This window comes from Ptiloglossa arizonensis, chromosome 5 (assembly GCF_051014685.1).
Source record: "Ptiloglossa arizonensis isolate GNS036 chromosome 5, iyPtiAriz1_principal, whole genome shotgun sequence".
NCBI classification, from domain to species: Eukaryota; Metazoa; Arthropoda; class Insecta; order Hymenoptera; family Colletidae; genus Ptiloglossa; species Ptiloglossa arizonensis.
Window position 1 is genome coordinate 14,878,825 of NC_135052.1, and position 288,358 is coordinate 15,167,182.

Sequence of the window (288,358 nt, forward strand, 5' to 3'; positions counted from 1 at the left end):
CCCACGAATACAATGCAACCCCTCTCGTTGTAAAGTTGTCTCTGAGGTCATTTGACAAATACCAGAGACAAATTTCTTTGTAATTTTAAGGTTGCCCTTCAAGATTCATCGATACATCCTTGTTACGATAGTACGAAAGTACGTAAGAAAAAGTTTCAAGACACGTGGTCTCTTGTTACGAGAAAGGCAGAAACTAAATAAACTATGGTCGTCGTAGTACCATCCAAGGACGATCGTTGTTCCGTTATTCAAACACGAAAGTTTCCACCTTCTTCGGCGCGGTATGCGAAAACATTAATGCGCGATGTATGTAACTGTTATTAAAAATTTTATTGCCTCAAACACCCGGTACTTTACAGTACATGTAGCCTATAAAAATAGTATAACGTTGATACACCCAGTACGTTCCAGTACGTAACGACTGCATCTTACGAACTAATTGCATTGTCAGAGATAGCATCAGTAAACATAAAAAATAACGTAACAAATAATATTCGAAAATATACCGTCGACTTCCAACCTGTCCGTAAACTTCGGATGTTGTCACTAGGGTGATCCTTGTTTTTCAACTTTCGATTTTTTCGTCCTATTCTCCTAAATTGTTACGCTAGGTGAGCAAATAATGTACGCAAAATTTTAAAGCAGCTAGAGTCCGTACCTTTTGCCGTGACATAACGTCAAAAAATATGGAACGATTGCAATGTGCCTGTATCATTTTAGAACAAATGCTCGAGCTTAATTGGTACACATTCCGCACGTGTAGAGATTAGTTTCAATCTTATTAAAAAATAATTATAGTAGCCTATTAATTCTAAGACTAAGAAAAAATGTACATAAAACAAATATATAATATTTGAATTTATAATAAGTTGCTTTTCCCTTAATTTTCTACACACCAAACAGTTAACTTTAAACGATATCGATAATCATAATTCCAATTATTGATTACTCGCATAATCGAAGAACTTTGTAGAAAAGAATGTAAGCGCCAAAATTGAAATCGTTACAATTTTGAAACTTTAACTCAAATGCGATCCGGATTCCTATCCGTGTGCGATCGTTTTAAAATTTTCCACGTATCGTTCTCTCGATTAGTGTAACAATTTCGGACGGTAGCGCGAAGAAAATTGAAAAAAAAATTCACTTCCATAATCAAGGACCACCCTAGCGACCAGACATGGTATATTTGTAAATAAATCTTGCGGATCGCATTTCTGTTCCCGTGCATCAGGTTCAAATGAGTTGCGAAAGTCTCCTTGAACGCGAACAATTTCCACAACAGACGATAACAACGAGAACAAACGTTCATAGAAATGCTCGCACGTCGGTCGTTTACCAATTAAACATTTAAGCGCTTCTTTTTCATCAGTATCTGGACTAACAGTCGCGCGGGTCTTATTACGCCGATCGATTATCAAACTATCGCACTTAATGGACATTCTCCATTGGATAGCCAATGCCCGTAACGGGCGAACTGTTAATCAAGATTCTCGCGTTAGATTCCCTATTCTGTGAACATCGACTGGACATTCACTATTTATAAGTGTTTTTCAACTGCAATCGTTGGATCTTCCCACTGGCGGTCTTCGGTATGTCATCCACGAATATAACACCACCTGGAATCATAAAATCGATCAATGACGAGTCTCTATCGAGATCGCGATTAATCTTCGAACGTTCTTCCATTCGGAAAAGTCTCTAGGACAAAAATGTTCGAACGTATGAAAGTCGGGTTTTTAACTCGATAACGCGACGAAACGACCAAGGAAATACTCGAGCAGTCGGTTCCGTCTATTTTAATAGCTTCAATTGTAAAAAATACGATTCGAGGACGCGATAAGTCGAGAAAAAAAAAGCACCACGTGTCTTTCGGTCAAGATCACGTTACGGAAAGACACACTAGGGTTTAAAGTCGAGCGTAATCGTTATTCGAACCTTGAAGCTCCTTGTAGTTCGACACTTTCCCTTTCACGAAATTCTTGACTTCCTCCGCGGTCAACTTCGAGCCTTTCTTCGGCAATATGAAAGCTTTCGGTACCTCGCCGCATCTCACGTCTGGAACACCAACCACGGCCGCTTCTTCCACGGCTGGGTGCATTCTCAAGAGCGCTTCCAACTCAGCTGGTGGTACCTGTTCGAATATTTCGTACCGCGTGTATTAAACATGGGTATGATAACGTTGGTCGGTGGATAACCGATGGAAAAGCACCTTCTACTGTGCTATCGCGTTATCGCGCAGATAATTACAACGACAAATAAATTACTTCCTTGTTCATTTTCCTTGAAGTTATTACCTACAGGAAAATGGCCTTCGATGTCTCTTTAAACACATAGAACGACGTGTTCGTGGATTTCGTAGAGATTTCTTTCGCGTTAACGATCGCTCGTAATTTTGGAATTTGTTCGACCGATTTCGTTAACGAACACGAAAACACCGATCGCGCATTCTCAATTTTACGACTTCGTGTCGCATAAACTAATAATAGCGTCGCAATAATGACAACGCATTTTACGAGCGTAAAAAACAAATTTCTTTATCGTACTCTAATCGCGTCGTGTAATGTTATCACGTATTAACTTTCACGTATAAATAATGCGATAATACTTCATTAACCCGGTCACGTCACCTTTCTTAGCATTTCTAACGAGAATATGTAAACAGCTTTTTACTCTAAACGGTTTTATCGTTATTAGAGCGGATCAATTATCATGCAATTGAAAAACAAAGTACAAAAAGCTACTTTATATAATCACTCGATAGTCTCATTTGTCGGAAACTCGTGAAACTGCACAATCGGTAGATTGTAAGTTGAAAATTCTCCGTGTATCATTTTCAACGATTCAATTTTTCAAATTTCGGATAAATGCCCACCGCGGACCGAAAATAGAGCGTACATGAGTAACCTTCCGGTTTGACCATCATTTATCAGACATTTGTCAAAAAATGTTTTTTTTTTTCGCAAAAATCAAGGTGTCTTTGACACCACCGCATAGTTTTGACTTCATAGGATTATAGCCAACGTCGAAACGAATTTTCGACAACGTCGACAATCGATCGAGGATCGACCCTTCACCCGTGATATATTCCAATGCATACGAAGGAACGAACTACGATATTTTCTATATCTTGGATAGTTCGCGACAATGGTATCGATAATAGTGTAACATTTACTCGCGGCCAAAGGAATTAAACGAACTCTAGATGAGAAAATCCGAATTCAACAGGTTCTGCAATTCAATCGAACGATGAAGCGACCAACGCATCGAATAACTCCGATACAGAGAATAGCTCACCTGGAATCCCTTCACTTTGATCAACTCTTTCAATCTGTCCGTGACGAAGAAATCGAATTCCTCGTCGTAATAAGCAATGTCCCCGGTTTTCAGCCAGCCACCCTCTACTATCACCTCCTTGGTGGCGCTCTCGTTGTTTAAGTACCCTTTCATCACGTGAGGCCCTCTGACCCAGATTTCGCCGGTCTGACCCGGTTTGGAAGCAATTTCGTTGGTAATCGGATCGACCAATCGTACGTCGCAACCGATCAAGTTCTTCCCGACGCTTCCTGGTTTTTTCCCGGTAAACTCCAGGCAATTGGCCGGCGAGGTCTCCGTCAATCCGTAACCTGTAAAGCCAACGTACGAAAATGACACTCTGGAACACGACACGAGGTACGCGAGTCCGTGAAAATCGCGAAACCTACGATCGAGCGAACAGATTAAAGTCTCTGCAGACTAATGCCTGAACAGACGCGCTGGAGTAATTTTACCGTTAAATATAATAATTGTCACCGATGTCGATTCGAAAACGCTCGATGTCGACACAATGAATCCGGTAAGAAGGTTGCTTCGTTAATTTCGTACAAACGTTGAGCAACGTGCTGTACTATACAACCACCACCATATCGAACGATGCTTGTTGCGGGGTAGTTCGTTACGGTCGGATGTACTATTAAAATCTGTTCTTCTTTACGTATCGAAAATAGACTCACTTATCGGGAGATCGATTATACAGAAGAATTTCCGTAGAAAACTAAACCAATCGTCTCAGCCCCTTCGCGTGGTTACCGTTTTCTTTACACGCGTCTTTGCAACTACTGCTCGCAAACGCTCTACTTTCGCACCGTATATTCTTGCAATCATTCGTTCCCTTTCGTTCTAATCCTGAACCTTTCTCACCACGTGCATCTAGTCACGTTCGCGCAAAGTCCCTCGGTCTGGCGCCGTCTCGATCGCTCGTCTTCCCAAACACTCTACATTTTCTCCGGATCACATTTCCTTTCTTTCTCGCGCATTATCGGTTCTGCAAAGCCCGCAAAGGGTTGTTCGTGGCCACGGAAAACCCAGCGACAGATCGAGCAAGGTCTGGGTGAGGTCTGGGTCAAATCGGGGCTAAAATGTTTATTCTAACGCAGGTCCGTTCTCAGGCAGGACAAAAGACGTCTTGTTCTAGCCTGATTTCCAAGCAGGCACGTGTGAGAACGGATCATTCCGATGCTACGTTATTTTATATGTTTCTATTCGCGAAAATGACAATCTCGTCGTAGGTACGAGCGAAAGAAAAGAAAATTTCCGTTTACCGTGACAGAATTTCAGCCGATCGTTGTCTATGTGGAACCTCTCGTAGAATCTCTCGGCATCCCCTCGCGCGAGCGGCGCCGCTCCGATGATGATGTGATGCATTTTATCGAAATACTTTTTCTTCACGTACGGTGAGCTGTTCAAGAACAAAATCAGCGGTGGTACGATGGACAAACTCGTCACCTGTGAACAACGTTACATATAACGTGTCTTCGATGGTTCACAATCGAACGATCGACGACTCCGGCCGGAACTTACGTCGTATTTTTCTAGGATACTGATGAATTGTTCCGGTACGAATTTCGGAATGGTGATCAATTTCGTTCCGGTGGCGAGACGCGGCAATGCCACGCAATTCATTCCGAAAATGTGGAAGAACGGTAAAATTAAAGGCACCACCTCCTGGAAATCATCTGCAAAGAGAATCGATGCAATAATCTCCTCCTACCGGACTCGATATCGAGGAAATTACGAACCGTGTTCAAAAGTGTCCTATTTTTTGATACTCGTTGAAAGTAAAAACAATACTGAAGTTCTTTCCACGAAGAAAACAAACAACGTTAATTGTCGCAATACCGTAACAATTTTCTGTTAGTAAACAACGACGGGATTACGTTCCTGTCGTATGTACAGAGGACGTAACGACTGGAGAAAATAACGCGAAAATAAACGGGAAATTTTCCAAGTTGGTGAATTATAATAATAATAATGATAATCGCTTCTTTTGGCTTTACCGAAGGAAAGTAACAAAGTTACTTAGCTAACGTTAGTTAGCTAATGTTTAGATACCGATATGCGTCTACGAGCACCAAGGATTCGGAAACATTAATTATTTAATAGACACGCGATGGAAAAGTTTCGATAAACGTTTGGAAAAGTTGGAACGAGTGAAACTCGTTCGATCGATGTGTCTCGCGGCTTCGTCTTCGTTGCTTGATGATCCGTTTCCGAAGTTTTCGCTCGGGAAATCATTGGGAAAGTCGGTGAACAGTTTGGAAAAATTAGTGGAATTAATGAAATCGTTTCCATAGTGGAACAGCAACAGGAATTACGTCTGGTAAGGACAGGTGAGCTTGCACCGGTGGAAAATGGCTGCTTTTAACAATTACGAAAAAGGATACCAGTTGTTGCAATCGCGTGGAAACGGTGTAACGATATTTCCGTTTCGTTGAACATTTCGCTTTTCTGTAATTGTTAATTCGGAAACGGACGAAGTTATTCGAGACAGACGATGATAAAATTAAGCGAACTGTACCCGATTGCGACATATCGGGGGTATTTGTTGCAATTTTTCTCGAGAAATGGAATGCACAGACGCGACGATTCTTATTGTCCAACGAATACCAAAAATGATTACTTTTGAACAGGTGCTGTCTTTTAATAGTAAGAGAAACGTTTTCTCACCTGACGGGTATTGGAACATTGAATTATTCGTAGTTGTTTGGTACATGTCTATGTTCGAGATTAAATTCGTATGGGACAACATGACACCCTTTGGTAAACCGGTCGTTCCGCTCGAATACGGCAGGACCGCTAAATCGTCGGTAGAGGTTTGAGTGTACTTTATCGGCGGTAACGTTTTGCCTCGGGTGATGAGATCCTGGAACGATTACAATGGTCTTAATCGCGCTTCGATCTTTTAGTTCGGAAACTCGAACCCGGGAGTCTCGTTTACTACACCCTTTAACTGCCGTTTAACCCTAGAAAGACTAAATGCCTGTTACTTTGTTCGTAACGGCTCATCCGGACTGGAACGCTGAACAATTAACAGGCAAAGGATCGTTTTACAAGAATCGTCCAACGAATTGGTTAAACACAGTGTAAACTATAAAAGAAATGTAAAAGGAGAGAAACTGGTGAAAGAAAGTAACGAGAAACAACGAAACTAATTGAGAAACAAAGGTGCTACGAACGTTGAACAGAATTTAATTCATATAAGTGCACGTTATCGTTAGATAAGCAAAGTGTACTAAAAATATCGGAATATTTATTTACGCTCGCATTATTTCTTTCCCAACGCACGGAATTATGATCGCTCGTAAATTATTTGTCTTTCGAGAGCATTTTTTTTTTTAGAGCCCTCCTCGACGTTTAACGATGACTCGATCGTTCCGAGGTAAATGTTCCAAATAACGATCGCTCGTGCTACGTGATCCTAAATTCGGTGTCTTGCCACTCGCGGGCGGATAATTGAAAAATCAAAGTGACGGTGAATCTGAGTGGTAATTTTTGAACGTAACGCGATACCTATGGGAAAATTTGTCAAAGAACCGGTGCACAATTTTGTACAGGGTTCGTGGAGCTCGTCGACGTACTGATCAATTTTAGTTCGCACCTTAAACGGCACGGTGCCCTCGGGAATTGGTCCCATACCATCCTCGATAACTATGACCGGTGCTCCGGGTGCGAGATTGCCTCTCGCAGCTTCGAGCGCGTTCCGCGCGATCTCTGTCACTGTAATAATCGCCTTTGCCCTGGAAGACTTCAGTTGCTTTCTGATTTCGTCTGTTAAAAACAGTCCGCACGGTCATTTCAAGCTGTTAGAATAATTATAAAGATTTCTAGCGAGCCGTAGACGCAATTGGACCGAACGTAGACCAGACACGCAAACGACACTGTGTTACACGAGTATATTTGTTCCGTCGGTACGAGTACGTACCGATAATTTATTACAGCTACCAGTGTCGTCGATAGTTTAACAACTCTTGGTTATTCGGTAGCAAAAGAAAAAAGAAAATAGCAATAAAGTAGGCTGTTTACGAATTAATTCGAACGCGTTGCAAGGTCAACTCACCGGGCGTGTAATACGGGTTGACAGTGGTAACGACCAGATCGGCCTCCAAGATGCCAAGAAAGGAGAGAATAGTTTCGGGATAATTTGGCGCGATCAGAGCCACCACGTCGCCCTTTCTCAGGCCCTTGTTCAGTAAACTTCTCGCGACATAATTAGCAGCGTCCCTCGCCTCGCTGAACGTGTACGTTCTTCCGGTCACCGAACATACCTGAAAATGCATCATCGATTGCATTAGAATAATAATACTCGCAACTCCTATCCGTGACGATTAAGAAGAACTTTAAGCGTTGTATAACACGCAATAATAGCTACTAACGATTCTAAATGTTTCGCGTCGCTAATGAACTCGTGACGATTAAAATAATTAGCGGTTGTCCAACGAAATAAACTCTTCGATGTATTCGTGCCGAGCAAGATGAACGGCTTTGTAAAAATTATACGGCATTAATTATACGGTGTTCTTTCCATTGAGAATTCATTCGTACACATTGAACAAATTAAACTTTCGGTAAAAATTCTATGATATTAATTACACCGCGTTTTCTTCACTGAGTGCACCACTCTTGGGGGTCACTCATCCCGCGCGAATTCATTTTTCAGTAAAAGTCTTATAGAGTTAAATAAACTGCAGTCCCTCCACGGTGAACCACACTCCAACGAGAGTGCTACCTACACCGTAGACCCACGAGAAGTTGCCCCTGTTTCTACAAGCTGAAATTACACAAGGGAAATGGAAATCGTTCACTCGCGAGGTGACAGATACATTGACACTATTGGCTAAATTTGGCAGACGTGGAAGTCCATCGCGTAACGAGGAACGCGAACGAAACAAAACGCGACACGAAGTGAGATGCAACGAGTTCGCGGAACGCATCACGGATGCATTTTGCATCTCGCTTTGTCGCGTTCGGTTTCGTTCGCGAAACTTCCATAGTCTTTGGTCGTTGTATCAGGACCACTACCGAATGTCGATGAACGGTCAAATTCAAAGTTCCATAACTTTGTTAATATTGATCGTTCGGTCCTGATGCGGTAGTTCTAATTCGATATCCAGGGACTGTTTAATTTAGCCAATAGTGATAATGTGTTTGAGTGGAGTGATACGAGTGGACGATTCCTGTACCGTTTCAACTTGTAGGAACAGTGCCAACTTCTCGTGCACCTACGATATATAGCTACGATATGTGCTACAGAGTGTTGAACAAAGATTGGACCAGATTTCAAACAGACGTAATATTCGTTAAAAGGAAGAAAAAGTAACAGCTTGAACGCATCGATTGCCAAGTTTACTTCGCGAAACTTTCCCTGAGCATCGATTCAGGTTTCGTTTCATAATTTATACCTTTAACCGGAATATCTTCATTTGGATCGATTCGATCGAACGATTCAATGGAAGGCTACTTTTCAAATTATTTAAAAGCGAAGTTGGAGATTTGGAGCGTTAACAGTTATTAAGTGTTAACTTTATATGGACGCTCGCTGTCTTCTTTTATTTATAAACTGACCCTCCTTATCCGGTGTCGGAGTCATTGACTATTTCTTTGATGGAAACCGCAACACAGATATGCATAAACACGGTGTACTCGATGCGATGGCAATTGTTATTGAATTTCTTGAACCGTTTAGTTTCTCGCGAGTTCTTGGCGAAGAAAAAAGTGTACGATGTATTTTGTGTAAAAGCCTATTTTTACTGTTTCTGTTATTTCACTGTTATTATTATCTTTGTTTATTTATTATTTGTATGTTTTTCTTTATTTGTACCATGTCAAGTAACGAATAATCTCTACAAACTCAGTTTGTCATTGGATAATGATATTGCATCCAAAAATGATGCTGAACCAAAGGTGAAAGATTTTGAAACCAAAATTGATATGCTAGAAAACACGAACAATACAGTTTCAGAACATGAAACTGTATCTGGACAAGATGATGTTACTTGTCAACGATTTTGTACCGCAACAATGTCGCACGATCGTTTTACCGATATATTGAAGTATACGAGATTCGATGATCCTGTTACACGCAAAGACGGAAAATCAAGTAACAAATTGACACCACTTGGAGATGTCACAAGCATATTTACAAAATATTGTCAAGAATCTTACGACGTATCGGACATTGGGTGTTTCAACGAACAGCTTATCACGTTTCGCGTGCCATTCATCCCTCAAAGTGCATACGGCTAATAAACCTGGTAAGTATGAAACCAAGATTTGGATATTTTGTGCTTCGAAGACGTACTATTACTGTAACACGGAGGTATATTTAGGAAAATGCAGCAACGCGCCAGAGAAGCAGCGAAATCAACGCGTCGCGAAAGAATTAGTACATTTTTCGAACGACCTGGAAAAATTCTAGTCGATGCGTAACGTCGTATCATTTGAACACGATATACGCTTCACGGTATTGGCAACCTACGAAATATCGCAGAATCCTTTGTTCCAAATGTATGGTCTAATACCCAGCTGTCGCAATTGAACAAATTTATAATGCAAACGAGAGTAGTTCCAACCTTGATGTACATTCTGGGCGATCATTACTGAAATAAAGAGCAAAAACGCTAGAAACGACTTCAACTAATGTACGTGCGTAGTTGATAGATATTGTGCTCCGCGTAATTAATTATATTTAACGCGTTTTACCTTGAACGTAACTGTACGTATCAATTTCGCGGAAATAATTGAAAGCTGTCTAGAATTTAATTAAACGATAATTTAAATATCTTTCTATGAATTCGTGTTACTAATTAAAGCAGCTAAAATGAATTTCAAAATTCGATAGTAAAAGTTTAATTTTATAAGAAAGAAAATATACGAAAAGAAATTACGAATAAGTACATTTTCAGAAATATACAAAGTACGAAAACTCGACCGGGAAGTGTTGTAACTCGAGAAACATGAATTTTTCGATAATTATTCGTACGCAATTTTGTAGATGTAAAGGATTGTAACTTTTGTTTAAATACTCTTTCGATGTTTCTCATCGTTCTCCCTTAAACCGTATTATGGATACGATGGAAAATGGTTTTACGTTACGAATCAACTACTTCGTCTATAATTTTCCGAGCTAACCGGTTCCCGATGTTTCTCCGTAACATCGTTAAACGTTAATAAACGTTTTCCTTCTACGACGTTCAACGTCTGATCGTCGCGTCGATCGAGTAACAATTATTGCGCAAGTGGAAATTTTTTGATACCGAAAACGTCAAATGCTACCGAACGTTTTATTTCCTCGACGTTTGATCCAACAACGATGATCATCTTCGGGATAAATACGTGCTAGCGTTACGTCATCGCCAAAGTGGAACGCTTCGATATACGATTAAGTTGCTGCACAAGATCTGTCTGTGAATTCCATGTCTACGCGAGATAAGGATTTGATTATTTTCAAGAAACTCGCAATACGTCTACAAAATACAATGGAGGGTAGAATGAAACTATGGTCGAAACGTATTTAACCGATCTTTCGAGGTCATCGCGAGATTACTCTCACCGCAACGTTCGACAACTCCCACCAACTCGATCTCTGACGTCTTCGCGCAAATCTGCGAGCACGCGCTATCCGTATCTTGAATGCAAAGGCTCGCAGCCGTAGCGTAAGAGCGAAGATAAATTCCGATATAAAGCTGGGGGAGTGACCTGAAACGACCATTCGCATTCGCGCTTACAAAATCTGAAACTAAATCCGTAACGAAGAAACAAATCCATAATGCGCGCGCGACCTTTTAGGTACGGAACTGCGCATTTGCTGATTGCTACGCGGAACACCCTGTACAGTTTCGTTCCAACCACTAGGTGTCTACGAAAAACGAATACTTTCTGAATACTCGCGGGCAAACTTTCATGGCAACGTTACACCGATACTAAAAGAAAAGGAACCGTAAAAAAATATTAAAAAAAAAAATGAAACGATAAAATAGTATTAATCGCAAACGTTTTATACAATACACTTTTAAGTCTTACGTAGCAATGTATCCGAATAAGGCAGTATTTTATTCCCAATTATTTTGGTCCAGATTAGGTCTGGGTTACTAATTGTAAAGACGTTACAGGTAACAGTGATTCTCAACGTCCACGGTAAAAATCATATATATAATCGATAACCTCTTCCTTGTTCTGTGCACAGAACAAACGAATGCGTAGAACATAGAACTAAGATCACTCGTACACAGTGAAATCCTACACAACTGCGAGCATCGCAACAAGCTGGATCGAAGTGTTGGGTGATCTTCAGTTTAGGGACATCGAAGACCTCTATTCGTATCTCTATTCTCGCTAGAGTGGTTAACGGCCCCTATTACCGACAGAGGGTTAAATACAATAATATTTGATCCCTGATTATTTCGGTCCGAGTTGAGTCCGAATCGTGTAATATGTATTAAATACGATAGCACATTATCCCCGATTACAATTGCTTGGGTTACGTCTGGGTTAGATAATACGTTTCGACACGATAGCATTTCGGACGGTGCATTACCCTCGCGGAGAACAGTGTTCGTGAAACAACGTGCGCTAAGCGTTGCAAAAAGAAGAAACTACTCTTATCGATACGTACCAGCGCCGGTCTGTTGCCATAGGATTTAACGTGTTGCCAGACGTAATCGTGAATGAACGTCCTCGAAGGCGTGAACTCGGACGGCGAAGGGAAAAATTTGTTTCCATTTTCGTCCTCGATGATCTTGTATTGGAGTTGACTGGACGTGAATCTCACGGACTGGTTGAAAACTTTAGCCCCGCACTCCGGGACCTGACCGAGCCTACGCGCGTAACGTAGGATCTGCCTAACGGTCGTCATTGTTCGATTTTACTTTACGACAATTACCCGCTGGAAAGAACAAGGCAAACCGTGGAATTAGCTCGCGCGAAAGTCACTTTCTAACGGGCAGACACGAGACGCGGGATACTCGATAAAATGTAAACCAGACAGTCGGCCAGCCAACCAGTTACAAGGGAAAGGGAAAAACGTTTTCCGATCACGGCACGTGTGTAAAATGAACAAATATACGCGCACCCGCGCACGTAGATACAAGGTGTCCCGTGTAATTAACCATCAACGCGACCATCTCCGTTTCTTTCGGTTGAATCCTTTTTTTCTCATTCTTTGCTGAACACGTGCTTATCGTTTCTTTTCTACCGGCACTACTCAATCACACGTGTGTTACGCGACCACGCTCTGCAACCACCCAACGTTGGCGATCCACCCGGCAAAAAAAAATCACACGCATCTCTACATTTTCCTAGACACGCGAAAATGTCCGAGGATGAAATAGTCTCGCTCTCAGGAAAAATGATGTTAACCTTTCGTTACCGAAAATCGATCCGTAGCAAAAGAATACATCGTGTACGTACCTCGCGTGTAATTCAACGTCAACTTTCTCGGAAACGTAGCCAGCTAGGTAAACAAGTTTGTAGCACTTGTGATTAAATACTTGCCGCGTTATAGTTATCGATAAGTTCTGCTCCGTAATAGTGAAAACGATTAGCGAGGAACGTTGCGAATAGAACAATTAATCGTGTCTGAATATCGTGTAAATTATTTTTCTATTCAAATTCAAACCCGCGAGACAATTTTTAACGCAAAACATTCTCACGAAAATTGTATACCACGCGATCCTCTAATTAGTTTTGCGTTGCAAATTCGTTGTTTTCGTCGTCAGACACCCTGTATACGCACCACGGTCCATAAGTCACGGGACACTTGCTCGTCCAGCTTTGAGAAATGCAAATCATAGATTTGGTTAACCGCAACGCTAAGAGAACCGAATCACCGCGGCACGCGGCACGATCTCGCATAATTCACGTAAGATGCACGCGCACGGCACGCGGTAGAGAAACGAATACAGAACGAGATGTTGCAACGCAGAGATACTCGATCCGATCAACGAACGAGGATTAACATAATTCGCGGGAAACACTCGCGTTGGGATAAATTTCTTTCTCGCGTAACGAAGAATTGCAAAAACCGAGTAAAAATTAAGAAACACGTTCGGAATAACAACGCGTCCGATCGATGACCGTGTCACCTTCGTAGAAAAAGATTGAACGTTCTGTCTGGAAAAAATTCTGGTAAAATGTGAATACCTAGTGAACATTATAATTATACTGAAATATTATTCGGTATGGAATCAACGAGCGGTATCTTTTTACATATTTCAACGTAAAGTGTGTATCGTTCACAATTGCAAATGTATATTTCACTTACGTTACGTTATCGGATAGAACATTTCTGCCTTTCTGCCCGAGAACGAACTACTTGCCGGTGATACGTGTTTGGAACGTGCTTGTCGAATTTTGCTCAAATCGCCAAGAAGATCGTTCTATTCTTATTGCACGCCAGTTCGTAATTTCGTAGTTAAAGTTATAACTTCCGTGCCAACAAACTCGTTGGAAAGTGTTTGAATACGTGCTCGTGTACGATCACGTTCGCTGTTTCTTACGGGATGACGAACGGTCGAAATTTTACGGTAACACCGACCGATTCTTATTTTGCATTTTCCAAGCGTTCGGTGATTTACGAACCGCGGTGTACGCGGAACCGCCGTGTCGTTCGTGTGAAATTTGAATGCGGACGACAAACGACGGAAATGTTCTTGCAATAATGCAATCGTTGTTGAACGCACTTCGCAGGTCTCTTTTGTGCGAACTTTAAATAGCTAGTCCCCACCGTGGCATCCGGTTCTTGACCCGGCACCCTCCCTTTGCGGCTCTCTCTCTCTCTCTCTCTCTCTCTCTCTCTCTCACAGACACACTCTTTCACTCTCTCTCTGTCTCTCTCTCTCTCTCCCCCGGCTTCAACGGAAAAAACAAATCGAATCGACCGACGTAGATCCAAACGCACGTAGATCGGACAGTCGATAGACAAACGGTTCAAAGTACGGCCGCGGTGCTCCGTTATCGACTTCGATGTACGTACCTCTCGCAATCGGTCGGAACGCTACGCGTCGAACGTAAACACACAACGATTCGCTGTTTGGACGAGGACAACGCAGATAAGAATTGAGGACGTTTTCCCGGTTCCGTCGACAACAACCGATACCGTGACACAGCATCTTCGAATATTAATGAACGAAGAAGGAAGGGGACAAAGATTACCGTCGCGACCACGCGAACCGGAAAATCTAACGCCAATCGATCTAACGACGATTCCACGTGAAAAACTCGCGACCACGACCGCGACATCTACCACGAGTCTAAACGGTGTCTCTTATCCGCGTTCGATGGTTACCGGGTTGAACGAACCGCGTGCTTAAATAACGTTCCGCGTTGATTCGCGTGCCTTCGAGTCGCAGTCACGACGATGCAACGCGAGCCGGATATGCGGAGGCCGCGATAGTAACACCGTGCGATACCCGTGACGTCCCTATCGCGGAGGAAAAAGGAGGATGGGCCTGGCTGCGCGCGTATTTCGCGCTCGTATTGAATCCGCGAGCCCCCTTTCGGTGAGAATCTGTTGCACTCCCGATCGCGGCTCGCGAGTCCCCGCGACGCTCACCGAACCCGCGCACAGCTTCGAAAGGGAAAGGTGAAAGTTTCGACTCCGTCCTCCCTACCCCACTGACCCATACGGGTCTCGTTTGCTCGTGAATTTCTCGATCGATCCGGGGGGCTTACCAACGGGTAACGCTCGTCACACCGGGGACCACGGGGTTCGTGAGCCACCGATAAACGTAACCGGCGCAAAACCTGATTCCCTCCGATCTCACTGCGAAGCTGCATAAGACGAGTCCCCGGACGGATGCGCTAAGTGGACTCGCTCGAAACTCGTCGTGCACTCTCCCGTAACGGCGATGCAACTAGGTACGTACGCGCGTGGCTCGCACGACTCTTTTCACTGACAGACTACGCGGATTCACTGGGAGAACGCTTAACTTCTACCCCCACCTCCTGGTCAACCAGCGCGCTTGTAAAAGAGGCGTGTACAAGGTTCTCGCGGAGAGAGGATTTTACATTCCCGAGGAGAGCTATTCGTGTACCCACCGTGCAAACCCCGCTAACAGGGTCCCCGTCGCGGATCGGGTCTTAGGAGACGATCAGTCCGCTCGCGACCCGACCGAGTAAACTCAACGTAGCGACCAAACGCTCGCGATCGGCCGACCGTATCGCTCCACCGAACCCACGAAAATATCGCGACCACGACTTTACGCGCGATTCACGCCAACAGCTGACCAACGTACGTGAATCGTTCCTACCTTACGGATCGCGAACGAGAGCTTTTTTTTTTATACCATTTTTCGTTTGTACTTGTCGGTGAAACATCTGGACGGATCGAACCTGTATTTTTTAAAAAATTCTTCGTTTTCAACGGTGCGATAGGGAAAAGCTTCACTTACGGAAACAGTCGACGATACGGGAACGAGTTTCGCGCGCCTCGAGATCGCGATGTTACCCGAATCGCGAATAATACTTTCTTTCCTCGTTATTTGTTTTTTTTTCCTTTTTGACGTTTGTTGGTAAAAATTTAATCACCGTGTCGATCGATTCGCACTAATTGCAAGACGAAACACCAGGAACGAAACGAAACTTCGATTAACGGTACGATAGAAAGAAGGAAGTCTCGTCTCTAGAAAAAAAAAAAAGGAACGTTCGGATGGAACTCTCTCTTACGCCTAATCGAAATTTAACCTTCTACCAACGATCACAAAGCCCAACGGTACCGACAGAGTGAACGATGAGTTGCAGAACAGCGGAGTGTGTACAATGTTTAAACGCTGGCTAATGGTAGTCGGACTTTCGATCGCCGTGGAGAATTATATTATTCTAAATGTTGAATCGAAAGGAAAGCATCGAGTACGCGAACTTTTTCACCCATTCTTGTCCATTTTTTAAAACGTGTTCCCTCGTTTGCGCAATTGTTACACATGTTTATAATTACGAACAAGTATTTCGGCCATGAAAAGGTCAATGGAAGCGGAACGTTAGCCTTCGACTCTCGTCGAGATAGGACCTGTTTGTGAGGCGTTCGTACAACGTGAATAAAAAAAACTTCTCCTCGGGCATCGTTTACCTTTTAAGAGTGTAACTTTTATACATATCTACTTATACATTTCGATGCGTAGGTACGGTTGAATGTTCGTTTCCAGAATCTAACGATACGCTACCCCGTTATTCACCAAACCCTCTTACGTTAGACGTATTGAACGAAACTAACGCATAATCCATTTGAGCTCGTCCGGTGTGCATCGATTGCAGTTTTACTTTGCTCGCTCGACCGAGTGATCCGATGGCATAGGAATGACTCTTCCGTGAAGAGAACGGTCGTCATCGCACAAACAACTGTGTCAAAACGTAACTTAACAATGAATACCGTTCGACCGATTACAAAATTGCAGATCGAAAGTATAAATCGAAAATTAAAAATGCAAATTGAAAGTGTTAGCAATAGCTGGTCCGAAAAATTAGAGAAAGAGAACGACGAACCGTCTGTCCGAAATTAATTATCTCTATTGAATAGAAATTAATATCGACAAAGGAGAATAATGAAAACTGACCAGACTGTAAATCGATTCGATCGAAATGACCAATATCCTACACTTTGGTATATTTTCGAAATGTTAAAGGTTCAAGGTTCAAATTATCTATTTTAGGATCATCCATTGCTTCTGTAGTTGAACGCTTTTCGATTATTGTTTCCACAGAAACATGGTTATGCGATGGTATTTTGAACTCTGAGATGAAATTAACCGATTACGGTATCTATAAATTCGATAGGAACAATACAAGTACTTTTGCGACGGATGGCGGTGTATTAGTGGCTATAGGTCATTCTTGAACCGTTGTCTTTCCATAACGGCCTTGTGTATTGAACTAGTTTTTGTGGAAGTACGCTGCAGTTTTAAAACTTTAATCGTCGGTATATTTATCTTCGGTAACTAACTCGAACCTATACACCGTGCACTGCAGAACCGTGGAAAAGATATTATTATCATTCTCACTTAACCCAGACCTTCTTTTAACCGGTATTTACAATTTTCCTAACGGTAATTATATTTTGTAACTTTACTCGCTCGACGAGAGAATCGAAGCAAGCTTTTCAACGATATATTTTTACTTAACAATGTTTATACTTGTAATAAATCTGCTCGGTTTTTCGAATCGATTTGTACAGAGGATGCAAACTGCTCTTATAATTTCAATAGAAATACTATTCAATGGAATTCGTAAGTAACAGAACGCAGAACCCGTAAAATGAGGTGTTACGATAAAAAAAGGGCACGAAGGACAATTTTCAATGCAAAAGAATATGCACGACTTAAAAAAATCATTTTATTAATACATCGATAATCGTCACTTGACCACTGCAAGAATGTATTCTTCTTGTACCGTTTTAAATATACCACACGTTTCGTTTAATATTTAAATGTCCCCGCTCCTAAATATTGGTCGATGAAAATTATATAAATATGTTATTTGGAATATATAGTATAGTAAATATTATTTATTTACTAGTGCGAGAGTTCGGCGAGTATTTATTCGGGCGATGAAAATCAATAAAAACAAATCAATCGCAAATAAATTGAAATGATTCATTTTTTAGGGAGACCCCAAAACACTTCCAAAATATTTGAAAAGCATTATTGCACGTTAGTTGTCAAAGTCCGCTTATTTCTATCGTTGAGAATAAAATGTCTGAATAACTATTGTATTTAACTTGGATTCTTCGTAGAAGAATTGATTATTATAGGATTGTATTAAAATTTATTTGAATATACAAGTGTGGAAAAATTGTTGGACCACGTCACAAATTGAAATTGTATACTTATAAGAATAAATCGCAACGCAAATATCGTTGCACGTGGGACAAAAATGAGACGTGTAAGATAAACGTTACGAAATTAAAAGACTGAAATACGTTTCGAAGAAAACAGTAATGCAGTTTGTGTATAACGTTACGATGTGTACGTAGACCGCCAGATATCTGTACACGATTGTTATATAAAATTATATATCTCGCGTGTCTGCTTTCGATGCACAACGAAATGTACAAAGTGTAATGGAAAGGCAACGATATGAAACATTTATCGATGTAATTCGACAGTTGCTAAAACAAGACGAAGAAACGATAGCGTACAATATACAAAATTTCTCTGATTTTGTTTCGATTCTGTTAATTGGTCTCGTCAATATAGCTATCTGCTCGAATTAACAATAATTTATTTCAAAGAACAACATTGAAAAAAATTGGGGCCAAACTTCAAGGCAATACGTCGAACGAAGACGAAACTTCTGATAGACGTGCATCTAAATAATAAACATTTCTGTTTATCTTTCGAGTTTAAAAAATTGAATAAAAGGATAGAACAAGATAGGCGGCGGAACACCATCAAAACAAACAGACGGGTAAAGTTTTTTCACGAGTCCATTTCATTAATAAAAGATGTGCAATTTTTTATTTTGCTATATTTCAATCTCTGTCAGTGAAGGATGCAAAAAGATTTACCGTCTGGATACACGTTATACTGTTGATACATAGATTGCATTTCAATTACCATTTTAAGACACGTAGTAACAAATTATGTTTTAAGTACGTACAAATAAATACGTAGGAAACAAAAAAGATCGATTTGCCGATAAACAGAATACATATATTTCCTTTAGAAAGAAACATCAATGACAATAAAACTTGGAAATGGAAATGACCTCAGAGACAATTTATCTCCATACCGATCACGTTCGCCTCTGCGAACAGTTTTTATCCTGAATAGTTTACTCGTGCAAAAATTCTGCATTCTTTGTAGCAATAGAACTTTTTTACACGCATATATAATACTTTTTTCTTTAAAAATGTTACTCTTATACTTAGTACTCGTTTTGAAGAGTAAGATAAAGAATATTCATTATGTATACGATTGATAATATGTCAATAAACGGAAAACCGATAATTTCAACAATAGCTGTGAATTTTATGTACAATTAGAAATAAAAGAAAATAAATACGTTGAAATTATTGTTTCGCTCTAAATGTGCTCGGTATTTTATTTTTGATAAAATCGACTAACAAAATGATATGTACCTGCAGTATATACGACATTTTCCGTCCAGAATGACTTGCCAAACACGTGAGCAAAGTTTATCTAAACAAATATATCTCAGGTGCGATATACGATAAAAATTGCATATCGTAAATTATCTTCAGAAAAACAAGATAAACTTATAGATTGTTTTCTTTTTTTTAAGAGGAAATACAATATATCGAGATTACTCATTTTGCCCGATCAATCTTGCGATAATCGAGTATCTCTAATTATTTTTACTTCAATACTGTTTTGTAAATAAGTGACATCAGCTTATCGTTATTAAGCAACAGTTTATATCGATTAAATTTTTCACTTCTTCGAGCAATTCACAGACGAAAATTGTTAAAAATTATAATTCTCGTCTCAGATTGGTACATAAGTAATATCCAATGAAAATCGAAAGATAAAATATTTGCACACGTACGAAAGAACTTCGAATATTTTATACCACGAAAAGTGCTCCAAACTTTAGAGCAACGATGCACCGAAGATAAACAAAATGTCAATTTGAATCAAACTTTCGAACAGCGAAAGAAACGTGTACAACTTTTTACTCGTTGAATAAAAAATTAGACTTTGAATCGCGGATTGAAACATTTCACAACGAACGAATTTCAATTCGAATAAATCGCGTTATCGATCGGTTTTTTTTTTATTCGAAAAATATTTCCCTCGTTCCCATAGTGCACACCGAAAAGCGACCAAAAGATTCGATCGTTCCCATTGCAACAGCCCACTCTGAACAATTCTGTGTCGAAGCGAGCGCAATGTCCCTCGTTCGTTGAACATTCTTTTTTTTTTTTTTTTTTCAAAAACAATAACACGAGTATTGGTCAATTTCTCGAGCAGTTTTTTCGTTTCTTTCACTCGGTAAACCTGACATCGCGGTTCGAAACAAGGTCGTATGAGTTACGTGTACGCTCGCGAGTGCAGGTTATGTAATTGAAGCGCGCAGTTAACGTTGCTCGGATTACATAATCGATTGTTTGCACGAACACGAGCGAAAAGCAGAAAACGTTTGCGAAAATTTCGTCGACGTTGACGAAGCAAAGATGGCCCGTTGCTCCCCACGATGATTTCGTCGTAGACGCGGTCACTCGACGAAATACCACCCCAATCGTGTCCTCTTACGTCGAAATTTCCATCGCGGGGGAAAACAGTCGCCGTTATCGCGCGTGAAAACGAAACCACCCGCATCCGTGGTGGTCGTTGATCGATCGTCGTCCATGTTAATTCGTTTTACGAGATTTCGCGAAAGTGGTGGTCGATTTCCACCGTGGTAACGCGAGTCGAGAAAAATCATGATTTTTTCGCGTCCCCGGAGCGCCGTACCGCATTTAACTCCGACGATTGCGCCCGGCACGTTGCCGAGGCGTCGATGCGTCGGCGCGCCGTCATCGACGCCGACTCCGACGTCCTCTGACGCGGCCAGGACCGTACGAATAAACGACGAACTAACGTTTAAACGCGTCCCACGAAACAATAATCGCGCTCCCTGCATCTTGATCAAACACGCTCGATCGTTCGTCAGAGATTAACGTTTCGATTCAAATTGAACAACGCTTTGAAAATGTAATTATTAGAACCTCGTACAGTCACGATCGATTTCTCTCTCGACCGTCGAGTGTCTATTAGAAATGTCTTTGATCATTTTTCTTGCGTTTGTCATCAGCGACGACGATCGTTAAAAATCAATTTGAATAGTTTGAAAACCAATTTTCGAGGATGACGGATATGATTGATGTTTCTTGAATTCAACACTCGTAATTTATGAATATTGAGAGCACGCGTTCGTAAATAAGAAATTGCGATACCGGAACGAAGTCGAACGAAATCGAGCGGTAAGGGAATTTTATATTATTTATCAATTTTATTTCTCGCATCTTTAATGTCGGCGTTGATATTACAACGTGTAGTCGTATTTTCTTAATATTCGTTGGCGAGATTGGATTGAAAAACTTCCAATTGATAAAATGTCGAGCTATAATATTTTAACAAATATTCAATATCGAAATGATTTCACAAATCGAGTGTCACGAATATCGAATAATATTTATTTACTTATTTATATCGATAATTAGAAAAAATTGTTATTACCCTCGAACGATTGCGCGAAATTGAAGAAAAAATTATTTTTATAATCATTACTAAAATAAACTGTACGATTAATCGAATCGTGTGACTCGTAATTAGCTTTGCGAGTTAGGCAAAGGAAGATGATAGCCACGTGAAAATTAACGAAGCTAGGATGAATATCCGTCGATGAATCATTTTACAAAGAAAGATTGAATCTATTCTATCGGAAAGAAAAATAATCGTGTCAATTATTCGTAACGTGTATCGCGTAAAAATTATTGCTCGATCGTTTCTTACACGTTCCTTATTCAATATCGGATTTTATTAGAAAGCTGTCGTCATAAATTTTGTAGCCTAATTGCCTATAAATTATTCCGAATCGTACATACGACGTAACGTAATTCCGATCTTATCTTTCATAGATTCGATACGCGAAAACTGGAAGCTCGTGAAAAGTTGATCGATGACATATTTTTTATAAACGACATTACGACGAAATAAATTCTTCTACTATCCTTGAGATAACGAAATGTAACCTTCTCTACTATCGAAATGTGTTCGATTTCTAACTTTGATTTTTCACGTTTTTTTCTGCTCTTTCTTAAAATCTCGATCCTCGCGCCCACTCGCAATTTACGAAAACAAAAATATACCTAGATTATTTCTTTAAACTATCAACTCTCGTCTTTGGATAGAAAAAAAAAAAACATTTTATATATTTTCAAAATTTTCTTTATTACTTCGATCTTTTGAGACTAAACTTTTTCAAATCTAGAGATCAATTATTACTCCAGAAGGGGGCACAAATTAAAACCCGGAACTTTTGCATCGTATAAATTATACTTTCGTAGACTGTATCAAGATACCATAATACAATTATATCATCGTGATCGATATTCCCGTGGATTTGACTGTACGATCAAATAAATTTCCAAATGGAAAGGAATATCGAAAGTTCTTACGATTGCGAATTGCAGAAGCGAGGTTCGTTCGTGAAATTTTTTCGTGGAAAAAAATTGGAAACGCGATCCGGCGCCCCGCGACGATTCATCCCTGCGCGTGAGGACTGACGGCGACGCCATGTCGACGTTCACCCCTATAGTTCGTCCACGCCGCAACCCCCGATACGTCCCCAGTTGACCGTGAATCGCGAGTGGCGGATTTCAGGGAAGAAACTCGGTAATTTTCAACCAGGATCGTTTTCGTCGCGGTTGGTCGCTCCTGCGAGGTGAATCTGGGCTATGAATGAAGACCCAACCCTTCCATTTCGAGGTAATTAAGGGGGAACGTTTAACCAACGGTCCGTATCGATGAACGAGAATGGTCATCCTTCGTCGCGTCAACGAGATTGCGTCATTACGAATCAATTTTTTCATCGGGAGGTCCAAGATACGTACGTACGGCGACCGATCGATTTATCAAGAAGCCCTACGTGACACCAGAGGGGAACGACGACTAAAATGATCAGAGTGCGTGAATTTACGTGGAAAGGTCTAAGCGCCACATTATTACGACGTTCGCGGCTCGTTGTTTCACGCGTTTCAGTGCCCACACGATTTAACGTAAACTTGGCATACGTAATTGCGTACAACGCCTAGATAATGAACCGTACATCGTTTCGACGATAACGATGTAACGAACGATATCAGTGAAAACATGTATTTTACGTTTCGCAGGTATTGATAGTGTTACTCTTGTCCGTGATCCCCTGGCCAGGACCGAGCGTGTTTAAAATATCATGCCCCCGCGATCGAGCGACCGTGGTGAGGAGGATCGTTCAGAAGGTAACGAACATATTATCCGTTCGGTACACAATCGCGTATGTACTTTTTTACTTGTTTCTCGAACGAACTAAGGGTGGTATCGCTCGTACGCGCCCAGACACGTATTACGGTCGTTTGGTATCCACAACGTCGCGAGCCACGAATTGATCCGCGAGAAGACCGGGTCACCCGGTAACGGATAGAACACGTTTTCCTGACCTGTCTCGAGATTTCAGAGATGGATGCCCATTCTGAAGAAGTATCAGGTGGAGCTGCCGTTGGAGTGCCCGTTCCACGAGAGCCGAGATATCTTTCGGCCTCAGCAAAAGGCGAAACATCAGCACAGACCCTCGCAATGGACCTGCGGCCTATGCGGCAAGTCATTCTACGCGGAGAAACACCTGGACGCCCACTTCGATAACAGACACAAGAGTAACGTCAACACGGTGAGAACCTCGATATACGCGCGACGAACACAAATGGGAACGCTGACTCATCAACGTGCACAGTTCCCAGGTTGCGAGACTGCAATTGTCACGGAACGCTCTCTAACGCTCGTCGCGCGTGAAATGTGTTTCTCCCTCGGATCCATATATTCTCTGCTTTCCAGATATTTTTCGTGACTTCCAAATACCTGCACTTCCGGCAACATTGCAATCGTATTCGACCGACGAACCAGACGACACATCGACGTTGATCGTTGTAGTTCTGGCCCATTCAAGGTACCGATGTGTTCGGCTCACGGATCGTTGATGAGCGTTTCGATCGATCGGCCGTACAATCAGAAGAGTGGAAACGTTGGGATTCTCTCCGCAGAGTCGTTTATCGACGTACGATAATTACTGACATATATTTTCTGCATTTTCGAACAAAAATTAATACGTAGTAATACCTAGTTCCGAACGTCGCTTGAACCCTGTCTTACGATACAGCTGATCGTACACAGACCTGTACAGTACCACCTGCCGTGATTCTCGAGTTGAACGCTACTCTCGGACCGTCTGACACACTTTTCTGCACGGACTACATCGGTAACAGAGCAAAGAATCATTTTCTAGAAAATACAGGGAACCGTTCGAATTTTTTCGTACACGAACAAAGTCGGTAGTGACATTGTACTCAAAGTTGCCGATTATTCGGTCGATCGATCGAAAGATTGGCGAACAACGATCCCTGACCCGAATAATGGCACCTTGGCCCTTAAATGCATAGTTTTTTTTTTCGAAAGTTGCAGATGAAATTGAAAATTAATCGATTATTCGGTACGATAAGTGGATACTGGCCGAGAGATCGATCAATGTCGCAGTTATGCAATTATATGCATTTAAGGAATTAGTAAAGTCCAAAAGATGGGGAGAACAACAATGTGTACAAAATATTGTGTTTACGAACGTTTCGATTTTTTATCTCGGATTCTCATTGAAAGAGGCCTTTTGGACTTCGACCGTCACGATGACTAAAGTTTTCTTATCACCTATTAGTATCAGTGTGTCATCTTGCGGAACGTCAGCAAGTCTTTCATAAAAAGTTAAAAGATCACGTTTCTTTCGATCGCAACAACTTTCCTAATTACAATGCACAATCATTCTACGCAAGATACTTTATCAACGCTCTCCACGCCACTTGTGTTCCTGAATTCGATAAACTCGAAAACAGTCCGTTCTACTATCTTTCCATTGGAAGTGTTTCGCAAATCCTATTCTCCACGTGACGGAAAATGTGATGATCGGTGAAAGGATAAATTTGACGATTACGAGACGGACGAATCAAAATTCGTGTTTCGATCGATTCGATTTCCTCGATGTTAGCTAGTCTCGATAAAATGTTCGCTCGAATGTATTTTAAAATGCATTTGTCCCAGCCTTGATCGCAACTTAATAGAAGAGACGTCCGGTTTCTGCGAAAATAGGTCTTTGTTGTCTCGCTATCGTATAACGTTATCGTATATCGCAAGTCATCGTGCAAAAGTTGAACTCTGCGTATGCAATGAAACGTGCTAACGCTATCTGTATGCACCCCCCTCTAAGCTGAAGCCTCAACAAAACGCAAATAACTTCGCTGTCTAATAACAAGTTGACTGCCGAGTTGATTTCGTAAATCTTTCCAAGGTTATCGCTTCGAGTCTGTTTCCTAATTTACACACTTAACGAGGTACCTTTATCTCGATCAATTTGAGTAGAAATTTCTCGGCAAGGTCGTACTTTCAAACGTTTATTCTTCTTTCGCATAACGTTGCACGTACCTTAACGACGCGTCTTTAATTAACACTGCATCGATATTTCGTATATTCATATTCGTGTACGATGCAATTAACGTGCGAAAAGACAGTTACAGCGACGAGTCGAAGAAGATTCGGGACATTTCTTTTTTGATCGGTTATGTTGTTTTATCAAACGTTTATCCATTACCTAAAAGTACGTGTATTAAACTACAAATTTATTATATATAGATACAAGTAGTGCACATTTAGGTCACAGATCGATGTTTGATAAAATGACATACCTACATTCGTCTTTCCCTCAAAACCGAATTCAATGTTTCAAATCCCTATAAGACTACTCCAACCGATTCATGGACTTGAAGTATAGGGACGGAACATAAGTGTAGTTTATAGGCGAGGGGAGTAAAGCCCAATTCAGATTTATTATTCTTGTCTCGATATGGACAATCTAGTCTTGTTTTTCCACAAAGTTACAAAAACACTGTGTCTTCGAATAAAATCATTAGAATGAAATGCTTTTAAAGCGATATTCAAATGAACGTATCGTAAATAGTTTTTCATTATCATATCGAGCTTACGGAAAAACTATTCTCCGTCAAAATTAGGAAAAAATTTGTCGAGAATCTACAGATAAGAATTATCCTAACATGTAGTGAAAATACGTCAGAATGGTTTCGATACACCGAGTATTTCCATATTGGTGATATAACTTAAAAAGGAATGAATTTTCATGAAAAAAGAAATCGAATACATAAAAACGAAATTTTTTCGTTTACCAACAGATACCATTGCAGTTTCTATATTGCTGTTTAAATTTATTAACAATTTCTTTACGTTAATCGGTAAAAGGTAAATAACAATGTAACAAATTTTTTTAACAAATTTTTTACGAAGAGTTTATTTCATTAAACAAATCCTGTTCTTCTGTCAATGTAATTGCACTCTTTGTATTGTATTTCTGAAAATGTTTTCCAAAGTGTATTTTCTGTTTAAATACCGAACGTAAGAATAATTTTCTCTTTCGGTTGACAAAGTCCGAGAGTTGGAATCGGAAACGATAACAAGCCACGACGTTGATCATATTTATAAATAAATACGAACGCAACGAAAGCTAATTTACGATATAATCGAACGCGTGCATTCCCGACGAATCTTAAACATAGAATTATTCGAAAATGAACGTCTGCGCGAAGAACTGTCGTTCTATAGTTTTTACTTATTTTTTCATTTATGTAAAATCGCTTCTTTTTTATTCGTACCGCAAATTCGAACTGTACCATCAAGCTTCTTAACTATAGATCAACAATTAGGGGTCCTTAGCCAGAGACGGTAAAAAATAAGATAATCCTAATATACAATGCATACATTTACATTCCAATTTTTTGCGTCTCGGGCTATAGATGGGTAAATATTTATCCAAATCGTAAAAAGATGCAGTGAATAAGAATCGGGCATAATTGATCACGGTACCAACCGTGACGTTACAGTCAACAATAAGATAGTCCTAACATACAATATATACATTTACATTCCAATTTTTTGCGTCTCGGGCTATAGATGGGTAAATATTTATCCAAATCGTAAAAAGATGCAGTGAATAAGAATCGGGCACAATTGATCACGGTACCAACCGTGACGTTACAGTCAACGATAAAATAGTCCTAATATACAATATATTTATTTACATTCCAATTTTTGGGGTCTCGGGCTATAGATGGGCAAATATTATTTTACAAACCGTAAAAGAACGCAGTGAATAAGAATCGGGCACAATTGATCACGGTACCAACCGTGACGTTACAGTCAACGATAAAATAGTCCTGATATACAATATATTCATTTACATTCCAATTTTTGGGGTCTCGGGCTATAGACGGGCAAATATTATTTTACGATAAGAATCGGGTATAATCGATCGCGGTACCAATCGTGAGGTTACAGTCAACGATAAAATAGTCCTGATATACAATATATTCATTTACATTCCAATTTTTGGGGTCTCGGGCTATAGACGGGCAAATATTATTTTACGATAAGAATCGGGTATAATCGATCGCGGTACCAATCGTGAAGTTACGGTCCGTCCCTGTATTCTCGAGTCCACTTCGTGTCGATACTAAACGAAATTATCCAACGAAACGAAAGGCGGAGGACGCGGTGTGCCTCGCGGACTACTGCGACATCATGCGGTGCGACGTGCTGGGTAACCGTGACTTCGAGAGTTCGTTGGTGGACGACGAAGCGGGCCATGACAGCACGGACATACAAGTGTGGAAGGAGAACACGGAGCAACGTTCTACCTCGGTGATGCCGTGTAATTCCCGGGGCCTCTCCAGGACGTACCCGGTGGAGAAGTCGTGCACAATACCCGGTGGCGGGGGTGCGATCACGAACGTCCAGCGTTACTGTCACCGCGAGGACAACGGAGCCCTCGAGAGTCATCGGTTACCCGGCACGGCGTACCACGTCGAGATCGCCGGACCGGACAACAAGAGTAACGCCTGCGAGAACGAGGAAGAGGAGGACGAGGACGAGGACGAAGAGGACGACGACGAGGAGAACCTCGTCGAGGCAGCCCTGCCCGCGGTGGACAAGAAGCAGAGACGCAAAGCGCTCCACCTAAGGAAGCTAAAGTCCAACTGCAAGCCGGAGGAGCTGCAGAAATTGAAGCTCCAATGCGAAGTTAGTTGAGAACGCGTGGAGAACTACCGGCTGGGATTGATCGTCGAATTTTTCTATCTAAAGGGTGTCCCGAGACTAACCTTCGAAACGATCCGAGTTGGATAAAAATGCCACGAGGCAAGAATCTGGTAGCGATTTTACACCTGGAAGATGCAATTGCACTTGCACTTCTTTAAGTAGAATAGTATTATAGAATCGATCGTTTTAGAATTTCTATGAAAATCTGCCGAGATACTCGCGCCTTGAACTCGGTACTTAAAAAGTTATTACGATTAGAGAAAGTTTGCTCGATTATTTCGGTGCATCCGCGGTATCGGTATCGCGTATTCGTCGTTTCGTTGAGTTTGTTTTGATACATCCTGTTTTGATTTTCGAAACGAGACGTATTCGAGACGATTCGATAAAGTTAATCTTGTATCAATTTATATTAGCAATGAACGATACTACACGAAAATATCTCAGCGAACGATACGCCCGATAAGGAGAAATGTAATTTGCAAACTTTGTATTGCAAATTTTTGTGGAATTGTGTTTTTCTAGAAATTGTAAAATTGCATCGACCGGGAAATCGAAGGATTTATTCAAGGAAAACGAGCAACTGCATTTTTCAACGCGTCGGTGCATAAAACATGTAGCAAACTATTTCCGTATTATGCATCCATCGATACCACTTACCTTTTCTCGACGTCATTTCTATCGATCTCTAATCGTTTCGAACGTACAGCTTGTTCCAGTTGCACCGGTCGTTTTGTACATTTGTGTACAATTCGAATAGTTTCTCGAATACACCGATCGAGTACGTGAATACTCAGTACGGTAAATCCTCGCTCGAAGATAGAATTTTATTAGTATGGAATTCGAAAAACCGAATCGTTCTCGCCCACTGTTTACGTTTCTTCTACTCGAGTCGATCAAAATTATTCTACGCAAAGATACAAAATGAAAAATATAAAAAAAGTTTAATTTGAATTCCCGTCGACACACCGATACGCGTTCGGTGTTTTTCGAGGAGTTTTTTTCTTTTTTTCGGAAAAAATTCTCCGCCGCCTTCGATAAAAAAAAAACTGACCGTCACAATTTTCGATTTTGAAACGAGGAATTACTGTATTTCAATATCACGAAACGGATTACAAATCAAGTTCTTTTATCGACTTTAATTACATACAATATTCGAGCACCCATTTGGATATTTTCATAATAATATACGAGAACCCACTTGAATATTCTCATAATAATATTCGAATAATCAAACATTCGAGCAATAAACGGCGAACAATTAAATTACTCGAACAGTCCCAGCCGTACTTCGAACCGTTTCTTTCTTCGCTATTATGCGAAGTCGCGCAACGAGTATCTTTGACCGAGCAAATTTCGCGAACTCGCGAACGTTCAAAGAATTTGAACACGATCAAATTCTACGCACAATTCAAAGAATCGAGACGCACGGTGTTACAAGCATGTTTATTGATTTCAATTGCTACTATGCAATACGTAGCAGCACGTCCGATATCAGGTCAACGAGAACAATAAATGTGTTGTACCGAGCAAAATTTATTCGTGCACGCAGGGTATACATTGTAACGATTCTCACGATTTTCGAATCACTCACGATAATCGAAATCTAACACGTAAATCTATAGATAACCGTAAATCTATTGCAACGATTCAAGTTTCTAGAAAAGAGTCGTTCCATTGAAAAACCAAGGTCACTTTCACGTTATCGTATCGTTTATTCTTTTTAACGTTTTACAGACATTGTACCGTTACGGTCGAATTAGGTGGTAACTCATCGAAGAGATTGTCGAACGTTTGAAAGACAAACACGAACGATATGCCGAGGACGATCGTGGACATTTGTCCGACACGACAATAGAACGACTGGAACGTATCGATTCAATCTCGATTTAGTGCGTTCAACATCAACTTGTAGACTTCCTATCGCGACGAAGGTTTTCCAATACGGAACAGGTAGACCCGTTATCGACGCTCGCGGAATGCAAAAGAAGTGCACGCGATGCGTCGAGCTTGTACCGGGAACGATATTGAAATGCAGTTCTTTCGGTAGAACTGTTTGCGCGTACACGATATAATCGCAGAGTGGAAAAACATCTCGTTCCGATCCTCTCGCGAATAAAGATAGCAATGTCAGCTCGATGCTGCTGATCCATGCGGCTTCGTTTGTGTCGTTGCTAACGAATGAAACGAAACGATTGAAAATTGAAACAAATGTACAAGAAGATACGCGAGCACCGTCCGTTAATGTTAACGAAGCAAGATTCAAATTAATTGTTGCCAATGAAATAAGACTTTGGAATTTTAAACAAAATTATGCGCATCGTGGCTCAAAGTTCACCGACAACTGTGTCGCGATGATCGACGACCAATATTTTCTGGACAATAAACAATTCGCGCTTAATCTGCGAAACGTAACGTTCAGATTAGAACGAATATCCGTGTTTGTGGGACAGGTTTGAATGATTATCCAATCTGTTGTTGCCTTTTTTTGAGTGTAAGCTTTTCGAACTTTGAAATGTCATCGATATCATCGGTATTTACGAGAAATACTCACAGAATTAATGAAAGATGTTTCGCGCGATGCACGACGAGAGATTTCTATCGAAATGAACGTACAGCGTGGAACGATCGCTTGGTGGTGGAAAATTGAAAATTATTGGAAAGGTGAGCAGAGGTGCTCACCTTCGCCGACAGTTCTACCTTCTACGAATTTTTTCTCATTAGGACAGTCCACCTGCGAGACGCTACTTAACGATGATTCACGCGCAAAAGTCCACTAGAGAAGACCTTGAGAAGAAAATGGATTTCGTTTGGAACGACTTTTGAACACCTGACGTTGTACGTTACGGCGCATTCCAAGTATCATATACCGTCTTATCTATATTACCGTAATCACCTATCTGTTTTATCTAACCGCTAGATCGCGTTACAACATCGTACATTGTACGTAACCGTTGCACTATGTTAATCCACTCTGCAACGTTAAAAATGACAAACGATACCGTAAAATGGGATCAACCTTGCCTTTAAAGAAGAAATGCTTCTAATCGTTGCGATCCGTCGATAGTCGAAGACGGATCGATTTTATAGATAACTGTTCATCGTGACGATCGTTACAACGAACACCCTACGTACGTGCAGACATACGTGTACGCTTTTCGCAGCGAATGGATCGAGAAGAGAAATACGTAGATACACCGTTTTAAGAATAAGTTTAGCTGCCGGACGAAGAACCGATCGAAGAACCTAACCGCGTGAGATTAAAGCACAGGTACCAGTCACTGTTCGCAGGATTCGATTCTCGTAATAACGCTTGGTACGTTGAGTGTTGTTCGAAGACTTCGAAAAAATAAGAGTACCATAACCACGGAGGATGTCGGCCAGTGTCTTACAAACGACACAGGTGGAAGGTGAATCGTTCACTCTGATCGCTCTACACGGACACGTTGTCACTGTTGGCTAAATGAGGCGAGCGTGCAAGAACGAAACACGACAAAGAGAGATGCAAAAGGTATCCGAGATGCGTTCGCGAAGTCTATCGTTGCAACTCGCTTCGTCGTGTCACGTTTCGTTCGCGTTCCTCGTCGATTTCCATACTCGGTGGACTTACAATTCTGCGCTCAGCTTGGTCAATAGTGACAACGTGTCCGCGTAGAAGGATTCGAATGGACGATTCTCCTTCCCCGTGTTTCGTTTCAACTCGCAGGACCCCGGTCGACTCCCTTATTTCTTTCGATATCCTGTTACCCGTATCGCCTGTAAACGGTGCAGCCTCTGATCGAACGGATACCGCAATTGCCGGTCCTTATCCAACAATTCGTATCGTGGCTTACACCAGATCGAAGAGCACAATGCTTGAAGTAGCTCGTATCGCAGCTTAGTTTAAAATCGCACACGCTTAGACGTAGATAACGCCGTTCGATCGTTGAAATAATTCCTTTGACACGATATCGTTGACAGATACTCGTTCGCGATTGCATCGCTGGACTCTTGACGAATCTCTCGATACGAGATTTCCAAGAAATCGAAGGTACGTGGTCACACGGTCATCCCCCTCACCAGCCGCGATACGCAATGTTTCTCACACGTTTGTAAAACTCTTGTCACGCTTAGGGGAGCTGAACCGCGCGATATGCTGGTACCTCAGCTGCGACAGATACTGGGAGGACACGAAGAGACAACAGAGGCACACACCTTGGTACCTGCTTACTATTTTTCTGGTCGCTCTGTCCTCGTCGGTTTATGCATGCTACTACGTCATCTGGATCCTGTTCAAGTACGTACGTCGAGCCACGTTACTTCAAATCGCTTGCGAGCAATGTTATCGTCCGCTCTATTTATTCGAACGCAGTGATAAATAGAGCAATGATAAGTTATCGCGACCAGCAATGCAATAGATGGACAATAACTCACGCGTTGCGCTTGAAATATTCGAAACGCTTCTGGCTGCATTCAGAGGATTTCTTTTTTAATTGTTTCTAGCTATTGGAAATTATTATAGAATTATTTTCAATCGATATTTTCCAAGTACCGACATTACGATATTTACGGAGTTTCGCTTTAATTGCTCCACGAAAATATTCTCGATGTTACTAATTGTAAGTATGGGGAAAAGTAGGTAATGTGGCAAAATTTTAAAGAAAAATTGAAAAATTTGTCAACATTTCTTTTCTTTTTTAGTGAAATTTTATTATTTCGCAAATATTCCTTCCTTGCGAGTAAAACAAAATAAAAGATAACAGAAAATAATAATAATTTTTAATCTTAGACGAGGCGTTATCGCAACGCAGTGTTTGTGTAAAACGTTTCTGCATGTCAGTCGTTACTTGACATTTTTTTCAACGAAATCGCGATGATCGCAAAGAGTATCTTGCACATTGTGCAGAACTTTTGAAATCGTACAAAGTACGATGTACGCTGCAACTATGCATTGTACAAACTTTTAATTCTTACGTATAAAATGTCCCGCCATAAATTTTAGCAACGTAACATCGGTCAAAGGTTTAGACAAAAACGACTTAAAGAGATTAGGTTTCGTACTTTCCAAACGTATGGATTAATTTATCGTGAAAAATAACGATTTCAAAAATTCAATTCAAATACATATTTCCTTACGAAACCTAATAATCGAAACCCAGGTTCATGCATCTTGTACATAATCGATGCATATTCGAACCTAACGTTCGCAGTGATGCATCGCTATCTATGCGACTAGAATAACAATGTGGCGTTTTATCACGGGGCGTATTGCTCAGTTTTCTCCTACGTAGAAAAAGAAATATTTCGATAAAATACAGTGGATGCGATTTGTGTTTACAAAACGGATGAACGATGTTAAAAATTTTGTATTTCCTTTTAAGCCACTCTAGCTTCGAGAAAGATAAAAACGTTGAGCCCTATTGCTCGAGGTCTGGTATATCGGTAACGCGTGTTACGAACATTATTATTTTGAATTTAATACAAAAATTACTAGGTTGGATATTCGTTTACAAATAATACACGATAAATTGATATCGAATCCCGATGTATTCGAAAAATCCTCGATACTTCCAAACGATACACTCGTGAATGTCGAAACAGTCGAAAATATTCAGAAATTTTCCGACCTTGTTTCGATCACGTTGACAACTTCGAGTAATTGTTTTTTTTTTCGAGTACTACTTTCCGAAACGGTTCGATCGCGATCAATGACGAAAAGAGATATCGAGGCTCTCGTTTCGACACAAGTCGCGTATTTATCGCGTGGAAAGATTTCACACCTCGCACTCGAACCGACTCTTTGATCCTGCTAATCGACCGAACGCATCGGGATCGATACCAAAGATTTCGTTCGTTGTTCGTCCGTCGATCGACGTATCGCGAACAAACGCTCTCTACTACCCAATCGAGGTGTTTGTTGTTTCAGTTCCGCGGACGAGGACAGACTGGACGGTACCGGAAGTATGGATTACAATCATGGAGAACTCACGGCTACGTCACCGTTACACGATCCGAATGGTCCTGGCGAGGGTAGATCCGGCGAGAGGAGGAAATGCGAACCGGGGGACGAGAATATGCCCGCCACCAACGAGGACATGCCCGATCACTACATTTACGTGGCCTATCCGCCCGAGCTAAAGCGGCGATTACTGGAGAGGTAAAACGGATACGCGACAAATAAACGAGCGAAACACGACGAGCGCTCGGCATCGAAATCGTACAGTGATGCTCCTGCTTACAGCTGCTACAACAGAACCACTCGGCTCTGAACAACTCGGGGGATGGGCGATGGTCGAGCATTTATACCACTCGGAGAAACGGCGACCAGATCCAACGATTCCACGTCGGGCCCCCGGCTGACACCTTTCTTAATTTTTCCTCCCCCCAGACCTTCGTGTTTTGTATACCAACTGTGGAAATAAACTGCAAGATGTACACGAAAGCACGCGCGTTCTTGCTTACGCTCGTAAAACGTATTAAACCCCTAGGAATCCGATCTCGCTGGTACTCGTCGGATATCCCGAGTCTCCATGGACCGTTCGAGACCTCGCGTGGTCCCCACCGTCGCGTAAAATTCTAAACCAGTCGTAATTCGAACGATTCTGGATAGAAAATAGACGTCGAACTCGGATTGTCGAGCATATCGAGTCGCTACAGAGGCAAAGTGTACACGAAAGATTTGACGTTTCGCTTCCGAGTGGAAACGTGTTCGATTAGTGGATTCTGATTTCTTTGGTATTCGTAAGTGGGATACACTACGTTTTCAAGACCCATACGAAGCTCCACACGTGATCTCGACCATCGCGCGATATTCTAAATAAATCATAGTTCCGACTAGCCTAGATGGAAAACAGGGGTATTCTCGATCCAGATCGTCGAGGAGGATTCCGTGTCCCTTTCGACCCCGAAACTCGCCAACGACCGTTTGCGGCTTCTGTCTCGTATGGCGAGTACGAGGGACGCATGGTCGCGGCGGCGTGTATTATACGTTTCGTTGTCTCGATTTTATTCGAACCACTAGCCTCGTTTCCAACGTCTAGAACCAGTAAGTCATCTTGATCGATCCATCGGAGTCTCGTTGCGTGTCCATCACGCTGGACTGACGTACCAACCGACGCACACTCGTCCCGGTTAGTCTCTGTTGTTCGTCCCCTATTCGTTGGGGAACGGCTATAGGTGGTTCGGGCACCTCGTGCATCTCCACCGTCTCTCTGACCGAGAGATCCTCGTAGGAAGCGGTGGTCGACGACGGCCTGAAACGAGAAATAAGTTCAGAAACCGGTAACGCTCGTCGAGGGTGAACGAACGACGATGTTTCGCGTGGTCGATGCTCGTACTTTATCGGAACGCAACGTATGCAATCGGCGCAGGTCCAATCCTTCCCGAACAACTCTCCCTCCTCCACGGTCTGCGGCAACCGATGATGAAGCGTCTCGGGCAGACGCAAACCGGAGAGGCCGCCGATCACCGACACCACGCCCAGTATCACCAAAGGCAGCACCAAGTTCTCCTTACCCTGAACGAGAGAATGACACAAATTACTCGAAGCAGACACCACGGTCGATAAATTTTATTTACGGTCGCTTACCAGATACGTAACAAAAGGAATAATGATAAGTCCGAGACCACTGATGTAAGCGGAGAAACCGATCGCTACGCCGCGCAATTGCGTCGGGTAAAGTTCACCGGCGAACGGATATATAATTAGAAAAGAGGCCGATATCGCGGATTTCGATAAAAGGAATAGAATCAACGTAGCCACCACAGCGTCTGAAAGAAAACACGATTAAGATGTCGCGACGAAAAATACGAGGGAGGAGGATCCATCCGTTCCCTGTCCGGATTACACTTCGAACTCGGCGATAGTCGCCACGAGCCGTGACGTTCCCTAGCGCCGATGATTTAGCTTCTTACGAACGACAGATAATCGGCGTCGTCTACTCGGAATTGGTACACGCGTACTGGTAATCGGTACGCGCGTAATTCTGTTTTCGAGCCCTCAACCGTCTCGGGAGTTTTCCGTTTTTCGTTCCATTACGGTATAGGCGTTATCGTAAATCGAATAAAAGTTATACTCGATGAAAGGTCATAGCTGGGTAGGTACTCTCGCGTGGTCTAAGAAACGATGCACTTGACCCTCTCGTTGCGAGCAACTAGCAAAACACACGTCTGCGCTCGAAATACCTCGCGTATTGAGCGTACACACACGCTGAGCGCTCCAAGGGGCTCGTAAGTGTCGCAATCGAAGAGTTACGGCTACCTCCGAACGCGTTTCTCGACAATCGAGACAAAATTGAGCACGGATTCTCAAGATGTCCTAAAAGTATATGGAATTGCTCTCCGTATGTTTATACAGCGTGCTAAAACTATACGGAATTGCGCTCCGGAGGACAATTTTTTTTACAACACACGTTACACCACTTCGGTCGGGTGTAAATGGCGCCGAGATCGAAGTGTAGACCAATCGGGTGAGTTCGAGTACCGGATGACAGGAGAACCGTAGCGATACAGGAGACCCCGGCCATAACCATGCACAGACAAAGGGGCCATCGACGACCCCATCGATCCATCACGACCCAGCAGGCCATGTAGCTAGGAATCTCCGCGAGCGACGAGAAGAAGAAGCTCAAATGTTCCTCGTTTCCCAGAGCCGGGCCGTAGTACGACAAACCGACGTACACCATGTTGTTGGCGAACCTGAAAATCACGGATACGGTCAGGAAGTGGCTTTCGTTCGTAATTCGCGAAAGTGGCCTAAACTAGAGGCTTTTGGAGAAAGTGTCTACTCAAAGCATCGCGGGCTCGATTTTAAATAAACGAACTTCGGTTCGTTCGTAGACTTACAGCATATTTGCCATCGAGTTGAATCGTATCGAACTTGCCAGACACGTAATAAAATATATCATCGGAACGGTCTACTTTGCGTCGATGGAGAAGGCGTTCGAACGAATATCAAGGGGAGCGAAATAAACAAGTGTGCGTTCAACTTATCCCGCTCGATAACTTTGTCTCGAGGCAATTTGTTTTGACGGAAGGTGTTCCATCGTACGTCATCGCGAGCACCGATTGAGCGGTTGCGAGGCAACGCGCAATAATGGGCGTGGATGCGTTTTATCGAATCGAAGAGTAGCGACGCATCGTTCGGTTGGACTTTGATTTACCAATTCAACGTGATCAGACACGTCTTCAGACGCATGTTCGGCGTCTTGAAGAGCGATAGAACACCGGGCCCGCTGCGCAGTCTCTCCTCCTCGCTCTTCGATCGTGACATCATCATCCGTTGTCGTAATTTCTGAGTGAAAGAGATCGGTAGCTGTTTCCCGTTGACTTTCGCCAGTCTCTCGAGGATGTCGTTCGCCTCCCCGAGGCGTCCTTTTGCCAGTAACCATCGCGGTGACTCCGGCAGGAACCTGCAACGATCTTGAACGTTTTAAAATTGGCGCTGCGTAAACGTCGTGGAAATAATTGACCGTGACTAAAAGAATACTACTCACCACCAGTACAAGAAGTACAAAAGAAAGGGTGCGCTCGTAGTTACGGCCAGCGTTCTCCAGTCTCTTATCAAGTAGGTCACGCCAGCCAGCATGCACAGACCCATCGTGTAAAAGCTGCACGTCATCACCGTCACGAACGACCGATAATTTGGTCCAACCAGTTCCAAAGCTGTTGGGGAGAATTAACGGAAAATAAGACAATGGTTTTTCTCTCTCTCTTTTTTCTTTTATTAGATATCGATATTCCTCGTACTTCCATATCGCTAGAGAGCCTTTTCAGTCGAGGGGCTCAGCTCGGAGAAATATTTGTGCAATTTATACAATACCGTTCACTTGTATTCGAATAAAATGCTCATTTCGTTGGATTAAAACAATCTCTGATGCGTGAAATTCTCATTTTTAAATTTACTGTACAAAGAGTGGGCCGAGGAGACGTTCAATCGCGTCCAGTACGCTAACTTTTATTATAAAAAAAAGTGACACATTGCGAGAGCGCGATGGGTCGAGAAACACCCGTGGAATCAAGGATCGAAATAGTTATTCAACGCATGAACCGTCACGTGTGCGTACGGCCGACAAAAATATATCGAACAATTCCTCGAGGCGTTCGATTATAAATTGAACAGGTGTTCGATAGCGCAATCCACGTGGAAAATTGACTCGGGTCGATGACAGAGAAGAGGTAGGTTTAAAAATATAAATTATGGAAGAACCTGGAGCGCGGTGGCCGAGGGAAGTTTTACGAGCTCTCGACGCGTTAAATTTACTCGATCGTCCGCCGTTTGAAACAGTTTCGTTCACAGTCGATCGAACACGTCGAAGAAACTCGTGCGTTTATTTGCTACCGCACGTAGCGATTATTTTCCACGGGGCTTGAAAATGTGCGAACGTGTTTTGGAAACCAGTCGCCGGCCGCTGAGCGTCGTCGTCTGAAAAAGGATCTATACTCGGTCCAACGAGACGAATTAATAAAGAATAACAAACAATCTTGTGGAATTCATGCGACAGAGAAGGGCAGATTCTGAGTTTGGTCTTGTCTATGCGTCGTACAGTGGAGAGTATTCGCTTTGGCTCTGGTCAAAGTGGAAAAAAGTAATTTTATAAAAATATTCCTACAATGAAACGTATCTTCGCACAGAAATCGATTGGATATATATGTCACGACTTATTTTTTGTACTATTTGTTAATTTCGACCACGACCATGAGCTTTTGAAATGGTCAATCTCAAAGTTGTTGAAAACTAGAATGATCGTTTACGATTAGGTGGTTTAGAACTGGCATTGCCTTGTTTTCGACTTTTTTCGGTGAACGATTTAATGGACGATAATGATACAATTATATTGTATCAGCGAGTAAGTTTACAATTATTTTATTTTCAGATATCACTTGTAATTGAACAATTTTAAAAGCTATGTCATTTCGATCATTTTGCGCTAACGAACATCCAAACATACGTATTGACCAGATACAAGGGCAAAATAAGAAATATCTATGCAATTTAGGTCGTTGTATATTTCTTTTTCATTTCTCGGGGCGCGAATACTCCACTGTGCCTCGATTACACGCATTTGTTTGCATTTGTCGTCTCGTTGGATCAAGTATAATTGATGTCGCGCGTCGAGCTCTTACATATGATGAAAGGTATCTGATAGATGGCCGGTATGGTCAAACCGACGACCATTCGCGTGGCGGCCCAGGTCCAAAAGCTGTTGGATATCGACGTTAGAAATCCTCCGGTGATCAGAGTCGCCAGACAAGTGAAGAAGGATAGCCTCCTGCCGATTCTAGAAAACAGAAAAAAAACGATTGGAATGATTCGTCCACATCGAGGAGAATTAAGGGGGGACACCACCCCGACGAGTCAAAAAAATCGAATTTTCTTTTTTCTTTCTTATTCTCTTAAAGTTTGAAGCGCGTAAATTCAAATATTTAGCGAAGTTGTTCGATGTTTTCTTCAAACTTCGAACGTTTCTATAATTATTAAATTTATCAAAAAATACTACGTTACATTTTTTTTAGATACCACTTTTCATTTTACGAATCGTCAACAATTTTATTTCAAACTTCTCGGTTCTTGTAAACCGTGACGGCCAGCAAACAATGTTTCACCAGAAGGGCGTTCCGGGAAATACCGAACAACTTCGCCATTTTGTACGATTTTTACTTTTGCAAAATTGTAAAACGAAGCTGAAGATTATATTAACGTTCTCCGAAAAAGATTACATTTTTCCTTTTGGTGACCACTTGGGGTAAAAAAATTCGCAAAATTTCCCCACTTTTTTGACGTCTCGGAGCTCTGTGTCCCCCTTAAACGAACGAGTTACCTGTCGTTCAGGGTTCCGAAGAGGTACACCCCTATGGGACCGCCGGTGTTCAGAGCGACCAAGCCGATCGTCGGGTAAATCGCATGGTCGCACACTAAATTGAACTGCAACGCGTCCAACGATTAGACATCAAGGGATCGTAGGTACGAACGACGTAGGAATTATCGGGTCGAATGTGAACGTACGTCGACAACGATGGAAGACGGGGTCTCCGAGGTCTCGTACTCCCAACCATGATCGCACGGGACAACGGGCCAAGATGCGTTCGGTATGGACGAGAGGGTCGTCACGACAGAAATATTCTCCGCCGTCCAATCGATATCGTATCGTGTGCATTGACTGTACGTGTCGTTGTCTTCCTAATTACGAAATTGATCGTTACAACGGGACAATGGAACGGGGTAGGTTTCTAGAACGAGCGTTGGACAATAATACACTACGAACACAATAGAGGGACGGAAATACGCAGGCACAAATGGGGATTCCTCGAATAGCAACTTGTCCCGATTCACCGAGGTACAACGTCTACCTAAGGATACTTGGAGGAACTTCGACACGCCGAACAGTATACGAAGAAGCACGGAGGAATCGATACGTAGGATAACTTAGCCACGAATCTTCATCCTCGATTACCTAACTTCGTCGAAATGTCTACTAACCGCTCGAAATTGAGCGTTCTCATTGGAAGAGCGAGCAAAATTGATCACTTCCTCTCGTATTTTCGCAAAGTTCGACAGTTTGGACCGTTGCGTCGAGATTTGACGAAACAGGGTGGTTCGAAGAGTAAGAGATCCGCGAGAAAAGTGACACGTTTGAAAAATGTTCTCACGTGTGACCGTTCTGTGGAAAAAGTGTCGCGAATATCGATGACAAATTCACGCGCGGTAGAAAAATATTTTTACTTCCATTGTACTTTTAATATATAAATTAACACGAGTCGGTGGAAAAATGAAATATGTAAGTATAATTGGATCGAGCGGTTAAAAGTACACGGAACGATCGCAATTTAGGAAAAGAATTTGGAGTTCCTCGATCTCGTGTCTCTTTTCTTTGAAATTTCGAATCGTCGAAAAGATTATCGCTCCCAATGAGAACGACCCTTCGAAAAGCAAAGGATCCTACAGTGTCGCGATCGATTCTTGCCACCGAAAGCCACTGTTGTACCTGACTGATCGGGATCGCGAGTTTCCTTCTACGCGATACGTCCAAGTTCTCCAATCCCGGGACTTTGCACCAGTGAGGCGGGGTGTCGGCCATGAACAGCTGATTGAAGGCGCAAAACCCGCACGGGAGGCACGCCGGAAGACACACGAGCCAGAGAAGCTGCTTCTGATAGCGACCGAACTCGCCGACGATCGGTAGAAGATCGTCGAGATCGAAACCGTCCTGCGATACGAAGATCTCGTCTCTTAATCGTGACGATCGACCTTTCGTACGGGAGTCGCTTGGAATTGTGTCGCTCGAACCGATCCAGATCGATCGTATCGAACAAAAACACGGAATCGCGAATCGTTGATCGATCGAGATTTCGGAAACGGTTCGATAAACGCGCGATTCGATTCGTACATCGAAAAATTACAAGACTCCGAAATAAAATTAGTAGAAGTTACGAGCTGTATTTCCAAAATAAACGGTCGAACTTTGGGAATACCTACGCATCGCAACGATAAGGTATTCTTCGTGTATTTTTCGATTGCACGAAAAAAGTATGTAAACACGGGTTCGCAAATGCTTCGTTTCCACTTGTGTATTACTCCAATTTGTGTATCGGTACGTCGATAAGTGTCGATCCCTTGTATCCGAGCCAACGATTTTACACGATTTCACGCGTGTTCGTACGATTTTAAAATTATGAGAGATATTGAGAAATGGTTCGAGCAAAGGCTGTAACGGAGACCGGTAAATCGGTAAGAAAAATTTTACACGATTTTACGCGTGTTCGTACGATTTTTAAATTATGGGAGATATTGAGAAATGGTTCGAGCAAAGGCTGTAACGGAGACCGGTAAATCGGTAAGAAAAATGTTTTAAACTGTTAAGGAGTTTTAAGAAACATCGACGCGGTCGAAAATCACCCGACTGAAATCTCCGCATTGGATCGAAAAATGTTTACACCATGAATGTATCGATGATTGTGCAATTAATAATAATTTCCGAATAAAACTTTCATACCGTTTTATTTGTATTTGTTTTTCATCTTTCTCTATTTACGTACGATTATTGGCGCACTAAGACGTTGAAACACACCCTGTCGTAATTGTACAGAATATTGTTACGAAATATAGCGTCGGTTTATTGCTCGAAGAGTTTATTACAAACGCGCGGCTTTAACCCTTTCACGGTTTATTTCGTCGGAGACACAGGAAAAACAATACGTTCCAATCGTTTGATTTACCATGGAGACTGGACGGATTACCTTTCGCGTAACGTTTTCTTTTTTCTTCGACTAAAACTTCAACGTCCAAAGTATATCGAATCGTTCGCGCAAGATTTTCACCGAAAGTGGACTCTAGAAACAATACTGACAAATCGGTAGATACGAAAAAAGGTAAAATTTCACCGAACGACTGAACCGATCTTTGCCTTATTATTTTCACACTTTATCTTTTAACAAAGTAAACACGTTCAAATAGCCGATGTTTTCTTCGATTCGAGCATCGATAATAATATTCTTACCTGCGTTGGAACGTTAGCGCGAAAAATGAGAAAAGGTGCTACAGGTATCTGGAAAAATTTCACTGGACAAGAATTGCAAATCGTACCGGGACGTTCCAGTCTCCGAATGTCTGCGAGTGAGAAAAAATTGCTCGATGTCCACATCCCCCTTAGATCCCACGATTCTACAATTCTCCGCTTTCTCCATTTCTTATCTCGTCTAGAAGCAATCTGGAGCATTGAAAAAGTACAAACTGAATCTCGTCGCCTTACTTCACCACGGAAGGGTTGAAACGTTGCAACTTGGGAAGCATTTACGAAGCCGTGTTTTCTCTATCGTTGCAATCGGAAGAACGTACGATCGACCCTGTCAAACGCGTTCCTTTCATTCGAATTAGCATTCGTTCGGCACGGTTTCGATACAACGGGATGCGAACCGTATCACAGGTGGGTCGAGTGTACTTTTAAATTTCGATCGTCGTACAAATACCCGATTGATCGGTCCGAGAGGTTCTCGTCTATCGAGGTCTAAGAGGTTACCACCGGAATAATTGAAAGGATCACCGTTGTCGACGAAACTCGAACGTTAATCCTAAAACCGGTCGACGCGTAATCGTGTGTTTCGATCGCGTTTGGAGAAACTTACTTCATCGTCGACGTTCCCGGTTCTCTTGGCGCTGGGTGCCTCGGTGGTCTGATAATCATCCGGGTGCTCCATTCTCGTGCACTTCGGCCACGTCCAGGCTACCGAAACCTCGCCGATACCTTAGAAAAGCGTTACGTGACGTGTATTAGCTCCCTTCCGCGGGCAGTTCGACCGACGTGTCATTCGTTCCATCCTGGCGTGTCCTCTTTCACCCTCGCGATCGTGGAACGAGGGTGTCCCACCGAGGAGCGGGTTCGAGGCGGTACGGGTACACTCGGGCAACGTACGCGCCAGCTTCTCGCGTTAGATTCGACAAGTTCGCACGGCGAGACGCGGCTCGCCGATTTCCTCGACGAATATAAAAACGAGACCGAGCACCGAGGATGACTCTTCGCGAGATACGAGGATCCACCGCCCCCGAAACCGCTCGACGTAGATCGCGCACAGTAACTTGCTGCCTTTCGAGCCCTTTGCCCCCCTTGTTAGAAGGACACTCGTCGCATCGTTGAAAAAATAATGGTGAACGACAAAAAAAAATAAATAATAATAACAACAATAATAACGAAGCAAGGGAAGTATTACGGAACGATGAAAGCAATGCGGATTAGATCTACAATCCGAACCAAGATGCGTGTTGTACCCGTGTCACCGTGTCACCGTATCGCGGTGGTACCTCAACTATACATTCTTACAACGAATTAATCGCAAACACCAGGCGTCAGGTGGGGCTGCTCCACGCACGGTCGAGTTACTCCGGAATTTTGATGGCGAAAACACCGATATTGTTCATCTCGCGGATATAGTACATCAATGCACGCGGGATTTCCGCTTCGATTCTCGGGAAGCGCACACTACTCGCGAAGCGCGTTTCACGCGCGTAAACGGAATCGGGGGAAATGCGGCGTATGCTACAGCTACGAGCGGTACGCGTGCCACGGGGGGTGTGCCCTTCTAATTCAATTGGGTTAAGGGTACTTAGAGGAGATTAGGAACACTGCTGACACACGCTGCGTGGCGGCCGCGATTCGCTCTTCGAAACGCGTCCGCGTGACTTTTTGCGTCACCGTCGATAACGATCGATCGTCTTTTTTAATATTTTTTTTCTTTTCTTTTCTTTTTTTTTTTTGTACCGAAATTGTACGAAATTCACGAGTTGCGAGACTCGGGTTATTCTGGTGTCTGCGAAGTTTTCGGTTGAATTATCGAAAGCAGGGACTTTCAAAGCTAGGGGTGTATAAATACTTTGGTATTGGTCGTTTTTTCGATTGCACTTGGAACGTTTGGAACATCGATATTGGAATTATTACCGATAGTTTCCCGATTCGCGTCGGTTCCAGGGGGATAACTGGAACACGTAGGAGGTTTGTTAAACTTATGGTACCCACGCACGGTCGTTGTTGCACGGTATCCAATACTGACGTTAATATTGACAGTTTAGGGACGATATCGCGGATCGATTCCATATATTGAAACCGTGTTAATATATTCGGAGGATTGTACGCATCGAGTACGGATATAGATACGTATAGCGTGGGAAGAAAAATTGGAAACGTTTCGAACGATATTTGACGAAAGGGTCGTGAAAAAATGAAACACGAGTGTGCGAATATAGTATCTACCGGTAATAATACCAAGAAATAGGGACAGTTCCGTTTTGAACGAAATTTGTTCAATCGTGGGCGAAAAATATTACGAAAATATATGGTACGTAGCGGTGTTTTACGTTTTCAAGTAAGTCCGTGATTGCAAGTAAGACAATTATAATACTTCTAGACGATAATTGTATTTTCGTACGATATTGAAGATCGCGAGACTCTCTCGGTACCAGGAGGTGTACGGCTTCGTCTTAATCCGAAACAATCTAATTAATGAGTTAAAAAAGACTGCGCGATACACGGGCAATTGTTAGTTCCCCGTCGACCGGGTGTTCGAAGTTAAAAATTCTCGATCGAGGGATCGTTATTTCCGTTGTTTTTTCCCACGATTGCGGAACGTCGAGGTGAACGGTTCTCAAAGGATGGAAAAATTAAAAAAAAAAAAAAAAAAAAAAAAAATTTAGGAGAGAGTAGACAATGGTCACGATGCAAGAGCGACGACTGGTAATAATGGCATCACTGCGTGTGTACAGATTCAAATTGAATTTATTCTTGGGCAATCTTGATTTCTCGGTTTTGTTTCGTTCTTTTTTTTTTTTTGTTTGTTGTTGTTTTCTTTGTTGACTGTCGAAAAACAAGAGAAAATGAAATTCGTGAAAACATTCATGAGGAAGCAATTCGCATTCCGGGTGATCGAATCTTGCCGGGCGAAACGATCTCGCACTCTTCTCGGTGTACAAGAGTTCGCAACGAGACCGTTGATTAAACGCATTCGTGTTGTTTTTTCGTTCTTTTCGAGTTGTTGTTTTCTTATAATTTTTTTGCTTTTCTTTCCTTTTCTTGTGTGTGTATGTGTATGTATGTATGTGTATGTGTATGTGTATGTATGTGTATGTGTCTGTGTCTGTGTGTGCGTGTACGTGTGTTTCCTTTTTTTATACTTTTTATATATTTTTTCTCTCTGTCAAGACGACGAATTGAAGTTGCGATGTAGCAAGTCGAAATGATTCGATTAATCGTATGGCACTGTCGCTTGGCGATTCGTATAATCGTTCCTTCTTGCACACACTGGCGTTACCAGTCGGCCACATTAATGTTTACGCGAGCCGATCGAGCGTTCGTAAACAGATTCGAGCGAATCTGGCAGGAACGATAAGCGCGACGAGATACGGAGATTAATCGAGGAAACAAACATGGAACGTGTTTTTCTAACCGATCCACCACCTCCTTCCACGCGACCTTTGATTTTTACAGCCGGATGCATTGTGCAAGATTTCGTCTTCGTTTGTTTCTTTCCCGTTTTCCTTCCACTATTATTCGTTTCGTTTTGTAATACGCGCGCGCGCGCGCGCGTGGGGACATTAATGTGACCGATCCATACGTTTTTGAAACACGCTTTCCACAGGAATCGTCATTCCCAGTCATTCCACGATCGCTCTGGCACTCGAATCAAGCGATGTAGCCGAAGTCACATAGTCGTTGTCATTTGTAAATCTTCGCAATGAACACAGGCTTCGCAGACCACACGACTCTGACACAAACCGAAAAGATACGGTAAACGGATAGGTAGACATCTCGCGCTGGCACGTGGCTATGCCGCACCCTCTCCTGCTCGTTCTGTAATAAATTTCGCGCGCGAAATCGAAATACTTCGGTGTGGGGCGGGGGATCGGGGTGGTCAGGAACGAAAAACAAACACCCCTCCTCCCTCGTGCCTGAACTCGCATCGTAGAAAACACGTTCGACGGCGAAACGAAGCTAGGCTTCTTCTCGCCGTTTCCCTCCGCGTCACATTTGAGCATCGTCTCGTTCGCACGATCGAACGTCGCGGATAGGAGATTTTTTACCACCGCGAAGAAATCTCGCGCCGACGAGAAAACGAGAGAAGAGACAAAAAAAAAAAAAATAGAAAGAAAAAAAAATAATGAAAATTACCCGTCGATCGCGTCTTCGTGGAATCGTCCCGGGCGATCGCGACGATTCGTTGAGTGCCACCCGTGAATTTTAGGATACGGGAGGGCGTCGAACGTTACGAGAAAAAATAGGCCTTGATTCCACGATTCGTCGATTTTTCGTTAAGATCCTGATCAGAAAACGGCCGGTCGATTCGAATCTCGAGGACCAAGGAAATGATTGGAGAGGGTGAGCAAATTACATGTTGCAGGCTAAAACGGAACAACCATCCAACACTCGTCGTTTATCATTCTCATTATTCATTATTATTATTATTATTATTATTAATATTATTATTATTTCTGTTCTTGCTGTGCTTCTTTTTTTTTTTTTTTTTTTTTGGCTTTTCTTCTTTTTTCGTTTCGTATTTTTCGTTCGTTTGTTTCAGCCCACGTTTATTCGTCCGAATTGTTTCACACGCGTAAATCATAATCGTTGGTCCGATCGTCGATCGGCAGCACTCGACAGCAGCATTCTCTCAGCATCGCCACAAAAAATTCAATCTTCTCACGCGCTCGTCTTGTTTTCTCTTCATCTTCTTAGCAACTCTCTCTGTTTTGTTTTGGTTTTTTTTTTGTATGTTTTTTTTTTGTTTTTTTTTTTACGATTTTCTCTTGCGTGTTTTTTTTTCTTTTTTTTTTTCCTTCGTTTTTTCTTTTTTTTATCTTCGTTTAGTCTTTTGCTTCGTTTAATTAGTTTAATTCGCGTCGGCGCGCACGGCGACGAGCGAGCGAGCGATCGAGGAAAGATCTCGATGCACGGGATTCGTCGTGAGCGCACGACCGTCGAAATCTTCCCCCTTCCGCTCGTTGTCGCCGTGCAATCGCCGACGCTTTTGGAACAACACAACAGCTCTACGCGTTGGCCTCGTGTTTCGCGACTCGATCGTTTAAAAAATATTATCGAAAATATTGTCTCGTACGTACAACGGTAACCGCGGTTCAAAATCTCGAAGAACGGAGAACGCCTGCACAATCCGGTAGTATCGCTGAAACCTCTCGAAAAATAATTCTTGCGTAGATCTGCGTGGACTCGTGATTCTATTTCAGCGGTTTTCGTTTATCCTCCCATTGGACGTTCGCTATTATCGTTATTCTTTTTCTTTCTCTCCTTTTTCTTTTCTTTTCTTTTTTCTTTAATTCTCATTGTCTAGGTTCGTTTGAAAAGATTTCAGTGACCAGCCACGACAGATTCCGATTCCCCGTGACGGAACGCGGTTCTCCGTACTTTATACCGCGTCACGATACAAAATTTATATAACTTTTTTTCCATCTTTTAATCCCCACCCCCCGTTCCCATTTTTTTTTTTCGCGTTTCTTCGTTTTTCCTTTGTTCACTTTTACGAAATCGCCGATTTCGTCCCATCTCGCGAACATTACGCCGCGATTCGCGACGAATCACGAGCCAACTTCCACTCTCTTCTTCTCGTCATCCCTCCGCCACATATCCTCTCTACCTATCACTCTATTATTATCTCTCTCGTTCTCTCTATCTTTCTCTCCCTCTCTCTCTCTCTCTCTCTTTCTTTCTCGCGCGCGCGCTCGCTCTCTCGTTTTCTCTCTCGCGCTCGTTTACGCTCTCTTCCACTTGCAAACCGACAGCACACACCATCAGTAAATTTGCGTTACACAGCGCACATCATCACTGATACAGCGTAATGCACACGCATTTCTTTCTTCTTCTTTTTTTCTTTTTTTTTTCAATATGCTTATATACCTAATACGCTCATCACGTACGTTCTCTATGAAGCATCGCACGCACTCTAGGAGTCTCGACGATGAAAAGGCTAACAACTAATAGTTCGATAAGATCTTATCGTGTATGAGTTTCTTCTTTCGAGGAGCGCGGCTCTGTTCGGTCCTGTTCTCTCTTTCTCGCGATATCTCCCCGTCTCGCGATCGTTAGGAGAGCCTCGAACGATCCCGAGCAACGAAGTACGATACGTGTGCGCGTTAGGCTTTAGCAGCGAGTGATTCGATCCGTTTCACCGGTGAACAGACAAAAATAATTACGTCGGACAATCGGGGGAGCGAAGTGATCGCTACCCGAGATCACGAGGACTTCGATGATCGAGAAGGGACGATAGAGAGAGAGAATTCTAATCGGTGGACAACGCCGAGAACCGCGCCCCCTTCAGGGTAGAACGTCGACCCCTCGCACACGAGAGTCTCTCCAAAAGATCACAGTCGCGTATATAATATAACTTCTTTTTTTTTTTGGTTTTTTTCTTTCTTTTTTTTTTCTCCGTTTTGTATTCCTCTCGTATCGCTTCGTTCACTCGTCTACTTCCCTCGCGGCACGGCCGCCGTTTCCTAGTCTCTTCTACTTTTCTCGGGGCCCACGGGCCCCTCTTCCACGACCGATCTCTACCTTCGCGCGTGTTTCACTCTGTTCTCTCTCACTCTCTTTCTTTCTCTCTTTCTCTCTCTCTCTCTCTCTCAGCTCTCGGCGGACCTGATAACGTGATTCGCAACATTTTCACGAGGTTAACGTCGCCTCGACGATCACGCGCGATAAACGCGATGAAAAATCCCACGACACGACGATTCACCCTTTCGTTGATCGAGCTCGGTTCTCCTACACGCGATACTCCAAGGAACAAAAAAGAAGGCCAGTTTCCGCGCAACGACAAGACAATCGAACGACTCGCGACGTGTTTCAGATCGCGGGGACGATACGTTCGACGATACGTGTCGAGATGTACTCCGTACACGTGGTGTACCGTAAGGGGGATACGAGAAATGCCCTAAACCCCCCTCCCTAACCCCTACCCCATCGCCCCTGAGTAATGTTCACGATGCAAGAGAAATTCGTCGTTCGAACCCATAAATTACGGTTTCGCGATTGAGAATGCTATCGGTCGTTAACAGACTGTGGGGATTTTATGCGTTTACGGGGAACGCGAATCTGAAAAAGGAACGTTAAACGTATACAAAATATGTGCACTCGTGTAAAATGAAATATTAATATTATTATAGTATTTTTACGAAATATATTCCGCGTACACCTTTAGCGCGCACGGTAAATGCATAAAATCGGTAACAGTCTGACCAGCGTGTGAAACGATCTTTCCCAAAAATTTCGTTTGCTGAATTTGAATTTCACCCGGGGGCGATCTCTTCGGCTTCCGGTACACGTTTTGGAGTTGAATCGAACACGATTGGCCGCTCAAAGCCACTACCCAGACCGTGATACCGCGACTCGTACTTTTACGACACGCCTCTCTGTTCGACGCGTCGACCACCGCGTCGTGCGCATACAATAACGTTTAAAAGTATTTCATCGGTACGTAGATTTAATAAAAGAGGAGGAGGAGTTTGATCGTTAGGTCCAAGTTGTCGATAATACTGTGGAGCTCGGTTACAACGAGCACGAAAACGACGAGATCGCGAAATCTTCGAAAGGAACATCGATGTTAATATTCGTCGATAAAAAGACCAATTGAAATCGTATTTACTATCTTTAATTACAAAGAGATAAATTCTGCTTTTTTTTTTATTACCAAGTATGGTTTTAATATTACGGGCAAATAAATTGCGTTCAATGGTAAGCGTACTGTAGTTTATGCGAACCTATCGATACAAGCAATACGTGGACACGTAATTGTATTTTACTTCTCTGTAATAATATTTCTTTCAAAGAAATTTCGAATCTATCTTTTCATCTAGTTATCGTTAATTTAAAAATATAAAAGGTAGATTTATTTATCGTTGTAATCAAGATCGGCTGTATACGGAACGTACATTCTCGAGAAAAGAAATTTTTGTTCCATTGGACACGTAACTGGGCAGATTTTCAAAGGTATTGCCATTAGAGTACGAATAACTTTACGGAGAAATGGAAAAGTATTTTTTTTTTTTTACGCGAATCAACCGAAATATAGTTAATCGAAAGAAGAAACGATAAAAATAGCGAACGAAACGTCCGAGAAAAGTTTGACAAAATCGAGCCGGTAGTCGACGCGTCGACGACGTCGGTCCACCGTATTTCTTGCAAAAAATATCATCGAGAAGGACGGTGGATCGTAAACGTCCTGTAAACAAATCTCCGATAAAGCATCGCGCGTACAGGACTACCTAGAAACGAATACGCCCGGAGGTTTGCAGAAAGGACAAGAGTCGTAGGAAGCGAGGAGAAAAGCGGTCGAACGATCACGGTGGGAGTAGGAGGGGGTGGCCCTCGGTGGCCTTGAGCGGCCAATTAATTTTGCACCTACACACCGCCGCGAGTCTGGCGCGCGTATCGGATACCATGCGTCTGTATTGTTCGCGGTGAAAGGGTTAATCGTACACGCGTTAATCGTGTTCGTTCGACGAGCCGATAAACTAGTCGTTCGAGGCGCGATCCTCGATCGATTTGCGAATCAGAAAGTACACAGGCGAGCGATCGAGTTCTTTTGCAGGACGCGGGAAGACGCGCACCGCTGTCCTCTCCGTCGTGGTTTCTCTCGCTTCTTTTTCTCACACGCACTTTCTTTCTTTCATATATCCTCTCCCGCTCTCCCTTTCTCTCTCTATATATATACTCTCTGCTACGTGGAATGTAAATGAAAAAGGATACTTTGCGCCTCGGCGTTTCTTCTCTCTCGCGTCACTTTTATATCTTTTTTGCTCTTTTTTTCATTTTTTCGTTTTGGATTTGGATTCAGACTGATTTTGGTAGACCAATAGGGTTCAGCGAGGACAGTGACAATGTCTAATCGCGGTACAAGACAAAGCTGTTTCGAGGAGGTATTGGTGAGTGGAAGACACCCGTTTCGACGGGTAGAATTTCGAAAGGATCCTCCGCACAAACGAACGACCGAAAAATAAAATAAAAAAAAAAAAAAAAAAAAAGTAGAGACGGTATAATACGGGGCAAATTCGTGCGAACGTCAAAGAGATCAAGGGTTTTTTAGGCTCCAGTCTACGTAACCAGCGGCTCACCGAAACGATTTCCCCTCCCCACCCCACCCACCCCTTTGTTGTTCGAACCTTTTAAAAACTAGATCGACTTTTTTTCCCTTACACGCTAAGTTTGGCAATATCGATCGCAACAGTAAAAAAATTATATATGTATATATATATTTATTTATACTCAGACGTGGAGCAGACACTTATTATTTCTTTTTCTTTTTTTTTCCTTTATTCTTCCTCGATATGTAAAATTGTAAAAAAGATAATTAATTTAATAAAAACTCTTTTCAGTTAGTCGTCTCTCATCAATTCCCTTGTTTTCTTTTTTTTTTTTTTTTAACTCTTTTTCCCCCTTTTTCTTTCGGTTGTCTCCGGTTGTTACGCCAATGATTACTCGTTTCCTTCCGTTTTCGGTTTTCGTCGAAACACGTTTTTTCTCTGCCCCGATTCGGACGGTTACCCTCGTGTGGAGTAACCGCCGACCATCGTGCGTTACATTCGAATCTCTCGCGGCGATTATCGATACGAATTTTCTCTCTATCGCGTCTGTACCTAAAGCATTTGCGTGAACGAGGGTCGTCCTCGAAAACGTAGTAGAACGAAACCGCTATAAAACAGTCGAAATCACGAAAGAACGGTCGCAGTGTGCTTCCGCTGGCAAAAGTATTTGGAATGCATGGCACTACCACAGCCACGTTTCAACCACGTGACGTAACATCGTATTATATGTATTATTAGAGCGACCGACCGTCCGCTCAATCTTTCGCGTAAAATTCTTGCTAAATATCGCGAGCCTCGAACGATGGGCCGCGCTAACGCCTAATCCGCGTGGTCGGAATATGCCCGAAGAGAAAAAAAATCGCGTTGTCGAGCGATCCCGAGACAATTGGCTCCTTGATTACCCAACGATCGTCCCGGGATCCGATAAAATTTCATGGTAACGGGATAATTATGTCCGTGTGAATGTATGTGAAAGCAAAAGTATCCTAAAAGCACTGTGACGCGTGACCCTCTTGGGACGAGGTATTCGAGATATCCCAGTATCAATGCCCAAGTCCAAGGACGGACAAATCGATCGGTGCGAATCGTTCGTTTGTTTGTTTCTTTTTTTTCTTTACCGTATTTTGGTCGTCGAGCTCGAAACCGTTCGCGAGTAGCGACGTTCCTCGACGCGCGACGCTGGGTTACGTCGATTACCTATCGCGTTCAACAGGGTCACACCCAGATTCACGCGATCGTCGTCCTCGTTTTTCACGATATCGGAATACCGGTGCGAACAAAGCGGGCAGAAAGATTTCTGAAAGAAATCGTGGAACCGATATCACCGACGTACGCTTCTCTCGTCCAGCACACCGACCGTGTGCCAGGAAGACGAACGTACCGATGATAATATTCGCGAGGGCGGCGTCGATGCACGAGCATCCTTGAGAGGACAGGAAGGAACGCGGCGAACGTGTTCGGAAATTGTCTGGTCGAGCCGGGCGCGCGACATCGTACGAACAATGGCAGTGCGAAGAACAGCTCCGATATTCCGTCGCGTCAACGACAACGTTATCGCGTAAAAATCCATCTACTCGCAGGACTATGTTCTACAGGGTCAAGGGGGGTGGGGAGAGTATACTCGGGTTGGGGGTTGGGGTCGAGGGTGGGGGGGGGGGGGGCTGGGCACTCGATCATTTTTGCATCACTTTTTTTCGGTTTTTCTTTTTTTTTTCCGTTTTCTTGTTCACGAACTTTCTCAGGCCGGACGAGGACTTCGGTACAACTCAATAACTTATGCCAGCAAAATATTAATTTTAATGAATCAACAGCAACGGACATTCACATACGGGAGGGGAAAAATTAACATACACGTCATCATACTACAACTGATCATTTAGATTCTCGCGCAGCACGATCGGACCAGGGGGTCATCAAGTTTCTTCGAATTTTCCCGACCATTTGCAATCACTCGACATCCCTAGCGCGCTCTCTCTTTCTCTCTCTCTCTCTCGCTCGCTCTTTCTTTCTCTCTCTCTCTCTGTCTCCCTTTTTCTCCCTCCTGTTCATCTCACTCGCACGTCACTCGGCTGCAACGGCATATACGACAACGAACATCAACAGCGTCCCGACAACCATTTGTTTCGTTCGTTTGATTGCGAATCACGTCAACAATCATTCGGCAATGACACACCTTCGATTTCTCCAACGAGCGATGCGATCGTTGCTTCGTTGACAAGGCTTTAGGAGAGCTAGAGCTTCGCAACGAATAAACATAATTGCTTTCTCACAGACTCAAACGTCCTTTCATAGTGACAACGATTTTATTTGTACCGCTCTATCATTCATTCTCGCTCTTTCTCTCGCCCTCGCTTTCTCTCTCTCTCTTTTTCACGCACGCATACATTAAAAAAAAGAAAACATTCTCCCGTTCAACTGATCCCACACTTTCAGCTCTGCAGTCTCTCGTGGTCTCCCTGTCGCATTCTGGTGCGTCTCATTCTCTCGTGTCCTCTTCCGCTCATTTCTTTCTCTCCCACTCTCTTTCTCACTGGCCACGATTCACCGTCCGTCGAAGTCGTCCTTTCCTCAGGTTCGACTTCTCAATCACGCGGGTAGAAGCCCCAGGCTCGTTATCAGGCATACTTGCATCACCGGAACATCTCGGCAGGCTTCTGGCCTTGGCTCATTCATCGGCAACATCCACTTGCACTCCTCATCATCCGTGGTATCGGCATCCGGCAGGCAGACAGGTATCTTTTTCTCGACCATGGGCTGCGCTCGGTGCCGGTACTCGAATACCGTCGCCAGACAGGGACACGTGCAGACTCATCACCCCATCATCGTCATCGCTTCGGAACGCTCACGCACATCCATCAACTCGCATCCGCACCATCCAATCTTGTTGTCTTTGTATTGTGTTTGATAGCTTTCTAGTCAAATCAAATTGCACGACAGTACAACCGTGGGGTGATCTGTAAACAACAAAAGCGAGCCAAATATCAATAACCGTCGCTCACCGATGGTGTATTATACTTTTATAGATAGGTTTTCTGTCGAGCGCGCGTGTGCCTACGCGTTAGCAGAAATGGACTAGAAAAGGGCGGATACAGGAACAACACACGTATTTTATTATGTTGATCCCGATTCCATCACCTCCCGTCCCTGTGTACCTTTCTTCGTCGGTACTTGACGTCTGTACGTCATCCTCATTCTTGCATCTTTGACCTAATGTACCATTCAAAATCACTTTTCGAATGGATTGACTCGATGCGTCGATTGCAAATACAAAAACAGCGAAAAGTACCATAAAGTGGAAAAGGGAATTAGCAGAGAATGGATGAATCGATACGAGTAAAAAATGGTTGAGTACATTCACCACACATCGTTCACACGAAAATGGTCTAAGGAGGGAGAGGGAGAAAAAAAAAAACACAAAGGAGGTAGCAAAACGATGGAAAAACAATACTCACCAACTGGACGTGGAGTTAGTAACAGTCTTGAGCTTTCGAATCTCTTTGGTTGCCCAAATTGCCAATGTCTTGGTCTTCTGGGTGTGCGATCGTTTGGCCTTGTTCAATAGCTCGGTGAGCGGTTCAGTCTCTACCATTGGCAACAGTTTTGCTCCGAAGACAGTGATTAAATCACCGAGCAAGCCCACCGAGGCCGATATGTTCCCTTCGGAGTGTTCACGATCCTGAGCTACAGTCGTGATAAACTGAATAATGAAGGGCACGTGTGGCTCGACGAGAGCAACCGCAGTATCTGGACAAGGATTCGATTCGTCACCGCGAAGACCTTGCACTATACCGGTGTAAGCTTCGAGAACACCCTCGCGGAGCTCGTTCAGGTAATCGATCATGTCGTAATCGTTCCTGTCGACGTTCGCTTGAGAAGCCTGTGCCAAGGTCTGCAACACCACGTCCAAATATTTTTTGAATTCGGGCCCGATGCTGAGAGCGATGTCACCAAAAACGGAGAAAATTTGGGGCTTCACGGAACGATGAACCGTGTTGTTTCCAAGGTTCTCGAGTAAGAGCATCATGATCTCGTCGCAGTACGGTAGCATTTTGCTCTTCAAAGCACGGCAAATGTCGCCGGTCAAACCCACGGTGGAGCAACAGACTTGATATTCGGCGTGATTCTTCAAACCGAGGCAGAGGTACGGTTTAAACGCGTCCATGTACTTGAGAAAACCTTCCCCTAACACCTCGACCAGTGTCGAAACGGCCAGAAGTGCATCCTCCTGTACACCCCCGGCTTTGCAAGAATTCGAGTTGAACATGGATAACAACGCCGTCATTATCACGTCCGATATTTGCGGAGCATCCTCCGGAGTAACTTTGCGCAATACAGATTGTAAAGTAGCACACAGCAACGACTGCAGATCGTTGTATTGAGCTCGATCGGAGTGAGTTTGGATATGTGTTTCCATTTGCAGTACCTGCTGCAACCTGTCCAAGATCACCATTGTCGTTTTCTGTACGGTTACGTAACAATCGCGCGGTGAGTTCTTGACCATTTCCATCAAAGCTTCGTAGGCGGCTGACCTTAAATTAGCCTGAGCGCCGTCTGGACGATCCGTTGTTTCCAACAATCTCTGAATGATGTAATCAAAATATTGAGACATACAATACGTCTCTGGCTGCTTTCCTGGTTCAGCAGCTTCCGCAGTTTCGTAGCTAGCTTCCGCAAGTACGGTAAACGCCCAACAAACATTCGCCGCGACGCGAGGCTCTGCCTTTAAACCGTTTATCAATGCTTCTAACAATGGTTTCAAATACATTTCGTTGATCGCTGCCCCTGGTATGATTTCACAAATTCGACCGAACGTCCATGCAGCTGTATCTCTGACGGCAACGCTACTGTCGTACATCAATTCGATGAGCGTTGGCATAGCTTGTTCCACCAACGGTTTCACGGTGCTAGGCTCCAAACCGTTAAGAATCGATCCAAAAGCCATTAAAGCAGCATCTCTGAACCTCCAGTCCGAACTCTTTATGTTGAACTTGACGAATGGAAGAACAAATGGAACAATGGCGTCCTCGCAGCAAGAGGACAGTAACATCAAACACACTCCGGCTGCTTTCGAAGGATTCCAATCATCTTCGTCATCGAATTCTTCTTGTTTAGTGAGTTTCTTCATCAGTACGGGCACCAGGAACTGCAAAGCCCCCTTCGCGTAATGCCTCGATACTTTTACCGGTGGTCCACTATCTAAAACGTCCACTTCCTCCAAGGTCAAATCTAGTTCTTCGTCCGATACGTTCGACCAGAACTCAATTCCTTGCAGTGCAACTTCATCGATATCCGATTTCATGGCTTCCAGGGTTATAGGAAAGAGCGCGGGAGCCATGTAGGGCTCCATGTATTGGTAGTACAAAGACATAATTTTTACAAGACACTGTAACGCAGCTACCTTAACTTGAGTGTTTAAAGACTGCGTGGCTTCGCAAACCACTTCCATGATGAAGTTTCTCTCCGACTGTACACACAGAGAATTAAATTTAGTAACTCTCGTTGAAAATACCTCACCTAAAAATCGCCAATAATATTCTAAATAATACTAACCTCTATCTCGAAATTTCCTTTGGTAAATTCTAACGAGTTGTAGAGCGCGCTCGTAGCTGCGAGGCGAACATGATTCGAAGTAATAGAAGTGTTCATGCCGTGAATAATTGCGGTGAGAATTCGATTAGATTGCGGTATTAAGATATCGCTCTCTATTTCTTGACAAATGTAACCGATGGTTTCTAGCGTCGCTTCTTGCATTATTTCCGTGTTGTTGGGATTCGCAACATTATTGACTAGTAGCTGAATAATATCGCTCCATTGACCAACGGGTAATTCAGCAACCGCAACGTACGCGACGCATTGCGCCGCGGAACTTGGCCTATTGATCTCTGTTCCTAGCGCGCCCAAAATCTATCGATAGAAAGTTACCCGTAATATTGGTCGCTTTAAATTCTAAACGCGTCTGTACGATAAATTTGCAATTCGTAGAACCGTTTTCTTACATTCTTCTTGATATATTCCCTAATTTCTGCAGGAATCGCGAGCCAGCGTTGCTGATATTGGTACTTCAGCTGAACGTTTTTGGACGTAAGTTGATTTTTAAATTGAAGACCCGCAGCCATGCGGGCAACTGAACTCGCAGCGGTAGTGCCCAGCACGCAGCTGAGGCGTTGCATGAATTCATGCTACGAAAACGTAAAATTCAAAATAATCTTCAAACACTATACTTCCAATCTAGAACCTTCCATCTACACGATTAGATAACTTACGAGATTAGTTTGTGCAGCTTGTTCCAAAAAATTTTGAGCCGCCTCCAGTTCATTTTTGTCTGAAATCGCATATCATGATAAATATAATTAACACGATCGATCTCCGAGCCGATCGGGTCGCGAATGTCACGCCGCTTAAATTCGTGGCGACCGTAGAGGTTAGAAAGACACGATGCATTCATACTCGCCGTGCTAACCGACAACGGGGACGGTGCAGTACGAGTAACCGTCACATAGGACAATTATTTTCCGGCCGCGAACAAAGCCCCTAGCAACAGCCAAGCGGAGCTCAATACGACATACTATCGTACAAACAAGATACCCCGATAAAATACTAACGCAACGATGCCAAGAAATTCCTAACGAGTCGACGAAAACGCGAACCAACAAAGATACCGAGCGCTGTACGAATACACCGGAAGAAACATAAAAGGGACGCGCACGCGGCGGGACTTTACTTTCGCAAGCAAGATCGTGAAAACGACGATTAACAACCGTCGACGACCGGTATTAATATTTTTCGCTAAGCAAAATCGAAAGCAAGGTCAAGGCGAACGAAGCGGCCGAGAAGAATTAGTCTCCATTCCATGATGTCGCCAACCTGAGTCGAATTAATCAAATGGCTCACCTGACGAGACGGTCTTCTCGAGGACTTGAATCAGTTGCACCGTCGTTGGATCCATTTGCATGATTTTGGTTATCGATTACCGTTGCGAAACGTATCTTCTATGCCCTGATAGGTAATGTCTCCTTGTCGCGATCGGCGGACAGCCACATGTAGCCACCACCGAATCAACTGGCTCGACGACGTACCCCCCTTCTACCCACTTCCTGCCCGTGCTCGGTTTCTGCTTCCTTCCACAACGTGCGGCGTAGTGATATCCGCGCCCTTTGATATTCTCGCGCCTACAACGTATGGACGGTCCCCTTAATCGTTGAAACGAAACGATAGTACACGAGCCGCACGTTACGCCACTGCTCGGCTAATACATTCGGACCTTCGGCGGTCGAACTGGATCACGTGAACGTAGCAATACCACTGTCACGAGTGTTACGTTTCCCGAAAGCGATCGTCGTGTCTCTTCGAGCGCGGACTATTTTCTCTGTGCGCCGTGCGATATTTGTTTCGCGCACGCGCACTCCTGTTCGCGAACGCCATCTGCGCCCGTTGCCAGCGCTCTCGCGTTTGCGCGTTACGGGAGACCGTTGTGCCAGCGAATTTCAAAACGATCCAACGTTTCGCAGCTGCACACCGTCAAGCGAATCGCACTCGCGCGCTCGCGTTCACACGCGACGAAGGCCAACTCGTCGTCCCGAAGCGTCTTGAAATCTATCTTTCGAAAAATTTCTTACTCGCCTCTGTTACGTCTTTTCCAATCGCGGGAGAAGAATCACCGTAACTTTCGGACCGAATACGAGAATACCGTGCCGCGTGGTATCGTACACCGAGGATAGAAAGGACTGGAAGTTTCTACCATAGTCCGCGTAGTTCTCGGAATCGTAACTCGTAGCGACTCAACGCAAAAAGGTCGCTCTACGGTATTCCGTGGTAGCTATCCGTGTACAGAGCTAGAGGAATTATAAATAAAATGTACAGTAGCGCAATATCGTTACACACGAAATGCGTAACGATATACGTTTCGCTACTCCTTTCAGACTTTTCACGGTCTCCCGTGTGGAATAAATATAAAAAGAAAATTCTCCATCGCGATATTGTACCCACCAAGGTCAGAATAGAAGAACTTGGGAGGCTTCGGGTTCCAGGACTGGTAATAAGTACCAGGTGCGCGTTATGTAAAGTCTCAGGGACCCTTGACAACCGTCGGATTCCCTCGGGTCTATTGACAAGCGTTCGAAATACCTGTTCCGTTCCATAGAAGCCACCGGATGGGTTACAATGTCGCGGGAACACGTCGGGTTACTGACACGAAATTGAAGAAGAGCGTCGGTTATTTTAATAGATTTAATGAAACGATATACAGAATACATTTGCTTTCGTAATGCATCGCAACGCATCGTCCGCGTGCCTTACCATCTATATCACATGTCAATTTTTTTTTTATTTATAAAATATAATGGTCATAATGTTTTCTCTCGCGTCATGCCTTTGAACTGCTTTCTTGTTCGCATATCGAAAGTATGTACATACATATGTACGCGCGCGTACATATATATACACATATATATTTCTTCATTTATTTATATTTATATTAAACGTTATATTTATATATTTATATATTTATATTTATATTTATATTTATATTTATATTTATATTTATATTTATATATATATATATATATATATTATATTTTATTATATTATATTATTCAAGCGAGAGGGAACTGTGTGTGGCTCGGCACAGAATTACAGCGAATCAGGCCGCGGAAAGAATGTTTCGTGAAATGTGCGCGTGTGTAAACAACTCGAGTAGAATATTTTACAATTATCGTGAAACGTGTAACGTTGCTGTATATCGACGGTCGTAGGGGTGAAAAGGCCGGTGATCGGGAAACTTCCCCCGCGGATTCATTTTTATTGTCGTCGCCGAATAAGATTGCAAAGTAGGATACCGATCCCGATGTAAGATCATCGACGAGCCAGCAGCTCGATCATCGATTACCACCACCTTTTCAATTGTACGGCCGTCAATACGTCGACAATCGATCGACATTATCCATCGGTTAATTTCATTTATCGGTTTCGTTCTTTCGCTTTCTCCCGTCGCGTTCCGGGTTCTCCTCCGCTCCTCTGACCCCCTCCTCCCCCTTCCCCTCCGCACACACACTTCGTGGAAATGCATGCTCGGATTATTGCATCGATCGATATATTTCGAAAGCGGTGTGGTTCGCGTGCGTTCGCTCTACGAATCCTTGCCGCGTGGTCGATGACCGTCGTGAGTTTTGCCAGCACGTCGCGCGGATATACTCGTCGTACATAAATTTGTAAATTTACTTTCGGTGCAACGTCTACCATTTCCGGTTCTATACGGTTGTGTGCCTGTAATCGTGCATTTTATTATTACGCTGTGCCCCCCGGTAATTCGTACGTCGAGGTACGGATCGATCGGTTGTAGAAATCTCCGTACGAGAAAACGAGAATCCGCCGCTCACGGAGTCGCTCTCTTTCGTTTATCGATATCTTGGACGACGTGTTTTTTTTTTCCTTTTTGTTCTTTTTTTTTTTATAAAATTCGATCGGGTGGGAGAAATCATTGGGTACGATACGAACGTGAAATCTCTGATGTATGTATATATATATATATATATATATGTATATATATTTTGCTCCAGATAAAACGACGAAAACGATCATCGAACGCGTTCGATAACGTTTCCCTTATCGGTGGACGGAAAGAGGGAACGAGCTCCGATCTCGAGCACGCTGCGAGACGACACGGAATCGCCACCGGTGTGTGTGTGTGTGTGTTGTGTGTAACGACGGTCGATCGAAGAAATCGTTTTCCTTTAACGGAAGAAAGAACGGAAGAGAAAAGAAAAGAAAAAAAAAAATCTTCGAAAAGAATGTATGAAATCATCCGTTGATTGAACATTTATTGTTACATCGAGGGAAGAGGATAGTACACCTAACGGAATTGGCCGTTCGTTCGTTACAGCGATGACAATTAAAATTGGTAACAACATCCGGACGATCTCGTTCTTCATCGTGATATTTCTACGGTTCGAACGATCCGAGAATTTCCTTTCTCTCTCTCTGTCCTGTGTCTCTTTCTCTCAACCCTTCCAGCCCTTTGTCTTTTTCCTTTTTCCTTTCCTTCTTGTCTATTTAATTCCCCTTCCGCGAACGGGAAGGTGCGCGCTCGCGCGAGTGCAAATTACACGTCGTGGCGTCGTAGAAAATAATACATCGCTAATTAGCGTCGGGTCCGGGAAAGATCCGGCGGAATTGAAACCGGAACGCGTCAATCACGAGTTAATTGTTTCCACTCCAATAGGGGATTAGAAACGATCGCGACACTTCCTTTAATTTCCTTAAGTAATAGGAACAAAAATACCCCTCCCCTTTGTTCGGCAACGAGATGCGAATCGACGAATTTCCCGAATTCGTTCGAGCGCTCGTTGATCGCAATTAGCCTAATAGCACCGTTATAAAACTTGACGAGTTCCCATTGACCCGCGAATCTCTTCCGAACTCGTGTCCGCTCTCCTGTGACGCGCGGTGGAAACGATCGATCGCGCGTTACACGTTTTTTCGAAACGCGCGCGGAAACCGATAACCGCCGATCGAATAATCGACGTCGTGGAACCGATCGTTCGAAGTATCGTCGGACCGTTCGCTCCCGCCGCGTCCCTTTAAAATTTCGATCGAAAAGGGAAACGAACCGTTCCGTTTGTTCTCGTAGCTTGGTTTCTTGCCGGGCGTTTTGTTCGTTTCATTTTCGTCGCGTAGCTGCGATCGTATCCATCCGCGAACGTTTCTCCACGGACGTTGGGGCCTTACCGGTGCAGCTCGTTCGCACGTGGAAAAGTTACCGACGTTTAAACTCGTTTGCAAGTTTTCGGTCGAAACGTAACCGTTCCCGTGCCGTAACATCGAACACTCCCTCGCGTCGTACGCCCGATAAACGAACCTCGACGCTGATCACCAGTTTTCTTCCGTGTACTCTTCCCTAACGGGAGAGATCGCGCGTGCAAACGAAGCCGATTGCGCGAAGGCTGGCGAAAAATTGTATCGTTCCCACAGCGAGAAACGGCACCGAACGGTGTCTACGATCGAAAGAAAAGATTCGAGAAAGAAAAAAAAAAAAAAATTGAGAAGAAAAAAAAACAGAAAGAAAATTGATCGATCTTCCGGAGTAACCATGTTCTTTTTTTCTGCGCAGAGATCGAGATGGAACGACCCCGGGCACGATCGCGAGCCAGGGGACGCTCACAGCGAAGCGTCGAACATTTTGCGGATATACACGGCATTAGAGTATAACGTATACACACGTAATTATTTTTATAGGTACCTATTGTGCACATACATGTATTTTAACGTGTTCTCTGTCTCCCCTTAAGATAACCACCGCGTAATCTCCGCGGAGCCTCTGTCCGATTAGGTGCACGCTAAGTAAAACGCTGTGATGCTTCCCGATTATCTCGTATAACGCTCGTATCGGTTGGATCGGTTCGCCGGGCTGTACTTTTACGAATCGACGAGTAACGTACACGCGAAAGAGGAAACTGCCATTCGTCGGAGGATCGGCCGTTCCGAAGTGCCCCGCGTCACGGAGATCGCGACGATTCAACGACGAGCGACAACCATCTTCTCCCCGTCCCCTCTATCCGAGGATGACGAACACGTTGCCCGGATATCCGTGGACCGTCCGTGTCTCCTCGGTTCGTGTCTTTCTTTTCCTTCGAGCCTCGATCGCTTCCTTCCTGTTCCTGTTCCTCGATCGTATAGTTCGGTGATATATACCGGAGAAACTGCAGCGGCGAAGAGTGCTTTAACGTCGACGGTGAATTCTTACGCGTTAGCGGGCGAATGGTAACACAAGGTTGGTGGTAAGAAGGTAGCGGATGGTAACAGTGGTAGTAGCGGCGTTAATCGCCGTAAGATCGTAATCGCCTAGCGGTAAGTAAGTGGTAAGTAATAGTAGTAGTAAGTAGTAAGTAATAGTATAAGTAGTAGTAGCGGCGCGGTATACGTATAAATAGGACTTTCTACGTTAGTTTGATTAAAAATAAATGTCATAACGTAATAGGTAACTTTATGCAGGGCCCTGCGCGGTCGCCCGCTGGCTACCGTCGACGACGATGATACACGCGTGCCCCCCCTAATTTCTTTTGCTTTTTCTCCCTCTCTCTTTCTTCTCTTTTCTTTTTTTTATACCTCCACCCTTCTTTCTTTCTCATCCCCCGATTTGTGCATCGTGCGTCGCGGTCTGCCAGCAGGTGGGCCGCGTCCGGGCCCCGTTTCAATCTTTCTTTCCCTTAGCTGTCTAAAATCACATTAACGCAAGAGTAGTGGTAATCGGCGAGGCCGGGGAATGAATCCCGACCTGCGTGACTCGGAGGACACTCGCGCGTTTACAACGATACCGAATCCCACGCGATCCACGCGGGACGAAACGGGGGATGGGAGGGGGACGGGGGGACACAGAGCACCGATTAGCCTCCAGAGCTTAAGGACACGCGTTTCGAACGAGTTACGGACACTTGAGGTGGATAAGCGGGATAAAGGAATGAAAAGGACTTCGACGGGGTTCTTTAGCATCGTCGCGACGCTCGAGTGCGATCGGAGTCACGTTCTACGTCTAAAACTGTCAACGAGGAAGAGCGCGACGTTTCCAAGGTGTGGGTAAGGGTTGAGGGAGGGAGGGAGTGATTATTTACTCGACGACGCGATCCAGTGTCCTACGTGTTGCTTTCGTCCACGCTCTTCCGTCGTTGCTCATGATATGTTGCGAATCGTCAATGCGTTTCTTCCACCTCGTCGACGGACAAGTACGATTAGTTTTTATTCGCCGTAGGACGAGATAGCGGCGTTCGTTTTCGCGATACGGATCATCGAGGTACGCGACCACGCCAGCGACGAAACAAACGTTTACCGGTGTTCGTTCGACGCGGCGACTTGTACAAAGTAGGTAGAAAAGTGATAAAAATTCGTGTATGCATCGTTACTTAATGTTTTTTTTTCGGTTTTCTTCTTTTTTGCTTCTTTTTTGTGCACGTTTGCGAGAAATATACGTATATATATATACATATATGTATATGTATGTATATGTATACTTATACAGCGTAGCCTTTAAGAATCGCCGACGGTTCGGGGAACACTCGATCGTATCCCGTGCCCTCTCGTTTCGCTACTCGCGTACTATCGTCTAGAACGACCTGGGGGGCGATTGTCTCTCTCTCTCTCTCTCTCTCTCTCTCTCTCTCTCTCTCTCTCTCTCTCTCTCTCTCTCTCACTCTCTCTCTCGCGCGAGCACGGTACCGACGTTTGTTCCGTCGCTGTTTCCCCGATCCCGTACTCCTCGATGATCCGTCGAGAATCCGGGACAACCTTCATTGCACGGGCGTCTGCGCTTTCGATAGCAAGAATAGTCGTTACATCGTACAGTGTTAAAGTAGTAATAGCGGTAATTGTAATAGTAACAATAGTAACAGTTGTCCTCCCCCCTCCCTCCCTCCCTCCCTCCCCTGATACATCGCGAAGTCTCACGCAAGAACATCCATTCGTTTCACGCTCACGGGGAATTTTGTTTCGAGTTTAACGTCGAAATCGTCGATCCGTTTCGACTCGTTCGCTCGCTCGTCCATCCGATCGCATACACACGCACACTCGTACACACATACGCGCGCAACTCACACCGAATCGTTCAAACGTCTCCCAACTCTTGGCGTGTCGAACTGTCGTCGAAGGTAACCGACCACGCTGGAACCGACGATTCGACACTCGTGAAAACCATGCGAGGAATACACGCAACGAAGATAGTAGAAACTACGTGTACGTTTAGAACTAAGGAAACTTAATCTTGTACGCAACCGCACGGATCTCGAAAGTGAATTGTTCTACGCGAAGACAGCCATTTTCGGGCCATGGCTCAGAGCGGCGATTTAAAACGGCAGACTACCGACGAACATCGTCTCGATCAACGGCGGCGCTGGTACCAGGTCCTCCAGTTTCAGGTAGAAGATACGCTGGAGACCCTGCACCGACAAACTCCTCAGTTCCGGTAGCTTGCCCAACAGCCGGGACAGATAGTGCGCTTTCCTCTGCGCCTCGGCGTTGTAGGTGACGTGATCGCGCAGAGAGGAGATGATCTTCATCTGCAGCTGCTCCATGCGATGAGGCTCCTTCAGGCCGTACCTTTCTGTAATTCCAAAGCAAACGTGGACGCGTGTCTTCTTAGTCCGCATTTCTATTTGGTATCGTTAACTGACTACACTGGACGCGAACCGATGCTCGGGTTCGCGATGGAGGTGAACGTTTTATTCGGAAACGAGGGAGCAAGGGCAAACGTTCGACTGAAGAGAAAAAAAAAGAAAAAATAACGAAGTAAAATGTAAGAAGAAAAATTCGTAACGCGGAACAAGGAAACGATCAATTTTCTACGGTCGTACGTGTGCAGCCAGAGTCGGAACGCTCAAAGTTAACGCTTTTCTTCGATAAGTAAAGAATTACGAAAATTATCCGAGAGAATACGATCAACTTCGAAGCGACGAATCCAAGTACGAAAGAGAACCTATCGAAGGGAACAGAGAGATCGGAATCGTTCTTAAATTTCTTCGCTTCCACGAACCGAACGTACTTTGCGTTTAGGGTTGGAAAGTGCGTCGCACGACCGAGGAGATTGGATTTTTTTGTACGTCCTTCGCGCTCGAGACGATTTCGGTTCTGTAAATCGTAGAAAGAAAGAGATCTCTCGTTCGATGTACCGATCTCGTGCCACTCGAGTCTCGCGACGAGCTATCCGTGGTTACTCCTCGGTTGTAACGAGTTCGTGACAGAAATTGTTTCCCGATTTGTTTCCTATCGAGACAGCGGATCGATGGTTGCGTGACGATCGAATTTCTGCGGCTGGACGTACGCCCGAAAAGGCTCACGCATACGAAACGCGGGCGCGGAAAATCACGGCAAGGTATCGCGTGCGAGCCACCGGCGATCGCGGTTTCTTTCGTCGTCGCATCAATAACTAACCGACCGACGTGTAAATAATTTATCCCGCAGACGGCCACGCGTAATGGGGAATCGTCGGACCGCGAAGACGAGCAACGAAAGCGAATCGAAACGGATGAAACTTTCGAGCTCGCGATTACGATTCGTACGTGAGAATAAAAACCGAACGATCCTTGTTCGACGATTGAACGTTCACGTTCGAAGATTTTCGGTAAACTTGGTAGCGTTCCGGTTAGATTTCACCTCGAAAACTTACCGGTAATGAGGGTCAGGGCGCAGAGACAAGCGAAAGCGCTGATGTCCACGTCGAGAACGTGCAGAGCTTTGCAGAACTCGAGGATACTGTGCAACCAATCGCCGAAGCTACGTTGACATTGCTCGAGCGCCAGGACCACACCGTTGCAGAACGTCAGTTTGGTGTCTTCCGGTTTTGTACGGTACGCCAACCGTAAAACGAAGAGTTCCAGGCTCGCCGATTGGAAAAGCAACTCCTACGATGAAACGTTCGACATTCGTTTGAGTAACGTTGCCCGAACGCGAACACACGCCGAATAAAATTCCGTTCTCGCGTTACAATTACGCTCGGGACGTTAACGTCTACCGGGAAAAATGTTATTCTTGCGAACAACTCGAGGTTACGACTAGACAACCGGCCAATCAGACCGTCGATTAAACGTGTCGTTGGCTCGTCAAGATTGACCTTTTATAAAATGTACAAGCTATCGATCTCTTTAACGAAAGCTTCTTCGCGTATATTGTCTGGCTGATCGATACGTAATAAACAATACAACGCGAGTCGTATTTACTTGCATAGCGACGCGCAATAGTTTCTCTTTCGCGTTCAACGAGAGAAAGAACCATCACACGAACCTGATCCTCCCGCAACAGATCCGTGAAACCGGGGATTTTGTCCGCGAAATTTCGTATCACGTCGATCGAGGTGGTGAGAAGATTGTAGAACTGTTGCGTTTTCTCCGCCTCGGTGATCGGTGGATCGCCCGGTCTCGGTTGCCGATACTGAGAGTAGTCTAAGCTCGCTTGATCGGGCGTGGTGTCCAAATGTGCGCGCACCAGAGCCGTGATGAGGGACACCGGTGGGCTCGGTGGTGACTCTTGCGGTGATTTTGGCTTCGATGGTAACCTACCGCGACGACCTTTCAACGAGTCGGTCCTGACCACCTGCGAAACGAACAGCCCTCTAATAGTTTTCGACACTCTCGTCGACCAGACGAAAGCGAACCCCACTCTCGGTGAACGAAGCGTACAACGAACTCTTCGAAGGCCCGCAACGCGGTAACGTCGAGAATTCAACAACAAGGCTCGAATTCTCTCCGCTATTCTCGACTCGAATAGAATTTACTCGCCCCTTGAGACCTCTTGCGCGACGAATCGCGCGTTCACCGATTTTACGCGAAGGGACGAAACGCGGAGTATCGAATCGGATGTATAGAATCGAGGCGCGTTCTCTTTTAAAAATGGATTGAAACAAATTGAAAAATAAGAGAGTTGTTTCTATTCTACTTCAAAGTGTATTTTCCCGTTGCCTCTGATACATACAGATACGATTGAAAAGGAACAGCAAAATGTGTTGTTTCAATATTTAGAAATTTTCAATATTTACAGCCATATACTTCTAAACGTATCTCTTTTTAACTTTCGTCCCTTAATTCGACACTCGAACAAAGAAACGAGAGTGGACTAGTATAGTTGTCCACTATTCTGTAACGAGTAACGAGCCACGCGTCGGATAACTCGCGCGTCAGAAGGGCATCTTTTCGCACACCGCGCTCGAACGCGTCGCAAAGAGTTCGTTACGTCTTCTTCACGGATAAATGCACTTTTATCGTGCATTATTTTTTTCTTCTCTTTTTTAATTTAACCTTTAAATGCTTCGTGACCTTTAAATACTTTGCTTTTTCGAAATTTGCAAGTAAGATAAAAAAAAGAGAAATTATTTTACTTCCGATGAGTGGATATTGGGAGACGAGTTAAAATTTACGGAAACACGGTAACACGATGAAAGCTGAGAAACGCGTCGCTGGTATTCGATAACGTCTATCTGTGTGTAAACGAAAAATGCAGCTCGGTTGTATGCGATTATGCGGTTAATGCGATCGTGTGCATCGAAAGATCGAATGGAACGTCGACGATTAAATTGTTACCCACCTCCTTCACCATGCCGACCATCAGGCACTTCTGGAAGCGACAAAATTGGCAACGATTCCGTCGGCGTTTGTCGACGGGGCAAGCCTTTTCGGCGAGGCACACGTACTTCGAGCCCTTCTGCACGGTCCTCTTGAAGAAGCCCTTGCACCCTTCGCAGGTACGCACCCCGTAGTGTTGACACGCCGCCGTGTCGCCGCAGACCGCGCAGAGCTGACTCGGGCTCGGTGGCGCTCGCTCGTTGCTCGTTCCGCTTCCGGGCGAGGGGGAGCTCACGGAACTTCCGGTACCGCCGCTACGTGCTTTCGGAGACTCTGTGCTGCTACTACTGTCGATTGGAAAAATACCATTCTTTGGAATCCCTGTTCCCGGAACGTTGCATCGAACGTAACGATGAACCGCCCCGAGGATCAAATTGTCTTCGAATGATAACTTTAATCGTCCAATAATTATCTTTCTTCTCGAAACCAAACGAAAATGCTCCGATGAAGGTTCGAAAAGGAAGAACGTTTGAGGTGGTTCATTGCCGATTTTAACGTAATGCGACAAAAATTAATTTCCGCTTTCTCTGTACGAAGGAAAGTTTCTGATCGATTCTTTGGACGACACTTCGCTGGATGGAAAATTAACGAGGCAGTTCAGTAATCGTTTCGAGTTCAGTAATGTTCGAAGGGGATGGTTAGGATTGCATATTTTACGTTCGTGCATCGATGATAACGCTACGTACGCCGATTGCGATTGAAAAGACAAATAGCTCTTCGCGAGAATGAAAAACGAGAGGAATAAGCGAGTATTCTACTTTGTCGTTAGTTTCCGCTTCTGTCGGAAATCGTGAAGAATTGATACGAAAAATTTCAAACGACAAACACGTAAAACTTTCGTTACCTTCGATATTCGAGTGATCGCCAGTTTTCGATAGGGTTCTTACACGAGAAACGTTCGAGAAAACGCTATGCACGCGAATTCTACTCCCGAGATCGTCGACGAAAGAACCAATCGACGATACGATAAAAAGAAATTATACAATTACTCGTATTCGACGGATAATTTATCGAGGATGGTAAACCGTTCGTAAGAAACGAGGGACGCGTGAAAAAAAAGAAAAAAAAAAAAACAGAAGAAAAGAAAAACGTTCCAAGGATCGCAGACAAGTGAGAAAACATCGTGGTATTTAATTGATTAAATTACTGAAACGAGGAAATAGAGATCGCGTTTGACGTAAGTGACGCGATTAACATACGACCCGATTAAACTCGGACGTCGTCACCGATCGAATTACGCGAACGACGATGTTAAAGATCACAATGGCGTAACGTACGGTGTTTCGTAATGGGAGGGAGAACTTTTTCGATGGAAGAACACGTTTCCCCTCTTACCTCGCGGATTCCGACCTCTGCGTGGGCAAAGACGCCCTCCGCGACCGAGAGGTCCCGACGACGACGTTGTCGACGTTCAGGCAGAGATCCGTGGGCGCTACCGGGGTTGCACCGCCGGTTATGGTGGGCGGTGGTCCGTACACCATGGGCACGCTGACCGTGGCACCGTACGGTGAATCCTGTCGATGATTCGAGGGTGACGGTACGGCGGTGGTCGGTGTTGGCGCCGTTTCCGTCGCGAAGTAACCCTGATGATGATGATGGTGTTGGGGCTGAGGAGGTGGCGGTTGCTGTTGCTGGTGAGGGTGATGGTGATGATGGTGGTGCGGCTGCTGCTGTTGCGGCTGTTGCTGGTGATCGTGGTAGGGCATCGTCGGCGAGAATTCGGTGGGATAGTGACCCGTGCCGCAGGGATACACCGGGTTGTCGTAACAGTCCTCGTCCATTTTGATCCCGAGGACCTGGAGCTCTTGTCTGGTGTACCGCGGTGCCGTGTAGGTCTCTTGGAAGCTCGGCAAGGGTGTTGAGCTGCGTCGAACCGATCGAGATTAAATGTCAATGGACCGTTAATAACCTCGAACGGCGAACGAAACGTCAGCCGTGATTTTTTTTTTTTCGGTATTAAAAATTCAAGAATAATTAAATTCAACGGATACCGCCGTGAATTTCGAATCTCTGACCCGGGAACAGTCCTCGTACGTCGCGCGAAAGACCAAGGGGGTGTTGGACCACGGAAAGCGTGGTAATTAATTTTGGAGAACGATCCGCTCCGAAAAGAGTTACTTTCGGAAAGAAACAATACGAAAGAATACATTCGCGTTAATATTCCTCGCTTTTTTTCCAGCGGCACTTTCACCGAATCGAAACCGATTTCTGGCCATCTATCTTAACGAGCGTAAATGTTTTGGACGTTTCACTTGGGAGACTTCCTCTAGATTCTTGTTTTCCCTCGGATGTAAAACTCCCCGTGTGTTCTACGCAGAGACGAGAGAACAGACCACGGTCTTCGACGATCGTTTATCGTTTTCACTTTGTCGAATCCTTGCGACTGTCCGATAAGTTGCACGGTTTCCAACGTAACCGTGGAATTCTAATTCTTCGAGAAACGTTCAGCGATATGTATCTTCCCGACACTGGAGTTTGCAATTTTCCGCAACTTTCGAGCCAGTTTTTTAGTTTCGCGTCATAGTGGAGGGAAATTCCGTTCGAAGCGTTTCGAAGCGAAGAAAAAATGACGATCGATGGATGCTGGAGAACCTCCCGTTCTCGAACGTACGCTTTTGTTGCGTTCACCGTGTGGTTTCGTGCGTGTTACCTCGCCGTAGAAGCACGATCTTATCGGACAATGTGTAAAGTTTAATAAACCGAACCGCACTCGCGAATGTTACTTTCTTTATTTTCTAAATTTTTCGAAATATCGTATTTCTAGGATTTTTCGATCGGTTCTTGGTCTTTCGGACGAACCGCACTCACGAATGCTACTTTCTTTAGTTTCTAAATTTTTCGAAATCTAGAAACGAAAAAATCTAGGATTTTTCGAACGGTACACGTTCTTGGTCTTTCGAAGGACGAGGCGAACGTAGCGAGATTCTATTCTCGATAAACGAAAAGAACGTTGAAAATGGACCAACCTAAGCGAATCCGCTTGTACGTCTTCGGGAAGAGGCGCTGCCGATGGAGGCGGCTGCGGTGGTTGTTGATGATGCACTGGTTGCTGAGGCTGTGCCGACTCGTCGGCGGTTGGCACACCTTGCGGATTGCCCAGTTGTAGTTCCGGAAACGGGTCCAGTTCCTCCGGCAGACTTCCCGCATCCGCAGGGTCCGTGTACGACGCGCTCAACAAATCCGCCAGAGTACTACATCCGAAGGGGCTCTGAAAACAGACGTTCACCACCGGTTGGACAACCTGGACGTTGGACAACGACTCGCCGATATCGTTAACGACCGCTCGCGCGATCGTCCGATTCGATGTTGGCGCGTATACTGGTTCAACGGATCACACGCTCGTTTGGGCTTGGATTTACGGGACTTCCGAATCGATCGTTTTCAAAATAATTTTCAACCGAGAATATCATCGAACGCGTAACGCGAATAACGATTCCACGACTGTTCCCCGTGTATCGAAGCTGTAGAGCTTGCACAGTTTCGTTTGCGCAACTCTGTTCGCATCAACGACGATCCTGCGATCGTTTTTCGTTGCTCGGTTCGTTACCGATTTCGAAATGACGAAAATGTCCGTGCTGCTCTCGCTCGATCATCGAAAACAAAGTTACACGATCGAGAGTATCGTACTAGTCGTGCAGACGCGTCGTTCGGTTCACCCGCGGCGTGGAACGTTGCACTTTTCGAACGCGAGGGGATTCGCAACCACGATGACGACATTAAACGCGGTGCATCCACGCGGCGACCACCGACGCGGTATCGCGTAGGAACGCGATCGTTCTTCGAAGGATCGTCGCACTCGAGATCCTATTCGATCGCGGTTCTCGTCACCGGGGGACCCGTTCGATGTTTCGATACGTCGCAACCCGACGATTTCGTAGGTCTCGGTGGGTTGTTCGTACGGTGGCGAGATACTTCACTTCGTGTACGCACGAGACACGCTCGAGAGTATTCGTACACCGGGATGAAACGTCGGTGATAAAACGATAAGGCAACGACTCGTTCACTTTTCGCGCGGTTCCGAGGAAGTCGAGCAGCCCCGGTCGAGCCGCGCGAGCGGCAAATCGAAGCACTCGACTGCAAGGCGGTAACATTGTTCGACCACAATTGCAGCCCGTGTCGGGACATCGATGTACAGTCGAGGTGCGCAGTGAGGACGTCGAGGAGGACTGGCGAAGCGAGGCCCGTATCGCGTGTTGTCTATAACTCAACGGTAGACAGGCCTCGCTTGAGATTTCTACGTCGAAGCGTCGAACGAAACCGCCGCTTCTCTCGAATCCCTTCTAACGCAACGTCGATACGCTCTCGCCGGTTGTCCCTGAACACAGTCGTCGTTCCACGCGATTCCATTATCCCGCGCGAACGCATCGTTGTCGAACAACGCCGACATCGATGTGTAAAACCCCCCTACCCGCGCGGACGGATCGCGACGCTTCGTCCCACGATGTATCGCCGCTCACGATTGTTATAAATAATACACGTCGGGCCGAACGCGTGCCACGAATATCCGACTGACATTTAGCGCGAATAGATTTCAGGCGAACGCGGCGAGAGAGATAACGGCGCGCGACATATACCGTATGAATACGGGAGCACGCCGGTACCGCAGGGAAAAATCGATGAGAAACGCTCGAATCTCGTCGGAATCGATCCCGTGGTGACCCGACGAAAAAAGAAACCGACGGTGGGAGAAGAGAAACGAAAAAAGAAAAGAAAAGAAAGGAAAGGAAAACGATGGAAGCCACGGAAAAGATACAGGGGGAAGGTGGAAGGGGTCGAAAGAGGGGGGTTGGATATTCAATTTGCCAGGTTGGTTCCGGCGTTGGGCTGACATTTCGTTCATCGCTCCCCCGAGAGAAGCCGACGATCGAAAGCTCAGCCTTCCGCGACCGCGGCGGCGGCGGCGGCGGCGGTGGTGGCGGCTATACGGCCTTCCAAATGGCCTCCTGAAAGCACCGCCGATCCCTGGCTCTCCTTCTCCCTTTTCCGTTGCCCTCTCTAGCCTCCCCCCAACGGTACACTTCCTCCGTGGAATTACGACACCGGTCGACGCGGTGGCGAGGCGCAACGCCGATTTCGCGGCACCGTGCCAACTACCGGGGGCCCCGGTTGTTTAATTACGCGCGACCGGGTACCTCGACGATTCGCGAGAAACCGAGACGGAAAATCGGGATGTCGAGGTAGGGATAGAAACAGGTAGGACGACACTCGAGATCCGGGTACGTGGGCAGGAATGCAGATGGTGCGCGATAAGCGAGCGCAGATGACGATCGAGAACCGCCGGAACGTAGGAGGGCAGATCTTGTTACAGGTCGGGCCTAGACTCGCGGGGTTCGAAGTGTACGGCGGATAAGATACTGAAATAGTGAAAGTCCCGCGCAGGCCTCTAACCAACGGGATAATTACCAGTTCGGCCGTTGCCAGACGGCATAAATTCCGCCGCGCTAACAAACGGACGTTTCGCCGGCCCTGGATAACGATCGATCGATCAGGGGGGAGGGTTATCGATCCTGGACGCGACGGGGGTGAAAAAAAATCCACACGGTAAGTTTCCGCGTAACGACGAGAGAGTGCGGCGAGATTACCATCGGCGAACTCACCTGTGTCTGTAGAAGAAGCATACTTGACGCTACCGTGAAGGCGGTGGTCGTCGTGGTCGTAGAAGAGTGATTCGTGCAAGAGAGAATCGGAACGGTGGCTGTCGCTGGCCGTTGCTGCCGTTGCCGGTGCGACTGCTGTTGCTGCTGTTCTACGTCGTTTCGTGTAACAGCCACCGCACGCTGGCTACCGTTGCTGTTATCGCTGTCGCCGTTCGGCGAGTGGAGTTGCCCTGCAACAGAAACATCCTCGATCGAGTACCTTCTTCGTCGTTTCAACGATCGGGGCGATGCTCGGTCCGACGAGCTTTCAAGTGCGCTACAGGGAGTTGGAAAGAGGTAGCATACGGGGAGATCGAGGAGAACGCGAACTCTTTACACGCGAGGTCGATCGAAATGTCCGAAATTCCCGATTTCTTCTCGAGATTTTGGAATAACGATTACCGTCGATACCGTGGTACCGCGCGGAAGCTTCGTACCGCATCGCGACTCTTTTCCACTTGATAACGCGAAAGAGGGGGTGAAAGAGTGATCGACCGGATCGCCGGACGATAAACTCTTTTCTCGCCGAGTCAATAATCGCAAGGGTTGCTACCCACAATAGAACCGATAAAAATAGCGGATGAATGGTGACGTTTGCGGGACGGTGTACCCATCGGGGACATCGTTCCAGATTGTTTGAAAAGCCGGCTAGAAAATGCAACGCGTTTATTGTTCGCGGTGACACGAAACGGGTCGCGGTCCCGTTCGGTGCGGAAACTTTGCGACGCGAGCCGCGTTGAATATATACGGACCACTTCCGGCGTTAAGATACACCCGGTAGGGTATCGTCGCTCCTTCGACGTCCGTTCTCGCGGAAGAGAAATTTTTCGCCAGTTGGGAAAGAGATACGCTGGTACGGCGGTCTACGTACAATATCTGCGATACTGAGAGTGACCGGCGTCCATGGTGATCATCTCTGCGAACCGACTGGACGCGTATTCGGTCAACGATGCCGCGATCGCGCGAGATCGTTACGTCGAGTCGCGTGACCCGCACCAATTCCAGCGAGTACGAGGAAATTTGGACCAACATCGGGCCGCCATCGGGCCGACGGCATTCCGATGAAATTCGGAAACCACTTTCACTGTCTCGAGAACCTCCTCTCCGCGATCGTCGTTGCTTTCCCCCGGCCACCCCCTCCCTCTCTCACTGTCCAGAAACCCGTAGTACTCGTCGTCGAATCCTCGTCGTCGACTGAGGTCCTCGACGTCGACGTTTCGTCCTATATAGGGTTCGCTCCGACACCCCGGGGAGACATGAAATCATTGGCATTTAAAATACTACCCAGCCCGTTCTATACGGCCAGCCACCATACCCCCTCGATTATTATTACGCGATATTATCCCCAACGCCCGAGGGATGACTAGCTTCCCGTCGACAAGGACGACGCTCGTCCCTCTCTAATTTTTTCTCTTACGTTCTGTTCGTCGAACGAACCTCGAAACGCGTTCGATTTTAATCGTTCCGAGTCGCACCTAGTCGCGTTCGTACTCTTCGCCACCCTTTCGCGGGGTTCCCGCCCGACGAGTATATCGTTCGATATCGATTCGCGCGTAAACATAAATCTCCTGGTCCCGTTATCGGGCATCTAGAACGTCGTTGTTTCGTACCGGGCCGAACTAGAACGAATAAACGAGGGTAACGCGATACATCGGTAAACAGATGCGTTCCTCTCTCGAGGGGTGTCTCGGTCACGGTCCTTCCGAGTCGCTCGTGATCCGAATCGGAGATAGTCACGGACACCTAGCTCGACGTTTCGATTTAATTTCGCGAAGACTGGGAACGCGAACGGACCACCCAGCGATTATCGGGTCGTAAAACGTGCGTCGTGCCGGCTGCTCGTAAACGATTCCGCACCGTGGACGAATCCGCGCGGAGGGTGTCGAGTGCGGGTCGCGATTGGACGCGAGCGGCGACGTCGTTACGGCGAATTAAAGGAGAGAAGAACGGGGTAGGGGGACCAGCAACGACGAGGGACGATCCGCGCAAATTTCGTTACCTTTTCGTAGCGAATTCGCGGCAAGGTTCGTCGTTACGTCGACGAACCACGGTTCGAAAACATCGCGAAGCGTATTTCACGAAAAAGTTTGAAACGCGAGATCGGGGGTCCCGCTCTCTCCCACCTTTAACCTTTTCTTTTTCCACGGCGGTAACCTGTCGGTCGCACCGGTAAGGTGGTCGCTGCCAATTAAGATACCTGGCTCCCAAACAATGAACCCTATCGGACAGCGGGGATCGGCGTCTCCGCGGAGGAGAGGCCGCGAGAGCGGCACCGATCCCACCTACGGTTGCGCATACTAGAGGAAAGAGAGCCTGCACCTGAGCCGCGTGCACGTGCACGGAAGGACTCGATTAACTCTACAACGTTAGCCGACAGCACCGTAGGCAGGGTAAAGGTAGAGGTAGCCAGGGTAGGGTAGCGAACGGACGAGAAAGAGTAGGGTTAGCCGAACAGCGTGTGCCAAGTGGATTACAGCGGTATACACGTCCCTCCCACGAACCACGCCTCTCCACGTGCCACCACGTGCGGCCACGCCGCACGCCGCACGCCGCACGCCGCACGCCGCACTCCGCCGCTTCCTCCGTTCCTCGTCGATTTGCTCTCGTGAATTAACCACTCTTTCCCTTCTCCCGTTCGTTCTTTTGCTTCCTCGTTTTGCCTCCGCGACCTCGCCAGTCGAGTCTCCCGAGGCGTACGAGGCTAATGGTCACCGCGGCGAAGGGTTCGGGTTAGCGATGGGATCGAGTCCATTTAGAGTACACCGAGTACGAGATCCGGTGCTCGGTCGTTGCACGATCGAACTCGATCCCGAGTTGCACGGTTCTATGGTACTTTGGCCCTACCCCCTCCTCTCCGTTCCTCTCGAATCCGGCCGAGTCGCTCGAGACTCGCGCGGTTAACGATCGTTCTGTACACGGTACGAGTTGGCCAACGGGACCGAGTGTATTCGGTGTAGCCGAAGTACCAGCTCGTACGCGTTCAGGTGCACCGTTGATCGCGAACCGAGCACTCCACCGCGCTCCTTTTCCTACAGAACCCAGCCGAGTTAACCGAGACGTACGAGGCTAACGATCGCTGTACAGAGATCTGGTTGGAAACGGGACTAAGTGTGTTTGGAATACCTAAACTGCTTCTTAGGTCTACCGTCGATTGCAAATACAGTAGAGATCGTTCCCTCCTAGGCCTGGGTAGCCCGGTCTCTCGGTCCATACCGGGCTAATGGTCACCGTGGCGAAGGATTTGGGTTAGCGATGGAATCGAGTCCGTTCAGAGTATCCGGAATACGAGGTTCGCGATCCGCCTCGATCCCGGTCGATCGTCGATCGAGCGCGCTCTTCGAATCCCCTTCTTTTCCTCCCGAACCTAACCGAGTCGTCGATAGACGCGCGACGCTAACGATCACCGTCTAGAGATCCGATTGGCCAATAGGACCGAGTGTACTCGAAACGTCTAAAGTGCTCGGATGCACCGTCGATTGGAAATAATACGGTACGACTATTTTTCTTTCGGGCAGCTCGCGGTCTCTCGAGCCGTACAAGGCTAATGGTCACCGTGGCGAAGGATTCGGGTTAGCGACGGGATCGAGTTCGTTCGGAGTATACGGAATGCGGGATTCGTCGGTGCACGATCGAGCTGGATCCCAAGTCGTTCGTAAATTCGGTACGGTCTTTGCCTCCTTCTCTCTTCCAACCCAGCCGAGTTACTCGAGACGTTCCAGGCTAACGATGCCAGTCCAGAGATCAATCGATGCGACCGAGCGTATTCGAAGTATCCAAAGTACAAGCTTCGGCGCTTAGGTGCACCGTTGATCGCGAGTACGAATCTTTTTCCTCGGGATCTATCGGATCGTTCGGAGAGTGGTTTCGTTTTCCAAAATGGAGAATGTACGGTTCGATGAAACGTTTATTATCTAACCGTGACACACGAGACCAATGCTCACCGTGGCGCGGGATTTGAATTCGCGATAGAATCGAGTACGTAGTTTACGAATTTAATATTCGAGAGTAGACGATCGAAGTCGATCCTGATCGCACCGTTCCTCGCGAACGGAACACGGGTCTGTCTTTTCATTCTTTTCATCCTCGATCCCGGTCAGCCCGGTTTCTCGTGGCGTACAGGGTCAACGGTCCCGATGACCAAAGTTTCGAATCGCCAATGGGACCCGATCTATTCGGAGTAGCCACGGAACGAGATATCGAGGAGTACACAAACGAACTCGATCCTAAACACGGCATCGGTTCCACGTACGATCGGACAACAACGACGAGAGTCCTGACGTAACTCCGCGACCTTGTCGATGGACTCACGATCGACACCTTGAGCCGATTATCGACTCGGACACCGGAACGACCTCTTCTACTGTTTCAATACGCCATGACAGCCAACGGTTCGACGACGGATGGAAAAAAGAAACGTAAACTAATGGAGAAATGATTACGGTGGTCCCAATCGATTAGAAATTACTCGCGATAATCTCGCGGCGATAATGAGATTTTGATGACAACCGACTCGGTGGTCTCGAGCGATCGTTCCATCCTACCGAGTCTATTCTCTTTGGTTACTTCCCGGTACCCCTCGACCGATCCCCGAAACGATCCCGTTCGCAACTATTCCGTCTCGGTCTCGCGTAGGTGAAGCCGGCTGAACTGGGTTCGCGATGAGCGTAGGATGCCTTTAACAGCTCATTGATACAAGATACGTCTTCGTGCGCGGCTGGAGGAGATGATTGCGTCTTCTGTTTGTGCATCGCTGCACGATACCGACGAGTTATTCGGTAACCGCGCCCAAGAAGCCGCGCACGTCCGCGTCCCTCGAGGAACGAGAAACGCGGCATTGTCGCGGTCTCTCGCGTAAACACGAGGATGAGCCCGATTGCGCCGAACGCAGGAATTCAGCGAATTCGAGGTGTGTTGCGCAAGAACCGCACGCACCGTCGTCGATACCGCGAGAAAGTAGTCGTCTCTGTTTCAGAGTTATTCACGATTCGTCACCGATCGAAAATGGATACCACGAGTATCCGCGCGTACCGTACCGAAGCTTCCTTTCGCTTGTAACCCCGGAAGATCGCGAACTACGGTGGTATCTACCCTCGTTTCTCGGTATTCGCCGCTACTGAACTCATGTGGCTCGTGATGACCAGTCCCGTGGTGAATTCTACGCTTCGTTCGTCGTTGTTCCGTCGCCAAAGTTCAACGATCCGATCCTAGATCGAAAATGATCGATACGCGTCGAGTTTCCTCTCGTGGCGTCTCACGAGTCGGAAGCTCTCGCGTATCACCCGACAAGAGACGAACAGAAATCGTCTACGTTTCTACAGTGGGTTTCATCATAGGTACTCGACTCGAACGATCGGACTTTTGGTCGAATTCGAATCACCGAGATCGCGTACCAAAGATTCTATGGTCTTCAACGATTCTCGTTGCTGGAGTTCAATATCGTTCTACCAGGTATAAAACATTGCGCGTCGAGTTGGTCCGGAATTGTTCTCCGTGTCCATCGTAGTTATCCCCTTTGTCGGTTGTTCCGTACACGAATCGTTCGTGGATCGTTCTAGTGTTGGTCCCATCGCGAGCGAGTTTGCTCGATCGTTTTTGCCGCTTTGACGCAATTCCGTCGTATACGAGATTTTGTTCGTAGATCGAGAACAGATGTCTACGCGGCGCGTTATCGCGGGATCGGTTGTCTACCAGAAGAAGCGGCAAGTTTCCAGCGAGTGGTCCCGCGAGGAATCGCCAAGAAGCGCGACGCTCTCGGCTCTCGGTCCGAGTCACTGAGCGCGAGACGAAACTTGGCGGGATTTTTAGCGGTCGTGGCGGCCTACTTAACCGTGCTTCTATTCGTTTCGCGAGCGTCGATGACGTCACTGGCTCGTCGGGTACCATCGAGCGCGGTACAGGCGGTTGGCCACAATTAGGCATGAAATTCCAATAAATTATCGGCTAATTGCAACGAGGGTCCCGCGCGGTTTTCTCCCGTTCACGGCGCGGAGCTTTTACACCGCGCCGCGATAATTGATATCCTTCATGAATAATTCATCGTATCGGCGAGTATGTATCTTTCTAGCGCGACGTTTCGCGGGAAAAATCGTGTACGCGGACGTTCCGGCTATTTATAGACGGAGTTTTGCTCATAGGTGTCGTCTTCGTTACCTTCGCGGCATCGAGCGATCGACGACGATCGACGATCGTCTACGTACGCGAGGCGCGGTTAACTGCGTTTCAAGCGCCGAACGAACGAGCACTCGCGCGAGCGCTCGCACGGGCGCGTGCGTGCGCGAGAGAAAGTAGGACCCGATCGTGTCTCGGAGTCATACGACACATAATCGCGGCACCGAGATATCTTCGATTCGAGCTCGCCTCGGTTGCGCCCACACGAGCCAGACGTCTCTCCGGCTCGGACGATCGTAATTAACCCTTTCACTGCTAACTAGCGACAGTCCCGCGCCGGATCGTCCTCGGCTTTCCGCTCGAATACCGTCTCGCGGAACGTTTTCGTCTCGCGGCGAACGTCCTTGTTGCGCTCGCGGGAGATCGATCGCGCGACGACAACGTCGGTGATCGAGGGCGCCGGATGTCGTGGACGATACAGAATCGGAAGTTTCGCAGCGTGGATCGCTCAAATCCCGCTTCTTCTACGAATCTTGAGAATCGAAGACACCTCGCCTAAACTTTAGACTCTTCCGATTTCGCGAGATAACAACGAGTGGCGTTGGTACGCGATATTCGAGAAGCTACCGCGAGAGAACAGTGCACATTCGACGATAGAATTCGTAATCGATTTCGAATTACTTCGATTTCGAAGGACTCGAAGCAGAGATAGTCGAGAGACCGAGTCTCGAACTTGGCGATCCAACTTGTGGACACTGGGTCACGAGATTCGCGTTAAGTTCGAGGTGTCTTCCGATTTCGAAGGATCGATCCTGGGTGGAGCTCGTCCGAGTCTTTTCGCGGAATTGGGAAATCGATTGCTCGGAGAATCGCACAAATTTAGCAATCTAGCCCGTAGCGAGTTCACACAGTGTCTTTCGATTTCGAAGGATTCGAAGTAGGTTACGGTTACTGTCTGGTTGTTGCGGGTGCTTGGACGAGTTGGCGAATTAGCGACGTAAAAGAAGCGCGAGACTTGAATTTGGTAATCCGGTGGATTACCGATCGACGAGTAACCTAGACCTAAGAGTTCGAGGAGTCCCGATTTCGAAGGATCGAAGTAAGTAGCGTCGGTCGATGCTTGGAAGATCCTTTTCGAAGGATCGAACGTGGCGAGAGCTCCGATTTCGAGGTATTGGAGCGTCGAGGATCTTCGAATCGGAGCAGCGACGATTTCTCGGGAATCCGTTCGCGGATCGGGGCGTTTCGACGATCGATAGACGACGACAAGTGGAACGTCTACGATACTTTTCTACGTTTCGTTTCGTCGATTACGCGAACACGGTTTATGTCGCGTGTTTTCCGGTACTCGTTGCGGCAGTGTCGAGTGAATCGCGGTCTCGACGTTCCCCGATTCCGTAGCGCGAGTTAATTTGAAAGTTTCCAGGTAGCGAGCAGTCTAAAACTGGTCCAGCGTGTGCAGCCCGGCGCAGCTTTCTCCCGAGCGTTGAATTTAGCGAGAGATTGATGACATCGTAATTAGGTGCGCTGGTACGAAAAGACGCGGGACTCCCGAGTCATCCTCGCGTCCCGGGATCACCGTGGATCCTTTTCACCCGATACGTTACTTATCCTCGGTTATCGTCCCGGTTCGACGACCGTCGAGTTATCGTCGGCACGGTAATTCGTCGCGGACAGGTGGACACCGGCGCCGACGAAAAACGGATCAAAGGAGTCGCGTCGCGTGTGTAGGATCAAGATGTACCGGCTGAATAAGCGAGACGCTAATCGTTTCGTTAAACACACGTATTCCCGTACAAATCGAGCATATAGAAAGTTACGTCGTTTCTTCTTCGAGAGACTTTGTCTCTCTCCTCTCGAAGGACACCGGTAAAACGATCCGCGCCGCGTCTCCGAAAGTCCAAACGAAGCTACCGATCGGTGGATCGTCTTCGCGCAACGTTCGACTCGAAATCGAAAAAGTCCGCTCGCGGATCGATCGAGATCTACCTACGCACGCGTCGAATCGTCGAGCGAACGGTCCGCGATCGAAAAACCCGCGAAACGAAGAAGAAGAAGAAGAAGAAGACGAAGACGAAGAAGAAGAAGAGGTCGAATCGAGGATTTGTGAAAGTGGCAACCGGGACCAGGAAACCCAGGCGAAACAAATTGTCCAGATACCCTGGAAAGATTAGATACGTTCCCGGTGGATTGACCTCTCTCGATAAAAGATTCCCCGCGCGGCAATAAGAATACAAAAGCCGTTTTAGCTCGCGAGCCGAGAGGCGGCTCGCAGTCCGGGTTAGAGTGCGGCTTACGGTGTCGAAGGAGGTGAAAGAAGAGGTTCGACGTCGGGGCGGCGAGGGAGGAGAGAGACACCGAGAGGGAGAGCGAGAAGGAGGATACGGAGAGCCGCTTGCGACACGCAGGCTCGAGCAGCCAGCCTGATAGGTAGGTAGGTAGGTAGGTATATCGCCCCCTGACCCCGAAGAACTACCGTGAGACCGGCTTAGCTCCGGCCGGAGCACTCTCCTTTGCTCTCTCGGCGTGCACCGCGTATGCACACGTAGGTACGTGTGTGCATCCAGGCGCCGTGGAATAAAGAAGTGGGAAGGGTACGCGGCGTGACACCACGACCAACGAGGAGAAAACGAGAGGAGAGAGAGAAGGGAACGACACGACGAAGGATGTTGTGACTCGTGGGTGCAGCTGCAATGCGGCCCCGCTGCATTCAGTGGCGCGCACAGGACGCTCCGAGGGCTTTTCGATGGCACGCCAGGATTATCCTGCCTCGCGAAGACACGCTGGAATGAATTTCGTAACCGGTGGAAGCATGACTTACGCTCACGGGGGATCGTTCTCGTGTGTCTGTCCCGAACGAGCACGCTCGTCGTGGTTCTCCTCCGCTCGGGAGATTCGCTTCTAGCTCTCCTCGCGGTTACCTTTGACCCCGGTGTTTCGCGCGGCGGAGCCACTCGACCCCGAACCGCGTCCCAACGACCCATCGTCGCGGACTGGCTCGTTCCCGCGACGTCTTCAAATTTTACGAGCCGCGGAACCGATCGTTCCGATCCACCGCGCGTGTACTTTCTCGCGTCTGGTTCGCGATTTTGCCGAGTTACGGTGACCCTTTCGAGACCGTGTCCGGATCGAACGGGCAACGGTACTCCTCCAGCCGAGAGCCCTAGCCGAATGCGCCTACCTTCGATTATTTCCGCGATCGTAACCACGTCCCAAGGACGTGGAATCCTCGATCGCGAGAACCCTCGATTCCGTTCCAACGAACCGAGTACAATCTCGGTACACCGACCGTTCCGTTATCCGAATACCTTGCAACTCTGTCGATTCGCCCACGGGAGGCTCTACCGTATCGTCCAACGGTCCGACGAATCCTTGAAACCGAGACTCGGGAAAATTCTATCTTTCGAAACGGATTCTTCGATTTTACCGCGCGTTCCAATTCGATCGAAAGTGTTCCGTACCGTAGAATCGCGTCGTATCGCACTTGTATTACTTCTTTTTGCGGGGGATAAACGCAACAACGATCCGTGTCTTTCTCCCCGTTGTTTCCTTTAGTTTCTTCGGGTCAGTCCCGAGTACAGTGTCGAGAAAAGCGCACGCGACACTTCTCGTGTCACTCGATACGCGAGATCCCTGTGTATCCCGATAAACCAGATATCCAGCAATCCGAACTCTTGGAACGCAATTTTCCTCGAGCGTGTTCCGTACGTTCGACGCGTCCGTATTCGCGGAACAAATTAACGTTACACGGGGTCAAGTGCGCTCGAACCCCGGGACAGAGACGTTAAAACCGACGAAGTCTGAATAATACAGGGTGATTTGCAACGTTTATCCCTGAAAGTATCGGTGTCGGTAAAAGTCAACCGAGCGAACGACGCCTGACAGTTTTTAAGAGAAAGTCGCGTCCTTCTGGCGGCTTTGATTGAAGGCTAATCGAAACTGCAAGCGATTCCTGCCGGATAGCACGCGGAGGAGATATAGATACACGTTCTCACGGAGTTTAATGACTTTTGGATATCCCGGATTGCTAATCGCCAGGATAGGAGAAAGTGTCTGCGATGTCGATACGAGGGAACGACGCGGTGGCGGCGGCGGCGGTGGCGGCGGCGGCGGCGGCGGTGGCTGCTGCGCGCAGTTAACCATGGTGGCAGATGTCTCGCAGCCGTGACGCAAAAATACCTCGGGGAAATTACACGAGACGCAATATGTATCGTCTATTCGTGAATTCGCAACGGTGATACCCGTTTAGAGGGACACCCCGTACATCGAGGCGAAAGTTGAGTCGCGAAGCTTCCGCGGAAGAATCCCGTTCCAGCGATACCACATCCTACGATGTTGGGTAGCGTACGATATTTGGACGGGTCTGGTAAATTAACGACGAACCGCGAACGAGCGAACAGTAACCGCGCATAAATCGACGGTTTGAAAAATACCGTAAACGTAATCGCGCGGGCGTGGAATTTTACGAGGAACCTCGTCGCGCGGGAAACCGCGCGGTGAAAAACGAACACCGAATAACGCAACGCAACGCGACGACGACGACGACAACGACGAAGCGTTTCCACGTAGCGTAATTCACGATCGTGCTAATCGAGAGGGGTTAATTCCTACGGTCGTTATCGTCCCGTTTCTTTTTCAATTTTTCTCGCTCGCGCGGTTACGCGCGGCACGACGGACGGAGAGGGAACGAGAAAAAAGAAACCGCGAGAGACACGAACGCGAACGCGAACACACGGACGTAGACAACTTTTTCTAGGCATCGCGCGTGCAAACATCCTGCACACTTCCAACGAAAGAATAAGCAAATAGAAAACCCGCCGAGCCGCTCGCTCGCTCGCTCGCTCGCTCAGCTTCTCCATCGTTGCAATTATATTTCCAGTGGCGCATCGCGCCGCTTGCGAAATTCGACGCAATTTCGCGCGCTAGAGCCCGCTGGGTGGGAGAAAAACGGACACCTGGTGGAAAAATTACAGGGAACGCGGCGGTACGCGGCTCGTCGACGACGCGTATCGTCGATCGCTTTCGAAACGAATCGCGGGTGACGTAAAATGGCCGTACGAAACGGCTCCACCCACATCTCCCGATCTTCGCATGCGTGTTCGCGAGCACCCCGTGGTATCGATCCTTCGGGGTTTCCTTCCGCGGAGGAGGAACGGAGAGAAACGACGCGACGGGGGATCCAACGGACCGCGTGTCTTCTCCAGCATCGAAATCACCGAGACCGGATCCGGGATTCGCCCCGATTTTTCATCGAGGAGATCCCCGTTAACGAAAATTCTCCTCGAGCGAATCATCGTCAACGCGATCGATCGCGCGCGATCCAAACACGCGTTCCACGCTGTCCGAAGAATCCTCCTCGCGTGCACGGATTCACCAGCGCCGACACTACGGGGCGCGACTCGATTATTTTCCATCGAATCGTTCTCCACGATGAAAAACGCAACGATGGAACACACTCGGACATTTTACTACCGCATTGGCGCAACGTCTCGCAACGACATTAATTGCGTATCGCAATCGTCGATAGATCGCGCTCGCAACGAACACGAACCGTGGAGAAACTATTTACGCCGAAATAATCGCTGCACGGAACGTACACCGGACCTTCCAGAATCGAACGTTGTCAATTTTTGATTACGAACGAGACGAAAAATTTTGAACGGTTTCCCAGTTTGGAAACGATTCATCGATACGCTGCGACGAGCGCGTTGAACGCGACGGAGAGTTCGTTGTTGTTCTTTCTAACTGTGTTTACTATTTGGAATCGTTGGGTGTGGTTCGACCGAGATCCTCGCTCTTTACAATAAATATTTGCCTCTTGGATACCGTGAAAGCGACAGTGCGTAAGAATTCGGTACGAGAATCGACCAAAGTGACGATCTATGCGCTCGAAGCGTATTATTCGATATTTGTGAACGAGGTACATCGAACTCGTTCCTATTGGTACGCGCGTAACGATGTCACGATGTTAAAATCGGCTCGTGAAAAAGAATCGTGCGAAATCGCGGGTATTTTACGAACTTTTCAAACGCCTCGAACGAAATGTCTCGAGGGCGGAGATGATTCGTGGATTCGAGAGCGTGGTTTCTTTTACGAGTGGAAATGTACGTTTTCCTTGCGTCGCGTTCGACGATCGTTGCTTTTCCCGGTCGGACGTCACTGTTTGTCTTCGAGAAGAACAAAAAAGGAAATGTCGCCTTCTGGGTATTACGGGAGCCGATTTACGCGTTCGGTCGCAATAATAGCGACTGAGGTGTTCCAATCGATAAACAAAAGAAAAACAGACGAACGTAAATAAAAGTGAACGACTGGATTCTGAACCACTGTTTTCCACCGAGGACATTCGACCCGATGACGTTTCTATTTGCGACGTCGTTTCGAGATTAAGTTTCGAAGCGGCGCTCTGTTCGCGCGCTTTATTTTCTTGCGTCTCGTCCCCCGACGGTAAACGAATATTTACTTTGCGCGCGGATAATGTCGTAAACTGCGCAATAAACATCTTCCTTTTCTTTTTCTTTTTTTTTTTGTATCGTTCAAGGATCATTTGCTTCGGATTCGTGAAACGTTCGCGTCGGGGAATCGTCGTAACGGAATTCGAAATACGACGATCGATAACGCACCGAAAACGTAATCGAGCATTTGAACGGGTTCACCGTTTCGAGCGTCTCTCGTCTTCGAGATAAATCGTTTTCACTCGTATCGAACGCTACGGGGACCGATTCGTGTCACTTCGAATAAATAAAAAATTCGCAACGGCACAGTTCCACGGTATGATTGGTCGCTGGAACGCGTCGGTGTCGCGTCCTTCGAAAAACTTCTCTCCGAGTGTTCACCCACGGTGCTGATGGTCGTCCTCGCGGTTACAATATTCGTAACGTCTTAAACGTTGAACCGGTTACCCCGAAAATATTTAGCCGTTTCTCCGGGCTACGAGCGTCTCCGTTTCGTTCGTTTCCAAAAGTTGAAGAATCGCTTAGAAATCGTTCCGTTCGCGATCTTCCACGAGATCAACTTTCGGTTCGACCTATTTCTTTCTCCCCTCGGCGCGACGCCGGATGGCGTAAATTTCGAGCATCTCGTCTCGCGTCGAAACCGCGTTTAATTAATCATATTCGTTCGAGGACGAAAACGCCACACGGGCAAAAGAAATCCAAACGAGAAGCGGTCGGATCACTTTCCGCTCGTGCGACGCCTCGCGCACCTAAGGAAGAAGAAGAAGAAGAAGAAGAAGAAGAAGAAGGAAAAGAAGAAAAATAAATAAAAAAGAAAGAAACGCGTAACGAGGAGCGAGAGGCGAGTGTGTTACGAGACGATCCGCGCGGAACGCGCGGCGATCGGCTCGAGACCGCGCGCGCATCCCGCGAAACCGTCCTGGTGGACAGTTATGCAAGAGGCCGCGTTTGGCGCGTCCGCTCGGGCAGGTTCGACCGGTCTTAATTGCAATCGAGCTGCCCGGGCAACTTCGCCTTCGGAACTAGTCGGTTTGGGCTAGAAACAGCAGCCGCGAGCGAACGAACGAGCGAGCGAGCGAGCGAACGAGCGCGCTCTCGATGGGGCACCGGCGAATATTAATAAATTATTTTCTAGCGGCACGTGTCGCGCTACCGCGTTTCGTTCCGCGAGTTACGCCGCGTCGACACCAGTCCTTTTTCTTTTTTTTCTTTCTTACCCCCCACCAACCATCTCGATGAAAAACTGGTCCATTTGCGTTCGTAAATGGGAGCTTTGCGAAGCCGGACGAAAGCGACCGGTGCAACGCGCGAATCGTGATTTCGAGCGTTTCTATGCCCGTGTTCCGCGCGGAACGCGAGCGTCTCGCGAGATGTCTCGGGGAGTGTACTCTTCGGCGATGAAAGTATCAATATTTCTCTCTTTTTTTTTCGATTTGTATGGAATTTCGTATTTGATAATTTTTTTGTAATTTTGGATTTCACAGTTCGAGACACAAAATTGCGAAGACGTTGGAAGTGAAAGAAACTTCCTACGAGTAAAAGAAAACTAATTTTTATTTCTTTATGCGCGAAAAGAAAACTGAGATGCGTTTTTTTCTCTGTACTCTCCGAAGGTTCGAAGTCTCGAGTGTCTTGCGATGAAATTCGGACGAATGAAAACCGACATCTGAAAGTTAAAGCTACTTTTCGCGGAACGATGTTTCTCGATATTATCCACGGACTAATGATTCGATCGACTTGAAATTTTGCAAATATTTGCGATGAAATGTTATTTGTCACTAGTGTCCGTATGAGAATCGACGCGATGTCCGTAAAAGTTTTAGAAATATTCGACGTATTTTCTGCAAAGTAATTTGTCGTTTGTTAGAACCTCAACGTTTCTTCGATTACTATTCCTCTTTTAATTACTCCGGTACGAACAGTAGACGCACTTTGTGATCTCTTTGACTCATTTCTCTATTCAGAGTCGAACTGGAAGTGTATTTGTCGGAATTTTTCGCGACTCGATCGATTATTAAAATTATTTCGTCGCAAACGTTCGAGGAATTGGCACAGTCGCAGCAAACTTGGACGGAGCATTGGGCAGCCCGCAACTACAAAATAATTCAAGTAGAAATTATCCAATAGCTTCGAGGCGTGCGTTAACCCTAGAGTGACTTTTGCCAAATTCGATAACTGCGATTGTTCGATCAGTCGCGGTTAAATTTTCGAATCGAACGAATCTGTAACACGTACGATATAAAAATGACACCAATTGTCAAGCTATCGGTACGCTTCCACTCGTGACGAATAAGAGCATAGAGAATGCACAAATTGCAACATCCATTATCGCGCAAGGAGAATGCAATGTTTATCCGAAAGACGCGCCAGGAATAAAAATAATTGGAAACGCGTTCTCACGTCGCGTCGTTTCGGAGCAGTGTTCACCGCGATACGTTATTATTGCCTGTAAATATTAATTCCTTATGCAATACACACAATAATATTTACATTTCTCGTTTATCTAATTTTAAACGTGACGCGACAGTTTACGGTCTAACAATCCGTGGCAGAGATAGTTACGATTGAATCGCGCTAAAGTTAAGTATCGAAGAAATTCGAACAACCTGTGAATAATCGAGCAATTGTCCAAGCCCTGGAAGCTTCTACGGTTAACCCTTTGTTTTCAAACCGTGCGGGTGAAAACGATGTACAGGGTGTTTCGATTACAGAAGGCCACCTAAGAATTTCCTCCGCGATAAAAAATAATAACGTTGGAAAGGTTCCGAGAGAAGAATTCAGCGGAAGAAAATTGATTTTCCGACGTGTTTCGAATATTCTCAAGGTCCTCGATACTTTTCACCGGAAACAACTTATACTATCCACACGGTCGACCTTTTTCCACACTTTACTTTCGGTATACTTTCGCAAAGTTTCGACTCGACTCTTCCGAAAGGGTAAATTGGAGCCTCTTCTCGACTTCGAATTCTCAGTTTCGTTCATAAATACAACTGAAAAGACACAAGGGATCTCAGTATCTAGCACCGATCCACGAATCGTTGAACGAGGCATCGTGTACGGGTAGATGGTTAAAATTGTTCGGTTACGATCGAGGATCGCGTCTCGAACCGGGACTCTCCACGAAACTAAAAATGTATCGTTGACAGAGGACGGATGTCGGACACCGTGAGGCGTCCTCGCTCGAAGCTCGTTCTCCGCTTGGTTTCGATTCAAGGACGACCACGGTTGGCCACGTTCGGCCGTACGAAATGCAATCGGTCCACGTGCGCGTATACCACTCGCGAATCGGTCCCTCGAAAGGAAAGCCATCGGTCGTTTCGCGCGATACGTTTCACGGTGATCTCCGCGTAAACTCGTCGCGCCGGAACGACGCGAATGTGTCCGCTCCGTTCCTACGAGGGTTTCGCGCGTGTATGGGACACCGGAACGTCTCCTTTCCCCGTCGCGTGGTACGGTACCGGTTGCTCGTCTCCTCTCGCTCTCGCGGAGATACCGATGATGTACGCACGAACACGCCGGTAGGGGTAAAGGGGACCAGGAACGAGCGTAGCGCACTTTCATCGAAATCGATGCAACAACGAATTCGCGATCGGTTCGACGGAGAGTACCAGCCGAGCCGAGAAAACGGAGAGCTCGTTCCGAGCGAGAGTGGGTTTTGCTATCGCCTCGGAGAAGTCTCTCGAGGGAAGCTCGTTTCAGTGCCAATTAATGTTTACCGCGCGATCGGCGAATTGACCCTTCAGCTTCGGGACGCGAGAAATATTTATGGAGTTCGGCCTCCGTCGAGGCTTTCGCGGCTGTCGTGACCGCCTGACGAGCGCCTCTGACGGCTCTTCCGCCTTCGAAACGATTTCGTCGGTGCCCCGTTACCGGATTGCCACATCGCCGACCGTTGAACGCGTTTACGTTTATTCCACGCGGTTTACGTAAACGTACGAGGTTACTCGTTTGGATATGGCCGTGACGATTTTCTTCGTTCCTCGCAACCGACTCTAAATTAAAATAATGCTCCGCGTCCAACGGAGTTATCCGTAACGGTACGGATGAGCGTGAAAACGTTTGGATTGAACGCTAATGTTATGTATCGTTACTTTGACGCGAGATCGAAAGATACTTTGAGAATCGTTCGATCGTACGTATCGGTGGTAACGAGCCGAAGGTTGGACAATGTTGAATTTTTGATCTTCTATTAAGTTATCTTCGAAAGTAGTATGTTTTTTTTTTTATTTTTTGGTCTTTGCGGAACAAGTCGATCGTTTTCGAAATTCGTAACGAGCGTGCACGAACGCGACGACGAAACGGTGAGGGAAACTTTTTCACGCAGCTCGTTAATACGAGGACTCGAACAGGGTCGATCGAATTTAAATAGAGTTTCCAACTAAATTCGTATACAACGTTCGTCTAAATTTACCGTATTATTCGTAAACGACTACGAGGAGAAAAATGCACGATACAGAAGAGAGATGCAAAACGCTCGGAAAAATTTACATACGCGCAGAGTACTTGTCACGGTAGTTGAACTTATTAAGTTAATCATACACTTCGAGGTGTAACGGCAAGGTTAGATTGGATACGAATTACGTTAACGATCGGGAAAAAAGTACGCATAATATTATCATACGAGCTCGCGAGATACGCGATTAATAGTACCGCGATGGCTACGATAAAACGACACAATACATCGATCTATGGTTTACGAAAGTACCCCGTGTACTACCATTTGGTTTCTTCGGATCGAAGAAGTGCGCAACGGTCGACAAGGTACAAGCTGTTCAACGTTTGGCTCCGATGAAGTTGTAGCCGGTTACGTAACGTTATTCGGATTTTAATCTTTCGATCGATTTCTGGGTCTGGTTCTGTTCGAGTCCATAATTAGACAACCTTGCTCGTAAATGGAAACGCTGTCGAATGTACTCGTACGAAATATTTCGGCAACAATTACGATTCGTATTTACGCGAAACGTTATCGCCTGATTCGGTTTACATCGCGAACCGTACGAATTTAATTACAATTGCAACGACAATCGTATCGTTCCTTCGTCGTGCAAATTTTCGATCGGTCGATTTTATTTCGCGGCTCGAACTTTCTATTTACATCCGTGGTCTCTTCTATTCTTCTCTCAACCGGTATCGACCGATATCGATCATTACCGGACTATTACGGTTTTCTTTTCACGCATTGTGGACGGGTCAGGTAAATTAACGTACAGTCGGTCGCGCAAGTCTACGCCGATCCAATACGGTACGAAAGACCGTAATAAACGAGTTTACTATACTGCTATTGGACGCTGTTTACGTTTCAATTTTTACACAACGCGAGAAACGACTTTTGTCTCTGTCGGTGTACGTGTCATTTCTACGCTCGAGACTTCGTTCGGGATCCGGTACGATAAAAATGTCCAATTACTATTATCGTTCGTGAAAATTGTTTCTCTGGACGGTGATTATTATTCGAAATTACCGAACGCGACCAGCTATCGGTACCGTAACTAAAGTACGAGTTATCGCCGAAGATAGCTTGAGTTTCGTACCGCTAGATTTCTGTCCGCGAAGAAATGTGAAAGTACCACACGGTGTGTCGAGTAATAATCAATAAGCAACAGGACTCGATAGAAAGGATCGATTTTGCACTTATCGAAACGAAACCTGTCGGTCGTGAGATTCGCAGAAATGCAAACTCGATCTTCGATCGCTGTCGAACTTGTGTAACCGACGTCGGTCCGCGTCTCGACTGGAAATTCTACGCGTTGAATTCACTCGTTGTTACGATTCATCGGTAAAGTAATCATTCTTTGCCGCGCGTTGTCTCGTAAACGGAGTAATATGACTGTTCGTTGTTTTCTCCTCGATTCAACCGGGAAACGAGTCAAACGCAGGTCCCGTTGCATCGAGACGCTGGTATTTTCTCTAATACGGCAAATTTATAGGGTGGATGTAGATTTTTGTCACCGACTGTAGGTTCGCGGAGAAACGTGGGTGACCGGTTACGTTAATTAACGTGTTCACCCACGCCACCCTTTATTTTCCAGCAGGGTGGATATAAGTGGTCGGTGACCACGAGGTATTTACTCGAACGCACCGCGATGCGTTGAGACGCGTCGAGACTCGAAATAAACGGAGGATCGCTGTAACCAAAATTTCCTTTAATCGTTCGCGAGGATCGCGCGAGGTTCACGATCGTATCATCCGAAAGGAATGGTGTTCTGCGTTCACTACGATCGAGATGGCATAATTCGCAATTGCTCCGCGTCTATTTACTCGTACAAAGGAAGCTTCGAATACAAAATAGCTCATTGAACGACTTAATATTCTATCCGATATTAGCGTGGATATTACCGTACTTCCTATTGACCTCGAGCCGCGCGAATCGTGTCGCGAAAAGGTTACTTTTCCGAACGATCCTCCCGGTGTACACCAGGTTGGACGCTTCTATAATAATTTCCCGTGTAAAAAATCACTTACCGCGGAAGATGAAACTCCAGATCCATTTTTAACCCGCGGATATCGTTTCCTTCCTATTCACCGCGACTCGCGTAACTCGTTTCCCGAACGGTCATTTTTCCAAACAATTCGAAACGCCAAATCGCTCCAATTAGACGCTCCCGAATAATCTCAAATGGAAAATTACCTGTCACGGAAGATGAAATTTTGCGTCTATTTGTATCGGATATTACCGTTTCCTGTTTCAATCTCGACCGGTGAAAATCGCGTCTCGAAAGGTCAATTTTCCGAACGATCCGCGTACGAGATACCTCGCTCGTGGACGCTTCTAATTTCCCCGCGATCGAATTACCAAGGGATGATACAATTTCGAATGCATTTTCGGTACACCGCTGGTAATCGTCGTAGCGAGTTCGGAGAATCGAGTGCTATAAGATCCGCGGCGATAATTTATGCAACGTTTCCGCGTAAACAATGCCGGAAAAACGCTCGGGTGTACGGAGAGCCGTAGACGGCACGCGCGAGACCATTTATCTCCGCGACGATCGACAAAAGTTCCGGGGCGCGAATCGCGCCATCAATTATGCGATCCTGTAGGTTCGCGTCGGTCGAAACGTTCGACGTGGATCGCTTTGATCGTTGGCAACCGGCATCGTCCAAGCTGGGGAACAAGACGGATCCGCGGGAGTCCCGGCTCGAGTCGACGAGCTTGAAAAACCACCGACGAGATCCTTATCGGTTCAATCAACGCCGCGAGAGCCTGTAATCGTGCTTCATCAACGCGCGTCTCATGGCGACCGTTCCCTCTAGGGGAAACCAGTGTTGCACTTTTTATTACCACCCGGTCGAGAACGGACCAGCCCCGTGTCGAGTAAGACGCGGAAATTTGTAATTAAATGAATTCGAGCCGCGACTTTCGGAGCGAACGATCTCGAGGCACGTCGTCCTCTCGTCGAACAAACGTCCATCACCGATTCCAGTGTATTCGTTTAGTAGTTCACGGGCGATAAATTCATCGATTCGAGAAGAGAAATATAGGTAACGAATTAAGGAAAAGAGATTGCACACGATTGGTCAACTCGACGACATTTTGGGGAAAAGTGGTTTTAGAAAATCGAGAGGTACGGAGTATTTATCGATGGATGTGCAAATAGGAGTAACAGGATCAGGATTGAGGGAACGAAGGTGAGAGCGAACCTGGAAGATTCTGAGGGAACATACGAATTTATACTAATTGAAAGCTGCTCACGGTCAATTCGATAATTTATAATTTCGAAGAAGAAGGATAAATCGGAGTGAATTCATAAATTTACACTTTTGGATGTTAATGTTCGTGCCATTTACGCGACACCGATGATCTATATTGTACAGATCGAGGTGCAGTTCGAAGCAAGTCGAGCGCGTTTGTTGTTTATTTAAAAATCTGAAAATCGTCGGCAAATTACAGAGAGCTACTGTAGTTAACTCTTAAACGCCTGTTTCGAACGAGTTTCTGATTCCTAATCTCTATCATTGAATCGACATCGGGATTCTTCGAATCCTCTTCTATAGGGTTTTCCAATAAGCGAGATCGAAATTCGAATGGTTACAATTACCCCGTTTCTTATCGAATCGTCAAAGTTGCGCGATATTTGTATTCCACGATGCTCCACGAATCATCGACGCGTCGGAACGATCGAATTTCATTATCGAAATTCTCGTTCAATTCGAACAACGTGATTCGTGCCACGTAACCGACCAACGAGATTCACGATTCGGTGGAAAAATTCGATGCCACCGGTTCGATCGTCGATCGACCGGTTCCAACGTGTCTCGACTAGGTCAACGTGGTGAAAAAAGCTGTAAAATATTTCGGCGGTAAGGGAAAGTCGAGAATTCAAATTTATCGATTTCCTCGGCGTTCTCGAGAACCGGACATTCCTCGGACATTTTTTTTACGTCGGATCCGCTCCACTAAATGCAATCGTGGTAGTCGTTTAAAGAATATCGCATTTCGCGTGTAACGTCCTCGAATGCACTTCGAAATAAACGAACGACCATCGGATTATCTTTTCATTTTATTTCGATTCGAAGTTTCGTCGCTTTCATTGGAAAATCCTTTATTTCTAACATACGAATTCTACCATTAATTCTCTGCACATTTCGTACACATTGTTGGTATACTTTTTATCGTACGTTACGTGTATATTTATGTACACCTTTGTTGCAGCTCTTTGCTCATCACTTTGCTCGTCTTTCCCGTATCTCGTTTCTCGCGGTAAATGAATGTTTACTCTGTGCGTACGTTGCCCGGGTTCGTGAAATGGAAACGTTAAATAAAATAAAATAAACGAATATTGCATCGAGTTATCGGACAACGCCAATGGTTAAACGTTCACCTACCGATTCGAGTCGCGATGCCCGACGAGCGATCGTCGAAACGATTTTCAGCAAAATCGACGACAGTTCTCCGCGATCTGCCTCTCGAATTCGATAAAGGAGAACTCGTTTCGCGGATTTACGGTAACGTTTGTCTCGAGACTCGGTCAACTATTTTCACTTGGACGATTCGAAGACGTCGAAACTGCCACCGATGGGGGGAAGTTCCTCGATACCGATAAATTGATCCAACGGTGGAGAAATATTCGTGGAAGTGGACGGCCACTTTGCGAATGATTAATATTTTTTTGCGCGGGTAGCCACGTTCCCTCGATAGAATTTATTTCGACAAAAAACGCAACTTCTTACGGAATGATTCAACGTTATCGTAAAGTGGCTCGAGAAGAGAATTTTAAATATCCGTGTCTTCTCGTAGAGATATCGCGTTATAGATACGTAGAGAAGAAACGTCGTTTTATCGCCGATCTCGAGAGCTTGTTTAAGAAAGAATTCGTACAACGGTAGTGGAACGAATGGAATGTTATTTCAACGGGAAGCATTTAAAATAGTTTCACCGTTTCAGGTTTAATATCGATCGAAGACCATCGGAATATTCGCGACGACTCTTCCTCGCGGGCTCGAAAAATCGATGAAAAAAAAATCCTCGTTTTCCACTCAACGAGAGACCGACAGTCGCGCCGCGGCCAACGACGAGTAATTTTTTTAAATACGCGAGCTAATTGCGCCAACATTTTATCGTAATTTGTCGAAACATCGACGAACACGCGGCAAAAGTTTCAAGTTCCTCCGTGTTGGAGTTTCTGCTATTTTAATTAGTATACTTAATTAGTTTGGAAAATAAGTCCCGCGCCGCGAGATTCGTTGCCAGTTCGATACGGTCGCGAAGCAGAAACGCGGAAAATTCAACGCGAAGCTACGAGAAGCATCGTTATCGGTGGTCCTAAATTTTATTTAAAAAAATTGCAACAAGGACGTGGAATTCGAGGAGATGTCATCGGTGGGTATTTTTTCGAAGACGGTACGACGACTGGTACAGTTATCGAGATACGTTGCAAAATTTTCGAATCGAGTCCGGTGCATAGTTGCGCTTTGCGATGCAATTTCTAAAAAATGCGCTTCCAAGTCGTTTCGCGTCCAAGAGCGGTGATTGGTCGTCGTAATCGATTTCTTTCTACGGGGTTTCTTAAACATCGAGGTCCAATAAACTCGAAACGCCCGAGCAATCGGAGAATCGAAATCGTACACCGGAAGATTGAAAACTTTCGAGTGTCGCGCGAAATGCGCTTCGAAGGGTTCGATTTCGACAATCGTTTCCCGCGTTCGAGTCCTCGTCTTCGATAAGTAATACGCGCGTAAAACGATCGGCAGTCTCGTTTCTTTTAGAAGCTATTTCATCGGAACGAATACTCGATACACGGTCGAACGTGGATAGCTATCGTTAATTTTAGAAACCTTGCCACAGCAGCGGAACATTGGTGATTTCCAAACCGAGAATTCTTGCACGTGACATTTTTTTACATTCGACCGTATACTCGAGATCCTCGTGCACGATAATACACGTTTATCTCTTCGCAATGAATTCGTCTTACGAATCGAATCCAAAACACGGAATTCATTTTCCAAACCCTTAGTACCCAGACACCTGTTCCTTCCGATATTATCTCGCGATAATACACGTGATAAATTCGTCATACGAATCGAACGAAAAACACCCACTTTTAAACAAACCGCGAAGCTCAATTTTCCAAACCCTTAGTACCCAGAAGACACCTGTTCCTCTCCGATATTACCTCGCAATAATACACGTAAATCTCTTCGTAACAAACTCGCCTCACGAATCGAACGAGAAAAACCCACTTTTAAAGAAACGGTGAAGATCAATTTTCCAAAGCCTCCGTAACCAGAAGACACCTTTCCCGTTCGATGTTCAGCGCGTGATTTCTAAATTTCACCGAAGATAAAAATCGATTCCCGCGCGGCAATCTCCGGGTACGTTTACGCGCGCGGTGACGGGGAGGGATTGGAAAAAAGTTGAACGTTAACAACCGATTGCGACGTCGTCGGTGTTGCTCCGTTACGGGAAAAAGCCGCGGCATTATCCTTTCTCTCTCTGTTGGTCCCTGCGAAGGAGAAGCGAGCCGGTAGAAAATGATCGTCGGTAAAAGCGGTCGTAAGGCGACGACTCGTCGCGCTGGGGTCGGAAGAAGGTGTAGGTCCCTTAACGAAGTGTCTGGTGGTCGGTGCATTGCGACCGAATGGGGGGATCCTCGATCCTGGTGCGTTCGTCGGGTTGTAAATCAGCGATCGTCGCGGGACGTCGACGCCGTTCGGGGCACGCGCTAGAGTACTCGCGCTAGCGGTCTCGCGCTAGCGCTCGCGTTCGCGTTCGCGCTCGCGCTCGGTCACAGAGGGACGTGCTTGGCACCTCGCGTAGAGAGTCAGCTGCGCGAGGAGGCTGCAACCGCTCGACACGTCGAAGAGAAAGGATTTACCGGGGTCACCGCGTCTACGCGGCCCGTCACGAGGAAGATAACCGCCGACTAATAGGGTCACTTAGGGTAAAGCGTGTGTGTTCAATCAAAAAGAAACTCTGTCGGACAGGTTTCTTCGCGGCGGTATATGCCTGGTGCAAGACACGGGGCCGCGCGGGGCCGTTTGCCGAAGAAACGCTCGTGGGAAACGTTCAGGCGGGTATCGCGAGCCGCGATCTTCGCGCAGCCGACGTCGTAAATCCACCAGCGAGCGAGCGAGCGAGCGACCGACCGATCGACCGACCGAGCGAACGAGCGAGCGAGCGAGCGAGCACCGAGTCGGCGAGCGGCGAGCGGCGTCGTCCGCCTGGTTCGCGTTCGCGTCTAATCCCGTGCGACCAGCGTCGATTAAAAATTCGCTGTCGCCCGATGGATCGACGCCGCGAGAGGATACCCGTGGCTCGTACGATTTGCCATTCACGGGCATCCCGACGCGCTGAAAAATAAACGATCGACTCCCCGAGTATGGCGATACGCTCGCGCGTACGAACGGGATGAGACGGATCGACGGGTCCGGCAAAAAGTCAGCCAGACCGTAGGAAGAAACCCGACCGTTGCCAGAGGGACGCGACGCGACGCGACGCGACGCCTTTCTCGTTTCGAGCCGATCCATCGGTCCGCGCGTGCACCGGAGCGTCCATCTGGTTCTACCTGTCACGATGTCGCAAGCCGGTAGCATCGGTTTGCTCGATTAAGCGATCAAAGATCGATTAAGCGATCCGGTTTTTCCGACGCTGTTTTCCAATGTTGCCCGCGAGCCACTCAGGAAACCGAGATACTCGACTCGAGTCGAGTCGAGTCGAGTCGAGTCGAATCCAGTCGAGTCGAATCGAGTCGTGTCGAGTCGAGTCGAGTCGTCCGACGCGAATCGGGGACCCCGCTCCGATACACTATACCGTAATTGAAATAGCTGACGCCTGTTTGCGCGGCCCGTGAGCGCGTAACGACAGCGTGTTCCCGGCCGGTTACATGCCGGTTTAAGGATAAATATGATAATGCCGCGGCTAGAAAGCTGACCGGACGCGGAATCGGCGAACGGCTACACGGATCGCGGTGGTCGATTTTTAACGTCACTGCGGAGGAGCGATCCGCCAAACGGAATTCGGGGAATTTTTCTTCGCCGCGTGTCTCGTGCGAGTTATTCGGGAGACGATATTCGCGAAACAACGACCAGGACGTCCGTTTCCGATTTTAATTCGATTTTACGGGACAATTGACGGCAACGTTGGAAACCAACGAACGTCGAATCGTGGATACGCGATAAATTTAGAGGTACGAGTAATCAAAGTTCGATACCTTGCGATCCGTATATTTGTCTAGTGTGTATTTTACGTAAACGGAAGATCGAGCGATCGTTCCGGTGAACGTTATCGCATCCGAGCGAAAGATCCACGGAGAGTCGGATTGGATGTAAAAATTGATACGTTCTTACGTAATATCGAATAACGGTATCTAGAAAGCTACGGTGGGTTTTTTTTTTTTTTTTTTTTGCCCGGGAGAACCTTTTATACCATTCGCGGTGTTCACGGTGTACGTGGAACGTTGGTTACATAGTGTATAACTTTTTTTCTCATTCGTATCGTTGCGATCGTCGAGTGTCCACTCCTAATGTTTTACATGTTGCGGCACGGACTTGTTTTTCATCGTCCCGCAAGAGCGCGTTAAAATCGGAGAGATACGGATCCCCCTGTCGAACCGAAAAATGTATTTTTTATTCCGGCCTTTCGTTTATTTTACCGTACGGCGTGGCGAACGAGACCGTCATTTACTTCTCCGATCTTTCGTCGTTGAACGTAACAACGTTCCGTCGAAATAAATAAACGTTTCTCGCGATAAAATCGACTTATCGTTCTTATCCGTAATTCGACGAGAAGAAGAGGAAATCCTGGCTTCGACGAAGAAGAGAGCGATTCGAATTTCAAGAGCAAAGGAGTTACTAATTTTTTCACAACGCGCCTCGATATTTTACATTTAGCGTCGATTTTAATCGTTGAAACGGAAAGGGAGTAAATTCCTCGGTTGCGAGAGCAACGAATTAAACGTTCGAACCGGTGAATCGATATTTATCGATAGAAATTAACGATACGAACCGAGATAAAAATTTGCATAATCGTTATTTCGTACCGATGCGAATCGATACGAATTCACAGCGTACGTATTGTAATTTGAGTCGTATCTGTGATCGAATTGAACCGTTTCCCAAATCGTCGGTGTCGTTGCGGCGCATATTGTTTGTTGTTCCACCGTGGGCGAAAATCACCTACATCGCGTTATTACGCAACCGTGATCAATCGTTCCCTACCACCCCGCGTTTTTTCATTCATCGTACGCGCGGTACCGAACGATTTATTCGAACAAACGCTTACGTCGCGGTATTTGAAATCGTTCGGCAGTCGTTGAATCGTTAAACGTACAGACGATGCAATAATAAACAGTCTCGGGGAATTTGATCAACTTTAAGAAAAATACGGATATTCGATAACGAGTACGAATCCGAACGACGAAATTGTTTTGCCCGAAACCGCGCGAGATAAACAAATAATACCCGAAACGCTCGCCGAATCTCCAAAGGACACGAATACCTTATCGATGCTCGACCGATCGTCGGTAAAAATAATAATCTCATCCATTAACCGTCCATTGATCACTTATCGGGTTATCGAAATAACCTTGCTCGTCACTGTGCTAAAAAACAAAGTCTGGGAATTAGAACGGGCCATTGTGCGCCGCGTAACGAGACGATTCGAAAAATTGGATCGAAAATATTTCACTTTATCGTTGATCGCTTTAAAGAGGTGTTATTCCGGGTGTCGTTGTCCGTTTTTCGCAACCTGTCGCAACGAAGAAACGAAACATCGACCAAATTGCTCGGTTACGACCCTACGAAGGAAATTTAAATCATCTCGAAAACGTCGTCGGCTTTGTAACGATCCGTACAGTAGAATGGGTTGTCACTGGTCGGACACTCGTCCCTAGGACTAGCGATGGAACCGAGACGCGTATCGACACCGTGGCATCGTCGATCTCCCATCGAACAATTCCGAGGAATGTTTTCGAAAGACTCGCGATTCCCCGAGACCGACCTCGTATCGATCCTCGACAAATGCGCAAAGTTCGATACCCGTGTAATTTCGCTCGAAACTCGTTGGAAACAATAACGAAGCACCGAGAACGCTCGACGAACGGTCTACGCGTCGAACGTAATTAGTAACTTTTGAGGTTAAAAGAGGCAGAAAGGAACGCAACGAATACAACATCAACGATAATAACTGCATCGAAATAACGATTTGTACACAAAAGTACGGGGTCGAACTCGATTATAACGAGCAACGGGAGACCGATAAAATTTCGACGTTACAATCGTTATCTATCGGTTCTATCGGCAACGAGTCGAATCTGCTCTCTATTTTTACCAATTTTCGATAACCCGATGAGAAAAAGTTGGGCGAAAAAACGGGTAGAAGAAATATTGGGATCGTTTCGTACGTAATTAACAGACGACGCTGATCACGAACGCGATTTCGATTAGTCGTTTCTCTTTGCTAATTTTAAAATCGACTTTCGTCTCGACGACGTCGTCTTCGTACGTTTTACCGTGAATCGTTCGAAACTTGGATTTCCATCGCTGTTCTCTCACTTTCGATTTTCCATCGACGATAGTGCCGCCGTGTTCGGGATCGAGAAATTCGCGCGACGGTTCTCCAAAAATTGAACGTCTCACCGCGCGAAAAATAATGGAAAAACGTTCCGTGGATCGTTCCGCGTAAATATTTACCCGACGAGTGCTCTCGCGATAAATCGAGCACACGGTGGTCGCGTCGATGTCTCGAGACGACGCTCGATGTTCGCATCGGTATCGAGACCGTTGGAGACGACGACAAGCGCGTCTTTCCGATACGAACGACGACTTATTGCAACACCTGTCTAATATCTCGCTACAAAGCCTGGGAATCGATGCGCGTCGATATTAACGAGCGTGTCATCGGTCCCGTCTCCGCGACCAGAACTCCGTTGCACCGCCGATGCAACGATGCAATTTCGCTCCCTCGAGTATCGTTACCCTCCTCCGGGACGATCTTCGAATTTTCAACTGTCGAAATGAACGCAACAACGATCTCAAGGATGCGAGATGTCGATGTCAGTTTGAAGGACTGTCTCCGTATTGACTGTCACCTTTTGGTTTTTCGTTCCGGTTCAGTTTCCAAGTCGAGAGTCACGAAGACCACGCGTCACTGTCGTCGTTAACATCAAGACGTATCACTGTGTACTTGTTTGTTCGGACTTTGCATCCTTACACGTAGAAAAACTGTACTACTGGATACGCGAGATCCCTGCGTATTACAATAAACTGGACAATCCGAACGTTACAACATCAACGAACCGTTTAGAAAAAGGAGAATACACGGAAACAAGAACTCCTCGGTGAAGGAACGCGAGGATCACCGATGATGTACCGCGAATACGGGAAACGCACGCGGCTACGAATAAAAGCCGAGAGAGGAAAAAAGTACCGCGATAATCGGTCCCGGAATCTTTTTCACGATGTCTACGGGCGAAACAGCTTTCACAAAACGTGAATTCGCAGCGTCGCGAGACGAGAGATCGGCTCCGTCGGTCGGGTCGGACGCGTCTTCTGCCGATCTGGGCGAATTCGAGTGCGGAAGTCGACGAGCAGGTAGACGTAATCCGACGAATATCGTAATAGGTACCCTAATCCCATCCAGCTTTCTACACCGCCCGCGGCGACCGATCGCTCGCTCGCTAGCTCGTTGGAGCGCGCGCGGAGAACGCTCGCACACGACGACGGAACACGCTTCAAGGGCCGAACATTTCCCATGGATTGTTTCTACTTTGTCCTCTCCCCCACCTGTCGGTCCTCCGGCTCCCCGATTCGCCGATTTGCATACGTATTCACCGGTTCCAGCGTGTAGACGCGCGAGCGACTCTGCGCGCGATTACGAGCGTATCGAGATGCGCCGATCGAAAGTACCGTTTCACACTTTCTTCCTCGTTGTTCTCGCGCGGCCGATTTTGTAATAGGAAATTTCCAAACTCTCCCGCGACCCGTGGTTCCACGGCGCGGACGACTTCGCGACAAAACGCGCCGCGCCGATTTTAGTCGAGCCGAGCCGAGCGGAGACGAGTCGTCGCGCGTCTTTTCTCACGCCTCAGCGACGTCCGGGAATAACGAATGATTTATTCGACGCGGAATAAATCGAATCGCGTCAAACGCTTAGACAGGGGGACTCGTCGCGGTCGTCAACGTTTCCATTTATAATTGTTAATGAATACGTTGCAAACTGCGGAATTATTCATCGATCTTCCCAGCCAGACACCTTTCCTTTCTCCGGGCGTCGATTATTCATCTCGCGCCGCTCGACCGAGAGCAACTCTATTTCTCGTAATCGCAATTCGGCTGACCGTTTCTCCGCCGATACTCTCGATCGTATACAGTGATTCGATGATCGATTTTCGGAAGCTTCGTGGACTCGAAAGAACGATTTCACCACGAACGTTACTCGCGAACGAAACGCGATCGAAGTTACGAAGTCGATCGAAGTTCCGAAGATTTCCGTAATCGAGAACGAACGAGACGTGGAAACGACACGAGAGGGCAGGGAAATCACGAAAGACGAATCGGAAATTTTCAATCGTACGTTTCCCGACGACCCTGATGATTATACACCGCGCGAGAAGTAATTTCTTCGCTACTTAAAAGAAGATTACCGCGTTCTCGTTCCGTTAACGGGCACCACGAAACGCGCGCGATCAATCTTACGAAACAGCTTCTTACGCGCGCGCGAATTCGCGTCGAATTCGCGAGGACATACGTCTTAATAGCGTAACCGAAGACGTTGCTCCCGAGTTGTACCGATCATCGGTACGTACTCGCGCGCAACGAATCGAAGCTACTCGTTTATCTTCGCTGGGAGCGTCGCGCGAGAAAATTGATCGGCCCTCGCGAACGGATCCCAACGATGTCCGTTGATTTTTAACGAGGATGGCGTTCTCCCCTTCCCCCGGCCGCGTTACTTCGCAACCGTCCGTGCACGGATAATTCGAAAAGCACGCCGGTACGATCGTGAAACAGGTTATGCTCGATGCTCACGGCGAGAAATTACCCTCGAATTTTCAAGGCGATAAAATTCGCCCACTTTCGTCGTACGGTATACGATCGGGAGAAATTCGACAAACTCGGGTCTCGCCCGATCGAAAGCGGTGTCGTAACTCTCCCGTACGGAGGAGAGATCTTCTAACACCGAGAGGAAACCGTCGTCGGAACAATGGCGCGACGTAGAAAGCCGTCTCGACGGTTCCGTTCCGTCGTATCGTCGCGAAGAAGTTCGTCGAGCGAGGGAGAAAAAAACGATCGAAGTAAAACGAGACGAAAGCCAAAGGAGAAAAAGTTTCACCCTCGCCCGCGCTCGGCCACGAGCGAGGTAACGGGATACTCGAACGTTCGCAGCCTCTCGAGCGTGTTTGCTCACGTAACTCGCGCTAATGATACGTTAAATCGCCACGAGGGAGTAATTGCAGGGACGTTGATCGCATATGCGGCAAGTAAGTGGCTTGCACGTACGTACCGATACGTGATACGTTTCGGTGGACGCGAGCCGTATTATACTCGGTACCGGACGGCGCTTATTGCCTACGTACGTCGAGGACAATCGGTACTCGGTACTCGGTACTCGGCCAGGGCGTCTGTCCGTTCGCCGGGGATTCTTTCGATGACGGTTCGGTAAGAGACAAGCTCTGAGCGTCGCACCGATCCTGCCGGCTGTAATTATTGGGCGATCCGACACGCGTGACTTAATATCGTAACGGATCGCGACAGGCGTGTCTATAAATATCGCCCCCGGTGTTCGCGCCCGAAGATCGAACGATCCACTCGTCCCGCGTCCGGGATATCCGGTTCTTCGTTGCACGGCGAGAACTCGAGACGCTCGTCTCTCGAGGACGGAACTCGGAGGGTGTCGGTTCCACGAGACGGTCCCGCGAACGAGATTCGATTTACATCGAGCGAAGGAATCAATGTTCGAGCATTCATCCACGATCACGAACCACCGAATCATCGAATCGAATCTTCGTCGATGTTCGAAACGCGCGCGAAACGAATACGGTTCGTCCCGAGTGTTTCGTCCGCGTGGAGAAATCGGTTCGATGCGAAGACATTTTCCCGGTATCGTTTTCGCGTTTGAACGCGGAACGGTTAACCGATTCGCGAGCCGGTGCGATACGCCCCCGAAAAGAATCGTACATTTGGAAAGACGGATACAAAGTATTTAACCGTGTGTCGATCCCGGGATCGATCCGTTCTCGGCGTGTTTGGTAAAAATAGACCGATCCCACGGCGAAAATATAGAAACTGGTCGGTTAGGTCTGGGTCGCGGTAGTTTTGTCGTCGAACGTTTGTTTCGCGGTGTACCCCACCGAGGCTTTCTATCGCGCGAAATGCAACACCGGCGAGGCACTCAACGCCGACTCGTTTCGGCGCTTAAAAGGTTCGAGCCGAAAGATAATCATCGTCGCTCCGTTACAACGCGGACAGTCTCGAGAGCCCGAGCGGTTCGAACCCATCCGACGCGATCGTAACGCGACGAATGCGAGCCGATAGAGGCCCCCGTGCATCGCCCTGGCAAATTACAGCCGCCGCGGCCCCAATTTTATTACGAAATCCGTACAACGCACAGCCAACCGGCCGATCGCCCGTGAGAGACTCGGACTTTTCATTCGCGAACTTTCCACCCCGATTACCAACCACCCGTGTAATCGAGAGTCGAATAGCCCTTTAGCGACTGGCCGCGACCGCCTCGTTTCACCGCGGGGCCAATTAACGCATCAACCGGTGTTATTATTTCGTAGACGTTCCGCTCGTACCTTCCCCCCTCCCTCTCGAACGTTTTCACGCTCGACGCGACCGCTTATTATCCGTTATCGTCCCGCATCTACGGGTTTAATATCGTAATCGTCGCTCCGAATGCCTTTATGTACACTCCGTGGCCCGATCCTTATTACTCGACGCGTTATCGCCTCTTTTAATAAACGCGCCACTCGTAAACGATAATCGCCCGGTACGTCCGCGTACACCGCGTTCCTCGAATCGCGGTGCCCGTAAACATTCGGTGGACTGCAATTTTCCAGTAATTTAGGAAACGGTGATCGTCCTACCCATCGGGGCCACCGATACGCGTTCCGAGAACACGGAACGGGACGTTTAGGGATTTCTTTCGCGGCGCGGTACGTACAAGTTCGCGGAAAAATCCTTTCGAACGGCGGAAAGAAATCGAGGATCGGGATCCTCGCGACGAACGACCCTCGTTTCGCGATACCGAGACCGGTACACTCGACAAGCGAAGGAACTTGGTTTCTCGACGCGTCTCCCGTACGCGCGAAAATCGACCTCCACGTTTCCCCGATCCACGACGGGATACTATTTTACGGGATTGCCGATTAAATTCTCGACGACGAGAACGAGCAGATACGAATCGTTCCACGGGACGAGACACCGGTCCTTCGTCTCGTGGATTCCTACGGCGAGCGAGCGATTTTCCTTGCGCGAAATAAATAGAAAACCCGGCGGATGAAATTTTATCGCTCGTCGCTTTTTCGAGAAAATCGACTTGGAAATTGCACGGGATTTACCGCAATTTACGACGACTGTAAACGTCCCTCGTTAAAATTTATACGCGACCATCGGAGCTGGTCGTTTCAGAATCGAGAATAATATTTTTCTATTGTTGTTGCGCATAATTCGAACGTAAATATTGCGCAGCGGTGAAGCACCGCGACGTATCGCACCTCGTTCCATCGTTTCACCGTGTAAACGTTTTTCGTTACGCCGAGTGTTTCGATTCGCCCGAACTCGCGTAATTTTGTTCAACGGTGCTTCTTCGTTACGGGATTTGTATATTTCCTACGGCTCGATTGAACTTATCCTATTTCGATGGCTCCGAAGATGACATTTTAACAGAAATAATAAATGACCCGTTACGAGTGCGTTTAATGTTAACGAGTTTGCAACGATGTTTCCGCGACTCGGTGCACCGGAGAGTGGAAAATGCGAAAAAGGTCGATTCTTTTTACCCGAGAACCAGATATACACCTTCGGAAATAAGGATTATTCATCAACGTCACCTATGGTTCCATACATCAACTTTCGATGCTTCTCTTTTTCCGAAGTAAGACTAATATCCCCGGGGAAACCATAGAGTATAATTCGAAGATTGCGATCGGCGACAGCACGGATAGCGTAATTACTATTATTATCGCACGAGGAAAGCCTGGTAATATGTAACGCGTAGAGAGTACGCAACGAGAGGAAAAACGAGACACGAACATGTACAAGTGTAAGACGAATACGAGCGACAGATTCGGACGAGGCGAAATCGTTTGTAAATTTCCCGGACGAGTTTCCAAGGAAGAGTCGTCCCGCGAGACGATCCGATTCTTTCGAACCACTCGGAAGACACCGTTGATCCATGTTTAGGCAAACACGAGACGTTGTCCGAACAATCTCTTAACAGAAAAATCTTCGAAATGTCCCAAATGGATCGTCGAGTCGGAGAAATGGAAAAGATTTCGACTCGATCGTTAAAAAACCTCGAACCGTCCGATTCGTCCGTGTCTCTGTACCGCTCGTGCGTAAACAGAGCCTCGAGATCTCGATTCAATTTATCGGTGGTAAAGCGCAACAACTTGGCTCGACTGTTTCCTAAAAAAGCAATACGAACGGGACGATTGGTATTCCAACGCGGAGGAGTATTCTAGGAAACGTTGGAGAGGAGTATACTATTTTGAAGGTATGCGGATACGATTGTAGAAAAATGTAGAGCCGATAAACGAACGAACGCGTGCCTCGTTGGTATAGACGGCGGCGCGATGAAAATCGGAAAAGGACGCCTAGAAGCGACAACGAGAACTCCACACAAAGTCGGAACCGGTTGCAATCCCCGTGTAATTGCCGCGTGTAAATTTAGACGAGGCGAGGAGCGAACGAGCAACTTAGCCGGCCGCTGGCCACTTTTAAAACCGTTCGCAGCTGCGAGCAAACGCGCCCGATTCGCCCGGCATAACCATGCGGAGGTGGCGTGTAGGCATCGTCTCGACTTTTAGGCCCGGTACTCGCGCACGTTTTTTCCGATCCGAGATATCTTGAGCGCCTAACGCGCGTTTAGGTCAGAGGAGACGTGTACGTTTCAGCTTACGAGATCGCCAGGACGAAATCGAAATTCGTTCTCGATCTTTATCGAAAGAAACGTTTCATTCTTTGTATAAAATATAAAAGCTATGAAAGGAAGAGAGAAAAATTAAGTATAAAGCATTAAACAATACCCTGACACGACCCGAAATTCGCTGTTTCTCTCGATAGATAATTATCGTGAAAACGAATAGTAAACTGGTTTCGAAAAAGAGATGAAAATTTATTAAATTTATTAAATCTTCTAAAAGGTAAAATTGATGCAAATAATATAACGTATCTTAACATTGAGCGATTCTTCGTTTCTTTTTAAATTAAAAACACTAAACTAAATACTCGTACCGATGATAACGTCGACGATAGCGTATTTAAATAACTCAACCCTATCGAATTCAATTCCACTTTGGATACCTAAAATTGTACGTTCTCTTAGCGAAAAATAGCAACGACCTTAATATCGGGTCGTTCGGAAAGTCGTTTCGTTTTTTTACGGTGAAAATGAAACACGATTTTTCTTAGAGTGTACAAACATTTTATTCGATTATGTATTCTCTATTTTGGAAAACGAAATCATTTTACGAACAACCCAATGGAAACGAGACGTTCGATAACGCTTAATTTCAAATAACGCTTGAGAAAAAAAACGCTCGCTATTTTTCGATTCGAAGCGTTAAAGAATTTTGTAACTTCTTCCATCGATTTGAGGGAAAATTCGGAAAAGTTACTCATCCATTTCTTAACGAGCGTTTTATGGTTCGAAGTGATCGAAAGAGGAATAACAAACGATGTCTCGAGACTACGCCTCTGAGGCGAAACGAGAATTCTAAAAATTGACGATAATTTGAATAAATGGGTTCGAATCGCGCCGACCGATTCACAGGTACGTATCGATGCGTCGGCACGCTTCTCGAGGCGGATGAAAATGCGCGCAAAAAGTGCACACGCTACTGCCACGTTGAAAGAGGTACTGCGCACGAGTGAAAAAAAGTCCCGCGGAAGGAATGCCGGTCTGATTGGTCGGTCTCGCGGGACCCTAGTGTACACGTGTACAGTGCTGCATCCAGCTTGTAGTATTCCGAACCGCGTTTCCGACAAGCTCGAAAAATTTATACGCGTGGCGGCCCCAAGGTCTCGGTACGGTGAGTCTTATCGTACAGTTGGGAATTGGAAAAACGACTGCTGCGCTAAGGAGAAGGTACCATCGCGTGTAAAGGGAATATGGCCAATGTCGAGTAATGTTTTCTCGATCGAGACCCGAACGAAACGTCCGACCCAATAGAAAACGTCTGTCCCAAATTGGCCGGAGGTCGATTTCTCAGCAAAGTTTCGAGATTCGCCCGTAATTCTCGTTGCGAACGTAACCGAACCGATCGAAACTATGCTGCAATGTTGAACAATAATTTGGAATTTTCTCCCAAACGGGGACAATTCGAGTGACTCGAAGGAACCAAATTTTCTTCGTCTGGTTTCTTGAAGGTTCTTTGATATTTCCTCGGCGTACCGATGAAATCGAGCGTTTCCTTTCGCAAAGTATCCATTTCCAATGGAAAGTGTACCGTGGAAAGAAGAAACGAGCGTCGTCGCGCGTTCGAAAACTGGACCGCGAGGCTCTCTGTCGTCGATCGAGCTCAATGGGCGGATTCCAGTGTCGTAGAAACGAAGACTTGTCGATTACCACCGGAAACGAGGGTCCCGTTGGAATACAAGAACTCGGATTAACCGAGGCAACGTTGCCCGTGGTGAGCGAACACGTTACGGGTCGAGTTATGTCCGATAAGGAGATAGATGGCTATCGGGACAGAACGGATTGGAAAACAGAGGCGAAAAGGTGAAATTGCAAAGGTGGAGCTTCGCACGCCCTTGGAGAAGGTTGCACGGGAGCCGACGACGAAAATCGATGGTGAAGCTGGCGGTGGGTCGGTCGGCGAGATACGGCGAGCCTAGCGAAACGGTTGAAGGTGAAGGACGCCCTGGCGTTGCAACCGGGTGATACGAGTATTCGGTAATCGTGTTCGGTGATCGTCCTTGCGCATCGTGCTTTGAAAAATCGATGAACCGCGGGTTACGACGCGCACCGCCGCGAAACGTGAACAATTATCGCGCCCGAGCAATCCACCGATAACGAACGATCCTCGCGACATTCGTATGGAGGGAATTGGTGACATTTTCCCGAGCCCCGATTCTCGTACCGATGTCTTCACCCGTGCTGGAAAACCTCAACGTCCCGATCCCCAGCGATCGCGTTGAAAACGGTGATTCCACGGTGGTAAGTGGCGGGATTCCGTTTCTGTGTCACGAACCGGCGAGGATCGATCGTTCGATCGATCGATCGGGAATCGAAAACGAGCCGGCTGTCAATGGCCGTCACGGTTCATTCAACGGGCCAATATTTAACACATTTATTTCGAGATCGAGAACACAGACAGACGCGCGGCGGTGTGTTTCTTAATACGATCTCGCCGCGCTCGCCGCGGTGTATCGATCGCGGATGAGTTATAGGGCCCATTAATCAAGGGAATCGACGCGAATTAAGAAACGCGACGAGCCGGCTCTACCGCCTGTCGAACCATTTTCGCGAAATATCCATCGCGGCGGTGGTCGCAGCGAGTTATTGGACTCGTTAATCAGCCGCAACCTGGCATTAACGTTAACGAAGAAAACGCGCGGGAGGGAACCTGTTGCTGTGTCCCTTCGACGAGTCGATACAACGACCGATCCTGTTCACCGTGGTGGCTCGCGCGGGCTGCTTCGATTACCCGCGTGGTTCGCGTTGCACGACCGTCTACTCTCCTCGGCCAGGTACGCATCGTCCAGGAACGCCTCGAGAGAAAACTACGAAAACTAAGCCGCCGTTGGTTCGACCGACGCGTACGACTCGACGAACACGACTCGAGGATCCCAAAGCGCGGTGAAACTGCGCGGTATTCCGTATTACGCCTCCCACTCTCAACGGTGTGCCGAACGCACGATTCTTGCGTACCCGCAGCGATTAAATTGCCCGACGCGAACGCGTACAGAAATCGTCGAGGGTTTCGCTGAGCGTGAATTCGACCGACGATCTCGTTTACCTCGGTACCGTCTCTCGACGATCGTTGAAGCTTCAACGGGACGGAATAATCCCAACGACCGGCCTTTGAGCGCCGATTTCAGCCATTCCAACCGACCGTGCTACGGCCGATCGAATTATTACGAATTTCTTACGTTTTCGGTTACCACCGAGTGTCCCGAACGTCACCGGTCGGTTTACTTTTGGAATAAAATTCAAACGGTTTAAGTAATCTCGATGTTTATTTTTTATTTTAAAGTACTCACTTGGGAGTTCGTACGAGATATCTTCCAAATGGTCATTTTGGTTTTTCTTACGGACCATCGGTTACCACGTTTTTAGTTACCACGGTGTGTCCCAAACGTCACCGGTCGGTTTATTTTTTGGATAAAATTCGAACGGTTTAAATAATCTTCGTATTTCTTTTTCTATTTTAAAGTACAAACTTGGATAATTCGTAACGAAACAAGATATCTTCCAAACGTCCGCTTTGGTTTTCCTTACGGCTCACTGACTTTGTTTCCAAAATTGTTCACGTTTTTGCTCAAACTCGGATCGATTTCGACAATGTTCGACGTGGTCTGTCGGCTCTGGAATTGTCTAAACCGAACTTCGTCGAGTTGAATCGTGAACGTTTTGCGTTCACGAAGTTACGAACAAAGTCGACGGTGAAAATTGTACCGTTGCGCGCGTTACAGCGCGATTTAATCGCATTTCGCGAACATTGTACCTGTTCGCTGTACGAACGTTGAGGAGAGACGAGACGAACAGAGAGCCGTTTGACGAGGTTCTCGAGACCTCAAAGAGACGCTCCGTTTCTTAATTACCGAATTATATTCCGATAATGGGGTGAACCGAAGCGATGCGCGTCGCTCGGTTACGATACATCGATCCGAGCGCGGTTCGAGAAGTCACCGTATCGATTTTCAACCGATACCGATTCGTCGCGCACCACAGTTCCAATTTACGAGAAGAGGAGGAACGAAGACGTTGACCAGATGTTTATTCCCGGAAGTTCCCGAACCCGCCGCAGTGATATTTCAGTCGCGAGATAATGGTTATCGGAAAACAAGATTTACACAAGTTACGGATTCGTTAGAGAGGAGCCGACCGAATCGAATTCTTCTCGTTGCAACCGCTCTCGAAACGATCAAAGTGAACATTTTTCAAGAAATTGCCCTTACCGTCGAGAATCGAGGTACAATTTTTCAATCGTCGAGGAATTCCGTTCCGTTTCGTTCTTCAAATGTTTGCACTCGTGAGTGTTCGTTCGTACGTTTTTGAATCTCTCCGTTCTTTTCGCGCGCGAAACGAGTAAACGGCTATTAAAAAATCCATTATTCGACTCGCGTAACTAGAAACGGATCGACGTTACCCTTTGGTAGAAAATTTTCAAACGCGGCGCGTTCGTCTCGTAGAAAATCATCGAAGAAAATTGAAACGCGAACAAACATTCGTGGAAACTAATCGCACGTTTAACAGTTCTCTGTTTTGCCGGCTCGCCAGCGCCGACGGTGACTTTCAAATTCAACATTTTATAAATATTCAAACACAACCGCTGCACACTTTTACCGGTAAACGAAATTAAACGAATATCAATTTTATTGATTTATCGCGGCTGGTCGCTACTATCGTAAATATCGGAGAGAGTATCGGCGTATACTTTCTCGTATCTGCGAACTTTCGTTTCAAAGTTATCGTAGAGTTATGAATTAATACGAATTGAATATCGCGCTCGAGGCTCGTGAATTTACATGGACGGACTTGCGGACAGCTTTCGAAGATGTAACACCGTGAGTGACTCGAAACGAACGACGCTCGAATATCGAAACGAGGCATACAAGCTGCGTTTGTTCTTAAAATTCGATAAATTTCGAATAAAATTTTAACGCAGTCCTTTCCATTTCGATTCACGTGGACCTCGTGGTCAACTTGTGCCCGCTACAGGTTCGTCTGAAACCTTGTTATTTGCCGAAATTGTGCGTTATAAATTGGCAATCGAAGAAACCAAACGAACAGTTAATAGTTCTCTATTAACACCCATAGATATTTGAAACGAAAAAGGTTAGAGAAAAGGTTCCACTGTACAAAACGGGGACACTGTAAATTGTCGAGTACCCGTTCGAAGAGTCGAATGTTTGCATTGTTCTTGTATCGAAATCGAAGAAACAAAAATGGCGAAACCGAGTCGATTTCGAGCCCAAGTTTCGTTTTTCGTTCGTCCACCTTTCGACGCGTCAGATTTCGGATACTCTCTAAACGTTCTGGACACCGGTATATTACCACCGAAATACAGCATCGCGTCTCGAGCGTTGAATTCGAGCGTCGAGAACGACCCTAAAACGCCGTATCGCTGTTCGATACGAACGGAACGGTCACGAAAAACCCTCGCTCGATACTCGATGCATTAAAGAAGCGTTTAAATAATTTACCGACCAATAAAATCAACGCGTTGTAACGTACGTGTACACGGTGTTGCGTAACACGGCGAACTCGGTTGGCTAGAAAAATAGCGTACGTTCCCGCCTTTCTATCCCGACGAGGATCATAAATTTCAGCAGAGGTCCCTTTACTTTTTTCACTTTCCCCACGGTGTAACGGAGAGGATCTGTTCCCTCTCCGTCGCGGTGGATCCACGATCGACAACCGAGATACCAAGGAAACCCGCTATCGGAGAACCGCTTTCGGGGTCGATCCCGTATCGATTTCGATTTCTCCTTGAAATTTCTCTACTCGTCGAGCGATCCCCCGATCACGAACGGGATAGGAGTTGGACGTGGCGCGAGTAGAAAGAGGGAGAAAGAGAGATCGAGATCGAGATCGAGATCGAGAGAGACAGAGACAGAGAGAGATAGAGGGAGGGAGAAAAGAAAGAGAAAAGAAACGGAGAAGGAAAAGAACCGCGCAGCGATGGGGACAGCGAGCTCGAAGCGTGAGGCGGCGCGCGGTAGCGTGTGGTAGCGTGCGGTAGCGTGTGGTAGCGTGCACGTGTACGTGCGTGCCGGCGCGACAACGCGCTAGATAGGATCTCTCTGGTTGGTATGCGCCGGAGCGGGCAATACGCGACACCCATACCGTGGTCGGAAACGAGCTGCAGGTTCCGTGACCCCGAAACCGGGGATACGATCTCCCGTTGATACTCCGAGCTGCCGGGAGGAAAGCTCGCTCCACCGAAGCGGATACCGATCGCCACCGATCGACCATCCAGACACCGATATTACGACGAATATCGATCGATGTTCGATCGAGAAACGCGAATCGGTGTGTACACTGTCCCCTCCGCGAGACTCTCTCGCTCGATTTACGGGAAATCGAATAAAATTAACACGCGCGCTCGCGAGCGAGGAACGCTCGGTGACGTGCTTTCTAGCGGTCTCTCGTAACGGAGACGCGAGAGAGATTCGCGTTCCGGGGAAGAAAGCTGCGATAACGAAACGGGACGATCTTTATTTTCGAAAGAGGAATCCGCCGCGGAAACCGAGCGTCGTACTTCGACCTCGGTCAACGTATCGCGGCAGGAGTTCGAGGTCCCCCGTTCGTACACGAATTTTTAATCTCTTCCTCGTCGGGTACCTGGAAACGAAATCGAAACTTGGAAAGAGAACGGTGCTTCACCGGGATCGAAACGCGAACGGTGTTCTCGTTCGACGATTCGTTCCGTGCACGGCTCTTTCCTCGACTCGCGTTTAAAAATACTCGTCGGATGAGAAACGTTCCTCCGCGAAGTCCTCTCGAAAGTCAATAACAGACGTTGAACCGCTCGTTAGAGAAACGAATCGAAAAATCCGTTGGTTCCGGGTAATTAGAATCGAGCAACGCGCGTGGAAATCGTTCATCGGTGGTTCACAAAAACCCGTGAATCCGTGGTTCTCGAATGAAGCGATCGTAGCTGGCAAAGGGTGACGAGAACCGACTCGAATCGTTCTTCCACTTGGAACGAACGAAAAAACGAATGAATTCGCGCTGTTGTAAAGTTCAGATTATAGTATCTAGTTTATTATAATATCTGGTAGTATAGTTATTGTATATATAAGAATATAAAGTTCGAAGAAATGCGTATACAGTGATACGTCTTGATGTCGTGTGGTCTTTCTGACTCTGGACTTGGAACTCGACTGAAAAGAAAAGCCAAATGGAAAAGCGGACAAACCGTTGATCGCGTGGCGAACGACCCTTCCGCGCCGATACTGAGACAGTTCTTAAAACCGACATCGACATCTGCCACCCTTGAGATCGTTGTTGCGTTCATTCCAACACGCGTGAACCTCGAAGTTTACCCACGCGCAGTGAAATCACCCGCTAGGAAATTACAAGAACGGAGAAGTCCACGAGGTTCCGTAGATCGAATAAACGCGTGCTCGCTCGCGACAAAGGAAACTCGAAACCGTAGAAGAACGTAGGGGGGTGGTTCTCGAATTCGAGTACCGGAATCGTTGTCTCGGTCGAACGTACCGTTGCGATCGATCGGGCGAAGCTATCCCCATTGGACGGACGAGAACCGTCCACGGTTTTCAATTAACGCCATCGCGGTAGGCTCCCTCGACGGTAGAACGGTACGTCGCTCGGGTATTTTTGATATCGACGTAAATTACTTACGGTTACACGCGCCGCGCAATTATGGCGTGTCCTTTACCAGCGCCGCGAAACAGGTATAAACTAATTAGTTCCCGTTTGGGAAGCGTGTACTCGGTCGTAGCGACACCGCGATACACCCGCGCCGCTGATGCACGGTTTCTCCCCGCTCCGCTCCGCTTCGCCCCGCCTCGCCTAGCCTCGCCTCGCAGCTCGCGATCTCCGAGCGAACAGAAACGCGTATCGGAGACGCAGCCTGGCAACAGTCGGGCACGATGATCGCTCGAGCCGCATCTAATTATCCGTAGATGATCGCTAATGACCGTAGCTCTAAGTTTCGAGGCAAGCGTTAATCGGTTCACCCCCGCCGCGACAGCTCGGCCCGCGCGGTTCGATAATATCGCCTGCAGGCGGGTGCATCCGCCGGTGCATAATTGGATGTAAATACGGGCGTACGATCCGATCGAAACGGCACGCATAAATCATCGATGAAAACGCGGCCCGCGATAATCCCCAGAACGGCAACCGAGCTGCCCGTGCTTGTCGTTGCGTTATTGGCAAAGAATCGCGATTTCCGAGCGATCTATACCGACGAGCTTTAATCGGCGTTCCGTCGACGGATGCATAAATAAATTCGACGCTTTACGAACGATCGAACCGCTGCCAATTTTCACGACACCGTGTACAACGTACGAGCAACGTTTCGTCGAGCAACGAAACCCATCGGTGAGACGAATCGGTCCGGTTGGTTAGTAAACGTACGAATTTCGATCCAGCGACGATTCCTCGCTACTCGATGATCGAGCGGTAACCGGTTTATCGCGGACGGCGCGGGAAAATACGAAACGATGCGTGTAAAAGGCGAGCCACGGCTTCGCTGCTATTAAACCTTGCCTATGAATCTATCATTATCGATACTCTATCCCCGCTATAAATATATCATTAACGTATCAACGGGAAATTGTAATTACTAAGTATTTATTCGTAATTTCAGCGATTACTCTCGCATTACAAAAAAAAGGAACGAACTCGCGCGAACGGTTCATTTTTCGAACAGTTGCTCGGTCGTCGATAAATCGATGAAACGTACGAGGAGGAAGAGGAGGAGGAAACGAGAAACGTATCTGCGCCCCGATTTTGATAAAAATCTAGATTTTTCGATAACAAATGAAACGTGGCCGTCGACAGAGCGCGAAACCTGTTCGTCGGGAGGCGTTCGTTCGATATTCCGCGCCCCGGTATGCCCCGAAGAGGTTAATTTACGAGTGTTGCGCGCCGAGGTATAAACGTCGGTGTTCCGTTCGTACACCAACGACGTTTTCATTATTTTCGTGTTTACGGAAAATTAATCCGACGAAACGGTTAAATAACTGAGCTCGTTTTCGATGGAACGAGTCGTGTTCTATGCCCGAATTACAGATGAAAGAGAATCGATCGAATTTACGGAGGATCGTCACGAAACGTCGTTGCCACGTGAAACTTCCTCGAAACGAAGATCCACGATTCACAGAAACGAGGGAACGCGATCGTGTACGAATTTTATATCGACGAGTGCCAACCACGCTCTTCCGCTTCTTAAAACGCTCCGGTCCTTTCTCGCGGAAAAAACAGCGTCTCGTTATTTTAATTCCACGCTCGATTCTCCACTCCCACGCTTCCTTCCCGTGAACAAACCGGCAAAAGTTTCATACCGAATGGTCTCTCTTCGTTTCGACGAAATTTTCCTCTCGCGAGTCTATTCGTAAATCTTCGACACCCACAACTTTCTTCCTCTCGGTCCTCGTTTCGCTTTCTCCGTACGCCACACGACAACCTGAAGAGGTCTCTTCGTTGGAAGAGTCCTCGTCGCGTACGGACAGGTCCTACGCCAACGCGTTAGCTCGAAGAATGCCAATTCCAAGTGTTAATATAAACGAAGAAAAAAACGAAAAGAAAAGAAAAGAAGACAAGATACGTTAAATACCAGCGAATCCTTCTCGTTTACACTCTCTATTTGTACTTTTTTTTTTCTCTACCATTTAACAAAGATAATATCAACGTAAAGATTTGCAACGTATTCCGAGCTTTTCGACAAAGTTTTTCTACATTTGCACCGTTACCGCGTTCACCGGTTCCCTCGACGAAACGAGGCGCGATACGTAGCGAACAATCGCGTATACGCAAACGTCGAAACAAGAACGCTATAAATTCGTCGGTTAGGTCAACGAGAAACGTTGCGCGGACATCGTCGTCGTACATCCGTGCCGTTGAAAAACGCTTCGATACGATATCGCCAACGATTCTCGACATCGCGAAACGTTGCCAAACGCGTGTAAACTGCGAATAGACGTTTACGAATCGACTGTGAAGGTATCGCGTTACCAACGGGCGGGGATGGTTTTAAACTCGCTTTGCGGGATGTTTCCAACGTGGTTCGTCGATAGCGAAACGAAAATTATAACATTAACGAACATACGAAAGTAGGTCGGTGAACAGCGCGCGTGCTTCTCTCCTTAACTCTACGTAATTCGAAAAAGCAAGCCTCGGCCGTTTCGCGTCGGCGTAACGTTGTTTTCTCGTTACGAACGATAGATTTGTCCCGACGAGGCATCGACGAACAATTAACGCGTTAAACGTCACGGTGGTCACCGAGGAGAGCTGCTCGAAACTTACAACGATTCACCGAACCGCTCACAAGACGCGAACTTTTATAAATGGCGTTACTCTCGTCAAAGATACTGGAAAACGACGAGCACGTAGAGAGAATTCTCGTATACTTTCGACGCGACGGTTCTTAAAAACGATCGAGGAGATCCTTAAACGCAGGAAAGAACTATCGCGGCGTTTAACGCGTGAAAGAACGCGAGCTGAGATTCACGCGTTTACAAGACGCGAATTTCGATACTCGTGAACTTTTAAACAGCGTTACTCTCGTCAACGATACTCTCATCCTCGGTAAGAGGATTCGTTGCTACGACGAGCACGTAGACGGAATTATCCTATACTTTCGACGTCACGGTTCTTAAAAACGATCGAGGAGATCCTTAAACGCAGGAAAGAACTATCGCGGCGTTTAACGCGTAAACGAACGCGAGGTGAGATTCACGCGTTCGAGCCGAGTGGATCGCGATCCACGGATCCAGGAATCCGGTGGTGGTTAACGAGCTCGGCCGCGAGGATGCCGCGAAGACACCGGTAAGAGGATTCGTTGGTACACGAGCGGCGTAGCGTGCAGCGAGCGAGTGATTTAGCCGCTTAGATCGAGGTCCGCATACCGAACGACTGTGACCGACTCAGGACGGATCGAGACCCCGTTGGGCCTCGAGGCCTCAAGGCCGTCGAGCTCGTAAAGCCAATTCGTGCCTCTCCCTCGCTCGCCGGAGCGGATTTTCATCGCGCGCGACGAAGACGAGAATCAACCGCGACCCGACGCGCCGCGCCGCACCGCGCCGTTCCGCCTGCAACCTGCTCGCAACCACCTCGAGACCGGCTACGGGAATACCTTCGAGGAATATTCATCGTTAACGTTAATGTTTGCAAATTGTTGCGTTACGTCCGCGAACAGGGCCGTGGAAATTGCCGGTTTGCGAGCGGGTTCGCGAGCGGGTTTGCGAGCGGGTTTCCGAGCGGGTTGCCTCGATCCTCGCTTTGTCTCCTCTGACGGTACTCGCGGCGATGCTCCCTCGTGCTTTCCGCGAGATAATTTCACTCGTTAGCATCGTGAACGATGGTACCGGAGCGGACCTTAGACTTCCGGAGGGTTTTAACAACCCGATGGTGGATGTTCGATCGGTTACACGTCGAGTAACCTCCTCGGGGGTGAATTCAATGTTCGACGAGGAAGTTCGTTCCTTACTTTCGAAAATGTTTTCTTCTTGTTTTTCTTGGTTCGAAGTCTCTTTGCAACGTTAACGGAAAATTGTGAACGAGTACGCGAGAAGGAACAGCAGTTTCGCGATCAGTTGTGTAACAGCTTGCTTCTAAGTAACGAAGTGAATCGTTCGAAAAATAGTGTTTGTAAACAAAATTGTGTCGATCGTAAATAGGAGAAAGCGAAACATCCGTTTTTGCAATACCGACGCCGGTTGCGTAACCACTCGAAGTGGGATCGATTCTTGCACGATTTGAAATTTATATTTCAACTTTTAATCAATTGTAATTTATGTCGAACGCACGATCAATGTCGTTGAAAAAAAATTCCAGTTTCCCGACGAGGACGTCGAAACGCAAGGTCGAAACGTTGAAAAACAAATTCACGCGTAAAAATTGTTCCGGTTTGGTACGAGATGTTATTCCTCTCCCCTCGCGCGTTATTATCGGGATTGTATTTAGGATTTTAGTAAACGTTAACGATTCGTTCTTCGGAACGGGCCACGAGTTTACACCGCGATCCCACGTTCTTGATTTCAAAGCGATCGATTATGTTATCGAAGATACGTTTCGTCGACGGTTCGCGCCATGGCGGTGAGTCTCGATCGTCAACGATCGTCGAATCGATGCCAGAGAACGCGAAGATCGAAATCTGTTACCTCTCGAATCGCGTTATCGACGCGACCGAAATTACGGATAAAAATTACAAGTGGAAAAATTTCGGAACTTCGAAAGCGATCGATACGTTACACATAATACGCGTTCGAAACGGTAATAAATTTAGTATCAAATGGGTACGAGGCACATCTGCGCTATATTTATTATCATTGTTATTTTCTTTTTTTTTTTTTCATTCGTTAAACGGACACTAGACCTTTTTTTAAAATATACAACAAAGTTACAAGTAACGAAACGGACCGAGTCGCGCGCTGTCTCGTAGAGATTAAATTAATGTAAGTTGCGATACCGATAACCCGTAGATGAAACAACGATAACAGTAAAGGTAGTTGTACAAATATAAAGTACGAATCTCTGTTTATGAATCACGGAAACGGAAGATCGTCAATTACAAATTTTTACGTTGCAGTTTTGAACTTTTCGAAAGAACCAACGAAGAGATCAACGTTATTTACGATTCGAACAAATTCCCTCGATAACTGTCTGCCAGAGATCAATCGCATCGATGTACGAAAATGTCTAGATGTTCATTCGCAAGTCGATAATCACGAGTGACGAATTTTCAAACGTTCGAACAACTCTGCTTATCGACTCTCAAAATTCTTCCTCGTTTCGATCCGAACCCTAACCCTCGCAATACCAACTGTGCAGGCAACCGTACGAGAGCCTCAACCGGACCCGTAACTCGACCTTGTACAAATAATAGGTTGTTCTGTACTGTTCAATCCAGTACTGTTCGATAAGTTTTGTCGTTCGATGAAACTGTACCGTTCGATGTAGTACTGTAGTACTTCGATAAGTTTTGTAGTTCAGTGTAGTACTGTTCAATAAGTTTCACCGTTCATTGTAGTACTATTCGATAAGTTTTACCGCTCAATGTAGTACTGTTCAATAAGTTTTGTCGTTCGATAAAACTGTACCGTTCAATGTAGTATTATTCGATAGCTTTTATCGAACGACAAAACATATCGAACAACCTAATACTACACCGTTGAATAAATTTTACGAACGACGAAACTAATCGAGCAACCCAATATTTCGATTCGATAGTCTCCACGTACTTTCCTCGTACATCGAAGAAAATTTCAAACGGTACGATCAAACCGCACGCGAAAGTTTCACCGTCCGAACACACCCCTACGAGGATTAACCCCGATGCGTTTCTGAGTCTCCGCAAGTTCGTGGCATTTTTCGCCGAAAGACGTCGTCGAACGAAACATTAAGGTCAAAGAGCGACGACTATCACCTTGGCGAACGACCGTGGATCGATTGATCACCGTCGAATTCGTTTCGTCTTCCGGTTTGTTCGATTTTTTACTTTTTGTTATATTTTTTTTATTTTTGTTTTTTTTCGCGATCTCCGCTCGCGCTAATTTACCAGTGTCGAACAAGTTCGGGGCACGGAAAGCGGCGCGGGCCGCTGATTCGGTCCCGAGATACGTCTCCGGGCGTGTTGCGCGGTAGGCGAAACGGTAGAAAAGCAGAAAACGCGGGCTCGGTAAATTGGGGGCACGTAGCGCGCGATTCCACGAAATTTATCTGATCAAAGTCGCTCGGGCAAATCAAGCGGGCAGACACACGCGCTCGAGCGCGGATCACGAGGCTGGAAAACAGAACGACAACACATCTGATAAACCGCATCGACACCGGCGGCCGGGCTCGCGCGCGATCCGTTGTGAAACAATCGGACCCGAGCCGTTGCAACGACCGTACTTCGACTTTCCAGCCGGTGGACAGCTCGTACGTATGTTTCTGCGAACTATTTTTGCCGTTCCACGAATCTACGGCCACGGTATTTTCCATATATTAACCCCCACTCGCGATTTTCCTAACGACTCGCGCTAACCGGAGTGCGGTTCGGGTCGCGGAACCCGGTCGAACTTTGCGCTCTTTGTCGTCGCGGAACGCAACGATTCTCTTCGTTTTTTCTTTTCTAATTTTTCGTCCAGTAAATCCGTCGAATAAAAAAAAAAAAAACAAACAAAACCAATGTCGCGTTCGAACGGAGTTTGTCACACTTTTCACCCCTCTTCGAGGATCGAACGGACGTCAACGCGCGCCGTGACGCGGGATTTTTCGACCGTTTCGAACGCGATCTGTTCTCGTTCACGTGCGAAACCTATACGTAACACGGGGACGATACCTATCGTTTCCAAGAGCGTGTTTCGGTTATCCGGACTACGTCAGAGATACAATATTTTCGCGTTTCCGTGATCGTTTGCCCGCGCGGAAGGGCCGTCGCACGTGTTTCCCTTTCCCGAGGTAATTCGACAAGGTCGCCGCGATTCTCGAGAGACTCTCGTCGCCGTAATCGTTGTCGATGTACAAAAAAAAAATTAGATAAACGAAAGTCGATCGAGAGAAGCAACCGTTCTCGAGTAATACCGCTTCGAAGCGATTCCAATCGAGCGGAGACCTACCCGAACGCGAACCATCGACAGAAATTTTGCATCGTTCGACGTGATCGGTAAGAAACGATCCCCTGGAAAACGGCCGGTGTCGTATGGAGAAACAAGGGCAACTTTAAGAACTCGGTTTGTCCACCTAGTTTCGCCCTCTCGGTTCCACGATTCTATATTTACCGAGCGGCGAGCACGATCCGCGAAAATCTCGAACCGCGAGCGTATCGCGTACGATCGCGGGCGAGTCGCGTGTTACGAAAATAGCGCAACACCGTGTGGATCGTATCCCCCGTGTTTCCACCTGTTAAAATTCGTACGCTCGATACCGCACCGGTCTATCCTCTTTAACCGGCGGCCTTGCTCGCCCCCGTTAAACGGACTCAGGTGCACACGTACACGTAACGACCACGCTCCCAACCCTCCGTGTGGGTCGTCAACACACAGTCGGACGAGCAACCTCGTCCTCCCCACCCGTCGCAATCCGCCCCCTTGCACAGCTGCTTTACTCCCCTTTCCGAGCCCGTTCTCCCTCGATCGCGGCCGCCGCCCAACTCCCCCTGAACTCGTGACGTCATACTGCGATGTCGTCGGTGACGTCATTGTTATACCGCAGTTCCGTTCATCGATCGGGACGCCCGCCACCCTCCTCGCCCGTTTCAGGGGCGGAAAACCGGGTGCCCCCGTTGACCGCGTTCAGCGACGACCAACGACGACGAGGACGAGCAACGTATCCCGCGACATCAAAGGACCGATCGAGATTTCAACGGACAGCCTTTGACGCGGTTTCGTCATCCTTCAAAGGATCCCCCGACGCGATTTCGAAGATGTTTACGATCGACGAGAAAACAGCCGCGCGCGGTGCATCTCGCCCAAAGAGAATTTCCGAACGTCGATTCGGTTGATCGACGTTACCGAGATCGTTCAAGGATTCGTGATTTTGCGCGTCTTCCTAGAAACGTTGCGGAACGTCGAAGCGAACCTTTTTCTTCGTTTTTCGTTCTTTTTTTTTTTCTTTCTGTTTTTTTACTTCTCATACGGTGACGAGATCACCGGTGCAACGTCGAGGAAACTCGTAGCGATCGCTAGGATCCGGCAGGGTACACGGATCGCTCGGTCTCTCGCGTTGTCCTTGACTCGATCGCCGCGGAACTCGGCTCGTTACTTTCGTACAATCGTACCGTACACCGTTCGCATTTCGTAGTGCTCGTCGCGTGCTCGCGCGAATTGTTACGCGCTGTCGCGACCGTTAACGAGTCAACTTTCCAGCGGTCGTGAACGTTCCCTCGGTGAAAACTATAAATCACCGTGCAGCGGACAAGATGGAATACCGGTAGAAATTTATCAGCGGTATCGGCAGCGGCTAATCGACAACGTTTCGAATAACTGTCCCGAGCATTCCCCGGCGAGGTTACCGCAAGAGGACGACAGCTTTTTTGCATGAAAATTAAACGACGTGTCGGTATCGCGCGCACCTCGAAAGGTGGTCGTTGTTTCGACGGTGGTAATCCTTTCCATCGAACCTCTTCGACGGGGAAACGTTACTCGGATTGATATCACGATCGTGAACCCGACGGTAAGTGGGTCACGCCCGGTGGACGACGAATCGCGAAATCGGAGATCGGGCCGGTGAAAAGGGGAATGCGGCTGCACCGGACGATGGAACGACTCTATGTTCGACCGGCGAACGTTATCGGCGTTTTCTTTTTTTTTCGGTGGCAAGGTCAAACGTTCCGCGTACGTACACGTACGTATGCAGGTACGTGGTACGTCCGGCCGAAGAAAACCGTTTAATTCGCGCGTTCGTTAAGCCGAGCGAACCGACCGCCTCGAATCGATACGGGGCTACCGCGTGGGTGGCAACGACTGGTTCACGCGTGTACCGATACTCGCGTTTTCGAGGACGATTCGAAGACGATTCGACAACGATTTCCCGCCCTCGAACCAACGAACGCGTCCCGTCCACGAAATCCGTGACAGGGATCGGTTTCCGCGCCCCGTACGTTCGTCCTCGCCCCGGATCCACTATTTTCGTTGGCCCGATCCTCGCGTCGAACGTAAAAATGTTCGAGCACGTGCACGATGCAACCGTGAACGACCAGCTCCCGACGCAGCTGCGACCTCTCCTTCTCCTTCTCCTCCTTTGATAGTTGTTGCATTTCTACCCGATGACATCACACAGACTCACTTTGAGCCGGTCGCAAGTGCCGTTATATTTGTGGCGAGAAAGTACAGGAAGAACTCGCACCTACGTATGCCCCCGATCGATCAAACCGGACCGCGTTGAAAATTCTTGAAAAATTTATCTCGACGCGTCCGTGCATACCGGGAGCGACGATACCGCCCAATTCTCAACCGGTGGTACTCTTGAATATTCATCCCGAGGCCGACGATACTTCCCGATGCTCGGTTCCCGATAACCGATACCGACGAACGTCCAATATTCGAACGACGGTACTCGCGAATAGCCGATCGTCGAGCAACGACGTTCGAAAACGTTACACGAACGACAACGGAGTAGAAATCTACTCTCGGTAACGAGAAACGTTTTTCAACGCGTTCGAGTCGCGTAGCAGACATTTTTCGGAAGAATTGCGCGCAAAAGCAACCGGCGATGTTCCAAAATGACTCATTCTCGAGGTGTCGGCGGTTTCCAAATGCCCCGAGTCTCGGTTAGAAACGCTGTATTTACGACGTCCGATCTCCGATTAGCAATGTTCCCAAACGCGCGACCCACAGACAGTAGACACTTCCTCGTAAATTCCTCCAAACTAGTACCACTCCCAAACACCTAATTTCCAAACGGTGACGCTCGTATTCACGATAGCCGATTTTCGACGAGCAACATTTCCAAATATATAACTCGTACCCAGAGGATGTATTTGGTCCTGCTCTCCGGTGTATCTGTTCCCGACGAGTACCGTTTCCGAATACCTATTTCTCTACGAGTAACTCACGCTCGTATTCACGATAGCCTATTTTCGACAAACAACACTTCCAAATATAAAACTAGCGCCTAGACGATACTCTCCGGTGTATCCGTTCCCAACGAGTACCGTTTCGAAATACCCACATTGTTACAGGTAACCCGCAGCCAGCCACCTCTCTCGAGTTCTCTCGAACGAGTACCATTTTCAAACACGCGGTTCGAACACTCGTATTCGAGATACCCGATCCACGACCAGCAACGCTCCGAAATACACAACCACGGCACGCGTCTACTCTCCAATGCGGTTCTTCCCGAGTGAGTACCATTTCCGTGCAATTGTCTACTCTCCAACGCGGTTCTTCCCGAGTGAGTACCATTTCCTTGCAATTCCCGACCGACGATCCTCCCGATAGGTAGATCGCGCGAACCGGAGTCTCTCGTCCCCAAAAATCCTCTACAGCGGTTCGAGGCGGATACTCGTCCCGGATCGGTTTTCTAAAAACGCAGCCGGTCCCGGGTACCGGTCCCCGGAACGAATCGATGGAACCTCTTTTCGAGCGGTCGGTCATTCACCAAAGACTGGCACCGGACCGGTATTTACGTTTCGAACGGCGCTGCAAAAAGCTCGCGTCAAAGCACGCGCGCGATGCGTCGTCACAAGTCTGTTTTGGCACCGGTTACAACGTCCCTCACCGTTCCCCGTCGCCGTCCACCTCCGGTTCCCGCCTCCCCCGTTCCTCCCGGTTCGCGTTTTTCGCCGCGGCAACGTCACGCGGAACCCAGTCGCGACGCGCTAATCCTGAGCTTCGGGCGTTAAATTTAACCACTGCCACGCCGACTATTACGCGAGCAACGAGCAGGGTAATCTCGCGTCGGTTGACTATCCGTCCCCGATACCTCCCTCCGACCCCCGGACGACCGTTTCTCCCGTCCCGCGTCGGCATTTCCCGGAAACGGATTGCGCGACGACGCGCTCGTGACACCTCCGCAAAAATTACCAACGCCACGTGACGCCCGCGTACCAAGGTCGCGACCGGTATGCGCCACTCCTCCGTGAATGAACGCTCGGAGCCTTTTAACGTTTCCTTTTTCATTTTTTTTTTTTTCTTTTTTCTCGATTTTCTTTCTTTTCCTTTCGCTCGAGGCCACTCGTATCGAAAACGCGCGAGAGGTAAAGACAATACGCGAACGCGCGCTGATAAGCGAGAAGTTAGAGATCGCCGGCTCGTAATACTCCACCACGAGGCCAATCGGAATTTTTGACGATGCTCCAGCTCCGAGTATCGTTGACCCGAGTACGAACTAGATTTTCTCAATAATTGTAAACACAGCGCACGGTGAGACGAACGGGGAGAGACATCGTTCGCGAACCGTACGGGGTCTGCGTTTCGATCGTATCGAAGAAATCGTATTTACGAGTTCATTTTTACACGGATGGGAGCGTGAAAAGTTACTTAGAGCAGCGTAACGTCCACCTTTCGTGGCGAAAGAAATTTGATCGAGACGAGAGGGACACCCCGCAGCGTCAAGAAGAGGACGAGTATCGTCGACTTTGAACCATCGTGGCCGTGCGTGCGTTACCCGCCGTAAGTTTCAAGGACAGGACGAAACATCGACGAGCGGTCGAAAACGAGCGAAGAGGAAATTTTATTTCGAATTTTTTCCTTCCTTCGATCGGGAAACGTTCCAACGGAAAGAATTCGTTAAATATTGACGCGCGATCGATAAACGACTCCGGTATCGCGATCGATGCTGGTACGCGCGTTACTGTGTATTCGTCGTTTACGAAAAATAAAAATCACCCGCTCGTCCGAATAAAGGAACGACGAGCCACGGCCGCGAACTGGGTTAAACCGACTGATCGGATCCGATCGATTTTTCTTACCGGCTTGGAAACGGCGAAGATTGGAGAAAAAAATCAACCGCGGCGCGAAACGTTCCTGGATTCGATCTTTGACGTTTCTCGATCGGAGATTTTCGACGACGATGGATCGGAAAACGTTCCGCGTGGATGGAAAAAATGGTGTTCGAAATAGACCGCGAATCGATAGAAACTCTCTCTCTCTTTCTCACTAGAGTTACCTTGTTTCGCACCGAGCTGGATGGCACATCCTGGCGATCGGATCTCTCATCGAGGAATATTCGCGCGGTAAGTTTCCTTGCACTTGACTCGATCCGTTGAAACTTTCGCGAAACGCACGCTCGAAACTCGATTCGGCCGTCAGAGCGAGCGGTGGTTCCGCGCGGTTCACCGCGTCATCGTTCGAGCGTCGTACGCGCGCGAGAAACGTACGGTGACCGGTGCACTTTTCCCGGTAATTCGAACGCGATACGAACGCGTGTATCGGCGTGACGCCGTGGACGAACGAATTCGTCGGTCGCGTGTTACGCGGAACCGAGAGAGACGCGACGAAGGCGACGAAGACGACGAAGACGACGAAAACGACGACGTTGGGTATCGACGGACGCTCGTCGCCAACAACGACCACGCGCGACCACGACCACGACCACGACGGCCGCAACGTTCGAAGGAGGTGGCGAAGACGGCGACGAGGACGGCAATGCATAACGCCCGAAATAGCGTCGTCCTTGGCGGTAACGCGTGACGTCGTCGCTGGCTGCCGTCGGTCGGTCGATGACGGACGGGGGCGGCGTAGTGACGTCAGAGTTAACGCCGAAGCACCGGTGCGAGCGTCGCGACGACTTCGCGGAGTTTGCGCGCGGAACGGTCCCCGCTCGTGCGTCAAGTTTGAATGAACCTCGAGCGGCGCGCACCGCGAGGGAATACTCGCGCACCTTCCGCCTCGTTGTGTATTCTTTCAACAAAGGGGGACGACACCGGGACGGAACAGGGGGAGGAGGGTGTACGGAACCACCGCGACCACGGTGGCCCTCGCGATCGATCGAATGGACACTCGACTATGCAAATCGCTGGACGGATCGCGTCTCCGCGTGACGCAGTCGTTCCCGAGGTTATAGGTCTCCGTTTCGCGGGGTGAATTTCGAGACGCGGTTTACGTAGCCGGTGAATCGAGAATTTCGACGCGTGACGAACACAGAAAACAGAGAAAGAGATAGAGACGGATAAATAGATAAATACACGGATAGATCGATAAAGAGAGAGTAGAGAGTACTTGGTGAACGAATCGCCATCGAGAATTTCGACGCGTGGCGAACAGAGAAAACACAGAGAAAGAGACAGAGATGGATAGATAGATAAATAATACACGGATAGACGGATAGAGAGAGAGTAGAGAGTAGTTGGCGTTTCTGGCAGCGAGAAACGGATTCGTGAGAGGATTTTGCCCGCGAGTAACGGTCGATGCGAGCTGCGTGAACGATCGATCGATCGTCGTGGTCGTCGGGACGCACGGACTCGAGGAGAAATTATAGCCGGCAGTGCCGCGCCGCCGTCGTGTCAAAACTCGCGCGCGGAATACGTTTCCGCGGGTGAAATCTATTTCAGGTGAAACAAGGCCGTGCGTCAGCCGGCCGCGTTACACATTTTTACTCGGTGTTCGCCCGAATTACCATAAGCCCTCTCTCGGAGGCGCGGGTGGGCGGGTGGGCGGGTGGGCCCGCCGCGACGTCGCATGCATCCATCGCGTATACCCCTCGCGCCTCTCCCGCTTCGTTTCCTTTCTTTCTGCCACCACTCCGCGCTCGTTCTCTTTTCCATCGAAATCGAACGAACCGCGCGCGATCCCTATCGATCCGACGTTAATCAACCGTACTGAAACACGACGAATTAAGTCCTCCCGGTATTTATAGCGCCACCGTCTGACTACTGACCCTTTCACCGCTGGCACGCGCGTTCATATGCATCAACGTCACTTATCGATTCCAGAGTCATTATGCGCGAGTCACAATCTCATTACGCGGCTCGAGTAATCTCTCTCTTTTCCTCTCTCTCCCTCTCTCCCTCTCTCTCTCTCTCTCTCTCTCTCAGTTTCTATCTCGTTCTCGCTCTCTTTCTCGCGCGTTCCCCGACGCGTTACCACGGACCGATCGACCGGTAATCGGGTTTTCGGGCCCGCCGGCGACGCGTTTCCAGGTATTTTCCAGGGCGTCGCGGGTCCACCGGCTCGATTTTCGAACCGCTTCTTCGCGCCGCGAGCAATTCACGCAACCGTGTTAACCGCGAAATTGCCCAAGATCGATCGACGTTTATCGAATTTACGATCAATTCCGCGATTCCGGCACGTCGTCGAGGGACCACCCACGCGGACGCGCGATCGTTAACGGAAGGATTGATAACTTTCCCTTAGGACGCGCTACTTTTTTCGCGATCGATTCGTTTGATTTCGATCGTACCTTTTCTCTCGGTCCATCGAACGAAAAGAACGAAGAAAGATACGCGATCGTAACGGAGAAATTAGTAACTTTCCCTTAGAACGAGCTATTTTTTCCATTTGCGATCGATTCGTTGATTTCGATCGTACCTTTTCTCTCGGTCCATCGAACGAAAAGAACGAAGAAAGATACGCGATCGTAACGGTGAAATTTCCCTTTCCCTTGGAACGAGCTATTTTTTCCATTTGCGATCGATTCGTTGATTTCGATCGTACCTTTTCTCTCCACCGTACAAAAAGAACGAGGAAAGATACGCGATCGTAACGGAGAAATTAATAACTCTCCCTTAGAACGCGCTATTTTTTCCGTTCACGATCGATTCGTTGATTTCGATCGAAAGATAGAATTTTCGAGCGAAGAAATAAAAAACTCTGGTCCGCGTCGACCGTAAAACGTTCGACGAGCGTTTCAATGGCGGAATCGACGCGCGATCGAGGACGGTGGCGTTTGCGAATCCACGTCCAGCACCACCGTTCGCTTTCTTCGACCACGGTGGTGGTTTCCGGCTCGTTTCCCGATCGCGTGTCCCACGCCGGAAACAACCAACGATTCTCCTCCCGCCTACGCGAAACCGCAACTTCGTGAAAAACGCAACGCAGCGATCGCGCTATTTCGAGGAACGATCTGTCGTTCGAACGCCTCCGATTCGACGCCTCGATGTCGACGCCCTTGAATCCGATTTCGATCCTCCGTTCGTTTGCAAACGAAAACGTGAGAAGAGCCGTCTCGACGGATTTGCGTCGTTTCCGAGAACCTGTTCCCTCGATGCGGGAAAATAAGCGAACTCGTCCGATCCGTTGACACTCGCGCGATCGTTGATCGTTCTTCGAGTCGATCGAAGCGTTTCGCTAAAATTTCTGACGTGAACCTTTTCGCACTCGAAGCTTCTCTGGTAAGAGAAACCAACGTCTCGACGAGAATCCTTCGAATCGTGTAATTAATTTCAAACGGAACATTTTCGTCTCAATTTTCGTGTACATATGTTCACATCTTACAAGAAAGAAGTAATTGAATTTTCATTTCAATTCCAAAACGATGGTTTCCCGAATTGGAGAAAGTACACCGAATTAAGTGGCGGTCGAAAATCGCCTCTAGAGTGGAAACGGTCAACCCTCGCCGCAACTGAATCTTCTCGGACTCGAAGACACTTGTCGTTCGATTCGTCGGTAGAATTTTCATTGGAAATTGAAAAGTGTAAAGCGGTCGAATCTTCGTTCTAGCAAGATCGAGTCACGGGCCCGTTCGAATCCGTAGCGCGTTCCCGTCCGTGATCGTTCAATGTTCTCGCCGCGAAGGTCGAGCGTAGACAAGACGAGGAATAATTTTTATCGAGAGGTCGAACAGCTTTCTTTAGATACGGGAGATAATATATTATGATCGCAGCACGGACAAATGCATGCACGGGGAGACGGAAAACGGACTTGGATAAATGACCAGGGACTTTGACGCCTAAGTTAACGAGATAAAGTGGCATTTTCGACGGAGGCTTTGAAAGTGAGCGGCACCGGCTCGGGAAAAGTCGACACGGCCGCGGGGAATGTTAAGAAAATTGCACATTTCGCGCACCATCGGAAAATCGAGGACTCGTTTCGTATTCACGCGTTCGAAAATCGCGAGATCGCGCGTTTCGATAACACCGATCGAACGATTCACGTGGCGAGTGTCTCGCCTCTTTCGACGATTCGTCGTTTTTGTTCAAGAGAGCAACCGCGATTAGTACGTTTCGCTCTTCTCGTACCCGTGGAACGTGGTTCAGGTACAAATTCTCGGCGGTTTGCACACTTTTCCGATAGTTCGATTTAGAAAACCGTGCGACGCCGAGGAGAAACCGTGAAGCGGATTCGAAGATCGGAGAAATTCCACGCGCAACCTTACGGACTGCACAAATTGTCCCGTACGTAAATTACTCTTGCAACCTGACTCACGATCGATTAAAAACAACGATCAAGTATATTCAACCGCGACGCGTGCAAGGGAGATCAACGTTCGGAGCAGCGTGGCGAATTGAGGGACTCGCGACGCGAACGGAGTTGAGATCCTCGGGTCTGAAACGACCCAGCCGAGAGGATTCGAGCGAACGTTTCTCCCTGGGAGAAAGAACGAGCAATTTGTAAATTTTCTCGATCGTCGACGTTTCTTCCGATCTCTACGAGCACGAATCGTACGTTGTATCGAACGAAAGACTCGCATAAAAAACGTTTCATCGCGTTCGAGGTCTCGTTTCCATCGAGGAAATCTCGTCGATCGGTTAAGAACGCAAAGAGAACGGGTAAAATGTTTAATTTTCGTTATTAAATGAAATTCAATTCGGCGTGCACGCGTGTGTTATCGCTTTCGCTCGGGCCGTCAGCCGTGCGAATCGACGGGTCGCTCGCGCTGAATAAACAATAACAATGGCGGGGATGGCTCCGTTCCATCCGATACAGGGTGAAATTGTTTCCGCCTTACGTGGACAATTTGTGTTTTCTTTCACGTTTTACCTTATATCGTCGACTTTCTTACGAGCGCGAGACTCAAATTAGGATTTAGGTCGACGAAATGTAAAATAATATCGCGCGCGCGCGAATCTTCCTAAAGATTCTTCAAATTTAATCCACCTATCTCGGTATCGTCCTCTCCGGTATCCTTCGTTCGTTTTTGATATCTTTCTCTCTCTCAGAAATTTTAAACATTTAATTATTCTCCGTTTTGGAATTATTCTCGATGGTATCCGTTAACCGTCTGCGCCGTCTGCGGAGATTTTTCAAATTTAATCGTTCGGACGAGCTGCGCTCGAACGTATCTTATCGATCGTTGTACGCGCGTTTCTCGCGAACTCGGAACGCAAGACGCGAAACGAACGAAATTATTTTTCGCGTTTACCCGATCGTTACTCTTCTTCCTTTACGCGCGTGATCTTCCGACCTTTTCATCCGTGAATTATTATCACCGACTCTGTAATATTCCCAGATAATTTCCATCGGCGATTCCAAACCGTGCACGCTCGTCGATCGTCGAAAAATCGAGCGCGTCCGCGGTTTACGATCTTAGACGATGTCCGTAGACTCCGATCGACCGATATCGAGAGTGGTCGCGACGCCTATCGTCTTTCCGAATTTGCATTCCCGGGGAGCGTGCGTTGTTAGACGAGGCGTCGCGATGTGGACGCGGTGAATCGTCGTCGGTCGTTCATCGTTCTAGCACGCCGAAAACGTGAAAAGTGTAACGGCACGTGATGCCGGCGGTCGTCTTCGTCGTTTCTTTAGCCGCCTTTGTGTCCCGGCCAAGCAGCCGCGGATCGCCCGCCTCGTACGTATATTTAGTTTGCCCAGTAAAACAATGCAATTGGCCTCTAGGAAGCGCTCACGTCCCACGGGCACTCGTCGTCAAAATACTATTCAATTTTACGTCTCCAACGACCGTTTCCGCGCGTATTCGTCGCATGCACGGGGACATCGTCGATCGTACGAAACCCGCGATACGCGGATCCCGAAGTACGTAAGGTTGCAACGAGACGCGAGCACGCGTCCGCGGGAATCTCGAAAACGGTTTTACGCCGGCGAGCGCTCGTCCACGGAGTACAAAGAAGGCCAGCCGAGGATATTTTCGTCCGTCTAGCGTTTATCGGACGTTTGGAAAAGACGAAGCCGACGGAACGCGCTCTATCCTCTTCGAAACTCGCGAATCGAATCGAATCGAATCGATTCGAGGGAACGCAATCTCTCGAAAAGATTTCACCGACGTCACGAACGTTCGTTCACGGACAACGCGAATTAGGAAACGGGTTGGTTGCCCGTTACGCGTCGTTGGCTCCGCTAAAATTTCATTTCGAGAACTCGAAGAGCCACGGTCGATCGAACGTCCAAGCCAAGGTTCGTCGTGTCGGTTTTACCAACCAGCCGGCAAGATTCGGAGGAAACTTATTTTCGTAACCTTCCGCGAATCCGTGTACGAAACATCGCCGCGATAAGCGTCTCTCGTTTCGTAATTCGCGCGCGTCGATCGTTCCGCGAACGCGCGTTCTCGAATCGTTGCTCGACGACGAGGAACAACGTCGGTAACGTCGAATTTTACACCGTGGACGCGTTCACGGAGTCTCGATTGCGCTGTTCGCGTGATCGTGAACGATGGTGTTCGTTGTGTCTCGCGATCGTCGATTTTGCAACGCGCGCTCTCGTCGCGTTCCCGAAATTTAAAAATCTGTTCACCACGTTTGGCCGTAAGAAGGATACCGAATCGGTGAGAGGGGACGTGGCCGAAAATTGGTAGGATGCACGCGTGCGCGCGATGCCCGATACTACGTACCATAAACCGAAATTCCCGACGCAACCCGATATTACGCTTTACAGGTATCGCCCGGTGATTCTTCGAGAGCCATATACCCGCGTTCCGTGTACGCCCGCTAATTATTCGTAATAAAAGGAATCCGCGGTTGGTCGTATCGCGCGGTAACCGGCGGAGCGGATTTTATCGTCGATTGCGCGGGCTCCGAGTAACGACGCAGCGGCGCGCGTACCGTTTGCCAAGCGTTTAAAAAGAATTAAGTAGTTACGGACGTGCCAGCTCAGACACCGCCGGCACGATGCACGTCCCGCTAATGTCCGAGTTCGATTACGGCAGACTACTTGCGCCGTGAAACCTCCACGACCACGCGATCTCGCACCGAGCTCTACTCGACGCGCGCACTCGCGGTACCACCGACGACGGATAGCGCGCGCGAACCGCCGATTTTCCACCACGTAGGTGACAGAGAGCGCACGTCGAAACGTGGAGAGAAATCGGTGAGAGAGAGATCGCGAAACGTCGATCGAAACCACCGTCTCGAGACCGCACGGAACCGCGCGACCGATACCTTTATCGTTGTCTCTCCGTTATCCAGCGCGTAACCCCCCACCCGTTTCGATCGCGGCTCGCGAGGAGGAGGGGGTAGTGGACGCGTTCGCGTTTTCGTCGTTTGCGCGCGCACGCCACCCGAAACCGGCGTATATCGCAATCACGTGCCCACGTAACGGTCAGACTGACAGCCGATCGACTATCGATAGCGAAACGCCGCGCTGCTCAACGGGGGCACCGTCGCGACGCGAGAACGAGGACCGGGGAGGGCCGGAGGGTAGGGGAGGGGAGGGTAGGGTGGCCGGCCCGGTGCGTTCGAACGCGCGGAAGTCATAAGCCGTTGATTTACCATTGTCACGGCCGTTACTCTCGCGAACCTGACAATCGGTTTTCGCAATTCGTGCGCGCGAACCCGGCCGGGGTTCGGTACCTCGTCACAATGCAGCAGAACCGGTGACCGCACCTGCACTCGCTCCACCTCGCACCGCGGGGTTATATTTGTTCGTTCTCGTGCTCTCTTCTTTCCTGCGCGGGCAGGTCTCGTGCGGGCCAACTATGCACGCGGAAAAGAAACGCCTGCCTTGCACTCGGCCGACTGCCAGACTATATTTACCTTAACGTGCCGATTACACCTGTAAAGGAGTCCTGTCGGGCCGCGCGGCCCATACCCGATCGAACCCGTCTCTCCCGTGATCGAATACGGAATCCGTCGGAGAGAACGGACGCGGACCGACGAACGAACGCGACGATACCACCAACGACCCGATACAGGGAACATCCTAACCCCCCGAGGGATTTTCTCTTTCGCGGGAACGGTGTTTCGTTTCTCTTTTTCTTTTTTTTTTTCTTCTCCGCGCGAGAGGCAACCGGGTGACGAAACTTGCGTCGTGGAACGTCGAGAACGATAGGAAACGCGAAACGCGAGCATCGATCGAGATCGCCGGTTTTTACGTGGAAACGGTCTACCGCGTTGCGTTCAAAGCGAGCGTTCGCGACCAATCGCGGAACCGCAACCTTTAGATCCTTTTCGCGGTTCGAATCGATTGGCTACGGTGAAACGTCGAGAGGGGAGAAATCGTCCCTTCGCTCTATCGTTCGCACCTCATCTCCGCTTTTTGCTCGCTCTTTCTGCTTTAATGCCATGCACATTAACCTTTTTCGTTATCCAGCGAGAACGCACGCGACTTCGTCGCGCACGCTATTGTCTTTCGTTCTTCCTCTGGTTCTTCTGCCGCCCGCTCGAGACCGTTTAAAGGTCTCCGTAATTATCCTCGATGGGACAAAGACGGACGAATCGAAGCGGATTTCGCGAGACGAGCGTTACAACCACGGTCAACGATCGCGAGAAAACAGGATTTCGTCCCGTGTTTAAATATCACGATTGCAACCTCGGTGATTTAGGTAGCGCGGTTTCCCGCTCTTTTGAAACACTTTGAAGTTCTTTTCCCCGAAATATCTGCCTTCCAGTCCGCGTGCGGAACTTTCACAAATTCGATCGGCGAACGGGGATCTCGTCCGCCTTTCGATCGCGGTTACGATACTCGATGGATGAAAAAATCCTCGCCGTGCAACGAGAAAGAAAATCGATCGTTCGCGAGCACCGACCGACCGGAAGGTGGCTTTCGGGAATTTTTCCAGAACGTGGCGAATCTTAACGATAATTTGTCCGAATGTACCGAACTTCGTCGAAAAATTTCGATCGAGGTAAACGTTACGACGAAGCGACGTAAAGTACGTCCAACGAGGAATTCCTTTTCGGAAAATTGTACCCGGTCGCGTTCGAACGAACGGAAAAGTACGTATCGAGGAACCCGATGTCCGGGACTTCGAAGCGATACGAGCGCTCGAGAAACGAAAGTTAAAAAAAAAAAAGAAAGAAAAAAGTCCGTACGCTCGACGATACCGACACCGACGCGAATCGTGAATCGCGAAACCTTGCCCTTTTCATTTCGCACGATTCGATCGTACGTTTTCCACGGGCGTTTACAACGGACAAACGTTCGATAAAACGCCTCGCGATCGGCGAAAAAAAAAAAAACAATATCTAAAAGCTAGCTCGTCCTTCGGTCGATCGTCCCGTCGCAACTCTTCGAGTAACCTTACGAAATAAAAAACAATGAAAATTCAAACGGAGACGAGCTCCCGTAACGACCCAATGGACGCGTCGATCGATCCATCTCCGTGGTCGTTATCAACGACAATCCGACCGTCACCACCAACCATCACCACCACCACCACCTTTAACCACAACCTGACAGCCATCAGCGAGCGTGTGCAAATCCTTCGTACACGGACGGTAAACTATACAGGACGGTCCCAAGGTCTTTTGTTTTGTTTTTTTTTGGTATGACTGACTTACACTTGTTCCAATGATCGTGGCGTTGCGTAGCGTGATGCTCGAGGTTCCGATGATGGTCATGATTGTTGTTGGTGTCCGCCGCGATGGTGAGCTGGTGGTACGGTGTAGTCGGCAGATGGATCGTCGTCGATCGATCTCGTTGATCGTGATCGCGATCGTGATTGCGATCGAGGAGTAGATGGCTGCCGGTGGTGGGACGCTGGTGGGTGGTCGCGGCACCGGCCGCGGCTGCTTCCGTGGCCGTATCCTCGACGGTACGCATCGCACGTACGATCAGCACTCTCGCGCCTCGTTTTTGCTCGTCTCATTCACCGACCCGGTCGGGACACACGGGGGCCGTGCTATCGCGCGGCGTGTCTCTTTAAATGTCCACGCGCGGACGATCGACGACCGCGTTGATCGCGACCATCCTACGGAACGATCTCGCGCTTTTTCCTTTCCCTCTCGCTTCCTTCCTGGCGCGCCTTTCTCGTTCGCCGTGAGTAACCGCGGCGAAACGCGCACGCGCCTCTTACGCCGTACGGAAAAACGCGATTACGGGGAAGAAGAAGAAGAAGAAGAAGAAGAAGAAGAAGAACAAACAAAAAGACAAAAAAAAAAACGAATTACGAAAACAAGCGGAAAAGTCGTTTAGGCGCGGTGGCGAGACCCACCACCGGTACCGGTGGACGGTCGCGTTCTACTTTCTCGCTCTCTCTCTCTCTCTCTCTCTCTCTTTCTCTCGATCTCTCTCTCTCTCTCACTCTTCGATCGCGGCGAGCGACAGTTTCCAACGAGTCCTTGGACGAGAACCGCGTTCGCTGATACGCGCGCGGAGGGATGCGAACGTGGCAGTCGGAGAAACGAAGAGACAACGACGACGACGACGAACGAACGAACGCGCGAAAGCGAAAGGGGACGAAACCGGGGACACCCGCGCGTCGAACGGGAACTCGCAGTCGATAATTTCTCACGGGCTCGTAAACACCGGCCGTGGCAGTCACCGTAACGCGTAACTTCTCGACTGTGTCGTTATCGACGCGGCGGGCAGCGGGCGGTGCTAAGGGTGCACGAGAGAGAAGAAAAAACAAACAAAGAGATACGATATTTTGCGAAGCGGGACAAGAAATCGGAACGTACGTGCTCTACGATCCGACCGAAAGGCGAACACACACACACACACATGTACACGACTCACCCACAACACATGGAAAACAGAGAAACAGAAGCGACGACGACACACGTGTTATCACCGACCTGTGTGCGTGGTCGTAGGGCTAGACGATGCCTTCCTGACGTCTTCGGAGGTCAGCGCTCCATCGAGGAGCCCGAACAGTTCCGCCCTGGGCACTCGCATGCAGACTCCAGTTCTGTACGTCGCGAACATCCGATTTACCGCTCCACCGTCGACACGGCCGACATCGTTCCAGTTGTTTTCGTCGTTCGCGCGTCGTCAGTTCGGATCGATGGTTGTCGTCGTCGAACGCCGAGTGCTTCGCTCGGGCGTCAGCTGACGCGCGCACGAACCAACGGTCCCGCGCGAATTACCGCCTTCGAAGTTTAGACGCGAACGAACGCGATACGGTCCGATCTACGCGCGGGAGGTTCCCCGTTCCTCTCTCTCTCTCTCTCTCTCTCGAGAAGAGAAGAAAAAAACCACCCGTCCGGCGAGAGAAACAAAGGCCGGTCGGAAACGTACAGCACGAGACACACCGAGTCCCGTACGCGGAACCACGCGCGCCTCGAACCGTTGCTCGGTTAGCCTCCCTCTCCCCGTCTCTCTCTCTCTCTCTCTGTCTCTCTGTACCGCTGGTCACGCGAAACTCAAACACAAACGTCCTTGGCTGCACCACCGGTGTTTCTTCCTCGTGTGTAATCCCAAGTTTTCTCACTCGAAGCGCGCGGTTCTACGACGAAAGCCGATTACGCGATCGCTGCACGCGGAAGAAGCGAAACACCGGACGACGGACGGTACCGAACGACCGACGGAGAAAGAGTCAAGAGAGGACAGAGAGTGTGCAATACCGTGCGGTGGTACGTACGCCGATTGAAAAAACAGCGCGAACGTTTAGCAAGAAAGCGACACGCTCTCGCACGGGTGGCCGGCCGCCGCGTAACTGAGTCCGGATCGCGCGCGTTCCTCCGCTATATTAAAACCGTAGCGTGTGTAGCGACGGCGGCGAACGGCGAACGGCGAACGGCGCTAACGATGACGTCACCCGCGGACGTCATAACCCGGGGCACACACGACAGCAGCCGGCGGATCGATGGACCTGGCTCGAGTGAGCGTCCCCATTGGCCCACGCGGACGATGATGCCGCTACGATGACGTCAACGCTCCAACTACCGATCACCCGTCCTCCCTCCACCCGGACGACCAACCCCACGCAACCCAACCCGATCTAACCCGACCCGACCCAACGGCGGCACGCGGACCACCGTTGCTGCCTCTTCTCCTTTTTCCTACACCGTACGAGCAAGCGAGACAACCGAACCCGGTGCTGCTCTCTTCGCTCCTGCGTCCCTCCTCCTCCACCACCGAACCTCCACCGTCGTCTCCCTCCCTCTCGCTCTCGCTCTCGCTCTCGCTCTCGTTCGCCTTCTCCGTTCCACCTTCGGCTTATTTCCATCCTCTGCCTCCCTTCTCTTTCCCGTGACTCGGTCCGCTCGCTTTGGCCCGCTTCCGTAGGATCCTCGCGCTCAGAATGTTCTCGGGCCGTGCGCCACGCGCGCTGGCACCGACCACGACCACGATGACGACTCTCGCTTCCGAATTATCGACGAATTCTCGCGGATCGAAAGGAGACCGACCACGCGGACATTGTGCCCGACCGATGGACCGAAATACCTGTACGCGTCGTTTGTTCACCCTTCGCGATCGGGGACGCCTAGAGAGGAGGACGGTGGTACGAGGGGGCCGTGGTCGCGCGCGCGATACAAATTGCTCCCGAGCACTTGGCGCGCTCCTACCTCTCGAAAGCTCGATCCCTCGAAACCGATCGAGAACCTTTCGATCCGCTCGGAAACTTCTCAACGATCCTCGATTCCGCAACCCGGTTGCGAGAGAGACGTTGTCGTTCTCTCGATGCAACCGGACACAATCGACGAGTTACAGGTGTTCCCGGAGGCCCGTAGGCGTGCACCGTTCGCGTATTCCGGAGATGTGGCAAGAATTTCACGCCGACGTTGCTCCATTCTCGTCCCGTTACCCCGGTACGGAGCTTAATGAAAGCTTCGACGTTTTATAAATCAATTTCTATTATTAACGTTGAAGAATGGAGAGCCACGGAACCGGTTAAATAGAGGATAATCGATGCGAAGGGATTTCACGTTCGGGTGATACCGAACGCGTTAACGCCTGCCACGTTCCGCGCGGTGAAATTGCAAACGACGATATTATTACCTCGCGAGCGTCGCGTGACGGTGAACTATCGTAAATTCTCGGAGCGGTCTCGCGGCACGATTGTATCGATGGAAAACGATGTTTACTCGCCAAGATTGTTCCCTTTCCTCTTTCGCGCGGAACTGCGATGGTATCGTTACCGGTTGTTGCATCGAAAGTGTAATTGTACGGGATCGATCGATACCTCGGAGTGGGTATTATTCGGGTACCGTTTCGATGCCCGTACGAAACGAATCTCGAAACCGGATCGATGCACGGGTAGTTCACCAGCCGGAGAAAATTGTCGGTGGAAATGCGACGATCGGGCCGCTCGATGATTCAGCGAACGGCTCGGGAATAAATACTCCCCCGATGTTTCAACGTACGGTGAAACCCGCGATCCCGTAGTTACGACGCAAATTGTAATTGCGTCGAAAAACCGTAAAACCCGAGACCGGTGTTTCCTAAAGCCGAAGGCGCGACGCCTATTGAGGCTTCTCGCGATCCAAACAGGGCGCGCGACAATCCCCGTACATCGATCATCGCGAGTTTAGCGACGGTGAGAGTTATACGATTCTTATGTAATTTTAAACCGCTTATCTCGGCCGCAGAAATTGTCTTTTTCTTCCGGTGTAGTTACGTCCAACGTATACGTTTCGAAACGTTTCTGGAAAGTATTCCCTGTACGAATACCCGTCCACCAGCTTGGACATATCGCGCGCGGTAACGAGCGGAAGGATAGGTTCGCGGGTGAAAAAATTCCGCGTAACGTTCCGCGGATAGAAACGAGCTCGATCGAATCTCGCGAGAGCATCTCGCGGGAGAAAAACGTCGCAGAGTCGCGTAAACATTTTCCTCCTGGATCGTCCGTTTCGTTTCCAAGATCGTCGAATAAGAGTTTTCCGTGTTCGTTCGAGTCGAGGCGTAGCTTTACCGTTCGGTATAGACGATACTAATCGAGAAGCATTGTACTCGTCGCCGTCCGCGTTACCGTCTCGCAAATTACCCGGCAACGTAAACGGGGCCCTAATTGCCAGGATCGTCCCCCTTCCTCCCGTCGATTCCACGTTGAACGTCGCTCGTCCGTCAATGGACGCGTTGGATTGACGTACGGACGCGTGATTAAACGCACGCAGCGTGCGGCTCGCCTCCTTGACGAGCACGCGTCCGGAAGTATTGGCAATTAACTGCACATCTTGTGGAATTCTGTACCGTAACTACGTCACGATTCTCCACCCTCTCGGCGTTAGCCGCGGCACGGTGCGGCGTCGGAGCGCACGGTACGGACGGCCGCGCGTGGGTCGTCCCACGAGCACCGATAGAGACCTCGGCCGTGGGAAACGCGGGTATCGAACGAGGACGGAGCACCGGAGGGATGAAAAGAGCGGAAAGTAGAACGAACCGCGCGGCAAAAGAGAGACGGAACCACGATTCACCGTGTCGAGAGGGGTGTCGAGAGGGGTGTCGAGAGGGGTGTCGACGTGTCGCTCGGCACTCTTCCGTCTTCGACTCCGCCACCTCTGCAGCCTTCATTCATGCATCAACTCGAGCCAACCCCCCGATTCCCGTACCCTTCCCGCCGCAACCACCGTGACCGGTGCACGCGTGCCGGAGCGGAGGCGTAAGCACGAGCCGACGTCGGCCCAGTTAATCACCCGTAAGACGAGCTCGCTTCGACACGTGACGAGACAACAGAGGCTCGTGTCCGTGTCGTGCCGTGTCGTGTCGTGTCGTGTCGTGTCGGCCACCTGTGAAACGACCGCTGATCTGGAAGAGCCGAGAGAGAAGGATAAGGTCGCGCGATCGGTTCGACCACTTTGCCGACAATTCAGCCGCAACGAGCCAGATCCTCCCTGCGAGCGACCCGGATCGATTCGATGAATTCGTGGAACGCGATCGATCCGAAACAGAACGGAGAAGAATTCGTCGCGGACAGCTCCGATCGAGCTCGGTGGCGCGCATTTCCATCGATCGCGAGCCTAGCCGATTTCTATTATCCGTTTCGACGCGGAACGATTCGATTCGGTGAGAACTCGACCCGGTACGGGGTGTCCCGATCATCGCCGCTCGATTTACTTTCCGAGCGAAACTCCAACGGTTTCAGTGATCTCGATAGTTTCTTTTTTTATTTAGATGTACAAACTTGGGAAATGATAACGGAACGAGGTGTCTTCCAAATCGCTTGGATGCATTTGCAATTGTACGATCTGTCGGGGATTAAACGAGCCCCGTGTGCGACAGTTTATTCGCAGTGATTTTCAACGGCGCACGATTTCGAGGGAAACGATTACAAAGCTCTTGATTTTTCGCAACACGCCTGAATAATTTTCACGCGTTCCTTCACCGTCTACTTTTCCACGATTGATTTCCCATCCGTCTAGACGAGACACGCGGAGTTTCGGGTTGATGGGTTCGACGTTTCGAAAATAGCGGGAAATTCAAATCGACCGGTGACGTTTGGGACGCCCCGTACACCATCGATTCGCACATCGTTCGACTCGTTCGAGAATAATGTATTTCTTTCTCGTTTGAGAACGGTTTCGCATTTATTTTCGAAAGATCGATCGTAGCGTTATTGTCGAACCGAGAGAAAGAGAACAAAGAGAGGAAAGTTTGCGGAGAACACTGGACAACGATGAAAAGTTCTTCCAATACCGATCGCGCGTCCGTCCGCTGTAAAAATTCGAATCGAATTAATTGTAAGCGCATATCGTGCGAAAGTCTCCGTTGAACCGCGTTGGAAACATTCGTTTCGTAAATAAAGATCACGAGACGGACTCACGGCTACACCGAGGTGTCGACGGTTCGTTCGTCTTCTTTTGTTTACGGTTGCAGAGACAGGTCCGTTGGCAACAGAGTCGGTCTTAAAACCGAGGTCGAACGGCACACTTGTTATTAACGGGCACGCGTATAGTATTCCACGATTTAATCCGTATCTTTCTATTTAATTCGAACAAAGTGTATCGAGTTTGAAATGGCCGGCGGATCCGCCACGCTACGTATAAACATTCGTATCTTATTACCCGCTACAATGTTTGCCCGAACGGAACCGTTTTTGTACCGCTTCGTGTCCGAACGGATAATACGAATCGGCCTCCGTAAGGCCATTCGAGGCTCTATAGCGTTCCGTGCCGACGACGCGAATTTCCTATCTCTGCCACGGGACAATGCAACAGAGTCTCGAGATCGAGGTACGCTCCCATCGAATACTCGTTACCTCGAAATCACGGTTCGTCGAAAGATCGGAACGATCGAGAATTCGGTGATACCTGTAGCGAGCCGACTCGAACGTATCTGTCGGATGGATTGCAGCAGAGAGTAACTTTTTGTCGGATCAAGGGAACGGAGCCACTTCGTGTACGGAGTAAGGGAAAGTCGTTGGGGGTAAGAAATCGTTGGCAGGTCGGTTGTCGTGGAAATGAAAAAGAAACTATAGAAACTGAACGCACCTGGCGTTTCGAGCGTCTCGCGGGTGACGATTTACGACACGGATTGCATCGAGGTAACGATGTATCGCGAATTGTATTTAACGTACAATTTTCTCTCAATTTGGAGCTCGAACGTTGCGTGACAGATGAAAAAATAACGCGTTACTTCGCAAAGTGTTCACGGTTTACTTTGCGGCGATATCGTTGGCCGGTCGCGCGATTCCAAATAAAAACAATGAAATCGTTCAACGAAGGGGAATAATTTTAACGAGATTACCCATAACTCGTTCGATCGTCCTCTTTAAAACTCTTTTTACGAACCGTTATATTTGGATCGCGCGACGGGCCGACGAACGATATCGCGTAATCCGGTATGAACGTATTTAGGGTATACGTCACGATCAACTCGAAAGAAAACAAGATCGTAACCTGGAGAAATTTTATTTTAATTCGTCGAACCGGCAAGTTCTTATTAATACGTTCGCTGGCATCCGTGACGCGCCGACTCCCGTGAAAGACCAACGTCACGTGTGTATGCGCGACAGCAATGATTTTCTATTTTACGTCGGTACGAACGAACCAACTATGAACCGCTCCGTGTCGCGTGGCGCGTGACGCGATATTTCGAAATTTTTTATTTACACGCTCTCTTTCATGCATTTTGTACGCGCGTTATCAATAGTGTACGTTTCGGTAAATAAAACGACTATAAATATAACGCGGAACGTCACGGACGATTTTCCAACCGAATCGTAATGCCGAACGTGTTCGGGAAATTAATTTCAACGTTAGCACGTTGCCCGGTACACGCGTACGAACAACGTATGTAAAATATTCAAAATCGAGAAGGAAAACGAGCGATTGGAAAAACGAACAGTTACGGGGAAAGAAAAACGAAATAAATACAAATACGAAAGAACCTACGAGTCCGAAAATTACACGTGCGCCTGCGTACGAACGAAATCGAAACTCCAGTAACGATTCCACGAAACAGAAACTCCCGAGCGGTGAAAATATCGGGTTGTTCGGAAAATCGTTTCGTTTTCCAAAATGAAAAATATATAATTCGATAAAATGTTTATACGCTCTAAAAAAATGTTTAATTTTCAGTAAAAAATAAAAAACGAAACGACTCTCCGAACGAGCCAATATTCGGCGGCGATCTCGGCAGACACCTCTCGGCGCTTGTATCCCTCGTCGATATCTGTTCCTTTTGTATTTAAATCTCGGCCAGTAGGGTGAGAACAAAGTGACTCCGCTTGAATTTCTTCTTATTGGCAATTTTTTACTCCTCGACGAACCAGTCCGGTATTAACGCAAGTTAATAACCAGTCCAGTGTCGTCGTGTACGTTCGTCGGACGAAGCGTAACGCGTCGTCTATTTTTCCGATCGGGGTCAAACGGTTGCATAGAAGAAACTTCGCTTTACCGGTTCAGAGTCAAACGTTAAGAAGCTGTAATACTTTCCGAGAAATTGTACGTGCGCGCGTAGCTTCCTTCGCGATCGTTGGAAAATTACTCGGGTTCGACGGATGACTCGTGGTAACACATATTTTGTAGTATTACATATTTTGGAACGTTGTTGGGTATCCGGTCCGTACGCGGACGTCGCGTTCGATCGCTAACTCGAACGTTGAACGTTTCGAGCTCCCCTGTACGTCTAGCGAGCATCGAGCACTGATCTAGGATAGTCCGTAGCGGGTAAGGTCGTACGATCGATCCGCGAGGTTGGAATCTTCCGGTGGGACGTCGTGGGCGAAGGTCGCCGCGACCATCGAAACGGTCGGGCGCACGAGACGGTCGTCTCGGAAACGTTAATGAGTTTTAGCGAGCGTGCGTGCGTTGAAACGAGAGAGAGAGAGAGAGAGGGAGAGAGAGAGGAAAGAGAAGAGAAGAGAAGAAAAAAAAAAGTTGTTTGCCTCGGCACGCTCCAGTGACACGGTGACGAACTGGATGATGGACTCAGAGTTTTCGGAACTCCAAGGAAATCAACGAAACGAACGTTATCCAATCGTTCATGAATATGCATCGCGCGCGAAGGAACGATCTCCCGATACCCGGTATACGCGGTTTATCAACGACGATTACGTACGAGAACGATACAGCGGTGAAAAGATTTTCGGTACAACGGTACCGCGAAGAAAAAAGAAAGAAATAACTGCCAAACGAGTTGTTTCGATCAAATCCGGCGCGATCGAACGCTTCTTAAAATTATAACCGAGAAGAACTCCGCCTCTTACCGACGCAGGCTTGTTTGCACGATCACTGGAACAACGCGAATTATTTACTCATTTTCTTTAATAAGCTCGCGCCCCGCCGCTTTGTGCTACGCGCTCAAGATCGTTGTACCGTGTAACGTTGCTCGAGAACCAGCACGGCGCGTAATTTTTTATTAGGTTGTGGGATGACCTTTCTCCCGTATAATGCGCTCTCGGTGGAAAAGCACGGATGCCAGTGAACCCCCCTCTCTCTCTCTCTCTCACTCGCGCGCACCGATCGCATCCCTCCCTGATATCGCTTTTCACTCTCGGCGTAGACTTCCCCGTTACCCGAGCTACGCAAGATCGATTAACTTTTTTTTTCCCTCCCCTCCCCTCCCTCTCCCCTACCCTCTCGCGATTCGTGTCGCGATCGTTGCGTAAGACCAAGTCGGAGACAAATCGACGCCGTCTCTTTGGAAATTCGAAGCGCTGCTTGGCCTGCAACACCGGCGTCGTCCATCACGGATATCGCGTCGCCGTTCGACGACCAGCGTCCCGAACCGATCAGCCGGATGAGTTCCTCCAGTTTCGTGAAATTCGTTTCGCGGTGGTTCGGTGTCTCCAAGGCGAATTTTCGAAGGTCTGTCCAACGGTCTTTTTTTTTTCTTTTTTTTCTTCCTTTTTTTTTCTTTTTTTAGAAAGTTGCCCCGCGATAAACCTCGTGCTCGTAGCCAGGACAAAGAGGACCTCGTTTCTACGGGCGTTGAAAACGGAATTCGATGATACGTCCCGAACGAACGACACGCTCGCTTTCGAACGACGAACGTGACCCTGCGAATCGAACGTACCGAGATTCGTATACCGATGCGAGATCGATCGGACGATACACTTCGATCGCTCGCGTTTACTCCGACCGGGGTTAAGTAAAAGCTTTCTTCGTACAACGTACGATACCTACAAAGTCGCGTTTACGAATACATTCTACACTTCGAGTGCAACGAAACTGTTCCGCTAGACACGAATCGTAAGACCATACGTGTTACGTTATCGTCCAATTTTGCTCGCGACGGATCACGAATAATTATTTTACTCTCTTGTCAATTTTCTTCAGAGAATTTGTTCAAAGAGGTTCCTCGTGCTAGACACGAATCGTAAGACCATACGTGTTACGTTATCGTCCAATTTTGCTCGCGACGGATCACGAATAATTATTTTACTCTCTTGTCAATTTTCTTCAGAGAATTTGATCAAAGAGGTTCCTCGTGTGTTCGATAATTTCGAAGACCGACAGGTCGAAACTTTGAGGGATAGTTTTCACTTCTTTGAACTCGAGTTACACGACCGCTAAAAAACAATACGTGTCCCTTATCTTTGACCGCTTCGCGAGCCTGCAAAGTTCGAGCAGACTCGGAGGGGAAACACTTGGAGGATGTTTCTTGTGAATTCTATCTGTGTCTCGACCGAGTCCCGAGTTCTGCCTATTCTCGTCGAGTTATAGCCGATAAAAACGTTTCCTTTTCCTTTCTCGCGTTGTCCTGGAGTTTCCGTACATTAATGGTAAAAATGGTAAACACGGCTCGTTGCTCGGTCGCGAGCATCGAGATTTCCACGAGGAAGAGTCGACTTTTTTTTTTTTTTTTTTTTATCAAACTTTCTAGAAATACGTATCCTTGAGAATACGTCCCGTGAATTTTGCATCGTTGCACGAAAGACGACCGAAGCGACGATGTTTCGAAAGGAGAGACGCGCGAACGGAAAAGCGTGCACGAATCAACGTTCGTTAACATTTTAAACGCGTTTCTCGTTACACGGTACTTCCGGACGTAATAAACGGATCGATGTTTCTCGCGCTTGGTAGACTCGAGACGATTACTCTCGATCCGTTCGATTTTCTCAGCTTCCCCGCGATTGCCAAAAATCGTAACGTCGAAACTCTCGGATCGGAATTCCATCGTTTCGCGAGATCGTAATTTTTCTACGCGCAGGGATCACGGTCGTGCGCGTATGATGTAATAATTATTCGTTACGTCGATTCCTTGAACAATTGCCGATAATTACCCGATCGATCGCCCCGATAGAAATCCCTCGCGCTCGATGGTCCGAGAATTGAAATTTTAACGTCGCGGAACGAGTAATTCGAGGCCACGCGAGGGTCTTCGAAGCCCTCGGGAAGCTGGTAATAGACGGTCTACACGAGTGTGTCGGGTCGTAACGCTCGAATCGCTATTTCGTCGAAGAAACACCTACCCTGTCGGTGTCTCGAGGATATACGGCGCACGGAACGAGGAAATCCACGCTCGTTACCGAATTTGAGAGCTCCTTTCGCGAGAGCGGCTCGCCGGGTCCATCGCGGAAAGAAGGATGCGGACGTAGAAGGAGACAGCGAAAAGGAGGGAAATAAATAAAGGAAAAAAAAAGACCCGCGTGGAAAGAGAAGAAGGAGGAACCGGTTGCCGGTATGGGTTCTCTCGTAGTCAGGAAGAACCGGCGAGGGTGAGAGGTTTTACAGCCGATATTACGCAACGGTCCGGGCAGCGTGCACGTCGGGTTACACGACGAAAGGAGAGTGTCGCGCGGATATTCGTGCAACGAGAGTTTACGCACGTTTACGTACACTATTTATAGAAGGTGAACGTTCACCTTTTAAATGCACGGAAGATCGGGCGAAAAAAAAAAAAAGGGAAGAACGAGAGAGAGAGAGAAGAGAGCGAGCGAGAGGGGAGGGAAATGAAGAACGATCCTGGCCGTTAATCCGAGCGAGACACATTTTTCACCGACGGGACGCGATACAGCATAATTATTATTTATGTCGCGGACCACTTGGCTCGTTCGATTCGAAGAAATCGTTTCGTCCAACGAACACGAATAATTACGGATACGCGGTTAAATAAATTTTATCGCGCGCGAAACCCTCGTATATCCTCCGGCGTTTCGTATCGTCGCACGTGGATTGCGCAACGCGAGCGTGATTGAATTTCTGTCGCCCGCGAGTTTTTCGGACGATTATTATGCGGCCGCGATTATCACCGCTACGACCGTAGACGACCAGACGTTTCCCAATCGAACGATCCTCGAACGCGGAGGGACCGATTCGTATCCGCGATCGAACGAAACGAAGAAGAAGAAGACGAAGAAGAAACGCGCGCAACGATCGTCTTTCGCGAATCGTTCTTCCTCCTCCCCTCCAACCGACCCTCTCGCGTTGATAATAATACGCGTTAGACAGACGTACGTAAATATAATTACATAGCTCGGTTACGCAACCAGCGATCGCTCCAAATTGCCGTGCACCGTGATCGATGCTTGCGATGCATTTTGTTTACGATATCGCGGTACGTTACACCGGGTCGCCAATACTAATTGCAGACCACTTTTAATTACGCTTCCCGAGGAAGCGTTCGAAAGACCGCTTGTATCTGGTCGTATCGTATCGCGGGGAAACGTTCGATCGCGTGCACCGTTTTACGCGCGCGCGCGGGTTCGGTTCGATTCGGTTCGGTTCGGTTCGGTTCGCGCGAGAGCGTTTCGCAGTCGGTAGCAACGAACGCGTCGCGACGTGTATATACGTCGCTCGTTCTCCTTGTAATTTTTCCTGCATGCGGCAGCGGCTGTCCCCCCGCCGTTCGCCCATAAATCGAGCTTTAACGCTGTCTTTCTTTGGCCATGAATGAAAATGCTAATAAAGCACCGTCGGCCGAGTATCGGTGGTCAATAATGCCTTAACGCGGCGGAGCGGCGCACTTTCATTTTCACCGCAACACCGACGTTCCCCCCACTCCGCCCGCCCCAACCCCCACCCCCCGTTCCTGGCCTACCGCCCCGTGCCCCCTCCCACCCCCGGTTCCATGTGTATGCACCCAAGCCCGAGTCCGCGTCAGCGTCCGCGCCCGCAACTTCCAGCGTGCGACAGAGCGCGTGGGCGGCGGGTCTTTAACGGAACCGCACGTGGAACATTGCGCGATATACGCAACCCAGCGCACGCTGAGAGCTGTCAAGGAAACGACAGACGGAAACGGAGGCTGCGGAATCGTTTCGCGAAACGCTAAACGGGTAACCGATACCTCCGCGCCGGTTCCATTCTCATTGATTACTCATCTCGGTATACCGGTAGCTCTTGCACAAGCTGCGATTCAAAGGTGGTCCTAGAGACGTTCGATAGATAAAAAAGCAACGGTACGAATCGTTGCCAGGATCGGGCATTTTAATCGAAGGAGGAGGGCAACGGTTTTACTTTCCGAGCTGCGCAACGAAGGAAAGTATCGCAATCGACGAAGGGACAGTCTGCTGAATTTTATTTAGGAAATTGGTAATGGTTCGACTACGAGGGGAAAGAATCTTTGTTAAATACGTGTACGCGTACGTACGTGTACGTTTATGGACACGATAAAGTTTATACGGTCAAACGGATTTCAACGAATCTTTGTATTTAAGCGTTACGTTTTTGTTTCAAGAACTGCCCTTTTTCTTTATCTTTTTCGATAAAGAAGAAATTTAAGAAAATCTTATCTATTGTATCTGTATCGGTGAATAAAAATATTTACACGCTTGTTCGATACAAAGTGTGTACGACCATCGCTGCGGTTCCTTATTAAAAACAATGTTAATCTAGAAGAAATTAAAGAAAAATGAGATTGTTCATAGGACGGTATGAAATATTACGGATTAATTGTAATCGGGAACTAATAGAAAGGAAACACACGACTCTACTAACGAACTCTAAATAACGAACAATACATTTTGATTCCCCTCTGAAGTTGTCCATCCACCTTTATTTATCGCTTACAGTGGAAAAACAGAATTATCGAAGATTGCACGGAATCGTTTAATCGTTTTAATATTTTAACCTGTTTAAGAGAAGTTCTATGCGTAAAGTGCACGTCTACCGTCATTCGCGTTAGAATAGCAACTCAGCATAATTAATTACGCGCCGAACATCGTACCTAGCGAACTGATATTCTTGGCTATCGCATGATTATTGACAGCGATCAACGAGTCGAGCGAGCAAGTCAAGGGAATGTTTATACGTCGATGCAATAAGATAAGATACTCCTTTGTTTTCCTACTGTGTGCAATTAATAGAAGCTAATAGATGACATATTATTGGAATAGGAAATCGCTCGTTACTCCGAAATGATTTATTCTTCAATTTAGCGAGTATTACGAATCTGCAAAGTTTGGAAAAATCTTCCAAAAATACAATGTATATTTATTTGTTCGCAGATCTGTCTCCTGGAACAAATGTTTCGAAGAAGCAGGTAGAATATTTGGGTGTCTGTAATGCTCATTCTAAAAGTACTCATCGTTACAATTAGTCCTTTCTTTGATCAATCGGAGCGACTTTATCGATTTACGATGTTACATTTCTCTAACAAGATCGTTATATCTGGTCTTTTGCCAGATTTTGATCGTTATACCCGGTAGAGATAAAAAATCCTAGAAAGAAAAATTATGACGTCACGAATGAATATGAAATGCAATGACGCAAGAAATAACGTACTAACGCTTGTATCGAACACCATTCTTGAATTTCCCAGTTATGTTGTTCTATAAACAAATGGAACAAAACTATCGGAAAGATTCAAAATGGAACGTTCGAGTAATTTTGTTGCGCGTAAAATTTTGCAAACCTACTCGACAATGCTAAAATAAAAATGAAAATTGTAATGTTAAAACCGAGACATTCGCACGGTTAAAGGTATTCGACGTTAAAATGTTTCTCACAAACGACGAAGAATATTGCGTAACGTCAATTAATAACACGTTGCTTATTAACATTAAACTTCAACGTCATTTACAATTTACTTTTAAAAGATGCAATCGAGGCTGAAATGAAATAAATGAACCTTGAATATAAATTAGCAGAAGAGAATACACGGTTAAGTGGATCGAGAGCTCCATATACGGACAAAAGTGTTGAAACACGAACGATGGAGTCTAGGTTTTTTGGATGACACGCAGCGAAGAGTATCGCGTGTCAAGAAAATATTGAAAACGGTGCGCGACAATAAGATGTTGCATCGATACGTTAACGTCCTATCGAAAGTTCACAATACCGTACAAATGAAAGAAACAAACAACTTCGACGTTGAGAACAGTGCTCTTCGTAATTCTTTTCGAAACAGATATTTTTACACACACGATACTTACAAACAAATTACGTTTCGTGTTCTGAAAGTATCGTGGGTAATTTACCTCGTTCGTGAGACGATCAAATATTTCGTCGATAGAAAATATTTACGTTTCTTCGATGGATATATTCCCGTCGCTGAAAATCGTACCGAGATCTTTTCATTAGTGCTCGATAGCCCTGTTTTTATTTTTATCCGGAGCGTAAAAGTAGGTAGAATATTTCAGGCACCCGTTAATATTCCGCGAAAACTCGAATTACTCGCAAACGAGTATAACTGTAATTGGTAGCGACGAAAAATCCTCGCTGTTTTTCGTTTCGATATCGAGTAAAATTTTGGCACAGTTCGAAGAGTAATTTATTAAATTTCACGCTATAAATTCGCTCGGAATTACGTTCCACGTTACTTTCTTGTTAAAAATTCGTGAAACATGCAACGGCGGGATCGTGCTTCTCCAACCCGTATATTTCGATCAAAGTCTACGAAACGGCCAACATTACGAATCGGATCCATCGTTCATCGGGACCACGTTGATTCACTTCGTTCGTTTCATTCATGCTGACAGTTTGAATTAATTTGCCTCGGCGATGTTACGCGCCATTCCGCGGGCTTATTTACCTTTACAATCCTACTGATTAGAAATCGCCTCCATATGTTCCGTACGAACCTGCTACTGTCACGCAATATTCGTGTTGCATCATGTTCCTTCTGTACGTGTCAATCCTGGAATTGTTATCAACGAATTCATTTCGTGAACAACGTAACGGACAACTTCTTTTGTGCAACACTTTGCCGGCGATTCGACGTTACTCGTTGAACTAAACATCGAAACGCATCGTTGATTCCGGCGAGTCTCGAACAAACCTGACGACATGTAACTCTCGCCTTTGGCAACTGCTGCATTATGCTATATACGCGCAATCGTCGTTGTACAATTTACGCTACTCTCTACCCTAACGATCCACTTTTTCCTCTCGTATCGTTCCCGAGCGATACTCCCAGCAACCGTTAATTCATCTCCGAGCTTTTCTCATCGCGTTAAAAAAATATACAATTACTCGTTCGAATCGTGCGCATAATCGAATTGTTCGCCCGTTGATTCAATAAATCGACGGATTTTGCAAACTTCGCGTTTCTCTCTGTTGCGCTAACGGTGGGAATCTACGAGCGCGATATGATCTCCGCTCGAAGCTAAATACAGTTCTTTACAGAACTCGAAGTTAAATACAGTTCTTTACTCGTTATATACCGGTGGTAATTTAAATTCGTGGCGCGGATCCTCTCGCGATACGTTTCCATTTGGAAAACCGATGTAGATTCTGCCCGGAGCACTCTTCCGTTCTCGGTCCACTGTCTAAAATTAAATTAATTTAATTAATTCATTCGTTACCGGTACTCGTTCGTTGATGCGTTCCGTTAACTCTGTTCCTACTCGTCGAGCTGCACGAGTATTACAATAGGGGTTATCGTGAACTCTAACGGATGCTAATCCACGCGTAATAATAACAACGACGGTAACGTCGACCGTGCGCCGCAACTTTCGCGTAAAATATCAATTTCATTGGACAAACGATCACGCGGAAATAAAGAAGAGCCGCGATCTAGCTCGGTAACGCGGACACGTGACTACGGGAGAACGACCGTGCGCGAAACCGCGCGAAACGCTCGAAACTCGTCGATAAAGAACGTTTTGCAACGATCGGTATCGAAAATTCGAGCTATCGCCGACGGCCAGGCTTTGACTCTCCCCCTCCCCCCTCCACACTGTCCAGTTTATTATGATTTCTCTGTACACCGCCTACGTAATTCGCGGAACAGCGCGCCGGCTCGAAGAAAGTAACGTCCGCCGACGAATATACACGGTACACTGTTTTTGACCAGGGACGAAATTTTTTTTTTCGTTGAAATTCAACGTTCTTTATCGTTATTCGATGGTCCGTTTACCCTCGCGCCAACTTCGATTGCTTTTTAGCTACGAGACCGCAATGAGAATTCCGTGACTCAAGAATCAAAAATTACGAAACCGTACGAGCAGAAAACAATACGAGGAAATAAAAAATAAAGTAAACAATCGTAGCTGACTCACCGCCGGCCTCTAGAGATTCCGGGGTTCTCGTTCCGATATAATTAAAAAAATTTCCAATCGTCGACCGTTACAGCGTACGGACGTACTTTTATATTTTTCGAGAGACCACACTTTTACCGCGTATTTTGCAAATCGAAAACGATCAAACGAGAAATGGAAGGGGAACTCGTAACGAACTTGTACTTTTCGATGTTAGAGATACCAACGATCGATATTGTACAGATCGAATTACAGTTCGAAGCAGTCGAGCTTCATTACTTTAAAAATCTTCAAATCGTCGCCAAAGAGCCGAGAACGACAACTCGAAGACAACTCGCGGTGCGGTATCGAGACGGAAAGCGCGTACACGTAATAATATGTTTCGAGAAATGTACACTTTGCGAACGGATCTCGGTTCCGTCGATACGATTACCAACTGAAATCCACCGCGCGATCAACGTACCTCTGAAACTACGATACGTTCATTTTTTGATAAAATGTGAAAGTAACGGACAATAAGTGCGGCAAGTGGGCCGTTTACCCGGTGCCAAGGTCGGTACCGAGAGAGCCGTTCCAAAAGGTGGGTGTCAAAACGTTCGAAGGAACGTTACCCGGGTGGAAAATGTTCTCTCCCTACCGGAGGTGGATCTTTCGTTCACCGTGCAATAGCACCCGGATAACCGTAACCGTATTAACCGAGTATCGAGAAGAGGTCTGGTACCGGCGTTGCTTCTTCTCGCCTCGCTGGACCCAGGACGCTCCTCTCGGTTCGTTCCTCGTCTCTCTTCCTGTCTGTCTGTACGTCTCGCACCTCGCGCGTTCTTTCTTTTCCTCTTTGGTAACCCCTCCCTCTCGCGGGCACCGTCGTTCCCTCTTTCTCTATCCCGCGAGCTCTCTACCTACCCTCTTTCTCTCTCTATCCGACTATCGGTCTATCCATCTCTCTCTGAATCCCCCCCACCACATAGATCAGAGAACGATGGGCGATTAGCGCCGCGTGTGAAAGGGAAAGCGAGCGGTCGGCTTCACGGAGGAGGACGATCGACCCGGCACACGATTCGAAACGACTCTCTCCTCCGTACGTAATGTATTCGTCGTCTCTCCTGCGCCCACTCCTTTCCCTCCTTCTCTCTTTCGCCGCGCGGCCATCTGTCCGTGTCTCTCTTCCTTTTTTCTTCCACCCGGTGGCGGTGGCGGCGGCGGTGGTGGCGGTGGCGGCGTGCTACCCCGCAGCACGCCCCGCTCACCCCCTTTCTCGCTGGACCAACTTTTTAGAGGATGATTTAATTGCCGAGTTACCGCGAAGCCTCTTTCTTCTTCGTTTCGAGGATCGCGACGATGTGGGTCACGATTCGCCGAGGAAAGCCACGGATTGTTCGGGAGGCCTCGTGCATATCTCGCGCGGTAATATACAGGGTGTGAATAAGCCACCGATCGTGAAATCTTTCGGGGTGGGAGGGTGTGGAAAGAGGGGACGGAGGGTTCCGTTTTTCATTTTCAAAATCGACTAGCCTTCTGTTCGCGAACGCGGACGCTTTCACCCGTTGTTTCGGCGTACCTTTCGTGTTTCGAATGCGGCGTCACGCGTGTACGGGCACGGCGGCGAGCAAAATTGTAAACACGCGACGCCAACCTACGGTATGCGGCGATACCGACCGTAACATTATTCAAACTCGTACACCGATTTTTCCGAGATTCTTCGAAAACCACGGGAACGTATTTCGACGACGCGGAAACGACTTTTGGAAAATATTCTCTACCCTGGACGAGACAACGTTTCGCGACTCGTTGTTTCGCGATCGATGCGCGAACGGTGACCAAAATATTTCAAGGACGTTCGGCGAGATTCGCGAACGAAAAGTATTACGCGATCGACGAACAAAATTTATCAAAATTTATACACAGCTTATTCCGGAACGAGACCGAGCGACTTCGTCGTTGTATTTGGGTGATCCTTTCGTACGAAAAAAACTATGCGCGCGCGCGTGGCTCGATTCGTTTTCGCTCTCGAGATACGGAAAGCGAAGACGATACAAACCACGAGTAACGTTCGAGCTACTTTTAAGGATAATTATTTATTCAAAACTATGTGAAATTGTTTTTACACCGATTCGCGCAAATTGTTTTCGAAATTACCACCTCGTGACTGTATGCGCGCAATTAGACGCGCTTCCATTGACCGCATCCACCGAACACACTGGCAAGATCGTTCTAAATGCTGACAGCAGCAGCAGCTACTCTCCGTGTGTATCGGGTTTTCGATCTAAATACATCCTCGATTTCGTCCAGCCACGTGGAAACAACGAATTTGAGGAAGATCGATCCGGCGACCAAGAAGACTCTTTGAACCTATCTCGAAAACGAAGACGAATCGACAATCGACGCGGTGTAGGACACCTCTTGCGTTAAAATTGATCAGTTTCGTTCAGGAGTACCCTGTAGAATTGATATTGCTCCGCGCGAAATTCTGAAGAAATATTCTAAACACAATTGGTCCTTGAATCCTCTTCGATCCGTCGCGTCCTCGTAACGTATTGCATTTCTATAATTAAATCTATCATAATAGAGACTGGATGCTCCTGTATTTCTTCGATCCTCTCGTTTTGTTACAAAGTTAAATATACGAATACCGTACGTTCGGGACATACCGGAACAAAAGACTTGGAAACAAAGAACGCTTCGAGATTCGTTTCTTTATTTACGGGCAATAAATCCATTGATTTGCAAAGGAAAATAAACACAGTGAGTGAATTAATGAAAAAAGATTGCAAACGATTGTTCAACCGACAACAAAATTTAACGAAAGTCGCATTGAAAATATCAAGAGATACGGAGTATTTGTTAGTCAATATTTGTGAATCAGTGGATGTTGTTAAAATTATAACCGTGATGTTTTGTAAAACCGAGCTGCTTGTAAGCTACGTTTACGATATTGTAAGTACGAGGAGTAAAATTTAGCAACGATGTGAAAGCGATTCCTAAATCTTTAACCACCGATATACGAGATAACGGGGAACCGCGTATTTTGTAATTGAAAACAATACGACGAGAAATACGGAGTGAACTCGTGAACTTACACTTTTCGATGTTAAAGTTCGTGCCATTTGCGCGACACCAATGATCAATATTGTACAGATCGAGGTGCAGTTCGAAGCAAGTCGAGCACGATTGTTGTTTCTTTAACAATCTTCAAATCGTCGACAAACAACACAGACGAACTATATTTAATCGTTAAACGCCCGCTTCGAACGAGCAGATCTCTCAATCCCTAATACCTATCCTTTATCTACAAGCAGGATTCTTCGAATCCTCTTCTGTACGGTTTTCCAATAAGAGCGATGAAAATTTGAATCGTTACCGCGTTTGTTATCGAATTGTCCGAGTCGCGCGGTATTTGTATTCCATGATGCTCTACAAATCGTCGCGGATCGATGCACGATTGTTCGACGCAACGAGACGATCGAAATTCATTATCGAAATTCTCGTTCAATTCGAACAACGTGTTTCGTGCACGTAACCGACCAACTGAATTCACGATTCTCTGGGAAAAGGTTCAAAGCTACCGTTAAAAATGTAAAAATCGTCTACAAACAGCAGAGAACGACCACACTAAAGACAACTCGGTACAGTAGAGATGGAAAGAACGTCGACGAACGATGCTTCGATTCGTCGAGACGATTGAAATTCATTATCGAAATTCTCGTTCAATTCGAACAACGTGTTTCGTACACGTAACAAACCAACTGAAAATCACGATTCTGTGAAACAATTCTATCACCGTTAAATAACTTACAATCGTCGACAAACGGCACAGAGCGACCATACCAAAGACAACTCGATACAGTAGAGATGGAACGAAACGATGGTTCGATTCGTCGCGGCGAAAACCGCGGTCAGGTCGCGAAAATTAGAAAACAGTGTCCTCCTGTTTGTAATACGACGAACGTTCGCGAAGAACCGCCAAGGAGATTGTATTTCGAAGCACACCGTCGCAAGAATTTGAAATGCGCTTAACATCCTCGGGACACGCGGAGACAGCTGTTGTTCGCATTGTCGCGTCGCGTCGCGTCGCGTCGTTTCCACAATTCGCCCAGCGCTATCGACGCCGATGATCGACCCGAAGACGCGGACGCCGCCGTCTCTGTACACGCACGCGGAATCCGCGTGGAACAGGCACGAAGACGGGATCGCGAGTTTCATGCGTACATCCACCGCGAGACGCTGTGTTTCCGCGTTGCTATGCTAATGAGAGAGCGTCGAAGACCGAGACCATCCTTGGATAAGCTTCGATCGCTGGAAACCGTTCGAGACTCGAAATCGTACGCGAGATCGAATCCAGGATGTAGACGGAGCCGTCGATGAAATCTCCGCGCTTGAATAATCGGGCGAACCGAACCCCGAGCGGAATAATACTTTCGATATTTCAAGGATCGGACCGGAGCGAAATATGCGGAATCGACGACGACGACGTTTCCGGTGATCGAGCGACGTTCACGGTCGACGTGTACCTGTATCGTTTCTGACCGAAATCGGAACGAATATTAAAAGTCCCTTGGATAGTTTAAATACACCTGTTCGATCCGATAAACCAGATTTCCGTTCAACGACATCGATGGATCGTGCGCTCCAAGTCTTTGCTCGAAGAATATCCCGATTGTATATATCGAGTCGTTCTGAGAGTCATTTCGTTTTCCAAAATGGGGAATATGTAATTTGATAAAATGTTTGTACGCTCTGAAAAAATCTTGTTTCATTTTCACCGAAAAAAAAGAAAAACGAAATGACTTTCCAAACTTTGTAACACGTTCGACGATCTTGTAACCCAGTGCTCCGAAAACACAGTTTGGTCGTAATAGCGCGCAACGAAAGGATTCCGAAAATACGGAAGCATCCAGTCGCGCGTACTGTAATTGTCAATTAGAGAAAAAGAACGTATCGGTGGAACGCGATGGGTCGAGAAAGACCCAAGGAACGCGCTCGAGTCATTTGTCTCCGAATGACCTATCGCGAGATCCTCGAGTTTTCTCTTTGCCATTTCCTATCGATCGTTGCGTCGTTCGATCGACGATCGGTTTCTCGCTGTTTGGAGACGTTGAAGCACCGTGGAGAAATGTTCGAGGAGTAGAGTTTTAGAGTCGGTTATCAACGCGTCTGTGGACATTTTGGGCAAATGATTCTCGGGAAAGAAAACTCGACATCGTCACCGCGGTAAATACGCGGCGCCGTTGTTTAACCCTTCCGAGCAACGCGAACGAACATTTACATCGTAACCGAGTCGACCTTCTGTCACGCGAACGCGCACGCGCCATTTTAAATATCGCAACGAAACCGTACCGTCGTTAATTTGCGTCGACCCTTGATATTTGTACACATTACAGTTTCACCGTCCCTTCGACGAACGGGAACATCGTAGTTAGTTTCGCGATAGCCACGAATCGGTACTGCGAACGCCCGTTCGCTCGACGGCGAGAAAAACAAAGAAAGAAAAGAAAAAGTTTCGTATAACGCGAGAACGGTTATTTACCCTTGTCAAAAATGTCGACAGCTGGACACGACGACGGATTCTCGTTACCAATTTGTCGTCGAGGTGAGTTCACTTTCGTTTCGTGCCGGGTGGAAATACCGAAACCGCGATCAAAATGAATAAAGTATGAGCGTTCACGGATGGTACAGCTGTTGCGGGCCGCGCGTCGAATTTTACGACGGTGAGGTAAATAAAATTTCAACGCGCAACAGTTGTCCGCGAATCGAACGTATACCTAACGAACGGAGAATCGTCCGTTGGGAGATTCGATTCGGAAAATGTTGCTCGCACGAGGAAACGATCGTCGTCGGATCGTAGAACGAGGAGAAAACGATCGTACGTTGGCGGATCGGTGCGCGCGTAGCTGCACGGTCGTTCACCAACACCGTAAGACAAAACGTCCGATTGAAATCGCGACAGCAATTGTTCATTACGATCTCCCCGCGGTAGTCTGTCGGCCGCAAACGGTCGACCCCGAGCTTTTAACCCGCAATAACACCCGGTCCGCGGTGCCCGCTTCGGCTTCCTAGACCGCTCTCGCGAAGCGGTTAACGTCGCTACGTATCGAGGATTTTCTATCGAAGAGAGGAGCGGGTTCTTCTTCCCGGTCGGCGGCGGCGGCGGCGGCGGCACCGCGCGCGGTCACGATTATAACGCCATATAGAGAATCGAGGATCGAAGTCGCGGGGGTCACACGCGGGGTCGTTCGCGGATTGTACCGCGCCGTTTCGATATCCCCGCCCCCGTAGAGGGGATCGCTCGGTGGTGATCCACGAGTAGGTAGACGGAGAAGGAATCAGCCCTGTGGGAGAGTCGATGTACGAGCAGCGGCAACGAGCGCCGTCTCGCGTCTCGAACCGCGGCAAAAGTCGTTAACGAGTCTCCTCGTTATCTTTCGCCCGTGCGATTCTCCGCTGCGCGATCGTGTTCGTGCGCGTTCGTACCGGCGCGCAGCTATAGGCGCGCGTTGCTTTTGCTTAGAGCGCGCTCGAGCTCTCGAACGATGGAAAAAGGGTAGGAAAGGTGGGAGAGAAAGGAAGGAATCGCGCCGCGCCGCGCGGCGCGGTGGAACGGGGTGGGGAAGAAGGAAAGAGAAAGACGCCAGTTGGACACGACGCCTGGAGAACCGCGGGAAGGTCGTCCCCCTTCAGCCTTCGAAGACACACAGGTACTTTCTCCCATAGTTTTTCGGTGTCGTCTTCTGCATGCTCCCTGCACCGGAGCGGCACGCTACAACGCCTCCGCCGCTCTACACCGGCCGTCGGGACCTTCCTTTGCGCTTGTACACGGGATTGTTTATGCCTCCTCGGACAGCGGTACGTCGCCGAGGACCGATGCAACTCAAGACGAGTCTGCTCCTTGTTTAGGTGGGTCAATGGTCCGTGAGCGCGTGGAGAAACTACCGGTCCCGAGGAAAAATTACACCGCGTCGCGCGTGGTGGGGAGGAAGAGGACGGACGATGAATTTATCGTCGGTTCGTGGATACCGTTATCGACGATCCGATTTCGCGATCCTGGAACTCGAACGGGGAGGAAGCGACCGTCGCGGTCCCTCGACGTTCGATGTTCTCCGACCGTTCGAGACACGGTTACACTGGACGCGCGAGACACAGAGGGACGCGGCGGGGGAGGAACCGTAAATCGTCGACAACCGTCGCTCTCCAGTCCCTTTTACAGTCACTCGTTTCCCAAAATGCGCGTCACTCGTTCCGAAACCGAACCGAAACTTCCCGAAACTGTACGAACACCGTCCTCGAAGATCCTTCTTCTCGAACTTGCGTCTCGGATCATCCCAAACGGAACCACCCGGAATTGACCCGTTTACGTCGCGTTGAAACACCTCGGAGTAAAGCCCGGTAACCCGAGTTCAATGTCCCGTGGGTACAAGAGCGTGCACACGTTTCAAAAATAATACATATTTTGAAATTTTCGACATTGAAAGTAGTCCTTTTATATCGTACGAGAGGCTGGCGAATAATCCGAAACGACGCATTCTACTTGTTCTCGGTTAAACGGAAATATTACATATTAAAATACGATAGAAATTTTCCGTCTACTTAACACACGTACCGCTAGATCGCGAGTTACGATCGTATTATACGAAAGCCTCGCGTTAGCGCGGATTGCGCTCGTTCTTGAAAATTGTCCAACGTCGAATCTCGGATCGGCCCCTTTGGACGAAATTTCGCGACACGGTGGGACCGGGTTCCGCGGAGGCGTATCGATGCTCGAATGGTTCACTTATTGTTTATGTAACACGGATTTCTCGTTACGCAAGACGAGGACTTCTGCGCGCGGGAGTATCCGTCTCCGTACCTTTTCTAAACACTTCCATCCATTTCCAATTAACCCCGATCGTTGAACGGTAATTAAAAAAAGAAAAAAAAGAAACGATCGTCTCGTCGACGATCGTCGCTTCGCAACAACCGAGTCGAGTGTTTTAACGTCGAAGAGATCTACGGTCGCGTGACCGAGTTCGCGGAACGGTTCTCCGTTCGTCCGCGCGCGTTTTGACCAAACGAGGGTTTTAAGTTTCCGTTACGCCACTGTGTAATTTCGCTGATTTACGATCCACTCGAGACTATCGCCCGTGCGTTCGATCATCCAACGGAGAACAAAAGGATCCGCGACCGGTCGCCGTGGCCGCCGTGGCCGCCGTGGACAGGGGAAAATAGCAGAAAGCCCGCTGGCGGATTGCGTGAAATCGTAGATATATAGGTTTATCGTACAACGCGGAGGGACGTGGATCGGAGGGGGTGGGGAAGGGGGAGGAAGACCGTAGAGAAGAGGACGAGATGCGATCTCGTCGGTGGTGACTCGCGGATGCACGTAATACGGGTTTCATCGTGTTTGACGGATGACTAATGCTGAACCGCCGCAACCGGCAGCCGCTCAGCCGTGCCTACAAAGTCGTTAACAACTTTGCTCGGCCTTGGTCGGGAATAGTTAACGGGCTGAACGTTCTTTTTTTTTTCCCTCCAGATCCCGTATCTACTTCCTGCTATCCACATTGTGACTCCTGCGCGCGCTTTGTCATTGTCTCGATTGTTTATTCAACCGCCGGAGTAGATTCATAATTGTCCGGGGTGTCTGTTCCGTATCGTCCGAGTAATTTTAGACCGCCGTGACTTTCTTCTACGAAGCGACGCGCGCGAGTCGACTCGGTTTCGTTACGTTGAACAGTCCCCAAAGACGTTTTCTACGTCGGTTAACCCCCAGAGATGTTTTCCAGGTTGGTTTCGAACACCTCGGAAGGATTTTTGCGCGCATCTTCCACGAAAACTCGTCGCACGGGTATTGTTGCGACTCGAGTTCGCTGAAGCGACTCGGCGTAACGTTTCTCCGATCAGCGTTGACAAACAACGCGTATTACCGAATCACGCGCGCGGAGATGCGTTGATCTTCGATCGTTCGCAACATACGGTCGCTGCACCGTGTTTGCGCGTACGAGAGAGAATCTCGAGAACGAGTCGACCAATCCTGATAAACAGAGTCGTTCGCGGTCGAACCTGAAACGAACTCGAGTGTCGCGAGCAATCGAAAAACTGTGACTCCTCGAGATCCTATTTTCAATTTACAACCCGGTAACGCACGATACAATGCGATCGTTAATGTCGCGCGACCCTCGAAGACGACAAACTCTCGACACGAATGTTCGCGTGCATTTCCGATCGAGAAATATCGCGCATCCCGCTCCGAGTGGCATCGACGACTCGAAGAAGACCGCGATCGTGTTTAAGGTATGCCTAGACCCGGTTGGTTCGCGTTACACAAAGACTTTCGAAACGAGCGAACGTTTTTCCAAGTTTATCCTCAGCTTCCCTTCTTGGGCATCGAACGGAGGATTAAATATCGTCCATTAACCGTAGCGAGACTTCTCTACGTACAGAACGGTACGCAATATTCCGTTGCACTACTGGATACCCGGACCCCTGCACGGAGTCCACGTCGCGGAATTTCGCAACGAGCGTGTCAACGTTTATCGATTTAACGTATATAACAGCGTTTCAAATGTTCACGTCGCGAACAGTTCAAAGCAGCTCCGCTCCGAGCCAGACCGTCGCGGTTCTACACCGTGTTAAGTAATATTACTTACTACTCTTGCCAATTACTTACATTAAGTAATCGTAAGAGATTCCATGTGCACCGACTTCTGATCGTGCCGACGCAGAGACAAGCGGTAATTATGCGTTTACGAGGACGCACGTACCTACCACTTTCGCCTCTCTAATTACGGCGGAAGATAATCTTTAGCCGGCACGATTAGAATCTCTAACAGGACGAACAGGAAATTCATAGACGCTCGACTCATCGATTGTTAATCACTCGTGCCCGCGACGGACGGTCGTGCGTCTGTCCCGGGCATCGCGACGGATAATTGTAAAATCACTGTTTACGTCTACGTTCATCGGTCTAAAACGCCTGCCCTCCCGTTCGGGATACACGACGTTCTTTATACGCCAGAATCTCCTACCGACACTCGCGTATTTCCAAGATGACCCGAGACACGTACCTTTACTCTCGCGCATTGCGTTCCGTTATCGACGCGTTAACCTTGACGCGTTCCTCGGGTCTTTCTCGACCCGTCCTCGCGATACATTTCTTTTCCATAAGAAAACCCATCGGATCGGACCGGATGCTCTCGTAGTTCCTCGGTCCCCTCGTTGCATCGTAACGACACTCTTTACTTAAATAGCTCGAGGGTACAGGTAGCATGATGTATGAGGTCGTTTCGTACGTTCGTGGCGTGTAAGCTCAGACCGTATAAAGTAATATTTTAATCTCGCTCGTGAAGCCAACGCACGTCCCACTTTGACACGATTCTCAGTTTCTTCGAACGACTCTGTACACACGATTTTGACACGTTCAACGTTTGCGACGTTCGGCTCGTGGCTCATCTTCCTGATCGTAGTCTCCCTTCCGAAATCGATCGAATCACTGTCCGCACCCACGAGCCGATAAAACGACTTCGTAAACGTTATTTGCTCGAGTTGTTGCCGTACTCGCGCGTTTCACTCGTTTTATCGGGTATTGAATATAAAAATTCTCACAACCTCGCGACCCGGGGCTCTCGAATGCCTTTTAAACCGAGGCACAACAGTTTCGTCACCCAAGTCCTTCTAGCTCTGTGCGTTTCTGAAACGTATCGCAAGAACACATCGCAACACGGACCTATGGGACGATCTAATATTATTCGATCATGGTTAGCGTAATCGAACGGAGAAAGCATTACGGTTAAACGCGCGATGGTTACAAATTTTGTGAGAAATGTCCCGATATTGAAAGTAAAAGTGTTACAATCGTGAAAAAAGGAAACACACCGAAATTTCCATCGTCTTCGTAAAGTTTGTACAAAATTTTCCCACGTCTACCACCATTCCGCTTCCTTCTCAAAATCTGCGACGCGAAGTTCCAATCGTGCAATTCAACGGTATTGTTAAACATTTGCGTTCGTCCACCTCGCGCCATGGAAAACGAAACGTGTCCATAGAATCGTAACCGAAGTTCAATTTCGCGCGACGAAAGAAATCGATCATTGATTTTTTTTCGAAAACATTGCTCGTCGAGCGTTTAAACGGGGCAATGGTGACCCGATGCGTCGCCGATGGGGCCGGATGGTTCGTAGGTGGTAATTAATTTATACGTACTCGGTACCTACGCGAAGAAGAAAGCGATGTCGCAGAAATGTTCCACCGAGTGGCAACACTCGTATTATCTGGCCGCGTATCTTGTACGGGGAACAATGAAAAAAAAGGATCGACAAGATATGGAAACCGCAAAGAAACTGGCGAACGAAATCACATTTCACCCTGATTCATTCGCGACATTCTCCGCGGCAGTACACGCTATCAGATAGAGTCGATAGCGCGCGGAACGGTACTATATCATGATTTTAACACTTTTCCATATCGCGAAGCAACGGGGGGAACACATAAACCCCGAGCAACGGACGATAAATTATATTCTTCGGATCGCGAGCGTGTCGTTAACGCGAAACGACACGTTTTCTTTTCTTTTTCTGGCGCGCGCCGCGATTTAACGCCGTTCACCGTTAAAATCGGCCGGCGCGGGTTGGCTGGCACACGGCCCCCTCGAACAGACGGCAACAGTTTCTCCTACGCTTCTGAAGACATTCTCATCGCGAGCCCTCGATCGGTTCTCTCCTTTTCTCCGGAATTAGGTATCCTCGGCGAACGGTGCACGACCTCGCTGTCCTGCGCGTATAGGTCGTTTCACCTGTCACCTGCACAGAAACGAAAGAGAGAGGACGATCGCTTCGGGCGACGAAGGAAAGGACGCGCGGACACCAAGATCGACCGGAATCGGGGATGTCTCAGACATCGTCGAGCCACTCTTCCTCGACGAACGTTCGCCTACCGTCGCGACGAAGACATTTTTCCGATTCGAATTTACCGATCTCTGCGTTTCGAACGGAATTCGAAGAGAGAAACACGATTCGACGAGTCATTACTCGCGAGCGAGATAAAAGAACGATGCACCGAATTCTGCGAGAGTTCGAATCTTGCACCGTGCTCGGACAACAACGAGACAAATTTACATTTAGAAGGCTCTTAAAACATTAGACGAACTTTCGCCGCATAAATCGATCGGATTTGAAACAGAACGACAGATCGACGGTTTAATGCAAAACCGAGAATTTCCATTTGCAGAGGTCTTTTACAATTCTCATCGTTCGTTGAATCTAAAATTGTCAATCGGTGTCCCAGATCCGACGCTTTGCGCAAGTCTTCTCGCGAAGCTTTTAAAAGATTCGAAACCCGTTTTCTCGAAACGAATTTTCGTTAATGGTGCAACAATAGTCCGGTGAAAACAAATATCACTTTTCGAGAATGGAAGGACATTGTTCGTCGATTCGTTGGAGCTAAAACCGACAATCGAAGTATCGAATTTTACAATCCGAACGCTCGATGAAGATAGAACTCCGTTCATGGAAATCACTGCTAAAATACTCGGTAGATACTTTAACAAAATTAAACTTCGATAAGGATGCGCGATAAATCGAAGAATAAAGTGGCAATTTTCATTTATAGAACGCGCAATCCTTGTCCACCGTTGTAATTAAAATCGACGCTCGATGTATCCGATATACACTATACTCTGTACATCCGATCGAAGCAACAAATTCGGTAAACAATCGTTCCTCGCGAATCGGCCGAAAGATTCCGTTCGCGTTTTCGAAACGTTCAATCCTGGATGCATTCATCAGTAAAATGATTTATCTGTGTCAACTACAAACACGTAAAAATAGGTATTCGACCGCGTAATTCGTGGTCCTGTTCGAGAAAGGAGCTTCAAGTATAAAATTGAAATTTCAGCGCAACAAATTGTACTCGAGATATATTTACGATCGGTATCGATGTATCGGATTGTTCGGAAAGTCGTTTCGTTCTCCAAAATGGAGAATACATGATTTAATAAAACGTTTATACACTGTAGAAAAATCGTATTTCATTTTCACCAAAAAAAAAAGAAACCAAACGACTTTCCGAACGACCGAATACAATCGGAATTCGTTTACGATCGGTATCGACGCACGGTCGAATTCTGTTTAAAATTGTCATCGATTTTTGGGAAGACCGTGAAAAAGTCGAAGCTCGCGATATTTATGATCTATTTGTTACGAAACCGCGCGTTGCCGAGCGTGGCAATTTCCATTTGGAGAAGAACAATTTCCATCCGCGTGTCGAGCCTAAACGGAACACAAGCTCGCGTTTCACGGTAAGTTCGGTGTCGGGGTAAGACCTATTCCCCGGTATTTCGATATCGTGTTCGCGAGGCTGCCTTGCGTGGGACTGGGTGGAAGATCGCGGTGATTAATGGCGATTAAACGGAGAAAGAGAGAGCTCGGTATACGGCACGGGACCGAGTGTGTGCAGATACGGCTCTAGGAGCAACAAACAACATCGAGCGTCGCACCCTTGCGTGGCCCGCGAAATCACTCTACGCGGTATGCGTATTGTATGGTAATACCGCCCGTGTACCTACTCCAATATTTATTCCCCGCAGTTATAACGCGCTTTTACTCCAACCGACGCCATCTATCTTATCCAGCCGCTGCGGGCTCCTCTCCTTGATCTATAGATCCGAGCATCCATCTATGAGAACGTCCACGGCTTCGGAAGAGTATTTATGCGCGCTTCGCTTTCGTTGTACACGATGCATGACAATTTTTCGGCCTGGCTTAGATCACACTTAACCCTTCGCGGCCCGACCCAATTTCGTTCCAGCTAGTTCACATGCATATACCTACTTTCACTGGTATCGTACAGCTCACCCATACCTCAACGCGTGTCTAAGAACGCATTTAGAGGAAATATTTTTACAAAGCAAGTGCACCTCGTTCCAACGTTAACCCGGTCTCGTCGGCGCTTTCGATTTATTTTATTAGTACGATCGTGAAGCTCGGTGCGAACGTTACGGTTTTTTTATTTTACTTTTAATAAATTGCGCGCTACGTAATCAGCGACGACAATTTCGGTGTAATTATCGTTTTAGAAACGACGATGCGGTAAAATTGACCGAAGAATTGTATCAAAAGTTTCAATTTGAAAGCAACGTGGCAGAAGTGTTAAAGAGGAATATTTAAAGAGCAATTCTTCGGTTACCGATGAATTTAAATACGAAATGGATCGATATTCTCGAATATAGGGTAGAAGATATTCTTTGCGCCCTATCAAATATTCTATCTTGTTACTTTACTCGAAACTAAAGAGGTTGAAATTTTCAATTTTGTCTTTTATTCAAATTTAGAGCGACGATCGTTAAAAATTGTATCGATAATTGTACACGTATCTTGTTCGATGGTAGTATTCGTTTGCTATTCGTGATTTATAATATTTCGTAATAAGATATTTTTTAAAACACCATCCAACGTATAACTTTCCATCTTTTCTGGGGAGAAAGAAAGATCGGAGATTAAGGGGAATGTGGTGTCGAGTAAGTAGAATGTGGATAGCGTCGAACGTTTCCTTAGTCGCAGCCCGTACGAAGACCGACTACACCGTCTAACCCAATACGACTAGCAATTCCTTCTTTCTTTCTCCCTGCAGTAAATGTTGTCGCTGATCGAACGAACACATTTCTACCTTCCTTCGTTCGGTATTAAAATCTCTAATTACCCGCAGAAGTTATTAATATTTCGCGTAGACGCGTCTCGTTTACGTACGAATCTTTTACGAAAGCTACAAATTCCCTGACAAATAGTTTGCTCCTTTATAATCCTTTATCGACAATAATATTGCGATGTATATCGATCTACCGAATCGACAGCTTTCTTATTTCGATTACAGTTTATCGGTACACTTGATTTTCATCAATTTTCTTCCATTTTGCGTCCTCTTACTTTCGACACAAATCATTTCCAACACTGTTACGTTTACCGATGACAGTTCGCAAATTAAACACGCGTCAACTTTTCGTACTCCAGTCCCGATTAAAAGCGAGGATAAATCGTTGGGAAAATGTGCATCGAAAAATTTGTCGACGAAACGTCAAAAAAGGAATACGAAACGCGACAATGTTTATCTCGACTGCCAATCGAGATTCCACCAATTTGCAACGCGATTCGTTCACCGATGAATTCGATAACGCTGGTGTCGGGCTTGTATCTACATTGACTGACGACATTTTAAAATGCAAATCTGAGTACAGAGTTTCTTTCACGCGTCGTAGTTCCGTTATATTTCACTGACTAAGCATGTTTCCTAGCATATTTATGCAACATTGTCTCGTTATTTTTATTCGTAGAACACACTGTGGAATTTTAGCGAAAATAATGTTAGACATCTCGCGCGTATCTGTCGTTTAGATCGAATTACAGTGTAACAGCCGAATTACAGCGCAACGCAACGATTTCGCGACAAATATTATACTCTTCGTTTCGACGAGCTGTACGCTTTACACAATGTTTTCGACCGTACGGTTTCGATGTTCTTCGGTTACGTAAAATATATAAAGCGAGAGAAGGACAACTAGGAAATATCGTATCTTTTTTATTGGCATTAATAGCAAATTTATTCTGTAATAATATACTCGATTCTTTCGTAACGAACAACTTTATTATTTTTACGTTTCGGCTGTTCGCTGCCTATTCGGAAAACGGAGAAACAAACCAAAGGATACGTACGTACAATAATAACGTAAAATACAAAGGAACGTACGAACAACAACGCGAAAACAATTTTTCATTTCATTTCGCTTAATTATCGATTTTACCGTGATTCTTTTATAACGAGGAAGTTCATTACCAAAGAACCTCGTTTGACGTGAAAGTGAACAGGAAACGAAGAATATCGATTTACAATTTTATAATATAACATATAAATCCAGATGCTTGCCAACAACAACGATCCAATACTTAAAGCGTTAAAGGACGTTAAAGAGTATCGTATCTCTCGAAATCGATATTATCCGATGAATTGCGCAACTTTCTTTCAAAATTTACAATTATTATTGACTCCCATTAATCGACCGAAAATATCGGGAATAATGTACTCGATTGCAATCGATTCGTTTAATTTCTTGCAAATCGAGAGATCAGTTTTGGAATTTCTCCACGAACGTCCACTCGATATTGTCTCCTTGAACAATTCCCCGAACGGATACCGCGAACGTATATTTATTCGAGATGAAGAAACGTTCGGTATAATTGACCGAAAATATACGAAATAATATACTCCGTTGCAATCGATTCGTTTTATTTCTTGCAAATCGAGAGATTCGTTTCGGAATCTCTCCACGAACGTTCACTCGATATCATTTCCTCGAACAATTCCCCGAAGAGATACCGCGAACGTATTTTATTCGCGAAGAAGAAACGACAACGTTCGGTATAGAGACGCGTCTCAAACCGTGCAGTTTATGGTCAAGCACGCGTTATCGCGCGAAGAGAAAACACGCCCGAAGTTTGCCAACTTTTCCAACCTGTAGCCTCGAGAGGCTCTTACAATGTACCGAGAGGCGAAAGGATGCGTTATCACCCATACACGGCGTCCTACACGTAGCACGTGCACGAGGGTGAATCCCCGAGTGTCCCGCGACGATATGCATGCGTCTCGAACGAGCGAGCGAGCGAGCGAGCGAGCGAGCGAGCGTGTATGCTCCTGGAATGCGAGAGACGCGCTTACGCGTTGGCGAGCACGCGTTCCGCGCGACCGCCTCGTTGAGAAAAGTTCCGAACACCGTCGATCAAGGTAAACGTAACCAATTTCGACGTTAACCTAGTCATCGACTTTCAATTTATTCCATTAATACGATCGACCGTTCGATAAAACTACCGTGTCTCGCTACGCGATTCAAATTTATCGATATCGGGAGCGCTGTAATCGTTACTTCGAACACGACGAGGCAATAAAATCGTCGCCAACCCAGAAACTTCCAAACCGATACGCTAACCGAATTTCTTCAAATCGATGCATTTCGTTCTAATTCCAACGATACGTGTTCGAAAAGCAAATATGGGTTTCATCGATGCGACGCATCAACCTGACAATTACCAGGAGACCTACGATCTTCCACTCGAACGTTGACTCGTTGCTAAAGAATTTATATTTACATTCTACTTTGTATTTAAAGTACACCGATACTTTTATGCGAAAAGAAACCGTTCGCACGTCGTAGAATACCTTCTTTTCGCGTTGTAACCGAGGTGAAAGATACTACCTAGAATGATCTGGCATTGTTCGAAGATTCCCGAAAAAAATGTCGACGACAAGTTTAGGAAAAAAAGTGAAATTGGAAGCAATGTTGCGTACGATTGCAATATCCCCGGTAAACTTTCAAGGTAAAGAATACTACCTAGAATGTTTCGACATTGTTCGAAGATTTCCGAAAAAAGTGTCGACGACAAGCTTAGAAAAAAAGAGTGAAATTAGAAGCAATGTTGCATACGGTTGCAATATCCCCGTTAAACTTTCCCAACGCGTGCGATCTCGTGGTCGATGCGTCCACGTTGCTCGTCGAAACGGATCCGCGGATTGCGCGCTCGCGAGAGCGCGCGTCTCGGGCGACCCGATCGCGCATCTGTCCGCGACGCTAGATCCTGTTGGGCCGTCTTTTACAGGAACGAACGAACGAAGGAACGAACGAACGAACGAACGAACGAACGAACGAACGGCTGCATCTCGACCGCGGAACGGAGACAGAAACCGGTGCCGTGGGGAGGCAAGGGGTAGGGAAAATCGCGGTAGACAGAGAGCCGGAGGGGTGAACGCGACGAACGGAGACGGCGAACGAGAGGAGCGAAAAGACAACGAGAGATCAGCGTGGAGCGGCACAAGAGCCCGAGAGGTGAGAGGCGAGAGGCGAGAGGATTGGAGGACAGGAGGTGAAGGGCCAGGAGGGGAGTGGGTGAGCCGACCTCTGACCCGGCGAGGGGGGAGCGGGGGACCTTGCGGCAACCGTGCCGTGCCAGCATAGCTCGGGCATAGCTCGGGCATAGGCATAGACATAGGCTTAGCGCGGCATAAACTAGCGTGCTCGCCGCGACTCGCCCGCCTTTCACTTCGAAGACGAAGGCGAACGTATATAGACAGGACCCGCCGTGGGGAGTGCCTCGCGCTATTATCATATTATGGCCAATCCGGCGATGCCGTGCGACGACGCCGGGCGTCGTTCCCGATACGCCGGCACCGTCGCCAAATCCCGCCGAAAACTCGTCTCGCGTTCAGCCTTCGGAGACCCGGCGCTGGATACACCGAACGCGCCGCGTTATCGCGCCGAGAAGGAAAAGACCGGTACCTGGAACCAGGGGGAACGCAGGCGGGTACCCACCAGCAAGGGGAACGAGCGGACAACGTCGAGAAACTTTTGCCGGCCGCGGCCGAAGGCTGACCGAAACACGCCGTTTCTTTCGCCCGTCTCGCGCACGCGGGGTCGTTCGAGACCTGGAGAGTTGAACCAGGATTACGAGGAAACTCCGCGAAAGACCGCGATGGTAACGCGCGTAAAGCGAGCTTCCCGGTATTTCTCACACTTTTCAGCCGCGCGGTGAACGCGCCCGCTCCCCGTGGGAAAAAGACCCTGATCGTTCGCGAGCAACTCCGTGGATTTTCCCGCCAAAACGATCTAGACGGTGAAGGAACCGGCGTAACGGAAGGTCTTCGCCGCGCGCACCTACTCGGGAAGAGGAACACGGTTCGACGTAACGCGACGCGACGCGACTCGACTCGACTCGACTCGACGAGGTTCGAGAGGGGAGGAGGACTCGATTATGCGGCGCTAATCGCAGCGTTACTCGCGCGAGGGCTCGACGATACCGCGATACGGAGGTCGTACCGCTGCAGCGCGCGTTCGACCCCGGTACTTACCGGTACTACTCGTGGCGAGGACACGGACGCTCGGCGATGATAGTACAGAGAGTACCGCACGGTGTCGAACGCTTGGCTCGCGGCTCCCAGGACCAGAACGGGACGGACGACGTGCTTACCAGAGAGAGAAAGGGAGACCAACGGAGAAAGAGAAAGAGAGAGAGAGAGGAAGAGATACCAAGAGAGAGAGAGAGCCGAGGACAGAGAGTGTACCGGTGAGAGTGCACGGCCGTAACGTACGGTACGATACGGTCGTGCCGGCATGCCCGTAGGTCGACCCGCAACGCGACGTGTAATTATCATCTCCCAAGGGCCTATCCCACGCTATCCAAGTTAAGTGGGACACAAACGATTACTGCGTGAACGATTAGAGAGGGGCAGGGATAACGGGGAGCAAGGAGCACAGGGCCCTCGCTCTTTCTTTATCTCTCTCTCTGTCTCTGGAAAGACACCATCTGCCCGGATCGTTCCATCGACGATGAATGGAGAGAACAACGGGGGCGGGAAATTTCGTCCAACGAGGTAGGTGTTATTAGCGGTAGGAAAGCGGAAGCGAACCACCGTGTCGTCGAGCGTTAACGCGCAGCGAAGCGACAGGTATCGTCCCGGTCCGTTTTACGAGTTAGGAAACGGAACGCGTTCGATCGCAACGACTAACTGCTGGAAGAGGAATTGAAATTACGGAAAGATTATGGAGCATCTTGGAAAGTAGGTGTAACTCGTGGAACACGGTTTTCGTCGAAGAAGCTAAGCCGGAAGTAGCTACCTCGTTTCTTCCGACGATCGGTCCTCTCGATAACAGGCCTCTCTGAAAACAACATTGTATTTTATATTTTCGTGCGTCGTCTCGAGATTAGGTTCAAAAGCTGCTCAACTTCCGTCACGATGCGTAACACTTTCTCTCAACAGCGAAGACGTTTTTTCACGAGTTCAAATTCTAGTCGTCTCTCCCGTTGATCGAATCTCTTCCGAAAACATTTCGGTTAATCGACGTTCCACCGTACTTGTATCGAGTCGTTCGGGAAGTCGTTTCGTCTTCCAAAACGAAGAATATACAATTTAAATCGAATGTTTGTGCACTTTGAAAAAATCGTGTTTCATTTTCACCAAGGAAAAAAAAACGAAACGACTTTCCGAACGACCCAATATTTAACACTTTCGTACGTTACCTCGAGGTTACCTTCCGTTACGATACGTACACTTTCTCTTAATACGCGTAGCAAAGACGTTGAAATAATCTCGCACCGGGGGCGGGGAAGAATACCCCTGGGGCGAACCCTACCTGTCGTAAAAGTCGATCAACGGGGGTGACCCACGCATTACGGGGACAAGGAGCATGAGAAAACGCTTCGAAAAGAAGCCGCTGCCCGGTGAACGTCGGGACACGCCTGAAACCAACGCTGGGTGTAACGGTGTACGATGGTAAGGACTTGAATAGGTACACTCTCACCGGTATAATCAAAGAAGCAACAGCGATAGCCCTTTCGAAAGCAAAGCCACGGAATCCACTCGGCGAAGCAACAACGCCCAATCGAGGCTCGCGATCGTCAAAGAGGACGAACACCTACGAAACGCGCATCGACGCGAACAAAATTGATCGCATCGTACCTTCCTTTACGAGATAAAATTTTAAACGGATTTAACGATGCAACGACGTACGTTCGAAAGGAACATCCGTCGATGCGAATAACTAATCGTATCTGACCAGAAACGAGGTGAAACATTTTAATTCCCGTTACGATACCCGATGACGTAAAATGAATAGAATATTTATAGTACCGATAACGGTGTCCGAAACCGGTGTAATACTGTCACGTCTTCGTTAAACCTTAATAATTAACAAATACTCGCTCGAACAAAATTTCTAGTTGACGACAACAACGAAGAAACTAACTCGTACAATTATCAAGGGAAAAATTATAAACGATAATTGTAACGGTGATAGAAATTTGTCTTTTGTTATTCGTTTACCACTTTTACAATAGTAATTAAAGATGAAAGTGGTACCGAAGATACGCGCAAACGTCGGTTTGTCAAACTCGGTGAGAGTTTTGTCCGCCCATGGATCCTTCCCGAAAGAAATAAGAACATCGATTACTAAATCTACCCGAAGTGAACGTTCAAAAGCCCGTGTAGCGTCTAAAACGTTTTCCACGCTTTGTGCAATATCACTTACTTTTAACCATACCCTAGATGCATCGTAGTTGATAGATCTTGTAAAAAATGACCGCTATTTATAGGCTTAGCTTATAAACGCGCAGCTTCGTGCTTCCGGTGTTATAGACTTCGTCCGCGCGTAGATAAATTAATACACACATTCACTTTGTCCAGAAACATCCTGTTAGGAAACACCGATAACACGTACCTTTATTTTATCCATTACCGAAACCACTGTTTCGTAAAATATAGTATGTACGTATAAACGTCGATCGATTCAACGTCGATCGGTAATATCAACCGGTAGCTAATGTAAACATTACGAAGACAAAGGGCGTCGAACGTCCCCGCGGATAAAGTTATTTCCCGAAGGTCTCCCGGGCACGAATATCGTTTATTACGAGCGACGTTTTAACCACTGGTTTTGATGTTGCCCTTTAAAATATCGCCGCTTCTTGTAATCGTGTAATTGCACGTCATTCTTCTTCGCGGGACGTTACACGTCCGAGCATCGCGCGTTTATTTTTTTACATTTCGCGAACAGATATTATTACGTAGTTGGCTTTTAATGGACTCGTTCGAGTTGACCCCGAAACTCGATTTCTCGCTTCTGGCGAGGTTGAAAGGAAAACTTTGAATAGCTTCTCCCGGCGCTACGAAAAGAAAACCTTTTCGCATTGTGGTCGGCTATTTCCAGACCGCGACGACGACGACGACGTTGACGACGATGACGACGATGACGACGACGACGACGTACGTACGTTCGCGCGCGTGTCACGACGTCCCGGGTATAATTTATTCGGCTGTAAACGATTATGAGAGGGAATCGGAGAACCGGGATCGGGAATAACTCGCCGCTTTCGCGGTTTTAACGACGTGCTTTTTTTCACCGGCCGCGCGATGCCCATCCTGTTAAAAGCTTAATTACCCGATTAGATCTTAGATAACCGCGAGCTCGGTCACGATGCAGGATCCACGGTTCCAGACGAGGTGCACGAACACCCGGAAACGGTGTTTAAAATGGCACAGAAGCGAACGAAATTAAGTCCGCTTGCGAAACGTCCGCGGCGGTAACCCCGTCCCGTTTCCGCGTAAAAATTCCCGTGGCTTACCTATCTGCCGCTGACGCAACCCGCTATTTATTTTCGACCGTGTAAAAGTAACGCACGTTCGAACGAAACCGAACAATAAGATCGTTTAAAGAATATCGATCGCAACAACGGAGGGCGGATCGAACCACGGCCGAACAATGTGTAAACGTTCGCCACTTAACGGTTCTCAGAATAGCGTCATCGATGGGACTTTCGAAGTCTCTAACCCTTTGGGTTTACGTAAGAGCCCGCCGCCCGGATAGACGTAATCGTCTATCGAGCGACCACGTTGATCCAACGTCGACGATCGGCCAGGAAAGAAATCGGGAAAGGACACTCCCACGCGCGTGAAACGACAGTGACATTGACCACTTTCGTGTCTCCGATATTCGCCGCGAAATCGCGTGACGCAACGATCGCAATAATCGCGTGTCGACACACCGTTCGCACGATTACAAACAACAAAGCCTCGACTTTCCGTACCGCGAACGGTCGCGATCCGGATTTTCATACGGTCAAACGTTTCGGTAACGATTTCGGACCGATGTTTCGATAAGATAAATCGAAAACCGGAACACTTTTGCGACAGAATCGTGAATAATCGGTCACCTGTCGATTTAAGTAACATTCCATCGAAGAAAGTTCCACCACGTCGTCGGGTTCGTAAACGGTGTGCGAAGGTAGCGATTTACAAGCGAGAATCACAATTCGGAAATATCGAAGAGATTTTGCAATCGGAGGAAAAGAGAAGGTATTTTTCGTCCACTTTATCGTCACAGATTCGACACCTCTACGGTTCTACCGTTAATTGCGGAGTTACCGATTCGTAAACGTTCGAATCGGCTCTGCAACGTTTCACGAAGAGAGATCAACGTTTGCAACCAGGTATCGCGCGAAGCGTGTTGCAACCGCGGTGTGAAAAAAAATTTGTCCCGAATAATGCGTAACGAATGTATTCGACGGTGTAACACGTCGAGCACGATCGATATCGATATTAATAGCGTACGCGAAAAATAGATTAAGCACTTGTTGAGTAGGTGAAAAAACGTGGCAAAGATACGATTAGAGTATAGATGACCGAGTCGAGTTGCAAAACACCGCACGCTCGCCGCTCTGCCTTTCGTGAAAGTCTTTCGAGCTCGCGTTTGACACGAATATCGTGTCTAATTACAAGCACGGTGGTACGGGACGATTGTTAAAGAACTGTGATACGTTTAGAGCCGACGATCGCGCGGCTACGGTAGGTGGGAACCATCGGGCAGAGTCGTGAGCAACGTTGGTGGCCGCCACCCGGTCGAACAGGCTGGAGTCACCAGATTTCCTCGCGCTCCGTTCGTTTACAATCCATTGTTATTTATAAGCGAATTTGCTGCCCGTCGAAAGAACTCGCTGACAAAACGCTAGAATCGTGTACGATACTCGAATCGTAACGCGTCCGATCGCCGGAATATTTCGACGAAACGAGGATCGGAATGCCGTTTGCGATTTACATTAATAAGCGCATTGACAAAAAGCGCGTATATTTGAATTTTTCGATAAAGGAATCCTCGACACGGTGACCCAGACCTGCCCGTACGACGGACGAAACGTCGATAAAGAACGTAGTTTCGATTTCTAGAGTGTTCTCGTCCGGAACCCGATAACGGAACAATTCCCTCGGGGGCTGCGGTGAACGGTACACAAATCGTTGATATTACCGGCATTACGTAACGCAAATATACGCGCAAACTTCGAAATCGAAGCGTCCAATTATATCGCCCTACGGGCTTCCGAACCGGGCTGGAGGGAGGGGGGACCCCTTCGAGAATTTTGCGAAGAAGTAGTCGAGGCGCGAGGGACGCCCAAACCGGATGCGAAAAACGTTGAAAAATTCACTCCGAACGCGAACGACATTCCGTTGCCGGATACGTTTCAGAAATTCCGAATAAATTGCTCTCGCGACCGTGGCTCGACCGGATCGATCGCGATGGAAAATTGTAGACAAAAGAAAAAAATATATACAGGCACCGGCACCGCGCGACGGATCAACGATGTTCGATCAACGGGAACCAATTGTTTCACTCGCCGCGAATTCGCTCTCGGAAGCAGAAACCGTACGACCGGCGCGAAATTTACCCGATTTGCCCGATCGTCGAACAATTTTCGATCGAATGAACCGAACGGAGCGCGCCGCGCGAACCCGGTTCGCGTTGAAAAAAACATACCGGATTTGATTTAAATAATTTCATCCAGCGCGCGCAGACTGTATCGAGTGAAACTCGTTTCGTTATTTACAATCGGCGGGGCTTCCAGTTCCGCCGATCGTTGCTCGAAGACGACGCGCAGGCGCGCGGACGCAGACGCGCACGCGCACGCGCGACGGTCTCGTGCTACCGAGACGCGTCTGATAACGGTAATTAAGAAACACTCGCGACCGGTGTAATTATTTAGTCGGCACAGTGACGAATTCGCGCGCGGAGACGGTACTTGTGTCGATCGTGACGTCACGAGTTATCCAGATTAGAACCGGTTCGATAACATCGTCTCCCGCGCCAACGTGTCAGAATTAACGATCCCCGATAATGAAACGTCGCGAGCCGCGTTCCGTGCACCGTTCGCCGAAAAAAAATAGAAAAAAAAAGGAACAAATCGACCGATTTATCGCCAGACCGACATCTCGGAATAGAATCTCGCATCTTTTCCTACTTTCGAACGACGCGATCGCGTTATCTTATTCCGTCCACGAAGCATACACGTATGTAAATATAACCGCGACACCATTTTCATTGAATCGCGGACACCCTCTTCGATCCGTAAACGAACAATTATCGGTCACAATACGCGAATTATTAAGTGGACGAAAAATCTCTATCGTATTTCGACACTCGGTTGAAAATAAACAGACAGGATGCATCCTTTTCGGATTTATCGTCTTACCTATCTCTCGTAAGATACAAAACTCGTCCGGCTGCTCGATGTATCAGCCATTTTACAATCGCGGTAAGAAAAAAAAGCAGAAAAAATGCACGAAGTCTTTTAACTTGTCACGAGTCTCGCGGAATAATTTAGGAACCTAAGTTTGGTCGGCTGCCATTTCGATGCGACCCGATACAGTCGTTCGCTATTTTACAGTTGCGAACGCGCGAAAGATTCGTTTATTTACGGCTTATGCGACACGCGATGCAATACTAAGTTCCGAAAGACGAGTTTCTAGGTCGTTTGATATCCAAGAGTGGTGACATCACCCGACCAAACGTACAATGCCCCGATTTCTTTCCTCGGGGTTCCTCGAAAAACAAGGTCCGCGCTAGAACTCCGAAACATCGAAAAAAATGCACCGGGAAATGATCGTGGAAACATTTCAACCTTCGGATGTGTACAAAATGCACTCCAAAGCGTTTAGTATTTGTGTCGCGAACAGAGACAGCCATCCGGTCGATATCGTTCTCCATGATTAATTTCCAAGCTTCGATAAATAATATATGTACACGAACCGACGGTCTTCTATTCCTTTAGAAGTGATTTAAAAAGAAAATACGCTGGTAATTTTCGGGACAGCCCGACGGCGTCCAGAAGAGGAGAATCCTAAATTTATTTTAGGTATTGTACAAGTTTCTACATTACTTTGTATATAAAAATTAATGCAACATCTTGCAGTACTCGATATCGCTGTGCGTAATCGTTGATCGTTGATCGAACAAATATCTAGGATAAAGAAGGCGCGTGTTGAAAACCGAGAGTGGACAACTTTGAGCGAGTAGTTCGCGTTCGATGGAATATAACATTGTTCCGGACACGAGGATTCGCACCGGAGGGGACGCTCGAGGCGTCGTTTGGCACGTGGCGTTCCTCGAGCGTCTATGGGAATCGTCGATCTCGAAAAATCCGAGATTTATCGACGTTCGGATCGGTACGTGTACGAAAACAGAACGAATCGTCGGGAAAACGATTCGCGGTTTCGTTTCGCGTATCGTAGACGCAACCGTCTCTCTCTCTCTCTCTCTCTCTCTTTCTCTCTCCTCTCTATTTCTCTCTCGCTCAAGGAAATAAGAATATCGGAGCATCCCATAGCGAGAAGGGGTCGAGACGATGCACGTGGCGCGGCGCGATACACCGTAGGCAACTCGCGTCCTTTTTCCCGCAGCGCACGAAAGTTAGAGACAATAGGTACGTGGGCGCAGCATCGCGAACCCTAACCTTAGGTGATCCCATATTCCGTTCTCTGCCTTCTCTCCCGTTCGAGAGCGTTCCTCCTCTGTCGCTCTTCCCGTCGATTCGCGTCCACGTTCTCGCTCGCTCCTCTCTGTCCGCGGCCGTTTGTGTTAGACCGTGGCGAAGCTATCCTCCTCCTCCTCTCCCCCTCGGCCGCCGCGTTGCGCCTTACCTCACCTGCACCTTCTCAGGTATTTCTCTTTATCTCCGGAGCGGCGAGAGTGCCGGTTGCGAAATCCCAGAAGTCTGCGCCCGGCGTGCGCGCACGCTGCGCTATGCAGCCGCCTCGTGGCGTGCCACCGATGCAACCGAGGGAGGGAGGCTATCAGGGCCAACCGATCGTAACCCTCGGAAAAGCGGATCCATCGACGCGCACGATACCTTTCCATGGGAAAACGTCCCGGAGCTACGAAAATCTTCTATCGCGTTCGTCGTCGATCCTGATGGGGGTTGATCGATCCCTCGTTTCCCCCTTAAAACCTTTATCTCGCGATCTTCCACTCGTCGCGATCGAAATTTCATTTTTCCACGTTCGATTATTTCTTTCGAAAAAAACGAGAGAAACGCAATCGTGGTTCACTGGTAGACCTTCTTGAAAATTCTGCACGGAAATTTTAACCCTCCACCGTTTCTAATATTCCTCTTTCTTAAGGTTTCCGCGTCGGTTCGTTCGATAGATACCGGTCGCGTTAAATTTAGCACATTGCGTTGCGAATAATCGAAGGACTACTTCGTGTATCGTGGTCGAGGTTCGAAAGTTTTATTTATAAACCGATGAAACTTCGTACACGTAGGAGAAACGACACGACTTCAGCGAACGTTCGATACTTTCGGGAGCTGCGTAGACGACAGTTCTCGCTTCTCGTGCTTCGAAACCGAGCTGTGACACCGTATCCCTTCAAAAGAAATTTAATCGTCGTCCACTTGCAAACCACGCGATACGAGTAGTCCACGTAACTATCTACAGGGATGCGTAACGATCGAAAAACGCGGAATTTAGTTTTCAAAATTCGAACAATTCCGGATCGTTCGTTCCCGGCGAATTCGCGGGCAATTTGTACGAGGAATTACAAACTCGTTACGCGATCATTGAGAATTTCGTTTCTCTACCGCAGGTGGTTCATGACGCTCTTGTTTCTCAGACCCCCAGCGGTGCACATGGCTTTCTAGAAGTCGTCGGATTGACCGCCGGCGCGGGACATGCAGCCTGTTATGGGAGAGCCAATTTCAGCCTTGGCAGCTGAAGTCTTAAACAATACCTTCGTAAGTGGCAGTCGTTTTGGACGCGAGGCTTAAGGAGACAGGAATCGTCGACGGCCTAGTTAGCTTAATCGTTTGAAACAGTCGGTCGGCTCGATGGATAGCTCCCTGAGCTTGGATAACTCAATTACCAGAACGAAACGGAGATCGGGATTCGAATAGCGATTCGGAGGACCTCTTTGGATGGCTACGACCGATTCTTTTTTTTTCGCGAAACGGTTAACACTGCCCCGAAACGTACGCGCGAACGTTTCCAATTGTTCGATATCGGAACGTCGTAGAATTCTGCACGAATTTTTCATTCTCGAACCGTCTCTACATTCTTCCTGTAAAAAGGGTTCTATCCTTTTTAACCGAATGTTCTACCATCGAAACTGGTATTCGAAGATTTTATTATCCGAATACGGTCACTGTAGAATATCTTCCCAACGAAATGTTTCTCTAAGCAGAATCGACTACGGCTAACTACGGACGAGAGATACGAAATAATTAATAGATTGGAAAGAATTCTAACGTTGGCAAAAACGCACGGTATTGGAAAATCTACGATTAATGGCGTCACATATGTTTTCGACGAAGATCGTTAAAGCGTTTGTGCCATTAGAAAAAGGGATGGTTGAAGGTAGAAAAATATTTAACGCAAGGCGGTTAAATACGGAGAAAAGAATCGTGCGTTGTAAAAGAGCCAAGATTTTCCATGTATTACTTTTTTTGATTCTATTATTAATATCGGGTTGGGTTAATAATATCGAAGCTGAGATAACGACGTACGGTCGTATCTCGCTTTAATTTGCTTCTCTTTCCCGTTGCGCTCGATACTGCATTTCCGAATACATAATCTCGTTGCAATAAAAGCGCGTTGTGACGTTCGTTTTATTTTCTCTAAAATGTACAGAGCGGTCCCGGGTTAAACGGCGAAAATTGATATACGAATTTAGGACCACGAAACGAACACAATGTTTCTTCGAACGTGCGCTCGCAAATGCTTCCAAAAATAACACACAAGGCTGTGGGAACGAATAACAACGAAATAATCTAGGTTCGTCCCCTCTGTTGCTTTACAAGAATAAATATTTTATTCGAAACAATGACCTCCAACCCGGAGACGAGCATCGCACCTATCGATGAGAGAACGAGCGGCTGACCGAGATTGCGCGTCTGTAATTTCTTCGCGCGCTTGCACAAACTGCATATAAATGTACCAAATGCATCATATTGACATATTCGTTAACAGTGTACGTTCGAGGCACGATTGTAACTAGTATACTCCGCAAAGGCGTTCGACGAACTAACAATTATCTAACCCGAGTAAAAGGAGCCTTGTTTACAACGCGAAGAAAAGCGTATCGGTAAACTGTGAGCTTCGAAACGAACTAGATATTTCGATGCTGTTCGTTCCTGGTTCGCGTAATCTTACAAAAATTCTAGGAGTTCGAGAATCCCGACGACGAGGGAAATTTCGATATTTTCGTGACGCACGAGTTTCGGTATCGCCTTAATTTAACCGACTTTTTGGCCCCGGAAGACGATATTTCACGAACGAGGCGCTCACGAGGGTACTTTCGAACGAAAATTTGTTCGACGTTAAAAATTCGCTTTCCGAGCGGAGAACGCGCCGCGGAGCGATCGATCCCCGAAAATCTCCTCACCGAGAGATCCGGTCTCCCTACCACGGTACGGATAACGGAGATTCAACGTGGAATTTCTCGGAGATCGAGGCTCAATTAGCGATCGACGAAAACCAGAATGTAACCTCGTGGTCGGTATTACCACCGAGCGAACATCCGAGTGTCTCTCGTCGGTGGCTCGTTGGCGTTGAAGCGATAAAGAAGCGACTCCGTCGTTTCAGGAAAACGTGCACGGTTCTCGGTACCCGGGGTTGTTGCAGTCGCGAGGTACCAGGGATTCCACTTCGCGGCGAGTGAGTCACGACCAGACATTGTTGCAAACGCGACGAGGGGTTATCGTGTCAATCGGGGTGCCGAGAGAACTTTAGCCACGTATTTGTCACGGAACAGCGTCACGGCCAATCTCTACCCGTCCCTCTCTCTCTCAGTCCGATTCTGTCCTCCGGTAGTCATGAATTCCTAACGCGAGCTAAATTCGGTCCTGTTGCGAGTTCGTTTTCTCTTTTCCCCCCTTCAACCCCCGTACGGGTTACGTAACCGAACCCGTGCCCGTTATCCGTCCTCGAAAGCGCGTGAGCCGCCTTATTTAGACTATTCCGCGGGCACGGTAATTCGATTATCGCCGATCGACCCGTAATCGACGGTGCTACGACCGCGAAGGGTGGCCACGTTGGTCCGAGGAACGTTGGCGGGGTAACGGGAAAGCATTGTTGCGTATTAGATTTCAGGTTGGGAACACTTCGATCGGCCATTCTCAGACAAAGGAACTGGAAACCGGGCCGGCAAAAGTCAAGCGGCTCACAATGCAGAGCCACTTCTACACCGAACGCACGAAACTACCATTTGTCCGTGTTTATTGTTCCTCTCGAGATCCATCGGTTGTGGCAAGTTTTACTTGCCCGGTTCGACGAAACGTTCCTGGAACGTTTTCTCCCCCCACCCCGTTGCTCGAAAATTTCGTTTCTCAACGTTGGAGAAGCTTGCGTTCCGTGCGATACTCGATCCGTCGCGAGTAACCACCGACGCGCCGCGACGCGACGCGAGACGCGAGACGCGTTCAACGATCTCGCGGGGGTGTTCGGATCGAGACGAATCGATGATCCCCGGTGATCGGCGGCGATCACCGTTAACGTACCGCGAGATGCAATTGTGCAAAAGGTAACGATCGGTTTTCTTTCCGCGTGGAATGCCGCGGAGAAGGTGCATTCTGAGCGCACCCACCGAGCGCGCGGCGCGAACCGACGCGTCGCGCGACGCGAGAAGGACAATGATACAGCCCGACGATATAGAAATCTCTCTCGGCGAGTACACGAACGATTGTGCGGATCGGTGGTGAGATTGCCATTGCCGTCGCAAGAAGAAGGAGCGAGGATGATCGCGATAAAGAAACAATCGAACCGCGTCCCGCCCACGGGTCCGCCAACATTCAATTGTGCCTTTTTCCCTCTCTTTTCCCTCTGGCGCGTTCCACCTCTCTTTCTACCGCTCGGACCGACAGACACGTCGTGGTTCTCTTAACGGTACCAACCCCCGCAGAGAGTGGCCCCGCGAGCTCATTGTTCCAGACAATTCGAACGGTTTTTAATTCGATAACAGGTAATCCTGTTTCGTTTCTCCGTTCGAGCCGCGTTAACCGGAGTCGTGGCCAATACGCGATCGACTCTTCGGCTGGAACCGGACGGAGACGTATCGGAGGACCAGAGAAAAGAACGAACGACAGTGAACAGGAAGGACTGGAGCGAAAACTCGGAAACGAAAACATTGGGGGACCATGGTGGATTCCCTGGATCGCGAACGCGGAACCGAAACATCGTCGTCGCGGCGTGCAACTCGTTCGGCTTTGCATCCGCGAACGTGACGACAACGGAGAACGGAAACGGAACGATCGAATCGGTTACTCTTTCACGCCGTGGAACGAAAAGATCGATCCTGAAATTTTTAGATCGCGAGAAGGATACGCGCGTAACTCGCGATAGCGGTTGACTCTGCGCCGTAACAGTCTACGCTCGTATCGTCTCGCTCGCGTTCCTCTGTTTCTCTAAATTTCGCGAGCGTATGTAAGGAACAGGCTCGATCGAGTCTACCAACGAGAGAACTTCAACCCCGTGGTTACTTTACCTCGTTTGCGAAATTGCGTTCGGGTTTGTTATTTCTTTCTTTTTTTTTTACGAAGGTGGAAGAGATACTCTATTTTATCGAGTCGAAGAGAAAAGATGAAATTTCGATGCGTTATTTTTCCTTTTTTGAGAGAACGCACGGAATAGTCGAAGAAGTAAAATTTCTACGTTCGTCCGCGAAGATTGTCGAAAATTCACGACCGAATCGAGACGAGAATACGAAGAAAGCTTTTGAAAAATCGATTCCTTTCGTTTCCTTGCTTGGAAGAACGTTCGAAAGTGGAACCGTGCGAAGACATCGGTGAAATAGCAACGCGCGGAACGGATTGAAAATAATCGCGGGAAAATCAATTTTTACGAAGATTTAACCATTTTTTACGAGTCTAGACAGCGATAAGAGCGAACATCCGGTCGCGTTGACAAATTCAACCGATCCGAGAGTAATGGGATTAAAGACGACAAATGGTCAATCTGACTTTCGAAAAGCAAATCATTCGGTTACGCGACAATTTTAACGAACAGGTACATCACACTGCCGAGGCATAACCATACTGGTATCGTAGAGATTCCGTTACATCTACACGGCGCTTTTTAAACACGTTTTTCTAGAAATCGAGTTTTCCGACACGACTGACATTATTTTGCGAAAAACTAATCAACGCGTAAGATAGAATTTTAGTATCCAAACGATACCAAAATTTTACGAGCAAAACGCTGGTATTTTGCTAAATTACGATCGACAATATCTCTGGTTCCTTGCGTCGACTGAACGAGCAATCTGTTAAAATATTCTCCAGCTTCGTGTAAAAAATTCACCCAACTCGAGCATATACAAGTACAAGTATCCACGCAAACATTGAGATCGATATCGCGAACAGTTTTCACTTTAGAAAATTCCACGTCGGAGTGGTGTCCGTAAAAAGAAAAATGAAAAGTGTTCGTTTCGTATCGAACAAAGACGCGATAAATCCAGCGGCGGGACAAACGATTCGTTTCGAAAATTCCCCAAAAAAACGTTGCGAACGTTTCCGTGTTCCGACCATTATCGCGATTCTCGAGTTTGCGAAAAAAAAAACGATCGATCGGCCAGTCAATTTGGCAAACCTCGGTGGACTCGGTCCGTTCCAATTCCTCTTAAATGGTTCGCGGCGTGAAAGTTTTACGGAACACCTGTCCGTCGCATTGATCTCGGTCAGGTTGTTCGCGTTGAAAACGCGTCGAGTATTCGCGAGACGACTCATGTTCGCGCGAACTTATGGTATCTCGGTGTCCTTGCTCGAAGGAGAGACGCGTGATCAGCCGCGACAGCATCCCTTGCCACGTTTTCGTGGTATTCGTCGAAACGTGGAGGTAACGTCGATGGTCGAACGAAGGGGAACGTGTACCTCCCCGCCTTCCAGTTGTTCTTCATCATTATCATCATCCACCTCGTCCCCGTCGTCTCACCTCGACGGCTCTTCCGCCGCGAAGAGACTTTCGAAATCGACTAGTCGCGTTCGATTCGTGCCACTCGCTCGCTCCTCACGGAGCATCGGCGTTTTCCGCGACGTGCAAAGGTCACCGCAACAGGCCGCGGCGCAGCTACGCTCTCGGGAAAGAAGAGACGCGAGTCACCGGCGCGTACTCTTACGAGGGGAGGTCAGGTAAGGTAACTGGTAACCCGGGTCTTCCCTCTTGCCTCTCACCTTCGCATTTTATGTTGCAAACTAGTACTCGTCTTTAGTAATACCCGATGGTACCTGGCGCGCAAGCTTCTAGAAACCTTTAGTTACCTGGACGGGACTGAAAACGCGTTTCGCTGTTCAACGTGCATCGTCGCGATCCGGACCACCCTACCAACTTCGGACCCCAACGTGGACGTCGACGCGACGAACACCGTCTTTGGCGATCGACGCGTAACCCGTGACACGTTTAACGCCGCGTTACAAACCTCGCGGAGGGTGACCCGATCATCGTCACCGGTTATCGATTCGCAAACGAACATCTTTCGTCAGAATTATTTGCAAACCGATCCTCGAACGGCTCGGTTTCCGTGAACGGTGTCGAATCGATGCGCACGGGGGGTTTCTCTCGCACTTTTAGCGACGAGAGCAACATTTTCACTCGAACGACCGGTACAGGGACGCGGTGACTTTTTCACATCTCCGACTGAACCAGTTTCAACGAATCCGGCGACCAAGCGCGGTGCTTTTCGCCGGCACGTGATTTCGAGGGGAACGATCGCAAAGTTCCCGTAATGGTGAACGATCGCGATTTTTCCCAATACGTTTGAATTATTTTCACGCGTTCTTTCACCGTGTATCTTTCCACGATTAATTTCCCGTACGTCTAGACGACGCGGGTCGAGTTTCGGTTCAATCGGTTCGACGTTTCGAAAATAACGCGGAATTGAAATCGACCGGTGACGAACGGGACACCCCGTATAGCGACGTTTCGAAAATAGCGCGGAATTCAAATCGATCGGTGACGATCGGTGACGATCGGGACACCCTGTATCGTTCGTCGATCTAACCGACTAAGAAAAAGAAACAACGGATAAAAGAGACGTTGAATTTCGTTCAATCGGAACACGACCGTGGATTGTCCCTTGTTTCCTCTTTGTCGCTGAACGACAAAAGCTTTCGGTTAGGACGCACCCTAAGCGTCGACGCGGACGTGCGATTTTTTCCGTTACGATCGTGCGTGTCCGTGTTGGTCGTTTTCGATCGAAAAAGTAAGGAAAAAAATCGGCGTCGAAACTACGAAACGGACGTTCCCGTGTCTTTTTTCCTTCCAACTGAGACGAGAAGAAAAAAAAAGAAATACGAACGTCCGTCGTTTCCACGTTCGTCCTGTGTACATCGGCCCAAGTAGATTCGTTTGGTCGACGATGCAGCGTCGCTACGAAACGAACGAAAAGAGACGCGTCGATATCCCGAGTGCTCGTTGTCGAGCGTGTAACGAAACGAAAAGACTTGCAAAATGTCTTTGTTCCTCGAGAAACGTGTCTCTCGGCTCGTGGTACCCTCGTCCGTAACTCGGACGTGCACATCTGCCAACGAAATCCCACCACAGGTTTCTCGAATTCGGGTTGTTGGATCGGGACGCGGAAGAACGACTCTACGATCGACTTCACCCTCGATCGAGGTGCGCGCTTTCCGCCTAGAGAGAGAAAGAGAAGAGAGAGAGAGAGATGGAGAGAAAAAAACGAAGAAGAAACGGCGCGATATCGCGATGCAATCATCGGTCGTTGGAACGACGATGAATCTGCGTTATTCAAAGGCACGGATGAACAGAATACACCGCGGCAACGAATCTCTCGCACGTACCGTGCGGCTCGGCACCGTCATCCTCGTCCTAAGCTACATCCTACCCGGTTCGCAACCCCCCGCTGACCGAACGCCTTTTTCGATACCGATTAAATGCTCCGATCGCGCGTTCTCGATACGAACAACGACTAGGATAGGCCTGCCTCTTCGATGCGGTACGAGCGCGTGGGAACGCCTTCCAGACACGTCTGAAAGCTTTTCTTTTCGTCCATTCCCACGTTTCCGCGGCAAACGAATCGACGAATGTTCCACGGGTGTTTCCGACGATACGGGACCGATCGCGAATATTCGTAGATCGGGAACGTCCCGTGACCGTTCACGAGGACGTTTTCCACAACGATAATCGTTTCCTCGTCGCGCATCGAACATCCGTGTAAACTCGCGCGCTCGAACGCGATACCAATAATCGAACGAGTACGCGAACATCGTATCGTTGGTCCCCGCGTACTCGCGCGAGATTTATACGGAAATTCACGCGGCGCGGTATACACGTAAAATATGAAACGCGGGTAGAGCGTGTAGGATTGGTGATACCGGTGCAACAACTTTCTAGAGTGTAGTGGAGCCAAAAAAGAGCAACCGACATCAATGACGGTGGGTGCACACCGGCTACCTGCCGACCGGTGGAAACGATTTCTTTGAGAATATCTAGGCGTTACGCAATCGCGGCGCGATTGTGCATATTCAGCGTTTACAATGCGGGACGGTCAGAATCGATTTCATAGAGAATTACTCAGCTAAGGCATGTCGACGGGGGCCAGGAGGCTGCGGCCGCCGACCGGGCATACCTTGCTGTCCGCGATTTTTCTGACCCGCGAGGATTCGATTTGCGTGACGCAATGCTCGCGGCAGAATCTCCTCGCGCGGTGATTTTTTCAACCGGGCCCCAGGCCGCGCACGATACAACACCCGCTTGCTTTCACGCGCGATCGAAGCCACTCGTTTCGAGATCACCCTTTCCCCTTGCTACCGTGACTTTATCGGTCTCGGAGCTCGGGTTGCGCAATCGGTTCTCGAATTCCGAAACCCGAAAGGCATCGGAGAGATACTCGCGGTAGACTCGCGTCGACCGCTCGAATAATTGATCCCGGTACTATTATAAAAGTCTGGCCGCGATGGGACCGATCGCTACGGGTAGTGAAAATCAATGGGTATTACACGTTTAATGACAAGGCGTGATCGTTTTGCATGTGGAGAGCTGTATCGGGACGGTAGTGATCGCGTCCATAATTATTATTTTGTACAATAGAATAATTCGTTCCAGCAGTTTAATGCCAAAATGAACACCGATGTATCGGACACGCATACTCGTCGCGAATCCATCACTTGGCGCGTGGACCCTTCCTTCTCCTCTTGAGGATGCCCGTTCTAGAAAATGCCAGTCCACCTTTTTCTCGTACGCGGCACTCGATTATCGATTAACCGAGTTGTTGACTCCACGCTTGCGGCGAGCTTCATCGAATAAATCTTCCGGTCGAGCGAACAGAACGCGTAGGCAGACGCGGAGATATACTTAGGGTAGGGACACAGGTGCTTCCTTTGAGGCACACTTCCTCCTTTATATAATACGATTACGAGGTAAAACTATGTTTAAAGTACTGTCGATCGGATCTTCGTGATGCGTGTTTCGTCACTGAGGGCCGCGCGGGCTGCTCGTTCAGTTCTCCAAGAATGACACGAATTGCGTGAGTTTGTGCAGCTGATCCTCGGTAAGGCAGACCTCGCTCGCGAGGTTACACTCGTCTTTCTCGATCTTCCGCGGCTGCACCATCGTCCCGTCGATGGTCCAGCCCCTTTCGGTGGCCATTTGACGCGCCTCTTCCAACGTTAAACCCGTCATCGACGCGAATACGGTTAAACCCAACGACGAATACGCCTTGGATATCAACACCATCGCTCTTTCTCGTACGTTATCTGAAAACAATACCAAAACGTTCACGAATCGCCACGACAACGATCGTCTCGTCCACCAGATACTTTTCCCAACATCGACGAACTTGATTTCGGGTTACGTTCAACCCTTTGCACTCGATGCTTCTTTGCGAGCAAACCTTTGCCTCGAAAATGATCCTTCAAGTCGTGAAATTAATCTGGAACGGAACATTTTTATATACTTCGCATACACGTGTACGTTTACACTCTACCAGAACGTAATACTTCAATTTCAATTTCAATTCCAAACCACCGAGTTTTCCCCAGTTGGAAATGGTACACTGAATTTTAGGTATCTCCTCTCGAGTCCAAAGAATTGACACGTTGACTGTCACCCATATTCGGGTGACCCAAAAATTTCTCGTCACCATATCCGGTTGATCGGTCCGTTCGACGTCTTTTATTTACACAAAAAAGTTTCCACGCGCGTCTAATGCTTCTTCGGAATCGTGTGTTTCGTCGATAAAATTCTCAGCTCGGTGCAATGGTACTCGTGGCCTCGCGAAGATTTCATTGAAAACGATCGAAACGATCGAAATCTTACCCGCGAACGCTCGTTCGATTCAACGAATAACTCGATCGTCGTTTATCCACGAATAACCTTCTTTCGATTGTTTAACGTTTACGAAAGTAACATTGAAACGAACGCGATGTAATTTGTAATACTTGCACGGTAACAAATAACGAGAATTCGATGAATCGCATATGCTCCAAAATACGCGATTATAATCCTTCGCGCTCGAAGCTTTTCTGCTACCGGAAACTACCACCTAGATGAGAATCCTTCGAGTCGTGTAATTGAATTAAAACGGAGCATTTTCGTTTCAACATTTCGCATACATATGTTCACATCTTACAAAAAAGTAGTAATTGAATTTTAATTTCAATTCCAAATAGTATTAGATTAGATAAAATTAGATGGCGACCGAGGATCGCCTCTCGAGTCCAAAGGGTTACGCTTGTCGAGAGTGATTTCTCGTCGAAAAGATTTTGTTGCGATTGATTCTCTCGACGGGAGAATTTCTCGCGTAAAGAGAAATTTTTACGAAAGTTTTAAAGAATCCATTCTTCTCGGCTTGTGTCGCATTATTTCGCGACACCCTGTACACTACGCGACATATATACCTTTCAAAGCAGCCATAATGTCGGAAACATCTTCGCTCCATTCTGCGTTGAGGGCAACATGAACCGCAGGCCAGTCCCGTTGCCACATGCGCTGCCCCACCACCCATATTTGCCTGAGTTCCGCACTTCCGGTTTTCAGGTCCGTCGGTATCCGCTTCCATAGGTACTTTGCGTTGCATCTGCGGCGCCGATTTTTCGATCAAATAAACACGGATCGAAACTTTCCTCGAGCGGGTATTTTAAGGAAGGAATAAACGTCATGGTAACGTTAACGGAACGTACCGATCGGTTTGGGAGTATAAATTTCACAGACCGTTTCGATATGCCCATAAAACGAAAAATTGAAAGGAAAAAAAAAACAAGAAAGAAAGGTAGCAGAACGTAATAAAACGTTTCAGTTTCGTCGGTCCAGAAACTTCGACGTACAACGATGCCATTAATTAACGGTAAATAAAGATACAACGAAGCGTACGGAGCAATAAATATAATGGCGTGACCGGTAGAGCTTGCGATAAATTACGCGCTATATGTGTTATACATAAACGCGATAAAAAAGAATTAAACGACACGCGACTTAACTGTAAATTAACCGACTGACGCAACGGACGCACAATTGCGCGATAAAATTCGTTGCGCCACCGAAAAATGATAGACGCACAATTCGATCCATAAAATCGATGATTCTCGTGAATCGAATAATTTTCCAACGAGATACAAACGACAGAGTAAACGAGAGAGAAAATATCCGATACGATTAATTTGGTTGGTTAGTTTTTTAAATTTTCCGCCGATTAGTTCGAGAGAAATGATTTGCTAAAGAAAATTACATTGGAACGATAAAAATAATGTACAACGTACTTCACTTGTTCAATGGTGAACGTGTCATTTTGTACGTAATTGCCGGTACGAACTTATTATTAGAAAATTTTGCATTACTTTCGTAAGTATCGATATCGAATTTACGGATAGCATCGGTACGAGATACACAAACGTGTATATTTTTATAAAAATAATATACATACAACGTATCGCGAGCTCGAATAGTAAAATGTTAGTGAATTTTTTTTTAAGGAAGTATCTGTTTCGACGAAACAGTCGTTCGAATGACAAAAAACGAAGAGGAATAGATACCATACTTTGTTACTTACAAATCATTCTGATAAAGGTATACAGCTAATAATTGAGCATACGTCTGTGCCGGTGCAACTCCGCCGGGAGCCTGTAAAAAATATTTAACAAATGCATTTTCAACGAATTTATTTATAGCGCGACAAAACTCGTCGTAATAGTCGGCATAACCTATATTCTCAGATGCTTGAACCATGAACTTACCTCCAATTCAGCTTTCTCTAGCTCGTAAAGGAATTTGTTCACCTCGTTCAGTACCATGACGGGAATTCGTTATTTCCTCAACGAAAAAAACGACTCAGGAACAATCGCGTTAACAATACGCGCCAACATTGAAATTAACGAACGTCAAACGAGAAGTCTAAACAGCTGAGGATTGAACACATACATCATCTTGCGCGTGTGAATTCGTTCACTGTAGATGGCGCCACCGGACGATCAACGTTTAAAGTGTAGTGCGACTGTCGATTTAAAATCAATTCGATATTTTATCGAAAACGTGTCCTTTTTTTCTAAAATCGATTCGATCTGTTACACGGTTTATTTTACTCCAAAAACTATGATGTAACAAACTTTGGAACACAATTCCTCGCCAAATACACTCAAATTGAATAAACCGTTTTCCAAAAAGCGAGAAAAAATTACACACAAGTCGCTTCTTCAAAATTTGCATCATTGACTTGGCGCAAAAAACAATTAAACCCTTGATCCTATAGCCTTTTAAAAGTTAATTACAACTATAAGCAAATTTAACGATATAAAACTTACGTTCGAAGCGCGTTACTGCCACTCGATATTATTCGGTAGTGTGCAGGCAAATTCGTTAAAATCTGTTTCACGGTATCGATGTGAATGGGTGTCCTGCGGTAGTGGTATTCTATGGTCCGTTACTGGTGTAGTATTTCTACTGTCACGACTGTCATCGTACTCGTGTTACTGACCATGTAGAGGCAAACGCACTGAAAAAATTTTCGCATCGCGATAGAAAATGCATTTAGGCACAATGATTTGTTGTTACTGATGTTGCTTTTATATTTCGGTTAAACCGGCAAATTGACATAATCTGAACATGGCTACTGTTAAAGTAACCGAACAGAAAGTCATTCTATGCGGGGAATACGGTGTCGGGAAAACGTCTATATTCAGGCGTTTCGCGAACAACACTTTTGTAGCGAGCAACGATAGAAAATCGACCCTCGGTCTCGATAATATCGACAAAGAGTATGTCGTCGAAGACAGACGAATACGGGTAATGTATTTATATATATAGACAATCCTTGAAATGAGATTGATGTTCTCGCCTTCTATAAATAAACAATACACGGTTTGGGGATTCCTGTATGTCAAAACTTCATTTATTTCAAACATATGATCAATTCGTTCAAGTTTTTACTTATATTGAACGTATAACTTAATTTAACTTTTCAGTTGCAATTATGGGATACTGGTGGCATGGAAAGAGTTGCATCCATAACGTCGAGTTATTACAAGTTCGCGGAAGCTGCTATTTTAGTGTTCGCATTAGACAATTCAACGTCTTTCCACCTTTTGTCTCAGCATTTGCTGGATATTGTAACATACGCTGAAAATGCAAAAATATTTCTTTGTGGAAATAAAAGCGATCTAGAAAGTGTAGCTCCGCAAGTTACAGATGCGGAAATGGAACAATTTTGGTAAACTTTGTAACGATTTAACTATTAGTCTCGATACGATGTATAATTTGTACATATTAATAAATAATAATATTCGTTGCAGTGAACAATGCCACAATTTAATCTCTGGTATATACAAAACATCGTGTAAAACTGGAGAAGGTATACAAGAAATGTTTGAAGATATAGCTCAACATTTGGTCGAAGCTAACAGATCGCGCATGGAACTGCACGAAATGGACAAAGACAGATTTAAAATTTCATACATTGACGAAGCTACCGATCCATCGTGTTTGTGCTAAACAGTGAACATTGGCAAACATATACTCGTGGTACAACGTTTTTATAACTCGACGAACTCGACACACGGTAATAAAGTGCGAGAAGTAAAAGTCTCCTTTTTGTATTAAGTAACTATCGTGAATGACTTTTCTATGAGGAAAAGCATTATGAAAAAAAGTGGGAGAAGAAGGGAAATATTAACACAAAATTTATACACAATTATCGTCAAACCTTAAATTTTTAAAACTAAAAAATTTTAAATAAAAATTTATTACACATCAAGAAGTATTTTACGTAATTAGGCTCGATATATTTCTGTGACTTACGGTCAGTATCAGTGTACACTTAATTCTTGCTATCTACATACTTAGACAACAAAGGCTGCATGATTAAAAGCCACTAGTGCTGAGTCCATTTGATAGTCTTCAGGTCAATTCCCTCTTCAACCATTTCCCATAATGGACTGTAAACCAAGCAATTCTAGATAAGCATTACTATTAAGTATCGTAATTAATATCTATTATATATTCAATCATGAGAAACGTCCGACATTGAATTCGTTCCCTCCGTTTATTGCGACTATCGTACATTTAACTTTCACAGCCAAATACACATAAATGAAATTAAAATAAAATGATCATGCTTTTGCATTAAATAAATATTTACATTGTAACTTAGTAAAACATACCTCATATCCCGAAGTCTCTTAACATGCTGGATCGTATTTTTTGCGGTAAAATCAATTTCCTCGAGTGTCGTAAAACGACCAATACCAAATCTATACAAATAAGTAAAATAACTATTAGGACATTACATTAACATTGTTTAATATTGTTTAGCAAATATAACTCACCTAATACTGGAATGTGCAAGATCTTCCGATGCTCCAATTGCTCTCAATACGTAACTCGGTTCCAAACTTGCGCTAGTACACGCAGAACCGCTACTCAAAGCAACATCTTTTAGCGCCATTAACAAAGATTCACCTTCTACATATGCAAAAGATAAATTCACACATCCAGGATACCAAGAGACAGTATCTCCATTGCGTACAACATGTGGTAAATTTGACATTATTTTTTCTATCAAATGATTGGACAGCATTGTTATATATTTGTGATCGTACTAAAAAATATACAAATTTATTTAAAATGATTATTTTCTATACGATAGAATATGGTTTTGAATTAAAATTACCTCCATTTCTGTTTGTGCTAACTCGCAAGCTGTCCCAAGACCTACTGCTAACGGTGCTGGAACAGTACCACTTCTCATACCCCGTTCTTGACCACCCCCACTTTGAATTGCTTCAATACGTACCCTAGGTCTTCTTCTTACATACAGAGCTCCAATTCCTTAACATTCGGTAAATTGTAGTTGCATAAATACAAAAGTAACAAAAAAAATATATGTAACTTTTAAAATTACCTTTTGGACCATATATTTTATGACCGCTAATAGATAGTAAATCAATGTTCATAGCTTGAACATCGATTGGAACTTTTCCAATAGCTTGAGCTGCATCTGTATGAAAAAATACCTTCTTTTTCCTATAAAATTAATTCACTACATAAAAAAATTATTTTCAAATTATTGATCTGTAATATGCCTCTCTTTACCTGCATATAGCACCAATCTCTGCAATTGGCTGTTTCACACCAATTTCATTATTTACCATCATTACAGAAACAAGGGACGTAGTGGATTTAATTGCATTTTCTAATTGATCGAGATCAATGAGACCATTCTCTTTTACAGGAAGATAGGTGACTTCAAATCCTTCTGCCTGCAAGGCTCTACAGGAATCTAATACACATTTGTGCTCCTATATCGATAAAATTGTATGAAAATAAATTCATTGCAATATACAACATTTGACAATATTCAAATCTAATTAACATACCGTCTGTGTCGTCACAATATGATTCTTTTTTTCTTTATAAAACCTTGCTACACCCTTTACAGCTATGTTATTACATTCCGTTGCACCAGAGGTAAATATAATTTCCTTCTTGTCTGCACCTATTAAATTTGCTACTTGCTATTAAAAATGAAACATTGGATTAATACTATCCTAAGTCAAAGTTTGTATTAATCTATGCAACAAAATAAATTTATATACAAAACTGACGTTACGAGCAGTTTCAACAGCCGCTTCTGTTTCCCATCCATACATATGAGTTCTGGAATGTGGATTTCCATGGTACGATGTAAAATAAGGCATCATTTTATCTAATACTCGTGGATCCTATGTGAAATGTACAGGAAGTTAAATTTTATCCTTAAAAAATTACACAATAGTATATCGTATTATATCTACCATTGGCGTAGTTGCTTGAGCATCCAAATAAAGGGATCTACCTTCTACAGGTCCTCTTTTGTACTCGTCAGTAATGACAGCTACAATGAAATAATTCGTTTAGATATAATAAGCAAATACTATTAATTACAATATGTACATAACATGATATGTTCAACACTTACATTCATATTCTGTAACTTCTGTTAAATTGTGACAACTAGTGTGCACTGCACGACATTCCTTGACGCGATTTAAAGTCGATAGAAAATTTTTAACCGGGCGAAACATGTTAATTCTTATAAAAACAGATTCATCTAAATTATCTATGAATTTCAGAACTCGACATGTCTAACCTTAAGTAACGTAATCGCAATATTGTATAATTTCGTTTTATTCTTCTATCAGGTTATTTTTGGAATTACCTGTATGGATGCAAATCTAAAAATTCCAATAGTTTCCTTTTTCTTTAATCAGAAACGTAATTTGCTTGAGCTATGATTGAAATTCGACAACCTACCGACTGATTCAAAACTAAAAAACACATATACATTCGACACAATTACGAAAAATGATGCAACGCTTTCGCAGCTACATCTATACATACATATGGCACATACGTGGTACATTTACGTTTGAATTTCTACAGATAAACGAAGCAGATATTAAAAAACATTTGTTTATTAAATATAATAAATGTGAAAATTATCATTTTGGATTTCTCCAAAATTTCGAAAAGAACATAATTTGCATACAAATATTACACGATTAGTAAACATACGTGTACAAATTAGATCAAATACAATCTGGCACTACCAAGAGTTAATTTCAGATGTACAATACAATATATAAACGTATAGAAATAATTACAATTGCAAAATACTGATTAACGCAGCAAATCTACTAACGATCTTTAGACAAATTTAGCGAATCACCAATATCGCCAGATTGTGATTGTTGCTTCTTATGCAATGTCGTCATATCCAACATTCCACCAAAATCGGATTTAACATTAGAAATTGTCAGATCTTCGGTTCCTTGATATTCGTTTGATCGATTAAGCTTCATATTATCATTTTGTACTTCTATTTTCTTTCGATCAGTTGAATAGTCTTCAGGAGTTACAGAAAAAGTCCTACAAGATTCTGAAGATCCGGTAGTCCCTTTGAAGGGCGATTGAATGGAATCAACCATCGCAAAATCGCTTGGTTTACGTTCATTCCCTTCAATATCTCTTGCAGGAGAAATTTTGCCAATCGAACCAAACAAATTAGCAATATTACGCATATATGTGGATGGCGAAGGCGACGATGTCCTTGTAAAATCTGCGATTGAAAATCCAGAAAGTTTTGCCAAATCCGACGTGGAAAAATTTGCTAACTTTGATAAGTCAGAAAACTTCGAAATCTGTTGCGTTATATCAGCTAAAGGGAAATCTGGTGTTGCAGACGAACGTGTTTTATTAACACCGGTGTCCGTTCCGAGTGGATTAGGCAGTTTTGAAAAATCAGCTGGCGAGAAATCATAGTCACATTTTGCATTTTTTACAGAGACCGTGAGTTCTCCAGATTGAAAACTAGGAATAACTTCTGAAGCTGATATGTGTTGTTTAGATGTTGAAGAATTACCATCCTTTATCTGTGTGATAGATGCTGTATCTGTGGTTATAATATTATCCTTTTTAATACTATCTCTAGAAGTAGATGGTTGCATCACAAAAGGCTTTGATGTGGGAGTAATTATGGCACTATCAGGTTTAAAATTCACAGGAGTGAGGAAGACTGCTGCATTGTTGGGTGCAAGACCAACTCCTGGTGGAACAGAAGGAACTAGAGATTCTGAAACAGGTACTAATGGGAATTTCATAGCAAGAAAATCAGGTGTTGTTCCATCTTCAGAACCAGGACAAATCATTTCTCTAATTACATCCCAATAAGAACCATTTGATCTATTACGTCCAGGCAATTTGGACGCGAGAGAACACTGTTAACATAATATAAACAGTTTAGTATTATTTGCATATTGTTTACATTATTTCTTCTATACTTACTCTTAAACGTTCAAGATAAGTTGTATTGTTGTTAAAATTGGCAGTAAAATCAATACCTCCTTCACTTCTGTAATACTCTATACATCTTCTCTAGAATAAAGAACATGTAATACCCTCTTAAGTTATTTGTAATCAATTATTAATTAACTACAGAGACGTATACTTACAATTTCTTCTAATGTATCTTGAGAAAGAAAATGCTCTTGGGATAAAGTGTAACTTAATAACATTGGTCTTGGATATTCGTGAGGTCGATTTTCAGGGGGTGGTAAAGACCAAAACACATTAAAATTTGATTCATAACAACTTCCATCTGTGTTGTAAGGAGCTAAAATTAATGGTATTATTTTTTTATTTATGCAAGTATAATTTACAAAATTGTATTTTCATCAAATGCAACATAAGAAACTTACAACATATTAACCCCACACATGGTGTATATCCATTATCACTGGGTCCTTTCATTTTAATCTGATAATCTAATTGAGAATCAACATCTCGAAGAGAAGGAGAAGCATGTGATGTAGGATGAGAATGATACCATCCAACTAAAGTGACACGCTTCCATTCCATAGCCCTTGCAATTTCAGCTTCAACTGCAGCTGCAGCTGATTTGTCTTTGCCAGAATATCTGCACGGAAAGGCAGTTGTTATGGATAAATCTAAAATTTAAAAAAAAATAATTTTTAGTTAATGGAATTATTCATTGTTTACATTAATTTTTACAGAGATATTCACTGTGTGAATTAATATCCCAATGACCGCCCAAGTAGCCACAAACTTCTTTGTCAGTTAAATGGCAATGTAAATCTACCAGCAAAGCTGCAGTACTTGTTATTGTAACTAAAAATGGCTGTATTTTCCCAAGAGTACTAAAAGAAGTTAGTTCTACCATTGTACTCATATCCCTGAAACATAAATTATCCTCAATATATTGTAAAAAATATTTACTTTGTTTTATTCTCTTACATGGCATGACTTCTTATTCCAAGATTTGCATGTTTTACTGGTACTCGTACTACTTGTACTGGAAGACTAGTTTGGACCTTTTCAGGGCTCTCCTCCATAGATTCTATGGTTGTTGCTTCCATGTTAACTTTTTTTTATTTTGTAGAAAGCAAATTTTACTCAGAGTAAAATTTAGACTCTCAAATTAATTACAAATTCATTATTTTTCATACGTAAATACTTTATACAAGACAATAAATACTTTATTAATATAAAACCATTATTGATGATTATACATACATTACATTGCACAATAATAATGGATAAAAATTAACTAAACAATAAAAGAGTGATCTATATACTGTATCATAGCCATCGTATCGTATACTGTTTTTAAAAACCTAACCCAACTTTGAATACACTGTTATTATTGATAAAAAGGATAAGACCACTTATAACCTAAGTTAGGTTACGGTCGATTATCTACACACTCGACTCAATCAAGAAAGGTGTTTATGTTATCAAGGTTGGTATTATAACGGATTTCAGAACTAGTGTCTAGTAACATTGTATATGAAATATACATGCTAATGCATAATCACATATGTGTATGTTGTAAACTACGAGTGAACGTCAATTTTATTCCAGAACATTAGGAAATACTCCTCTTCAACATATTTCTAGAATGCTGAAATCAAAGTGGTCGATCCTATTGTAAACAATAAGCAATAAATTTATACTTACCTAAATAAAAAATTTCTGAATAAACTACAATTTATGGATTACAAATATATTTAATAAAAGGATTTATATACAATGTAAAATTATGTAAAGTTTTTTGGCACATATAGTTTGTGACGAAGTAGAAATACTTATTACAAAAGATGAAGTTTGTTCTTCTATTAATAAATAAGTAAGCAATAATATTTTAAGGCACCTCTTACTTCCTAATGAGTATTTTACCTATAATATCAAGGTAGTACAAAATTGCTTATACTATCATATCTGTATAATTAAGGGCATATAAAATAGAGTCATTTGTTGTATTATAAAATGAAGTATTGTTATAAATATTATGTCAAAAAATACTGATGTCATGTAAAAATTGAATTTGGTTTGTGCTTTTTGATTTTCTAGCACTACAATATTGATAATATGCTACTCTAAAAATATTACTTTTGTGCATTTTGCCTAAGTTTTATATGAGCACAAAGTTAAATTATTCAAAAAGTTTACATTCTGTGGTCTGGTGCTTGATAATAGTCATAAATTGGTATCTCTGGTGGTTCACCCACCATAAGTCTTGGTGCACAGCTTCTTGTTACAGCTACTACACACAATGTTACAGCTGATGCAGCAGCAACATGCCAAGAAAATATAAGAGCAACACCTTCTGGCAAAAGTGGCGCTGTGTGGTATACACGTACCATATGTGCTATCCAACCACCATGGAGTAATGTGGTACAAGCTCTTAAAAGTTTCAATTCAGGCCAAACAAGTTCCAAAATAATGGCTATAGATGTTGTCCATACTATAAAAGCTAAAATTAAATTGACTATTGTATTGCTCCCTACACTTCCCCATAAAAAAAGGAAACCTTCTATGAAGAAGCTTTGGCCAAGTGCCAGTTTAACTAATCCTTCACTTACATTGTGAGGAAAATAAAAATTCAAAACATCAACAAGACCAGAGAATGCAAAAAATAGATAGATTGTAGCTACTACAACTTTTGGAGACACTGTACCAACTTGTTGTAAACCCCCAGTTACTGTACCAGCTAAACCTATAGCAGTTGCTATTAATTTCAAGCTTCCCTCTATTGGGTGTCTATTTAACAGCTTTTCACATTTCTCTGTAAACTTTAGTCCCTTTGCTGTATTTGAATCATCTCTGGGTCTCAAAGATACCCAATATTTAGCATAATCGTAACACCATTTTAAGCCAAAACTGTAGAAGATAAACCCAGTTAGAATACATGGCAGATGGCTGTCCATGGAATACATTGAGAGTTGTTTCTTGACAGTAAACCTGTAAATTGTACAAAAGACAGTGTTTAATAAAGTAACATATACTTGATACTATTATACAATTTTTAATTGTTTAATAAAAAATAGTTCTCAATCAAGAATATATTTCAAATTACTTACTGTATATTCCAAAAACTAAGCACTCATGCAAGGCTTACTCCTGGATTTTCCAACTGTTTCAGTTCTTGCTTCTAATGATGCACAAGGGATCTGCTCATTTTATATTTGTATCCCGGAGATCGAGACTAGAGAATTAGAGGAAGAATTAATAACCAAATATAACTCACTATTAATAATTCAAATAAACTTTATTGAATTAACAAAGTAGTAATTGCACGAACTCTTTTGTGTTGTACACAAAGGTTTATTAATTCGTTCCTTTTAAGGAGAACATGGCACGACAAACGTATTCTCTTCACCTTCTCCACAGGCTTTTAGCTATCGCGCAACTAATACGCTAGATGGCGTTATTTAAATTTTATAGTAAGTTATGAATTTAATGAATAGCAGATTATTTACAGAGGCTTACCGAGGAGAATGGGATGTTTTTGATGAGTCGTATTCCTTTTAACGGCAAAAATTAATATTTGTAGTGTCGACATTTTTTCGTTGCATCACTAAGTATTATGCAAGCATGGACAATGATCCAGAGTTCATTGTAAAGTAGATTAAATAACATCGTATTATTTACGCGTGCACATTTCTCCAATTAAACTAAAATTTAATGAATTGCATCGAAGCTCTATGGGAAAGGATTTGAATTCCAATTTTACAATAGAATTATTTCCTTTTTTGTTTTAACTAAATAAAGTATATTTCACTATATAACACAATTTAATTATTAATATAATGATATAGGATGTAAAAATATTCATGTGTACAAATGTATTGTTTATATTAAGCATGATAACATCATGAATCGAGATATCAATGCAACATTTATTATGAATAATGTGTTAAATACATTTTTGTTATAAATGTCACATTTAGTCTCATTCATATTCCCTCCATCAGTAAACGATATGCATAGGGTGCATAAATTACCACTGCAGTCCTGGTTTTATTCTTTACTGGTGCTTCTCATCACAGCAATTAACTGCGGTTACAGCATTGCTGCACACAGCGGTCGTTTCTCAGTTGGAGCGCGCCACAACTAAAGTGTTAACTTTTTATTATTGTACAAATTTATAAATATTCTATGTTTAAATAACTTTTTACATTTACATTTCAAAAGATGATTTTAAATATTTTTGAATTGTAATAAAGTACATTATTCTTCAAGGAAGTATTTATTACACATACGTGATTATAATGTAATACATGGTGCGTACCTTCTAAATGAAAATATAGATGAAATCAGACGCATTAAATTTTGTTCTTAATCTAAAGCATTCCTTCGTCGTCGTCTTTCTTATCTGGACTAGATGTTGGTGAAGCTTGTTTCGTATTATTGTCCTCTTGTCCTTGCTGTGATTGTTCTTGGCCAGCCTTAGCTTCGGATTCAAGAGCAGTGACGAATTCTTCAATGTTTCCACTGGTAGCAGCATCAACAGCGTCCGGTCCCAAGCCAAATTGACGGATGACAGATCCCGCCTGGCCTGACTGCAAAGCAGACCAGAACATTGATAGCGCCTGGGAGAACTGGGTAGACAATAGCGTGGTACACAGGTGATCCCCTGGTGGTAAGTGCGGTCTCAGTGCACGCTCCAAGCTTTCCGATGCAGAGATCGCCGCAGGGATGTCATTGGTCAGCTCAGTTGCTACGCCCCTCTGCCGGACAATAAGCTGTGCTGTAGGTGGCCGAAAACAACAAATAATCCCAGAGAAACTTCCCCAACTGCTCAGCAGAGCCAGAGTCTCCGACAGCCAGGAAAAGTTCGAGTAGAAAACAGTATTAAATAATGAGAAAACCATGCCTCTATCCTTTGATTTTATAATATTATTTTGTCAATGTATACTGCGGTTTAGTTACTGGTGAGACCATTGATTCTAGGACAGGAACAAAATTTACACAATATTACAAATAAAGTTTGAAACTTGAAACAATATTATGAATATATGATTACCAATTTTTTATATAATTTGTTATGCGATTATTCATGATATTTTAAAAAACATTATCACATTTAAAAAAAAAAAAAAAAAAAAAAGTTAGATGACAAAAGAATTTGTGTTTATATGACCATGCAACATTTGTTAGATAATAATATTGATTTTTTGTAAGTAATTAGAATCTGATTAATTCTAGTGTAGAAGATACAACAAATGACTTTTTTTTACACAGCTGCTTAAAAAAATAATGAAACTTGCGTAATTTTAAAGTTTGACTTTCACTCAAGTGTACCTTTCTATTCTTGATAATAATAACAACTGTAAGAAAAGATACATTATCAAAAAAAAGTAAATAGTTTATTAGTATATTAGTGCATTCAATAAAATATTGCATAATATTCATAACTTCAAATTTTGTTCAAGACATATATCACTCTGTATTATTTCAATTTAAATAATGATGTAGCTCTTAAGGAATTACTTAATGCAAGATTATATTTTTGAACAAAAATTACACAAGAAAAGTCTGTTGTTTTATAAAAATAATCATGACAATGAAATTGCGTTTCTATATAATTACAATTTATGACCTTAAAGGAACAAGTACAAAACATTTTTGATTAGGTTCATTGAAAATTAAAAACAAAATGAATATTACACAAATATTTAGCATTTTAAGCGAAAAATATAAACATTAAGAATGTTGTTATTGAATGATTTATGTACAATATGTATCATTGCATTATATAAAATACGTTTTATCATTTATTCCTATTATTATTATTATTATTATTATTCGTGTAATAAAAGCAAATACATTTTAATAAGTAATTTTGAATGAAAAGAACCAAATCCTTAAATTTTAATCTACTTCTTCTTTCTTATAATTGTTCATTATTGTATATAGTTTTTTCATGTATGTATCATTCTACTTAGTCAGAATATTATTTTTGATAATTACAATATCTCAATTTTGGTTAATATATTCTTAGAACTGTTATATTGCTATTGCATTAATATAATACATTATATTAACTATATATGTATTCTATCTTTGAGAATACATACAATAGAATTATAATAGTGCTATAAATTATTACATATTGTGTTAAATCACTTACAATAACATTTTTAATTAAGCAGTTTTATGTTAATAAAATTATCGACAAGCTGAAAATTGAGAAATAATAGTATATGTTAAATATAGCTATTTAATGAATATAAGATATTACCTGAACAACAGATTCTGTTTCTGTTGATGTTGGAATTTTCGATAAAAATGTTTGAAGATCGCTAAGTCGTATTTTGTTATTGGTGCTTGTTGTTGCTCCAGGTGTTGATGCAGGAGGTGTTTTCGTTGATTGTTTATTGTCTCCTAGATAAAGATTTATATGAATCAGCACATGTTACTTATGTAATGAATTCACTTACCATTGGGTTTTGGAGTATCATTAGCAGATGCTGGTAAAGATACTGTTTGCGGTGAAGGTCCTACAGTATTTGTAGTTATTCGAGGTCGATTAATTGGTGGATATAGACGTCGATTTGAACCAGTGACTGCAGGAGCACTAGTACTAGGTCCACCCTGAGCTGTAGTCATTGTACCTAGTAAACTACCTAGACCATCGATTTGACCTACACCACCAAACAACTGCATTAATTGCTGTTGTGACATATATTTTAATATATTTTGAAAATCTCTTTCCGTATTCATATTGCGAATTCTTTGTGGTCCAGAAGTTGGTGGATTATTAAGAACTTCATTAATTTTTCTACAATATTCTTCATCTTTATCTGTTTTAAGATCCTACAAAACAATACTATGTTAAATAGGGAGTATAATTATTTTATAAATTTCATAAATTCTTACAAATTTGTATATTTCACATACTTTGAACTAAAATAAACATACTTATAAACAAAATATTAGAATATTACTTTTATCCGAGTACATAAACACTTCAAGTGGTATAAATAATTTTATTACTGCTTACTACTTCAACTATTTCATTATCATATGGCTCGTGTAACTTTTCCTTTTGTACATATACAAAAAAGAAGTTCCGTGATTTAAGAATCTCTTTGACATTTAAAGAAACATGAGTAAATACCTCATTTTTGGAGATATTTAATCTTCCCTTTTTTATGTACTTTAACCTTGTTGCCATTCTAATTCCACTAGTCATTCTACTTGTGTATTCATTGTTAACCCCAACAACATTATCACATTCTTGAAAATATATTAGTAAAATATTAGTAAAAGAATTCATAAACACTTACAATTATATAGATGCTATTATAGATATACATTGAAGCGATTACCACCTAACAAGACAATCTTGTCTAAAATTTCCCAAGCAAAAATATGAATAAATATTTCAAATAAATTTTGTTTTTAAGTTAATTAAATACTAGTTAAATCAATAAAAAGACTTTATCTTTACTCACTAGACATATTCTTAGAATGACAATCTATATGCTAGATAAAGGATTTGGATAAACTCTAAAGTATTAAAAAAGGAACTGTTTCACTATTACATAATGTTTGAGAAAACATCTTGTAATAGTTTATAAAGGCTTTGCACACATAATCTTTTTATTAGAAAAAGAAACAAAAAATTAATAAAACTGTAATAGACAAATATATAATGAAATAACAATGAAATTCTAGTGCATCTTTCAAAATATAACTTACCTTTTATGAACTTTTATGTTCGAAGTAATATATATAAATAATCTACTAGTTTTTATAATTCAAATTATGTGAAATATGATTCGAACAATGACTTCGAATAATATCAACAGTAAAATTTAACCCACCTGGAGCCAAACAAAAAATTTTTTGTTCGATGACTTGAATCGTAAAACATATACTCTTCCAGTTTTGCATTGAGGAACATATTTAAATTCATAATCATCGGGAAAAATAATTAAATCCTAGAAAAAAACAAAAAAGTGCTTACAAACATTTTTGCATAGTTAAAAGGAACATATAAATTTAACAAATAAACGTACTTTGTAATTTCTTTCACATTTCAATAAAACATGGGAATAATAAAAAAAAACTTACATCTTCAACAAATCCTGTCGTACGATCTTTCCAACAAAAGTGCATCAATGAATCGTCAGATTGATAAACGTACAGCTGGCCTTTTCGTGTATCTGGATATACCATTTTTCCTTTCATGGTCATTTTTCCAGCTTTGAACTCCACCAAATTTTTGGAAGTACCGCGAGAAGCATTATTTCCGAAAAGAGCTCCTTCCGACATACTCGATTCTTTAAACAAATGTGTTTTGTTTTGATAAATATATTAAACTACGATAGGCGGTTAATTTTCGTTACACTGCGCACTGATGACACTGCACTTTAAAATGGCGTATTAAAAGATTTTCGATCATACATCGAATTTGTGGTGATACCTCCCGGTTTCCACCAGGGGGCTGAGAGCGGTTCATGGATTCTCGCAACTTGTTGATAAGGTACATTTTGTAGCAACTAGATAGTCTATAGAAGCTAGACTGCAAAAATTTCTCTAGACATTAGTGTAATTCTTTATAGTTGGTAAGGTAATACAGCATTATTTAAAAGCAGCAAATTTTAAGGCACGAATATACGAATCTGTGTACTTCGCCAAGCAATTATTGAATACGTATATAAGTCGATGAGGTCGATTTAAAATGGAACATCATGTTTTATAAGAATTAAATAAAAACGTGCAGTTGTCAAGTGAAACATACTTAAAAACTCGTGTCAATTATTCCTACTTAAATGAGCGCTCATACATAACGTAAGTAGACTTTATAAATAAAAGCTAATGCACGTAATTAAAAATAATGATTATTTATTAGACATATAATTGAGACATTTAAACATTTTTTATTAATTGTGCGTTACGCATACAAGTCATATACGCAAACACAGAATGCTTCGGAAAGAGCACTTTCAGCTAGTACGTTGCTAGATGTCACCACACAACAAAAATTCAGTTCTTTACTGTTAGTTAAGAAATGTTTCCTAATAAGGATTTTAATTGATGTATTCACTCTATTTGTAGAGATTGTTCTTTTTTAGTGTTAATTTACATTTAATTGATATAGGATTATTGTATAATGGAGTTTATAATTTTCCAATGAGTATGAACTAAATCCGAATGAGTATGAACTACGAAATGTAACAAAACAATGTTGGACAATAAAGGACTTCTTAATTAGGTGCGTAGTTTCACTTTTAATTGCTATGACTATTGTTGTCCACTCTTTCACTTTTGATAATAAATTCAATGGATACTGTGCGAAAAGTTGGACCAGTTTGCCTTTCTTCTTCAATCTCTACCCGGTGTCAATTGCTACTATCTCCACGTGGCGTGAGTTCACGTGAGGTGGCGTGAGGTCACCTAATCCGGATAATACGGTAATACGATAACCCGATTATCCACTGGAGGTCATGTGGGGACACTTGAGGTCACGTGATTTCAATGGAGGCAACTGGAGATCACTGGAAGTCACGTGCGTTCCCGTGAGTTTACGTGAGTTTACTAGAGGTGTCTAGTTTGAAATATATTTATTTCATTCTTTGCTTAATTATAAAAAAATACTTTGATTGTAATTAATTTGCTTAAAATACGTATTTTAATTCTATTGCAATCTCTGATTTGTATGTCAAGTGTAAGAGGTACATTTCGTTTGTGTATTCTATACTTGTTCTGCGGTCCAGTGAATTTTGAATTCCTGTTGTCGGTTATTAATCTCAAGAATCGAACCTAACTATTTCCGACTATCGTCCTGAGATGGCGGGTTCTGTCCTATTTGTTAAAATAGCGGCCACGCGCTCTGTGTTGGTTACATGCTTGTAGCCGTTGCACGTTGTACATAAATTAGATTGAGTATAAGTTGTACAAATTTTTCTATGTAAACGAAAATTTGGATATTAAGTTATAGAGGTCCTGTTGGTGATGCAAAAGGTTTATCATTTCTTTAATCGATTCAGGGACAAATTAATTTATTTGAAATAACGAATAATTTAAATTGATATTGACACATGGCATCTACTACTAACCTTGTGGCAATGTCGCTATGTTATATTATTGAGGATTTTAATTATGAATATTTATTTATAATTTTAGTGGTTACTTTCGTGTTATAATATTTAAAGTATCTTAAAAACTAAATATACATACATTTTTCTGCTAGTATCTCTAAATAGGTTAATCTGTTTTTTATGCTTTTGTCAATGTACATCGACAACACGAAAACAATTAAACTAACCGAATCAAATTCTGTACAAGCATTATAGACAACACGAATGCAATGAAACTAATTTAAGATCAATTCATTATTACGTTTTACGATTAAGATGTCTACGATGGTAATACGTTCTTATTTTTGGATTCGTCGGTTGCTCCGGGTTAGATTTGTTTATATACTCGTAAAATGAAGTGAAAATTTGAACCGAGATCCTAAATATCACTAGCACCGCGTACGTTTACTGATTTTCAAAAATGTCACCCGATACAATAATTCGTATAGAATTCGAATACTCGTACAATTTAAATGGAAGAACAAATCGAATTCTTTTACCAATTTTAACCGATAATAAATTAAAATATTTGTTAAAGTTCGAACACTTTATGATGTTCAATTAATTTAAGGATTGTGATGTTTGGGAACAGAATGTGATTTTTAGGAAAAAAGAAATACCAGTAGAATTTATTGTACGTGAAAATTCAAGGTTCTTGAATGATAAAGTAAATATTTATTTTACAAAACGCGATACATCGGAATATTATATTACGCTAAACGTATTTAACTAACAATTTCGCTGTTTATTTATACGTTACATCGCATCACATCGTATATTCTTGGAGAAAGTACAAAGCGTAGTTCGAAAGTCAAGTAATTTCACAGAGATTAAAAACTATTTAAAAATATTAACCGAATCTCTTCGTGTTTGTTTGCTTCAACGCGTACATGTAGTTTCTTATTGACTTTAAAGTATAAAGTTACATACTCTCGATTACATTGGCTTCGACCACACTGTTATTGATTTATACACGTACGGGGAAGCCTGACACTGACGGAAACCAGATCCTAACGCACGATTTGATTTATTAGTCTTTTCAAGACCCGTCTAACGTCATTGCTAATCATAGACCGATTCTTGAACGCATCTCTCCTGCGGTTAGGAGAATTTTCCAAAACGCGAGTTTCATCTTACTTCGAACGATGCAAATAGTAGCGATAACCGACAAAAATTCATGGACAAAAAATTTACTCTCTCGTGTTAATCGCTTACACGCTGGGTTCGTAATATTTCATTCAACACGTTTACGTGGTCAACGAAACGATTCTTATCGCGATATACAGAATTGGTGAACAACGCTTTTAAGAAAAGAACAATTATTCCGCATCGCGGTAATATAGCGTACGATCGATCGTTGCACGTTTATAATTTTATATTTCAGACGTTCCGTATATATTTCATACATAGCAATGCTTGTAAATGTGGACCGATTAAGGTTCAATAACGTTGTTTGTATTTTTCAAAGATTAATCACGGATGGAGCCAGAAATACATGTTTGAAACCTTTACGGACTATTCGTTTGCTTACAATCTACACAAGTATGCCTTCGCATAAACATCCGTTGTCTATAACGAGACTTCCGTTTCTGAAGGACACACAGGCCTGTATCTTTTGTAGCATTTAGGCGTAGAACAGACTTTGCTTAAACATTGATTCCCGCGGCTAATCAAATTTGATTCGATTCGCAAGCAATCACTTATCGTGGAATGAAAAATTGAATTGTTTGTTTGGTACAGTACAATGAACAACTGTCGCTCGATCGAATACATCGATAGTGCGCGTATAATATTTTTCTTTCTTTGTATCTACAGGGTTTGTATATTAGCTTCATAGGTAACATTAAAATATTACTTCATAAGGTAGAAAAATATGCGGCACGAACTTATGAGACGATGATTCAATACGAAACGCTTATTACCAATGTATGTATTGGCTTGTTCGAAAGTCATTTCGTTTTTTTTTTTGTAAAAATGAAACACCATTTTTGCAGAGTGTATAAAATAGTTTATTAAATTATATATTCTCCATTTTGGAAAACGAAACGACTTTCAGAACAACCAAATACTTTGTAACATATATTCACAATTTGTTCGAAACTGCTTGAGAACCAATTATCGGTTAATGAAACCCAATAGAAAACTAGGTCTAAGAGGGTTAGATACTCTACACTTACAGATAGGACGTTTAAATTACGTTTAAAGAATAGCAGAATAATCGTTCGAATAAGAAGTCTCCTCGTGATTCATTTCTATTGTTATTTATATACAATGATCGTGTAAATACCCAGTAAAGAGACGAAGAAAATTGATTCAACGTTTACACGATTCTCCGATAGTTGGGAATTTTTTTTGGATACGTTATTCATATATTTGGATTCTTTGTTCATTTTTATACGTAACGATTACACGTTGCAGTGTATTTCTTTTTACACTAACGACGGAGATTTTCCACATTTGACTAATTTGTAAATATACTTTACATATATACATACGTAAGGATTGTTAATGTACGCAAACGCAATTTACATATCTAAAATGTCGCATCGTGTCTTGTATCATTTATAGGTTCTCGGTCGTTAATATTTGTCTTAATACCAAAGGTGAATCGAAACGAGGGGTCGAAAGCATTGTGTATCGGTAATAACAAACACGAAGTTCGAGATATTATGTTCGTTTGTATGCACACGATCCGAGTTATTCGCACAACGTTTCAAACATGTATGTGTCGTAATTGGCAGAGATTTGATAAAATACGAGATACGGGTAAAAGGTAATTAATTTATCAAGTTGGAACTTGGTGAACACATTCCCCCTTTACTGTGTACACACAGCTGTTCCCGTCGTGTATATAGTATACTAATCGTGCACAAACTCTAAGCAATATCCCTCGAACTTCCTCTTTTGTATCGCGCAGATCTTTCGTCCAAGTTTCTCGACATTTTCGATGACACTTTGCACTTTATATCGAACCTTATCGATTGCAAAGTCGCAAACGGGACACGTGTGCACAAGAACGAGTACAATCGTCTAAACAGTGGTTCGATGAACCGAGTCGTACTCGAGGAACGCTTAAAATTTACTTTGATAATTATTTAAAGAAGGAAGGGTCTCATCAATTTCGACGATTTTTGAATATGTTTTAGAAACTAACATTTGGAACAATTTTTCCCCATACGTTTAACCACCGCTCGACTTTTCCAAGAATTTTCCTCAAAAAGATCGCTGCCGTTACATCGAATTCTTGAATGCGTACGCGACTCTGTGTACGTCGGTTCACGATTATCCTTTATCACTCTTTTCGATACCAAACAATAACCTCTACTTCCTCGAAGACGAAGGAAGGTCTCGATGATTCCACTTAGCGTCGATGAATTTCAGCGCGAGCTTTTTCACGTTCGTGGACCGGGGGCGATAATAAAAGTTGTCGCGAGTTACGCAACCGGGAGCATTAATTCGTTCCCGGTACGAGGGAAAGTCGGCAACTCCGCGCCAACCAAGACCAAGTCTTTCTTCTCGGCGGGCATGATGGTTGGTGCGCCTGTGACCTCGCGATAACTTTTATGATCGCCGTACGACGTTGTTGTACAACGACTTCGAGCGGTCCCTGTACCGTTCCTATCTATTTTTCACCGTTTCTTTTATTCGACGCTCCGTCGTCTCGCCGTTATTCGTACGGCATTCGTTGATCCCAACGCACTCACACACCTGAAACTTTGCTCACCTTTGTTTTCTCCGAGCGAGGGAGTACAAGGACCAGGTAAAAAGCAAATTTCAGGCGTAAGAGTACTGCCGAGGACGCTCGTTGGATCGTTTTGCGATTCGATTCCGGCTTCGACGTTCAACTTTTCATCGTGGATGACTTCCACGGGTCGCTCGAGTCCGGTTGGCGATGTCCACGATGGTGGACTGCCACGGACACACCTGAAACTTCGCTCGTCTTTGTTTTCTCCGTGCGAACGAGTACAAGGACCGGATAAAAAGCAAATTTCAGGCGTAAGAGTACTTTCTCAGAGGAGGAGATCCGTTGGATCTCGGGTTTGCGATTCGATTCCGACTTCGAGGTTGAAGTTTTCGTCGGAGATGAGTGTCCGTGGGTGTCCGGGTCTGGTTCGCGACGTTCACGATGGTAGACTGCCACAGACCCACCTGAAACTTTGCTCACCCAAAGAGAGATGTACGGGTAGAGCAAAGAGTCAGGCCCGTCCGTGACGTTCGAGTTTCGTGCGAGCGTTGCCCTCCTATGTTGCACGTTTACACGGGTTTTGTTTTCTTCGTTTCCCTTAACGATTCACGGGATCGCGGGGACGCCTGAAAATAGAACCGCGGATTCTTCAATGAGCGAAGATTCGAGGAAACGGGTTACCGATAAGACTGGGACCCTTGAGAGCCATTAAAAGCTGCAGGAAAATAGGGTGCCCGGGAACGAGAAGGAAGGAACGAAAGAAAGAAAGAACCGAGGAGAACTCCGAAGCTGCACTCAGCGATGGCGGCCGAGGAATCAAGACCGTTCACGGTTCATCCTACTTTGGACTCTTTCTTCCTTTTTCCCTCGAGACGGCACTCGAACTCCCATTGTTCACGGTTCGTCTGAAACAGAATTGAAAAGACGCGTGATATTTACCGATGGATTTCATTCGGACTGTAAATATTTTACGGGGCTCGTGTGGTGCCCCCGATCGCTCGATCGGGCGGGAAAAATCATTTTTAACCGGTTCCGTTCACGGTGTGTTAAATTTACCGTATTGAATTTCATTTACGAACCGAGCGGAAAGAAATTTTACATTTCACTTTGCGTTTCTGGCCGCGTTGAACGCGCGGTGTCGTTCAGCTTTTCGTACGAAACGTTGAAGTCAAATTACCGTTTCAACGTTGCGTAAGGCAAAATTCAATGGTAATTGTATCTACAAAGTTTTATATGAACGTAGACGCATACGTTTAGTAGATCGTGAGATGTTAACAATAAGTAGGGTAAATTTACGACCCTATTTCTTTTTCAAAGATTTTTCTTTGCTCCACTTTTGCCAATTCCAGAGCGGAAGTGCTAATACCGACCGGTAAAATGTCTAGAAAAACACAGGGACGTTTTTTCTTCGGAGATGCAATTGCAAACTCCGAAGAAAATTAAGAAAAAGTCTGCTGCTGCTGCGAAGAAAGGTTCGATCGTAACGGGCATTTCTTCTGTACAGATCGAAGAGAACAGTACTCTCGTCGATGAAATTGTTTGCAGTTTCTAAAGACAAAAGTTCAGTTTCTCGTGTAGCGCTTTTACACTTGTCCGGGAGAAGTCGCAGGAATTTTTGTTTTGATCGTTCAACGAGGAATTCTTTTAATTCATCGTGTCACTGTTTATCATTTCTGTGGAAAAATTAACGCGTACGATTCAAAAGTTTTCGTCCTTATAGCGGAGTTTCGATCGTTTTTGCTCGCAACGTGATAAATTTAGCGCAATTCACGGTTGCCAAACGGGCCGACACGGGAACTTGAACTCGATGTTAAAATATTTGAAGCGATTCGACGCGCGTGTTTACCAAATATCGAATTCTCGTCTCAAAAAATGAAATATCACGAGCGTAACGGCAGGTTGTTTCTCGAACGAGATTCGAGGAACGAAGTAGGTATCGATGTGTAAATAGATCCCGCGCAAAAATGTCAAACCCCAGTTTCGCGAGTTGGATAATTTACGAGGTGTTTGAAAATGTGGACAGGCCGTGATTAATATGATTACGAGCAGCGAGAGATTCGATTTGGTGCGGAGGTACAAATTGACGTCAGTCAGCATTTAATGCGAGTCAATAATTCGATTCGATGTAAGTTGTAAATTGACAACTAGGCCGCGTTTTATGCGCGCTAAATTCGATCAGCGGTGTTCAAGGTAACGGTGTAACAGTTTATGCACTTTTATTGGAGTTTGTAAAAAGATATTCGTATCGATGCACGCGGAATTATCTTTACGGTCTTAATTGTCGGTCGATTAAACGCACGTGGAATCGTAATAATTTCATTTTCCATCGACCATCTCGATTATCGTTTCGAGTAATATGTATCGCGTTGCTCGCGATAAATATTTCGTTCGATTACTCTTGAACTTGTATTTTAAAAGTTCGTTTAACGGTATTTGCAAGGTATCGAGCTCAAGAAAATTACATCTGCGTCTCAGTTTACACATTCCAAGTGTCTATCGTCGAGTATTCGCTGTCTTACGGATGACGTGGCTCTTCGACAACACTAACAACAAGTAAAAACGATGTATCCGCTTTTGCGATCCAGAGCCACGCGTAATCTCATCGTTACACGTACTTTACTAAATACCGGATCGACCATGAGCGAGAGCCACTAAACCGATTACCACAATTTACGCTATACAGTACAGCCACCCTATAAGTGCATCCAGTGGCACCTTAAACATAACAGAGAGGTTGTTAAAGGTCGATGAATCTAAAATTAATCCGTTACTTTCGAGATAACGGGAAATTGTATGGAAAAGACGTTCGTCGTCTGTACAGGGTGTCCAAAAGCGCAAGATACGAAGCTCAAAGAGCGGATAGAACTCTTCGAACGGAATAAAAATAACTTTGGTGAACGCTCGGAGCTAGTCGAAAAGAGATTCCGTTTTTTTTTTCAAATTGTAACTCGATAGTTCTTTGTACGCTTACGTGTACCGTAGAACGATATCCAGTTCGCGGTATACCTACTTCGAATGAATCGAAACGAGATCACTGGGTGATCTTCGAAAGTTCTTCGAAAAGAACGAAGAAAATTTATATTTCTCGATGACATTTTAAAATCGCGACGACCACGTACTCTCGCATCTTTGCCTATCCTAACGCTCCTATTGCGCGTCGGCCGAATGTTCGTTATTTTCGCGTCACTTGAGTCGCAATAACAACGTAACAATTGTATCATCGGGTCGTTCGGAAAGTCATTTCGTTGTTTTCGGTGAGAATGAGACACGATTTTTTCAGAGTGTATTAACATTTGATTAAATTGCATATTCTCCATTTTGGAAAACGAAATTACTCTTCGAACGAGCCAATACTTTCACGAAGTTCCATATCGAATCGATCAATTTTCCCGTAGCGCGCGACAGGACGAGCGTTCTCGGTTGCGGGTCGCTCAAACGTGAAGAATAAGACGCGTTCCCGGGCGTACTACCGTTTCCACGAATCCTGAATTTTTCCGTGTACAGATGCGCATCTTTCGTTACCCAATTCGGAGAGGGTTACCGCAGGCTAGAAGAAGGCAAGCGCACGAGCCGACACCGTGTAAGAGAGACCCGTAATCTGCAGACGCAGCCTGTCAGAGGGCAAAGTCGGTGTCCAGGAGAAGAGAATATAGCGTCACGGCTGGATGTCAGTGACCGGAGCATAACCCCAAGATAGTTTCACCATTACCACCGTCTTCCTTCGCCTTGCTCCTTTCTGTCGGCCCGTGCATCCGTGTAGCAGTCTGTTCAGCCGTGGCCAGCCGCTTGTCCGCAACACCTGAGTATCTCCGATTGCAAATGTCCGTGTCAACGAGCTGGTTTTCCATTCGCGGATCTCCACGATCAAATTGGCGACTCGTTTCAACGCATTAACGCATCGTCGATCGATCTTGCGGATCGATCTATTCGCGACACGTCGCGACGCGGGTCCACGTACACACGCACTGTACCTAGATCGTGTAAGAAAAATCCTCGAAGGTGTTACATCGGTCGTATCGTGTTTGAAATTTTCATCCTCGAATCTGATAAAAATTATTCTTCGTTCGCGTACGCTCGACCGGTGTCCCCCTTGAATCCGGATCGACGATTCTTTCTAGCTACGATACGCGATAAGTGTGTTTACGATAATTTGCGTATAATCTAAAATCGAAGGTAACGTCAGCGTCAGTGGAACCCGGCTAAGAGTGCATCGTGCAAGGCTGTACGCGTTTTATATACGCTACGTGGCCGTTCTTTGAAGGCTAATGGGAATCGATCTTTGGTATTTCGCGCGTCGAGCGTTCGTCGGTTTTTCTTTTTAATAACTCGCCGCGCACGTATTTTTCCCGGTCTTTCGATCAAAATCCTCGCCCACGCGTATCGATCGCTTCATCTTTCTCCGACTCGTCCAATCGTACCGTTTCGGGCTTTTTCGTCCGGAGTTTTACCTCTTTTTGCGGCGGTCTCGATGAAAATGTCGATTTTTTTCTTGCCCGACTCTGGTCTTCGTTGCTCGTTTTTGGGGGATTGATTAATCGCCGTACGCCCCTCCGTCGCCTCCCCCACGGATTCGTTAGATCGCAACAGTTGCCGGGGAGATTCCACAGGGGAGATTCGAGTTTCGGTTTAATTAGGTTCGCGATTTTTATTAGCGCAATCTGGCTCTATTAAAATGAGAGATGAACCGGACGGTGAGCTGCTTTTCGACGCGATTCTGTCGGCTCGTGTACGATTCCGGGATTCATTCGCATTGATCGAACTACGAACGAGACTAGCAATGTTCGAGAACAAATCCGTGCCGCGTTGCAACCATTGGGTACGAACCGTACGATTATTTTCTTTCGCTCGTTGTCCAAGTTACGATCGTCCGGAAGAGGGAGATACTTTTACCCGGTTTTCCCCAGGTACGCGTACAACGAACTTAAGGATGTACAGTTAGCGAGGGAGATACGCGTTCCAGGAATCGCGCGCTGTTATCTAGGTTCGACTCCGCTCGCCTCTTTAGTCCATCCAGCACGCGGATGAACGAGAAATCGTATCAGATACAGTTAAGTGGCGGGGATTACCGCGCGACAACTAACGAGACAGAAAACACGACAGTTAGCGAAACGTTATAATACGTGATCGTAAAAATTGGTTCCTCGAATCTGTAGCGAGATTGGTTTCGATCCGTAGCGTTGCGCGGAGACAAAAGGATTTGGAAATATTTGTACAATTCGAATACGATACGTTCCGAAGAACGATTGTTCGTAACGTATCGGGATTTTATACGGGTGAATCGCAACGAGGAGTCGAATAAAGTATTCAAAGTTTTTGGATACGCGACCACCGCTTTCGCGTACCGGCTACTTTGCAGACGTTTAACGAGACCGACGTGTACATAATAATAACCAGTATAATAAAACAAAAGTGAATCGAGTTACGCAACTTAAGATGCAAAAACTTCGGTCTGTCCTGTTTCGTATTACAACGTGATACGAGATTTGATCTAGTCGAACCTCGCGTAATTGGCACACTTTATATCACGTTACTTTCACACTAATATCTTCTCATGCATACTAAGAACGCTCGTATAAAGTTACGCTCAGTTTAAAATACGTCATTTTTACAGTCAATATGCCAGATTAGGTATTGGTGTAATCGTACGAGGCAGTGCATCCGAATTGTCGATCGTTTGAAATATTGCTTTCGGTAACGTTGCGAAATTGTTTTCTTGAGAATTATTTCGAAATCGCTGTAGCGAATAGTTGACTCGAAAAAAAAAGAAAAGAAAACGAAAATGAGATAAAAACGTTACAAAAACGAATAATTGGAGATCGATGCGCTAGTTACGAAGAATTATTTGCGACTCGTGCGAGAACGGTTGCCGAGAAAAAATGGAGTACATCGAAACCACCTAATCTGTATTACTTAAGAAAATGGAGTGTACTTCCCCCTGAACAACGCAAAATCGAATAGCGTCCGATCGTTGGATTAAAAAAGCAAAACAAGAATACAAATAACAGTTGCCGTTACGAAAGCGACGCCAGTCAATTATCATTATTTTTATGCTATCCAGGGTCGTTGGAAATCCCGCGTACCGATCGTTTTAATGAGCGGATCATCAAATTGGGTTTAACTTTAACGACAGCCGGCGAAAGCCTGGTGCCGATCAATAGACACCGAATCGTTGAATCCGTGCATCATAAAGGGTAACGACCGCAGGCAGTTTGGCAGCATTCGTGAAAGCGGCCTTTCTTCGGAGTAATGCAGCCGGGATCATGCGATGACGAGAGCGATTATGAACGTGCCAGCGAATGGAGGAAGATAGAGTGGGCTTTCATTTGGTATGCGTGGATGCGTGCTTGCGTGAACGAACGAGGAAGAGAGAGAAAAAGGGTCAGGCCGGGGGAGGAGCGAAAGGAAGGGGGGAAGGAAAGAAAGAAAGAAAGAAAGAAAGAAAAAAAAAAAGGAAAAAGAAAAGAAGAGGAGGTGACAGAATGGAGAGGAAGAATACGAGGCAGAAGAGATCGGGGATGCAGAAAGAGGAGAAGGAAGAAACCAGACGAGGTGAAGCGAGAAGAAAAACGGAATGGAGCGGTAGGAAACGGAGAAGGAAGCAGAAAATGAAAACGAATAGAGAGGACTCGTGGTAAAGTGGGTGGGTGTGACGGAGAGCAACGTACTTACAAAGAGTGGGAACATCGAACCGAAACGAGGGGTTAGCGGGATATATAGATGATCCGGGCCTCGATTTAAATATTCGACATTGCTGAAATTGATTTGAAATGACCCCGAGACTCGTTGTCGTCTCTTTATTTAACCCTCCTCTATCCGTGACCGGACACCGTGAGGTGCTCGTTCGTTATGAAAAGGTGTGCCCGTCCCTGGATACGAAAAACAGTGAGTGCCGGGAAACGGAGTAAAAAGGGGTAGATGGTGGGCAAACATTCGTAATTACACGATCATTTAATATGTCCGGGATTTCCACGAGCGTTTAACGCGCACCTCCGAAAACCGGACGCTGAACGAGTCGTTAACAAAGGGTGAACTGCGGCCGACAGCAATTTCGTAGCTTCGGAAATGACTAAAGAGAAAGAAGCTGGATTCAAAACCCATGGAATTGGCCGGGTGTGTGAAACGTCACCGGGGAAGCACCGAATGCAAATTTTGCTATTGTGTTTCCCAATTCGGACCAATTACACCGTCCGCGGTGAAAGAAGTCGTTTATTTTTTTTTTTTGGACTAAAAAGCAAACCGTTCGGCGAATAATGCGGCCCTCGTATATTATTTTTATTCGTTGGAAAAACCGAATCGATCGTGCACGTTAATTAATGGTACAATACCGTCCTCCGGGTTGTCGTCGTATTATTTTCACCGCTTCTAGGAACTATTTATACCGATTCTGTTTCTCGCTCTCGTCCTTGATGTGTATTATCGCGAGGGAATTTCAGAAAAAAATAATGCGACAACTCGTGGAACATCGCTGTACGCTGATCGTTATTTACCACAATCTATCTCTTTCTTGGAAAATTATCGCGTTCTTGATTCAAAATATCGAGCGACAGCTTCGTTGAAATTGCGCGAAGTTTGAAACAAATTTGACATTGATTTATCGCCAGCGAACCATCGAGTATCCAAACGGATAGCGAAACGAAAGTTAACGTACAATATCGCTGTTGGAAGTTAATATTTTAATACGATGGTGTACCGTTCTCTTCGTATCATTGTATTTTAACAATTTAGAAGAAACGATTATTTCGTACGAGTTATCTCACTGAGCAAAAATAATTGCCAATAACGTTAACGAGATTATTTCACAAAGTAATCTTATTGTTCGACAATTTCGTGTAACGAAATTCAATGAAATATTACACGTGTAAAGAAAACTGTACGTGTTACTAAGCACAATATAGCGTGAAGTATTCACAGCCTCTTTAATACTGCTGTAGATCAGCGGTGGCACGTGTAATAAATTAAATTAAAAGCAGACACTAAGGATTCACGCCCATGCCACGCCTCCGTGACACGAGACGCGGGCACCTTGGAAATGAAAAAGCCTTGGAAAACTAGCTTGTCCTCTTTTAAACTCGAAGAGATCGATAAATCTCGCTCTGCTCTACATAAGTGTAATTACTGCAGACGTAAATCTCTACGTTGCACAATGTAACGAGTAGTTCGTCGAAAAGAATATATTCAATTATCTCCTTTAACGTCGAAGATAAAACTAAAACGATCACTTTTTTCACGGAACGACGAAGACTACCGATACTGTTTCAAAGGCTTGTACTGTCTTTGAGGCAAATTCAATAACCCGTGATACATTTATATGTATATTTCAACGTTACGTTAATGTATTTTATTCAAATTTTATACGGCCTCTTTTTTCTCCAATTATCGTAGTTTCAATTGCGAGGAAAAATTCTAAAAATTCGAGAGCTCGCGCTAGACACAATTTCCGTTTTAAATTGTATTTCGGTAACGTTGACGCTAACATTTCGTGTACTTTCTGCAATGTAAAATCAACCGTGTTTGAAAATATTAAAGAGACCTTGTAGCTTAGTAACAATCTGAAATTCATCGTTACGTGCAAAAAGGTACGAGTGATGCCGGGGAGAAAAGGTGAAAGAACACAAGGAGACAAATGGAGATTTGCTTGGAAAGTTTCAACAAGAATAAACGAAACTGTGCGCTCTTTCATTCGGTCGCATGAGCATTCTTTCCATCCGCGTGCGTGTACAAGGATGTGAGAGAAAAGAGGAGTTTCAGAATGAAGAGACAAAAGGAAAGGGAGTACGAATAAGAAGCACTAAATCTAATTGCCCGACGACGTCGTGGAAAACGGATGACGAGACACTCTTGTGCCACATTCTTTTTTTCCCCAATGGCTCTGTTTCAATAATTTATCGAACTCTTTTACATTTACGTTCTTCGTTACTTCCGAGAGGTTAACACTTTCGGATCTTTCGATCCCTTGCTAATTTCACGCGTATCGTGATATTTAAAATTTCACTCCGTAATTTTTCCGTTAACTTTTATACTTTTTGCTTCACGAATTGCATCGATACAATTCATCTCTGTAAACGAGAATTTTAATTGTATTTTTCTAATAACTTTCCAACGGTAACACGACGAGACTATTTTAAATCTACCGGTTTGATAATTTATTAGATCGTTCGAAATATATATAGTTTTTGTTTCCAAGAAATCTCGAAGCGAGTACTCAACAAACACTAAAACCGATCAGAGTTTCGAATTGTTTTTAAGGAGTACGGAAATCTTTACGTTCCCGTCGCTATTGTACCAGTAAATACCTTAAAAATCGAGCGAAAGATACATTTACTTAACGAGAAGAGATAAGAACATTCAACAAGAAAAAAGCCATGGTAAAACATCGGTGTGAAAATAAATAGAAAAGAGATAGAAGAATCTGAACACACGGGAATTAATGGTATTTAATATCTTATTTGATTTAACCGCGAGTTTCAATCCATCTGCAAACCGTGAAACATTTAAATTAAGAGCGTTGAGACGCGTGTACATCAAAGATATAAATTAGCTTTGCTTAGCGTGCAGATAATTCGTAAAAGGAGCTTGAAGAGCTGCGGTCTTTTTAAAGTCGAGACGCGCGATGGCTCTCGCGACGTTTCGAGAAATCCTCTTCGTATTTTTCAAGACGCGTTTACTCTCGATTATGCTCGAGGTGTCTTCGATCGATTAAAATCCCTCTAAACGAATCCGTTCGCGTAACGAAACGTGCGATTTCTCAGAAATGAAATTCCACCGCGTGACAAATTCATCGCGAATCGTTCAGAGACGATATTGCTCCCGGTGATAGCTAGTCGAGATAGAAAACCGAATCGTTCGATCAATTAACCCGGATACAATCGCTCGCGTAAGATCACGGAACGCGCGAGACATTTAACGGATTAAAAATCCCGGACGAGCGTCGGGCTGCATCTTCGGAGAAGCAGGGAAATTAAATGCAGACAAGATTTAAAGGAACAAGAAACACAAGCCTTGTGTACACGAGGGGAATCACGCAGCAGGCATGCGTGACTTCTGTTGGCAGCCTGCGCCCGCTAAGGTAACCAATAGGAACAAGTTTTAATTCCTCGCGTCTGAGGCTCATGACCCCGGGGAACCGTCGAAGACTTTTTTCTTTGTTGCCACGATCGAAGTAGGTCAAGCCCACTTCCACCTACTACTTAGCAACGTGTTCGGGCTGCTATCATCATCGGCATCGCTGTCACGATCAACGTTGCTCGTCATCGAAGCTACTGGTAACTGTCCGCCACGTGACGCGAAAATCGGTGTCATCGAGGAAGCTTAGAGTCGGAGATGTCGCTAACGGTAACGCAATAACGCGAGTTATGGATATTTATCGAGTAACTGAATTTAACTGGAAACGCCGATGTATCGGGTGTCCTGTGTAACGAACTCGCGAACCTTGTCGTTCTCCTTGCGTTTTGGATTTCGGTTTAATACGTGCAACGCATCGCAATATAGAGATGCGTAAAAGCTAACTACCATCGCGGATTGATCTCCAGGAATTCGAGAACAGTTCTTGGAAAGGAAAATCAGAAATCAGAATCTTTTGCTTATCCGAGAAACGTGGAGTTTGTGTCACCAATGAAATCACACGTTTTACGATCACGTGTAAACATGCCTAGCTCTGCCTAATAAAAGAATCATTGGTAAGAGAGAACTCGTGTTGAGAAGGAACACCAGCATCCACGCAACAGAACACGAGTAAATATAAATATTATGCGCGTTAACTTATACGTCTCGAATTTACATTGTCGTGCACGTAATGTTCGCTTTTACGTGCCTGTTCCGCGCGTTAGATAAAGGGTGTTCCTTAATATGTGAGAGGTGTTGCAGGAAAGGATCGAGGACACGAAAATAACGAAAAAGTTTGTGTGAACGTTTGAAATGACCTTGTCTTCGATTACAACCCTTTTGTGTGTTTTCAATTACTCGAGCATCGGTAAAGGAGGTGCTAAAAACAATCATTTCTAGTTTGAACGGAGCCTCATTACCGACGATGTAAGTTACCTAACGTTGAAGAGGTAGATTGTCATTTTGCGAATTTTTTCTCCTAATATTGTTATACGTGAAATATCGGGTAGAATCGATTTATTTAAAAATTACACGGCTTTGTTTAAAATAAACATTAACGATCTTGATTTTACAAGAGAAAATTATCTTGTAGATATTTTTCTTCGCCCTTTCGAATAATTTAATTTTATCCTGGATTGTTTTCTCCGCGTATTCGTAAGCAACCGAAATATTTAGGTGTTTCTTTTACTTGAGCATCATTTGAACTCTGTGTATCAATTCTGAGATGAAAACAAGCATCATATTATCTTTGCCATTACCATACATAACCGTCAAGTTCAGCAGGGATCGTTCAATCAGTGTTATTAGCCTGATCGTATCGTAACGCAATGATTTCGAATTTCATTGAGCGTTTGATTGGATTAGTGTTCAAGATATTTTCCAACGATACAAATTACATCGCGTTCAATTATCTCCATGAACGAAATTGTATCGTTGGTCACATTTCAAATAATTTCTCTGTTTTGACTTTCAGTATACGAGAAATAAATGTCTCTTACTCGTTTGCGAGAATAACGCATACAATTATCATTATATTTTACGAAGTATAGAACATCTTACGAAAGTTAGTCGAGAACCGTGTATTAAGAATTCTCAAATTCGAGATAATGTCGAAAATTGATAGCTGAAATGAAGAAGCACTGACCAGTAATAGTCGTCTCCAACTACGACGTTGCGAATAAAACGGTGAAGCAGAGACAACTAAGCTTCTTTCGAAGAGAAAATTTATTATCACTCAGCAAATGGAAGATCGTTCAATTACGTTGTTCTTCTTTCCTTTCCACTTTTATACCACTTACACAATGGAACGTGCGTCTTATCCTTTTTCTAAGAACGTGAGCAACTCGAGAAGTACATTCTCGATAAGACTAAATAAAATTATCCAGTTGTTACTGAATTTTAAGAAAAACCTCATTGTTTCAAACACCGTAAACTGTAGCGATTTATAATAACTTTGATCGAAAGTGGTAATAATAATTTGTTACTTTCCGTGTTCAAAAGTATTCACATAGGTATTTCGTAGTTAAGTTTCAATTAATATCTTACAAAAGGGTGGTTCTGGAGTACCAAAGGAAACGATTGAGCTCAAGAATTTTCTTCGACAAATCCCTTTCTCAGTTAGGAATTATAGTAAATATAAAAGAGATACCTGCGTAGCCTTTTCCGGAAACCACGAACTCCATTTTCCTTTTTTTTCCCCCAAAGAATGGACAAAGCCACGAATCGAGTAAGAATTCGTTCAAGGTGCTGAAACAAATAAAAGAGCATTATCGATAAATATATAGGCAGAAATTTCCCTTGTTTTGGGAAGCAATGTTTTTTTCCACACTCGATAATTCTCGAATAAACGTTTAAAATCCACATTTCTCGGCAAAGGTGAAACACGATGTTTCGGAAGGTTCGAATTGGTCTATTATGCATTCTACGGTATGGTGATTTTGTGCACTTAGATATATCGCATTGCTGAGGTAACTTCATCTAGCACTTCAGTGGCGCGGCGACTGAAAGCTTATCAAGGAGAAGAGGGGGTAACATGAACCGAGCCGCGTGTCCTCTCACGGCACGAATCACCGACCCTGGATGTATTGTAGGGAGAATGAAAGATCGGTCCTGGATGAAATTGCGAACCGTTGCGTCAGTTTTTGCGAGTCTGCATCGCACTCGACCCTGAACCGATTTTTTCTTCCTACGCGCAATAACTTGTCCACTCGTCGCTTGGTAAAATAATTAGGATCACGGTCGCCAGAAATAATTTTAAACTCGGAACGAATACGCGATGCGTCGATTTCAAAATGTCCATCGCGATGGTTCGTCGAACAGCAAAAATGGTTTTCGATTCTTTCAACGAGTTTCGTGTGTCTAAGCGGTACGAGAGATCGCCCATTTATTATTTTCGATGCGTTACGAAAGCGTGGACGTAACGCGGCGGATACGTTCTCACACAGCGCGGCGAGAACGCATCCATTATTTTCCGTTCAGATGCGCAGTCCGGAATAGATAAGGGAACAGCGGGACAAAACGAAAACGTAGGTCGACGTGTAAATTTTAAGTACTTCCCATCCCCGAAAGTGGATTCGAACTTATCTCTCGCCGTTTATAGCAGCCCCAACCGCTCGGTTTTGGTCTCCGAGCCTCCTTCTTTTCCCCGTTGAATTTCCATTTTTGCTTCGACTTCCAAACGCGGTCGAGCGAAAGCGAGAGAAGCAAAGAGGGAACCAAAAAGAAAAAAGAGAAGAAAAGAAAAAGAAAGAAGAAAAAAGAAAGAAAAAATCAAAAAACGAACCGTCTCGAGGCCGTTTTAACGCGTGGAGAGTTTCACCTTCGCGGAGAGGTCGTTCCGATGGAATGGAACCGTCGTCTTTAAAGAGCGAATCGCGCAGACACGGTCGGTTTGGTCCGTCCCGACGACTCTTCCGGAATACCATTTTATTACCCCCGCGTCGTCTCCTCCCTGGCGGGGTATTATTCGCGAATGTTTCCTTCTCCCAGGGCGGCGGGGAAAATTTTACAATGACAAACGAGGCGTTAGAGAAGCATACGGATTTAAATTGCGCCGGCACTTCGTCACTGTTGTGCCACGGAAATTCTTGCGGGGGCACCGCGACCAACGGAATACACGAGAGAACGAGACCAGGGGACGGGGGTGCGAGCAGGGGGGCGGGAGGGTGGCGGTACGAGAAGTTTTTCGCATAACTTAATTCTAATTTAAACGAGAACCGGCTTAAGAGAAAATAATTCACCGGATATTTTCGAATAAATTTCCCGCACGCAATGGAACCCGCTGGGCCAAAGGAGCGGACGAAAAAAGAAGCGGTGTTAAGCAGCACGCCGGTTTTCCACGGGGTGTAAATTATACTCTTCTTACAGCCCGCTCCGCGCCAGTTTTCACTCTATCCGAAGCCGGCCACCCCGGGTATTTATGTTACGAGTTATTAAGAGAAAGTTTCAGGTTTTATGTCGACCAACGTCCCACGCGATGCTTCCCCGGCTCGCGAAAGAAACGACCCAACCGTCGTCCTAGACGATACAAGTAGACGCAGATTTCATTCGGTTGAACGAATGGGGAACAAAAAAAAAGAACGAAAAACCGTTCTTTGATCGCGTTTCGTAAAGTTTCGAGCGAACGAAAATTTGTTCAATTTTTACCGAGCTTTTGGAAACGTCATTTCGAATACAACGCGTAATTATCGAGAAGAAAGGATTATTTCAATTTAATGTAAAATTGGGGATTATGGTAAAGTAACAATAAGCACAGTTCAAAGAATGTATCTGCGTGTCGGACACGAACAACTAGTTCTTTACTTTCGTACACAGTAGTTCGATAACTCCCTTCAACTTTTTATACATCTTCTTTGTTAAATTTCTTCAGAATTTATCGACTTTGTTAGCCAGTTTTAACTTTATCGTGTACCGGTGATAAGTTCACGTTTAAAAATGTTCTTCCAAACTTTTTCCGATAACCGAAAACATTCGCGATAAGGGTCCGCGTACTTATGTACGGAAGCGTACACGTTTTCTTCGTTAAAATGTATCTACGAGCGTTAGAATACTGTTGGCAGTAATTAGCTTTGCAATCCTGTATCGCGCAAAGTGGTTCGAGTAGGTCCAAAAGTAAAGCGTTAGTCGTTCCGTTGATACGCTCAATCCAGGACTGCTTTCCGGAAGAAACCGGGCAAAGAAACTGTTGCACTTGTCCTAAACGACGCTGCATTAGTTCCAGCAGACTCTAGAAGGACATGGTACTTTTCTACGATGGTCTACGGTGGCAAAAACAAACGTCCTAATTGAGCCACGGCGACACGATTCACCGGTGGTGAAATAGAAACACTTATCTTCGACCAGTTACGGTGGCCAAAAGGACGATGAAAAAATTGCGGCGACGTCATTTCCCGTCGGAGTCCCGTTAAAAAGTGAATAAAAGATAAAGAGATGGTATTCACGACAATGACAACCGACGACGGTGGTGAGAACGTGAAAGTAACCGAGTGTCGAAACCACAAGTTCGTACGATTTGATAACCTCCCGGAAGTATATTAAAACAGGATGTTGGCTCCACTTCCTTTCAGACGTGTTCTAATTCTTCGATGTTACTTTTCGAACTGTTATGTAAAATACCAACGACCGACCGCGATAGCACGAGCGAATGTATAAATTTTTTATCTTCGACGATACAAACGAAGTAATGCCTTTGAAACATTTCAACGAAATTTCACGTCGAGGAACAATAATTAACCGTTTGTACTCGAAAAACGACCGAGACACTGAGATTTTTCTAATTTTTCCAAGTGTTTTCTAATTTTTTCAAGAGGAAAACTTCCTTCGTGGCTCGAGATAAATAAAGTATCTTGTATACGAAGTGCCTCGATGAGACAACATCCAAGTTTATTCTACGATTTATTTTCACATCCGATGTAATAAAATTTCTTCGAGGTTTCTTGCGTAGAATGTACGTCAAAATGTATACAGGAATTTTTTTATTTAATCTAAATTCAAATTTAATTCGTTCGATTATTATGCTGTTTCAAGACAGATAGAACTTTATTTACGAAGTAACGATTTCTGTAAAATATCGAACGTTCGTTAGGCATGTGTCCAAACGGTGACAAAAACACGGAGGACTCTCGGTAAAGTGTGGAATCCACTTCAGGGGTAGATTTAGCGCTTAAAAGGAATAAACTAAGTTCGGAATAACTTATGTTCTATTTGACCTTGCTTCGAGGTTGTAGCGCGACTCGTGTTCTAGCAACCTGTATCTATTTATCTTCGCAAGCGGTGCTCAAGTTGGCTACCTTCCATCTCAATGCAAGCGTGTAAACGTCTTATCATTGATCTTCTTATACCAACAGCGCCAGGTGTCACTGAGATTTTCCGTGAAGCTTGTGTCATTTTTTGGAAAACTATTTCTATATTGTCAATGGACGTCGTTCTGTGTACAATGGATTCGAAATGGTCCTACGAGTACATATCCAATGGATTCGAGTCCGCGGATAACATTTATCAAATATGTGAACGAGCTCGTACGTAAGATATCGTGTATCCTTTGTAAATACTCCGAGTGGAATATCGTAGTTTACCATTAGATCGTCGAAAGATTATTGCAATGCGACACTCGTTAACAAAAACAAAACAGAGCGTACGAATTTAGATTCGTTCGTAGCAGGTTTCTATGAATTTAGTTTAATCAACGTTTTTTTTTGTACCACGGATATTCCAGGCGATGACATTCGCGTTTTCGTATATCGTTTTTTTGTTTAAGTCATCTTCACCTATTTTCGCACAACCTTATAATTTTGTTCGCCTATCGGTGAATAGGTATCGTTTCTTTATTCAAGACACTTTCAACTTTTGTACACACAACCGTGCATAATATACATTATATATTTATATAATGTATAATTTTGTTTACCTATCAGTGAGTAGATATCGAGACGAAATCAACCGGTTGAAAAAAATTGAGTCGGTTAAATTAGTCGGTTCACCCTGTACGTACAAATCGGTACTCGTTCGGGCGATTTTCGATACGCGGTAAGTTCGCGCGATGTCCTTCCACCCCTACTTTCATCTTCCTACGTGTATACCGTTTACACGTAGGGTTTCTTGCGTATCGTTCGATCATTGTTATCGCCATCAACAGAGACGCAAAAGAATCCGGAGTTCGAGCACCACCGACGCGTTCACGGTATTCCTTTACGATCGTTCCACCCTTTAATCCTATCTGCCGCGAGAGAACGATCGATTTTACCAAAAGCAAGGGGATCGAAAGAGCTGAGTCACTCGAAGACATTTGATATCGGTTTCAGAGAGGAGTAGCAGGGGGGGATGACGGGGTGATTCTGAAACCTCGTTTTTGAAGTAGCTGGCTCGATGAACTACCTTCGTGAAGGATTTCGCTCGCGTTTATCTTTCGCGCCTGGGCTCTCTTTGCTCTCGGTGTGGTTCGTTCGCGATTTAAAGCGATTCAACAAAACTTTTCTTCGACGCGGGACCGAAGTTTTTCAATGAATTCTAATCTCCGTGTAAGCTGTTGCGCGCGCAAAATACGAGCACGAAAATTGATTACTTCGTGAAAAATTCCAATTGCGTGGGAACGGTGTGGTGTCGAGGAACGAACGATTAAAGTATCTTTTTTCCGAAAAATTTCGACGGATCGCTTCGCTCGTAGGCCACGAAATCGATGATTTTTTTATCGATCGTTCGGTACAATTAGCAACACGGGCCCGACCGAATTCGTCGAAACTATTTCTCACGGAATATCCGCGTCCTATCGATTTTCGAAAGCAATCTCTAGGCCGACGGGATCGAGGAAATACGATTTCCGTAAAGCAAACGAATTCTGGACGCGCTAATCGTCACGCACGAGCTCGTAACCGTATTTGCCGAATTCAATTTAGCGCTCTGTTCTCGATCGAGCTCGGATTCCAACGGAGAATCGCAACGGAGATCTTTCGAAAATGCATCTCTGCGGTAAACAAAAAAAAAAAAGAAAAAAAGAACGCACACCTGTCTTGCGATGGAAAGAGTTGAAAGTTACCACTCGGATAAATTGTTGTGCACGTTGTTAGCATTGCTAAAATTTCATTCGCGCGATTGGGGAACTTATTTGGTTACGTAGCTCAGTGATCGAAGTTCTTGGAAATTATTAATTTTAGAATTAGTTCGCAGCCGACAGCAACGGTCCTGAGGTACTGCGAAATTAGGGCACGTGTCTAGAACTTGTCCGTGGATCGCGTTTCCTAATGCCTGGCGTAATGGTTGCGTCAAATATCCATAAGAAAGTCTTCTTCCGTGTTGTATTTCCAAGTATTTGTATCGAATGCGTTCATTTCGCTAATGGTATTTCGAGAAAATCTGAAAGCAAATTTTCCAAGCCACTTTCAATCGACTCAACCCCGACACTGTCGATGATTCGTTTTATCAACATCTCGGGACTCGGGTGGCCAAGATTCTCGATAAGACGAAGGGAAGCCTGTTCTTCGTATAAAGGAAAGAATTTTGTGATCGTCGTTTGTCATGCCGGTCATGATAACCTCGGTTTTCCCTTCGAGGCCTATGGTCGTGCCCACAACTACCCGAAATCAGCGGTACGATCATTTCTTTCTTTAAGTTCAACGTTCCGAGTAAAGCATTCTATCTGGCCATCTTTGTTTCGTAAGGAGAGGATGCTCGACGATATTTGTACGACGGTTGCATTTTAATTAAGAACTGATGCCGTCTCCGATGTGTTTCGGCCGTGGTTCGGGGTAAAGTACAAGAAGAAGAAAAAAAGGAAAGGAAAATAATACAAACTTTGCAACTTAAGACAAGCGGAAAGAAAGCCGTGTATTTCGTGAACAAGTTACAGCCCGTCTAAATCATGCGACGGCGCTTCCACTGCTCCGCCGGGAAATTGTTTCGTTAACCGTGAACGCAAAACTTTTATTCTTGCGAATAATTATCGCGGAGATCTTGACCGATGAATTCTTCCGGCGAGGAAAAGCGAGCAATTCGTATCGTAACGGAGATGTATATTTTTGATAAATTCTAACGTCTCGACGTCAGTTCCGTGGGTTCAATTTTTTCGATCAACCGAAAGTATTTTTTATTCAATTTAGCGAACATCGAGCAATAAAATCTATATAGCTCTTCTTTTTAACGCAACCGTGTACCTTTGAAAAATTTCGAAAATCAATCTCGAATCGCTTCGATCGCGTCGAAGGCCCATCGAACGGTTCAGTTTGCTTCGTATTAAAAAATAATTGTATCGCTTCGCATGTATCGCGAAAATCTCACTCGATCGAAAAATTGGGCATTTTTCCGCGGTTCGACTGTCGCGGAACGAAGACATAAATTAACATAGAAGGACCGTGTGTACGCGATTGAAAACGTACTCTACACGAGGAATTGCGGAACAGCGTTGAATCGAACGGGGGCGAATTCAGCGAAGCCTCGTTACCGAGTCGCAATTAAAAGAATCGCTTCTATCCCTTCTTTAAAAGTCAATAGCAGAGCAAATCCTGAGCCAGCGTAAAGAATCCTTTCGATTGGAGAAGCCTCTTTACGACAGACGGTTGGCCTTTCACGTTATTCTTGTGCCACCGGTGCTCTCATAAATGACAAATTTCCTCGAACCACCGCATAAAGGTTTCCCACCGTTGCCAGTCCGTCGTTACGGGGAATAATTAAAAAAAGAAACTAAAAAAAAAAAAAAAACACAAAGAAAAAAAAAAGAACGTTTCGAGTAAGCTCGAACGCGAGAGAGACACGGGGCACGGCGAACAAAAGGAAACGACCGAGAGCAGGAAGAAATTCGTCGGCTCGAAAGTTTCCCGTTTTGCGAATTCGACTCAGCACCGAGTGCCACTCGACGTTCAATTTCACGTGAACACGCAGCGAGCAGTTTTTCAGCGATAAACAGATTCCGGCGGTATCGTAATCATACTTCAGGAAGTGCAGTGGAGTGGCGAGGCCGAGTCGGCTCGGATGAAACCAAGTCGAGACGAGTCACGCTTGTTCAGATTTTCCCTGCGGAGGAGTTAGTCAGTTTCGAACTGAAACTAATACCGATGACGACGGTAGTTGCGGAGAAAAGGAACGAACCGCGCCGCGAGAGAAAGAGTAGAACATAGAGAGAGAGTGGGGGGCGGTGGGGTGGAGATCGAGGTGGGTGGGGGTAGGGAGGGAGGGAGAGCAGCGGATCTAAACTTTAGATTCTAAAGTGACGGTCGTGAAGGAGAAAGAGGAAGACTATGAACCGCCGTGTATACGGGGTGTCTCGAACGAAGTGGACCTATCCGAGTGCTCGAAACATTTCGAAATTGGAAAGTTTCGTGAAAAATTCGATCGATCCTCGATTGGTTCTTAAGTATGCTTCTCGGTTCGCACCGATTCTTAGCGATACCGTAGGGTCTCGATATTCGCATGAAAATACAATCGAAAATGCATGTATCGAAATCGGTGCAATTATCGAGGTAACCGATCCAACGAGAAGGATCTTACGCGGTAGAGATGGCTATCCACGCTCGTTACCAACTGTTTCTTTCACTTCTGAGTTCGCTTCGTTGCGGACGATCCTTTCTACTCGTCAACGCAATCCTACAAACGAGTTTCACGCGCGATAATCCAGGTTGCATTTATCGAGGTTTTACGCTACGAGGATAACAAGCTCCCAGAGTGCACGATAACGCCGATGTAATAATAATATCGATCGCGATGGGAATGTTTCGGATAACGTTCGCTTAAGTGTTTTAGACGATGCAATAAATATGTTACCGGGTTTATCGTAATGCAAGATAACGTTATTCGTACGATTTATGTACACGAAATTACGATACTGCGATCCAGATCGGTCGCGGAATTGTCGGTCTCCGCAGTACGGAAACGAGATCGAATATAAGTTTGCTTCCCTCTCGAAGTTTCGACCCTTGTCGCGGACCTTCAACTGGAAGTTTTTTCGTTAATTGTATCCACGAATAAATATTACGCAACGATCGTGCAGACCAAATGGTATACAATATTTTTGTAAGTTTCGGTACGATTCGTTCTCCCTCTCCGCGTTCGAAACAATGTATCATCGGGAATTCAAAACCATCGATGCCAAATTCTAATAAGAATAAACAATGCTCCGATCCGCGATTCGTCGTTTCACGATTTCGATCGGCGACAATTTCGTTCGAACCGGGAACAATATCGAACGGAGAGCTCTTGTTTCACAATTTGTCGAAGCAAAAGATGGAAAAAAAAAGAAAAGAGGAAAAAAATAGCCACGAAGGCACACGCACGGCGGTTGAAATATAGAGGACTATAGAGCGGGGCCATAGAGGACAGGGGAAAGGGCGAGGGGTCGAGCATCGAGATAAACGAACGGAGAAGAATGGAGTGAGCCGGCCAGCGGGAAGGGTTTCAAAAAACATTTTGGAAAACGCGAGAATTGGATAAGGGTCGTTAGATAGGACACTCTGTATACCCACATAATGCCGCGAAAGTCTGTATCGCGTATAAAGCCAGGCCCGGGAGAAAGAGGAAGAGGAGAGATGAAAAGAGAGCCGTATGGAAGGAACGAACGCGGGGCTAGGAGAAAGAGGTGAGAAAAACGGAGAGAGAGAGAGAGCGAGACACGAGGGGGACGCGGAAGGCGTGGGGTAGAGCGAAGGGTGGGGTGGGGGTGGGGTGGGGGGACGAAAGGAGGAAAAGGGAAAGAGAGGGAGCGGACTATGCCCGATAAAAAGCCCTGATTCCCACGAGCGTGGATAGCCTACGATGAAACCCTCTCAGCTCGCCGACCACGGCACGGCATTAGAACGTCCACGAGTACTATGTCGGATTTTTCGTCCACAGACACTGCGCCTAGATACCGCCGTAGAGACGAGCCAGCACTGGCGTGCACGTAACGATTCGTTCGCATTGTACGTGTTTACCGGGCTATGATTACGTAATGGTCGACAGTTTCTCGAATTCGAGCGCGTGCACGGGATCGTTCCTCTTCGTTGTTTCGATCGGTGGAATATTTTTTCCCTTGGAATCGTTCTCTTTTTCTCTCTCTTTTTATCGCGCCTCGATCCCAACGTGCACTCGAGAATTCGGACGCGTTTCACGACGTACTCGTGTCACGTGTCGCGATGGTGGTCTTTACGCAAAGGTGGATCGCTCCCGCTTAACCCTTCGCGCTACGACTTTTACGCGCGGTCCTCGACCAATCGTGTCGCGCGTGCGTCGAACGGAGGATTTTAACAACTCTCGAAGATCGTCGAAAATGTTTGTCGATAATTTTAGAATACTTAAGAACGCGATTTTCCATCTTCGTTTTCTTCGGATAATTCGGTACGCAGGTATCGATTCCTCTCGCGTAATTGGGCGGAATATTTCTCTTATAAAATATAAAACAATATTGATACAAAGTTTGCGGTGTACGGTAGGTATAGCGAGTCGAAACAATTAGGAAGTGGTATTTTTAGATACTCGAGGGTGAATGCGGAAGTATACGGAAAATGGAGGAAACGGTGTGTATTAATTAACGGGTTCTTGATAACTATGGGTGAAATTAAATTAAGTGGCCGCTCAAGACCACCGGAGCTCGATTCCCACTGCTTCTCTCTCTTTGTCAAACAGTGGAGAGACTCGTTGATATAAATCGAGTTAGTTCCGATTGTAGCGCAGGTGGGTCGAAAAGGCCGCGATGAACTACAATTAAATCCCTTAGAAATAAATACGATTAACACCCTCGCGCAAACAAAAGCCACCAAATTGAGATAAAGTTCACCAAATGCGGATCCGTTAGACGGGATACGGAGTAGTATTGTGGATATAAGTGACCGATTGATTTTGTTTCGACCACGCTACCGCCAAGCTCGGTTAATTTATTTAAATTACGTGCACACAATTGACACTGTTCGCACGGAACAAAGGATTAAATTGACTTTCAGAATTTAAGAGAGTTGGGGAACAATTTCACGGCAAGTTCTCCGCGAATTGTACGTTCGCATTTTTGAAAAGTTACGCGTAAAGATTACGCGAAACGGTCGATGGTTGGACATCGCGAATAATAAAGCGATTTTAATCGCGTCCAGTCTTTTATTATATTAAATCCTTTATGGAATCGTTTAATAAATGATTCCCGAAGCTTTCGTTCGATATTAACCGCTATTGAAATAATTTATAAACCCTGGACGCCCAATATTCCTGAATTTCTTCGAGCAGTCGACACCGGACGTACAATAATATACTTTCTCACGGGTTTTCCCCAAGATCGATGAATTTTTTCATTTACTCGTCGGCATCAACACTTGCGCGTGGAAAACATTCAAATGGCTAAACGTCTGATCTAATATACGTTCGAAATTGTAATAAACATCGTTGGTACCGTGTATCGATTTGCAACAAATATTTGAAGTTCGAGTCTCCTTTACCACCGGAACGAGAAAATTGGTCCTCGGCCGGGATAGACGAGAATCTAACTTTCCTTCGCCGTTTTCTCTCACGGTGGGTTTAAATTTGACGTACACGTTGTCACGCGACTCTCCCGCGAAGCGTGTCAATTTTCCACGTTCACCGACGGAGTATTTTCCTCCGGTGAGGCTTTCAGTTTAACGCGGTCCTTGTCGCGTTCACCGTTTCCGCGAAGCCTTCGAATTCGAAACGTCCTTTATTTTATCCGTCGAAGCCGAGAAACGGTCGCGCATCGATTTCACGGAGCATTCCGGGCAAGTATATTGTTACTCGAGTATCGGTTTAAAGGGACTACAAAACTCGACGAGACAAAGCGATTGATTGTAACGCGATAGTAAGGGAAATATAAAAGGAAGAGCGGTGTATCTTCCCCTTGGATGTTCCACGACAGAAAGAAATCCACGAGAGGAATCCGACGCGGTGATTACCAGACGCACTCGAGGAATTGGAATAACGCTCGAGGAATGATATTTTTTGTCCCCTTTCATTGTTCCTTCTCCTTAATTCCCGGCTAAGACCGAAACCGATCGAAACAAATGCATTTCGTCCAACGAGAAACACTCCCTCCTTTTTGCTTTGATAATTTCCCGACGCCGCGCCGTATCAAGCTGAAACGCGAACGTTTGATGCGGTAATGAGTGGGTCTCGGAACGTTTGAATTGCGAGCGTAAAATTATACGGTATCGCGCATCGCAAACACCTTCGAGCAGTCACCGACGCTGCGCTACGTGCGCGTGTGGCGTATCTCCAATTTCGAGCCACAAATTGTGAATCCGTAATCGGTTAATCGCAGGTTATTTCTCCGACTGTGTAACAATTACGCGTTTCGTATTCTCCGAACACCCGAATACACGAAAATTTGTGGCGAATATGAATCATTACGAAATGGATGCAATCTTCTCGTAAACTTCAATACGGTCCGCCGACAGACGTACACGCAATCGGAGCGTGTTGAGCAAACTGACATCTTTCTTCCCGTTTCTCGTTACGCGATAAGAGCTCGTGAATCGGGAAATTACGGAACACCGCGATGCATAGATCGATCGAAGCGGTTCGCGTTGATGTTTTACCAAAAAAGTCCATAGTAATTTATAACTCGACTCTAAGAAGACGACGGTCGAGGATAACGGTCGAGGATGACGGTCGATTACAACTTAGGGGAATGTAAGTCGAACAAGTAAAGTGAATCGAGATTCTAAAATTCTCTTCGCGGATTAATACGAATAATCCAATTTGAATATCCGACCGATTCTAATTTTTAATTTCAACTTCTCCCATCGAAAGAAGTGCGTAGATTGGAGAACAGCCATGGTCTACCCTGGCCAATCGGCAAGGGTACCGTGCACTTTGCTAACCCTGGGACTCGGTCAACTTTATCAACATCTTTAGCCGGTCTACGCGGTACCATTTAAACCACGGCGAGGCTTTCTCGGGATCGCCGGTACCGTGTACAGTTATCTCGCAGTTCTTAGCACGGGTCGACCAACGTTTACAACGTTGGTTCACAAAATGGTTACCCGGGAGGATTGTAAGTAATCTAGAAACGCGTGGAGCCAATCGAGACCACGAATCGGGTTAACGGAACTCGGTGTTCGGACACTTGGAACAATCGAGAGTTCCGACAGTAACGGTTCGAAATTTCAACCGTTCGAGCGAGCCCAATTTTTAATTCGAATTTCTCTCGTCGAGAGAAAACGTGTGCAACACGGTCGGAGAACAGGGGACGAGAAGTTCTCGGTCGATTTCCCGAATATTTTCCAACGCTTCGAGCAAACTTACCGCGCGACGCGGTCGGGTCACTTCGAGTTCGACGTGCAGGTACCTATGCGAAAAATATAAAAAAGTTTCATTGAAAGAGTTAAATAGGGCAAGCGCCTACAGATTTCGCCCTTTTCCCTTTGGCCCTTTCGGCTTTCTCATCTCGTCAGTGCACTCGAGGTCTTATATATAGCGCGTTTATCGACCGGTTCTTGTCTCGTCGCGGATTAGAAAGAACGGTCCTACCGTGTTCAAGCGTGATTCCAATTCCTCGATTGTGTCTGCCAGTAATCACGGCCACCGGATTTCTTTCCGTCGCGGAACATCCTGCCGTTTTTCCTTTTACGGTTACCTCGCCTTTGCGTTACGATCGATTGTTTTCTATCGGACCTTTAATCCTTGACATCGGTTAGGACACTACGAGCACCGTGTCCAACTTGGAACCAGTTTCCGTCCCGAACGAAATCTTTGGCTTTCGATTCGCGCAACGTGCCAAGGACGGTCACTGCATTTTTACGATTTACAGTTTTCTCTATTCTTTTACCGTGACCGTTTCGAGCAAAATTTTCGTTCAATGGATAAATTCTAGTTCACCGTCCCCGTGAACTTATTTTCTAATGGATGTTAGTTCGCTTTGTCGCTCTTCGATGCTATTTAAAACATTCGTCTAGGTTTACACGTTGATTTTATCGTACACACTGCTTCGATCACCTCGACATACATTACAATCGAAGATATTGAGAACAATCGTTAATACCTCGTGATACGTCAGGAACGAAGATTTACGCAAAGATGTAAAAATTCCAACGGTCGAGAGCGAACAGGTACGCGAAGAAACGTTACAAGAAACATTCTATCGCAGAAAGAAGACCGAAAAGCGTCTTACGAATTTTCACTGGACATTAATCAAATTTTAGAAGACCTCGACATCGACAACCCTGGTCGATACTCGATGTTTAACCCTTTCCACTCGAGAGACGATTCTCGATCGCTACTTAATTCGGTGTACTTTCTCCAATTGGGAAAACCATCGTGGTTTGGAATTGAAATTAAAATTCAATTTTCTTGTAAGATGCGAACATACGTATACGAAACGTTGAAACGCAAAATGTTCCGTTTCGAATTAATTACACGATTCGAGGGATCTCATCGAGATGCCGGTTTCTGGTAGCAGGAAAGCTTCGAGTGCGAAGGGTTTAACATTTTTTAATTCCTCGAAAATGTCTCGAGGCACGACAGAGCGACGCGAATAAATTGCCAGCTGCACGCTTTTCGCGAGCAATTAAGCAATTCGTGCAACCACGAGAAATACCGGAACGTAACCTGAAATTACGCGATCGTTGATTATACTCGTCTGTTTTCGATTTACCGCGCCCAAGATTCCGTGCTATCTACGGAAACTCGCATTCGGCAAAGAGCTCGCGGTGACAAAGGCTTTTCAGCCGAACGAAGGACAATCAGTCACAACGCGTTGTATCGCAATGTTCATGCAACGAGTGTCTCGCACAGAAGGGTATACAAGCGAGACGAACATTATCGATCCGCGTTCCAATGAGAAATAATACATTCTCTGGAGAACGCTGTTGCTCCTCGATCTAAAGAAAATACGCGCAGCCCGAGAATAAACTGTTTCGCGTTCTTTCATGGAATACGAGCAATCACGCCGGCTCTTTTAGCTTGTCGGTTGTTCTCAGACGCATCCATTTGTATTTCGAACCTTTCGCCCGATTTCTCGGTTCGTTTAATCCGATGCGTTCGTTCGGCGTACGCTCGAACCAATTGATATTTAAATTGAAGCTGGAACATCCTCGAACGGACTTGTTTCCTAAGACATTTAAAGACGAACTCGATTTTCGGGGAAAGTGTCGAAGTATTTCACACTTTTACGAATATGGTACGTCGGTTTCCAAGGACTATCGACGAAGCGTTGCTTTCTAGCTCGGATCTTTTTCGACCTATTCGCGTACTGTCTTTCTATTGGGTTTTACGAAAAGTCATTTCATTTTTTTTTTGGTGAAAATGAAACACGTATAAACGTTTTATTAAATTATATATTCTCCATTTTGGAAAACGGAACGACTTTCCGAACAACCGAATATAATTGAAACTATCGTAACGAATGCGAGAAGCTCCTCAATCTTCATAGCCCTCTGATTGTATTCTAAAGTTACGTTTCTAACCCAAAGACTCGCAGCGCGTAATCGAACGGAAGAACCCTTTAAGGCTAAAGAGTGAAATTTTGCCCCGTAGTATCGCCGTTAATTGTATATCTTATCTCAAGGAACAAAGGTTAACGAGATCCAAGGGCAGTGGTCGTATAGATGTTCTTGGCTCGAAGACGACTCGTTGAAGACGACTCCTGATTGAGTTATAATCTCCAAGATGTTTCGAAAGATTTGCGCCGTATCGTGCGATCGGTGTAGCGTCTCTGCGCAACCGATTCGCGCCGATACAGTAATGTCATCTAGCGTTTTAGTCGCCGACTGGTCCGAGTCTGATCGAGAAAGTGAAGAGGGTACATCGCGAACCGAGTCGTACGCGTTTCAAAGAGCACGAATCTGTGTCGAGTATCCGGTCGGAAGACGATGAAATCGTGATACGGTTACAGCGAGGAGAGAGAGTAAATTTTCATAGAGAGTGAATTTCGAAACTGTGATTGATCTCGAAACGAAACTTTGGTTTAATGTTTCACGAATTGTCCACGTTGCTCGCGATACGCTCGAACCCAACGCTAGAAAGAATCGCGACCGAAGTGTGGCTAAAGCGTAACGGCGGCCAAGTCCGAGCCAGTTGATTTTAATATCTAATTTGCTAAGTCAATCACAGAAGACTGCGTACCACGGAAGGAAGACTCTTGGTCGGAGACTTAAAGTAAACCAACTCCGATCCCCCGTAAAGACGGTGACCCTCCCCGAAGGCTAACCAAAGACGATTGTTCGGATCTCACTTCGCAGATGAAAATCCAAGAATTATGTTAACTGTAAGTAGAATTACCTTCCAATGAATTTATAGAGGCGGGTTTAATTTCTAGCGTCAGCTTAACTCGCGGCGAAGAGAAAATTAGATAGAAGACAGAGCTCTTCCATAATTTAATACGAGGAGCTGCGTTTACTCCGATGCTTTAATTCAAACCACTCGGCGTTTCTCGGGCAAGGAAAATTGAAGTTTGTTGAGAAATCGAGATTGCGGGCCAACAGTTGCTAAGAACGAATCTGCGAACATCGTTAATCATTTCGATCGTTTCTCCGTACGATGTAGATTCGACCTAATACGGTTCGAACGCGTGTTACGATTTTTACATTGGAAGCGAGCCACGTCGAGAAGTTATCGTAACCCTGTAAAATTTCAGCAGCTACGATAACTAAAATATCGCCACAGCTTCCAAGGAACTCGATTCCGACAACTTTTCACCGTCCTCCTTCACTACACTCGGAATAAGATCAACCGACTGTTCAAGGCCACCGAGAGAATATCCCTACGTACCCATGACCTGGCATGATTCCTAATGAGGGAAGCGAAGGAAGAAAACATGGGTTTTGTGTAAACGGCAATTTGACGCGGTATTTTACAGCTTTCGTAAATCTGACAGGATTGTATACCGCTCGTTTTCAGTGGTACCATTTATGGAAACAAGTTTGAAATAAGTATTTGTAGGATAAACTTACAACAGCCTTTTCCCACGTAGTTTCGCAAAGATGCAACTCGTGTATTTTTTTTTTTTTGAAAGAAAAATATAATTTTTGTATTCTAAAATTATTCTACACTGTGGACAGAAGGTTCTCGATCGAGAATATTTTTCCACTTCCCGGTGGACGGTTTCGAAGCTTTCGTTACTCGTGTAAGAATTTTGCTCGTCACTTTGACGGAACACTTATAAAAATTAAATTCGGGAAGAGAAAAAACGAAGCGTTTTAACAAGGCGTTAAACGAAACGCGGAGGAAGAGGGAGTTTTATACAAGTGAAATTCCCAGCACGGCTAGAAATACCTCGATACGGGAAATAAATACTCGAGGCAACGCTGCTTCGCGAGCGCATGTCGTAACTGCGCTGTACTTTACAGAGAATTATCTTGGGTCTTTTCCGATGACGCAATCTGGTTAAGTTTCGAAACTAAATAAACCACACTTTCAGCGGGGATTAAATGACGCGAGAGTTCATTTTTAACTGCTTACGGGGATGAGAAAGAAGCGGAAAATTAAGTTCGTCAGCTCTTCCTGCGATCGCTTTACCAGCGCTCATTATGAAATGAATTTAAAATACAATTCAATTTAATCCGCTCAGGTACTACTTCAATATTCACCGCTTTTTTTCCACCGAGAATAATCTGATTAAAGTAGCTTTTTTTGGAGAGATTCGGTATAATTCGCGTATTAATAAATTTGCATTAATTATAGAGGGAAATTTGTCATCGAAATACTATCGCGACAAATACGCGAACTCCAGCGGCAGGAAATGGCGGCTTTTAACAAAAAAAAAAAAAAGCGAATTATATCGGATGAACGCGACATTTGTGCTTTCGTAATGTATCGAACGCTTATGAAAGAAGCGAGAATCGTTATTTATGGCGTTCGTAAATTTTCGAAATATTCGATTTGAAATAGCGCTAAATACACGGGGCGATCGTTATTTTAGGTTTTCGTATTTTCCTCTCGTTGGGGTGTCGTTTGCCCTATCGAAAGACATCATTTTTACGAAAACGATGATCGATCTGCAGAAGTAAGTTCCGCATTGGGCAATACAGTGTGAGTCACGATATTTTAATTTAGACAAGCTTTTAATGGGTTACATAAACGTAACGCACTATTCTTGAAATAAAATAATTCATAGAAGTGAGAGACGCTTACCAGAAGTCCACGTCATTCGCGTAATCTTCGGATACAGCTTCCAAGTTCGTTCGTTACCTGAAATAAACACCGAAGAAATAATTAAAATCCACGTTTTCAACGTATATGGTTTTCTTTGAGAGTGTGCGCTGTTCGATCAGTCTGAACTTGATCGTTCGAGAGGTACAAGTGTTACGTGAGAAGCGTTTAGAAGTTTCCGAAGGATAACTTTAAAATCTTGAAAACAACGAAAAAGGGTCTTGCAAAATATTACTTTATAGCGTTCGATGTGCTCCGTTAAATTGGACGGTATTTTTTCCGTAGAGAGTTCCTTGTATTATATTGCAAGCACATGAGTTACTTAAGCTGTTAAGCTACCGTGATACACTACAACGATAAGAGACAATAACCAGTTTTATTGCTCGAGAACACAATGACACGCGACACACATTTGACACACGGAATTATTGGCAGAGCATTGTTATTTCCCAGCGATTCGTCGCGCACAAGTTTGTCGAGGCAAAGTGAGATGTTTGAGAATGTTCCAGCCGCTCTATCGTGTATCACTTTAATTGGCGGTATTGTGATCCTGCGCACCTACGTCGCGCCGCTGCGGTAACACCATCTAGCGTTGCAGTCGCGCGATAACTAGAAGCTTTAGGAGGAGACTAGAAGCTTTAACGTGCCGTATTTCCCTCGAATAGCAAAAGTTAACGACGGCGACTGTATTCGCGAAACTTGGTCTCAATTCGTCGTAAACGGATCGATTTTTATCGTACAAACGGTACCGAACGGTGAACATTTTTCAAGGTAATCAACTGCATACAAAATCCGTCGAAGAACGTTTCGATGAACAGTCGATGGACGTTCAATGAATTCAAATGCGCGAGCATTTTCTTTTTTTTTATCGGAACAATTCAGGTATTGTACACCTAAATAAAAGTCATTTGCGGAACATTCCAGCTTGACCGAACACTTTAAGAGCACTCTGTGTAAACAAAGTAAAATAAGGGAGGCGATTGTCTTTGAATACCGATGGTAATTACAAACGAAACGATTAACGAATATTAAAATGAACAGGTTGCGGAGGATATTATTCAATTGTTTATACAATTCCGGGGCGTACTAACAGAGAGATAAATGACATTAACAACGCATTTAAATAGTCTCTCGTGGCTATGGAAATTTATGACTACCTCATAAATATCGAGGGCTCGTATAAATTGTGACGGAGTGCTATTAGAAATGCTTCGAAGCTTCGTACAATTGAACTTCTCCGCGGATTTTATTAAATATCTTCTCAGCAGACGGCAAGAAGTCCAAGTATTTGGTCGGCGATTGATTTGTATACGTCAAGGGTAATTTACCGCATTGAAGAAACACCGTTGAAAGATGTAATCTCCCTTATTCGGATTTATTCTATTTTATTCCGCCAACTAAGAGTAGTCTGCTCGAACGAAACGAGTGGAAATATCCTATCGATAATACGGACTCGTTCCGTTCATAATGTTTTTCATAATGCCCGGTGGAGAACATTTTTCATCACGGCTGGTATTCGCAATGAGACAAATCACGAGACAAGGTTTATGCAAGCGAAGACGACGGCATAAAGAACGAGCGATCGGTATGTGATGAAATTCTATCAAAAGGAACTGATACGAATGATTAATAGCGCGGACTTATCTCTCATCTGCAAACAACACGTGACGTCACGCGAGAAGCCTCTTCCCTGAAATTTCACAGAGAATTTCAAAATCGAATCGAACGAACGATCCTCGTCGCTGCGTTGGATCGAGTTGGACATTTTAAATAATTGTATCGATCCTTGAAAAGTGGAAAAAGGTAGCGGAAGAAGTCGAAGAATATAGAAAAATTTCGATTGATCTCATGTTGCGTCTACCTTAACCCAGATCCACTGTTTACGAATACCACAAGGTCGCATCCGCGAAGCTGCACTCCCTTTGTTGGTCGATTTTTCCGGATATTCGTCTCTTATTTAATGCAGTGACATGCTCTTAGAGTCCGATCGATGGAAAACCTCATTTGCGGTATCCTAATATTTTCTCTTCCGCCAAGATTTCCGAAACAAATAAAAATGCGCGGGACACAAGGCAACCCCGAATATTACTTTAGCGCGTATCTCGTGTTTCGAGTTCCCTCGAGTGTAACGTGGAACTTCTTCCTAGAAATTTGATGCAGTTTGAGACAGCGGCAGGTAACGGAAGAATTCGCGGGAACAAATCCAAGGAAAAGAGACCACGAGAAACATCCGGGTTTTCAATTTCCCGAGTACATACAAGAGATGAAGAAGACATACTTTATGTACATTCTCCGCGGATATTCTTCGCAATTTTTGCCAAAGTATTGAACCTGCGATCTCTTTCTATTAATTTGTCTCTTTCACCTTTTCACGAGGTAAACGCGTCTCTCGAGGCCCGAGCTGTACCAGGATACTACGTTTCAAAGTACGATATAAAACCACAACTCGAAATGTATCGAGGCACTTGATGATCTTAAAGCGATTCAAATTTTAGTAGGTGTACGCTCTCGGGTCGTATGGACTTAAATGAATACAAATTGTTTCATTTACCGCTTCTGAATACGAAACAGAAGGGGAAAACCGTTTTTTTTTTTTACTCTCCATCGACGCACACCGCTGTAACTCGTCACACTTACGAAACCAACACACCGATCGTGTACGAATGCAACGACCATCGCTGTACCAATTGAACAGGACATACGATGTAAACGTAAACAGAGAACGAGACAAGACTCGCGAGAGACAGCCAGAAAGCGTGGAAAATAAATCAGAAATCTGATACAACCTAATTCATCGTAATGGTTCAAGCCCATCCGGAGAACTATGCACTCTATCAATCCTGGGATTTGGTAGGAACGGAGGAATGGTTTACTCTATAAATCACTTTGACTAGCCTCCATGGTACTATTTAAGCCGCGACGAGGTGGCGCCATCAATATTACATCCAGTTATCTTGAAGTTCTTAGTATAGGTCAACTAGTGCCTTGGGTGCGTGAATAAGCTAACCCGGGCAGCCCTTGCTTTCCAAAAGAATCATGTTGCGGGCCCATCGAAGGAGGAGTGACCGTCCGTTAGAGCTACGGACAGTACGATACCGGATCGCAAGCCCTGTGTACCCACACTAGTTTGCGCAAAGCCTTTCTAAACCTCCATCGTCCATGTAGAACGATGCATGGGTTCGTTAACCGTGACCCGTGCATTAGGTCGAAATTCTAACCAGTGATATGGGCCCACCAACTACCACCACACGACCATAGTCCAACCTGGTCGACGGACCAAGGGGCTGTGGCACTTTATAAACTCTTGGACTTGGTCAACTTCGTCAACGTCTTTAACCGGTCTACGTGGTTTCGTTTCAGAACATAATAATCAGAGATCTCTTATGTACGTATATTTGTGCATAAGTAAAACTAACGAAGTTAAACGAGACAATTCGTATACCAGTCTCGTGAATCTTCATCGATTAGAATTACATTTTCGATGGAAGAATTCTCGATGTGGGCACACGTTCCCTGTTCTACCATACGTGGGTACAATTCAGTATGGGAACAGTTCGAACGTGTTGCGTCTTATTGGTTTCTTATGTTAAACAAAACCATATATAATGGTACGCAATGTTTGGAAACGAAATTGCTGGACGCACGTGTCCTTTCGGTATTTCATACGTTTCCTTCCTATTATTTACGACACGACAGTGTACACGGGGTAGCGGGAACAGGAGGAGGACAACAGTCAGAGATCACCGGGTAGCACGAGGGAAGAGAAAGGAAGGGTAGCAGCAGCTTATGATAAAATCGAATTTTCTTCAGTCGGACGGAAAATAAACTAGTGGAAACAAAGGGAATAGCTACCTCTGACAGGAATAATTTTTTATCGACTACGTCTGCTGGCGCAGTAGTTTTTCCAATGTTTCTGCATAACTCGTCGAGAACGTCGATACGTCGTGCAATTTGTAATATTGCTCTTGCAATTTCATGGAATTACGGTTTAAGATTTTGCAATTTCTTTCCATCTCGTTTCAATTGGTTTCCATGGAATGTTACTTACACAATTGATACGATTTTCAGGAACAAGTGGCTAAACCGAAGAAAACGGAGCCGTACTCGATAAAAAAATATACCGATGCAGACCTAACTTAAAAATACTGTTTCGTCGTTTCGAGAAGCGAGTATACCACGACCAGGAATGTCGGAATGACACACTGTAATGACAAAAATGGCTGCTTCCACCTGGCCAATCGAAGATGCTTCGAGATACCCACGCAAGTGCGTATTATTATAGTCTGATTCAATCGAGTCTGAGAACTAATTATCTTTTTCGATCGTGACAACACAAAGAAATGTTTCGTATCCAATCTTACGCTTTGTAAAATTACCAACTCGAATTTCTTTTAATGTTCTTTTTCAAACATCGGTGACCTTTGGTTGAAAATTCGTAATGACCAAAAGTGTACTAATATCGATAGGACGCGCAAGATAAAAAAGTGTACACTTACGTATACGTAAAATATGTGTATACGTGATCTTTGGAAAAATTTGTTCGATTTTAAAAGCGTTAAAGTTGTACACGAAACATTTCTTCGTATCGTCGCTGCTAAAAGAGATAATTGGATGGCCTGTTTCGAGCGGGACACCCTGTATTATGGGATCGCCTTATTAGAAACGGTCTATCGAATCAAGCATCCGGTTGTACAGACCGTGTATGCAAATCAGGGAGTCACGACCACTCGAACGAAACCTAAAAACCCATTTCCGAAGTGTTTCAATTGGAACTACAGTAGTTATATCAAGGAGGGCAAATCCAATGCGAAGACATCGGATTGGACAATAATCTGATCCAATTATTGTGTATATTACGTTCGTAAGAAGCAATATAAAAGCAAATTGAATTTTAACAAAATTCATATCGATGCATAATACGTTCGAATGTATCGCGTCGACGAAATCGAATGTAACATACGTGTTACGTATTTCCTCTATCGGACGATCTACCGTTTCATTTTCGACGGAGTAAGAAATTGAAATTGATACGGAACGGTGTATCACATTCTTTAACAAGAACGGAGTAAAAAATTTATCAAACGTGTCCACCCTCGTCTGACAAATTGCTCGCCTCGTCGTAAAACGGATGATCGCTCGCGCTGAATAATTAAAACCGAACCCGGGTGTGGTCGCCAATTTTGTTTATGCGACGTAAAAGTGTTCCTCGTAAGTGGGAAGTGTTTCTTCGTGTTCCACGCGCAACGAGACGATACAGAATAACTTTGATTCTCGCTACGCGGTATTATCATTATTTCGTTTTCGTTTCGTTCGAGTTGACGAACTTGCGGAAAAAGTCGAGCGACAGCCGAAACCAGTTTATTCGTTAGAATTAATTATGGTAATACCTTCGTCGTATTTAAATCACATTTTCGTGGACTCATAGGTGAACATTGTGTTACATCGTTGGCGCACATAGTGGATGCGGGGCAAGATTAAAACATCGTCCCAGCGAAACGCGAATATGCATTTTTCTCGTATTAACCATAAAGGATGGTAGACGCAACGTGTCCGTTCCAGTCATAATTCATTTTATATTTCCTCTGTTTCCCGTTAACCACCACATATGGCCCGGCGTCGTAATATTACAACACAAGCGTCCCGTGCCCGAGATTCGTAAAAGCGTAACCGAATTTCCTCCGGTTCTTAATTTTTGACTTTTTCTCTGAACAATCTCCCGGCCGCGCAACATTTTGTGGATTCATCTCGACTCTCTCTCTATTCCCGTGCCGCGGATCCAGCTTTTTCTCATGACGGAACCGCGGTGTTCGGAATTCAGCGAAAATTTTTTTCTAACGCACACGCTTTTGAAACGGAGCCAGAATCGTCGACGAACTTTCCGCCCAAAGAAACTTAATTAATGTTTGGTCTTGGAGAGCGTTTACAAAAATTCGCTAATTTCAAACGTTAAAAAGTTCCACGATCGCATCCAAATCCATATTCATTGTTTCAGCTACGCGGAACGTGGTTATTACAGAGTCCGTGGAGATTACGATATAATAACTGCTACTTTAGAGATGACGCAAGCGATGAATATTGTTCTAAAAATAAGAACATTAATCGTGGTATTTATGATACTTACTTCGAAGTTTCGAATCGAACTCGAAATCTTTCAATCCGCAGGACGTATCCGTTTTCACGTTATCAGAAATCAATCACCAGACTAGAATCTTTGCACACGGTGTTTTCGTAAGTAGCGTTGGTACTGCTTCACCGTGCTAAAAATGATTGTTTATCCAAAGTCACCAACTTTTGGAAAATTATATTCGTTTGATAATCCACATCGGCGATCGGACGTTCGCTGCGATCGAAACGAACGCAACCGACGAAAATACGTTTTCGTATTTTCTAAATGTTATTTTCCGCATAAATTCGATAGCACTCGGTACTAAACGTAAAATTTTATTTTAATTTTATTTCACTAAACGTAAAATAAAACACACGGGAAAATATCGAATCGACTGCGAAGCCGTCTATCGGAAAGATCGTTGACCGATGAACTTTCCGAAACAACCCGGTACGACGAGAAGCTGGCACCCAATAAGTGGCAAAGTGCGCGAGTATCCATCGGGAGACTAGAAAGTTTTCTTACCGCGGATGAAATTCGATCGTTCATGAAATTATGCGTTACAAAGTCGAGCGAGATTTGTACCGAAAAAAATGATCCGTGGGTAAAATATTTTCAGTTCAATTTACGCGACCGAGCCCTCACGGAACGGAGTTTCGAAATGCGATTACGGATCGTTCGAATACTGGCGATCGAAATAATTTGAAAAATTTCGAACGTTCCGAAGATTCTCTGGAGTGGATGGTGGGCGCGTATTCTACACCGTAGTCGTCGATAGACCGTTGCCGTGGGCATTCGATTCTACCGGCACGGCGACGGCGTGGGCTCGTAGATTTTCCAGGATTTCGTAATCCAGCAACGCAAACTGCCGCATGACGCAATCGTCGAGCGTAGGACGTGCCCTGGCGCGCGAGCGGTGCGTGTTTAACCGCAAGCACGGACGTACACGCGTGTGTATCCACGTATTTCCGCCCGCATCCGCGCGCAAACTGAAACGAGGTGTGCCCCGAATAACGGCACCGCTATACGCCTCAAACACGCGCGGATATAAATAAGGTTTATGACGTCATCTCGAACAGCGGAGAGACTCGAATCCGTTTCATCCGTTGTTCCAGTTCCTTTCCCGTTTCTCCCTCGCTTCCTATTCTTTGTTCCATCACGTTCGCCGCCGCCACAGGCTTCCGGTTCCGTCGGAATATTCCGAAACAGGCGTTTTAATTCCGCCACCCGACGGAACTCGAACGACACCTCCTCTCCTACCCCACTCCGTGTACGTGTCTCCTTAGTATTCCCATCTCGCGGAAAATTGATTTCGTGCGGGTGATTTTTCTTTCTTCTTCTTCTTTTTTTTCTCTCTCTCTCTATCTTCTTCTCTCCTTTTCGTTTTCTTTTTTTTTTTCACTCGCACCGGTTGTTACGGAGATCGCGGAAACTTCGGCCCGAGTTACATTAACGACGAATCGACGTCCGCGCATGCGCGTGCGCACGATTCGTTTCGCGGTAGTGTTTCTCGTTCGGTGAACACCGGGAGTTCGTTGTCTTTCGGTGAGTGGCGCGTTTCTAACGCGCTCGTTCCAACGGAAGACACTAAAAATGATAAACAGCGCGGAAAGTACCTTGTGGGAACGAAATAAATTGCAGGAAGCGTCGTCCTAACGAGCTCGATTAGTGTAACGTTTTTGACCGTGGGGTTTCGACCTTCTTCGTCGAAAGAGGCGCAGAAGTGTACCCAGTAACGCGTACATCTGTAGGGGAACGCGTAAAATGTAAAGGGTTTACCAGAGCTGTGCACAAAGGAAGGAAAACGTAAACGTGGGTGTGGAAATCGAGGTTGTACCGGGTGTCTGTTCGATCTCGACTCGGTGGAATCGAGCAATCGACGCTATCGAAAAAATAATCCTACGAACTCGTTGTTTCGTACTTTTAAATATCACAGAATAATGTCCCAAGATGTAGAACATCACGGTATTACGTACATGTTAACTATAAATTTCGTCTTTTTTCTAAAACTATGGAACTTTATTCGAAAATGAAGAACGATCCAAACAATGGAGAATAGGAAACGATTATCGAAGTGCACGTAGAAATTGCGCGACAACTCGACGGACGGTATTTCGTTTCGAACGGTTTCATCGTGTTACGTTTATATTCATCCTACGTTGGTATAAATCAGGATCAGATATTTGGAAAACGGCCGTATCCAAACGCGCGATAATTTTTCGGAGTTAGCATTTTTATCGAATTTACGATCGGGACTTCTCATACTGTCAACACGTTTATTGACAAAAACTGAACGTCGATCGACGAGACTAAACAGTCGTCGTTTATTTATACACTCGATGAATCATTTACGACGTAAAACATATTTGGGGCAATTTTCTCATGTTTCTCGGCTCGACTTGTAGCGGGATCATGAGTCACGAGAAATAAAGGTAGGACAGTATAGCTTACGCAGCTCTTATGTTTTATGACATAATAAACCTTGGTCGAGTCCCAACAGTTGTCGTGTAGTACACAGGTAGCTATAGTTACCTACGGTTCTCAAAGTGCGTCTAATCAGAATCACGAATGTTCAGCGTTCCGTGGTTAACCCGTGCCTTGTTGTCGCGTACGAACCGGTGAAAATCACGATTGTTATTTTTATCACGGTCGCTTCTCGTTTCTGCTCATTCAATACGTACGGTTTACTCGTACCAGCGAAACCAGTTTCATTCTATAAAAGCGATTACTAGGAGGAAAACTGCTTCGATACGAAAGTTGTAAAAATTTCGCTATAACGCAGACAATCGACGACTACCCACCGAGATAACCTCTCAGTTAATGCTGCAATTAAAATTAAAGATTCCCAACCGTGTCGACGAGACAAGGGATGCTAAACGTTTTCTAAAAATCGGTATCGTTGCGTTCGAAAACGCACGGAACGATAAATAAATACAACTTTCGGGATTTAACCGTACGAGATTCTCTAGATCGAATTCGATTTACGATTCTATCGAAACGATGCGCCATCTTGCTCGAATTTTATCGACCGAATAAAGATAAATATTGCGACCGATGAAATTAAATTTTAAAAGACATACAATTTTTAAAAGCGTAATCGATCCGATTCATTTTAAATTCGAAACGTTTAATTCTATTATGTATAATTATCGCCATCGATTATTTTAAATATTCTCCAATTTCATTAACGTTTTTAATCCATTCCAAGGAAACGAATATTTCGCGCGTTACGATCCACGTATCGGTGGCCATTGTCCGAAACTTAAAACGAGTCTGTGTGTTGGAAATTACACATTTTTGTAATTACGCCCATCAGACTGTAACGTATAAAAAAAAAAGAAAAAGGAAAAGAAAACCAATTGTGCGGAGTTTTAAATACCAGGATATTGTTGCCGCAGTTTCATTTCGAACAGTCGACCGCGTTTATTGTTCATCAACGAAGTGGGAAATCAATTTGTACAAAGTAATTTGTTTTAATGTCTTGGTTGAATGATACGCTAATTAAGCACAGACGCAATTCGCTGCACGTTTATCGGTAACAATTATTGTATTTTCGCGTCGTAATTGGAAGAGTACGTTTTCAATGTGTGTTGCGTACGGATAATTAAAAATAATGAAATTGATTATCGTCGAAAGAGACATCGGGTTACCTGAGATTACGAACGTTCGGCATAAATTTGTAATTGTTAGTCAATCGTAAAATTCTATTCGATCGAATTCCACGTGTTATCGTGTTTATTAAAAGTTCTTGAACGATGAAAATACGATTGAATCGCGATCGTAAAAGAGGAACGCGTCGATTTGAACGACGCTGGAAAAACGTTATCCGTTCACGATCAAGAAACATAAATAAAACAAGGATTGGTTGTACGGCGAACTTATCGGAAGACGTCAAATGTTACTCAGGCACACGATGACGTAACCAAGGACAAGCGAGGCGTAACTCTGTGACAATAATATAAAGCGCACGTTGAAGGTTTAATTATTAATGGCCAGATGCGTCGATGGCAAAAGAACGCCAGATCTGATTCACCTTTTAACAGACGTAATCACCACATCCGTTGGGTAACGCGTGAAAAATGTTAACCAACTGACGCATTCCTTTATCGAAACAAAATGATTAAAAGTGCATTCCGGAAGAGTAATATTTTCACTACCGACCGATTTAAATTCCCATTCCTGTGAAACAATAGGGTACTGTGTTTTTAAAGTAATAACAACTTTTGTCCGGGTAAAAGTTTCGACGAGATAAAATACCGTATTATTGTTTTCAACATACGCGCGATATATGTCATTCATTTGCATAAAGATTTATTTCCTCCTGTATGATATTCTACCGTGTTTATTCGTCGATGGAATAATTCATTGGTAAATCAATTAAAATGTTGATATTGGCATATTTTTGAATGGAATTTCCGCAAAGATTATCCAATAGAAATTTGTTCCGCTTTAAAATAAATTACACACACTCCCGAACATTTTACCGAATATTAATCGATTTCGTATTTCGAACGGATAAAGTTGGAAAAAAGGAAAAAAAAGGAACAAAAGCGACGCTCTTCGTAAAAAGTAGACGATTGGTGTACCAAACTCGTAGATTATTCTTTACCGTGGCGAATATTCGATCGAGTACATTTGAAAAATATCGCGGGCCAACGAACGAGTGGTAATCCACTGCCAAAGTGTCGGAAATATATCAACGGACGGATCACGTTGTCGTTGAATAGTTCGGAAATCGAGACCTATTTAATTAATTTCCGAGAAGACGGTGTCGCAAGTTACCCTAAACAAATTGCCGTTCTCTCGTAGTAACTCGCCCCCGTGGAATCTGATTTTCATTCAGGGAATGACGCAACAATATTTTTCCTTACACTTTTTACTTCAGCTTTTTCTGTAACAGCTAAACCGACGGCCAGATGGTGTTCGCGCGAGAGGCCAGTGTCATAAATTATTCTTAAGTGCCAAACAGCCTTGTGTTAAGTAACGTACACAAGCAGCCGGAATATTCCTCTAATAAACGGAGCTCTGTGCTCGAATTCCGTGAATTCAATGCTCGTGAAACAGCCTACTAACAGGAACGCATAAATTTCAAATTTCCCGCGTACCACGAAGACAGTTTTGCGTTTCGGGTGAATCTTCGGCACCCGGAATAATTTCAACACGATATTCCTCGACAACATCGACCGGGAGAAATTATTTATCGCGAGCACCGTTTTCGACACCGATGCGCGTATTGTGTTCGCACAGAGATACAATATCCTCTCGTTAACTGATCGAACGTTTCCCTCGATAACTGAACTCGCACCGTTCCCCCTCTTTCTCCTCCGTCTAGTTTTATTTACCCGGCTCGAACGACCTGTCCACTCGTGCGGTCGCTAACCGCAGGCGAGAGAAACTAGCCACGCAACCGGTATCGAATTTCGTTCGCTGATTAAAATAGAAATTTTCATATTTTCTAGCGTATCTTTGCGAGAACACCGACAACGGAGCGGCGAGTTTTTCCCGATGAAAACGAGGCCAAACACGATATCGTTCGAAATTTTTTTCGATCATACGTAATTGGAAATTTTTCGAAAACACCACCACCGGTGTATAATTAACAGTGATCGAAATCGAGCCGCGTTTGGGCTCGTTTTAATCGGGAAAATTTACCCGATCTATTCGCAATAGTTTCGCGGTTGTGCAGTAAGCGTTGCTCATATTTCGATGTATTTCGCGTACTTTGTTCTTCGTAGGTATTTCGATGTATCGAAGGTGCGCGATACGTCGTTCGTTGTATCGACAATTGATTTTAAAGTTTGCTTGTCGCGGTGCTATCGAGAGAATAGATCGTGTCTAATATTGTTCTCATATCGTGGACTGCTCGTCGTATCTGGGTTACATGTATCGGAATTCATTCTCAAACCACAATGATACATATCTAGAATCTTAGAAACTGGGACGAGCGGTAGCTCTTTTCCGCGCAAAGATACGAGAAAAAAAAATTGATACAAGTATGGCGGTTGAAAAATCGGAATGTGGAGGAGCGAAGGAGAACGAGAGGAATTCGGCGTGCAATTCGAACGTTCCACCGTTACAGCGTAAATATTTTTTTTTCCACGGATTCTTCGGATTTTTTTGTTATATTTTTAAGTTGTCCAGCGGGTCACCGATTCGAACGAAAATCTACGAATACACTTTTCGTCTTTTCAAAAATTCCCATCACCCGCGAAAAGGTGATCAAACTCGGATATAGTTATTTTCATCCAAAACGCGTCGTATTTGAATGCTCCATAGTAATTACAGTAGTCCAAATCAAATGATAAATATTTCCCATTGAAACTTTGCACACGCGATCTCGAAACCGTGGAATTACCACCGACACGAACGATCTTGGAGAAAGGGCAAATTAATTTACGAGTATCGATTGTCCGTTTTGATAACTGTCCACGAGTATCGTAGGCAAAGACACCGCTAATAATCGAGTAATTTAAAAAAAAAAAAGATCGAAACGAGTCAAGTCGACCCTTTTGATGGTTTCAGTGTTAAATCCTTCCAATGGTGCGACGAGTTGGGTTCGTCAAACGATTAAAACGGTGCCCTGTAAAAAGAAAACGAGACGAAAACCATCGAATACGAGGATCAATCGGAGCGATCCAGGATTCGTGGAATCGCGAATCGAGGAAAAACGTAAATACTTTGTTTACGGCTCGGTCGCGTATTTTTTCGAACGAATAAACGGCCGTAAAAGTTCGTATCACGGATCAGTTTCCATTTCATCTCCGTTGGACGAGGATTACGATCTGGTTAACGATCCACGGTTTACGCGCTTTCCGATGAGATTACCGTCGTTTATGGCGGCGTAACCGGTTGCGATGCGCCCTGACGATCAATTACAATGTACGCTATAAGAAATTATTACTTAAGGAATCGTCCAGCTATTACTCCCCGTTAACGTCCGATTACACGGATTTATCGCGTAATTCAATTAACAACGTTCAACCCGAATAATTAGACCGCGTGTCGGTATCATTGATGTCGAATCTCTTGTTGTTCCGTTGATCCGGCGATATCGCCAGAAATTATGAAACCAATTAAACGGATTGGATACCAATTATCTTCATCAACGGTTCGTAGACGACACGGACTGTGAAAACGTTAACGAAACGATGTTTCTCGGAGCGGCGGTATTAATCCGATCGAAACGATTCGACGAGAATTCCTCTAACACGGATTACGTAATCCCGTGACGACACGATCCATCGCGTACATTGTACCCAAGTCGCGAGTTTTTTTTCGATATTGATCTTCCTTCTTCGAGTGTTTTCCAAAGAAAATGAGTTTTCTCTTCAGCGAATACGGAGATATCTTTGATAATTCTTGGTAAATACGTCTTTCGTCGATGGAAGACAGCTCGATGAACACGAACAGCTTAAAAAGAAACCTTTGTCAAATCGTTCGAGCAACGTCATCCGAGCTTCAACAGGAGGTATTTATACCCCTCTATCGTCGTTAGCCGAGAACTCGCCGTCTATACATTTTATAGTTTTCACGGGTGCTGTAATAGGATCAAAATCAACTTGCCGCTCAAGGCTAGAGAGGGACTTATCCCCTCTGTACCGTTTGGCCACTCCGGAGCGCTCTCGTAAGTTTCTATGCGCGTATTTACCTGCAGGCGCGAACTCTCTGTCTTTGATGCGGAGAGACGCTACGTAAAACTGAGACTCGTGATTCACGGTCGGAGTGGTGGCTTTCAATGGTCAATTGAGTTTGAACCGACCACGGATTCGGTTAACGCGCGACGAGTGCGCAATTGAAACCTATGGCGATATCAAAGATTCAAGAACAAGAGAAGAAAATGTCCCTCCCATTTCCAGGTGGATCGGAACCGTTGCTCGTCGATGTTTAAAAAAGAACTAGAATCGAAGCCTCGAACCGTGAGAACACAGAAACTATTTTAACGCCATTCGCCAACTTTACGCTCGGTAAGAGACATTCCGCTTCTTTTGCAAGCATTATGCAAACAGTATCGTCATCATCCCTGCTACACGCGTTTCCCAGTTACAGTGGAATTTCTAAATCAACATACGAGCAACGATGGTTGCGCAATCGGCGCGAACTCCCGAGTTGAAAAACGAGCGGGTTGCGAGCGGGACTGCGAGCGTCATTCTTCAATCGGCTCCGATCGACTCTCTAACTGAAAACGTTACCTGTTACGATACTTCCCGTTTATCACGGGTTCGGCACCGAGCTGGCGGAAGTGCCCCCAAAAACGAGATCCAGGAAACATTGAAACATTTATCGAGCACGGTGCAAACAGGGGTCCGCTCGACGTTCCTTTCGAAAAAAGAGGAAAAAGAAAAATAAAAAACCGAAAAAAAATCAAAAAAAAAAAAAAAAGATCGCAACAACTGTTCGCCGTTTCCTGTTGGGAACTAATGGCAGAGAAAAGTAACGTCACGCGTGACGTTTTACACGACACGGTTAGTTATGACACGTTTCTCTTCCCTGTTCTCCGGGTTCTGCGTGCCCCGAGCGAAGAATCGACAGTTTGACGGATCGATGACCCGACGGAACGTCGATCGACCCGATCGCCCGGCGTGCATAGATTCTCGCGACAGGATTGTACGGAGGCGCGAAGGGCCCATTATTTATGAGGGCGTAAATCAGGATCGAGGGCCGATCCGACGGATCGATCACACGTCAAACCGGCCAACACCGCGTTCCCCTTTGTCGAGGAAACACTGACGAGCACGCCGCCGCCCACGTGTAACGCGCCTATCATCGTCGTTGGCGCACGGGACCGAGCGGGTCCGAGTACTCGCTGCTCACTCGCCGCTTCGGCTACCATATGCAGCGAGCACTACGTCTGCAAGTTGCGTAAACTAAACCGGGTGGGGGGCAGATCGAGGAGAGATCCAGCGAGGTTGCATTTGCATTTTTCTCGATCTCCGTTTCGTACGGAAACTTCGACCCTCGAATCGAGATTTATCTAGATTTACCTAAGACTTACGGCGACTCGCGGTCTCCTTCAAATAAAACTGACATGTTTATTCGTTCTGGACGTACACAGTCCACGAACGAGGAATATCTTTTTTACACCGCAGTTGGAAACGTTTCTTTTTTTTCCAAGAGATCGCGAGGCATCGAACGGTCGACGAGAGACACCTACCCGCGCGCACGAATCAAAATAACAAGAGTTGTACCTTAACGAGCAAACTGAACGGAGATACTTAGATGGAAGAAAATTTCTTGCAGTTAGATTTGTTTGTTTCGGAAGAATATCGTCCCGAGTTATTATCCGTTCGATATCCATTTCGAGCTAAAAATTAGAATATATATATTTAAATCGGATACGTACGATTTTGGTTAGCTGAGGATTTTTAATCAAACTCGTACGATTTTAATATCGAAGTTCGTATCACAATTAAACGAATTACCAAGCGGTCGCGCATTACATAAAGAATATTTATTGCAAAATTATGGAGATTTATTATCCAGCATCTAATGTAATTTTCTTGTACAATAATTATCGCGTTAATTCATTCGGATACATCGGTCGGAATATTTTTATACCGTTTCCAAGAAACACTTTATTCCCTATTCATACTGTTTTCCAATGCTGGTTCGCACTCGTGCGCATTGTAAGCAACCGATCGTTTTATTTCCCGTAAGAACCTTCGAATCTTTTATTTGCCGAGCGTTGCTCGGTCTATTCGAAGCTTTAATGCGAGATAACGAGGCAGGAGCAGGAGCTCGATACGGTGAATTTTTATTCGTCAAATTCAAAAGAAGGTACGACACAGCAGTTGGCACGATTAATTGATATCGCGTAGCACGCGATGAAACCTGTGAGTCACCGTATCTATTTTCATTGAGTGCAAACGTGTATCGAGCGACGCGAAAAACTTGCAGGAAAATCGTCGTCCATTCGGCGACAATTAACCGCTGCACCGTTTCAAAGGAATTGAAATACTCGAAGAAAGAGGCCGAACGAACGCTTGAAATTCTAATGCGTCTTTAAGCGCGTGATGTACGAGCCGGAGCGCGTTAACCGAGGCGGCGAAAAATTCCATTGAAGCGAATTGATATTTATTACGGTTACTCGATTGTGGAAACATTGAATTGAGTTACCTAGCGAATGCAGTTAATCGCGATTTAACGGCGGATAATGACGTAATAATTTCGTACAGTGTGCACCGCGATCGACCATCGGTGAAACATTACAACCGGTTGTGCTATAATAAATGTCGGCAATCTCCACAGGAAGGTACGTAAACCGGGGATCGTTAACTCGTCTTCGAGTAAAACTGAAACCGATTCGCGGTGGGGGCTGCTTTTATGGGTGTTAATATCCAGTGAACATTTAAATAGCGTTCTTACGCTCGCACGATAAAGAGAACGAGTGCAACGTATCATTGTAACTTGTTTCCGCGCGTAAAAATCTGTACACGCGATAATTGGCAATACGATTTATCGAAGGGCGTACATTAATCGAAAATTTCGATTTGAATTAAATCACGAATCTTCGTAAAAATTCAGGGTGAGTCGAAACGGTCGAGGTTCCTACGTCTTCTTTCTTTTGTTTTTTTTTTTTCAGATAAAAAGAAAAAAAGAAAGATGTACGAACATTTGTCGTTTCCACGCTCGTTTAACACCGACATCAACGATAGAGAACAAACGGTAGCGTGTTTGTTTTGTATTAGAACGCAAAGTCGCATCGACGCTTAGAGTCGTTAGCGACCGGTTAAACGATGAACGTTAGGATATTTGTCCAGGTGCGAATATCTTTCGGTAAATGGATTATCCGATTCTAAATTTAAAATCGATGGTAAAACGAATTGAAAAATTACGGTACGTTGAATACGATAATCTTGGAAATTGTGCTACAATTTCTTGGAATAACTTACAATTCGTAACGCGTACAATGTATAATCGATCAAACGATTGTTACTTTGTTCGGTGTCGTTTGTTTGCGCGATTGGAACAGCACGATAAATACGCGCGGAGATACACGATCCTCCCGCGTACTTTATTTACGCGTACGTATGCAAATGTAATCTCTTACGTGAATACGCGCAACGATTAATTATCAACGAGTTTCGATTGGAAAGCCGGTAATAGCGTTTAGAAAAATATCTCTACCGACCTTCGAGGGTGTCGTAACCTTTAACCGGTTGTCGCGCTCTCGATGCTGCAACTTTAAATCGACACGAATTTATCGAAAAGTTAGAATGCGCAAGCCCGTTCGTGCGAAAGGGTCGTTGAAGCGGCTGTGAAATCGGGGCCGTGTTAAAATCGTCTCTTGGAAAACATTGTTATTTTTATAACGCCTTCGTTGTGTATCACGAAAAAGTCTACGTGTTACGTCAGAGAGTTACGGTACTAATGCATAAAAATGAGGTATAACTAAAGGTTATTTTTATACCCAACCCCGATGTTATTATACGAAGCGGATGAAAGAAACGGAGCAAAATTAGACCGAACCCACCGACGGGATAAGCGATCTGGTGCCGCGTCGTTCGAGTGCACACGGTAGGCGGTTTTAATATCGTTGCGAGTTGTTCTTCGGCCCTTTAACTTTACGCGGTACATAAAACTATGGATCACGGGCCGTTACAACACAGTCATCGTAGTTGGACGCTGAGGCAGCGGACATCGACCGTTATCCGTTCATCTTAACCGCCATCGAAAACATTAATCAGTCTCCCACATTCTACTCCGGGAAAATTGTATTCCCTCGTCTAAATGCTTGCTACTCACCGGGCCAAATGTCGTCGGATCAACGGATAATGCGGTGCCTATTACCTCCACCTTTTTCTATCCCGATTAAAAGCGAGCCGAACGTACAACCGGGTTACAGCTGTTCGGATTTCGGCCTTACTTCGCCACCGTCGCATTTTCCTCGATAAAACACGCCTCGGGTCCTTCCGGTCTCTGCGCAGGACACACACCAACGTCATTTTACTCGGTTTGCACCTGTCCCTAACAGGTGATGAGTTTGATTGTGCCGTTGCCACGTCCACGTGTTCTTATGGAACCGTTTTAGATCACTCGTATGGAAATTCTCTCTACCCGTGTTTCTATTTCTTTTTTTTTTCGTCCTTCCTTTTTGTTCGCGTCCCTCGCGTCGCGGCAACGTGTTTTATCGTTTGAAATAACGCCGTTAAAATGTTAATACCCACACCGGGGGGCTAGACAAGTTCGATGGGAATCGTTGTCTACGGGCGAGAAACGGTGTTACGAAACGAGATCGCCGTATTCGATGCTCCGAATTGATCGAATTGAATAAATTATACCGAATTGAATAAACGCGAACACGATACGCGCGAGGTAGCACGCTTCGTGTTCGATGTAACGATTATTCCTGCAAGATAATAGATTAGAACTTTCAACGCCTCGAACGTCGAACGCGATTCGTTAATTAATTAGGTTACTCTGTAATCATTTCGCGAGCGAACCATTCAACGAAACGCTCCGCGAGAGAAATCGATTCCACGGACAAAGTCGACGAACTCGAATCGAACTTTACCAGACTCGATTCTTTTCTCGAAAATCGTTTATAAACAATCGGTGTACACGGACACGATATACCAGTAACACGTTTTCGGAACAACACCGTTTAGAGAACCGTGTGGCAAGTTTCGCGCGACACGTTACGTTTCAGCTTTTGTGCCGGGAAAAATCCTGTTATCGGGCTGGATGTAATTTTTCCAACATTTTTCATTGTTTTCCCACGAACACCCGTCGATGATTCGTTAGCCGCTTTGCGAAACAAATTATTCGGAAATCCCTGTGTTTCGTTTACGTTGGGAAATCCCCGCTCTCGGAAACACGACCGAACCTACGTAGACCGGAATTAAGTAGCGTATCTGCTCGCCGGTCGAATCGAAAAGCGGGATTCGACGATGTAATTACCGAAAACGTTCGAGAATTTCCGGCAAGTCGAAGACAAAACCAACGGAGCGGAAAATTTGACGGAAATGGTAACGCTGAGAAATCGAGTCGAACTCGGTGAACAATAGACCGGTTCGAATTTTACACCAAGAACCACAAAGAGATACATTAACTTAGCCGAGCAATTAGAATCTCGTCGTCGAACGTCACCGAGCGAAAGATTTCGCAAGATTTATCGAGTAAAAAGCGAAGAGACTCTGATCGCTGAGTTTTGAGATTAGATTTAACAACAACCTTCGTACGCGATCGCAGGATTTTTATTCTCCTTTGATACACACAAGAAAGACGTTACGCTCGTCTTTGCGCGATTATTGGATTTTTGTACTCTCTTTCGACATTAAAATTCAGCCATTGAATGAAAACAGGGTGAACGAAAATATTTCGTAAAGTAGAGTCTCGTTTGTTCGCGCGCGTGATCAACAACGACGACGAGGCGAAACATAATTGTACATCGTTCAACGAATCAACAAATACCTGTACCGCGTGCACGGTGTTCGTACGCACGGTTATTACAGTATTTCGATAAAAATCAAGTTTCCGATAATTGTGAAAATAAAATGGCGCCGTTCCGTTAGCTCTTCGAACGTAATCGTTCCCCTCGCGTGCGCGAGATTTTACCGAGACTCGGCTCGCGTATTATTCGAGGATTACCCGGTATTCCGTAGCCATCGCGGCTCGATAAGTTGCACGAAACGATTAACCGTGCAAAATCGGGCGGCACTAGTTGCCGGAGACGTCGCTGTAGGTAAATGCTGCAGGTAAAAAGTAAACTACGCGTTAAAGCGAGCGTCGTGCAGAAAGAAGATAATAAAAATGTATAAGGCATCGGCGCGGAGTGCGAGTGTTCGTAACGTAACGTGGGTGTTGTCTGCAAGGACACACGGACGCACCTCGTGTAATTCCACTCGAGTTACGAAGAAGAGGAAGGAAGGAAAAAAAAAAGAAAAGAAAAGAAAAAGAAAAAGAAAAAAAAGAACAGTATCTCGTATCGCGATATCTCGCGCAGAGGCGGACTCCGAGAGAAGTAAGAACTTCTGGGTCTCGATTTACGGATATTTAAAACACACCCACGAGTATAGTGTTCTACCGGCGTTAAGGAAAAATATACGGCGTCGATTCTGGCCGACCTTGTGCCTCGTTAGATCCTCGAGTTGTCATAACGGGACAAGCGATTCCGATTCGATGGAATTCGTCAATTTTCTTCTCGTGACGTTACCTCCTCGCGATTTATCGGCTTGTTCGGAAATGTCGTTTCGTTTTCCAAAATGGAGAATATATAATTCAATAAGGTGTTCAAACACTGTAAAAGTATCGTGTTTTATTTTCACCAAAGATAAACGACACGAGCTTCCGAACAACCCGATACTCGTTACCGAAGATAAGTATCTCCAACCTCTCCGACTCGAGATCCGCGTAACTGCTCAGAAGACGGTTGTCTCGGTCTTACGCTTGAATTTAATACGTTTAATACTCGTAGAACCAACGGTACCATTCTCCGAATTGTCGAGGGAGGGTGAACGTGCTCAATTCTCGTAACGGCCCTCTAACTGTCGCGAATTGTACCGGAGTCGCTGACAACTTGAAGAGCAGCGCCGCACAGTTCTCGACTTTCGCGAATCGTTCGGTTAACGTTAGAGTTTCGCGTAACCGCATTTATTTGTATCACCGTCACGGTGTTTACACGAGATAAAATTGAAAACTATCGGTCGGATCTTGTCGTCGATCGACGCGTTATCGTTTCATAGGAAAATTACGAAAATGTTGTACAGGATGAATCTGAACCGTTCGAGCAAAGTTAATCGGTACGTTTAATGGAGGAATAACAAATGTTACGGTATATGTATCGTTGTACCAGAAACAAATAACGATATCGGGAAATTGATGAAATATGAACGGCAATTAACGTCTCTACCTCCGTAATTCTAATTTAAGTAAACATATTTGTTAATAAATGGAACGGAAAATGAATCATCGAAAAGTACTCCTTCCTTGGTTGGCCGCGTACGGTTTTCATTTCTCTATTTCTTCGTAACGTGTAATTCATCCTTGTAACAGTTTTTTTTTTTCAACCCGTTCCAACGGTACAGCCCGAACCAACTGCGTGGGACACCCTGTACATGAATATTTACCGTTGCACTGAATTCATCGCGAGGTAATACACCGAATAATGAAAAATAAAACGGTACATTTCTGATGCCGCGAATACAAAATAATCACGTTGAAAAATAATTTCCCCCAGCAATTTTCGTTGGCCGTTATGATATATCCGTGGAAAAATACACGCTCGCGTTCGTCGTCGAACGTGCAATAACATTTTCACGCGTAAATGATTTATCATTGCCTCCGTTGTGGCCGTAATTATGATCATTTTTCAATCGTTTTCTGGTAATCGCGAAAGATTTCATTCGCTTCTAACACGGATTCGTCGACGTACGCGCGACGACTGTCGAATACGAGAATCGATGTCGAAATTGCTCGAGATCGAATCGACGAACGAACAACGAGGCGGAATCAACGATACGATGATTCTTCGTTGAGCACATTTTCGCGGTAAGCGGTACTTAGATCTCGGATAATTATTTGCCCGAGAATTATCTTCAGTTATAGGAATCGCTATAACGACGCTAATACTCTGTCAATATCTCGAACTCTGTTTAACTTGGTGCAAGTTGCACCTCGGTGAAATCGCCCACGCCGAAGCGATTAAGCAACCAAAGTGGTCACCTAATGAGAATAGTTAACGCGTTTAACCGTTCGCCCGTTGTTTCATTAAACACTCGAAAATGGCTCTATTTAACACCTGTTAAGCTCCGTTTCGGATTAACTGTATCGGCGTTTAACTTAATCGGTGGCGCGCCTCGACCTGCATCTCGAAATTAACGCGCGAAACTTTCTCGAAGTTCGACCGCTCGACCGAAATCTCTCCCTTTTGATACGTTCGTTGCATTATCGTTCGGCGAGACGAGATTTCAAAAACGAAGTTTCTACAAATCTTTCACGGATACAGATCCAAGAGTTCTTCGATGATATTTCGTGGAAAGATTAACGATCCGAGAATTCTTCGATGATATTTTGTAGAACGAATTACGATCGAGGAATTTTTCGATGCACGTTCTCGAAACATTTCGACGAACTCCGTTTCTTTTATCGCGTCTCGCGAGGGAGTCACTTATCGAAATTCAAAGAGAGAAGTAATGGAAAATATTTGCACCGTTGACAAGTTTTGTTAATTATTGTTCGCGATCGAAACAAACTAACGGCGGATAGAGATCGCTCGTAAGTTAGTTGCAACGTTTATTCTAGGACAAAAATTGATTTCCATGCGAAACGAGTAAATTTGTTACAGAATCACCGGTTTTAGTCGTACAATTTTTGTTGCAATGTGCGTTACAACGAACATTAACGAAACTATCGAAACGATTTCACGATTATACAATTCGTATATGTAACCCGTTTAAAAAACATAACTTCTTTTCCCCAGTAAGCAGTTGAATAAATAATAATCGGGAAAACCAGATACGTAGAATTTTGAAAACGATGAAAAAGTACGAAAGGAGTATTTCAATTATTTATAAGAACGGAATAAATCGGGCGAAACAATTTACGTACAACAACTTACAGGGAAAAGAAAATCGCGAACGCTATTCGAGTTAAACCGCAATTACTTACCGCTAACATTTTTCCCGCGGTTTAATTAACGCAAAGTTTGCGTAAGGGAAAAATGAAGTAGAGCGGCACAATGGAGAAAGCATTAAAGATAAGCAAGCGAAAGTGCAAGGGAAGGGATTATTTCTGAAATGTTGCGGTTGTTATGCAAACAAGGCTAGAGTCGCTAAAAATATTACCGCTATAAATAATTCTTCCAGCGAAATTGTACATGGACTTAAAATGAAGTCGTATTCATTGCCACCGTATTTTTCCCCTTTCATCTTTTAAGCGTTTTCTTTCTCGAACAGACAGAGACGATCGTCGCGGGAACAACATTGTAACGCGCGATAGCTGTTTTTGGAATTCGATACAATTTCCAAAATTGTTCCGTCGTTGTTCACTCGGTCAATGGAAATATATCGGCGTGGTTACCACGGCAGAGGAGTGAGAGGCGCGAAAAGGAAAAATTTTAATCCGCGCGAATAAAATATACATTCCTGCCGTGTATTTTTATCGAATAATCAAAGCCTCGAATTAAAATTTTTTTAAATCGGGATCCTCGTTTTTCACTGACAGAGGTATGTGCGTTTGTCAGCTTCCCGAACTTTTTAGCGAAATTTTCAGCCAATTCCAAAACAAAACCACGCACTCCGCGGACGAAAATAATGTTTATGAAACTAACGATGGCTTTATAAAACCGCCCGGATATACGCGTATTTCTGTTTTTATAATCGAACGGTTCGGAAAAAGTAGGAATTTCGCTCGGTTCCGGGTCCAATCCGAAACAGAGGGACAAACGGGTAATTTTTCTGACAAATTTCGCGTTTCGTGTAATAACTCGCGTTCGAAATCGTCCACCGTTCGCGGCATCGATATCGTCTCAACGAAACGCAACACGCTCGTAGATCCTTCGGACGATCTTCCTCCCGATTACGGTCTCTAACGTTTCTCTACCTCTTGTATACAAATCCCATAATTTCACCCGTTCCACCGTACGCTGTGTTTCTTTTCCACTTAAATTATGCGTAAATTTTTCCCCTGCGCAGGCTTCTCACGCGCAACCACTCTCCCGCGTTCGTTCGTCCATTTAACCGAGTTCGTATTTGATTTACGTACACGGTGTATTTTATGGCGAGCACCGTGGTAAAGCGCGAGCAATGGACGATTTTCGTACTTACACCGAGCATTGTACGTTTTAACGCGTTACACCGGGTTGGTTATTTTAACTAATGACAGTCAAATGCAATTACATCGGGTCCCGTGCCCTTGCCGGAAGCGCCCACATAACGAGCTCTTGTGCCCGCTCGGTTGGTGTAAGGCTACGCCGCATACCTGACGCGTGACGCCAGGTTTTAAGACGCAACTATATCGGCGAACAATCTCCGCACCGTCGCGGGGAATTATACAATGTAATAACAATTAACCGACTCGCTTAAATTTCACGCTTCAACGGCGCGTCGATAATATTTATGCAACTCCGGGCTCGGTTTCCACGCGACTATAAATACGTTCCGCGAAAGGGTTCACTCTTCGTGGAATTTGCTCGACGTTACCCGTAATCGATCAACCGGATTCTGTAATAAGCATCGCGGCTGGTACTTTAATCGGAAACATTAAGCGAAACGTACGTACGAATGACGCAGGTTTTATGCCGGAAACGTAAAGAGCATCGCCTAACGACTCCGTACGGGGAAAAGTATTTTTAGTTGGAAATGTATTTATCGATTCGTATCGCGAATTGCACGCTCTCTGAACCGGAAGCAACGATATACACCTGTTAACGATAACTCGAACGAAACGGTAGCGTGAAAAGTTATTTAACTCGTACGAGTCGTTTGACGAGCCGGGCTCCTCGTCACGCCACCGCGAGGACTTCAAATTGTTCTATACGGCGTAGAAATATCTTTCCGACGATGCTGAGTTCACAGATTCGAGATCGTGTACGCGAGATTTCGAGACGAGGTATTTATTCACGAATTTTCAACGACTACCGTCCGTGCGTGTTTTTGACTTGCCACGTAATATGGGAATGGATCGAGAAACGTCAATGTTTACGGGAAAATATTTTCCGGATTACGAATTTTAAGAGAAAAAGGGAACACGCGAACTTGATGTGCTATTTTCACTTGTAATCGTTTAATATTCGTTCATCGGGAGTTTGTCAGACTGTATGCACTCGGGAAGTGTCTTATAGCGTGTAGAGCGCGAACCGTTCGAACAGCGGCAGTCGAAGAAAAAGACAGTCAATGAAAAAGAGTGGACAGTAGTGTAAAGAAAGACGCGTGAAAAGAGTGAGAGAAAATTAGAAAGAAAAAAGAACAAATCCGAGAAAACGTGGAGGTAATGAGATCCGTATGGATTTTTCATTTGTTCTCTCTGTTCAAAGAATCAAGCATCGAACGAAACCGTGAACTTTCGAGTGGTTCCACGGTACCTTGTATTATAAATATCTGAATTTCCTTGAAATTCACTAGCTTTGAACGCGTTGCGTGGGAATTACTCGTATAAGTAACAAACCGTCCTTGTAATTTATTAGAATTGATCGCGAGAGAAAATAAAAATGATCAATATTCGAGCGATTAAGAATTATCCGAATCGCATCGTGTTTGGTTTTGTTCTCGTCGGAAAAATTTCTAAATCTATACAAGGATGAAAGCAAAGATTTTTTAATTTTATATCACAAAGGTAGCCATTGCCGTCGAATCTCAGTTGATGGGATCGTGAAATAAAATCCGGCGACCGTACAACGAGAATGTACCTTTGATTTACGAAATAAGCGATTATTTAAAAATCAAAGAGTTTTAGATTTCATCTTACAAAGGTAGCTACCGTCGTCGATTGCTAATTGGTGAGAACAGCGACGATCGCGAAACAAATAAAATCCAGCGACCGTACAACGTGAATTCACCGTACGTCTGATTTATGAAATTCGTTCAATGGTATCTTTACTCCACGAAAATAATCGTATTTAACCGTTTACGAGTTCGTTCCACGTATCCGAATTTATCCTCCTATTAGAATCTCTTTTCACCGGCCACGCGTTACCAGCGATTGTTCTCCGACCGTTGTTCTCGTACGATCGACGACCAGATTCAAAGTACCTAACGCAACCAACGGATTAACGTTTCGTTACGGCACGGTGCTAAGGCGAGCGTAAATTATTACCAAGTACCGTGAACTATTTAAATGCAAATCCGTCGTAAAAATATATCGGGACACCGTGTTCGAATTACCCGCGACTTCGGCGTTCAGTTACGCTCGGGTTGACCTTAGTTTCGCGCGGCGGTAAATACTCGTGAATCACTATCGTATTACGCAAGGAGACGAAGGGAACTCGGAAAAATTGCGATGCACGCGAGCCAACGAGTGTTTCGTATCGTTTCGACGCAGTTCGAGATAAGAAAAATCGAGCGTTTCGATTCGGTTGGGTATTGTTGCGCAACGCGGTTCGTCGATTCTTTGTACGAAACTCGCGGTAGGTCGGATAAGAAAGAAACGTGGAAAATATAGCTGTTCGAAACTTTGGAAAAATGTTTGCAAGTTTTCTCTGTATTCCACTTTCGGGTGAGTACAACCCTCTTTCGTTCAAGAGCGTTGTAACCTCGTTTGAACGTAATTCTTCTCACACGGTTCGTCAACGGTCGATCGAATCGACGTTGAATTTTCTTGAATGTTTCTCGCGGCGTGTTTCGTAGCCTGTGCAGGTTCGTTCAACGAAATAATCGAGTTGTGTCCCGAGCCACGAATAATTACATCCTTCGCGTCGAAAGGGAATAATCGTAGTGGCGCGCGGTTCTTCAAAGAACGAACCGGCAAAAAGTTTCAGCGACACTGACGCGCGCCTACGCAACACCGAGTAATTCTATCGCGAAGTTCGCGCATTATGCCACGAGGTGCCACATTGTAGTACTCGTACAATACATACCGAGGTTCCACCACAATGCGTGTACGAGCTTCGTATTCGTCGTTACGTTTTTTTTTTCCCTTCTTTTGTGTCATTCACCATGAATTCCAATAACAGGCTCGCCAAGGACGCCACGATAGCGTTGCACTTTAAGTACGACTTAACGTCTCCCTCGTGCGGTACTTGAACCATGGCTCGAGTAACGTATCGACGTCCTAAACGTGTCTCGAGCGCACGGTTCACGCGCTAGAAAAGGAATTGTTGCTCTACTCGATAAACTACAACTACGATTTTTCTTTTTTTTTCGTTTCTTTTCTTTTTTTACAGTTAGAAAAATCTCGATTCGCGATGGTTTGCGATTCGAGCGAACAGTGGTTTCGATAATCGTTCGAAAATCTCGATTCGCGATGGTTTACAATTCGAGCGGACAGTGGTTTTCGATAATCGTTCGAAAATCTCGCATCGTTCGAAAATCTCGCTTCGTTCGAAAATCTCGCTTCGTTCGAAAATCTGGATTCGTTCGATCGGGAATAATTATTTTCTCTCGAATTCGTAATACTGCTCGCGATGATTTACAATTCGGACGGACAGTAATTTCGATAATCGTTCGAAAATCTCGATTCGCGATGGTTTACAATTCGAGCGAACAGTGGTTTTCGATAATCGTTCGAAAATCTCGAATCGTTCGAAAATCTGGATTCGTTCGATCGGGAATAATTATTTTCTCTCGAATTCGTAATACTGCTCGCGATGATTTACAATTCGGACGGACAGTGATTTCGATAATCGTTCGAAAATCTCGATTCGCGATGGTTTGCAATTCGAGCGAACACTGGTTTCGATAATCGTTCGAAAATCTCGAATCGTTCGAAAATCCGGATTCGTTCGATCGGGAATAATTATTTTCTTTCTCGGGAATAATAATTCGTTATACCGCTCGCGATGATTTACAATTCGGGCGTACAGTGATTTCGATAATCGTTCGAAAATTTCGAACGGGAATTATTTTTTCCAGAATTTTTAATACAGCTCGCGATGGTCTACAACTCGGACAAATTATAATTTTGATAATCGCTCGGAAAGTTCGATTCGTTCGATCGGGGATACATTGTAACGATGCAACGACTTGGGGTCAGAGGTTTGCCACGTTCTCGTGTCGTTTTTTACGCCTCTGAGATCATTCCGGAGGAAGGAATGTATAATAAATCGTTCGTTGCTTTATTGTTCGAACTCGAAGTCGAACGCCCTTCGTCTTTTGGACACTCTTCCGGGCTCGTATTTGAAATTAATTATACTTTTCTCGTACTCCCGTGCTCGTGAACCTTGGACTTCGATCATTTTCGACCGCGACCATTCTTCGTATCCCAACGCTTTGGATTTTGTTTGCACACGAATCGTCGATAAACCTCGCTAATAAATTTACTGCATTTGCGAATAATATTTTCATTGGATACGTAATCAGACCCGCGGGCATTTTACCGGCGGGTAATTACCTCGGTAAGCTTTATTTCGATTCTCCGTTGGAAAGAACCTTGTCGACCCAGAGATCTTTCCTTGTGCTATCATTTCGTGAAAAATTTCACGAAAATATTGCACAGAACGATCCCAAACCGTTTAAAAATTGATCACCGCGTTACGGTACGGTATCGCGATGGAACCGTGAACAAATCGCAATATTAAACTTCGATAGTTTCAGACACGTTATATTTGCTCGTATCGTCGATATTTAAAATTTCTTTAATACAGGAATAATCGCCGATGAAGCATCGTATCTTGTCGACGAATCGATTACTTACACCGGTGTATAATATTTTTCATCCGGTGTGCAATCGATCCCAGGAGGTCGGCAACATTTGTCTCGATTCCCCGTTAGGCGATATCGACACAGAGAGCTTTGTTTCAATTATCGCCGGTGTAATTCGTTCGTCACGGGCTGCGGTATTTTCGCATAATTGCGCAATCGACACTCGATGCTTCAAAACCTTGAGCGTATTCTCGTAAATGCTCGCGAGCGAACGACGAATCATTGTGATCGTTGAAACGAGAACGGCCGAGTGGAGCCGCATAATGGCCGGTCTGTATCACAGTAAAGACCGGTTCCTCGTTATCCTGTTGGAGGCCCGTGAATCACTCGACGTGCGAGAAATGACGAATTAGCGGCGTCGATAGACAGAGCGTTAGTCACAAGGATCGTTAGTCACCGGCTCGCACTTCTGCCATCGCTTCGGTGGCTCTTTAGACGCTCGAAGCTCGCGTCTCGCCCTTCGTCCTCGTGTCTCTCCTTTCTTCTCGACTCGGTGCCTCGTTTCTTCGTTTTGTCGTACCTTCTTTGCCGCTTTCTTCGACTTTCTAAGGGGGCCGTCATCAATTCGTTTCCGAGACTATCGGTTAGTCGATCAATTTAACTCGCATTTCGGACCGAGGTGTGGAACACCCGAACGAAAAGAATCGTGGACAAGCTTTGACGACCACAGATTCCGAATTGAGTGTCTTCGTTGTCGATTACACACGTGGAGATGTAACGAAAAGAATCGTAGACAAGCTTGGATCACCAGAGATTCCGAATTGAGTGTCTTCGTTGTCGATGACACACGTGGAGATCGTTGCGGACCAAGACGAGGAAGACTCGAACGAAAAGAATCGTAGACAAGCTTGGATGACCAGAGATTTCGAATTAAATGTTTTCGTTGACGATAAAACATGCGGAGTGAATTGAGGACCAAGACGAGGAAGATGAAACGAAAAGAATCGTAGACAAGCTTGGATCACCAGAGATTTCGAATTAAATGTTTTCGTTGACGATGACACGTGTGGAGATCATTGCGGACCAAGATGCGGAAGATGAAACGAAAAGAATCGTAGACAAGCTTGGATAACCACAGATTTCGAATAAAGTGTCTTCCTTGTCGATGAAACTCGCGAAGATCATTGCGTATCGATGTTCTATAGTAGCGGAGAATGGGGTCAGTGATACACTTGACTTTGGTACACGATTTAGTAAACAGCGAAATATATTGCATTCGTAACAAAAATTCTTGTGCAAACATAGTACCTAATTATTCGACCATTCTCGAGCCACAGAAATTTCGTTGTACAAACGTTTCGATCTTGTAGACACTAATCGTGTACAATTATTTTCTTGTGCAAAACACTCGGTTGAATCGATCGCCTTGGAAATCGTCGTTAACTTGAAAATTTACACGCAAAATTACACGTAGACACGTTTCCAAGAAGCTGGTTGGCTTTAACTCGGTCGTCGAAATACTTTCCATCGATCTGAACGAAACAATATTAAGAATAGACGTTATTGAGAATCGAACGGTGAATTTAAGAAACTGAATCGTCGTGTATTTATAGGGATACTTGAAACAAAAAAAAAAAAAAGAAAAACGGATACGCGTAACCGGTAGAGAATTAAATCGACTACGAATCGGAAAAGTAAATACGTTCTCAAAGAAGCTTTATCTCGAGCTTTTAGATCTCCACGATGTACAATCTTTTCCAGTAAAAATATTTATACGTCAATTGTTCTCTGTTCCTCCACTCCCGTGGAATTCAATTTACCTCGCCGCGTCTCGGGTATATTTGCTCGCATAAGTCTGAAATAACGACCGCTATCGCGCCACTGGATAAAGCAATTCTCCGCGACGTGTCACTTTTAAGGAACACTTACAAATCCGTGGCAAACTTTACCTTTCCTCTTTCTTCAGTTTCCTCTTCCTCTCTCGTCGGTGTTCTGAAAAACCACTGGTCTCGAGTCTAGTGTCTGGTACCCGTGGCACCCGGTTGGAGAGTGTCGGGGTACAAAGAGACGCGAAGGGAAAAAAAAAATAGGGGACGACAAAGCGTGACTCTAAAATGTCCAGGGAATCTAAAACGAGTTAATCCCTTTATTGCGGGAAATAGACGCGACGCGAGGAATCTTACTAATTGTGAGCTGTTTCGAAAAGAATATATAGCTACGTATGTATATATACATATACATATATTTATATATATGTATATTTTTTTTTTCGGGACGTGCTTTATGAAAACAGAGCGTCGAAAATGGAAAAACGATGCTTCACCGGAGCTGTACGATATCGCGGTTGGCTTTACACCTGGCAAACGAGAAAAAAAAAAAAAAAAAAATGTGGAGAACGACAGGGAATAGAAACGTGGAGAGCGCGAACGGACAAAAATTTATAAAGGGCGAATCTTTGTAGTAAAGCACCATAGGAGAGTAAATAAAAGGAATATCGATGTAGTTCGGGTAACAAATAAACACGCGGTACGTGCTCGCCCGTTGTTAGTCAAGAGCGATGAAAATTAAACGAATATTTTCATTTGATACAAAGATGAATCGATATAGAACAGTAGCTGGAAGTTATGTATAATTTCGCGTGTACGAAATTTAATAAAACGACGAGGACGGTTAATTGGAAAACACGTTTTTCTATGTTTGTTTTCTTCGGTGATACGTTTCTTAAGATAATTTAATACGATCGAAACAATTCGACGCGGTATTTGGTCCATCGCCGATAATCGAGCGCGATAAGATAGGTCGGATATTTGTAAATTAAAATCTCAAAATTAATTGAAATCTCTTCGATCACTCGTTCGTTAATTGAAGATACGAAAACATATTTTTGGTCTAATGTTCAGCCCGGACCGTATAAACGTGTACTGTTTACATATCCTTGTTGTTTATGGTTGTACGAAAGAACAGTTCCGGACATTGGAAAAACAGTTTGAAGAGACAAATCTAGCATGTAATAGGATAGAAAATGTTCCCCAAGGTCAGTTTCCTATATTTTTGTGGCGGTTAGAAAAACAAATTCAACCACCCAGATACGAATGTTTAATGTACTAGAAACGAGTGGTCACTGTACAGTGTTATAGTACTTCGTTGTCACATTTTTTTTATCCTCGAGGTGCCAAATTTCAAAAATTTGGTCGTTTATATTTGGGGCACTCTGTATATTTGCTTAAACGATTCGATGAAGTCTCTTAAAGTACTTGTAGAAAATTGATTTATAAATCTCGCGTTGTCTTATTGAATCGAACTTGAATCGTATATCGAAGTACGATGATTCGTATCGTTGTTGTTGTTATTATTAACGTTCGATAGCGTAACGAAATTGAAAATAAATGCTTTGAAATCGAGGGCAGAAAATTGCCCGTTGGCGAATTGTGAAATTACAAAGCACGAAGTTAGAAAGCCCTCAAGAGCCGCGGAGTTCCAAGTTCGAAGCGATCCAGAATTCAAAATACATCCGAACAATTCGGTACAATTATTGAAGTTCAAAACGCATCTGATCCTTGAACACGACGTTTCGTTATACCCAAGCCCTAATTTCTCCCTTCGAACGAACTATCCTCGAATAGTCACGAGAGGAAGTAGAGGCGAGAAAACGTCAATGAAGATTCCTTGAACGATTTCTTGAACTTCGTATCGAGCACGTTACGTAATTTGGGAATTCTTTTCACGAATTTACGATACGTGAATCGCTATTCAAAAGCAAAAAAGATATCCCAAATCCTTCTCACGTTTATCAAGTCTTTAACGAGCAGAGACGCGAAAAACTTCAATAAGGATCCGAATGAGTAACCAACTTTGTATTTACAAAATTTAGAAATTATTTTACCTATATACGACACGCTACTCTCTTACTCAAAAGCAAAAAGAAATCTCAAATCTCTGAAAAACTTACCAGACTTCGAAGCAGCTCGCGAATAATTAAAGAGAAGATCGCAAGGCTAGAAATTCGTAATCTAAGAAACCAACGAAGATATTCGCCGAAAGTTGTCTCAAATGATAATTCTCTTAAAACGCTACATAAAAAATAGCTTCCTTGAGAACATATTTACTTTTCCGATTCGTAGTCGATTTAATTCTCTTCCGGTTACGTGTATCCATTTTTCATTTTTGTTTCAAGTATCCCTATAAACAAACAACTATTTCGTTTCTTAAATTCACTTAAAAAACAACTAAGCTTCTTGTAAAAGTATCTACGTGTAATTTTACGTGTAAATTTCCGATATAACGACGAGAAGCATCGCGAATGAATCGTTTGCTTCATATTTCCAAGTCGATCGATTTAACCGAGTATTTTCCACGAGAAAATAATTTTGTAAAGCAGTCTTCGAATGCTCGAGTTTCGGGCAAAGTTCCAGACGACAGTCGATAATACGTATACGTTTTAAATAGGCCACGAGTTAAAGTCTACTCCCTGGTAGCTCCCTCGCGATATTAAACTTTTATGGGACAGCCGCGCGCGTTACGCAAATATTGCTAAACGTTATCGTCGGGAGTGTGTTCTCCGTTGGAGAAACAACGCGAAGAGGACGACCGAATCGTGGCAATGGAAGGGTGACGACGAATGGGCCAGAAAAGAGTAATTCGAGCGTCGCTATTACTCGACCCGAGTCAAGATTAAACGGAATATCGACGTCGAGGTTCGCATTTTCAGCACGGAAACAACGAGTCGCGTCGAGTCGCCTCGCGTCGCGTCGTGACGACCACGCGTTCAGCCGTGAGGTTTCCGGCCTCATTTTCTATGCGAAGCCATCGTCCACCGGTTGTGTATACGTCGTTAGCAGCCACTTGTCACAAATCCACTTCAATTTCACGTGGCGCAAGGTGATGGTGATGGTGGTGGTGGTGGTGGTGGTGGTCTTACCATTTTCTTTTTCTCGATCCTCGTCTTCGTTTCTTCCTGTCTCCCATCGGAGCTCCTCCTCTTCTCTCTCCCCTTTGTGTCATTTTTATTGCTTCTTAAGCGAACGGAACGTTTCTCTCTCGCGGTAAACTCGTGGATCCGGGAACCAGTCGTTCCTCTTTCTGTCTATCGGCGCTAACAAGGCGGACGATTCAAATTGCCCGCAGCCTTGTTTCCTCTACCCCTTTGCCCCTCGCCTCCGACCACCACTTCTCGGAAAAGAACCGGGAAGACAGAAGTGTCTACCACCCTTGTTTCAGACCAGCAATTACCGAGACCGAGGCAGCCAGGCCACGCGAGGGGCGGATTCGAGCGACACGATCGAAATCACGCATAACGACTCACGGCCGACTTAGGTCAGTTTAGAGGCTACGGGTATTCGCTGGTTTCTTCCCTCCTCGTTAATTGTTCCGTAAGTTGCACCGAAGAGTACCGTACTCGAAGTGTTTCGCGATTCGGCGTTCGCGTTTTCGTTTTCGCGACACGGTGCACGAATCGATCTCGTCTTAAGGAAATTGGTCGCGTGAAAGTAACCGAAATTTTATCCGGTTGTTCGGAAAGTCGTTTCGTTTTTCTTTTTTGGTAAAAATGAAACACGATTTCGTTAGAGTGTGTAAACATTTTATTAAATTGTATATTCTCCATTTTGGAAAACGAAACGACCCTCCGAACAACCCGATCGTTTCATTTTCTTTGGTGAAAATGAAACACGATTTCGTTAAAGTGTGTAAACATTTTATTAAATTGTATATTCTCCGTTTTGGAAAACGAAACGACTCTCCGAACAACCCAATAGAAACGATCCAACCTTGAACGATTTTTTGATCCTTTTTGTACGAGGATCGGTTTTCGAGTAACCGATGAGTTACAATGATAAAGTTTTCCAAATACGCGTATAACGGTTCGTTGGAGTACAATGTATACGTTGGATAAAGAAATCTTTGGTCGAGTAGCAAACTAGTTGAACAGACTCGTCTATCTTGCGGCGCGCAGAGAGGTTATTTAAATGGAACAATATATATGTATGTATTTGCGGAAGTTGCGCTCTTGTTGCCTCGCTGCAGGCAAACCAGTGGACAAAGACTACCTTTATAGGTATTGATTAGAAATTTCCAATTGTGTACCGTCACCACAGTTACAACAATGTACGTACCGAATCGCGAATTATTCAACTTGCAAAATAGTTGACCGATTGATAGACTTTTACGCGTACTTGTTCGAGCGGTTGCAAAGAGATCGAGTGTTTCAATTGTATCACGTTATTGTACTTGCAACGACGTACTCGGTCAGTGATCGTTCAAATCTTAAAACCATCGAGACTTGTATCCCGATTAAATAACTTGCAACAACATACACTAATCAGTGATCGTTCAAATCTCGAAACTATCGAGATTTGCATATCGATTAAACGGTTGACCGATCGAGAAACATTGAACTACGAACATCGATCGAGAGGTTGCAAGGAGATCGAACAGTTCTTCGCGACTCTGTCGATTTTTTACGTTAATTTCGATCGATCCTCGAGTTTCGTTGAATCCTATTCGAACGACGGATACGATTCACGGTTTGACGAAAGAAACGAAAAACACGGGGCACCAGGAGCCATCGAACGGGATTAACTGTTCGAGGAAAAAAGTCTGGACACTTTCGCGAGACAGGCGGGAAGAAAGTTCGCGAATTGTTCCTTCGAGCGTATGTGCGAAGTTATCGAACTCTGAAATTGCACAAGAACTTTATAAACGTTCCGCGCATCTTCGAAATTTCTGAAAGTCGAGACAAACGCGACTCTCTGATCGCGCGAACCGTTTCGCTGGAACTTCTTGACGACTCCACTACATCAAATTTGTCGAAATCTCGTTCGATTCGGTGGCTCGAGTCTATTTCGAAGCGAGCTTCGAGGATGGAAAAAAAAAAAGGAACGATGGAATTCGCGGTCCGCGACACTTGAAGCGAGTAATAAAAGAAGAAACCGCGTCCTCGAACTTTAATCCGGAGTTTTATCGTTTTATCTCTGTCGTATCGTTATCAGTTCCCTTGTGCGAGAAAGATTAACCGCTGTTTCACCGTAATCGCGTCTCTTTGAATTTTCCGTACACTACGGGTATTATTTCGTTTAAAATTTATTTTCCTTGTGGGCGATATTAAAAAAAAAAAAGAAAAACCCTCAACTGTGACTACATTTCGTACAAACTGCTTCGTCGAAGTTGGGGTATCTAGAAATGATCATGGAAAAAGTATTGGTCGCGTTTCGAAACGAGATTCCAATCGAAATGATTAAAATACAATTCAACGAATCGTGTTATCGCATTACCGGTAAAATTAATCGGCTGCTTTTGTTTCGTTAACACCTTGGACGATATTATCGGAGAAATATTTGAAAAATTCGGTTTCCGTGTAATTTTCAAATCGAAGCCTAGATTTCTCTCGTTAAGCAATCTCAATGTCGAGGATCGAAAACGATTATCGAGCGATCCATTTCGGTCTGGTTGCGATTCGTCTATTTCGGTCCCGTTTATTTATAACGATCGACGATGCACCGAACGAAATTGTACTTTGAGCGAGACACTCGTTCTCGTGGGAAAGTTTCCCGATCGAGGAAAGAGGTTCGAGACGACAGAGACGCGCACAGTTTCCATTACCTCGGCGATACGCGCGTAGCGGATGTCTGCTCGCTCGATGTTAAAATAAGTCACCATCCTGATAAACACCATCTTAACTGTCAAACGCCTAGATAAGCGATATCTACAACGGTCATTCGTATAGCCGATCCTTTCTTTACAGAGGAACTTCCGTGCTTCCAGGGATTACGAGGCGATCGAAAATCTTACGAGGAGCGGGAAGAACGTGCGAGAAAAGAGGAGTCAAGTGCCATTAAGTTTTCGCAAACTCGGCGAGAATTTTACTATTCGCCGGGCTCGGAGATATATTCCAAGGGAAACGCGAAACGGGAAGAAACGGTGCCATTTTCGCCCGTTTTCGAAAATGAATTCGTACGAATTGAACGTTTAATTGTTCGCGGATAAAATATTTCCTAGAATAATCGACGAAAATGAAACAGATCCGACGATTCAATATCCGAGAACAGTTCGCCGTGATCGAGGCTCCACCTATTCGTAAAAGAGAAAACGCTTACCCCGATCTGTTTAATAGGAATTCCGTTAAACCGAGGTCTCCGTGAGCCAACATTTACCCTGTTTCATTCATCCCTGAAAATTAAAATCCGTTCCGCGTTATCATCCGCGTCACCGGTTCCATTGAATCTTCGAACGTGGCGTCTACATTCTTAATGGAACGCAATTCTCGCGGATAAGCAGACACCGGGGTCACAGTTATCGTTGCTCGACCCGTTCGTTCCCCCTTTTCGAACGATAGGGGGGACCACCCGTCTAATTTCTCAGTCTGCGAGAAAAACGCTCGCGAACTGAGCGACATTGCCCAGAGCGGAAAGAAGCTTACCGTGCGCGCGCGAGCGCGGGCGGGTAGATTCAGCGCGCGATCATAGAGAATCCTTCGCTCGGGTCTCCTTTATTCCACGGCTCGGTGTTCCTTTTCCGCGTGTAACCTTACGCTGGAAACCGACGTTACAACGTTTTTATGGGACATGCCCCCCGGAGAGAATCCGAGCGGGAGGGTGCAGATTCATCCAGCCTCGTTTAGATACGACTCCTCCGCCAATTCAGATACACCGAAATTGCGCAAACCGACGGGCATAACCGCGCCAGTAAAACATTCATCGTGCTTCTATTCCACCGTCGTTCCCGACCCCTCGTCCTACGACCACCCTTCCTCCTCCACCTCCAACCCCACGCTGATACCCTTCTTTCCGTCTTCGTTCCCCCTTGACCTCTGACCTTGTCTTCCGGGCTCGTATTCCACGTCTACTGTCCCCCCCCACATTGCTCTTCTCCTTCCACGGAGAGGGAGCTTTTACGTTCTTTCCTCTCTTTCTCAAGAGAGAGAGAGATCGGAGACCAGAGACCAGAAATGTCGGCCATTTCTCCCGCGCATCGAAACGGTTCAACCGGTGAACGTGTCCCTTCGCCCGTTCGTATTCGTCGACATTGTTCCTATTGCTATGGCTCTCGATGGTCTCGCGTTGTTGCTCGTCGATCGCCAATCGATAATCTTTGTTAACGATTTAACGAGGCTGAGCGATCCGCGCGAAGATCGCTGGAGGTCGTCGAGCGATTTTCACCAGAGTTTCCGTGTAACGAATGCCTTTTTGAAATTCTTTCGTTCAACGTTCCGTGTATCGGATTATTCGGAAAGTAATTTCGTTTTTTTTCTTTTTTCGAAGTGGAAATGAAACACGATTTTTTTAGAGTACAAACATTTAGCAAACATTTTACTAAATTATATATTCTCCATTTTGGAAAACGAAACGACTTTTCGGACCACTTAATATTATTTAAAGATTACCATTTTTCTGATTTTTCGATATAGATTAACGTCGAGCCTCTTTGGTTGTTATCGCAGGGAAACGTTAAAATTCTCGATTCGAGAACGAGCGACGTTGAACAACGTTATTATCGATATATTGTATTATCCGTAATGTTTAGATCGGCTATCTTTGTTGTTAGTTTATTCCGAATGTTAGGTTTATCGTGTGCAGAGAACGTCATTCGCATAAACTTTCCCGTTATTTTACACAAATTTTCATCGCAAAGAATGTTCGAGAATCGTGAATTGACACGCTATGGAAAATTGCGATTCGTTTGTGGAAATTTGCGTCGATGAAGGGAAAACCGGTTTTCGAGAGATATCGCGGGTACTGGCTGACGTTTACGGATCAAAGACTCACGAAGACGCTGTGGATATTGGTACGGTGCGGTACGATACGACGTAAGCCTCAAACTCGAACAAACTCCGTGAGTCGAGTGGGAAAGGACGGTGTGCAGGCTGGGTGGACTCATCGATGGGTCGTGAAATCAATATACATAGTGGGTCGTGACGAACAAAACAAGGTCCAGTTGCTTTCCAAAGTCCTGAATCAATAATCGAGTTGAATTCGTTGCCCCCGAAGGAGGAGGGCATGAATTATTGCAGTTCGGTTGCCCGTTTACGACCTGAGAACGATCTCGAGAAACGAAGTCAGGAATTTTGTATCAAGTATTACAAAGAACTCCCGTTATCGAGTGTACAAAGACGATTGCTATGCAAACAATCCGCGACGCTCCCTTTGTATAAACTAAGAATTTTCTTTGACAAACCCCTTTGTTGCAAACTTATTACTTATTCGAGAAAAACAACCGGTTCGTACAGAAAGTATTTCGTTGGTCGTCTTACGAGTACCTCGATGTCGACAACGATACGCAAAGTATGGAAGCGCATAACGAAAGAATTAATGAAAAAATTCCTCGAAAAGAGATAGTCCAATGAGAATGAATAATGTTCTTCAGGTTTGTTCTCCAGAGTCTTTTCAATCGCGTTTCGTACATTTTTTTCGCGTTTTCGAATCCGAGGGAGACACCGGGGTGTCCGTGTTGCGTTTTACGAAATCGCGTGCAACGCGAGATTGTGGTGAATCCACGCTACATATTAATGCGCATATGTCTAGTTTCAACGGAAGTATTTACGTAAGAAGGTGTTGATATACAACATATGGCGATGCTCCGTGAGCTGAGGTTTCATCCTCGCCTTGTTTCCGGTGAAACTGCATCTCCCGTAAACGTCATCTTCGCGCTGTAAGTGCAGAAATGTGTTTACACGGTGCCGGAAATGGACGTAAACCTTCGTAAAATGGTTGCTGATATTTCAGCGGTGAGTTCGCTCTATGTAAATCTCTGGCCGGAAAGCAAATAACGTCTCGTCTATAACGAATGAGCGATGCTTCTAGTTTCGGGACGAACAGAAGCAGACATTTTCTAACGATAATAAATTTAATACGCTTTCGAAACGTATTGTACGTAATTACGAACGATTTAAAATTAGTCATTTGTTCACTTTAAATTTTCTGTTATATATAACAAATACAAAAGATTTCACCGTAAAGGGAACACTTACAATGGAGTATTCGATGCTGTGAAAATACATTATTTTTACCACTGTTACTCGTCGATCATTGATCGCATATTTTTACGAATTTTAAATATTTCTTAAATTAATCGTCACGCGTCGATGTATTTATCGCCGTAAAAAAGAACGTTTATTTCGAAACCGGATCGTTTCTTCTTAACGATGTTATTAATAGAATGTTTTAAAAGCACCGAACGTATTAAAAGCATCGAGCGAAAGGCGTATCGTTCGTTGCTCCGTGACACTGTGATTTACACAGACGTTTGAATTTTCCGTGGAATTAACACCTGTCGATGGCTACATTCGCACACGAAACGCCACGCTCAACGTATTAGTTTGGCATCCAGAGTCTATAACGACACATCGATATATTTCCATTGATATTTGTTTCGATTCCCCATTTATTCGTGTAATTTATGCTTCGATTTCATATTCCATCCAGTCGACTGTGCCTATCAAGTCGATTTATACGTGAACGCATTATACCGAAGGTACAATACGTATTTATACACGGTGTGAAAATTCGGAGTGGAACACGTACGCGTGTATCGTCATTTTATATTTTATAATCTTTCATCGCGAAACGAGACAGCTTTCCCGAATGTGGTGGAAATACAATTTTGAAAGAAATTGAGTTCAAACCGATCTCGATCGCGAATTAATACCATTTATTCGCGTTCGAACGATTCGCGATCGAAATATTTTAACAACCTTACGTTTCGCGTAGTATAAGTTTAACCGTTACATGGAATTAAAGATACGTTTATTTTAAAAACGATACGCTCATTTACGACCCGTGTAAATATCATTTTACACGGATAATGCTTATAAAAACGATCGTGTAAATATAAAATATGCGCGTTGCAATCTATACGAATATTATCTAATATGGATAATGTTAAAGTATAAAACAGGTGCATTGATATTTTTTACTATTTTCAATTTGATCAAACGAGGTACTGTTTAGCAATTAGGCGACTCCTGTGAGGTATCAATCACATGTAACCATCGGTAATACTTTGCAAGAAGAATTGTTTATAATACGATCGGTAAATATCGAGAAGTCGTTTTTTATAAATGACATTACTCGTTGCAAACATTTATCCATCGCTATCTACGTACCAAGTGAACGTGTTCTTTTTTCATTGGTTCGTAGACACATTCGGCTGTACCAAGGGTGCAAACGGTCTCTCACTTTCTGTTTATCGTTGTTGTAGTTCCAGTCGAAATTTGCGGACGTGTTCACTCCTAGCACGGAGGTTTAAAATGGTGCGAACGAGGTGCTACGAGCCTTTCGCGACGCGGAAACAACGTTCGAAAGATGTTAAACGTGTTACGGAAATGACGCGAAAGAAGTATCCACGAGGTGGGTGAGTACATTCGCAACGGTTACCGATTGAAACGTAATCGTTTGCCCAATGTTTCAAAAATTTCGAACATTCTTGCGGAACACCAAACCGAAACTTCTAACGATGGCTTTTCGGGATTGGAACTTTCCGATAATGACGTCGATACCGATGAAAGTACGAACGAAAATGTTGGAACGAAATCACGATCGTCGAATCGTTAAATCGAACCGTTAACATCGAACGATTCAATTTCAAAGCTCAACGGAAGATACATAACGAACATTTAAAACTATTATCGAGGTAACGTGGATTTTCTAAAATAATACACGACACGCGATATTTTCACTCGTTTGTACCAGAAACGGGGAACCGAGCTCCTCGCGGGCACGCCGGGCAAAATGCTCGCGGGCAGAGCCACGAGCGGAGTTTTCGTATTTTTTAATTTTAAGATACGGAATAAAAATTCTGGCCGAGTTACGGCCAGCGGAGTTTTCCTATTTTTTTTACCAACGAGATACCAAATCAAAATTCTGGTCGAGCGGCAAATTGTTCGTTTTGTTTGAAAATATTGTTTTTACGATCCCTTCGCCCGTACTGTACAGGATTCGTTATGTACATCGCAATTAATTTTACACGCGCTACGTGTTTTTTGGTATACTGCGTTACCGGAATCATGAATATGAAAATGGCTTTTAATTGGCCGTATAAATTTTCGCGGGGTTATTAATATTTTCCAATATTATTCGGATATTAAATTTGTCGAAAAAGCCTTTTAATTTCGAACGGGAACCCGCGCGCACGCGGGGGAACGTGGTTTTTGAAATTTCTCATTTCACGCGTGGTTGTCGATCGCGGTTTCATTTGGTACGACGATGATAAATGTTTGTTTTCGTGTGTGTAGGTTTTTAATAGATTTCGAATTGTCACTTTATTCGAGCACGGTTTCGATAAACGAATTCTTCCCCGAATTTCAAATACGAGAATTTGATAACCATTTCCACGAATTCGTGTATTTTCGACGTTTCTCTTCGCGCGAAGTTCGAGCAATTTTTTCTTTCAATTCGGATAGGTTTCCAACGCCTACGATTGGTTCGATTCTTTTTATTAATGGTAAATCCGAGACGGTGACCGTCGAGACCGTGTAAAATGTCATCCCTCCTATACGAAACGAACGATACGAGAATATACCAACGTATCGTTCGTACAGTGGATACAAATCTATGATACAACTCTTCCTCTCCAGTTTCACCCCGCCAGTTTCCATTACTAATTCGTTGGAACGTAACCGGGTCGGACGAATTTCTTAATCTCGAATTTCCGAAATAGTTTCCGAAAGTCGCGTATCAACGTTGGAATAACTGTCGCAAGTTCCGACAAACGATCCACACGTTTCACCTACGCGCAAGACCGTCGGAACAATTACTCCACGACGTTGGAATCGCGTCCATGATAACTAATTCCTAAACGACGGACGAAAAGAGCGGTGAATCGATACCACTCGATAAATAACCGCTCGATTATCCCGGTTACGCGTACGGGAATTTACAGACCGATCCGATGTACGCTGCTCGACGAAAGTGCAACGCTGTCACGATTCGCACCGGGCTCCGGTTATAATTCGATTATAAACGGTCCGCGGCAATTAAACGGTTTAGATTTCACAGGGCCGATTATCCAGGAGTCCCGAGGATGACTTTATAGAGTCATCGACACCGAGGCGAAAACGGCCCGCGGGCTGCAACATTCTCTTCTTCGACGGTTGATCTACTCCGGCACCCCTTTGCAGTTTAACCTCATCCCCTCTCCCCGTCGACGGACCCCTTTCCAGCGGCACCCTTGCTCTTCGAACGAGCGTAGCCCACCCTCGTCACCTGGCAGCCTCGCGTTTGGACCCGCAAACTTCGTGCCTATGCTAATTGACTTCGCACACCCCGTCCTTCCTGACGCCCGTTTCCTAGCCGCCGTTCCGCAGCGCCGACACTGTAAACCATCGTGGTTTAAAGTCAATTAACGCCTTCCACGAGACAGCTCGTTCTGACCTTTTCGATCAACAAACGGCTCTCCGCGTCGAATTCCATTGTTCCTTCGCGCCCGATGCGGGCGGCGCGGCGCGGCACGGCGCGGTGCGGCGCGACGCGGTGCCGTGGCTCTTCTTTTTGTTCGACGACGGGCTCGAGCCATCGCCCCGGTTTGATGAATTTATTTTCAGCTCGGGATTCAGTTTGTCCGATCGTCCGGTTATTGATTTTTCGACCGTCGTTCCTCCGCGGGGTGGTTCACGCTGGATAACGGTACCAAGATCCGGGACGTTTTTAAACGGAACCAAGATCCGGGACGTTTTTAAACGGAACCAAGATCCGGGACATTTTTAAACGGAACCAAGATCCGGGAGGTTTTTAAACGTAACGAAGATCCGGGAGGTTTTTAAACGGAACGATTTCGTAACCGGCTCGTTACAACCGCGGAACACCTACTCGCGGTTAGAAGAACGAAAGGACCCCGGTGTTATCGGGACACGAATCGGTGAACACGGAATAGAACAACGTAGTCCCTCCACGAAGTCTCGGGAGCGACTGTCCTCGAACGAGGGCTCGTTAGTCGTCGGTTGGACGACTAACAGCTGCCAGTTTCCGTTTATCGATGTACTCGTTCAAACGTTCCCGGAACGTAACGAAACGTTACAACGCGCGCGATACGTTTACAGGTAGTCGCCGTTCTCGACCCGGTGGTAGACATTTTTTCGACCTTGTACGCCTATTCGACCAATGGGGGGTTAATACCCTCGCAGATACTGGTTACCATCGTCGCGACGCGCTACGAACGGTTTCTACCATTCGGTGTTGCGGCAACTTCGGCACTGGATTCGAGTCTTTTGAAAAAGTTACCGGGTTGGAAATTTTAGAAATATTAACGAAGTTTTACTTCAAAGTATCGGTAATTTCGGTGGAAGATATTCGAGATCGTTACGGACGCAAAGTTTGAATTTCGATCAAGAGATGTACTACGTCAATCTAGCGAGTAGTAGATAAATTTAGACTGATTTTCAGCAAGCTAATTATTACTGTACACTATTTCGATTATTCGATAAATTGAACAAGGTTACCCAAACTCGATTCGTCGATCTCGGTGCTAGGTTCTCGCGAGGTTTCGAGAACAAACGACAAATTCGCTAGCCGATAGGAAAACAAAGTTCGAGGAAAGTCTTCCGTTCTTTCCGAGCTCCAGTTTGGACGCTCGTTTAAAGCGCCTCGGTCGTTGAATCTCGCCCCGAAAACGCGCACGGAGAAGAAAACGCGAGCCGATTTCGAATCTCGAACCACGGTCGCGAATATCCCCGGAACCGAATCATCGTGTCGCGGTGGATTCATCAGCGAGTGATTCGACGAGGCGCTCGAGCAACGAACGCGACGTAAAATCATCGATGTGTAAGCGCCGCGAGAGAGTCACATTTCTCGCCAATTCAGCGAGTTACAAGGCTGACGTCACCGGCTCGACATAATTCGATTCAATTCGCTTAATTTTGCGAAAATTGCCAATCTTCTCCGGCGCGTTACGCCTAACGTAGTTCCTTCGTGTCCCGGTCTATCTCCCCTAGATCCTTTCGTTCTCCGTTTCGCCACCGAAGAAGTCGTTTATCGATCACGCCGACTGCTCCTCTCTTCTCTTCGTTTCTCTCTCTCTCTCGTTTTTCTTTTCCTTCTCCGGTCTAGTCGGTCCGGCGATCACCGGCGCACGCACGCGTTCAATTATTTCGTTTCCCATTGCGAGTTAAAGCCCCGGTACGGTACGCGTTTCCTCGGTTCCGCGACGGTTCGCTTCTCGCCTCGCGATAATGAAAGTAAATGATTTAGAGCGGGTGGAAAAACAGCCGCGGAAGATGGAACGCGCGCGGGGACGGGTGAAAGCGGATTCAATTTAGACGACGGTTCTTTTTCCCGGTTTCCAAAGATCCTTTGTCGTTCCACGGTTACAATGAAGACGGTGCAGCGAGGCCAGCTTCGTACCTCCATTGAGGAGCACCTTTCTCGCTATCCATCGACACCGAAGGAGCGTTCTCGTTCCCGTTCGCGTTCCTCCGTTTACCACTCTCGATCTTTCGTATCGAACGACCACGTTGGTGGTACGCGTCGCGCGAAAAATCGACACGCAACGCTTTCGCGCGATCTCTAACCGACTCCCCGGTCTTCCGGTTCCTTTTCGAATCGTTGCTGCGCGCGTCCGCGTAGACGACCCCACGGCGTACCACCATTAAGGTCACGAGGTCAAAGTATACTCGGACCTGACATTCCTTCCCACGAACGATTTGGTGCACCGTCGAATTTATGAGCGTCGGCCGTCGTTTCCCCTCGTCTCCTCCCCCTTGTTCCTGCTCCGTTTCGTTTTGCTCGACGAGAGCAACGAGTTTCGTCGGGCCCGGATTGCTTCAACGCTCGGAGGAAATTGTAACTCGAGACGATCGGATACCGTAAGGTTCGATCATCTTTGCCCACC

The 288,358-nt window shown here is 45.3% G+C and overlaps 11 protein-coding genes and 2 long non-coding RNA genes across 27 annotated transcripts in view; 3 read left to right on the forward strand and 10 right to left on the reverse strand.

The window, feature by feature from the left end:
* Nucleotides 1-309: 309 nt before the first annotated feature.
* LOC143146815 (uncharacterized) lies at nucleotides 310-15,216 on the reverse strand. 4 transcript variants are annotated; one of them, XM_076311481.1, is made up of 10 exons: nucleotides 14,983-15,216; nucleotides 11,927-12,196; nucleotides 7,373-7,580; nucleotides 6,914-7,083; nucleotides 5,983-6,178; nucleotides 4,837-4,991; nucleotides 4,578-4,761; nucleotides 3,295-3,623; nucleotides 1,936-2,131; nucleotides 310-1,616 (listed from the first exon to the last, which is right to left on the reverse strand). In XM_076311481.1, the coding sequence occupies exons 2-10, from the start codon at nucleotides 12,164-12,166 to the stop codon at nucleotides 1,534-1,536; spliced, it is 1,761 nt and encodes a 586-aa protein (XP_076167596.1). In that variant the 5' UTR covers nucleotides 12,167-12,196; nucleotides 14,983-15,216; the 3' UTR covers nucleotides 310-1,533. The 4 variants fall into 4 exon arrangements, with proteins under 4 accessions (XP_076167596.1, XP_076167599.1, XP_076167597.1 ...); XM_076311484.1 differs by lacking the exon at nucleotides 14,983-15,216 and adding an exon at nucleotides 14,285-14,900; XM_076311482.1 differs by lacking the exon at nucleotides 14,983-15,216 and adding an exon at nucleotides 13,574-14,235.
* Nucleotides 14,246-22,531, forward strand: LOC143146818 (uncharacterized). Its single transcript, XR_012992085.1, has 2 exons — nucleotides 14,246-16,158; nucleotides 22,439-22,531. It is a non-coding gene; the product is annotated as an uncharacterized LOC143146818 (long non-coding RNA).
* A 37-nt stretch (nucleotides 22,532-22,568) lies between these two features.
* Nucleotides 22,569-34,563, forward strand: LOC143146816 (uncharacterized). Of its 3 annotated transcripts, none has more exons than XM_076311485.1 (8): nucleotides 22,569-22,733; nucleotides 23,138-23,245; nucleotides 23,461-23,670; nucleotides 27,591-28,127; nucleotides 32,103-32,172; nucleotides 32,256-32,418; nucleotides 34,048-34,278; nucleotides 34,345-34,563. In XM_076311485.1, the coding sequence occupies exons 1-8, from the start codon at nucleotides 22,707-22,709 to the stop codon at nucleotides 34,388-34,390; spliced, it is 1,392 nt and encodes a 463-aa protein (XP_076167600.1). In that variant the 5' UTR covers nucleotides 22,569-22,706; the 3' UTR covers nucleotides 34,391-34,563. The 3 variants fall into 3 exon arrangements, with proteins under 3 accessions (XP_076167600.1, XP_076167601.1, XP_076167602.1); XM_076311486.1 differs by having other exon boundaries at nucleotides 34,363-34,563; XM_076311487.1 differs by having other exon boundaries at nucleotides 22,603-22,930.
* Nucleotides 33,170-43,339, reverse strand: Cart (Carcinine transporter). Its single transcript, XM_076311480.1, has 11 exons — nucleotides 43,242-43,339; nucleotides 41,105-41,326; nucleotides 40,126-40,299; nucleotides 39,941-40,044; nucleotides 39,246-39,400; nucleotides 37,616-37,784; nucleotides 37,283-37,531; nucleotides 36,604-36,818; nucleotides 35,710-35,891; nucleotides 35,459-35,637; nucleotides 33,170-35,374 (listed from the first exon to the last, which is right to left on the reverse strand). Exons 1-11 carry the CDS (start codon nucleotides 43,311-43,313, stop codon nucleotides 35,158-35,160), a joined length of 1,938 nt encoding a protein of 645 aa, XP_076167595.1. The 5' UTR covers nucleotides 43,314-43,339; the 3' UTR covers nucleotides 33,170-35,157.
* Nucleotides 40,283-58,995, reverse strand: Fs(2)ket (Importin subunit beta Fs(2)Ket). Of its 3 annotated transcripts, XM_076311476.1 has the most exons (7): nucleotides 58,576-58,995; nucleotides 57,948-58,006; nucleotides 57,681-57,863; nucleotides 57,235-57,588; nucleotides 55,137-57,148; nucleotides 43,242-43,360; nucleotides 40,283-40,299 (listed from the first exon to the last, which is right to left on the reverse strand). In XM_076311476.1, exons 1-6 carry the CDS (start codon nucleotides 58,634-58,636, stop codon nucleotides 43,297-43,299), a joined length of 2,733 nt encoding a protein of 910 aa, XP_076167591.1. In that variant the 5' UTR covers nucleotides 58,637-58,995; the 3' UTR covers nucleotides 40,283-40,299; nucleotides 43,242-43,296. The 3 variants fall into 3 exon arrangements, with proteins under 3 accessions (XP_076167591.1, XP_076167594.1, XP_076167592.1); XM_076311479.1 differs by lacking the exons at nucleotides 40,283-40,299; nucleotides 43,242-43,360 and adding an exon at nucleotides 51,969-54,638 and having other exon boundaries at nucleotides 58,576-58,992; XM_076311477.1 differs by lacking the exons at nucleotides 40,283-40,299; nucleotides 43,242-43,360 and having other exon boundaries at nucleotides 55,133-57,148; nucleotides 58,576-58,994.
* Nucleotides 58,996-65,097: 6,102 nt separating this feature from the next.
* Nucleotides 65,098-139,599, reverse strand: Hr38 (Hormone receptor-like in 38). 3 transcript variants are annotated; one of them, XM_076311475.1, is made up of 8 exons: nucleotides 138,756-139,599; nucleotides 74,375-74,604; nucleotides 71,744-71,985; nucleotides 70,113-70,640; nucleotides 68,740-69,064; nucleotides 67,444-67,752; nucleotides 66,830-67,064; nucleotides 65,098-65,767 (listed from the first exon to the last, which is right to left on the reverse strand). In XM_076311475.1, the coding sequence occupies exons 1-8, from the start codon at nucleotides 138,883-138,885 to the stop codon at nucleotides 65,511-65,513; spliced, it is 2,256 nt and encodes a 751-aa protein (XP_076167590.1). In that variant the 5' UTR covers nucleotides 138,886-139,599; the 3' UTR covers nucleotides 65,098-65,510. The 3 variants fall into 3 exon arrangements, with proteins under 3 accessions (XP_076167590.1, XP_076167589.1, XP_076167588.1); XM_076311474.1 differs by lacking the exon at nucleotides 138,756-139,599 and adding an exon at nucleotides 137,520-138,744 and having other exon boundaries at nucleotides 68,740-69,061; XM_076311473.1 differs by lacking the exon at nucleotides 138,756-139,599 and adding an exon at nucleotides 137,520-138,742.
* A 50,886-nt stretch (nucleotides 139,600-190,485) lies between these two features.
* Nucleotides 190,486-194,380, reverse strand: Csn8 (COP9 signalosome subunit 8). Of its 2 annotated transcripts, XM_076311229.1 has the most exons (5): nucleotides 194,260-194,380; nucleotides 193,696-193,860; nucleotides 193,512-193,582; nucleotides 192,364-192,542; nucleotides 190,486-191,220 (listed from the first exon to the last, which is right to left on the reverse strand). In XM_076311229.1, the coding sequence occupies exons 2-5, from the start codon at nucleotides 193,750-193,752 to the stop codon at nucleotides 190,964-190,966; spliced, it is 564 nt and encodes a 187-aa protein (XP_076167344.1). In that variant the 5' UTR covers nucleotides 193,753-193,860; nucleotides 194,260-194,380; the 3' UTR covers nucleotides 190,486-190,963. The 2 variants fall into 2 exon arrangements, with proteins under 2 accessions (XP_076167344.1, XP_076167343.1); XM_076311228.1 differs by lacking the exon at nucleotides 194,260-194,380 and having other exon boundaries at nucleotides 193,696-193,927.
* Rabx6 (RAS oncogene family member RabX6) lies at nucleotides 194,337-196,581 on the forward strand. Of its 2 annotated transcripts, XR_012992050.1 has the most exons (4): nucleotides 194,337-194,740; nucleotides 194,920-195,164; nucleotides 195,247-195,512; nucleotides 196,265-196,581. XR_012992050.1 is itself a non-coding variant. In XM_076311227.1 (3 exons), the coding sequence occupies exons 1-3, from the start codon at nucleotides 194,561-194,563 to the stop codon at nucleotides 195,443-195,445; spliced, it is 624 nt and encodes a 207-aa protein (XP_076167342.1). In that variant the 5' UTR covers nucleotides 194,337-194,560; the 3' UTR covers nucleotides 195,446-195,839. The 2 variants fall into 2 exon arrangements, 1 of the variants encoding a protein (XP_076167342.1); XM_076311227.1 differs by lacking the exon at nucleotides 196,265-196,581 and having other exon boundaries at nucleotides 195,247-195,839.
* Nfs1 (Nfs1 cysteine desulfurase) lies at nucleotides 194,819-198,259 on the reverse strand. 3 transcript variants are annotated; one of them, XR_012992049.1, is made up of 11 exons: nucleotides 197,910-198,258; nucleotides 197,746-197,825; nucleotides 197,557-197,673; nucleotides 197,329-197,466; nucleotides 197,045-197,250; nucleotides 196,854-196,975; nucleotides 196,623-196,780; nucleotides 196,279-196,550; nucleotides 196,114-196,203; nucleotides 195,752-195,888; nucleotides 194,819-195,073 (listed from the first exon to the last, which is right to left on the reverse strand). XR_012992049.1 is itself a non-coding variant. In XM_076311226.1 (11 exons), exons 1-10 carry the CDS (start codon nucleotides 198,013-198,015, stop codon nucleotides 195,825-195,827), a joined length of 1,353 nt encoding a protein of 450 aa, XP_076167341.1. In that variant the 5' UTR covers nucleotides 198,016-198,259; the 3' UTR covers nucleotides 194,819-195,073; nucleotides 195,793-195,824. The 3 variants fall into 3 exon arrangements, 2 of the variants coding, with proteins under 2 accessions (XP_076167341.1, XP_076167340.1); XM_076311226.1 differs by having other exon boundaries at nucleotides 195,793-195,888; nucleotides 197,910-198,259; XM_076311225.1 differs by lacking the exon at nucleotides 194,819-195,073 and having other exon boundaries at nucleotides 195,658-195,888.
* Nucleotides 198,260-198,399: 140 nt separating this feature from the next.
* LOC143146828 (uncharacterized) lies at nucleotides 198,400-201,243 on the reverse strand. The gene is made up of 6 exons (XM_076311509.1): nucleotides 200,744-201,243; nucleotides 200,513-200,682; nucleotides 200,188-200,436; nucleotides 199,942-200,102; nucleotides 199,775-199,864; nucleotides 198,400-199,707 (listed from the first exon to the last, which is right to left on the reverse strand). The coding sequence occupies exons 1-6, from the start codon at nucleotides 200,863-200,865 to the stop codon at nucleotides 198,628-198,630; spliced, it is 1,872 nt and encodes a 623-aa protein (XP_076167624.1). The 5' UTR covers nucleotides 200,866-201,243; the 3' UTR covers nucleotides 198,400-198,627.
* Nucleotides 201,244-201,642: 399 nt separating this feature from the next.
* LOC143147152 (transmembrane protein 45B) lies at nucleotides 201,643-203,187 on the reverse strand. The gene is made up of 3 exons (XM_076312138.1): nucleotides 203,091-203,187; nucleotides 202,870-202,994; nucleotides 201,643-202,750 (listed from the first exon to the last, which is right to left on the reverse strand). The coding sequence occupies exon 3, from the start codon at nucleotides 202,723-202,725 to the stop codon at nucleotides 201,955-201,957; it is 771 nt and encodes a 256-aa protein (XP_076168253.1). The 5' UTR covers nucleotides 202,726-202,750; nucleotides 202,870-202,994; nucleotides 203,091-203,187; the 3' UTR covers nucleotides 201,643-201,954.
* A 481-nt stretch (nucleotides 203,188-203,668) lies between these two features.
* Rpn13 (regulatory particle non-ATPase 13) lies at nucleotides 203,669-208,188 on the reverse strand. 2 transcript variants are annotated; one of them, XM_076312137.1, is made up of 6 exons: nucleotides 207,872-208,188; nucleotides 207,622-207,738; nucleotides 206,233-206,608; nucleotides 206,034-206,176; nucleotides 204,081-204,351; nucleotides 203,669-203,902 (listed from the first exon to the last, which is right to left on the reverse strand). In XM_076312137.1, the coding sequence occupies exons 1-5, from the start codon at nucleotides 208,070-208,072 to the stop codon at nucleotides 204,133-204,135; spliced, it is 1,056 nt and encodes a 351-aa protein (XP_076168252.1). In that variant the 5' UTR covers nucleotides 208,073-208,188; the 3' UTR covers nucleotides 203,669-203,902; nucleotides 204,081-204,132. The 2 variants fall into 2 exon arrangements, with proteins under 2 accessions (XP_076168252.1, XP_076168250.1); XM_076312135.1 differs by having other exon boundaries at nucleotides 204,081-204,519.
* A 2,353-nt stretch (nucleotides 208,189-210,541) lies between these two features.
* Nucleotides 210,542-288,358, reverse strand: part of LOC143147038 (uncharacterized) — an 87,243-nt gene continuing 9,426 nt past the window's right edge. Inside the window, exons 2-4 of the long non-coding RNA XR_012992158.1 lie at nucleotides 243,191-243,247; nucleotides 225,816-225,913; nucleotides 210,542-214,470 (exon numbers count right to left, since the gene is read on the reverse strand). This is a non-coding gene — a long non-coding RNA (uncharacterized LOC143147038). The remainder of the gene's footprint in view (nucleotides 214,471-225,815; nucleotides 225,914-243,190; nucleotides 243,248-288,358) is intronic.

Bases quoted from the DNA above. Each gene is read 5' to 3' on its own strand.
- LOC143146815 (XM_076311481.1), bottom strand. From the start codon at position 12,166: ATGACGACCGTTAGGCAGATCCTACGTTACGCGCGTAGGCTCGGTCAG. The intron at 7,084-7,372 runs GTGAGTTGACCT...TGTTTTTAACAG, and splicing joins CAACCCGTATTACACGCCCG to ACGAAATCAGAAAGCAACTG. The intron at 6,179-6,913 runs GTGCGAACTAAA...TAATCGTTCCAG, and splicing joins AGGGCACCGTGCCGTTTAAG to GATCTCATCACCCGAGGCAA.
- LOC143146816 (XM_076311485.1), top strand. From the start codon at position 22,707: ATGAAGACCCAACCCTTCCATTTCGAG. The intron at 23,246-23,460 runs GTAACGAACATA...TCGAGATTTCAG, and splicing joins TGAGGAGGATCGTTCAGAAG to AGATGGATGCCCATTCTGAA. The intron at 23,671-27,590 runs GTGAGAACCTCG...ACGAAACGAAAG, and splicing joins ACAAGAGTAACGTCAACACG to GCGGAGGACGCGGTGTGCCT.
- Rpn13 (XM_076312135.1), bottom strand. From the start codon at position 208,072: ATGTCGGAAGGAGCTCTTTTCGGAAATAATGCTTCTCGCGGTACTTCC. The intron at 207,739-207,871 runs GTAAGTTTTTTT...GTTTTTTTCTAG, and splicing joins CGACAGGATTTGTTGAAGAT to GATTTAATTATTTTTCCCGA. The intron at 206,609-207,621 runs GTGGGTTAAATT...ATTGTTTTGTAG, and splicing joins AATTTTTTGTTTGGCTCCAG to GATCTTAAAACAGATAAAGA.
- LOC143146828 (XM_076311509.1), bottom strand. From the start codon at position 200,865: ATGGAAGCAACAACCATAGAATCTATGGAGGAGAGCCCTGAAAAGGTC. The intron at 200,683-200,743 runs GTAAGAGAATAA...TTTATGTTTCAG, and splicing joins GGAATAAGAAGTCATGCCAT to GGATATGAGTACAATGGTAG. The intron at 200,437-200,512 runs GTGAATATCTCT...TTTAAATTTTAG, and splicing joins TTGGGATATTAATTCACACA to ATTTATCCATAACAACTGCC.
- Csn8 (XM_076311229.1), bottom strand. From the start codon at position 193,752: ATGGTACTGAACGAGGTGAACAAATTCCTTTACGAGCTAGAGAAAGCT. The intron at 192,543-193,511 runs GTAAGTAACAAA...TCGGCGCCGCAG, and splicing joins TACCTTTATCAGAATGATTT to ATGCAACGCAAAGTACCTAT. The intron at 191,221-192,363 runs GTATATATGTCG...TATTGTTTTCAG, and splicing joins CATTATGGCTGCTTTGAAAG to ATAACGTACGAGAAAGAGCG.
- Nfs1 (XM_076311226.1), bottom strand. From the start codon at position 198,015: ATGTTTCGCCCGGTTAAAAATTTTCTATCGACTTTAAATCGCGTCAAG. The intron at 197,826-197,909 runs GTAAGTGTTGAA...ATTTCATTGTAG, and splicing joins AGAAGTTACAGAATATGAAT to CTGTCATTACTGACGAGTAC. The intron at 196,781-196,853 runs GTAATTTTAAAA...CCGAATGTTAAG, and splicing joins TAAAATATATGGTCCAAAAG to GAATTGGAGCTCTGTATGTA.
- Hr38 (XM_076311473.1), bottom strand. From the start codon at position 137,781: ATGCGTACCGTCGAGGATACGGCCACGGAAGCAGCCGCGGCCGGTGCC. The intron at 67,753-68,739 runs GTGGGTAACAAT...TTCGTTTCGCAG, and splicing joins TGGTCGGCATGGTGAAGGAG to GTGGTCAGGACCGACTCGTT. The intron at 65,768-66,829 runs GTAAGTTTTCGA...TTGGAATTACAG, and splicing joins CGCCCTGACCCTCATTACCG to AAAGGTACGGCCTGAAGGAG.
- Rabx6 (XM_076311227.1), top strand. From the start codon at position 194,561: ATGGCTACTGTTAAAGTAACCGAACAGAAAGTCATTCTATGCGGGGAA. The intron at 194,741-194,919 runs GTAATGTATTTA...TTAACTTTTCAG, and splicing joins TCGAAGACAGACGAATACGG to TTGCAATTATGGGATACTGG. The intron at 195,165-195,246 runs GTAAACTTTGTA...TATTCGTTGCAG, and splicing joins GCGGAAATGGAACAATTTTG to TGAACAATGCCACAATTTAA.
- Cart (XM_076311480.1), bottom strand. From the start codon at position 43,313: ATGGAGCACCCGGATGATTATCAGACCACCGAGGCACCCAGCGCCAAG. The intron at 37,785-39,245 runs GTAAGAGCTCGA...TCTCCCCAACAG, and splicing joins TCAGATACCTTTCATCATAT to CTTTGGAACTGGTTGGACCA. The intron at 37,532-37,615 runs GTGAGTAGTATT...AGATCGTTGCAG, and splicing joins TTGTACTTCTTGTACTGGTG to GTTCCTGCCGGAGTCACCGC.
- LOC143147152 (XM_076312138.1), bottom strand. From the start codon at position 202,725: ATGTATTCCATGGACAGCCATCTGCCATGTATTCTAACTGGGTTTATC.